General features: G+C 57.4%; 3 protein-coding genes and 1 long non-coding RNA gene across 8 annotated transcripts; 2 read left to right on the forward strand and 2 right to left on the reverse strand.

Moving 5' to 3' along the window:
* Positions 1-305: 305 nt before the first annotated feature.
* Positions 306-39,546, reverse strand: GLT1D1 (glycosyltransferase 1 domain containing 1). Of its 2 annotated transcripts, none has more exons than XM_024567089.4 (12): positions 39,265-39,546; positions 35,860-36,008; positions 33,908-34,013; positions 32,084-32,135; positions 23,632-23,668; positions 21,947-22,003; positions 18,036-18,134; positions 17,401-17,450; positions 10,151-10,194; positions 8,795-8,915; positions 6,261-6,359; positions 306-832 (listed from the first exon to the last, which is right to left on the reverse strand). In XM_024567089.4, the coding sequence occupies exons 1-12, from the start codon at positions 39,372-39,374 to the stop codon at positions 662-664; spliced, it is 1,095 nt and encodes a 364-aa protein (XP_024422857.3). In that variant the 5' UTR covers positions 39,375-39,546; the 3' UTR covers positions 306-661. The 2 variants fall into 2 exon arrangements, with proteins under 2 accessions (XP_024422857.3, XP_053783756.1); XM_053927781.2 differs by lacking the exon at positions 39,265-39,546 and adding an exon at positions 38,644-38,815.
* A 7,184-nt stretch (positions 39,547-46,730) lies between these two features.
* On the forward strand, positions 46,731-64,355 carry SLC15A4 (solute carrier family 15 member 4). 2 transcript variants are annotated; one of them, XM_053927779.2, is made up of 9 exons: positions 46,731-47,886; positions 52,583-52,878; positions 53,354-53,444; positions 56,185-56,295; positions 56,719-56,796; positions 57,202-57,370; positions 61,102-61,257; positions 62,074-62,232; positions 63,375-64,355. In XM_053927779.2, the coding sequence occupies exons 1-9, from the start codon at positions 46,876-46,878 to the stop codon at positions 63,527-63,529; spliced, it is 2,226 nt and encodes a 741-aa protein (XP_053783754.1). In that variant the 5' UTR covers positions 46,731-46,875; the 3' UTR covers positions 63,530-64,355. The 2 variants fall into 2 exon arrangements, with proteins under 2 accessions (XP_053783754.1, XP_053783755.1); XM_053927780.2 differs by lacking the exon at positions 53,354-53,444 and having other exon boundaries at positions 46,740-47,886; positions 56,127-56,295.
* A 9,344-nt stretch (positions 64,356-73,699) lies between these two features.
* On the reverse strand, positions 73,700-232,584 carry TMEM132C (transmembrane protein 132C). Of its 3 annotated transcripts, XM_053928915.1 has the most exons (9): positions 232,313-232,584; positions 162,978-163,869; positions 132,388-132,534; positions 109,110-109,293; positions 86,211-86,354; positions 81,286-81,491; positions 79,231-79,504; positions 78,036-78,227; positions 73,700-76,405 (listed from the first exon to the last, which is right to left on the reverse strand). In XM_053928915.1, the coding sequence occupies exons 1-9, from the start codon at positions 232,395-232,397 to the stop codon at positions 75,197-75,199; spliced, it is 3,333 nt and encodes a 1,110-aa protein (XP_053784890.1). In that variant the 5' UTR covers positions 232,398-232,584; the 3' UTR covers positions 73,700-75,196. The 3 variants fall into 3 exon arrangements, with proteins under 3 accessions (XP_053784890.1, XP_053784891.1, XP_053784892.1); XM_053928916.1 differs by lacking the exon at positions 162,978-163,869; XM_053928917.1 differs by lacking the exons at positions 162,978-163,869; positions 232,313-232,584 and adding an exon at positions 152,490-152,575.
* On the forward strand, positions 117,057-121,022 carry LOC128781412 (uncharacterized). Its single transcript, XR_008427397.2, has 3 exons — positions 117,057-117,384; positions 117,495-117,714; positions 120,633-121,022. It is a non-coding gene; the product is annotated as an uncharacterized lncRNA (long non-coding RNA).
* Positions 232,585-281,913: the final 49,329 nt, after the last annotated feature.

Raw genomic sequence — 281,913 nt, forward strand, 5'->3', positions numbered from 1 at the left:
CCCGGTATCGGATGTCCCTTGTCACCAGAAGTCTCTTAGGCTCCGTGTGGAGATGGTCTCAGAAATTACTCGTAGCTGCTGCGCCTCAGCAAAGTGAGAGGCACAGAATGTCTGAGCATAAAGTTAACTGAGCGGGAAACAGAGCCGGGTAGGGTGTTGATGGAAAGGCGTTTCTGTCCGCCGCTGCCGGGATATTGAAGGAGTGATGGCCTTCCAGCCCCTCCTGCGAGCTGCCACCCCTCCCCCGGGCCACGGGGACCAGGGCTGGAGGGGGCCTGTGTCTCGCCCCCAGGAACAAAGACCAGTTACTTTAGCACAACCAACAGCAACATACTTTATTCACTTAAAAACACGCCCTACCCCCAAGTGTGCGATGTGCGTGCGTGTTGGTGCGAGTCAGACACGGGTGGTGGCAGGTCAGCGGAGTCCAGCCTCCAGGACGTCCCTCCACCGCGGACAGAGTCCAGCGTCCAGATGACGGCGTCTCACAGCCCGCCGCTTGGAGGGACGGGACCTGAGACATCGCTGGGCCGTGCGCAGTGTCTGCTGGGGCCCGATGCAGAAGCAGGGCCCTGCTGCTCCCTCCCGCTCGCCTCACGATGCCCAGATGGTGGGGTCGTGGCCCTGGTGCCCCTCGGACATGTGGAAGGGGGGGCATCGGTCAGCAGGCCCGGTGACCAGCGCCCCCCTCGAGCGTCTGGATGAGGTGCTGGTAGGTGTCTCTCTCCGCCCGCCAGGCATGGTGTGTCCTCACGTACGCCCGGCCGCTGGCCCCGAGGTCCCTTCCCAGAGCGGGGTCACTGACCAGTCTCTTCGCCAGCTGGACAAACTCCTGCAGGGGAGGAAGGGGAGACACAGGTGTGAGTTGCTGGCGGAGGGGTTGACAAAGGTGCCCAACGCCGGTGCCTGCATCGGCTCCTGGTCCCCCTGCATCTGCCCGCCCTGCTCTGGAGAGAATGGCCTTCAGGAGAGATGGGAGTGCGTGCGGCCGTCGGAACGGGGTAAGAAATGTGATGTACGGGTCGGCCAAGAGGTTTGTTCGGTGTTTTTCCGTGAGATGCCCTAGTGGTCCTGAGTCGTCTTTAACTTCATTCAAAGTCATGTTGTTAGATTGCATTGCGACAGCTGCCGCATCAGCCTGCATTTAAAAAAACACAGCAAAATTGGTCACTTTTTGTGTAGCCATTTTAATATTGAAGAGGCTTTATTATTTTAAGAAAGGTAAAAACGAAACTGAAACACACACAAAAAAATTATGCAGCGTGTGGAGAAGATGCTGTGACTGACCACACGTGTCAGAAGTGGTTTGCGAAGTTTCGTGCTGGCGATTTCCGGCTGGACGGTGCTCCACGGTCGGGTAGACCAGCTGAAGTTGGTAGCAATCAAATCACGACGTTAATTGAGAACAATCAACGTTCCACCACGTGGGAGAGAGCCGACGTCCTCAAACTAGTTAAATCAATCAAGTCACTGGTGAAAATGGGAACCGTGTCTCTTACGTTACAGGAAAGAACTAAACAGACTTTTTGGCTGACCCAGTACACACGCACGCTCACACACACACGGGCACACACACACGGGCTCACACACCAGGATGAAGACTGTGGTGGGCATCAGTGCGGCCACCCGTCTGTCTTCCCAGATCGCCCCGACCTGCGTGTCTTTCCCGACCCCGACTCTTCCAGTCGCGATTTCTTCCCTCATTCCGGTCCCAGCGGATACGAGCCAGTGCGGGCCCCTGTGACGCGCCTGGTGCTGCTCTGGCCCTAGCTGCTTTCCACGGTGTCTGCTGTGGCTTCCAAATACCAGTGTGGTCTAGTGTTGTGGCTGCCGCGTCAGCTGGGTTCAAACTCTTCCGAAAGGCAGAGCTTAGCTGTGTGGCCTCGGGTGAGCAGGTGACCTCTCTGAGCCCCCCCTTATCACCTCTAAAGGGGCGACAGGAAGTCAGTCGGTGGCTGGGTGCAGCCCCACCCCAGACACCCGGGGCAAAGGGGCCGGGACTGGGCTGGCCTGGCGTTTCCTCTGGTGCTGAGTCTTAGGAGGCTTCTCGCTCTCGCTCTCTCTCGCTCTGCTGGGCTCAGACTCATGGTGAAAGCGCCGCCCTGCTGCCCCATCTGCCCCATTAAACCCCTCGGGGTCGGAAAGAATGAGGATTATTCGGGAGGTTAAAGGTGCTCAGAGACAGGAGGGGTCACTCGGCATTTACTGTGCTTGTGCCTGAGTCGAGGGCAGCTTCCTGGGCCCGTTCCCGCACCCGAACATCAGGGGCAAGGACGGCGCCTGGCGGAGTGTGGGGCAGCCGAGTGGGTGACTATGAAGGACACAGGACAGAGCCTGGCGGGACGTCACCACCACAGTCGTCCTCGTCCCCCCAAACGTGTAGGTCCCAGTGACGCGGCCAGGCCTGCGAGGGACACGCGCTGCTTGCTGTTTGAAGAGAAGGTCACCGTGTTCTCAAAATTGCTGTTAATTAGACGCTGAGCGCCCTTCACGGCTGGCCGTCTAAACAGCGATATTCATGGTAGACTGGAACTGGGCCTTTAGGTATTATGGATAAGTTGCTGTTCTCTCACTTTTCTAAAAAAGATAATTCTTTTTCAAGTAGATTTTATTCATTTTAACTTTAGACAGTGGGGAAGGAGGGAGAAAGAGAGGGAGAGAAACATCAATGTGTGGTTTCCTCTCATGCGCCCCCTACTGGGGACCTGGCCCACAACCCAGGCATGTGCCCTGACTGGGAATTGAACCGGCCACCCTCTGGCTCACAGGCTGGCACTTCATCCGCTGAACCACACCGGCCAGGGCGCTGTTCTCTTTTATAATAAATATGTAACATATTTATTCCCATCTCGTAACAGAACCACATTCTTATGAAGTTGTCTGAGAGGCTTAGAGCTTTGGTGTATTTTCGGGTGACTGGCCCTGCCTTTGATTTATGTGAAACGGAGACTTCAGCTGAAACCCAGCCGTGCTTGGGATTTTCATAGAATAAACAACCGTTTACAACAGAGTCGTGAGCGACGGTTTCCAGGAAGGCAGAGATCCAATACACTCCCTCCCCTCCGCGTGGAAGGCCGAGTAGCAGGCACAGGCTTAGATGAGTCAGAGAGACGGGGTGGGAGGGAGACATGCTTGGGCCGCTGGCACAGTGACCCTGACGTGGGGCTGAAGGTCAGGGACGTGCTCCGTTGGAGCGAGTGAGCAGCCCTCCCCAGGTTCCGGGGTTTCCTCTGCCAGACTCAGGCGGTGCCCACCTGACCACCGAGGGGACGCGCTGACCGCAGGGAGAAGCCAGCGCCTTATGTGGAGAGGACGCAGAACAGCCCCCTTCACCCCAAAGCTGTCCTGGCCTCGCACAGTAAAGGACACGGCTGCCCATGTGCAAGTCCACGCAGACAGACTTCGGCGTGACTTCTGGTTCAGCTCACACGTGCCCAGAGTGTCCTCGGGGCTGGCGTGGCCGTCACTGGGCGCTGGGAGCGATAAATGATATTTTGCAGGATATGGGCTAACCATGTCACCCGGTTCCCTGAGGAGAGAGTGGCCTGGAGTGAGCCAGTGGGGGATGCGGCCCTCCCAGCACCCGCCTGCCTCTCACCCACACAGGCACGAGCCCAGCAGGGCCACACGGGCGGTTTGCAGGCTCCTGGGCACCGAGGAGCAGCGGGGACACCCCTGACTCGAGGACACACAGCTTTCGGCTGAGGCGCAGAAGAGTCCCTCCACGCACCTTCTCTGGGCCCCCAGACTTGGGCGTCGTCCTCTCCCCCTTACAGGCAAGGGGTGAGCACAGGAGCCAGAAATGTGTCCAGAATCACTTGGAGTTCAAGGGAAACCGTCGAGAGCTGAGCACAGCTCCGCCCGACCGAACGTTCGGGGGGTGCCAGTCCCCCGACACCCCACACTTTCTCCAAATGTTACATTGCTGATTCACGATCGACATCATTACCATTTATAGGAGAAAGAAACAGACTTTGATAAATGTGGAAATTCATGCGGAACGCCAGGAACAGTGCTTGGAATATAATGTGCACCTGACGAAGGGCAGCTGTTTTCAGCACCGCCACCACCATCAATCACCATCATCGCCACCACCACCATCACCATCACCGCCACCATCACCATCATCACCACCACCAGCATCACCACCACCATCATCACCACCACCAGCATCATCACCACCATCATCGCCACCATCGTCACCACCACCATCACCATCACCGCCACCATCACCATCACCGCCACCATCACCATCATCACCACCACCAGCATCATCACCACCAGCATCACCACCACCAGCATCATCGCCACCATCGTCACCACCATCGTCACCACCACCAGCACCATCGCCATCATTACCACCAGCATCACCACCACCACCACCATCGCCACCCCCGCCCTGTGTTAGGTGGTCCCGTCACAGCTACGAGGAAGCAAAGCCACGTGCGACACCGTGTCTGGCCCACTTTCTCAAACTGTGTTAACAATGCAGTCCTGCCGCGTATGAAAACCAAAGCGTTCTGTGTTTTAAAAACCGTGCTGTGCAGAGCGAACGCTCACGTTGGAATCAAAAGAAATCTGTGAGGAGCAGTGGGGGGCACAGCAGGATGGTGTCTGAGAGCTCCCCGGGGCTAGCCACCCGTGGAGGGGACCGGCTCACGGCAGCCACAGGACAGTTGCTTGCAGATAGAAGGAGTAACACCTCACAAGGAGCTCTCTGAGGTTGGGCCACCCACCCCCACGGCTTTGCCGCTGTGCCCGCGCAGGAACGGCCGCTCTTCCGACATTCACAGATAGGCCACCAGGCTTTGACACCGAGCTCTGTGAGACGGGGAGGCTGTGGGGGGTGGGGGGGCAGGAGGATAAACCTTCACCGGGGGGAAGACAACATTCTCTGACCTGAGACCCAGCCAGCGATGTGCCTCTGTTTGGAGAATCGACAAGAAGCTGCCAGAAACTCACCCAAAAGGAGGGGTGTTAACACCACCTGGCAGATAGCCTTGGGCCCCCCTTTGTCCGTACTGGCTCCCCGGTGGGCAGGGTGCCCCAGGGGCTGGCTGGTGCCTGACCACCCAGTGTCCCCACCGTCAAAGCCAGATGCCACCGGGTCTGCGCACCCGTGTGCTGAGCAGCTGGAGACAGAGATGACCCCCAAATGTAGGGGGGCAAAGGGAAAGTGGCCTGGGATTAAACCTCTACTGCAGGGACTTTGAGAACCCGAATTTTCAGACATTTGCGGCGACTCTAAGTTTTAAGTGTGAATCCCTGTGCGTCTGAACTTAGCGTGCACTTTCATAAAGCGGCGCGAGGAGAACCTCATCTCCACCCTGACGACTCCAAGAGCAGGAGCCTGGCCTGCGATGGGCATTCACCACAGACCGGGCGGGGGTGGGACGGGGTGGGGACAGCGGTGAGGGGGGTACGGGGCACATCAGCCCACGCCACACCCGGAAGAGCTGCGGTCACGATTCGCAACCCTCATCCAGGGGAGAAAACAGAGCCACAGGCTCAGGCCACAACCACAAGCCCTGCACACGCCCCGCAGGGGCTCGGATGCAGGCTGGCCCTGGTGGGTGCCGCCTCGGGCCCGGGCGTCTTGTGGTGCGGAGCCCTCCCCCCACTCCTGGGCGGCCCGGCACCTGCACATGTGCCCGATGCCAGCGGCCTCTGCTTCACTCTCAAGCTCGTGCCTGCACCCAGCGCTCGGTCTGTGTGGTACACGAGGCTGAACACTCGACCGCGAGTGATCAGACACACGTGCCGCCCCCGCCCCCGGCTTGTGCGCTAGAGTCACAGGGCTGCACGCACAGGCGGCCGTCGCAAACCCAGAAATCCGACCCTGGCCACGGGGCTCGGTAGGTGGGAGCATTCAGAAGGTCTCGGGTTCAGTCCCCAGTCCGGGCATGTGTGGGAGGCAACGGATCTCTCTCTCTTTCTCTCTCTCCCTTCCTCTCTCTCTAAAATCAGTAAGCATATCCTCAGGTGAGAGTTTTCACAAATCAGAAACCTAAGCATCTAAGGGGAAGTGACCGTCTCAGGTTGCACAGCTCATCTGCGGCAGGACCAGGAAGGGCTCTCAGACCACGCCCCAGGTTCTTCTAGATGGACATCTGGGGGCTCCCAGGTGGTCACAGCCGGCGCCGCGTCACACAGGGCTGGCCTGACTGTGATGGGGGGTACGGAGCGCTGACGAAAATGCACACGTCTCAGACTCGGAGGGAAATGCACGCAAAGACCACGCCGCGCAGGGCGCCCCGTACCTGAGGGTCGGAAAACAGCAGTCCCGTGGCTCCGTGCTGGACCACGGCGGCGTTCCCGGGGATGTTCCTGGCCAGCACTGGCACCTCCAGCTCCATCGCCTGCAGGGCGGGAAGAGGAGACGGGTGGTCCCGAGAAGGGCCTGTCTGTGGGCAGCGTGGCCCAGGCCCCGCCCCCACAGTGACATCCAGTCGAAACTCCGGGCTTCCAACTGCACTGGATCTTCACAACTGGCTGTATCTGCAAGTTCTGGGAAACGACACCCTGTCACCCACCCACAGGATTACGGCCGTGCCGCCAGAAACCGCCCCTCCGCATTCGGCCTTCTCCGGGGGCACTGCGGTGTGAGGATGGGGGCGGGGGCGCGAGTGTGCATGCGTGTACGTGTGTGTGTGCATGCGTGTGTTCTGGAGTGGGGAGGAGAGACCCCGCTGAGGGAGACCCAGATTGGAAAGCACTCGTTCTGAGCTCCTTTCCTCCTAGCCCCGCCGGATTCAGCTCCACAGGGAGCCCGGCCTTGGCCCAGCGGGGCAGCTGCAGGGCCGAGCACCCAGCTCAGGGCTGATTGCTGCAGCTCACCGGTCAGAAGGGCGTGTTTGCAGACGGGGCTTGTCTGTGCTTCCGGAGAAAACAAAGCTGTTCTCAGAGGTCTGGAGGCCCCGCCCTCCCGTCCCACGTGCGCTCCTGCTCCCGAGGTTCACCTTGAGGGGGTCTGAACCCACCCTGACGAAATGCGCCCTCTCCACCCCTCTGAAAGCAGGTGCCTTCCAAACCCTCAGCCGACACCCACAGTCCAGGGCGGTCGGAACCGCCCGCACGGCCTTGCCTGTGAAGCCGATGAGGCTCGTCAGCAGTCTGTCCACAGTGAATTGCTGTGAGTGCTGGTTGTGAAATGCTTCCAGGATTCCACTCTACTGCTTCTTAAGGGCCCAGGGTGGGGGGCGGATGTCTGTTTACGGAGGAAGGAGCAATCCGCAGGCGCGCAGGGGCTGGTGCCCAGCTAATACGCGTGCGAGCGCCTCGGGGAAGTTGCTTTTAAAGCTCAGAGGAGGTGGACGCTGATCGCTAAGCGCGGATGCAGGGCTGACATGCGGCTGAACTCCTCACAGATCCCCGCCATGTGCCAGGAACGCCTCCCAGCCCTGGACTCCCAGGCCTGGGTGGAGCAGAACTTCTCCCCCGACCCCCAGCCTTTTGTTTGGGGTGATTTTCCTTTTCTAAGTGATGCCACTTTAAAATAGCATGTTGGGCCCGCACCCTCGGTCGTGTGTTACATCGAGGGAGCGTTAGTCCTTCTTCCAGTTTGGTTACCACGTTCGCGGAAACAGCAAGGTCCACAACTTACACCTCAAGCCAATACCTTCCGTGGTTCCAACCAGTGTCCAAAGGAATAAAGGGGTGTTTTAAATACTTCCGACACAGTAACAGCATCGCTGTACGTAGACACGGCCGTAAGGACCCCACGGAGTGAGAACGAAAAATGAGCCCATTCAGAGGCCCTCAGGACCAGGGGTGACAAGCCTTCTTCCCCCCAGCAGGTTCTGTCGTGTGCCAATCAGCCTGTCCCCGGGTGCCACGCCTCCCGTGTGCTGAGAGCCACAGACCCATCGCCGCCTGCACTCGCAGGATTCGGAGGAAGCCCAGTTCCAGGGCCTGTCAGGGCCGGCTCGAACGACTCCCCACCGCACTAAGCTCCCCTTCAAAAGGGACCTGAACTCGACAAACTAACAGCAAAACTGGACAGAGGACAACCCTTCCGTGTCAGCCACACGCTGGCCATCCCCTCGAGGATCTAAGTAACCGGCATGGAGCGGTTTCACCCGGATATCGGGGTGAAACACCCCGTCGCCTGGAACATTCCAGAGAGAAAAGGGATGGTGGGTGGGGGGCTGAGCGGCTGGGTTAAGTGTCTCTCCGGGACAGACGACTCAGTCCAGCCACCAGGAAGCCAACCAGCAGCTGTTTGATGGGGCCGCTCCCTGCAGGACACCCGTCACCGGGCCACAGCCACGTGGCTCTGCTGGGGCCTGTGTGCGTTTAGCCAAAGGAGACCCAGCGGTTTTCTAGAGCTGATGCTCGGTGAAGAGACTAGAGCCCCTCCTCCCACCCTGTCTGCATCTCTGCCCCCCTGCACACCCCTCCTCACCCCCCCAGTGCTGGGATCGTGAGCCACGCTGAAAAGATGGAGCAGACGCCAAGGAAAAGGAGGCTTCTGGCAAAAACACAGCCACCCCGCTCCATGTTCCCACCCTCCCGCCGTGGGAGAGTCCTGGCCGGTCGGTCCCTGGCAGTGCCTTCCTGGGCTGATGTCACTGTGTGGCTGGCAGGGAAGTGCCGTGCGAGACGGAGAGACCGCTTTCAAGTCCCAGGCAGAACTTAAAAACGACTTCTGGGCTCCCAGAGAAAAGCTGTTTTGCTTTTCTGAGGCTTTGAGAGGTGCAGGACTTCACTGAGAGAGACACCACCTCCATTCACGAGGAGAGAGGCGGCAGGCAGTTTCCCCTGCGCCCTCTCGGGGCCCCGGGGAGACCGTTACCTCCAGAATGGCGGCAGACATGCCTTCGGACACGGAGCTGTTGACCAGAGCGACGCAGTGCTTCAGGGCCGCGTGGAGGTCGTCCTGCGGCATCTCCCGGACCAGGCGCACCCCCGCGGAGCTGAAACAGATGACAACACGGCTGGGAAGCTTGCACTGGGGGGTCTCGGAGGTGAGAGATGACAATTCCGGAGAAGCCCCCTCTATCACAGAGTCAGCATTACTGAGAGAGGGTTCCACACCCAGAGCAACTTTGGGGTGAGCGTCTCCTCCATGTCTGCCCCCCGAAGGGAGGGGGCGGCCTGCCAACACATCGGTGTTCGGGGTGAATGAGTGTGATGGGCTGGGCGCAGGCTGCTCCGACCCTGGGAGCCAGGGATGGGTGCTCAGCCATCTCTGCAGGGTTTAGAAAAGGGCTCCTTCCTAATAGCTCGACCCTCCTCAAATATGTTTAAAGACACTGACAGAGATGCATGTACGTGCATCTGTGAGCAATATAAAGACCCCTGACTGTACCTGGGGATAAAGTCAGTATTTCCCAGTCCCCTCTGCTGCCGGGGCGGCCAGGGAGGTGGAGTGGATTCCTGGTGGGGGGATCCAGGAAGAAATCACCTAAAAGGGGGCTGACCCAAATGGGAAATGGTCCTCTGACCCGTCCTTTCCTATCTTGCCTTTTAAAATAGGGAATGTGATGAGATGGGTGGAGCTCTGCAGCCACCTTGCCACCGTAAGGATGGAAGCCACAGGTGAGGGACAGCAGGTCGGAGAGACAGGAGCCCAAGTCCCTGAGTCTTGCTGGCCCTGGACCAACCACATCATTTTTTATGGAGCCATTTAGCCCGGGCGTTTAAGCCGGAGTTGGTGGATCTCTGTTATTGGGCAGACATGGGCCATTTATAACAGATGCTCCAACAAATGGTCCTCCCAAGAGGTGGTGTGGTTCTCACCCCCAGCAGCAGAGTGTGAGGGGTGCCATGTCCCTCCACTCCCCCAAACCCTAGACATTTGAGGTCTTTTCAGCATTTGCCAGCGTGCCGTGAACATTAGCCATCAGCGTACTTTCCCCGGGTGCTCCCTGGAACCAGCAAGGCTGGAACCCTTCCACATGCGCTGTCCCTGCCACTCTGGGTGCGGCTTGCGCTCCGAGGACAGGACGCAGATTCCCAGCTCGTGCTTGGGAGGTAACACTGCCCGGGATCGCCCGGGACCATGGGAAGCGTTAGAGGAGGAGTCCCTTGTGACGTGCTGGGGACAGAGCCGGGACACAGGCATTGCTGCGTAATCGTGGGACCAGGTTAGTGTGCTGGCCACCGGGTTTCCTCTCCCGCAAAACATCTGCTCGCTGCTGACGCTTACCTCTTCACCTTGGCCTTCACTTCCCTTGTAAACACTGGGTCCACCTGCCAAGAGACACGGATGGACGTTAGGAAAAGACTGAGACCAGCCTATGTCACGGGAGAATTGGTGCCATTTCAACAAGGCTGCCCCGAACAGTTCACAAAGGAAAACAAGCCAAATTGGAGAGTGTCCCCGAGTGCAGCTGTCCACCCTCACAGCGAGGAGGAGAGGGGAACGGAGTGCACACATACACACTCACACACGCTCACACTCACACTCCCGTGGGGACCGGACGCTGAGGCTGCCACCCCCGCGGGGGACCTGGCCACGCCTCAGCGAAAGGCTGGCCTGGGTCATTAGTGTGTGGATTTTGCTGTAGAGCCTCTGAGGCCGAATGAGCTGCAGCCCTTAGTAGGTCCGTGACAAAGGACAGGAGAGAACTGAAGGTTATTGTCAACGGGGAGCCTCCCCAGAGACACAGAGGTGAAGCCAAGGGCACGCCCACCAGCCAAGGAACGAACAGACACAGGGTGCCCCCCCCACACACACACAGTGGAACGTTACTCGGCCATAAGACAGCGAAGCCCCACACCTGTCACGGCACGGCTGAACCGGAACACGATGCCGAGTGAGAGGCGCCAGACACAGAGGCCCCGCGGGCAGTCGTTCCGTGTCTAGGAAGCGTCCGGAACAGGCAAATCCACGGAGACAGAGGTGGATTTGTGGTTGCCGGGGGTGGGGGTGGAGGGAAGGGTGAGCGACTGTGAAGCGCTGCGGGGTCTCTCTCGGGCTGGTGAGCGTGCTCTGGAGTCAGACTGGGTGGCGGCTGCAGAACTTCATGAATGTACCGAACACCCACTGGGTTATGTGCTTTGAAATGTGGTTTGTATGGCACATGAATTACATGAAAACTCGAAAACTCTTTAAAACGCCGAGTGCGCTCTTCCGTTACGACCACCTGCTTTCCTCAGTATTTTACTCTCCTTCCCAGCGGCAGGAACACGTCCCCTGGGGGCGCAGGCGCTGTGCTTTGCCCCGTCCCATCCCGGTGATTAGTATGTTTGCTGAGTGAATGCAAAAACTAGCAGCGGTGTTTTCGAGCTGATCTGCTACGCCAATACTTTCACTCCGTGTGGTTTTTTAAAGCAAACTCACACGTACAGGCACAGAGGGCGGCAGAGACTAAGCCGGACCCGGAGACGGACCCCAGGGTGGACCCCGCATGCTGCTCATACTGACGGGCGGCCCTGGGCCCCGCTTTCCCCTCCTGCAAAATGAGAAACTGCACCCTGGGCTCGTGGAGCAAACCCACTCGGTGTGAGGAACTGCGCCGGGCCCAGGAGGCTTCTGTAGGAGGCGCAAAGGAAGCCCGCTGGCTCTCAGACCCTGCTGGACAGGGCGAAAACGGGGGCTGCCGTTTGCACGACAGATTCACACGTCTCTGAGCTCCAGCTCATGTGTGCGAGTGCCCCAGGGACGCCACCACACTGCTCGATGCGCCCCAATGGAGGAGGCACCCGCCACCCTCCCGACCACAGCCCACACCCCGGGACTGTGTGCTCCCAGTGACCTCTCCACAGGGATGTCCCCTCGCTGGGTGACGGGGGGACCTCAGGACACTTTTTCGGCTGTGACTGGGATCCCACAAACCTGCTTAGGATGAGGACACTGCATATACTTCTCGATTCCCACTCACCCGACTGCGGGCTCCAACGAAGCCACCAAGAGGCCAGTTTTGCCCTGCGCTAGCTGCCCCGGTGTCCCAACAATGATACAGTTTAAAAAGAACGGATGAAACGTTTTTACATTCACACAAGTGCAACGCAGAGTTTGCAACACCGTGCAAGGACATTTGCCTAACTCGGCGTCACCCCGTTACTCCAGAAGAGCTGGGAGTGAGGGCCGACGCAATTTCTCTTCTCAGTCATGCTTCGCCCGCAGGTGCTCCACATTGCAAATGCAGTCCCAGTCGGTGCAAGGATATGAGAATAGCTCTGTCGCTCATCGCGCTCGCCGAAATCACTGTTTTCCAGAAAACTCGGTGTGTGGGGGACCCCAAACCCTTCAGAGCACTGCTCTGACTGAGCTGTACCCCCAAAACCGGGAACGCGGTTCATTTACATCCTCCAGATCACTTTGAAGGCTCAACCAGCAGATCTGGGTACATATGCAAACAAAGTTACTCCTGGGTAGAAATTTTTATGGTTTAACGTATTTTCAGAGCAAACTCAGAGGGACAGCACAGGAGACGGGCGATGCCGAGACCAGGTCATTAACTGCATGCGGGAGGACTCAGAGGCACCGCTAACGGACGGAATCCGCCGTTGGGCAAACAAGCGGCGAACGCCTTGCGTTTCTGTCAATAAGAAACTGGCCTGTGGGAAGAGGACCTGAAGCTGGCATTGGTTGGAAAGAGGTAACAGGCTTATTTGTAACTGTTACAAAAGTCAGCCACTGGGACCTGGTTGCTGAGCTGTTCTGACCTGCTTTGCTGCCTTAATTCTCTGCTTTTGTATTAAAAATGCACATATAAAGTAAAACGGAAAAAAAAAATGCCAATGTGTGATTTTCGCCTCCAGCTTTGCAATGGAGACCATATACGTGGGGCCCCGTGGGGCAAATATCACTGGGGAGCGGTCGGGCCTGGGGGGGCCACGGTGTGGCCCCTGCCCTCTTCCCGTCTCCGCTGGTGGGCCGGAGGCTGTGCTGGGGTCCCAGAAGGCCACGTGGAGGCTGCAGGGACAACTCTACTCCTGGTGTGGACCTGAGAAAGAAGGTTCCCACCGAGAAGGGATCCTGGTGGCTACCTGGGCTCAAATTAAAACAAAAACAGAACGTAGCAGCCATTTCTACACAGGGGCCACCTGTGCAAACTGCCCTGAACTGCCCACCTGCACTGGCTCTGGCCACGTGAGCCTGGAATCCTATTTCAGCCAATAGGCCTGAGGCTTTCCTTGCCTAATAGGAGCTGTATAGCTATATCCCCCATCAGCATCTTCACCTGCCAATCAGAGAGGCTCCATTCTGACTAATCAGGACAGTGTCTTTTGGGCCAATCAAACTGCAAGGATTTGGAGTTCTCATTTGCATGAGGATGGGCCAATCAGAGCTCAGGGGTGGGGACTTCTGTCTACATAAGCTTGCACAGAAGACTGAAGAGATACTTTCCTGGCTGGACTCTGAATGCCGAGGACTTGCTGGCATGGAGCAGAGCTGGAGAGGCCTCATGGCCGTGCCGCCTTGTAACTGGGCTGCAATGCCGTTGAGCTGTTTCTCAGGCATGCTGTATTGCAACTGAGCTGTTCTGCACCCAGTAGAGTTCTCTTCTTTACCGCGCCCCAAAGTGGGCACCCCTGTTGGCACTGAGTTGGCACCAACAGCCATCCTGACACTAATAAGACCCTTGAAAAAGCTCAGGGCTGTGCACGGGCGATTGTTTATTGCTGTCGTGAAGAGTCACCATTTGGCTGTGGCTCTCCCTTGCCCAGCCCGTGCCGAGTCCTGCACACGCATCGCCTCGCTTCTTGCCCATGGTCTGTTAAAATCATCTCCACCGCAGGCGAGAGGGCCCCGGAGCTCAGAGCACTGGCTGCTGTGGCTTAGCCGGGTTCACCTGCGGGCAGGGGTTCTGGGCAGAGCTCACGGGCTGGCGGCCTGACTCTGGGACTGAACTCTCGAAGCTCCGGTTTGCACTCAGAAACTTCATCCCGCAGCTCATCAGAAGCCCACGTGGGTGATGGAGTGCACTACCTGCTCCCCTGCTTACTCACCCATGGTCACCCACGTGTATCTCCGTCTCCCACCTCTCTGCTAAGCAAGCGCACACCATTCTGCCACCAGCAAGGGCACCCTCTGTCCCTACAACCTATCGGTCCCCCAAGGAACAGGCACACGCCCTCTGTCCAAGGAACCTGCCCCATCCAACCAGAACTAATAGCTCCCCCGGTCTTTCTACCTCCTCCGACCAAACCTGGGCCTGCCTTTTCGCCACCTGTCCACCTCATTTCCTTATGGTACTGAGGTCCCCCCACGGCCACACCCGGGGCCTGCACACGGCCCTACACTCCATCACATTTGCTGGATGAAGGCTTTCCCACCGGCCCCTCCCTTGCCCACTGCTAGTTCTTTTTGTCCAAATTATCCTCAGCAACTGAATTATGTCACACCCCTAACATTTTATCGTCAAAACTAAACAGTCCACCGAAAGCCTTCTTTCGGCTCTACGTTTGGGTTTTCGAGTTCATATTTTCCTTATCACGCTTAGATAGAAATCCCTCCTGTTGTTAATTTTATTAGTGTGCTTCTGCTCTTGCGGTTATTTAGGTAAAAATAATTTGTCAAGGAGCAAAAAAGTCAAATTCTACAAGACTGCTGCAATACTTAATACTTTAACATTTAACTAAAGGGAAAACAGCAACTTCCAAGAGAAAAGTAAAAACTGCATTGAATTTTTCTGGATTTACCTTCCACATCATTTCATTTCAAATCTGTTAGTGAAGCCAAGCGGAACGAAAGACAAGAGCGGGGAGATGGGAAGGGGAGATACTTTTATGTAACGAAAGCACATGTTACGAAATTTTAAAAAGCAAAGGCACTGGGAGCAGCCAAGAGAAGTCCCATCCCCCCTTCCAAGCTTATTTATTTTCTAGCAAAAACAGACTGTGTCAACTCCAGGCTTAAGGAAAATAATCTTTGGTACGAGAAGTAATCAGGGGAAGTCATTAAGCCGTCATGCCCGTACCAGCTGTTGGTGCCACACTCCTTATCAAAGACCACCAGAAAAGTGTCCCCCCCCCGCCAAGCAGAGCACACATGCTGGCCGGCGTGGTGCAGCCGAGCGAGCCGGGAAGCTTTGAGAGAACACCAGAGCCAGAATCAAACCTCCCTGCAGCTCAAACAGACCCCAGAAGGTCCACGCGGCGGGCAAGGCCTTTATTTACACCCACAGGACGGCGCCCACGGGCCGGGCACCGGTGGAGACCTGCCGTGGATTCACAACACCCTGGAGGCCAGGAACACTTCCTTAGTCAGGCCCAACTGACACATGGGGAAACCGAGGCACGGAGAGCAGAACTGCCCCCAGGCAGCACGTAACCACTCTCTGCAGGACGCAAAGGATGCCATCGGCGTCCGAAGGCGCTAACTAACTTGGCAGCGGTGAGGGGAGCTGCGTGATGGTGGCGGCTTCGTAAGGGACCAGGGTCTGGCTCCGTGAAACGTTCTTGCTGAGGGTCCCCATGGAAATGAACAGATGTGGGGTGTCTAAAAAAATCAACGCTCTCTTCTGCCACTGAAGAGCATCACCCTGCTGTGCTAGGAAGGACGGGGAAAGGACAGCAGAGCTGAGCTGACCCAGGCTGAGCCGGGGAAAGGCCTATTCCACACACGGGGCTGCATATACACATACACACATATACATAGTGTGCATATATGTGCACACACATGTAACGTATACAGGTTCATGTCGTAAATGAGGCCGTGGAGGGGTGTCAGCCTCCCGAAATGTGGCTCAGCCGCGGGACCAAACGCACGGCCCCCGTGCTGCGGTCCAGGCGCCTGGGAGAGCGCTCAGCTCTGCCACTCGGTCGTGAGTGAAAACAAGCAGGGAATCCGCGGACACCATGAATATCGGCTTGTCCTGGACGGTCCGGCGCCCGTGTCCTCTCTTCCGCCACTGCCTGAGTGGTCCCCCCTCGCCTCTTCCAACTCAAGACGGTCACGTGGGGGTGGGATCCGGGCCTGGACCTTGGACCTTGAAGAGAAGGGTCCTGGGACACAGAGACAGGTGGAGGTCATTGTCCCGGTGCCATGCCTGGAACAAGGCGTTCCTGCTTAAGACCCGTGGCCTGGGGGACGTCTCAGTTCCTGCCCGTGTCCAGGCCTGGTCCCCATAGCTGCCCTGTGACCCCCTGACAGCCTTCATTGGCAGAAGCTGGTGCGACGTTGGCAGCCCAGAGGCGCCAGCCGATCTGTGTGGCTTCTTTTCCACTGGGGTCTGTCCGTGGAGAGGAAGGGACAAGAGGGACTGCATGCCCCGCGGTTGTCCCTAGTGTGGGACCATGCTCTTCCTCCAGGTGTGTCAACTCACCCGGTGGATGCAACCTCCACTCAGAGCCGCGCACCCGACTTGGCGGAGCTGCAGCCTCAGGAAGCGCGTGATTCATGCAGTCTGTCCCACCGCCCAGCTGCCGTTCCCAGAGGAACACACGCAGAACAGCGTCCGCACACCGGGGTCATACGCAGTTGTGTGAGATGTGTGATACCCGTTCAAATGCGGTTTCTGTGTGCCCCAGATTTGACCTCCGGCCTGCTTCTCGGCCCGCTTTCCCAGTCACCAGCACACTGACCCGCTCGGCGGGGGCGAAGGCTCAGAATCGAACCCGAGGTCGTCCAGGCAGCTGCTCATCCTGTGCCCACAGGGGTGCAGCCCCGAGGCCGACTCTGGAAATGGACGGACGTCCGGGAGGCTGAGCGTGAGTGTGGCTGGAGCTGGTTGGAGCCGAGTGGTCAGTCGAGGCAGGTCTGTCAAGGTTGTGGCTGAGCCAGAACAAGATCTGGGGAGACCGTTTCACCCGGGAAACAGCCAATGCCCTGGCCTCATGGAGGGAATATGTTCAGGAGGAAACACACGCACACACATGCATCCACACACATGTACACATGCACACATGCACTCACACATTCACACACATGTGCATGCACACAAGTGGCAACCCTGCCCCTCCTCCACCTCCATGCCCCATGTTCCTCGTGCAACCCCCAAGGTCAAGGACGAACACACACCCCTAGGTGAGCGCCTCCTGCTGGCAGAGGCTTGTCTGTGCCACTCGGGTGTGAGTCCTTCAGATTGGGTGGTGCAGGGACACCTGCCCTGCGCCTGCTTGCTGCGCCCTTCCAGGGAGTGTCTGAGGCAACCAGACCACACCCAGGGCTCGTTCTGGGTGGTTCACCTGCGTTGCACATGACGGTCTCTTCATGGGGCTCCCCTGCGTCTCCCTGAGGACGTTCCTGTCACCCTTGGTGGCAATGCACCATCATGAAGACGCATGGAAGCCTCCTAATCCAGAACCACAGTCTGGTTTTCATCTTTAAAAGGGCAAATGGGCTTGACTCACTTCACAGGGAGAAAGGAATTTGGTGAGAAAGTAACATGAACTGAGAGTTCAGACACCATGTAACAACCAGGACCTGAGAGTAACGTGAACTGAGAGTTCAGACACCAAGCAACAACCGGAACCCGGGAGCCCTCGCGGCATCGGCCAACTCACCTCGGGGCCCATGATCACCAGGTAGACGCTGGGCTCTTGTCGGTGCCATTCTTGGGGAGAAGAAAAGGAAAAAAACACTTTAAAATTGTTAAAAGTCACAGCGGAAAACATAAGCTGACTACGACCCTCCCTACAATGTAAGTTATTTCATACTGTGCTTCCATTCACAGTAGCCCATTTAGATTATACGCATTTAAAATGTAAACATTTGACTTCTTCTCGCTTTTAGGTGGGCAGTGCTGTTCTAGGAGGACACTACGCGTTATCCAGGTCTGTCAGGCGGCGAGAGCTAACGCACCACCAAACCCAGTAACAGACCCAAGGGCATCCAGACTCACGTAGGCAACAACCCTCCAAGAGCATCGTGCAAATGACATGTGCAAAGCTTTTCAGACGAAGTTACTTCAGTCTTACAGCAATCAGCCGTACTTTATGCTTTCCTCAGAAGCCGAGGGCATAGGAAAGCAACTGAAATTATGACAAGCACTGTTATTTATTCTGGTTTTTCCAAAGTGACAATCGAGGCGCAGTTCTGCTGTTGTGAAGAGAAGATAAAGCCCCCAACCCTACCGAGAGCAATGCTAAGACAGCCACCCGACCGGGATCCCGCAAACAGGGAAGCCTCGGAAACGTACCTGAGAACACGTCCACCAGATACAGAGGGTCTTTAACTTGTCTGAGCCCGCAGACCAGCAGGAACACGTGCACGTCACCAGCAGTTGGGGCAGTGATCTCTGCAACGGGACAGGCCAGGGCTCCCTCAGTGGCCAGCGCTCGGCCCCAGGACCCGGCAGCTCCGATCCCGCAGATGCAGCTCGGAAGCCCCGCCCCTCACCTTTATTAGTTCCGCTGTGTGAACCAACTTTCCCTCCTGGCCGGTTCACCGGAACTGAGCCCAGCAGGCTCGGGGGAGGCGAGGGCACGCCTTCCCACGTGGCCACACTCCCACGGAACCACGTGAAATGACGCGGTGGTTGTCTCACGCCACCACGTGTCCGGGTGGCTTGTTATGCAGAAACAGATGGTGGATTCAACAGAAAGGGTTACTATCATCCCCGCAAGCTGACCTAAAACTCCATCATCTGCAGACTTACGCAAAGAGCCACATCACACGCGTAAACGGTTTCCACTCATCCATTCCTTCCACCCTCCGTCACTTAACGCAAACGGTTTCTGTGCTTTTGCACACCTTGAAGAGGGATGCAGCCGGTCCGAATGCAGCAGGCCATGCTGACCCCACTTGAGCACAGAAGCCAAATAAGAACAAGGGAGCCTGGCCCGCTCCGGAGAGCAGCCTCGCCGGAATGTGAAGGTCCAGACGCCCCTCTTAGAAAAGCCCCCCAAATCATCGAGGCGGTCTCTGAATTCACCGTGGACACTCTCACCGAGCTACATGGAGGTTTTTAAGTATTTCCCCCAAACCCTGAAACGCATCTCAGAAACACAAACCTTCACGAGTCCCCATCTGACCCAAAGTTGAAGCGCGGAGCGATGTGAGCTCATCACTTACACACGTGTGTGTTAGCTGTCTTTCCGAGGTCTCCACTTCCTGCAGAACGGCACTTTTATCTCCAAAATAAAAAGCGTCGTTTTCATTGTCTGGCACAGACAGCCTGACTTCCTCGGGCAGGGACTGATGGCTTCTGCGCCCAAACCAACCCACAACAAGCCACTTTCTATCCCGTTTTTCTATTCTAGCTGCTGTTTATTTTTTTCACGTTATTATAAACAGAAAAGGGGGCAAGACCGTCAGAAGAGCATTTTTGACTTAGTGAATTTTAGCTGTCACGCTGCACTCCGGGCCAGTAACAGACACTTTTCTTATGGAAGGCTCGCGGCTTTCCTGGGAATAGCCTGAGGAAGGGCGGCCCCGCCGCCCGACTTAGGTGGAGGGGTCTCCTCACAGAGCAACAAGCAGCCTTTAAAAAGAGGGAGAAATTTAAATAAACAATAGAAACAGCAATAGAAGTAAAATGGGAACGAGAAGGACAGACGAGAGTGGCCAGGTCACAGTTCCGGGGTGGGACGCCCTGCCAGGACGCGATACTTTAAGGTCTCGGCCACCGGCACTGAGAAGCAGAAACCGCGGATGCCGCGTCGGGACGGCTGAGACAGATGCACGTGGGAACGCACAGAGAGGCTCAAAGCCCGGGGCCTCCTGGAGGCCTGAACCCACACCTCCGGCCAGAGGAGCCATGTAAACGCCGTGTGCAAAGTCACCCTAAAACCGGCAGGAGTTTAAGAACGTGCTAGGAGTGCGCCTGGTGGCCACCCGCCTGCCCACTTCTCGGGAGCCCCTCAGTCAACGGGTTCCCGGTTTCCGAGGATTCAGACTGTGTGTGTGTGTGTGTGTGTGTGTGATCGATAAGAGTGTGTATCAGAGCATCGCAGTCTGAAGCCCACAGTGAAAGTGAGAAGTGGCAGCCACTGGCTTCGGGGGCTCCCGGGGAAGCTGGAGAAGGGTGACGGGAGGGGTGGGTCCCCCTGTGGAGTCTGGAACACGACAGAGACGCACAACCACACGAATGAGCACACACGCCTGATCACAAAACCCAGGGGCGCGGATGACTCTAGAACCTCTGACCCCAAAGCCAGCTCCCGCGCACACCCGCCCCCCTCCCCGAGTCCGTGTACCCAGCGGACATCTCCAGTGTCCAGCTGCACACGTTACAATTAAAGGGCCGCCGCGTGGGCCCTGGGGAAACATTTTCTAAGGCGTATGTTAGAGCTGGCTGTTCCACAAGTTACTCAATAGCAAGGCCTGCGAGACTGTGCCCTCAGTGACAAACCCGTGTCCTGTGGCATGCAGAGGATGGAATGACCGCGCCACGGCCCATTGGAGCTGGGACCACGGGCTCCGAAGGACGCCCACCCGAGTGGTACAGCGATCGGCCGGCCGGGGCTCGGCTCTCCAGGTCCAGACAGAAGAGGGCACTCGGAAATCATTTCTAATAAAAAGCTGGGATGCTTTTGTCTTTCCAGGGGGTCCTAACGCTGATGTACCACATGCGGCACAGGCTGGGCTTGAAGTTTCTGCAGCGAAAACTCGCTTGCGGGCTCCTCGTGTTTGCCGACAGCAGGGGCCTGACTGCACTTTCGGTCTCTTCCGGGACCAAACTTGTCAGGCCAGGAACTTTCAGCCGTTCTGGGCCCTTTGCCAGGGTTCTGGGGTTGGCAGGCCTGCCGCCCAAAGAGCAGACACTCACAGGCCTCCTTTGTGGACAACGAAGTGTTCGACACTTAGACATCGCACAGTTTTTTTTAATATAAGCCTCACGACCACGCACGGAAATGCAAGGGCCAGACTCTCCCAGGCCCTGGGCGTCAGGGCGCAGGGCCCCAGGCTCGCACATGGGTGGGCAGGTGGCACCGCCTTCCGGGGGCGGTTCTGCGAGACCCTGGCGCTCCGGTTGGGTGCCGCTCCAGCCCGAGGAACCGCTGGCCCCTCAGAAGACGCCGGGCAAATGCGGTTCAGGAAGACAAAGTCCTGGCTCCTTCAGGGCTGAGCGTCCGAAAGCCGGAAACGACCGGCACGTCCAACAAGAGGGAGTAAAAGTGACGCTGCAAAGAAACGCAGACGCTCGGCGCGGTGAGAACGAGCAGCCGGCTGGTGCGAGACCGCAGAGCCCACGTCAGCGCGGAGCCCGGCGGGTTCCTACACGCCAGCAGAACCAATTCGACATGCAACTCAGAAACATGTGTAAGGTAAAAAAGAAAAGCAAAGAAAAAGAAACGTGTAACACCACCCAGAACAATAAAATCCCCCAAATAAGGTTATAGTATATGTTAAATATGATATATTTATAGATGTGACTATATAATTTTATATTTTACAGAAATATAATGTTATATATTATAAAATATGTAGTTATAGATCATAAAATTATAATTGCATTATATTATAAATGTTTTATAGATGATTTTTTATTTTTATTTTTTAATTATTTTATTGTTCAATTACTTTTTAAAAATTATAGATGGTTTTAAAGACAGAAATATAATAGGATGCGCTATAATAATAAATGTCATTAAAATTATATGCAAATCCATGAAAAGTCATTGTGCACCTCAGTGGCTGAGTAAGATCACCTGAGCACACCAGCGGCAGGTGCCTTTTGGTGCTGATTTCCGGAGGCTCGGATCTCTGTGTGTTCGTTCGTCTGATCTCTTTCCCTCTCCTTTGCAAAGGTCACTTATTCTGTGTCTTACTAGCAGAGTTCCACACAGTGAGCCCGGGGGGTGGGTGGCACCTTGAAGCTCGAACGTCATGTGGAGTGACGGTACCCACCCGGGCGCTGTGTACCAGGACAGGTGCCAGGAGGCCCCGTGTCCAGCTGCTTCCCTCCCTGAGGGCGTCTCCCAGAACGGAGCGACCAGCCCGTCCCCCTGACCTCACCTTGCTCCACCTGGTGGCACCCCACTCCCTCGTCCTACCTACACCAGCCAATGACCAGGCAGCCTGTCCCCAAACCCTGAGAGCGCAGTGCGTCCCCCAGGTGAGCTGGGTCCTGCACTCCGGCCAGAACCCCGCGGCTCCCTCTCTCACCTGCGCGCTGGAGAAAGGTGTCCCAGTGAAAGGTGGCGCTGGGCGAAGTCGCGATTCCTGGGCCGGAGGAAAGAGAAAAAGAGAAAGTTCACGTTGCCCAGACATGACCAGTGGTTTGGTGTTGGCATGAAATGGTGGTCACACTTGGTCCTTTGAGGCCCCTTCAAGTCCTTACGAACAGGTCGCCTCGGGAGCAGAGAACCTTGGACGTTCCACTAGGGGGAATGAGGCCGTCTGTCTACAGCGCACCTCGACGGCGGACTCCTGAGCGCCCACTCCACGCCTGCCCTGGGCACGGGCTCCGGGGGTGTGGGCGCCGCAGGGTCCCCTGACCCTACAGCCTGCTCAGCGGGGGTCCCCTGGTTTGTCTGGCTGGAGACTGAGATTTAAAGAGCTTCCATGGTGTTGAAAACTGCTGGGGACCGCTCTGTGTGGTTTCGGCGATCGTAGCCCCGCTAGAGCAAGCTCTGAAAGGGGCTGGTAAGTCTCCCTGGAAAACCAGGTCGTAACGCAGGGGACAGGCATGACTCGATTCTAACGCCAAGGGTCCCCGGGGAATGAGGCCTGACATGTACATTTTTGTCCTCTGAGGCCGGCTCTGCTCAGAGATAAAATCCCGTCGGTACAACCCAGACGCTTGAGGTCAAGGCACAAGGAGCGAAAATCCCCACTTGGTGACCTACGCCTTCACAGACACCTGGCGTCTGCCGTCGCGCAGACCCGGAAAGGCGTCTGTGTTTCTGCACTCGCCATCTGCAGACGGTGTTGGTTTTATGACTATAGCCAGTTGGACACTGATTGACAAGCTACGCACCTGTGCCGTTTCCCCCTGCACTTCCCAACCCCGATAAAAGCCGTGCGGGAGAAGGGCTTGGGGCAATCTCCCCTAGAGGAGCATTGTGTGTCTGGGACGACTCTTTATTGCCATCTACGGCAGCCCACCTCCCTCCCCCCGCGGGGATCTCGCTGGCCGAGGTTCCCCTCAGAACACGTGTGGAGTGGGCGGAGGCTGTGTTCAAACCCGCGAGGAGCCGTGGCTTCCCCGCCGACCAGCTCATTCCTCGCCATAGCCCAGGCCCCGGCGGAGGAGAGGGGGCGCCACCCCTCCTGCCCCGACCCTCACTCGCCTTCACACACCCCAAGTCAGCGCGCCTTCCTCCCATGAGGTCTCTGAGCAACTGTACCTTTGAAGAGGGACCCTGCGGCTCGGGTGCAGATGTCACCCAAGCCACGGGCGGGCATGCCCGGCGATCGTGAAGTGCCCCCGCTGAGCCTGGTGTAAGGGGAACTTGAACCCATGACCTTGGCCTCAGTGCCTGTGCTAACCTCCGGCTGGAATCAGTTCTGTGTTCTTCTCGGGGAAGGTTCTTCCCCCCACTGCTGTTGTGCAGAGTGGTGGATCCCTGGCCTGTGCAGGTGCCCCCAGGGGCCCGGGGAAGGACATGCGGGGATGTGGTACTTCCCCTGGTGGAAATGTTAAGTGATCTGCATTTTAAACTATTATTCCATCGTTTTCTCCTGTTTGTCTTATATATTAATGTTGGGAAATAATAAAAGTGTATCCATCCCGTGAACCGTTTTTCTGGGAAACCTCCGATATCATATCCATTCACCCACACACACGTCAGCATGCGTCTCTCAAATAGAAGGGCCGAGGTTTCCCAAACACATTTAAAAATTCTTACCTTGGGTCTGGACGTAGATCTTCTCCTTAGCATGTGGCTTTTGAAAAGAGGGAAGAAAGAAAGAGCAAGTAAATTCCATAGTCTGTCTGTCACAATTGCTTTTTACATTAAAACGAAATAGCCATTGTTCGTGGAAAACATCGCGGAGCAGGAACTACGCAGCTGCTCACAGACCGGCTCGTTCGTAAGAGCAGAGAGCCGCCTCTGCCTTCCATGGCAGTTAACTCGTAAAGAGCACAGCATCTAGGCGGCGAGAGTCGCTGGGAACGAAGCCCCTGAAATAATAAGGACAGTGTAGTGTGCGTTTCCCCGTCGCCGTGTCAGCAGAGAAGTTACTGAAGCTCCCGCGAGGACGTACTGGCGACAGAGCCCACCTGGGGCGTCGGCGTGAGCTGACGCTGAAGGCAGGCGTTTGGGGAGACGTGGTGTGGGGGTGCACATCCTTGAGTGGGCAGAGTACCCTCCCTCTGCTTTGGAGAAGGAGGAAGGGGGATGAGGAGGGAGAGGAGGGGAGGGAGGGGGTATGGAGGAGGAGGAGGAGGAGGAGGGAGAGGACACAGTATGCTGGAAACAAGAAAGCAGCCGCCAGGGCCTGACCGGTCCCGGCGTGTGAGTGGACTCTCCCGGGGACCCTGGAAGGACGCCCTGAACGCCTCTGTGACATCAGGGGAAGGGCAGCACCTGCAGGACCGACCGAGACATTTGTACCCAGACGGAGACTCACTATTCCTGCCGCTGCTCTCCTGTGGGCCTTCACAGAACTACCGGGAGGGAAAGAATCGTGTTGAGTTCATTCTGGCACCGTTAGCGTAAAGGGTTTCAAAGTCAGGCGTAGCCCCCCGTGGTGGAGGTCACGGGGGTAGAGGGTGAAATCCACTCCCCCGGGGCTGCCCACAGATGTCTCTCCTGAGTGGGTGTCCTGAGGGGGTGGCCTGAGCGACCCAAAGGGTCCTGTGGGTGAGACAAACCCGGGAAGTTCACCTGTGCATCGCGCGGCCAAGACCTCAGATCGGCGCGGGAGAGGACGAAGCCAGCTCCTGAAAGCCGATCACAGAAGTGGGGACCCCCGTCCCTGCGCCCCAATGTGAGGGCGAAGGATGAGACTGTCCTGTGAGCTGAGTGGAGCTGGGGGAACTGGGTGCGGTCTGCTGATCGCTTCCACCTTCACCCTCCCGTCAGTTCTGTGTTTTGGGGGATAAGCCAAGGGCAAGCGTCCCGCCGTGCAGGGAACGTGGGGTGCAGGGGGGCCCCGCCCTCTGCCTGGTGGGCGGGAAGGCCCCGGAGGGGTGGACCCAGCCGGGTCCGTGCTGCCGAACGGAAACTGGCGCACAGACACGAGTCTCAGCCCGGACCGGCTTTTGTCCACAGCTGCCCGTTTCCGTCGGAAGCACCTTCCGAAGGCCTGGCCCCAGCCTCCTCAGTCCCCCGCTCAGCAGAGAGAGAGGCAGCTCCTTTCAAAACGCCCTTAAAATAGAAAGCCTTAAAGAAAAGAACTCTGAAAATCTCTTCTATATGTATTTTTAAAAATGTTAACTTTGATGAGAAAATGCTTACGAGCAGCCCCTTGAAATTAGACCTTGAAGTTCAGAGCCCTAAATTGTTTTCGATTACAACGTCCCCGGAAGGCTGAAGAACCTTGTGTCGGAAGGCGGCAGGCGAGAGAACCTCTTCGGTAAGCGGCGTTGCTTCTGGAACTGTCTCGGAAGAGTGTGTCGGAGGGCGCGGCAGGGCTGTCCCAAAGCACCACGGGGCGTCCCAACTCCAAGGTTCACACGAGTGTTTGACACGAACAGACTCGGTCTAAATTCTCCATAAATTTCTTTTCATACGAACAAAACTTCCTTCACCTGGAGTCTTCACTCTGTGAGCAAGACGAAGGGGCCCTGCGGAAACTTCAGGGTCCGACTGCCGCTCTCGACAGATCTCTGAGCATTGTTCCCCTAAAACCTACTGAGGACCCGAAAAAAAAAAAGTTTTAAGTCCTCTACAGACTTTTAACACACGTCCCAGTCAACACTTTAAGGTCCTGTCGGAGCAAATCCGGAAAACACAGCAACGGCATAGAAGAACTCTGCCCGGGCTATTTTCAGCCGTCAGTCTGAAGTCCCGTGAAAGCCACCTGGCTCGTATTGATTTTGAGAAAACACTTTGTACATCAAAATGTCCCAAATACAAATTAGCTTTCTTCGCTCAGTGTGTATCTCGCTTCACTTGCCCTGAAATAATGTGAAGAGTTAAACCCTAGTGAGAACACGCCAGGCAAGACCAGCTGATCGATGTGTGAAATCCAAGCCAGGGCGCTGAGTGTGTGTGTGTGTGTGTGTGTGTGTGCGCGCGCACACGTGTGTGGGTGTGTCGGGGGCAGTGGGGGTGAGGGAGGAGTCTCCACTTTTAGAGTCTGTGACGAACATTCCTCAGTCTGACCCATCCCGAGACAGGAGAAGCCCAGGTCCCTTGGGACTGGCCCCTGAAGCCCCTGGGCCTTCAACCCTGGACCACGCACCGGATGCCGGTTTAGGCCTTGCGACACCGGCGAGCGGCCAGCCAGCAACCATACGGCGGATCCCATTCTGCAATGAACACCCTCTTCCAAAATCAAACTTTCTGCAGGTGGAAACCACAACAAATATCACTCTTGAAATCAATGCACAATTTCATGCTTTACACATGGAAAAAAATTAACTTTTACTTTGAAATTGCAAGCGTGGGTGATGGCTTCATTGGAAGTACTTGTAAAAAAGCTCCAAATCTCCCAAAGGGAATCCTGGCCCCTGAGGGTGAAGCTCTCAAAATACACGCGTGTCACACACACACAAAACGTGAGTGGTCTCGAAAAGAAGGTCTCTTCTTTTCTTCTCCTACTTTTTTCCTGTAGAAAACTGTTCCAGAGCAAGGAGAGAAAATAATAATCTTAAAAAAAGGAGGGGGCGCAGCCTTGCCCCTGGGCTCTGACAACTGAACCAAAGAAAGATTTTTCCAGAAAAGAAGGTGCCCAAGAATAGCATGAGGAGGAACCAGACACTGGCTTGGGGCCCTGTTCCCCGTCACCCGCTGTGGAGCAGCCGGGAGGAACGAGACAAGCACCGTGATCCTGGCAAAGCCCCGGGGTGGGCGGAAGGGCCAACCCGGTCCAGTGGCTCGGGAAATAGGAATGCCAACCGGCCAGTTCCGAGAAAAGTAAGAAAAAACAAACAAACAAGCGAACACAAAAACAGTGAAATCTGTGGCATCAACAGCTCAGAAGCATGGTCGGTTTTACTCAAAGCTTCCCGGGCCCTGTCTGCCTCTGCGGCTCGGTGACTCGGGAGGGACTCCATGGCTCGTTCCTGGGGTGGGAGCTCCGGGGCACAGGCGCTGATGAGTTTTCCACCCCTTGGGTTATTTTAAAACTTTTCTGTCCCCGGGGACCTCACGTGGGGAAAAACACCGCAAAGAACATTTGCAGCTCCGTCACGATGCCTCTGAGGAAAAGCCAATCTTAATAGAAGTTATTAAAGATAATTAGCTTTGCGTGCTCTGATCCGGCCCTGGAGTTTCCCTCTCAGGGCACCCGCAGTGGGGAAGGGCCAGGCTGCAAACCACAGAGTCTGAAACTGAAATGAGGAGACAAACGCTTTTAAAGTTCCATCCATAGTGGTAGAAATTGTAACAAAAGATGTGGCCCTGCGTTTCCGGAGACAATCAGATACAAAGTGACGGACCAGGCAGGAAGAAGGCAATGTTGTTGCTGGAGAGCAGGCCTTTGCTGGACACTCAGCAACAAGTGGGCAGGCAGCTCAGCCCGATTAGGCCGGCACCAGCCCCGGGGTTCACCGTCTGAGCTCACCTGTGCCTCGCGCCAGGCAGGTGACAGCCCGGGAAACCTGTCTTGCTCTGTGTTGCATTCCAACTGCTGTGACAAAGTGATTTTTCTTTAACAAGTGCCAAGGCAGGGGAGGTAAATCAGGCCCCTGAAGGTGGTGACTCAAAGTTTCCGAATTTAAAAAAAGATCGCTGAAACATGTCCCCACCAGCGTGCTCGGTTCAGTGCTAACCCAGGCAAGGGGGACTGATGAGTCATTTCGGCCACCCAGCAATATTCACTCCAGCTCAGATGGTCTGAGAATAGTTTATAAGCAAACAGTTGCAATTGGGTCAAGACCTCCTACCGGTACTTACTGGGAAAAGCGAGAGAACTGTGCGGGTAAGCCTTTCACAGGCCTGTGGGGTGTGGGACCCACTGGAGACAATTTAAATTGCTTCTGCGCAGTGAAGAGCTTTAATACACAACTGATTTGTTTCTTTAACTTTCTTCTGAAATATTTAAATATTTACACTTTCTGGTGAATGATGCGCTCAGGGAGAGCGTTATAAATTTGGACCGGACCTGGAAGTGCCCAGATTTGTATGCACTGTGCCTACTGCATGCTCCCGCAGGAAATCCAAATTCCGTGCAGACCACGTCTGCACTTCCACCAAGTCCGTATCACAGTTGGACAGGTGCAGTGAATCCAATTCCTACACGTGACAAAACGAGCTTGTAACATCACAAACCGGAGGGGTGCTGAACGCCTGCGGCTGGACTTGCGTGGCGAGCGCTCACCGCCCGGCTGGCACGCCTGGCCCAGGGCCCAGGGCCGCTGCACGCCCCGCGGGGGAGGCGTGCTGTCCTATCGAGGGACGGCTGACAGAGGCAACACGTCCAACGTCACAACCGGAGCCCGGCAAAGGCGTTTCGAATTAAAGAGATAAAATAAGGCTGTCCTCTCCAATCAAACTAATTTTTGTGGAATCGGCCCGAGATAGACTGGTACGAGCGCAGCCTCCCAAATCACGCTTTCAAAGCTTTCCCAGAGGGCTGACTTCCCCCACCCCCAGCACATGTCTGTCATCCTGGCTGAGCCGTCTTGGAGCCGGGCGCCCCCAACTGGAATGCAGGTGCCGCCCCGCAGAGCAGCTGCCAGCCTCGTGGGGCCTCCAACCGTCTGACAGGGAGCTGGCCCGAACACAGCAGGGCCCTGAGGGCCAAGTGCATGCTGGGTTTCCAAGACTTAGGGCCAAAGGACGCAAGATAGATAGCTCCCAGTCATTTGTGCACGGCTTATGTGTTTTAATGGTAAGATTTTGGATCTCATGGGTGAGAGTGTAGAACCTGGCCTTGGCCAGGGAGGGCTCTGGCAAAAAGCCTGTGGCTTCCGGCAACTAATCGAGGTGGTACCAGAGAGGTGTCTTTGTTTAGGGTGGGGCTGGCCACAGCCAATAGTCTCAGGTGGGGACTGGCCATGGCAGGAAGCCCACCCCTGAGATTCTGGGTAGGGACCTCGGGTCCGGCAGGAGGGGCGGAAGGAGACTGAGTTCCAGCTGGTGGGCAGTGAATTGATCAATCAAGCCTACGTAGTAAAGCTCCAATAAGGATTTTGGGCAACAACCGTGGGGGAGCCTCCCTGGTCAGCAATATTCCAGGCTTATTGCACCAGATCAATAACCAGAGGGTAGGGTGCCTCTACATCCGTTGGGGAGAAGCCCCGGAAGCTCGGCCCCGGGTGTCCCTTCTCGGGGCTGGGTGCACTTGGCAGCCTTTCCTGGGAAGGAGCCCAGAGCACAGTAAGTCTCTGGTTCCGTGAGCCCTTCCGGGAAGTCTTCAAACTTGGGGGGTTCTGGGAGCTTCCTGAACTTGCAGTTAGTGTCAAAGTGAGGGCGGTTTTGGGGACAGAACTCTAAAACTTGGCAGTGAAATAAAATGTACTATTAAAACTGATTTTACTTGTTGCCACTCACTTTTTAAAAATGTGGCTACTAGAAGAAAATTTACACTTCCACCCATGGCTCACTTTTGGAGGCTGCATCTTATTTCTCTCAACCGCATCAGTCAGAGAGTCTGCCTGATGAGTGTTCTCACTTCAGTGAGGTTCGAGGAAACACGAGCTTCAGACCAGAATTCGTGCTCAGAGCTACATCTCTCTCCATCAACCCTACATCATATATATTCCACCTTTTGAAATCACAAAAGCAATAAGAAGCCGATGCCACAGAGCTTCCTCATCTGAGATTATTTTGGAACTTGATTCTGGTTCGATAATAACTAGGCAGGACCAGCCGACACACAGCCTGAACGACCCTGCTCACCGACATAGAGAACGCAAGATTGAAAACAGGAGCTGGAAGCTCGACGATGAAGAACAGAACTTAATTACTCAGAAACGGTGCCGCTGTTCAGGGTACACAAATAAAATCAGTGTCTCTACAAAAAAAAAAATCCATCTAAAATACCTACATAAATAGAGCTGAATAACAAACCTATATATTATTTACACATTTTTTGTTGGTAAAAACTAATCCAGTGAAGGTATTGAGTTGAACTTTATTGAAAAATCACCCACCACAAAAACAACTGTATTAAAAAGCAGGCCCCCGTTTGAATTTAATAACCAACTCCCACCACTTTCAACCACATAACGAACCCGTCCTTTGTTTCATTAGGTTTTTATTATGGGAACTCTTATGTCATCCGCCAGGAATAAGCCGTCTGGGCTGCTCTCTCGGTGCCCCGCCAGCTGCCCGGGGACTGTGAACGGCACTAGGACAGCTGCCAGGCCCGGGGAAGACGTCTGAGGCTGAGCAGAGGTGGCAGGTGAAGGGCCCGCTTCCCTCGGAGGTGCACGGCGCCCCTGGGGCAGCACGGCCCCCGAGACATTGTCGCTGTGGCTGCCCAGCCTGCCCCCGACCTAATTTGTCTGTGCGTCCAGTCCGTGCTCTTATATCGAGAGGTTAAAATGCAGAAAATCATGTTCCTGCTTCCGACGTCACCTTGATGGAGCCGTAACTCTGTCTCCCGCTGCGAACTGGCACCTGCGGCCACACCACGTGCCGTTTCGGTCAAAGTCCGCGGCTCTCTCTTCCCCTCGCATGGTCTCTCGTGCACACATGTTCCGCCATTTGGAAACTACTGGCCCCCTCGGGACCTTCCGAATGTCGGGGCGTTTCATTACACAATGCCCCCAAAACAGAAGAAATCAGTGTGTCGACCTGACACTGGCCTGGTCGGAAAGGTCTTCCTGGGGGATGCCGGCCGGCTTTCCAGAGCTCTGATTCCTGCCCGACTTGTGCGTGTCACCACGGGCAACGACACTGCCCGCTGCCTCTCCCGGAGGGACTGGCTCTCGTCACCCAGTTTTAAGGAGGTGTCTGCCGGATGCCACGTCTGAATATGCACTTTGCCAGATCTCCTCTCAGATGGAGAAAATAAATTCACGTTAAACAGTAACCAGTTCATTTGCAGCTCACGCACCCCATCCAGACCGCGGCCAGAGGGCGTTACGGGTCTTCCTGCTTCTGCACACAGAACATTTCAAAAACGTACTCTGTGGTTAATGTTTGATGGAATCGGTAATTTTAGGATGGTTCAGTGCTTTCTGTCCAACTGTAAGTGGAGACGGGGAGAGGCAGGGACCAGCCGCGCCTCGGTCGTTCTGAGGGTCAGGTGTCGGGTCTCCTCCTGGCTGCTTCTGAACGGGGACATGGGCAAACACTTCTTAGCGCTACTGCAGGAACAGGGGACCCCACACTGCAGGCCGCTGTTCCACGGGGACTCTAGGAGGGCAGAGGGATCAGCAGGCAGGGACCTCAGGGAGCCAGGAACCTGTCCTTCTTCACCCCGAAGGCCACTAAACGATGCTGAGAAACGGCGCCCCCTCAGCTCCTGGCCGGGGCATTGGGGCGTCCCCCGCACGCACCCAGCAGTCCCAGCTCGGGCACAGGTCCCACCCAAGTCTGTGTTCGTCCCTGTCCCTGAGCAGTGGTTTGTCGGCGCTCGGTTTTGCGAGTTGAGATTCCACACAGCATGTGTTCGGCCTGTGAAATTTTGCCGCAGGAATACCGTGTGTGCCGCGGGGGCTGGCAAAGGGGCCAGCGTGGGGACCAGGACTCGGGACACGGGCTCCAGGCTGCTTCCCCCCGCAGAGGGAAGGGGGTCCTGCTCAGGGGCAGCGGAGGGAGTGGCCTTTGGGGTGAGTCTGCCTGTCCTTGGCGGCACCAGCTCCTGTCACCTGCCCCCTGAGCCTCCGTGACCAGGAAGGGCAGCCGCACGTGCGTGAATTCGTGGCGCTACAAAGAACGTGACGCTTCAAAGCTCTCCAAATAAACCCCCAGCTGGGAAGGCACGCCTGCCGCCTGTCTGCCCTCCGGCCTGCGAACCATGAGCTCCTCCAAAGAAAGCGGGACCTGAGAAGAGGTGGCTGCCCCGCTCTCCTTGCCCTTCAACACCCACCGGACGGAGTCGGAGGAGTTTCGAGAGTAGCGACATGAGTGAGACGCGTTGCCGCGTGGGGACAGAGCCCGCCACGGGGCCGTGACCGGGAGCCCGGATGGACGGGGGCGCTGCCGTCCCCGAGGAGCGGCCTCTCCGTTCCGCGTCCCGCAACGTCCCCGCCACGACCGCGGTCCCAGCCCAGCACGAGGTCCCAGCCCTACGTACCCACTGCAGGCCCGCCGCTGCCTTCATGGACTCCGTGAACGCCACGGCGAACCTGGCCAGAGGAAGAAGAAGAAGGGAAACGACATCAGGGTGGATTTGGCGAACGCGCCCACGTAGCAGCTCTGGGGACATGCTGTGAAGGGACAAGGTTAGAAGCCCCACGGGGCAGGGCATCCATCTTCCTTACTGCTGGGCGCACACCCCAAAATTTGCACGTGCAAGAAAGAAGCTCACGAAGCTCGAAACACCCTATCGTCCTGTTGCTGCCACCCAAGGTCAGGGAAGCAAGGAAGGCGCCAGAGAGGCAGAAGCCAGGGAGAGGGGCTGCGGAGCCGGGACCTCTGTGAGTCCGTGGGGACTGTCCCAGGGCGGATGGCCCGCCCGCCAGCTCAGCCAAAGGAAGACCACGGCAGGTGTGCAAGGCTTCCTGGGTGCACACGGGTCACCCGTGCACACGCAGCAGACACCCCTCCTCACAGCAGAGCCCCAGTTAATCAGCGTAGCGGTGAGGGAAACGGCCACCACGGGCCAACGGGGGAGCGAGGGTTGGGGACAGAACCGGGGGAGCGAGGGTTGGGGACAGAACCATGAATGGCCGATTCTCCCCAGTACTGTGACCGAGAGGGCACAGCCGTCCCCTGCCCGTGTCTTCCCCAAGCCCTCCCGTCGTCCCTCGTCCCTGCCCTCCTGCCACGCAGCCACCAACCCAGACACGTCCCCCATTGATGGGGGACATAAACAGTCCCCCTTCGGGACAGCGCGGGTGGGCCAGGAGGAACAGATGCCCATGGCCAGGCACCTGAGCCCCACACACAGGTGGCGCAGAACTAGGTCAGGACAGCGGGGTCGGTGTTCGGGTCCCTTCCAGGCCCCTGAACTGTGACGAGAAGGCAAATACTCTGCATTTGGGAAACGAGCAGAAACAGGACAGAAGAGCGATGTGACAGTGATTCCCGGAGCAGGGCGGAGCCTTCCTGCCCACACACCCCTGCCGGGGCCCCGCACGGGGCCAGCGTGTGTTCTGACAGCAGCGTGACGGATGGAGCTGCCGGTGACCACAGGGGGCGCTCGTTCAGCTCCGCGTCCCCCAGGCAGAATCATCGTCCGTCTGTAAGCCGGTCCCCCCAGCTGCCTGGACCCAAAGGCCGCACACTTTGAGAGTGTGAGAGCCACACGAGAAAACCTGTAAGGACAGACCGCCTTTCCATGCGAGCCCAGCTGTGTTCACACGGCCCACACATGCGTGCAGGGCGATGACCACTCCTACCGTGGCCAGAGGTGTGTCGGGTTGTCACAGCACCTGGCAGGTGGAGTCCGGCGCCCACAGCGAGTAACTGTCCCACCCGGTGTCCCCAGTGCCTGCTGAGAAAGGCAGCCGGCAGCCCCTGCGGTTTGTATGACTCAGAAACCTGTGGAGATGAGGCCACGCCCACAACTCTGCACGTGGGCGGAGCTGGGGCCACGTCGCTGGGATCCGAGGGCAGGTGAAACCAGAGTTCACCGGCCTCCTGACGCCTAAGCGCTGCCCTTCGGGCTGTCTGACCACGCAGGGCACCCCGAGAACGCTCGTCCAGAGTCACCTGCAGTCGAGGAATCACTCAACTGCAGCCCCTGGTTTACGAGGACTGTTCGTGGCAAAAAAAATAAATAAGTAAGTGCCAAATGAAAGAAAAATGAAATGAGAGAAAGAAAGAGGGGGGCTTTACGTGGTAAGAGGCAAACCCCTGGAACTCTCGCTCCCTCGGTCTCTGACCCAAGGACGTGAACCGCACCCACAGGGCTGCGTGTTAACCCTGGAGACGCTCCCCCGTGTCCCCCGTGTACCTGGCTTCTTCGAGGACCCTTCCCATCACGTGGTGTTTTTCACCCTGGCTCACATCTTCGTTTAAGTCCGTTCCCCCGAAGATGATTCCGAACGGGATCCCATGACCTGCACCGCGAGGAAGCAGAGAATGCTGTGGGGGGACAGCCCTTGCCAACCCGTCCCAAAGCAGCGGCCCTAGACACTCGTCCCTGGGGCTCAGGGACCGAGACTGGCTGCCAGTTTAGTTTTATCCCACTCCCCGAAGGGAGGGGCGGGCGCGACTGTGACAGGCCAGGCGAGGCACTGGCCCCCGTGGCCGGGACCATTGGGAGGCGATTTGCGTGACACGGAGCAGGTGAGCTGGGTCCCCACAACCTGTGAAGCCAAGCCGACCCTTCCGAGGCAACAGGTGGGTCTGGGACTATCGGGGTTTGTGACAGAAACAGAGGGCTTCAGATGGTGGCTCATAACGGCAGGCACCACATCCCCTACACGGTCCCGTGAAATGGGGAGCTCAGCCATAGGGACTCCCTCAAGGACTTCTGAAGGTCACCTAAAAATTTCAAACCAGACAATGGCCTGCAAAGCACCAAAGAGGCCAGACCTAACTCGAGTCCCTGCCGGGGCTTCTCCAAGGAATTCAACATGAGTGACAAGAGGCTGAGCGTCTGTCCTGTCGGCCTTTGAGTTGTTTCCGTCCATCTGCCGGTGGGCAGGGTGTCCCTCCCTTTCTCTCCGCTGAGGGGCTCTCCCCGGCACGCCTCTGCTAAGGACGCTGCGCCGCAACCATGCCCCGTGCGGGGCCAGCAAGGCTGCCGGAGACAGCAAAAGACAAGAAGCAACTCAAATGCTGTTAACGAGTGTGTGTGAGAGTGTGTGTGTGCTCACACACGCACATGTTAACACTCAGGCAGCAAGAGTGACAAAACCTACTGCGAAGGGAAAAAGCCAAGTGCCTGTTGGCCAACACGGTGTGCGTGCAAACACCATAAACACACACTTCTGGGTACGCAGGACATCGGTGCAAGGACGCACGCCCACACACACACGGACTGGCTGCTGGCGCCTCTGGAGAAGGGGCCGGGAGGACCGCAGGGCTGGGACACGAGAGAAACTTAGTTTCTGCCCTGTGACACTTCATAGTGTTTGCATTCCTCCCGGAGGAGTGTCGGACCTTCCCCCAAGTCCACACGGACAGGCGTGGAGATGACCCAGCTCAGGCAGCTCTCGCTCTGTGGTGGGGTTAGACTGGGGGGGGGGGGCGGTGCCGAGACAGGGTGGACTGTTCCAGCACGTGGCCCGGGCATGGGTCTCTGGGGACCACAGGGACGTCTGTGGTGGGCACTGTGATGGCCCCCAGGGATGTCCACGTCCTGGTTCTTAGTGGCTTTGACTCTGTTAGAGGGAAGGGAAACTGAGGCAGACAGAACAGAGGTTGCTAACTAGCTCACTGTGAGCAACGCCCTTACAATCACATTGAAAAATTAGAATGGGCACCTGAGAAAGACTCGGGCCCCTGAGAAAGACTCAGCCACCTGATTCGCAGATGAGGGAACTACTGCGATGCGGAAGCCAGGTTACGGGGTGTTTGACGGACTGGAAGGTAAGTGAGTGATTTAATAAGGAATCAGAGAACTAGGGCTGCTGGGTTCGCTAAAGACCTGGCTCGTGCCCCGTGGGGTGGTAACTTCTGAAAACAACCCTGTGAGCTTGGACACCCACGTCAGCACGCTTGGGTGCCGCTCCTCGGCATCAAACACAACGTCTGCGTGAGTCCATTCTCAGTACTTACAGCTACGCATCCGAGAAAGTTACTCCGGGAGGAAGAGCACAGCAGGAAGGCCACTGAGCTCCTCCCCCTTGGGACCCGGACGAACAGGACTAGCGCTGCGTCCGTGTGTTATTGGACGGTGCGGGCGCTCGGCTGCCAGGGTCCCCGGCGCTGCCCCGTGGAAGACAAAGGGTCGCCTACCTCGCAAGAGCCGGCCCGCCCTGTAGGCGTGCAGCGCCAGGGCCGCCTCCACGTCCGTGGCCCGGATGAGCTCCGCAACCTCCGACGGGCTGTCATAGTCCAGGGCGTCCTTCAGAACGCACATGTGACCTGCAGCTTCGACGTGGTCCCTTGACCAAAACAGAGGAGCAGAGAGAGAAATTGGTGGGCTGACACGGCACACACCACAGGCTGCTGCCGTGATTAAGACTCTAAATCAAAAGATGATTCGAATCGGAGGGCCAACAGGGTGTGTCTGCCAGATTGCCCCGCTGTGGCCATCCACCCAGAACACGGCTCGTGGTCCAGGCCAGCCGCCACTCACCGGCCGGCCTCGGAGACCCCGGGCTGTGCCGAGGGCCAGGCCAGTGGGGCGACGGCTAATTTGGGGAGTGCTGGCCGCCTGCAGACACAGGCTCTCACGGACATTGTTCGGCGGCGTTTGCTTTGCCCGAAGGCTCTTTCTCTGTGGCCTTCATGCCACTTCATCGCGAGTGACACCCACAGTTTGGCTTTAGGCATCTATTACTTCTTTTTTTAAGATTTTTAAAATTGATTGTAAGGGTGGGGAGAAAGAGAGAGTGAGAGAAACATCGACAGGTTGCCACCGGGGATCGAACCCACAACCCTTTGGTGTACAGGACAACACTCCAACCAACTAAGCCACCGGCCAGGGCTGTTTCTCACGTTTTAATGAGACCCCTGCGAGATTCTGGCATAGGAAACAGGAATCCAGGGCTCGTGCTGGGGTGCCCCACCCCGTGGGCCTCTTGGGGTTCCACACCTGTGGCCATGGCGATGTGCTTGCTCTCTCATTGGGGGGGGGGGGCGGGACATTGGCTGAGCTGGGCTGTAAAACGTTGTCTCTGGACAAAATTTCAAGAATTTCTGATCCATAAGAGAAAGAAGGCGGGTGAAGCCGCCCCGACCCTGAGCCCGAGCGGCCTCTCTGGGTAAACTGAGGGCGCGCTGCTTCAGTGGGGAAGTGAGACGGGAACACACTGGGCGGCGTCTCTGTGGGACATGCCTGCGCCTGCTTCTGCAACGCCGCCTGCCGCACACCTGTGGGAAGTCACTGCCCTGGACTTCACAGCCTGGTTTACCCTCTGGCAGCTGCAGGTCCTGCCGCCCAGCTCGGAGCAGCAGGGGGCGCCCTGGGCAGCCCCTCCCCTGGCCGCTGCAGCCCTGGCGAGGACGTTTCTCTCACCACTGCAACTTGCACAATGCGTTCCTCCGCTGCGTGTGAAACGAACTTTGTCTTCCAGGGGTCACACCCTGTTTTGTAACCCACCAGAGCCGCGTTTAACCGACCTTCACTCTGAGCAGCCGCCTGAGCCGCCTGCCCGGAGGGCGGAGACTGGTCAGAACTGTGGCCTTCTCCTGGAGGCCTGCGCAGCCTGGGGGGTAGAGTCTGGCTGGACCCGGCTCTGGCCCCCAGACCTGCAGCCCAGCCCTCGAGGCCGGTGAGCAGTGCGCCCGTGCAGGCTCCTGGGCTTGTCACACCCCCACCAGGGACCCAGGCTCAGCTGGGGCTGCCATCTCTCTCCCCGACTGCCTCCCTAACATCTGGCCCCCACGTCACTATACTCCATCCCCCCCCCATCCCTGACCGGCTGCCTCCTTTTGTCACCGAGCTTGAACGTCACCAGCACTGTCTGAAATTGCCTCCTTCCTTCTGGTCCCTCAGGCAGAGTCCCCCCACCCACCAGCAGAGCTGCTGGGGTGGCCTGAGGATGCACCGCCTGCCGGACCCCCCCTGTGACCCTGCGGCGGGAAGCTGCCAGCCAGTCCCACGCGGGGTCTCCAGGGACGGGCAGGTGTGGGCGGAATGGGCACGAAGGGCCTGGCTGGCCCCCTCTGCTCATTTCAGTGACGAGGGAGCAGACGCACAGCAGGAAGTAAATTGAGAAATTTCACAGAGCAAGTCAGTTTGTTTTAAAAAAAGAGAGAGAGAGAAGAAGAAGAGCTTGTATTCGGCGGGCAGCCATCCACCCTGGCCTGCTCCCTGCCCTGGAGGCCCGCGTTCCCAGAGGAGAACAGAAAGCGCAAAGGAGGGAACACAGAACGTGAGATCGTTGCCGAAAAAAAACTGTTACGAAGATAACCAGTCAGCAGACCACTGTGCTGTTTACTAGAAACGAATATAAAACTGAATGTTAACTGTAATTGAAAAAAATTTTAATTTAAAAATGAAGGTAAAAAAAAAAAAAAAAGAACAGCCAGGATGATGAAAACAGGGAATGCCAGGCGCAGGGGAATGGGGGAGGGGGGCGCTTTGGCACGTGGGACCCGGGACACCGGCCAGAGCGGTCCCGAGGAGGACACGGGAGGCCGCGCGCCCTCGCTGCCGTCCCCAACCCCCACCGCCCCGCGCGCAGCTTCAGGGGTCCCCCCTTCGCCAGCCCGCGGGCCGCCCCCGCGCCCTGCCTGAAATGGCACCTGCGCACGCGCAGCCCTGGCCCGGTGACATTACCCCTCTGTCACCGGCCAGTCCACGTGTTTTTATTCTGACTCTCCTGTCCCCAAGGGAAGGTAAGCGTCACCGAGGCCCGCAGCCCGGGCGCTCACCGTGCGCAGGAAGCCTCGGGCAGGCCGGGCACGCGAAGGCCAGCGCGGGCGGCACGCGAGCAGCCTCTGCGCCCCCGCAGCCCGAGCGGCCCGGTCGCCCCGCCGGCCGGCCGTTGGCGCGCGCGGATCGCGGAGACCAGGCCGAGCCCCGCGCCCCCGCCCCGGCCTCTCGGCTATGCTGGGCGCCGCGGCACCTACCGGATGCGCTGGGCCGTGACCGCGTTGCCCGTGTGCGGCCGCAGCACCGCCAAGAACAGGAGCCGCATGCCGCCGCCCGGCCATCGACCGACCCACGGCGACCCGGCCCGGGGGGCGGGGACGGGGACGGGACGGGGACGGGACGCGGACCCGGGCGGCAACGGCGGGGCTCGGTTAGTCCCGCCCGCGGCTCCCGAGGCCGCGCCCGCACTTGCGGGCTCCTGTGCCGGGGGTCCGGGCGCGCGGGGCCGCAAGGCACCTGCTGGGGGTGGGGGCGGGGGCGCGGGGCCCGGACCAGAGGAACCAGAAGGGACTGTGGGTGGGCTCCGTGAGGTCCCAGGCGACCAGGCACGGCTGTGAGTCTGCTCCCTTGGAGACAAGCCCGTAGACGTGACCTCGGATCCCTTCCCACGGAGACCAGGGGTGGCCATGGCCCGCCCCTCCCCCCTCAGCCCGGACACACACGCGGGGACCAGCGGTGGTTGTGGGTTGCTCCCAAGGGGACCAGGGCTCGCCGTGCCCCCACCTCTGTGGATCAGTATATGGGGGTGACTGAAAATTCCCTCCCACAGGGACCAGGGTGGCCGTTGTCCCCTCCCAGGGCACCAGCATTTCTGCTACCTCTTGAAAAGTGGGAGCGCTGGCGATAGGAAGCCGTCCTTCCCAGGGGTGACCAGCACTAAAAAGCCCCACCCCCTTTGGATGGGTTTAAGGATAAATTGAGTCATCATAAAAATGTTCAAGTTGAACAAAAACCAATTCCAGCGAGGAGCACCACACCGAAGTGGTCAGGGGACCCCCCGGGACAGGCGCTGGGGAGACACGGTTACAGGGACACTGGGGAGGCAGGATGTGATGGACAGGCTCTGCTGAAACCCAGCTCGGCCTTGACAGACCCACGTTTGTTTCTTGGCTCCACCCACACCAGGGATGGAGGCCTCTCTCCTGCCTCCCCTGCCTCCCCAGCCTCCCAGGGCTGGGCCCCTGGTCTCGAGGGGGCCTCAAGGTGCTGCGTGGCTGTGGGGCCCCACCCCTCAGTCCACACACCACGCGGCAGGAAGGAAGTGCACCCGAAACGGTGCCTTTTATTTCCCGGGCTCCTCCTGGAATGTCACACAGCCCTTATGCTGTTATCCTATTGGCCACATGACCGCCTCCACCATCCAAGGCAGCTGGGAAACGCACTCCCTTACCCGGGCACATTGCCACCGGATCAAATAATGCCGACCGAGAGATGACAGGCTCCAGGAACCAGGACGCGGACACACCTTTTCGGGGCCCCCACTCAACCCACTGAGGAGGCCCCATCTCACTTACGGCTCCGTGGCCTCATTTGAGACTGTCCCCTCCTCTCCCCACTCTCCTGCCCTGACCCCAACCTGCTCTGCAGTCACCGCGCAGCCAGCCCCTCCCTCTCCCCTGGGTGCTGAGCTCACTCGGGCTCCAAGTGTGCTTGCCTGGGGCAACGTTCCGAGAAAGGGCACTCAACAGGAGTGTGTCCGATTGAAGTCCCTGAACTGGCACCCTTGGGAGGCTTTATTCCTGCGTGGCTGCATCCTGACCCTCCGAGGAGCCGGTGCCACAGCGGCAGGGCTGCGGGGCTGAAGTGCAGTCACTCCGTTTTCCCGGAACACACGTGTTCCGTAAGTTAAGAGATCCTGGCGTGTCTTCTGGGGCCTGGTCCTTTGTGCGTTCACTGCCCCTCCCCGTCTGTGAAATGAGAAAAGCTACAAACAGAATCATGAGCATGAGCTCCTCTGGGTGAAGCCCTTCATGATCCTCCCAGGTAGGAGACATAGGACGGGCCAAAGACGACGGCGTTATTATGGAAGGGTGTAGAGATGATGCCTGAGGGCGGGGAGGAGACCAGCAAAGGTTGTGGGCGTCGGCGGGTTCTCCAGGCGCTCCAGGATAAGGGTCTGAAAACCTGTGCCGAGCAAACCCGGCGTCTCCTCTGATTGCAGCATCTGCCGAGATTATTCCTCTCGTTTCCGGCACTGGGCGAAATGAGACTTTGTTATCTGCCCTGTACAAAAGTGATAGCGTTTTCGAGGGAGAGCGCTGTGGGCATGTTGACTGCGGAAACTGTTCTGTGATAAAAATCAGCACTTGACATCCTTTTCTCCTGTCTGCGCCTTCGTGGCACCCACAAGGGAGGCAGGCTCCTTCTTCCCTTCCACCAGAGGCTCCGATCCTCACACCCCCGTCCCTCCCCGGCGTCCTGAGGACCACGAATGCTGTGCGTGTGTGGGGGGGGGGAGGGGGCACGCACTGTCTCCTCACAAAGGAGAAGGTCCGTGTAGAACTGTGGTTTAAAAGTCCTACTTATGTTTCCTTTTCCTGCCTTTCACCGGCAGATCTTGAAAGTGACACCCCCTCCTCCCCAAGAAAGCTGTTGGTAACTAGTTCCTTCTCGTGTTGCTTGCTGAGCATGAGGAAGTCCCCAGAGCCAGGTGATTCGGGGAGAAAGCGGACCCCTGCCGCCCGCTGACCGCAGACCCGCCGACTCCTCACTTCCCCGCAAGGGGACACTCATCCAGGGACTGTCACCCCTGCCCTGGGAGACAGACAGCCTGGCAGCGTGGGTGTGCCTCTGATGAGGCCGGTGCACACGGAGGGCTGCTGAAGGGACAGCGCTTTACCTGCGCCCAGCAGCGGCCTGGCCTGTCCCGCAGCCCACAGTTACTCTCGGAAGTGGTTCACTCACTTTTGTTGTGTGACACACACCGGTGAACGAGGCAGAACTCAAACCCACGCAGAGCCCCACTGTGCTGAGATGGGCGCTCTCCATTCTTTGCTCTCAGGTTTCTCCAGCCTTTGTAGAGCTGTCGTGATGCCCCAGCGCTCCCCGGTGTCACACGGTGTCCTGAGCCCCCCGCAGCATTGCGCCACCAACCCCCCACCCTGCGTGGGGCGTTCTCGCCACTCACAGAGGAGGAAGCCGAGACATGAGGAGGCAGCGTGGATTCCACCTGTTTCTTCGGCTCGTCTTTATGGACACGGTATTTTTTTTTTGTTGTTGTTGGTTTTTACTCTTTTTTGGTTTGTTTGTTGTCATCCCCAAAATAGATATATACTTTTTTTTTTTTTTGGAATTGGCTCATTTTTACTTAATGATTGTGGTGGGAAAAATTCTAACCCGGCCCCCACAATGCCCTGCCTCCTATTGGACGCCTTCTCCGCCACTCAATCAAACACCCGCCCAGGCGGCAGTTGGAAGGAATTCGCAGGTGTGACTAGAGTCCCATAGAGCAGGGTGAGTGTCACCCAGAAGTGGTCCCTTTCGAAACTGGACATCTGACATCGGTTCAAAGCATGACAGGGATTTGATGTGGGCGGTTCCCTATTGCTGGCTTTGGGGGTGACGGAGCTGCATGGTAGGGGACGCTGGCAGGATCCAGGGGCAGAGGGCGGTCCCCAGCTGACAGCCAGCAGGTAATGGGCCCCTCAACCCCTGCCTCCAAGAACCAGACTCCCCACAACCACAGGGGCTGGAAGGAGCCCAGGTGGGGTCTCAGCTTTCAGAGACCCTGGGCTGAGAACCTGATCAGCCACGCCCACCTCGGCCCCACAGTCCTGCGAGCTGATTGATGGGTGCTGAGCAAGTCACAGAGGTGTGGTAATTTGTTACACAGCAATGGAAAACTAATACGGAACAGATCAGGAGTGCTGTTCCACCTCAGAATCCTGCTTCTACAAAGCCATTTGAATAGCTACACAGTATCCCAGTGATTGGTGTGGGGGGGGCACTACCCTGCATTTAAGCAATGCCCTCTGATTTACATCTTTGCTGCTTCCAGTCTTTTTGCTATTTTAAGCAACATTGTGGCGAACAGTTTACAGCTAAGTCTCTGGCCACATCCTTGGATTCCTGGAAGGGGAGTTGCACCCAGTGTGGACGAATGTGGTTCTGCCGCAAATGACTGACCACCTTCTAGAAATGTTTCCTTTTCATTGACCACTTACAATCTCACTGATTTCCCAAAGCACTGGCAACACTGGGAATTTTCTAGTTCAAGTGACCAAACATGCCCCTCTCTTTGCATCCTTAAACTACTAGTGTAATTCCTGTGTGTCTGCACATGCATGTGCTGCTTGTATGAGCTGGGACTTTTCAGTTCCAAGTGACGGACGGCCACACTTGCCTCACGACAAAGAGAACATAGGGGCTGGCAAATGAAACGTCTGCGGAGGAAAAAGGGCTTTTTAAAGCCATGGCCAGGCCCAAGGCCCTGCGAATGTCACTTTGAAACAAGGCCTTTCTCTCCTCACCGCTACCTTCTTCTGGGTTGCTTCACCCTTGGCTTTCACGCGAAGGGCCCTGGGAACTCCAGGTTTGTATCCTCATAACGACAAATCCAGCAGAAAGAGGAGTCGGTTTTTTTCCTGGTCCCTCCGGAATAAATCATGGACCAACTTGGGTCACAGGGTCACCTTTGAGCCAATGCCTCGGAATCAGCAGAGGACCACTGCTGAGTGGATAGGCCGTGGTCGCCTGAGGACCCCTAGCCTAGGGGCCCTGCCCGCCCTACCTGAGCCCCAGGACCATCGACGAAGCAGGGAGTCATGGTGCTACTCCCAGCGGAGGAAAAGGTGCTGGGGCCAGGGGACAGCTGCCCCTGCAGCCTGCACATTCACTCTGACGACTCCAGTTTTGGACGTTTGTCCGATGCACTGCGTACGGTTCCCAGGACCTCCTTACAGATAAGGACATCACCTTTGTCTTATGTATTTCAAATGTTTTCCACTTTGCTATTAACTGAAATTATTTTTTGTACAAATTCATTTTAAGTTTTTCTGTAATTAAATCGATGAACTTCTCCTTTATGGCTTTTGTGTTATAGGCTCAGGAAAGCACCCCGCCCTGAGACCTTACATTCCCCAACAGTTCCTCGCCCTGCTTCTGTGTGCGCGTCTTCCGTGGAATTCACCGCACCCCCGTGCCTTTCCCCACAGGCTGGAGATGCCTTTGTCATTACGGGCCGAATTATGTAGCGCTTCAACTCTCACCCTTTGTATTCATCTCTATTGATCTTCTCTGTGAGTCCCGATCTAAAAATCAAATACACTATAACTAACTACCGGTTGTCATTTCGTGATTGCAGTATGGATTCAGATACGTGTGAGGAATTATGAAAGTGTTAGTTAAAACACCACATTCAGGTGTGGTCCCGCATTGGCTAACACCCTCACTTCTTCAAGCAGGAGGAAGCGGGAGTCCGAGGGCTTTCGCTTTCGCTCGCGCCCTCTCCTCCCTCCCTCTATTGGCAAATCCCTGACTGTTGCAGGTGTCTTGCGGGTCCTTAAAACGCAGACTGGAAAGAACCCAAGAAGTGAGAGGTTGCTGTTCATGAGAGGCCCATAAAATGAGAGCTTGAAAAAAGGCCACGTCCAAACCCATTGTCCTGCCCACACACCCACAAACTCTCACATCCTCTGCGAACCTAAAACTCGAGTCACCCTGAGAGCTGGATGACCCGACACGGGGCAGTGGGGGACAGGGAGGAGGGCTTGTGTGGCCACAGTCCATGCACACGAATGTAAGGTTCCATTCCGTTTGGTTGGCTCTGTCCTAGTTCTTTTATTTCTTGCTCCTACCTAGGTTGCCTGAAGCCAGGCAGAAGTGTGGCGACAGGGACTCCTTGAAGGAAATAGGACCATGACCAGGCTCCGACCCTGAAGAGCCGACAGCTCCGCGGCAGGGCCTGCGACTGTGACGTGGCTGATGACATGGGCCACGGCCTGGCGCCCTCGGGCGAGCTCTGTGGGGAACGGGGAACCAGACAAGCAGAAGCATGGGCCGTGCGCGTGGCTGTGAGCCGACGTGGGGAGCAGGTGAGTGACGTCGGGAGGTGCAGAGCCCGCGGCGGCGGCAGCTCGAAGAGTGGTGCTTTGAGGAAGCTGGAACTGAGTGAGCAGATGGAACCACAGGGGTGGGAGACACAGCTGCAGAAGGAGAAGCAGAAGTATCACGGAAAATGTCAGAGCAACCTGCCGGCCCCCAAAACGTCCTCGTTCCTGGGTGGCTTCCGAAGCATGCTGTCACCTGCTCTGAGCTCTGCACTGAGCCCGGCGCAGGGTACAGGCGGCAACGGGCAAGGCAGGGCCGAGCGTTTCTGATTTCCGTTCACGCCCCGGGGCATCCTGGCAGCCAGGCCCTCCTTGTCCGGGGGCTCCTGAGTCCACCCACAAAGCTGTACTCTGTCATGCGATGTGGCCCATCCTGGGGACACCTGCTGTGTGTGCGAGGTCACTTATTTATTTGATGCTGCGCACAGGAGACTCAGACTACTCCCAGGTGCAGGGGTGCCCCACAAAGTGGCAGGTGCGACTTACACTGCGTCTTCAGTGATATGACCTGGGGGCTCAGCACAGGGGCCACCGGTCACTGATGGCAGGGCCCAGGCGGGACACCCTGAGAGCAAACTGCACCCGGTTTGAGGGGGAGATCCAGGTGCCCTTCCCTGTTCTTTCTTTTACTTTCCTGCTTTTTTGGTATAATCACCACAGGTGGCTTTTCACTACAAGGAAAACCAACCCAGTGAGTAAAACAACCAAAGTTTATCATCTAACTTCTCCCTGGGCCTCTGCTGTGCCGTCCGCCAAGGTGGCCCCGTCCTGAGCCAGTTCGCCGTCTGCTGGGCAGGGAGCCACTGCCTGCAGCGGCCAGGGCTGCGGCTGCCCGCCCCCTGCCCGTGTGGAAGAGTGCGTCTCTCCTGCAGGCCGTCCCTTTAGCCTGACCTGGCCGATGGATCCCTGTTGCTGCTCTTCTCCTGGCCCCCGGGGGAATTTCACACCTCGAATGTTAGAGTCTGGGTCCCTGAACTCGTCACCATCAAGAGGCAGGAGAGACCAGCGGGGGTCTTCCTAGTCGGATCCAGAGACGAAGGTGAAGTTCATTTCTGCTCATCTGCATGGGCAGCTGGTGGGGAGCAGGGTGGGGGGAGGACGAGCTGTTAATAAACACCTGAGTGGCGTCGGGGTTCTGGTGGGAAGGAGAAGGGGGGTGTGGACGTGGGACGAGTGGCCAGCCGTGCGCATCAGCAGAGCAGGGCCGTATGATAGGACCCTGCGCCGGTGGAATGGTGTCCAGCGTGGGAGTCACTAGTCACCTGTGCCTGCCGAGCGCGGGAAATGTGGCTGGTGTGCCGGAGGGGCGGAGTTTCCACTTCATTAAATGTGAACGAACGTCAGTGCAAACAGCCACAGGAGCCCAGAGACCCCGGGCAGTGCAGACGTGGAGAATAACTTCTTGGTTGTAAGAAAGACAGGACAGGAGAGAGAGGAGAGGATGCAGGTGTGGGGGAAGGCAGGTGTATGTATCTCCACGGTCTGACGCTGGGTATCAACCCCCAGCACGTACTGGTTTAAAATAACCCCTATTTTACTCGTTTGAGATTCTGCGATCGGGGTTGAGGCTGCGGGGGGCAGGGTTCCTGTTGCTCTGGCTGGTGATTGCTTGTGTGGCTTCGCTCAGCTGGGGTGCTCCAGCAGCGGGGGCCCACATCTGGCCCGGGGACACTTCTGCCACATTGTCCGCCGGGCAGGTCAGAGGCCTGGCCCTGTGCTGGGATTCACGTGGGGCAGGGAGCCGGTCGCTGGCGGGAGGCCAGAGCTCGCGTTGTCTGTTCAACAGCAGGGCGTGCAGGCACGCGAGCGAGACCTCCCGGATTTTAGGTGCTCGCTCCCTTTATTAGGGACATCGGCCTTACTGAGACATAATCCACGTGCCGCACAGCCCATCCACTTAAAGCGTTCAAGCCGCCGGTTTCTAGGACATTCCCAGAGCTTCGCCACCAACCCCACAATCGACGTGGGAAACTTCCGTTACTACGGTAGCCCCGGACCCCAGACCCCGTCACCCCACCGTGCGCCCGGCAGCGCTGTGGGCTCCAGGGGGCGTGGAGAGGAACAGAACGGACGGGCCTGCCCCCTATACCGGTGGGGACCACGGACAAGCTGGGGAGACGAAGGAATGAACAGAAACCACGACGGTCCCCTGGAGAAAGTGCAGCGGGGGGTAATGGGTCGACTTCAGATGGGCCGGTAGAAAAAAGAAAAAGGTCATGCCCCTGAGTCGTCAGCGCCCCGGACGTGACGTAGAGGGGAGCGGGGCGCCGGCGCCAGGCAGGGAAACAGGCTCCGGGCTCCGCAGGTTCTAGGCGCGCGGTTCTCAGTGGCGGCGACTTGGCCGCTCAGCGGCCACGGGGGCGGGGAGGTCCGGGGGCACGTATGGTTGTGACAACTGAGGAGCTGGGGTGCGAGTGGCATTTAGCGGGGCGCAGAGGCCAGCACGGCGCCCGCGCCCCAGAAGCAGCTGCCCGCGTGGCCGCGAGCGCAGACCCGGACCCCGTCCTCCAGCAGGAGCGCCAGGAGGGGGCGCAGGGGCGGCGGTGGGACAGGCGGATCCCCAGGCCGCCGCAAACGGTCCGCGTTTTCCCGGGCGGGGCTTTGGGGCCTCGGAGAGCCCGGCTCCGAACCCGCCAGCCCTGCGCCGGGTTTGCTCGCGCCTCCGCCTGCTCGTCCCAAGTACTGCTGAACAGATGGCCCCGCCCTGGCCAGCTTCCGGGGCGACACCGGAAGTTCCCGGCGGGCTGCGCGGCAACGAGCCCGGCCAATGAGAACGCTCGAGAGGCGGGCCGAGGCGGCCGGCGGGGCCGGTCTCGCGAGAAGGGCCGCGGCCGAGCGGCGGAGCGGACCGGCGGGTTCATGGAGGGCACGGACGGGTGCGCGGGGGAGCGGGCGCCGCTGCTGGGCGCGCGGCGCGCGGCGTTCGAGGGCCGGCGGCTGGCCTGCGCCGCGGTGCTGCTGACGGAGCTGCTGGAGCGCGCCGCCTTCTACGGCGTCACGGCCAACCTGGTGCTGTTCCTGAACGGCGCGCCCTTCGGCTGGGAGGGCGCGCAGGCCAGCCAGGCGCTGCTGCTCTTCATGGGCCTTACCTACCTGGTGTCGCCTTTCGGCGGCTGGCTGGCCGACGCGCGGCTCGGCCGGGCGCGCGCCATCCTGCTCAGCCTGGCGCTCTACCTGCTCGGCATGTTGGCTTTCCCGTTGCTGGCCGCGCCCAGCACGCGCGCCGCGCTCTGCGGGACCCCGCGCCCCACGCGCGTCCTCAACTGCTCGGCGCCTTCCTGCCTGGATCCGCCCGCCCGCTACTGCGCGCCCGCCGCGCTCGGGGCGCTCGCCGTGGTCGGTCTAGGCGTGGGCGCTGTCAAGGCCAACATCACGCCCTTCGGCGCCGACCAGGTGAGCGCAGGTGCGGCCGGCGGGGGGCGCGGACGCGCGGAGGCCCGGAGGACAGGCTGTGGGAGAGGGGCGGAGGAGGGGTCCGCACGGACGGGGCGCGCGGGTGGGCTGCGAGGGGGAGCTGCGCGTAGCTGCGGCCTCTTTCCTAGGAAGTGCCATTTGGGAGTGCTGGCGAGGGTGGCCGCAGGTGGTGGGACCGCCTTTCTACAGAGGGGTCCTTTGAGCGGACACCTGCAGAATACCATCCATCGGTAAGAGCGAACGCCCGGTGGCCTGGAAGAGAGGAAGCCCTTGTTGCTATTGTGCCTACAGTAGCAACCATGTTGCAACGCATAAGTGTATCAAATCAACACCTCTACATCTTTAAACTTACACAAGTTTACTTGTCAAATGTATTTTTTTTTAAAGTGGGAATAGGGTGATAGGGCTGGTCCCCGCAGGGCGTGCTTACAAGCTTGAGGTCTGTGTTCAGTCCACGCCTGTGTGGGTTCTGTCAGGGAGTGAGTGATCTGATCTGATTTGAGCTTCTAACAGATTTGGCCTCTGCTGCCCAGGGGCCTGGCAGCTGTGGCCTGCCAGCCAAATCTGGCTACTTCCTGTTTGGGGGAAGAAGAATAAGACTGGGTCTTGAACGTTTAAATGGTAGGGGAAAAAAGTGAGTATTTTGTGACAATGAAAGTTTTGAAGCTCGGACTTCAGCCTCCACGGACAAAGCCTTATTGGAACAGTCCGGCCCGGCTGTCGGAGGGGTCGCTGTCCCGGCGCAACAGCAGGTTCAGTTGTTGTGACACACTGTCGGTCTCTCGAAACCTGACATGTTTCTTCCCTTCCCCTTCCCAGAAAGAGCTTGCAGAGGCCCAGTGTTGAGACTAGGCTGTGTGGGAGGTGAGGACCACAGGGAACCTGGTAGGAGGCTGACCCTGGCCAGGTGAGAGAGAGGCGTGGCCAGGTTGTAGGAGGGGCTAGGACAGGTTAGGGCGGAGGGTGAGCAGCAGGGAAGAAGAAACCCAGGTTTTGTGCTGAGTGACCCTGTGCTTGATCGCATTCACAGAGGGCTTGCTCTGCACCAGGCCCCGTGCTGGGCATTATTCGTCCACAAGCCGCCGCTTTACACACGAGGAAGTGTGAGGCCTGAGAGCTTAGCTCCCTCGCTCCGAGTGACACAGCCAGTTTGCGACCGAGCCAGGACCCCAGAGCCTGCGCTGCAGAGCTGAGCTGTAACCACACCTGCACGCGCTCTCCGTCACAGGAAGGCGACACGTTATAATGGGGGGGGGGGCTGGGTCTCAAGGCCCAGGCTTGTGGCTCTGGCCTCAGGGGCCAGCAGCGAGGGCACAGAGCTGGTGCGCCATCGCTGTCTGTTGCTAAAGGCCCGGTCCCATGACGGCAGTGTGTCTCACGTACACACCCCTTGCGGCTCTGAGGGCTCCTCCCACGCTGTCTTGTGCCAGCCTGCCAGTGCCTGGTTCACTGTCGTGGGGCCTGTCTGGCGAGAAACAGAGGGCCTGGCCTCGAAGTTAGTGCCCCCAGTAGGCACCATGAGAGACGGACGGCTCCCTAGAAGCCCGGACGGCCCTGCAGAGGGGACCGAGTGCGCAGGAGGACTCGCCCTCTCGCTGTGTAACTGAGAGTGGGCACTGACAAGAGAGGCGGGCCCTCCTGCAAGACGGCCGGCCCGCCGCTTCAGCTCGCCACTGTCGAGGGCACAGGGCCCAGCCGGACTGATGGCCAGCTGCCTCGTGAGCGGGGGGCCAGAGCCCAGGTTTTCTAAAAGCACGTTTATTGGGCACTTGGGATAATTTGATCACGGACCGTGTTGGATAAAACCGTCCATGTGAAGGTCCCTCGGTGTGGGGGTAGTGTTCTGGTCCTGCGAGGGGAGGGCCTGGGTGTGAGGAGAGTCATGGGGGCATCTTCGGGGGTAAATGCGATGCTTCGACTTGCTTTTGCACCATTGAGCCTCCAAGAGTGTTGCACATGCGTGTGGAAAGGACGGACTACGGGTGTGAGAGAGTGGCGTAGGAGTGTGTGTCATCACTGTTCTTTCAACTTTTCTACCAGTTTAAAAACGTTTTAATGAACAGTTAAAAGAGGTTTTTATCAAGAGGTGTTCTGCATGGACAAAGCAAAATGGGGCCCATGCACAGGATGGGGTGGGACTCAGCCGCGAGCAGGAGCGAGGTTCCGACACCGGCTGCAGCGTGGAGGACCCTCGAGAAGGTGACGCTGAGTGAGAGATGCCAGATGCAGAGGCCACACAGCACGTGGTTCCACGGGTGTGCGCTGTGCGGAGCAGACCGGGGCTGGGTGGGGGGGGACTGTGCAGACTGGGGGTTCTGGCGCTGGCCAGGGGCTGGTGAGTGCAGAAGGACCCGGCTCCCTGCGGGTGGGGGGGCCCATGGCTCTGGGAACAGACGAGAGTGCTGTCATGCGCACCGAGGAGCGGCTGTCCTTGCGTGTCACAGCTGTGCAGAGCCTCCCAGCAGGAAGGAGTCGGTGCCCTTGCCCTGTGCGGGGTCTGGAGGGCATCTCAGAGGCTCCCCCACGGTCAGCCATTCTTCACAGATGGACTGAGGACTCGAAATAGTGACCTGAACAAAGGAAAACTGGTTTTACCAGTGAAGAGCAAATGAAACGGTTTTTTGTGAAACATTTTTCTGTGACTTTAAAAAGTCACACTCTTGTGCATTTTAGGGAAAGTTTCCAGATCAGCCAGCTGACTCACTGCGCGTGATTCCAGTCTGTTCCTGCAGTCCTGTGAATTGATGGCTGTGGTTTCTTCCCAGCCGCCACAGGGGGGGTGTGCCTGCCCTCGCTGGGGGGCAGGGGTGGCGACGTCACAGGACGGCACCCAGCGAGGGCTGCGGGCTCGTCTCCCCCCCCCCCCCCCACCCTGGGCTGCAGGGCGGGAGGCTGTGACTCACGGTTTGTAGGAGCCAGCTTCCCCTTTGTTACCCACTGTTACTGGGGTGCGCTTATTTAGGGCCTTAGTTACAGGCTCAGGTTTCTCAAGTAATTTTTGGCGAATCGCACTTGAAAGTTGAAATATCTGGCTGGGTAGCTCAGTTGGTTAGAGCGTCATTCTGATGCACCAAGGTGGCAGGTTCGATCCGCAGTCGGGCACATACAAGAACCAACCAATGAATGCACCAGTAAGTGCAACAGCACGTTGCTGTTTCTCTCTCTTTCTCCCTCCTCCTCTAAAATCAATAAAGTAAAATTAAGAAGATACGTAAGTTGACTGGCAGGTTTGCACAGGACCTGAGGGTGAGGGGAATCTTGAAGTTGGGAGCTCGCTAGGTGGTGCCCACTCGCGCTCTGTCCAACGTGGCTGTCGGGTGTGGTGGGGCGGCCCCCCCGCATTTCAGTGAGATGTGACTTCGTCTGCAGTGATTTTAAGCCCCACTCCCCACAAAAAATTACTTGTTTTCACATCTTCAGTTGTGTCTTCTCTGTAACCATTTCTCTGCCTGCAGTTTTCCTTACTTCTGGTCCGTCTGCAGGGTGGCTGACTCTCTGAGTCGAGCTTAGCACATTGAAACGCACCCCATCCCCATGGAGAGCTGTCCGCCTCAGAGTTCTGGGAACCCCCATGCACACCGTTACCTCGGGGGTTGCCCAGACCCGGAGGGGACTTCCGCTCTGAAACGTGTTTCTTTCAGGTTGAGACAGTGGCTACTTTATAATTATTTGTAGCACTTGCCAGCACTGTAAAAAATACAGGCCAAAGTATTGTATCGAGTAATAGGACTGCTTAAAAGCTGCTTTTTTGGGTATTACAATTGGTTGCTAGAGCCCCGTCACAAACCTCCTTTGTTATGTAGAAGAAGCGTTTGTAATGAGAGCCAGAATTCAGGTGTGTCCTAGAACAGAAGCTGTCCGACCTCTCAGGATGCTTAACGTGAGGACAAGATGGAAGGGCCTGCGTGAGACAGCAGCCTGGACAGGCCCTGTGTGCGGTCCAGCCCTGGCCTCTGGCTGTGACGCTGGCTGGGGCAGACCGTGCAGGCACGGGGCCCGTCCCTGGGGTGTCGTGTGGACGTGGGGCCCGGGCAGGAAGGGAGCGGTGGGACCTGCCCTGCGTGGACGGGCCGGCACTGGAACTCTGTTGAGTCAGTGGTCCCGTGGAGCGTGCCTACGTCTGTCCGAGCTCAGGAGGCGGGGTTCTGGAGTCTTGCTGGAGTCCCTCCTGTCAGCGTCTCTGGTCCCAGTGCCAGCCCTGCCAACCTAGAAGCAGCCATGGTTCTAGTGTCAGTCCGTGATTTCCTCTTCGCTCAGACACATGGAGCCGCGGGCAGGATCACCCCGGAGAGCGGACTACCGGGCAGACTCCCGGGCCTGGGCCCCGCGGAGACGAGCGGGCAGGCCTGGGACGTGGGCCCGGGAGCCGGGTTCGTATGGGCGGTCTGGCGGCCCCCCGCCCCCGCCCCCCCCCCAGGCAGGCAGTCTGCAGCTGGTGGCTGACTCCCCAGCGTTTGCTGGACGTAGGCGTAGCCGAGGGGAACTCGGCCCCGGCTGTGTGGTGACCAGGAGTGTGGGGCATGCTTTTCTCGTGAGGCCTGCGAAGGGCCTGTACTTTGTGTGGCCCTGCCGACAGCAGCGGCTCTGTGAATGCACGGTTTAACACGTGAAAACATGTGTGTTCCATCTTCAGAGAGGGTCGCACTGTGCTGTGTCTTCCTCCTGTGCCCTCCAGGTTAAGGATCGGGGCCCCGAGGCCACGCGGAGGTTCTTCAACTGGTTCTACTGGAGCATCAACCTGGGCGCCATCATCTCGCTGGGAGGCATCGCCTACACCCAGCAGAACGTGAGCTTCGTGGCCGGCTACATCGTGCCCACCGTCTGCATCGGCGTCGCCTTCCTGCTCTTCCTCTGCGGCCAGAGCGTTTTCATCAGCAAGCCCCCCGACGGCAGTGCCTTCACCGACGTGTTCAGGATCCTGGCCTATGCGTGCCGCCCTCAGAAGCGCACTGGAGAAGATGCTCGTGGGGGGTGAGTGCTCGGGGCCCCAGCACGCAGGGACCCGCCCGACAGGGCCGGCCAGGCGCTGCAGTCGGACACCCGCTCACCTGTCACGTGCTCGCCGTGTGCCAGGCACGGGCTGAGTGGTGGCACTGCCCCCTGTGCTGAACCTCGCAGCAGCGTGAGGAGGCGGGCGGGGTGTCGCCTCCACCTGATCGACTGACCTGTGGCCCGCCCGGAGCGCGTGCTTTTCATTTCTGATCTGCACGTAAGCTTTGCTGTGGGTGCTGAGGGTGGCCGCCGGCCGCTGCGTTAGGGGGAGGCAGGAAAGACAGGAATCCGGGGGACCCCTGGGGGCAGATCTGTGCTGCACGCTTCTCTCACGTTAAAGAGCCCTGGCGGCCCGTCCGTGTGGTGGGAAACGCAGCAGGCGCCCCTGTTGTAGCCCCTCCCTGTGCCCCCACTGCGTGTTGCTGCTTCTCACGGTGGGTGGCACCTTTCCCAGCATCCTACAGCTGGCCGGTGGCAGAAGGACGCAGCAGTCGGAGGGAGCTGCGGGGAGAGCAGCCCGTCCCATCGGCACGGAACCTCCTGGTGTGAGCTCTGAAAGCCCCCGTCCCGGGGAAGTCCTGTGGCCCAGGCACAGGGGGACAGACGGGACAGCCACCCCGCGTGCAGATTCACACAGGAAAGTTAGGAACTTCGCCCAAGAAGAGTCCGCAGAATCTTTTCCTTTGGCTATTTGTTGAAGTATAATTTGCATGTAGTAAAATGCACCCCTCTCGGGCACACAGTTTCAGGGCGTGTGACAAGTTCCTTCCATTGTGTCACCACAGTGTGGTCAGGGCCTTGCATGTGTCATCAGTCCAGGGAAGTCCCGGGGACTTGTTTAGTCAGCCCCCGCAGGGAGGGTTCTGGTCAAGGTCGGCATTCCTGGGGCGGGGGGTGGGGGGTCCCTGAGCCCGAGTTGGCGGCTCAGCCATGTTCTGCAGGCGGGCCCCACATCTGCCTCCTCGGGCTGGTCTGTGTGTATCCGATTTTGTCCTTGGAGTCACAACAATGGCCGTGTCCTCCCCTGGGGCAGACTGGAAGCTGAAATGAAGCGGCCTTTGTGGCTCTGCTCCGCGCCCTGCTTGGCACCCCCGGCTGCCCGGCGGTCCAGGCTATCCCGGCTGACCTGCAGTTCTTAGTCAGCGTGGCTGTCCAACGCGGCCGTCAGAGCCCCCAGTAGGAGCCCGCTGAGTCCTTTGCAGCCCGGCCAGGGCTGGCTGCCGTGCGGGAAAGCTGGGCTTGCCTCTGGCAGTGGATTCTGCAGATGGAATGCCATTTGTGTGCCTCGTCCTTTGGTGGAGCCCCTCGCCGTGGCACTGGTGGTGTGGCTGGTGCCTGGCAGACCTTCCGTGAGAGGACACCATGGCCCCGCGGGCATTTCGGGGTTTCACGCACAACGACGCTGGGGAGAGGGAGGGTCTGGCCATTGCTCCCCTTCGGGTCTGACTGTGGAGGCCTTCTCTGGTGCACTGCGATGGAGTGGCCCGGCCCAGCCTGAGAAAAGCCAGTGGCCCGGAGGGTTCCCAGATGCACCCCCCTTACACACGGGGCCGCTCATCGGGCCCGGCAGGTTTCCTTCTGGTCTGGGGCTCCGTGTGGACGACGACTTAGTGCTGAGTTGGAGCGAGCAGTCCGGTCGGCTGCCTGCCCAGTGTGGACGTCGGCGTCCCGGGAGAGTGCGTGCGTGGGTGCGTGTGGCGCCTGTGCCCTTGTCTGCGTCCTGTGCTGCTGGGAACCTGGGAACTGCGGCTCTGGGAGAGACCCTTGGGTGCAGCAGAGTGAGACACTGGAGTTGTGGGTGGATGAGCCAGTGACCTGTGTGAGCCGCGCTCAGTGAGAATGGTTTTGTCACGTGACGCCATATGTCGGGAAAGCAGGCGGGCAGGATGATGTAGCAGGCGTGGCCATGGCCGCGTGAGGTGGGAGGGGCTCTGCATGCCCCTCTGTGGCTGCGCCTCCCCCCAGTGAGAGCAGCGACGAACGCTCGCACGGGAAGTGGGAGTGACGCCTTGGGGTTGAGGGCTCCACCTCACGCTCTTCCCTGACTGCTTCTAGGAGACACGAAGCCCCGGGAGGGCAGGAGTCCCCGCTGGTCGCCATGCTTGCGGCCCCCGGTGCCCTGCACAGCGGGACTGGGCACAGAGTGGACGCTCAGTAAAACTTAGTTTTTCTGTCCAAGGTAGGATGGGACGTTGAGTGACGGTTTTCAGTGTTCAGCCGACTCTGAAGGCTCACATTTAAAACGACTCCGTTCCAGGATGAAACGATTGAGACAGCTGGTAACTCAGCTGCGGGGCAGCAGCTCGCAGACTCGGAAGCAGGCAGCTGCTGCCTAGTCAGTTCCCCAGATGGGAAGTGGTCTTAACGGTGACTAGGTATCTCCTGCTTTTTCTGGCTTTGAAGGCTACCATGCATTTAAAACAATTTTTTTTTTTCTGTTTTGCCCCTGAGGACCATAGAGCGTGCCCTTATGTTAGTGTCTCGGAGCTAGAGAGGGTCCCAGCACCAGCCGCTGGGACCCGGTCATTTCATAAAGATTGAAACAGACCCAGGGCAGGCGGGTGAGCGAAGCTGTTCGTATAGGAGCCGGGACGGGAGGCCTGAGCTGAGGGTGACACCTGAGGGCTGGCACACAGGGGCAGCTGGTGTCCCGCCCAGATGGGGCCTCAGCTCTCTGGCAAGGACTCAGAGCCCCGCCCAGCTCAGCTGTGCTGCCTGGACCACTCCTTGCCCTCTCTGTGCCCTGGCTTCCCCCAGTGCAGGGGGCTAGCAGGAGCAGCCTGGGCCGCCCAGGGCGGGTCCCTGTCCTCTCTGCACTTCCTCACAGCGGGAGGTGCCACTGCGCCCGCCGGGGCAGCTCTCGGACACGCAGTGACTGCGGCAAACGCACCCGCGCGGTGGTCCATTCGTCACCGCGTTTGGCGGCCAGGCCTCGCCGTGAGATGAAGCCCCTGGTGGACAGCCCAGACAGAGCAGTGCAGAGTGGCCGGTGTGAGCGGTGTCAGGACGGAGCGGCCGCAGCTCGCTCGGGGCGGGAGCCGCTGTGGCCCTTGGCCAGCTGCCCGGGTCAGGAGCAGCCTCGGCGGCTGTGCGTCCTGTTCGCAGGCGCGCGGTGATGCTGAAGCGGGTTCAGAACAGCCAGCCGCCCCACCTGCAGAGTTAGGGTGTGACCGAGGACCCGCTCTCCGGCGGGAAGAAAACTAACTGCTTCATTTTGTCTCCCGAAGTGAAGGCAGTGGAGGCTTTCCGCACTCTTCTAAACACAGTCTGTTTGGTTCATGTAAGATGTCTCGTGGAGGGCCCTTCACGGAAGACAAAGTGGAGGACGTGCGAGCTCTGGTCAAGGTCGTCCCCGTGTTCTTGGCTCTGATCCCGTACTGGACAGTGTACTTTCAAGTGAGTGGCAGCAGCGGGCCCCTTGTCCCCTGCAGGTGCCAGCCCAGCGCGGGGCTCGGCCGTCCCTGGAGTCGGGGCTCCGAGGGTCTTTCCCCTGGGACTCTCGGCTCACAATCTGGGTTTTAGGTACCAACTCATTTTTGCCGATTGAAGTGTTTTGAAATCGTTTCCAAGAGGAAGCTAGGAGTGGGTCCCCTGGTGTTTCTCCAGGCCCCACCTCCCCTGCTGAGGTCTCGTTGGGGAACTCTTAGTTCTTTTTCCAGCTGGGTCCCCAGGCGGATTCCTGCCGACCAGATAACAGACTCGCCTGTTTTCCACCCGAGCACTGAGCATGTGGCTACAGAGTAGCGGCCCCACCTGCTGCCCGTGTTCGCAGGCCGAGCCGTGACCGTCGCCAGTAACGATGCCGCTTCTCACACGCAGATGCAGACCACGTATGTCCTGCAGAGTCTTCACCTGCGGATCCCAGAGATCGCCAGCATCACGGCCGCCACGCACACGGTGAGGGCGGGGCGGTGGTCTGAGGTGGGCGCCCCGCTTCCTGTGACGTGAGGGTCCCTCCTGCCCGTCCCGGTGGCTGCCTCAGAGACGGGAGCAGTCAGCACGACGGACAGCATGTGTGTCGATGTGGGGGTTCCACCTCTTTGACAGACTGTCCCCCGTCCTCGTGCCGTGTCCGGGCGTCCAGTTGATGAGTGCGTGGTCTGACCCGAGTCTTTGTCCCCTTAGAGTGCGGATCCCCTAGAGATAAGTCCCCTCGGCTCCGCTGTCTTAAACTGCGATCTTTCCCCGAGGAGGTTAGACCTTGCAGAGACGCCCTGGGAGCCAGCTTCCCCCACAGCTGGACGTCAGCCCCTCCGTGTCCGCTCGCCACAGGGTGACCGCTGCCATGCTTGTCGCCCACAGTTCCCGGCCGCCTGGCTCACCATGTTCGACGCTCTGCTCATCCTGCTGCTGGTCCCGCTCAAGGACAAGCTGGTGGACCCCGCCCTGCGGAGGCGCGGCCTGCTGCCGTCCTCCCTGAAGAGGATCGCCGTGGGCATGTTCTTCGTCATGTGCTCTGCCTTCGCTGCCGGTGAGGGGCTGTTTCCGTCTCCCTCCTGCTCAAACTGCCCAGCAGCGGCCGCGGGCCTCTGGAGCGTGGAGCGGCCGTCGTGCCTGGGTGTCCGGGAAGCGCGGCCTCCACAGGGCGCACGTGGCCACTTCAGCCCGAGCGCGGCTCATCCTTCCGCTCCATCGTCTGCCGTTTCGGTTCTCGGAAGTGTTTTTCGTCTGTTTAGGAAAACCAGGGCCGTGCACTGGGAAGAGGCAGGACGGAGTCCGAGGAGGCTTGTTCCCGCCTTGGTGCTGCAGGTTCAGATGGGGGGCAGGGGTGCGTGCTTCTCACGCACGGCTGAGAACCCCACCTGGGGGCTCCTAGCGCCAGGTCTGTCCACGGCCTCAGGGGGACCCCCCGCGCTCGCCACAGAGAGGTCCATGTGTGTTTTCTGGGGGAGGCGGGTCTCCTCGGACCCGGGTTCAGGCCCAGCCTCCACCCCCGCAGTAGGATGTGAAGGACCGATGCCTCAGTAGCCTGTCACCAGTGAGGGTAGGGAGCCCTTTGCCCTGTTGGGGGCGCATCCTGTTTTCGTAATTCCCACAGTCTGGAGTCTTGGTTGAAACGTCTCCGCGACAAAGCGGTGGTATTGTGGACTTTCTCAGCCTGCTTGGATCCCTACCCTCATGAATCTTTGAAAGTTACTGAACCATAAGACAGCTTTGTGTTGGAGCAGAAGAAAAGCCGGCATTCCTGAGTCAGTGCTCCTCAGGGATTTCGCGTCCCTCCCCGCTGAGGCGGGATCCAGCTCGCTGCTGCGTCATCTCCCATTGCGGGAGTGAGTGCCGTGGCGGAGTGCTCAGCAGATGCACAGAAACGGGTCCCGGGGCCAGGTGGTCTGTGTTCCAGGGGCTGGGACGCTTCGGGGACTGATACGTGCTCTCTCGATAGCATGGGTAATGAGAGGCTGCGTCTGCGGTGGCACTGTGTGCCCCGGGTTGTCCTGGGCCAACAGGAGAGGCGGCCGCAGGAATCGGCCCTGGGAATCGGCAGTCCACAGGGCCGTCTGGAGGCGCAGCCGAGGTGTGGAGATGGCGTCTGTCTGGCCTCCCCTGAGTGCCTGCTCTGGGCCCCTCCTGGGTTGGGCGGCCCTCTCTCGGCACTAGGACCCCGCTGGACACAGGCCAGGCTGGAAGCCCTGCCCTCTGCCTGTGGGAGAGGGGTGTGCTCGGTCGCCGGGTGTCTCTAGTAGGTTCTCTGCTGGGCTCCTTCACACCGCCTGCCCTCCCAGCCTCACCAGTGGCGAGGCGAGCTCTGTGGCCGATCACGAGGGTGTTCCCAGACCCTCCGAGGGCAGCGCTGACTTCTGTCTCTGTGACCCGCGGCGCATGGGTGCGCATGAGGGACAGCTTTGTCCCAACGTGGGTTTTCAGTCGTGTTTAGGTGCCCCCTGATTCACCAGCCACTCTGCTCTTGGACAGCCTGTGTGGCGTGCCCCGTTTTCCAGCCGCCTTTTCTTTCCCGTGTCGACACACGGGTGGTTATTAGCCAGAACCTTACCTCATCTTACTCGTGTTTTTTCCCACTTTAGAGTTTCCTCTTGAACTTCATTCAGAGAGGCTTGCACAGTCTCACGCATCTCTCCACTTCGGTCCTGTGTGGTCTACGCTAAGTTTGCTTCCCACTCCTTTGTGCTTTCCTGGTCTCGCGTGGATGAGGCTCTTAAAGTTCCGAGTGTCAGGGACTTGTTTTCAGAAGGTTGCTGCCACCGCGAGCTGTGAACCGCACCGTCCACTGTGGCCCCTGGGCTTGGGACGCCTGCTCGCGACGGTGCGGAGTGTCTGGCCTTCCTTCAGTGTGCCGAGCGTTGCTGGGGGAAAAGAACGCTGACTTTTGCTCAGGCTTCTTGCTTCACTTTCCAAGAGCATTCATGTCCCGACCCCCCGTCCGCACTGCTCAGGTTTTTAATTCATGTTAACTTCCTGCTGTTGGACAAGGTTGGAGTTTCAGAAATGACCCCGTGTGTTAAGGGCTCTGCTGAAACCTGGGCTCCATCCAGCACGCGTGTTGTCTGTCTGCAGACATCTGTCCTGCTTCGGGGACGGGGCCACGGAGCTCCGTGGAGGTGTCAGCCAGCCCACTGTTGCCAGGGCAGGGGACACCCCACAGGCCTTGTCCCCCGTCTGCTGCCCAGAAGCTGTAGGTCTTCGCCCAGAAACCCAGATGAGGAGCCCCTGGCCTCTGAGGTGGAACTCAGCAGCTTGCTGGGTTTCACCGAAGCCGCTGGTGGAGATAAAAATAGGCTGTGGAGTCGGTCCCCCGCGTTTCCTTCCTCCTTCCTGCTTCCTGCACATGTGCGCCCTGCTCTCAGTGGGCGTGGCGACCCCGCGTGTCAGGGCTTGGCTGTTGTCTGTGTTTCCAAGTGAAGGGTCGAGATAGTAGTCTCCTCCTGTTGTGCCAGCGTCGTGCGGTTGTCTGCCTCGTTTCTGGGGAAACTCCTCTTCTTTCCCTCCTTCCCTGAGTGGTAGTGGGAACCGTGCATGGGACGCGTGTGCCCGTCACGGCACTTTGCCAGGTCCCCACCTGGTCCTTTGCTCTCTCCTCTTTGCTTGGACCGCTTCTCGACGTGGGGCTGGGGCCCAGGTTCCAGAGTCATCTCCTCGCCCCTGCTCACCATGCCGGCCCCTTCCCGCCCCAGGGTTTGAAAGGAATGTGCTGGTTCCTGTCCTCCCTCACGCGGCTCTGATGCCCTGCGCTTCTGTACGCACAGTAGGTCCGGGGTCTCAGACACACTGGTCAGCATCGCTGACCCGAGACCTCGGGCCCACAGACCGCCCCCTTTAACATTCGGGCGGTCACGTTGGGTTTCGTGAAGAGCAGCTGCGTCTGCCCCAGCTGGTTTCCCACGCCCTCTCTGTCACTCCCGACAGGTGAGGCGTCACTCACAGGGTCTCGTGCTGTGGAGGCTGAGGCCGCCCTCACCGGTCGTAGCGGCTGGGTCGGCTCATACCCCTCGGCACGTGGGATGGAGTCTCAGAGCGAGCTGCCTGCCGCAGAGGGCGTGGTGCTCAGCTCTCTGTCACTGCGCTGTGTCGCTCCTTCCTCCCTGCTGTTTATTTAGTTTTAGAGAGAGGGGAAGGGAGGGAGAAAGAGAAGGTGTGGTTGCCTCTTGTGTGCCTCCCACTGGGGACCTGGTCCGCAACCCAGGCACGTGCCCTGGCTGGGAATAGAACCGGCGACCCTTTGGTTCACAGGCTAGCACTCAGTCCACTAAGGCACACCAGCCAGGGCTCCCTACTCCCCTTTTTAAATAAACAAAAATTGTGCAGGTGAGCATCGAGATATTTGAGGATTCGAGTAAACACACTGAGCATCTGTTTTAGAGACGCCAGATGAGGTGTGTGTGGCGTGACCTGTATTTCAGTGGCCCACTGAGGGACCGAGAGCCGGATAGCCCCGAGATTGGGGCCTCTGGGGGAGCTGTGTCCTCAGACATCGTCCTTTTCTTGAAACAAAGTTTACTTTTTAGTGACAGTTGACACCCAGTGCCATATCAGTTCCGGGACACAGCATAGTGACCAGACACACACCTTACGGAGTCACCTGCTGGCGAGCCTGGCGCCCGCCCAGCACCGCGCAGAGTTAGGCAACGGTGCTGACTGTGGGCCTCGCGTGGGTTCTCGGGACGCTCCCCGAACAGCCTGCAGCCGACGTCTTGTTCTTTGGTTTAATGGCAAAGCATAAAGGGCAGCTGCTCTTGTGAATTCCAGGGATCTTGGAGAGCAAACGGCTGGACCTCGTGAAGGAGAAGACCATCAACCAGACCATCGGGAAGGTCGTGTACTTCGCAGCCGACTTGCCCATATGGTGGCAGGTGCCCCAGTACGTGCTCATCGGCGTCAGCGAGATATTCGCAAGCATAGCAGGCGAGTGTTGGGGCTGAGGCGTCGGGGCCAATGGAGCAACAAAGCCGTGGCGTGTCCGTGCCCGGTGGCTCAGCTGGGTGGGAGGCAGTGCCGCACGCCTGTTTGGGGCGGGCGCAGTGGCTCAGTGCAGAGCTGGGAAGGAGACAGAAGTGCTGGCCGAGATTCCCCTTCTGTGGCCTGAAAACTGCGTCCCAGAAACATCGGCACCGTGTCCCTCTTCCACCTCGAGGGCGTGTAGGAGGGAGGCGAGGCAGAGGAGACCCCGCGGCGGCCGGCTCCTGTGGGTCTGGTGTCTAGCACCAACTCCACGGCCCGTCTGCCCCTCGGTCGCCCTCCTGAGGGTGCAGACCTGTCCCCGCCTGGAGGTGGGGCTCAGACCCCACAGGCAGCGGCCTGGGCTTTGCTCTCACGGGCTGCTCTGTCCCTAGAGAACCTGAGCTGCTCGGGGAGCACGAGTGACCTGGGTGACGGGCTGGCGAGGGTGCCATCGCCCCATGGCCCTCCCCTGGGGACACACTGTGGCCCTCCGTGTGCCTGTTGAGCCTGTTAGGCTGACCTCTCAGGAGGTCCCCGTTCTCGTGTGCCTGCTCTGTGGTCTGACTCCCGTTCGTTAAGACGAGAGGAAAAGCTGCTCTCGACTATCCTTTCCATAAAGAGCAGGGGGTTCTCGAGCTCACAGGTGTCCCTATTTGAGAGCTAGGACGTGGCTCCCCATGTCACTGCGGTTTTGGGACTCGTCACGTGAAGGTCGTGCGCGCAGCCCTGTTGGGCAGGGGGCCGGCCACCACTGCTCACAGACACGCACCCTCCCCGCAGGCTTGGAGTTCGCGTACGCAGCCGCGCCCAAGTCCATGCAGAGCGCCATCATGGGCTTGTTCTTCTTCTTCTCCGGCGTCGGGTCCTTCGTGGGCTCGGGCCTGCTGGCGCTGGTGTCCCTGAAGGCCATCGGCTGGATGAGCAACCACACGGACTTTGGTAAGGATGGCGTCCGTTTTTCAGAAAGGGACAGGGGGTGAGGCGGCCCCTGGGCTCAGGCGGTGCTGAGCGCTGAGTGGGGGGTGGGTGTCAGGCTGGGCCTTCTGGGCTCAGCCGCTCCTAACACGCAGCGGCCTCTGCTGCCACGGCCTGGGGACGTTGATGAGCAGGCTGCCTTCCTGCAGCGTCACACTGGGCCCTGTATTTACTCTGCTCCCTGTTTTTTTCCTGGCCTCACATTGTCATTTTCTGCTGTTGAGGAAACCGAGAGGGCGGAGGCTGCCCTCCCCCAGTAAGCGAGCGTTTCTGCTGATCAGTCGTGCCCGGGTTTCACAGCTGACACTCGTAGGTGGCAGCATCTGGGGCGTTAAAGAGTCACAAAGATGAGTTTTCTGTTTCCAGATTCACGCTGGTTTTAAGTGGGCCCGGGAGAGTGGGTTTCTTCCCTGTTTTTACGCGTCGACTGCATCCACGCCGTGTGGCGTCTGCCTGTGTGCAGCCCCATAGACGCAACTGAGAGGGTGTCCCCCCCCCCCCCCCCCCCGTCCCTCCCTCAGCTGTCAGCTGCACCCCAGGCCTCTCCGTAAATGCAGGGACCCCCTGAAAGAGCTGGCGGCAGGGACATGGCCTGAAAGCAGCCTGGCAGGAAGCGTGCGCCCTGTCGGGGGCCTGCTGCTGGGCAGGAGCACAGGGGGGAGGTGTCTGCCCCCCGCGGTCTGGGCCAGGAGGCCGGCCAGCAGTGTTTGGAGGTGGACCGGAGCACTCTGGCTGTCCCGCGAGTCTCCTCTCCCTCCCCTGCTCAGCGGCCCTGTCAGCCCGGCCTGGTGCCCCAAGGCATGGACAGGGCTGTGTCATGGCGGTCTTGGGGCGGGCACTGCGGGGATGCAGCCCCTCGTCAGCCAGACGAGACGATGGAGTCGGGGGAGGGGGCCCTGGTCCGGACGGCCGGCTCCTGGTGCCTTCCGCCGTGGTTTCGGGAGCAGGTGCTTGTGCGTTTGGGATTACAGTTGTGTGGTTTTTTCCTTCATGGCCACAGGTGAGGGTCAGCCCGAGTGCAGGAGGGGCCGAGGTGAAGCAGAGAGTCTTCCCGACTGTCTGTGAGCGCCGCTCACGGCCCTTTTCTCCCTGCTCTCCCCCCTTAGGCAACATCAACGGCTGCCACCTCAACTACTACTTCTTCCTCCTGGCGGCCGTGCAGGGGGCCACACTGCTGCTCTTCCTCGTCGTCTCCGTGAGGTATGACCGGCAGCGCGCGCGGGCCAGTGGGGCAGCGACGCCCACCGGCAGGAGGGCCTGACGTCCCGGAGACGGGCGTTCCGGGAGGCACTGGCGGCGTGCTGAGTCCGGCCGGGGCTGAGCCCCCGACAGCTGGGCGGCATCTTCTCCTGCGACGGGCCAGGCAGAGAGCGTCTTCCTGGGAGCGTCTCGTGCTGAGTGGGGGTGCAGCAGCGTGTCCCTCCTGTCCCTGCTCGTCTGTCCATCTGCAGCTGGCTCTGATGAGGCCTGCCCGGCCACTGCACGCGTGTTCACGGACATCTTCGTGTCTCACACACGTTAGCCTCGTCCCCGTGCAGCCGTGTGCTCCGACTGGTTTTCTTTCTGATTAACAAGCATCTGCTTCTACTGAGACGGGAGGGTTTCAGGAGGGCGGCATGCAGTGGACGCCGCACGGACCTGGCCAGGCCGCGCGCTGGTGTCTGCGGCGAGCCGGCGCCGAGTGTTTACCCGCTGCTTGAAGTGTGCTTTGTTTTTAAACCTTCGACACTGCCTTTTCCTTTCAGTACGTGAGGACGTAAGTCAAGACATACGTACGTCTGTGTGTCGTGCCTCAAGCTGCAAAACAGGTTGCAGAGGGTTTTCAGCCTTGCCCGCGTCCTTGCGTGTGATTCCGTGTTGGGAGCTGAGACTGGGGGCGGGGCAGGGAGCTGTAAGGAAAGACCCTTTTGAACAAAATCGATGTAATTGTTAAATGTGAACTTGAACTGTTTGCTTAGGCGTTGCCGTTTGTATAGTTATTTTACATATAGGTCAGGGTTCTGATTTTGTTAAATAAAAACTATTCTTTACTTGCCACTGATTTTTGGTATAAACTTACTATTAAAAACACCTCAAATTGAGACCCATTAACTGGTTCCCTTCGTGGTCTGTCCCCAGCTACCGTTTGGTGTTTGCGTGGGGCCCGTGAGCCGAGGTGTGGCGGGTGTAGCGATTCCTGAGTCACCTGTTCACGGAGCTCCCAGTAAAACCCCCCCTCCTGGCACGGCTCTGACTCTCCAAGTAGCGATTCTGAAGCCGGCTCTGTATGGAAGTATAGAATTACGTCAGGAGAAGACAAACAAAAAACCCCGAGTCTTCCTTCTTTCCTTTTTTTTTGGTAATACGAAGTAGAGAAAAGCCACAGAAAACTACAAGGCACTCTCAACCGGCAGGGTTTGGCTTCCCTGAAAACCTGTCGCCAGCTCAGAGGGGCGTGGTGTGTGTTTGCTTTAAACAACACAGCAAAAAAGGTTGAAAAGCCCCAGAAATGCACTAACCACCAGGGGTAAGTGTCTGCCCTTAGGGCGTGCTGCAGTGGGCCCACCCAGGCTCTGAAAGTAGGGCTTCTCCCTGAGGAATTAGCCAGGGGTGGGGGGGTGAGGAGGAGGAGATGGGGTGACGAGAAGCCTGCCGCGCCCCCTTGTGCAGGTTGTGGTGCTGACGCCCAGCCACCCTGCCTGGGTGCCCCGCCCCCTTACCTGGGGGCCTGCCTTGGGGCTGGGTCCTGGGTGCTGGGCGCATCATATGTGAGAGACAATCCATCAGTGGACCCTCGCACACCCGCCACTGGAAACCTGGCCCGCAACCCAGGCACGCACCCTACCTGGGAATCGAACTGGTGACTTCTGGGTTTGCAGGCGAGCACTCAGTCAGCTGAGCCACACCAGCCAGGGCCATTATGTGGCTCCTTTATATACCATTGCAAACTCCACACCAGTGAGTCCTTTCAAAATCCCAGGGGCCCGTAGAAAACCTTGACTGCTTCTAAGTCATGGGCCATTAACAATGGATGATCTTCAGTGTTAACAAACGGCCCCACCTGGTGCAGAACAGCCCCATCCCTCGGAGGCCCAGGCCCATTAGGGGAGGGGCGGAGTCACGTTAACACAGGCCCGGTGTCTCACGGCCTCTTCCGAGTGGAATGAAGCCACTTGAGTCTATGTTTTAAGAGGTTCACTGTAAACACCTTGCTCCTTGGGAAGCGGGACCTTTGGAGGAAATAACACATACCACGTGCTCTGTGGAACGAGCACATTAAATAAAAGTCATAAATACAGAGGAAGCGGGGGAACGGGGGGCAGGTGGCTCAGGGCCGCCCGGCTGACCGTGTGCAGAACCGGCATTCGCTGCTTGGGAGGGAGGCCGTCCGGCGCGTCCACACAGCTGGTCGACCTTACGCTCCAAACTGGAAGTCGTCTGTCCCACAGGGGGTGGGACGGGGCTCAAGTCACAGCTCCCAGCTGGTACAGACAGGACAGGAACCGCCTTCGCTGTGCCTGCTTCTCCCGTGGCCTCGGGACCCGGCAAAACGGGTCCGGGGAGGGGGGGGAGGCTGCAGACCATCACACCGTCAGCCCCCTTGGCCCCTGGGGTCCCAGTGGTGGGAGTGGGAGGCAGGCAGCCGATGGGACCTTCCCTGTGGCATTTCCAGTCTGTCTCTACCTCCTCCCTGCTGGGCAGCCAGGCCTCCGGTCATTGGTTGTTCTTGAAAGTGGGCCAGCATCTTCATCCCCTTTGGAGACACCCAGACCTGAATGAGTCTTTGCTCCAACGAGCCAGACCTCCAGTCTTCCCCAGACTCGCCGCCCCTGAAGGATGCGCACCAGCCGGGGATGCAGTGCGGGGTCAAGTGCAGCAGGTGGTGCCCGGAGCCCGTGCCCCTGCGGGCTGGGCGTAGCTGGGGAGGGATGTGACCCCAGCGCTCCAGGTTCCAGGGCTGAGGACATTCGGGGTGGAGGGGTCTCCAGGAGTCAGATGTGGGGGCCCAGGGGTGGGGGTTGGGATGGGAGAGACCATGCACAGCTGAGGAGGGAGGACAGGCCCAGAGGAGAGGGCTGATCACCGGGGGCCGTGCAGGGCAAGGGAGGTGTTCACGCCTTTTTTTAAAGACGCAGAAGTGATGTCCTGGCTGGTGTGGCTCAGTGGATTGAGTGCGGGCCTGCGAACCAAAGGGTCTCCTGTTGGATTCCCATTCAGGGCACAGGCCTGGGTTGCAGGCCAGGTCCCCAGTAGGGGGCGTGCAAGAGGCAACCACACGTTGATATTTCTCTACTTCTCTCCCTCCCTCTCCCTCTCTAAAAATAAAAATAAAATCTTAAAAAAAAAAAAAAGGAAAAGTGAAAACAGCCTTACAAAATTTCAGAATCTGTGTGGGTTGATTTCGGCCCTGAGAAAGCGGTGGGTGGGGTCCACGGGTGGCCCCCAAATTCATGCCCTCCGGAACCTGTGCATGTGCCCTTTTTGGCAATAGAACTTCTACAGGTGGAATTAAGTCATCCCGCACTGGAGTGGGCCCTGAGCCCAGCACAGCCGTGGCCTGGGCAGGTCAGGAACCAGCCCTGGCCTCTCCTCGCCGACGTCGGGCGGGCATCCCTCCTGGAGGCTCGAGGGAGAAGGCTTTCCGGCCTTTTCCAGCGCTGGGAGGCTGCCCTCCTACGGGCCTCGCCTCTGTCTCAGCCAGCACAAGGCTGCGGGCAGTTCCTCATTTTCCCAGTTTCTCAGCTCCACTCACCGTCTAAGGGTGGCTTGGGTGTGGCTACAGGACAATCACGGTCTAACCTCCAGGTGCCCCGCCTGGCGCCCCTCCTGGCAGGCCCCACACACCTGGACCCGCCCACTCGCTGTCTGCGGGCTCGCCTGCTGGGGTTCGGACCGGCCGGGCCGCGGCCTCTGTGAGGAGGCTCTTCTCGGCCTCCCACTCCCCGAGTCAGAGGAGAGAGGAGGATTTCCTCTCAGGTGCTCCTGGGGGAGGCAGGATTCCGGCCGAGGACCTCTCAGATCACGTGGGCACCCTGGAGCCCAGGGTGAGCCAAGGGCAAGCCAAGGGCGAGCCAGGTGCTAACCAGGTGCTGGCGGGCCTGACTGTGGATCCACCAGCTGAAACAGCGCCATCTCCTGGCAGAAGGGGGAACGGACTCTGGGAAAGCAGGACCTGACGCTCGATTCTCCCAGCCTTCCTACCCTGTCTGGGTTTGGAGCTGGAACTTGGCCTTCACCCTCCATTTCTCTCTCTCTCTCTCTCTCTCCCTACCTATCTATTTATTTTATTATCATTTTTTATTCTCACCCAAAGACATGACTATTGATTTTAGAGAGAGGGGAAGGGCAGGAGAGAGAGAGAGACGTCCATGCGAGAAACATCAATGGATTGCCACTCATTCGCACCTGGGCCGAGAACCAAACCCGCCACCCAGGCGCTCGATGCCCTGACCGGGAATTGAACCTGTGTCCTTTTGGTTTAAAGGACTGCACTCCAACCAGCTGAGCCACCTGGCCAGGGCTTCACACTCTTTTTTTTCAGACTGAAGGCAAACAGGAGGCCAGGCCCTCACCTGGGCTCTGGATTTCATGTAGGTTGTTTCCTGTCAAAATCAGAGGTTCCTAAGCCCACCCCCCACCCTCACTCTCCGCACAGTGAGCGAAGCCAGAGATTCCCCGCGCCTTCTGGGCGGAAGGCCCACCCTTCTGCTGTTAGAGACCCACCTCCCTCCACACGGCCGCCCCCCTTCCCACAATGGAATCTTCTCGTCCTCGCTGACGAATCTCCGGCCAGCTGCAGCTCCTGACAACTGCAGCGGGGCCCTGCTCCCCTGTAATTATGTGCTCGATTCTACACGATCCTGAATGACCTCTCCATCGATTCTCTCCTTGGGAGCTGGTGGCTGCTAAGGTGAAGCTCAAGGCTGATGGAAATTCAATCTGCTTCCCACGTTCCCCAGCCCTGCGGAGGATGCTCATAGATAAGAAAGGGTTGCCACCTGGGTGTTTAAGTAAAACAGCCAAGAAGCTGAGCGTCTGGTCGAGTGGGGAACGCTGAGCAGGAAGAGGCGTGTCCACACGCTGGTCAGGAGCAGGACGCAGGTGCTGGGAGTCGGGAAGGCAGGGTGAGGCGTTTGAGCCCACATCTCAGGTGTGGAGGGAGCCTCCCCCATGCTCACCTGCCTCCCTCCTGGGACTGGCTGTCTCCTGAACCTGGGCACCGGTCCCACCTGGGGCAATGGGGTGGGTTCAGGAGTGAGAAGGTGAAACCCTTCCGGGCAGGGACAGGGCCAGCCGGGCTGCTTGCAGGTGGGCAGGAAGTGCAGCCCAGCCTCGGCTTCTCCCTCCACGTGTGGTTCCCATCAGTGGCACCCTCTGGAACCCCCGAGGGGACATTTCTGAGAAGAACAGCCTCACTGAATGGTGGAGAAGGACACGGGAACCAGCGCCCTGCACGGCATGGTGGGTGGCCTGAGTCACCCGCACCCCGGGTCTTCTGGGATAGGCAGGCATGCAGGGTTTTTTTGTTGTTCAAGCCACTTGGAGTTGGGAGACCCTGGGGGGACCCTGAACGCGAGGGCCCTGTGGCTGGACGCCAATCTGTTGGCAGCACGTCCCCAGGCTGTGGGCGCCTCCTTCCAACATTCTGTGTGACTCTAGGCCTGCGAAATGCCTACAGCAGGTGACTCCAGAGACAGAGGCGGGTCTGCGGTTGCCAGGGGCTGGGGCGGGGTGGGCAGGGGGTCCAGCAGGTATGTGCACCTGTGTGTGGGGGGGGGAGGCATGCCTGTGCAGGTCGTGCGCATGCGTGTGCATGCGTGTGCACACAGCAGCTCAGCTGTGGTCGTGAGCGCACGACCTCAGGGAGCCGTCCCCGGGACATGCAGACTCAGAGAGGTCCTCACGCAGGGTCACGGCCCAGCCCCCGTGGAGGGGAGCCAGCGGCCTCCCACAGCTCTCCAGCCTGTCATCGCCCTTGACGGAGGGGACGCCTGGCCCTCCGAAGCATGAACGTCCCTGTCACCTCCAAACCAACCACCTCATAATAAATCCCTTCACTGGACGCAGGCCTCGCGTTATTCGCTTTCATCGTCCAACAGGCTTTATTGGCTCCTGACATACGGGAAGTGGCATCCACGGCCCATAACCCTCTAAAGTGAGGAACCATGTATTTTCTTTCCTACGGCAAAGAGGAGAGCGAGCGTGGCGGCGGCGGCGTTTCCTCTACTCACCACGGTCAAGGTCACCTGTCTGCTGGCAAAGCAACAGGAAGTCCAGTCCTGGGAGGGCGGGGTGGGCCTGGGGGGGCGGCCTGACTGTGAGGTGGGGAGAGAGGGTCCTTCCCGAGCCCGCGTGTGGCCTCCCCTCCCTGCTCCGGCCTTCGCCGCTGTCTGCCCTGCGGCTGCCGTCACCCGGCCCACATTCGTGTACAGGTTCTTGGGTGACGGCCTGCGTTCATTCCTTTTTCACAAGAGTTACTTTCTGGACGTACGACAGACGTGTGACAAGCGATGCATCTTCGATGGCTACAATTCAATGAACTTGGGGGTTAGAATGGTGCCCAGCCTGCGGCCCAGGAGGGTTGTGAGTGCGGCCCAACACAAAATCGTCAATTTACTTAAAACATGACGAGACCTTTCTGTGAGTATGTGTTGCAATGTATTCAGCGGGTGGCCCAAGACAACGCTGCTTCTTCCAGTGTGGCCCAGAGAAACCCAAAGGCGGGAGCCCCCGGACACCCATGAAGCCACGGCTGCCCTCAGCCCCTTCACTTCGTCACCGCCTCCGGCAGTCACAGTGGACTTACGAGAGCTCACGCAGTATTTACTGCGCTTTGAAGACAGCACAAGAGCACCCAGCAGCCACTGACAGGAGGAGTTCTATCGACTGCATGTCCAAGGGTAATATTTTAGGTAAATTGGACTAACTACAAAAACATTAAAATTAATTTTTTTGCTTTTAACAATGTAGCTTCCAGGAAATTTAAAATCACATATACATTTTTATCGGGCCGAGGTGGCGTTAAGATCAGCATGGAATGTCTGCTGTCGATCCCACGCCCCCGACGCAGTCACTGGGCCGCCATCGTGGGCGCCGCCATGAAGAACTCAGGGAAAACGCAGGTGGAAACCAACGCGGATGAATTTGGGCTCTGCCTCCCCTTCTGCTTGCTTTGCCGTCCAGACCGTCCAGGCCTCTGAGGTGTCCTGTGCTTGGGACAAGACATGTCTCCCCCGAGTGGCCTTCGCGGGCCCATCAGAGGCTGTCCCGGCTCAGTGACCTCTCTGTGGCGTTTGTCACAGCGGAAGCATTTCACCGCACTGTGGGAAGCTGTGATGAGCATTTGTAAGGGGGGGCAGGCATGTTCTGCCCAGGTCCAGCCCTGTGGACACCACTCCTTCTGTGCCTCCTGTCCCGTCTGCCCAACTTCCTCGTCTGTCCCCTCCAATCTCCTGCACCTGTGACTCTTTCCTAGAGGGACCCCACCTCGCCCAGAGCCCCAAAGTGCCTGGGACTCCCACTGCCTGGGGCCGTGCCTGGCCGTGAGTCCCGTGAAGCACCCACGTCTCAGCTGAACGCTCAGTCCCTCCGACCAACACGTCCAGGTCCCTGCCACCTTCGTATGGATGTCACGCTGTCTGTCCAGCCCAGTGAGCCTGGCGCCACCATCGGCTCCAACTCTGAGCTCCACGGTGTGAATCGGTAATACCCCAAGGGGACCAACATGGGGCTCACCTCCACCCACTCCTGACCCCGATCTTTGCCCTTGAGTCTCCTTGCCCATTGCTGTCACATCGATGGGAGACTTAGCCGATGGGACCGATCTTCTGTCACCAGCCACAGACCAGGCTGAGCACAGGCGTGTGGCCCTGACACCTGTCCCATCACCTTCCCACACTCCCCCTGCCCGTGGGAACAGCTGTGCACTGTAGCTCCTCTCTGGAGTGGCAGCCGGGGGCCTCGCTGGGCAAGCAGGTGCTGCTCTCACTGAAACCAGTGCGACCGAGCGACGGCCCTCCAGGCGGATGCACCCCGAAGAGCAGGGCTGGCTGCTGCTCACCCCTCTGCCCCTCCCTCGGGGCCCCTCAGCTCCCGCACACGGCCCGCAGCCCTGGTCCGGGAGCCTTCCTGTTAATTGCACTTAAAAGTCCTTAGGGGCCCTTTGATCTCAGCTGCGGGGAGCGGAGTCCGTAAGAATTTGTAAGAACAGATGCGAGGCGCCGCGCGAGGTGAACTCGGTCATTTTAATAAATTTTTTACAGTGCTCATGGGCTGCTTTTAAAATTGGAAAAATAATTTAAAAGTCGTATTTCTAATGGCATCCTTTGAAACTTTGAGTATGACCGTGAACAGAAATCGCGAGCGGCATTAAAGCCAGACAGTGGAGGGTACAGAAGACAAGCTCTTCATTTTTATTTCCGGGGAGCGGGGCTCGAGGGCCTTCTCAAACACTTCATTTCTTCTGCTTTTCTTTATTCTCCAGGTTTTGTGCAATAAGCCTGAATTGCTTTTCTTTTTTTTTCCTTTGTTTTCGGTCAGTCTTATTACATTTTTTAACACAAGGAAACGGGCGAAAAGCTTGTGTTGGTGCAATAACCGAGGCCACGGTCTCCGGAGATGCAAGCCTGGGTCCGATCCCGCCCCCGCCCCTGCTCAGCCGTGACCTTGTCCATAATCTGGGGTGGGGGCTGTGTGCATCACCCACCTCCCTCAGACGGCAGTGTGAGGGAGTCACTGATGGGCACCGTCCACCGGCGAGTGGGGACTTCCACTGTCCTCACGGTCTCAGGTCTCAGAGCCGACGTAGCTCAGCTGACCAGAGTGGACCACGGAAGGACTGTTTTTATAGTTTAGCACAGGGCAGAAGCTCGCCAGCCAGCAGTGGAGCCAACCATGCGCCCCTTTCCCTTACTTGGAGCCTGAGTCCCGGAAAGAAATAGGCGGGCTCTTGGGGCAGGGAGCGAGACTTAGGGGGGACACGGTATCACACAGCAGGTCGTGAAGGCTGGTCTCCCCCTCCACTCCACTCCCGCCCACAGCAGCCCAGCCGAGGGAGGGCAGGGCCCCCTGGTGCCGTGATTAAGACAACGGTCACAGTATATGAACCCTTTGCTTCCCCAAGAAGAATTGCTCTGTGACGATGGCAGGGAACTCCCAGGAGAATCTCCCGTAGCGACACAGGCACCTCTGGGCAAAGTCGCAGAGACAGAGAGTGGACTGGTGGTGGCCTGGGGCTGGGGGCTCGGAGGGCCAATGGGGAGTGGGTCTAATGGGAGTGGAGAATCTTCAGGGATGACGAGAACTTTCCAGACCTGATATAACGAGGGTGCCCGACTCGGCAAGTGTACACGCCAACAACCATCGAATCGAACGCTTTAATGGGTCGATTTTTATAGTAGGTGAATTGTATCTCAATAAACCCTTTTTTTTAAGTACCCCCATCCTCTACTAAAAAATTCTCTTTCCCCAACTAACCAACAGCAACAAGGATGCCACCGAAACCTCCAAGAGCAGCAACAAACACAGAAGCAAAACAAACAAAAGTGAACCTTTGTCCCAGGGGGGGGGGGGGGGCGGGGGGGCGACGTCCACACAGTTTGACACGAAGGTCAAGGCCCCCTGCGAGGGAGGTGGGGGCGCCCTGAGGTAGATCGGCAGTGTTGGAACCCCCCTGAAAATGGTTAGAAATGCACTTTTTGGCCTGTAAAAAATAATATAAACAGCTATTTTAAAACGGAGCTGGAGCAGCCACCCCGGAGGAGCCGCTGGGCTGTTTTCCTCTTAAAACCTGTGGATGTTAACACAGAACGAAGGAACCTCTGGACCGGGCCCACAGCAACACTGCGTCCCGAATGACTGTCTGCAAAGACAACCAGAGCGCAGGCGCTGCAACTGCCGCGCCGGAGACCGCCAGGCTGGAAGCGGACCCCACTGTTGGGAACCAGCGACACCGTTACCCCATCTGCTCCCACGGCAGCGCCCTGTGGGTGCACCTGTTCCCCTTCCCTTTCTCACTGATGCCATCGTCACCTTTGTCTCTTCGTTGAAGCCCTATTTGGGCTCCTGCCTGGAGCAGAGCCTCCTGAATAGCCATTCTTTTTTGCGGGGTGTTTGTGTGCCTCTCAGCAAATGTTTGCGGCCTCTCGCCACGGCCCGCCTGTGTTTCGGTCCCCGGCGCTGGGCTCACTGAGCTGTGTTGGATCAGCCGTCCTGGCGACTCCCAGCATACTCAAGTTCACGGCTGTCGACGATGTGGGCAAGGGACTGCGGGTTCCCTCGTCAGGAGTCACTCTGGATCCGTCCAGAGGGGAAAGGAAGTTCGGCAAGCGTTGCGTTTTCCCTCAGCAGGCAGCTCATCGCTCCGGCAAGTGCTACGTTTGCCGGGGGCAGAAACCGGGAGTCAGGTGGAATAAGAGACACCCCACGAGACACGGGTTTGTCAAGCCACGAAAGCATTTTAATGACAATTGACATCACAGGTATAAATAAATAGCTCCTTTTTTCCTGTCTATAGTATGTGCTAGAAATCTCTTTTGAAAGGTCCAGCTAAGCTCATGAGGCTTCGAGGACTCTGTCTCAGCTATCGATTCTAGTGATTACAAAAATAAAACCAAGACACATCCGGGGAGCCTGTGAGCACTGCCTGCCGACAGCCCAAGCGGCAGCCGCCACGCACGAGCCGGCGTCACGAAGGGGCCACCTCGCCCCGGCTCGTCCGCTGGGCCCCGGACACGCCGCTCTGGAGGAAGGCATTCCTGATGCGCTGCACACAGTCGGCATTCACAGATCGCAGCTGGCTGGCGTCTCTCACGGACCTCTGCCCTTCCAGCCTGTGCTGGTGCAGCCCGCTCGGCAGAGTTGGGAAAGCAGCTTAAAAACGCTCCCAGTTTTTATCTATGTTCGTTTCCCAGTGTCAGTGGGTGTCCCGATGGAGCCGCCGTGCGAGGGGACGCTGAGCACCCTTGGGGGTGGGCTCCCTCGGGGCTCTGACCCGACGTCCCCAACAGAGGAGAGTGCCCGTGGCAGTGGCCACGGAGTGGCTGGGTGGTCGGGGGCCTGGCTGGGCTTGTGCTGCTGGCTGTGTGCCACGTGAGCAGCCTCTGACAGTGTCCCCAAGGTGGCTGTAGCCTGTGCCACCTGTGACTGCTGGTGCCCCGGAGGCTCCGGGAACTCCCTTTACATGCAGACGCCCGGCAAATAGCGACAAGGCCGTGGGAGAGAAAAGCTTCTTCAAACGTCCTCAGAGAATGAATTAAAAGTGACCATTTCTAAGAGTCTGTCTAATGAATAGGAATATGATTTGTGTTTAATTTAGGGAAAAATATACCATTTGATCCCCAGAAAATCAACATTAAAGCGAAATCAAATGGACATTCGGGACACCAGAAGAAAAAAGGGAAAAGGAAATAGAGAAAGAGGGAAGGTGAGCAAGTAAGATCTAGAAACGCTGAGGCTGTCCCCAGAGGAGACGGACGGACACCCAGACAGCGGCCCCCCAGCCCCGTGTGGGCCGTCCCCAGGGAACTGGGATGGAACTGTCTCCAGCGGGCCCCGGCTTTCTATTAGGCTCCTTCATTAGCAGTATAAACCAATGACGATTTCTGTCCCTTTTTATTTGTCTCTTTGCATTTTTCCACAAGTCATTTTTGGTGGCTTGACTGTGTCACACCCTGACTCGTGAGACAAGCTCCCTCATGTGCCCTGGCGCGGCTCCGTGTCTCAGTCCCCGGCGTCCCCGGCGTTCCTTCGCCGACGCACGCAGCTCTGCCCTCACCCACTGCTAAAAAACCTTTGATTACAAAAAAGGTCCCTTCATGGCTTCAAAACACCCAACGGGTCTAAAGGGGCCCCAGCGCACCCCTGCTCAACCCCCCTGAACAGAGACCTCCACGCCAGGGGCCCAGGTCCACTCTGGAAGTGATGGGGGGGGCCTGAGGGCCCAAGGGGCCTACACTTTGTCCTTGAACTTCTCCAGGTAGTTTCTGAGTTCTCTGGGGGCCCCCAGGTCCAGGTCCCGGCACACCCACTTGATGTCCTCGTCATTGCCGCCGAGGATGCAGTTCGCCGTGGGGCAGCCGTCGTCAGGGGGGACGGCGGTGAAGGTGGCGAACTTCACCTTCTTCCTCTTGGAGGTGGGCGAGTGCGGGGGCTCGTGCTTCTGGTCCCGGCCCTGCCTGCCCCCCGACTCGGCCGGCCTGGGCCCCTGGCCCGGCGCCTGCTTCTGGGAGGAGCCGCCGTTGAGCAGGAGGCGGCTGCCGTCCTCGCAGGCCCCTGGCCCACGGTCCAGGACGGTGGTGTGCTCGTCGGGCAGCGGCGGAGACCCCTGGCCCACGCTCTCCAGGAGCTCGGCCTCGTTGCCCAGCCACACCCAGTCGTGCGAGTGGGTCATGGAGGCCTGGCCTTCCAGGGGTACCTGCTTGTGCCGGTACCTGAGGGCGAAGGCGGCACAGTTGATGAGGAAGACCAGGATGGCCAGGCAGAAGACGCCCAGCAGCGCGTACATGCCGATCTGCAGGTCGCTCAGCCCACGGGCCGCCTGCACCAGGCCGCCGTCCCCCAGCCCGGCCCCGGCCTGCGGGAGGTCTGCGGGTGCCGGGAAGTCGCTGACGTCGATGGGGATGTTCTGCAGCGGAGCCTCCCCGGGCGGCAGGCCCCCGTCCAGCTGGCTGTTCTCGGCCACCTGGTTGTCCAGCAGCGACTTGGCGGTGGGGACGCCCCTGCGAGCCCCCTCCTCACGCCCCAGCGAGGAGCTGCCCTGGAGGAGCCCATCCTGGCCTGCACGCTCGGGATCCTGGCCCTTCGGGCGCCGGTCGCTGGCATGGTTCTTGATCTCAGCTTCGCTGTCGTCTCCTCCGGGGCTGGAGTCCGCGTCCTTCTGGCCAAACTTGACCCTGACGCTGGCGACACCCACCGCCAGGATGCTCTTGCGTTTGGATTTCTGGCAGGTCTCTGAGATGGCCAGGTCCACACGGAGCAGCGGCCCCTGGCCCTCCCCTTCAGCCACCACGACGGGCCACCTGGGAGAGCGGGCCTGGGGGACGGACACCACGGCCTCATCCAGGGAGGTGGCCGTCAGGGTGAAGTCCTCGGGGTCGTAGATGTCCAGAGGTGTCACAGAGCCGTCGCTGAACTGGAGCCAAGTGCTGACCACGGCCTCCTGCAGAGAGACAGCCTGTTAGAGGGCCCAGGGGGTCGTCTGCTCTCTGAGGCTCCTCCCTGCCCACTGCTGGAACAGAGCCCACAGACACAGGGGGCAGGACTCCAGGCCCAGACAGGACGGGCAGTAAATCACCGTAATTTAAACCAGAGCAAACGCGGACAGGCAGAGACAGCTCCCGCATAGTCCGCCCCAGGGAAAACCCCACAAAACCCCCAGATGCCACGACGTCCCACTGGTTTTATGAACAAAGATCCCCTGAGTGAGTGGCTGCACCCTCCCGGGTCCTGCTGCTCAGTCTGACGCTCCCACGTCCCTCTGATCGGGACCCTCGTGAGGACACCGAGGCCAGCACGTCCCATCGCCAGTCATCCATGGTGACCTCTGCCTCTCGTGCTCAATTACATCTGCAAAGTCCCCTTTGCCATGTAAGGTGACCCGGTCCCTGTGGCAGGAACCAGGACATGGTCCCCTTTGGTGCGCAGCTAGCCAGGAGGCTGTGGCACTTCCCGGGCGGCAGCTGCTGTCCCAAGTGCCGTGCACAGGTGCATGCGGGTCCCCTGCCCAGGGACGCATGGTGACAAAATGAGCAGAGCAGCCTCAGCCTGAGAGGCGCTCGGGATGGAAGGAAACAGTCAGTGGGGGACGTCTCTCACTGGTCACTGCCTGAACGCCCCTGCCCTCCCCTGCCGACACTGGCCACCTGTGACAGGAGCGCATTCGGCTGGCTGTCTTCACCGTCACCTCCTGCCTCCCTGTCCCCTCTCCCCCTCCTGACAGGTTCCCTTCACCCAGATAAAGGATGGCCGTGGGGGTCCTCTCGAGAGGCCCAGCGTCTGGGAAAGCAAAGCTGCGACAGACGTTCTGGCTGAGTAATTCTGCTTGCGCCCTGTCTCTTCCATCTGTCTGTCCCTACCGCCTGACAGACCACACAACCCGCCACGCCCCCTTCTGCTGCCTGAATCGAATGTATCCACGCCGGGGTTCCGGCCGGTTCCTCTCCGAGCTTCCTTTGGAGCCCACGTGGGGAGGTGTCGTACCCACTCCCATCCTCGGATCCTCCGGCTCACAGATCGTTCAGAGTTTGCATCTCAGAGTCGAAACCACCCAGAGCAGGTGCCAGCCCCCCCCACACCCCGCCCCCCAGGGCTGCGATAACACATTGTTAACACCGTCTGTGAGTTCCTCTCGGCTGGCTTTTCATTTTGTTAGTTTTTCTTCACAAACTGTGATGGAGAAAGAACTTCACACCCAGCAAGCCCCTGGACGGCAGAGGATCTGAATGAAGCCCTCAGAACACGGGGCGGGGGCGGGGGGCTTGCCAACATCTGTCCCCCTCGTCCCTGCAGTGTGACATCACTGAGACGTCCTGTTAGCGAATTTCAGAGGCTGCACTGGAGTGTCTTCTCGGGGGGACACCACCACATGTCCCCAAAGAGGAGGGATTCTGAGTGACTTAAAATAACACTCGCCCCGGAGTGGTTTTGGGTCCTACCCTGTCCTGGGTGAATGGCATCCACAAGTCCCTGAGTCGGGGCCACCCACCCCTGCCACCCCCCTCACTCCTGCCACCCTTCTGCAGAATCAGGGACGGTGACGGCCCTCTCCGTCCTGGCCTCCGGGCTCCCACCTGTTTGGGGACCCGCAGCAGCTCCTCGGCCGTGGCCACGGCTGTGACGGTCCTGCTGTTCTCTGCGCCGGGGTGCAGGGTGACAGACAGCCCCGCCACGAGCTGGACAGCCAAGTCCGTCAGCGACACTTTGTCATCTAACACGGTTACCGTCTTCTCTGCCAGGATGGAGTCGGACAGCGGGGACAACACCTGTGGGGCGGGCAGCACGCGAGGCAAACCCGTCACACCTGCTTCTGGGGTTGGACGCCTCCCTAGCCACATTCCTGCATCCCCCACGGGCCAGGGGTCTGGAGGATGGGGGAAGGGCGCAGGCACCTTCCTCACTGCACACGCCTGAGAGGCACCTCTGAGAGTCAGATGAAGTTGCCCCTCCTGGACTCTTCAGTTCTGCCTGTCGGAAAACTGACGCCACGCTAACCCCATGCTAGCTCTGCCGGGAGACCACCCTCCACCTGCTGGGGGACGAGGCGACGGCCGCGGCGATCCCGCCCGCTGATCCCCCGAGGGGGCTTCCCGAATCCTGTTCCAAGGGAACTACAGAACCAACCAGGGGTGTTGTGACTTGGCCCGTCCACCACCCCTGCGCACGAGCCCAGGGTTGGACGGTGGACATGCAGGTGAGTGGAGACACGTGCACGGCCATTTCCCCCACGGTGGATGTAGAAGGACCCGGAATGACTTTCCAAACAGGAGGAGCAAGCAGGGTGGGAATTGCCAGCTTGTGGAAAAGCCCCCCATGCTTCCAGGGCTGTTCAGAGACCCGCCCTTTGAGACATGGCCTTGAGCATGTGAGGCAGGAGGATGGCACGGGGAGGGGGGGGTTGTTGAATGAATGAATGGCGGGAAGACAGAGGGATTAAGGAAAGAAGGGGGGACAGAGGCGTCTTCCCTGGCCATAGGAGGAGCATGTGTGGAGGAGGCTCAGGGTCCAGTCAGGGGTCCCGGGAGGTGGCAGGAAAGCAGGGTGCCACAGGGAGAGGGGTCACATGGGGGGCTAAGTGCCACCACCTTCTCCACTCCATTTGGAAGGAGACTGGGACTCAAAGAGCTGGTCCAGCTCACTGTCTGCTGTCCCCAGGAGGCCACCATGCAGACGAGGCACTGGCCCCAGCGCCCTGCCCACCTGGCGAGCGTCCCCCTCGCCCCCCACGCACAGAGCTGGGCGTGCAGGGTCCCCAGCTCCACTTCCTACCTGGATGGTGGTCATCCCGACCTCCCGCCCGACCAGGATCCCGCCGTGCTGCAGGGTGGCGACGTGGGGCTCCTCCACCTTCATGAAGTCGGCCACCAGGTGCGTGATGTCCACCTGCCAGTCGGGACTGAGCAGGTGGCTCAGCTGTCCCCACGGGCCGGCGCCCTCAGACACGAACTGGGTGAGGACCCGCACGGTGGTGCGCTGGTACTGTAGGGTGCAGCCCCGGCCCCGCCGCTCCTCCTCGTCCTCGTCCTCGCTGTCCCGCGTGGGCCTGTGGGGGAGGAGGTGGCGTCCTCAGGCCCAGAGCCGGCAGGTGCCAGGTGCCGGCCTCAGCCTCCCGCAGACGGCCTTCCAGGCAGGGGCCGCGGGAGCGCGGAGCCTCGGACGCCCGCTCCTTGAGGACAATTACCGACACGGAAAGGCGTGAGAGCGGCTACGCCCGAAGCCTCCACTCTCGCCCATGTAGCTCATAGCCACAGGTAGCCATTTACAGTGTAATTTAAATTGTAAAACTAATGATAATGGATGAACTTGGACATTGTCTTTGTAATTTAATTTAAATTGTAAAATTGTAAGGGATAAAAATTAAATCCATGAAGAAACTAGGCTTCTCAGTGACACAGGCTGTGTTCTGAGGATCCACAACCACACAGGCCGTGGCCTCCCTATTGGACAGTATGTTTCTAGAACATTCCGGCACTGCTGGAAGTTCCATCGGGACAGAGCCACATGACACCCCAGAGGGGTAACGTCCTTCGAAGCTCCAGGTGCACAAACTTTTTCCACTTCATGAAACTCTGAGTCAAATGCTGAATATTGACTCTCTCAGGTCCAGGTGAGAAAATGGGCACAGAGAGGTTAGGCGGCGTGCCCAAGGTCACACAGCATGGAGCTGGCAGAGCTTAGGTTGGCACTGGCAAGTCGCGGCTGTGCCCTCCTCAGGGACACGTGCACCTTCCTCGCCACGCCCAGAAACCTTGCCCCTCGGCCACGTATGAGCACTATGTCCTCTGAAGTATTGGCTGGACTCACAGCTGCCCTCCCGAGCCAGGCTGAGACTCCCCAAGACAGGCTGTTTCTCCTGTGGACACGGGGTGAGCGTCCCACCCTGCCAGTGCCTCCCCTTGCGGCGCGCTCTGGCTTATTGCTGTGATGGACACACCAGCGGTGCCCGGGAGGCGGTGGGGAGAGGCTCCGGTGGTTGAGGGCAGAGGGTTCCAGGAAGACAGCTGGGACTCTCATCTGCTGAGAGGGGCCTCAGAGTTGGGAAACAGGACCCCAAACTCCTACATACGACCATCCGGAGTCACAGGGAATAAATGAAAGGCTTTGCTTGTTTGTTTGTTTGTTTAAGAGCAAATAGTGACACCTTGGTCCTGTACACTGGCAATTAAATTTTATCCAGTGATTCCCTAGGCAGAGAGCTTTTCAAGCTTAGAGATGTTCTTGAACCACAGAAAAGGGAGTTACTGCTTCACTAAAGGAAAATAAATCAAAACTTACATTTCCCTGGGGGGCTGAGGGGCTAGAAAAATGTGTAACTTCTGGCCAGCCTTGACCGGTGTGGCTCAGTGGGTTGGGTGTCCTCCCGCAAAGCAAAGGGTTGCAGGTTGAATCCCTGGTCTGGGCTCAGGCCTGGTTGCAGGTTTGGTCCCCGCCGGGGATGTGTGGGAGGCAACTAACTGATGTTCCTCTCCCTCTTTCTACCTCCATTCCCCTCGCTGTAACAATAAGTAAAATCTTAAAATAAGTGTAACCTCCACCTCTCTGTCTTCAGGGAGGCATGTTCAGGAGACGGCCCGCTGCAAGCCCAAGGGCAGGTGCAGCTGGCCCTGGGGGTCTGAGGCTGACCCGGGTGCGGCAGCCTTCCCGCCTGGCTGGCTCCTCCCAGTCCTGGTCCCCTAGGAGGGCTGGGGTTGGGCTGTAGGACACGGAATCACCACGATGACAGAAGAACCTACTATGCGCTGGGCCCGGCGCTGGCTCCTTTAACGTGATGCTGGGTAAACAAGGTCATAGCCATGCCCCGGTGCCCCTCCCCACCGGGCTCACCTCTTGCTGGCCACGACGGGGACCCGCCAGCCCTTGACCTGGCTCAGCTCCGTGTCGGACACCTCGATCTGCAGGGGCAGCCGGGGTGCCCACACGGTGATGAGCAGGGGCGCGTGCAGGTGCTGGTAGCTGAAGGTCACCACCACGTCCACCTTGCCCTTCACCTCTTTGCCGTTGACGAAGACGTAGTCGCAGCGGTCGGACACCTGCAGAGACAGAGGGGGGTGCAGGCCAAGTTCACGGCCCGACACCATCCTTCCACTTGTCCTTGCTGCTTGCAAACCGCACGTGCTTGAGCCAGCCGCCTCCCAGCGCAGAGCCCGCGACAAGGGTTCAGCGCAGTTTGTCGACTGGGGAGGTGACCCTGGAGGGCAGTGGCCGGGCGCAGAGTGAGGGAGACAGAGAGTGAGGAAAAGCCCACAGAAAGGTGCATTTCTGGGTTTGCTGCGGTGGCCACGGGGCTGTTTCTGCAGGGACGTGTGGACAAGCTGCAGAATCGCCCCCCTGACGAATCGGAGGCAGGGGTGCTACCCTCTGCCCCTCTCTCTTGCTGGCTGAGGGCTGTGGGTCGCCCCGTGGGTTAGCTCCCCTGCACTTTCAGGCCGAGACACAGAGCCCCGGCATCTGAGAGGCCCCTGGGGCAGAAAGCAGAAAGCAGCTTGAGGGGTTTGCTGCAACCACCAAGTGACCTTGAACTGCACAGAGTTGCAGCTGGGACTGAACTCTGTGTGGCCAAGGGAATGTGACAGGGGCACCAGAGTGCTGTCCAGGCCGCTGCCTGCTCAGTGAGTGAGTCCCCACCACGTCCCCCCTGGGGAAGCCTCCCAGGGGACCTGAAGATTAGAAGTCTCCCCTCCCCCCCCAGCACACCTTGGCGATAGTTAAGTCCCCTGGAAATTAGACGGGATTCTGACCTTCCACCTTAGTGAACTGAACAGTGAGCATAGAAATCAGGTCGGGTCATGGAGAAACAACACGGCCCGTCTTGCACGGCCGCGTCTCTGAGACGTGACTGACATCGACCTGTGTGACCACATCGACTGCCGAACTCGGGGACCCTTGAAGGCAAGACGTGCCTCCGGTTCACCTTTGATCTCTTGGTTCCTCCTGTCAGCTGCTCAGGAGGAGCTCAGCAAGGTGGACATTGAAGGGGTGGATGGATGATGGATGCGTGGGCGGGCGGGCGGATGCCTGGGGGGGGCCGGTGGGCGGATGGGTGGGTGGATGAATAATAGATGGATGATGGATGATGGATGTGGATGGATGGGAAGATGACGGATGGATGGATGACGGACAGCTGGATCGGTGGATGAAGGGACTCTTTCTTCGTGGGCACGCTCACTTCCAAACAACCGAACGAAATCTTGGGGTCAGGGGGCGTGTGGTGGGAGACGGCGGTAGGATGCAGCCAGGAGTGGTGGATCGCAAGAAGTCGACTTCAAAACGTCTAGAAAGCACTCGGGAAGAGTCTCCTGACCTTTTGGGGGTCACCGACGCCTTGGAGCTCACACGCGTGGAGCTGATTCTCGCGGGAGAAATGCGTGCCTCGCAGTTCTGTGGAAACATGTCTGAGCTAACGAAGTCACTCCCGGAGCCCCCGCACAGCGCTTTCCGACCCTGAGCAGTAACTGCCGATTTGCTCCTCTGCTTCCCGTCTGAGCCTCTTGTCCGAGCCTCCTGCCTGTGCCCCCGGCTCACCGCCACCTGGTGCCGAGCAGTGCAGCCCTCTCTTCGCCCGTCCTTTCCCGGCTTCCGGGGCGGCAATGGCTGCCCTGGGCCCGATTTTCATCCTCACTCGCACTTGTGTTTGCGGGGGCAGCTGGGAGGGCCGGGCTCAGTGCCGCCCCCCACCTGCCAGGGACCGTGGCCGGGAGCCACGGGGAGGGGAACCCACGGATCCACCTTCTCTCTCATGGTTAAGAGCGGTTTAAAAATGTTGACGCACTGATGAAGGGTGGGAACCAATTTTAGCCGCTGTCCCAGGCTTGCCGTTAGCGTGTCCACGCTGCCCCGGATCTGGGCAGACATCAGCATAATAGCCGGGCCAGAGTCATATCAGTAATCGCTTCTTTAATCAATGTTGTAATTTACAGACCATTGACTCTGCTCGTTTATTACCTTTCTGAGCTCCGGGGGAGGGACGGCAGCCGCTCCAGAATACATAAGTAATTAAGAGGAACGCGGAGGGTACGGAGCTGCAGAGCATGAGGAGCCGCTGTCCCCGCTGCTCCTGGCGGTGCCGTAAATGTCCCGGGAAGTGGCAGGGCGCATCCATCATCTCCTAAGTGGCTGGAGTGGAGACTGCGGTATCGCCCAGTGAGCCGGCCCGTCGTCGGCACAAAGGAACAGAGGCCCACAGGAGTCCCTTCCGACCCTCGGCGTGGGCCCTGGAAGTCCTTCTCACACATCTCCACGGGAGGGCCGCCCTCTGCGGACTCTGCCCTCTGCCCTGGGCCTGAACGTTCGGTGGACACTGAAGCGGCTGCGCTGTCTGCTCTTAAGGCCCTGGGGGCTGCAGTGGCCACGTGGAGTCTGGTTGAGCAGCACGTGGTCAGTGGACACCTTCTGCTGTCACTCAGCCTTCGGCAACTTCTGGAGGACATTGTCTGCCTCCTGGGGCAGAGGCTGGGGACGTCCACTGTTGATGTCCACGGCCACTTTTGTCTGCCAAGCAGGTCCCCAGACCCCAGTGAGCATCCGGGAGGGCTCGTCAGCACAGACCGCTGGCCTCCCCATCGCCCACCCTGTGTCTTGGATGGAGCAGTCCTGGGGGGTCCTTGGCCGCATTTCCAACAAGGCCCCAGGTGACACTGCTGTGGGGTTCTGGGGACCACAGCTGGAGATGTGCTCCTCGAAATAATGCAGCAGCCCCGTCTGCTGTGTGCCGTGTTTCCACGGCAACTGAGGCCTCCTTCTCAGTCAGCCTGGGCTGCTCTAACTGAGCGCCACAGACTCGGGGGCCGCCCAGCTCACGGTTATTTCCCAGCGTTCTAGAGGCCGGGGCTCCAAGATCAAGGTGCCGGCAGATCCCGTGACGACACGGGACGACACAGGCCTCGTGACGACAACCTGCTTCCTGGGTGCTAGGGGTCACCTGCTCGCCGAGTCCTCCCTCTCAGAAGGGGCCAGGGCGCTCGGGGTCCCTCTTACCAGGGCACTAATCCCATCCACCAGGGCCCTACCGTCATGGCTGCATTGCTTCCCTACCGTCAGCTTGGGGGTTAGGACCTCAACATAGGAACTGGGGGGGCACAGACGTTTGGGCCATAACCCATCCCCGTCACTACTGTGCTCTGCGTTCTGTCTGTGCACTGATGGCGCCCCAGACCCGCCTCCGGACTCCCGGCTGCGTCCGACGTCCCCCCTGGGAGCTCTAACGAGGTCGCACCTTCCTACTTTCAGGAGTCGGACTCTCGCTAGAGTTCTGTTCTCTTCTCGCCGCTAAGGGAAGGGGGCTGGAGAGAGAAGGTAGCTTCAGGGACAGAAAGGCCGGGCTTCCATGGCTCGAGCTTGCGTCCCGCCTCGCGAACTGACACTCTCTGCTCAGTGAGGCGCCCGAGCTCTGCTTCTGCGACGGGGGTTCCCTGGAGTTCGCTCAGGTCTAAACACACCTCAGAGAGCCTTTCTCTGACATTCCTGTTTGAAACTGCAACACCCCACCCCGCTCCCCGCCCCTCTCCTGGCTTTGCTCTTCCCTGTTAGCTCCTGGGTCTTCGGCTCTGTCCAGGGGACCCGCTTATTTTGGCTACCTGTCCTCTAGACAAGGAATCGCAGTGTTCTCTTCAGTGCTGTACCTCAGTGACCCAAACCCGGCACACAGTAGGTGCTCAAGAAATGTATGTTGAGAAGGAATGAATGAATCAGAGCTTGTAAACGGGGCCCTGGGTCCCACTGGCCTGGCCCGGAGTTTTGAAAATGTCAGATTAGTTCTGGGTCATTTGTCACGTGGCACAAGCCCTTTGTCACGTGTTACAAGCCCTCCAGGAAAGGGGACCCTGACTGGAACTCTGGGCAGCTTTCCTGCCCCTCCCTCCTCGGCCCCATTGGCCCCCCTTTGTCTTTCCCCCTCCCCTCTGAGAACGGGAGGGAAGTCTACTAGGAGCGCTGGGTCTCAGGAAGCCTCCGGAGCAGCTGGCCCTGGGCCTGCCATGGGCTGGGCCCCGCCCTCCTTTCTCTGTCTGCAGGTGAGCTGGTGGCCCCTCTCACGCCTCATCCACAGCTTCTCCTCCCCCCTGGGGCTGCCAGAGGGGCGGTCCCACGCCCAGGTCCCTGGTGCAGCGTCCGCACTTCTGTGACTGCAGGGCATTGCAGCGGCTTTCCCGACGCAGCCGCAGATGGAGGGGCTGTCTGAGCACCCCGCTGCGACCCTGTGTGCGCCCTCCCTCGCCGTGCTGTGCGCCCCTCCCAGGGACGGCCGACCCGGATCCCAGAGGCCGGCAGACACGGTGGCATTGGCAGCCGCCCCACAGACCAAACCCCCACTGCAGACGTAGTTTTAATTTTTTGCCCGTTAAAAAAATTAAAATGTACAGTTGGTTGTGGACACTGAAAAATGAGGTGACTTCCCCCAAAGTCTCCGTTTCTCTTGAAGAGGGGGCGGCACCGGACTCACTTTCACTCGAGGCCACGCGGCTGCCGCTGAGCAGGGCTGCGTTTCCAGAACCGGGCATCTGACACACGGCTTCACCCCGGAAATCACCGGCTTGGCCGCTGGAGGCCCCCGGGGTCAGGCCCAGGGTCCCACTCAAGCTTGATGCGAGTGGCTGGCCGGATGCCAGCACAAGTGACGGAAGTGGGGACTTTGAGAGTGTGGTGTGCACACCAGCCGGCCGGTTCACCGTCGCACGCACGCACACACGCACGCTCTGGCCTGGCCTTCCTTGGCGAGTGGCGCACCCAGGGCACGTGGGGAAAGAGTCACTTACTTTGATGACGTCCTCGTCTGTGGACCTGCACTCCACGGACTCCGAGACGTCGGTCACCGCACTGCTCTCCTCCACGGACACCACCTTGACGGGCAAGGTGACCATCCTCCCTGTGAGTATGGCCGTGTTCAGAAGCTCGGTGTCCTGCGCAGAAGCAGACAGGGCAGGGTCACGGGGCGGGCCTCTCGGGACACCTTCGCAGGTGTGGAGACGAGACACCTACCTGAGGGGCCGGGGCCAAGGGGCCGTTCTCCGGGACGGTTTCCCAAGCACACTGAACAACATACGTGGTGTATTTATGGTCGCCTTCCTAGTCCCCCAAAAGAACAATAGAAATTTGATTGTCTTTGCAGAGCCCCGCACCAGTGGGGTTTTGGGTGTGAGCAACAGAAGAACATTGCGGCTGGTGAGGGCAGGAAGGCCCTGTGGCCGGTGGAGGGGCACTCCCCCCAGGATGCCTGTGTTCAAAGCTCCGGAACCTGGGACTGCGTCCCTGGCATGGTGAGAGGGACTCAGCAGTGTGATTCAGAGCCTGGAGATGGGGAATTGCCCTGGCGTAGTTGGGGTGGGCCCAGCGGAACCACGGCGCCCAGAGCAGACAGCCGCGAGGGTCAGTGGAAGAGAAGACGCTGCCGTGATGGGGGTGGGGTCAGGGGGTACCCTCACGAGCCAGGAGCCGTGGATGGCTGCTGGAAGCTGGGACAGGGACAGATTTCCCCAGGTCCCTTGAAAGAACACAGTCCTTGGACACCTTGACTTTGGCACCATAAGACTCACCCCTGACGCCTGCCCCCCAGGACTGCCACGGCCTCGTGCTGACCCGAGGGCGGCTCCTCGCAGGCTGGGCCCTGGGCTGCTGCAGGACCAGAGCTGACGCTGGAGGAACCCCGGAGAGGCAGCCTGCATCTCAGTGTCCAGGACTTCAGACCCAGGAACAAGTGGAAGCTGCCCAGAGTGAAACGCAGGGAGCCCTTCCACCACCCGGCCCCCGAGTCACGGGCCGCACCACTGAAGTTCCCCGGGGTGGGGGGGGACGGGGGGGGGGTGTCTGGCTGTCTCACTGGGGCCCAGGCCCCTCCCCCATCCAGGGAGCAGGGGCCCCCAGCCCACCAGGTCTGCCGAGGCTGCTCCTCCAGGAAAACGGGGGAAGACAAAACGGATGCTGAGAGAAGACGGGACGGACAGACTCCCATCAGACAGCACAGCAAGAGGACCAACCACCGCCACACTGCTGAGTCAGGTGACTTCTACCCTGAACGCCCGCGGTCACCCACCTTGGCGGTGAACACCGGCCCACCGGGGCTTCTCATTTTTACACAGACGTTCAGGCAGACCACCCTGCCTTCCTCTGTCCCCCATGGGAGCCCGTCCACTGTGGCTGCAGGGACTCCGGTTTGTCCTGTTCCTCTTGACTTCAGGCCACGTGACTGGGTCACATCTCCCCTGCCCGTGGTGACTTGCACAGTGACGGAGAGAATGTCTTCTCTCTGAGACAGCGGGCACTCCTGCGGGCACCTCGGAAATCCTTCTTTTGGGCCCCAGGAGGGTGACAAGGGGTCTGTAGCTTTGGGACACTTACGGGCCCCTCTGACCTGGGGCTGATGTTTCCCAAAGCCCGTCCAGGAAACGCTGCCCAACTTTGAAGTAGGAGACGCAGGGAGAGAGGGTTTCTCGGTTCCTTCTCCAGGGAAGCAGTCGACTCGGGAACGACCTTCTGCGTTAAACAAGAGCTCAACCGGAATGGCCGCGTCTGTCCTCTGTCAGTCACCCGGGGAGGCCCAGGCACCCTGCAGTGAGCGAGTCTCTGCCAGGCCCTCTCTCGGGCACGCGGGGCATCTGCAGCGGGGGCCACAGTCTGGGCAGCTCCCACGCCGCCGGTTACAGATGCTAAGAATACCGCGGGAGTCCCCCAAGTCCAAGTCCAGTCTCAGGTTCATTACAGGCAATGCGCTCGGAGCTCAGCCTTCCCACTTCCTCTCGCGGAACGGCCTTTGGCTAATGGCTTCATTAGAGCCACACACTCCCTCCTGGATTAATGATGAGCTTCTGAGCGGGGGTTGCAGGCTCTTTCTCTTACATACACACACACACATACACACACACACACACACCCTCCTCTACCTAACACGTCCTGGCCCTAAACCGAACGACTGTTAAGATCAGAAATGGTGAGACAACAGTTATTTCTCACTGAACACTATCGATCCAGAGAACTGGGTGCAGGGAGCATGGCCTCCGGCGTCAGCTGGCTGAGGACTTGGGAGGCGGTCCCTGTGCTCCCGGTCTGGCTTTGCTGAGCACTAGGGCTCTGGGACCCTGGCTTCCACTTAGGGTGGTGCCATCAGCTTCTGTGTGACCTCGGCCCCATCCTATTTTTAGACTCTTCATCTCTTCATTTTACCAGTTAGGGACCGGGCCGCACCCTCTGGCCAGCTGTCAAACCCTCGATGTCCAAGAAGCGTCACCTGCCATTTAGTGAATTCTTACTGTGCGCCCGGTGGGTTCTTGTCACCGGGTTACAAAGTAGTGATGACCTCGGTGACAGGTCCCTGCCCAGGCAGAGGGACAGGACGGCAGGCAGACGTGAGCAAGCAGGCGACCCCAACACGGTTTTCACCGGGACACTGTCACTAACTGGTGGCAAAGACCCAGCTCATGTTGGTCCAACAAGGCAGGACCGACTGTGTGGCAGAACTCGAACATCCGGGGCACAGAGGCTCAGGAGCACCAGGCCCTGCAGACGCCTTGAACTTGGGCTTCCCAGCCTCCAGCACGTGAGAAATGGAAGTTCTGCTATTGAGTCCGCCGTCCACGGTGTTTTGCGACGGCTGCCGCAGCTGACTCACACAGCATCTTCACACGCCGCTGGACGTGATGTCGGAAAGAGGACCTTTGCATGGTGTTTGGTGCCACGGAGGGTCTGTTGGCACGGAGACACAGGGGACTGGCGTGTGGGGAGGACGCTCTGCTCCGGGACCCAGAGGTGTGTGTCTGGGACCCACAGGACACATGCCTGGGGCCCTGGGGCAGAAGACAGAGGACAACCCCCAAGGGTGGCACGGATCAGGGGACCATCACCGAGGAGGAGCCCCGGCCGCCGCCCCAAGCTATGTGGCGCTGGAGACGCCAGACGGTAAAGAACTGCGGCCGCCCGCGGAGCCCCGGGGTGAGCCCCCTCTGAGCCGCGTCATGCCCTCCACCTTTCCCCCAGTTACGGGCGCGGTGACGGGTCAGACGGGGCCAGCACCGCAGAAGCAGCACCCACACGGGCCCAGCCGTGGGTGGGGCGCAGGGGCCCGGTCTGACCTCAGAGGGCGTGTCGGGCCCTAGGGAATGAGTGTCGGGATGGAAGGAAGCTTCCCCCAGGAGAGTTAAGCCTGCGTGTGCGTGCCCATGTGTGTGTGCACGCAACTGTGCATCTGCACGTGTGTGGGTGACGCTCACACAGAACACGCACTGGCTGCTCCCCCCAAGTCCCTCTTGGTGGAGGGGGTTCACAGAGACACGCCCAGCACACAATTCACATGCGTAGCAAGCACATTGTTTTTGGAAATGACCCCAACCCCAGCCGGACCTGGGGGGACGGGTGTGCCGGGCAGGCAGGGGGCACACGCCGCCTGTCTTTACCGACCGTGGGCTGGCTCTTCAGGAGGCCAGCCCGGCCACTGCCCACCCTGTGGCCCTCTGAGCTGTGATCTGCTCAGCACCACGGTCACAAGCCCCCGGTCACGTGGGAGGAGGCAGTCCTTGGTCATGGGGCACAGGGGAGGCAGCCCCTAGGCTCCGGCAGATGCCAGAGCATGCCGTCCACGCTGGCTCCCAGCCGCCAGACCACGACCGGGCACGGCCGTCACTCAAGGCTGGTGGCGTGGTTCCGTGGGCGCCCTCTGCTTTCAGCGCCACCCCCGCCCAGCACAGAGGGCGCTCTGTTCCGCTGGAGAGTCAGCGACATGAGGCCCTAAATCACTGCCGTCTCCCACCTGCACCGAGCCCGGGGCGTTGGAGGAAACACCGCTGGTCTTCGATTCGCCCTCATAAATGTAAATTGGTTTTGCCGGCTTCTGTATTTCTACAAACCCTATTTTTAATTTTTAAGTAAATACAGAGCACAGAATTACTCCTGGAGTGTTAGAAAGGCAGAGGGGGGACCAAAACGGTGTGAGACAAGCCTGACGGGCCGGGGGGACCACACCTGTGCCCGCGGCGGGTGTGAGCCAGTGCCAGAGGCTTGCACAGGGGAAGAGAGGTGTGTGCAGGTGTGTTCCACACCTGCCAAACACCCATCTCACCCACTGGCTCAGACAGCGCCCCGAGTTCCGCTGCAGCCTTTCCCGGGGACGGCACAGTGTTGCTGCCTCTTCCCTGCAAACTCTTTGCCGCCAACTCTCCCATGTGTACCCGGGTTCTCAGGCCGTGGGGCTGCTGGGGGGCGGCCCCCCGTTTCCTTCTGCGACCCTGCCACAGGGGCTCATTTTATAAGCATCCGTGAGCCAGGAATGATCTTCACACTTGTTCAGGCTCAAAAACCCGGCAGGGACGGAAGGACTACGGGACCAAAAGCTACGCGTCCCGCAAAGCCTGGAGCGTCCACCGCGCCCTTAGAGAAAACGCTCGCTCGCCGACGCCCAAGCATTCTCCCAAAGTCACGGGCTCTCGCTTTGTCCCCAGGGGCCTCCCCGAGTCCTGTGGCATCCTGGTCATTCTCCGCACAGAGATGATGGCATCAGCATCTCTGCAGGTGTGAACACCCATTGCTGTCCCCACAGCCTGTCCTTTTAGCTGTCACCCCCTCCGACTCACTGTTCCCGGCAGGACTTCCCGTGGGTGCCAGGGCCCAGATGCCCGTGCCCTTTGCAAGTGTCGGACAGGTTGGTGTTGAGATAATTTGCATTGCACATGGGGGACCATGAGGCCTTGCCCCCCTGAGAAGCACTGCCCTGAAACAGAGGGACTTGGGTTAAACAGGAAGGGGTATTGGAACAGGGTCTCGGTTTGCAGAGGCTTGTAATTGTCGGCTGTGATTACTTTCATGTGGCCGCAGCCTCTGGTTCCAGGCACACTTCATCTCCAGGAGGGGGATGGGATACTTGAACAGTAAGGAGCCTCTACGATTGGCCTTCCAGACTTCAGCATGGTAGAGGACATTCCAGAATGTCCGCTCCCAAAGGAAAGGTATATGAGTAAAAAAAAAAATCCACCATTATTTCCTCCATAACGGCTGGAGCATAGTAGGTCACGAAAACATGCCATGTGGTCGGAAGAAGGATGTCTGGGACAGCTGGACGGGCCCCTGGTACCTGTGGCCGGCACAGGGAAGATCGAAGATCCTGCCCGGTTGGCAAACCGAGAAGGGAGGGCCTGGCCGCTGGCCTCTGGGGCCGAGATCCTGGAGGCCTCAGGTGGCCCTTCTGCCTCCTGCACCCTGCTGCGTGGCGTTCCAGCCCTGCCCACTCTGGGCCTGGTGTTGCCATCGGAGAAATGGGTGTGCCCACTTCCTAAGGGGCCCCTGGGAATAGATGAGAGGGCCTACGGGAAAGCCCCCCGCTCAGTGTCCGGCACGGAGGTGGCCGCTCCATGACCACCAGCCCCGTTGTCCTCAGTGCGGAAAACAGCCCGAGAGCCACAGCTCGGAACTTCAGTTTCAATGTCCACCATCACCCTATCGCTCCTCTCGGCTCTGAGAGAGTGAGCACTTGATGGTCACTAATTTGGAAACTAATTTAGCATCGCTCAGAAGTCGATGCAGGAGTCATTTAATTAAACTTCCCGGTCGATCAGGAGGTGTCAGTAGCAAGTAGGGCTCTGGGGGTGGCGGGAACGCTAGCTGTGGCCTCCAAGCCTGGAAGCTGAGCCCGAAAGCTGAGCCCGAGGCTGTGGAGCGGGGAGGAGTCGGGCTGACGTTGGCCCCTCGGGAATGTGGGGTCTCTGACTGGCCTTCCAGGGAGGGAGTGATAAAGGCCCCTACCTGGCGTGGAGAGGAAGAGCTCCCCCAGTTCCTGCCTGCAAACCACGGGGAGGCCTGCTCCACAGGAGGGCGCTCTGCACCATGAGTGCACTTTGGGGCCTCCCAGGGTCCTTCCGTCCCTCCCGAGCCTGGAAGGCAGCTCTGAGTCTGGAGGGCGAGGAGCAGGAGGCCAGCGCAGCCCCCCTTCCAAGAGGGGAGAAGGTTCAGATATTGCCACAGCACCTTGACCAAAATCAGCAGAGAAAATGGGGGTTCCCTGCACCCATCCCCCCAAGCAGGAAGTCCCCGCCCCTCCTCGGTGGAGGCTGACTTTGGATTCTCAGACAGGGGGACAAGTGTCCTGGGCAGCACCTCTGAAGAGGCCAGAGCAGGTGGCTGTTCCGTGTCTATGCAGGAACGACAAAGATCTCCGAGTCCCAGAGGTGGCCCGAAAAAGGCAGGGGCCCCGAAAATAAAGCCACGGGGTTCGAAGGGAATAAAGGCTTAAGCTATCGCAGCAAAGAACAGCTGGCTGCCAACTTAATACGGATTCTCCTCCTTTTCCTTAGGAACCGAGCCGAGCCTTTTTGGGGGGTGGAGTGGAGGAGCACCCAGCTCAAAGACTAAACTTCCCAGGTTCCTTTGCAGCTGCGTGTGACGAAGACCCGGGACAGTGGTTCTCAAAGTGTGGCGCCAGACCCAGAAGCATTGCCGGGGAGCTTGTTACAAATGCACATTCTCAGGCCCCAGCCCAGACCCACTGAGTTAGCAAGGATGGAGGTGGGACCCATTCACCTTTGTTTTAACAATTTCCTGCATTCTGATGCTGAATGGTTGAGAACTATTGTCAGTCCAAATATAAGCAGAAATACTATGCAGCCCTTTAGGAAATTGGCTTAATGGGAGCTGGATTCAGTCGGTGGGGATGTTATTTTCCCCCTCTGGCTGCCGGGAATACAGATACAATGGCTGGAACCCAGCAGCTATCTTGGACCATGAGGCAAACTTGGAAATGAAAGCCACTTCCTGAGGATGGTAGGGTAGAAAGAGAGGAGAAGCCTACATCTCTGATGACTAAGGGATGCTCATGGAGTTATTTACATTGGTGAGATAAGCTTCCTTTGTGTTTTCTGTAACTCCTGCGGCTCTTTCTTGGTGTGCTGGAGACGGTGGGTGAAGACTGACACTTGGTAGAATGGCGTGCAGCATTTCCAGGTTTGGAACCGAGATGGCAGCTCCGGATCCAGGGGGCTGGATGGCCACTTGTGTTTGGGAATGGCAGAGTGGCGGTCATCCCATTGTTCTCGCCTGGGGGTCATGGCGGGAGCTCCTGTTGAGCGAGGCTGACAGCAGGGCCGAACAGAGAATGACAATTCAGCCGGATTTGTAGCAGCAGAAAAATGGCTCTCGGAGGGCACTTCGCTTTCCAGTTCCAGGCGTCCTCGTTAAAATGAGGCCTGGGTCGCCAGGCAGCCAACTGGCGTGCTGCTGAGCGAGGTGCTGGCGAGGAGGGTTCTGGATTCGGGGCAGATGAGCCCAGAGCAGCACCGTCTGATTAACAAGCTGACCTCGTCAGGGTTCAACCAGCCATTTCCACAATCCTGTGATTAGGGGTGCATTATGTGCGCACACACAGGCACTGTGGGGCGGCCCCTCGGAATCCCACCCACTAATGTGGTTTCCCCTCCCGCCAGGCTGTGCGCAGACTCCCAGCCCTGCCGCATGACTCGGGCTAATGATCTGTCTCACCTGGGGGGAGAGGGAGAACTTGTCACCCGCCGGCAGCAGGCACATAGGGCCCACTTATCTGACCACACTGCCTCCTCCTTTCCCATTTCCTAATGAAAGGGTCCCCAAGAATTCCACATGCTTCGTTTTGGTGGAATTGATTTTAAAATGCTTGGGAAGATGCCGGTGGGGAAGTGCGCAGGTGATGGCGGGGGGGAAACCGGCCGTCCGTCATCTCCTTGGTTGCCAGTAGCTTTGGGTTCTGCGGGAGCTGCGAGGACCAGGGTGTGGAGAGGCAGGGGGACGAGGGGAGGGGACCGTCCCTGAGGACAGCCTTCCCTTCCTGACATTACAGGGAGCCCGAGGGAAGACCTCCACCAATGACCTGGCAGGTGCACCCGTCCCGTGGCCCTTCTCAGGGCCACTCTCTCCTCTGCCGTCTATTTGAAATTCCTCCCGGAAATCTCAGCATGGAGAGCAGCGGACCCATCAGGGTGCAGCGCTAGAAGCAGAGAGCGTTCGGTGCTCCCGAGCAGAGTGCACGCAGTGGCGTCCCAGGGGCCGCCTCTGACGAATCACTGCGGCTCGAATTCACGGCCTGCGAGGCTCTGGGCGGCGAGCTTTCGCACTCATTGGTGAGCTTTCGCACTCATTGGTCATCGTCATTACAAGGACTGATGCTTTCCTCTGTTCGTTTTCCAGCGCTGCGGCTGCGAAGCACCAGAAAGCGGGAGGCTTGAAACAACACAGATTTGTTCTCTCTCAGTCCTGGAGGCCGGGAGCCTGAAACCCTGGTGTCCGCATGCAGGGCCTCGAATTGTTGCCGCGTTTGACCTTCAACGTGGCGGAGTAGAGAGGGTTGAAGTTGGCGCGATGGGAGGAACCAGGGCCGGAGGACTCGGGTCTGACACCTCCGGTCTCCTGCTGGCCAAGCTCTCTGACACACACTCCCTCCTTTACGTGAAGCGGCCCCTCTGAGCCAACACTGAACTCGGGCAGTCAGCACCATCGTTCCTGGGGACAGCACCAACCCTGCCCCTGGCCACTGCCCAGCCCACTGTCACTTGAGTTCTCCAAGGACCATGTCCTGTTCCAGGCCTCTCTGCGTGTACCCACGTCTCTGCCCTTCCCACAGCCCGACGAGGCAGGGGCTTCAATGCTCCCCACTTCATAGGGCAGGCGAAGGGCCACTGGAAGGTGAAGAAACTTGACTCTACAGCCGCCCAGAAGTGTAGAGGTGGGAGCAGAGCAGCAACAGAGCCCCAAGCCAATCCCTACGCAGTCTGCCAGCCACGCCCTAACCCTACCGGGAATTAACCTTAGAAAAGCCGACGCACAGGCGCACCTCCCAGGGCAGCCCCTTCGGAAAGCCCTCCTTTCCGCACGCCGCCAGCCACACTGTCTTCGTCCCCAAAGGCAGCCCCAGGTCCGTCCACAGTCAGGGTCTCGCGTCCCTGCCCCACCGCGCCCGGCGACCACTTGTCTGCTTTCTGTCCCTGTGGACTTGCCTGTTCTGTACACTTCACAGAAATGGAACCCCCCACCACGTGACGTTCTGTGTCTGGCATCCCTCGTGCAGCGTCACGTTTTGAGGTTCATCCACGCTGTGGCAGGAGTCGGAGCTCCGCTCCTGTTTCCGGCTGAGTCACAGGACTGGACACCCCCTCCAGGTGCTTCACAGCCACCATGACTTCTTAGCTGTGCTTGAACGAGACAGTCTTTGCACATTCTGTCCCTTCCACCTGGAATGCTTTTCCCTCCACCCTCAGCTCCCTGGGGTCAGGTCACACATCACCTCCCACGCCCATCCCTCCCCATTGCTGTTCCTGGCTGGGTGCTCCAGAGCGTGGCCCCCCGTGAGACCCTCCGTGTTTTATTTCAGCTGTGGGGTGACATCTGTCTCCCTCTGAGGTGGAAGGTACATGAGACAACATCATGTCTGTCTCATTGATGCCTCTGTCCCCAGTCCTGGACCAGTGACTGCTCACGGGAGACAGTCACAAGCATAGGGCCAGATGAGAAAAGAGAGAGGCTGTCTCATGTCATTTTAGTTGGAGGTTCCGAAAGCACGCAGGGGACGGGAATGAGAGGGTTTTTGGAAGATGGCCTTGGATTAGGTAGAAGAAGAGGAGCCTCGGCCTGCTTCCCTCTGGTGGGCCACAGAATCCCGGAGGGGTCAGCTGTGGAAACGAGACCGTGGCCTTGGGTCTGGCAGAGAGACAGCTGTGGGGGCATTGAGGCCACAGCCCAGGGCGATGGAGGCCAAGGGCACCAGGTGGCTCAGGATTCGGATCTGAATTGTCCTCAGTGCCGCAGCATTGGCTGGTCAACCGGGCTGCCAGGAGCTGCTGCAGAAAGTGAACGGGGCAGAAACCCCGAGAAGGGCTGGGGTGGACTTGTTTTCCACGGACCTGAGGGAATGGGAGGTGAGGGCAGAAATCAGGGCGCCTGAGTGGTGGTTTGTGTCTGCACACCTGAGCTGATAGGTGGAGATTTCACGTGCAGCCAGTCTGCTTTCTCATTGGTCAGTGTTCTGCCTCTGGTCTCTTCTGATTGGTTAGAGCCTGTGCCATTCCATTAGGCAAAGCAGTCCTGTTTCCACCAACTGCCAATGGGAATGGGAGGCCACAAGCAAGATTCCCCACTTTCCTGGGCCCCTGCACGTGGTGGCCACGAAGGTGCCCTAATCTCCAGTCTGGGGTGGTCCAGCAATGACTTTTTTCTAACCTTTTAAAAATTAAATTTATTGGGGTGACACTGGTTAATACAATGACGTTGGTTTGGGGCGTAGCTTTGACTGTGACTTTTTATGAGACTCTCATCTGTCTCTTCATACACAAAGGCAGCTGGTCTTACAGAAGTGACCTCCAGATGTCCAGCCTGTGGGTTTCCGGCTGTGCAGAACTCTGCCCACCGCGTCACCCACATGAAGTTAAACGCACGCCTCACCCCTCTCCTCCACCTCCGCTCCGTGCCCCCCGCCGCCGGAGAAACGCAGCCTCACGACAGCAAACCATTTAGCAGATCAATCCTGGGAGAGGCGGCTTGTCTGCCGTGGCGGCTGAGCACGTTTGCCTCCCTCCCTCCCCGAGGACTTGCGCCGACAGCTGTGCGGGCTGGTGGTAACAGGCCACTAATTCTGGGCTCCGTCACAACGGGGAAACTCAGCTCCCACTTCATTTACTTCCAATTCGCTCACAGCGCAAATCGGGGTGCCGGAGCCGGGCTGCGCTTACCTGTCAATTTACCTCTAACACAAGATGGAGATGCTATTCCAAAATGCTCATTTAAAACAAGAAAGCAATTCAATTTAAGAAGGCCCGCATCTCCAGGAGGTCCAGCACTGTAAATGAGTTATTACCCGGGGCCGTCCTTGGAGACGGCCCATGGAATGTGTGGCATCAGGCTCCGAGACATGCCACATGTTTGCCACCTTCTCTCCTGTCAAAGAGCGCTCCCTTTTCTGGCTGTCTCTCCATACCTCGAGCCTCTCCCTGCTCAGGAGACGACTGCGAATACAGAGCGGGGCAAAGGCAGGGTCACAGTTGTGAGTGGTGAAATGCAGAGTTCATTCTTGTGTCGGTATTTATCCATCATTGTATTATTTTCCGTGCAAACAGCCGCGAGCCTACCTTTGCCCCACCCTTCTTGTGCGTCCTTCTTGCCTCCAAAGCTCGGGTGCCTTTCGGTCCCATGGAAGGCATACCAGTGCCATCACTAAGAATCCAGGGTGTTTCCAAGGCCAGTTCAGTGGGCAGAGCCGGCTCCAGCCGCCTTCTGCAGGGACAGCAGGGTCCCCGGCAGCACACAGGCAGCATGGAGGCATTTCAGGTGCCTTCACACCTGGTCTGTCTTCCTCTCCTCCCCGAGCCCCCGGGACCAGGCTCTCCACAGCCGATGAAATGTGACTGCAGGTGGTATGCGTCCCTTCTGGGTGACCCCAGTCAGGACCTCTGGGCCAGCCCTCGGCTCTCTCTCTCCGTGGTGGGGCCACCTGGGACAGGTGGTGCAGGCTGCTAGGAGTCATACCTGCGTCTGGCCGACCTGCACCATGCTCTGCGTGAATGTGATAAACGACCCAGGCAGCGTGAATGCTGAGGCTGGCACACCACCTGGAGCAGCCAGGCGTGGAGTCTGCCCAGACACGAGAGGACCCTCCGGCACACACGCTCCCATCTGAGCTCAGTGACTGGACCGGGTGGGTGGCCCTGCCGGGGGCCCTGTGCCCTCGGAGGGACCCCAGCGAGAGGCCATGTGGCCAATGCCGAGCTCCTGAGCCGAAGGCTCCGGGCCAGAGCAGGGGAGAGAACTGGGGAGGTGGGCTTGCTTGGTGTCTGTCAGATCATATAGAGCGCTCGTATCGAGCAGGGTACAGGGCTGTGAGCGCAAGTGTGAACTCTGGATGACGCAGAGAGGAAGCTGGCCGCTGGGTCCTGGGGGTCAGAGGGTCGGGCTGGGGACAGGGCGGGCATGCTGGCCAGACCTGGGGGATGTCCATTCAGGGAGAGGCTGATGAAGGGAGGCCAGGAAGTCCTTACCTCCCGGGCCCAGTTATTCCATCCTAGTTGTTGGCACAGGGGACTCCTGCTCGCCTTCAACACGGCCGCCCAAATCCACCCCAAACCCCATGAATCCTAATTGGCCAAAATTACAGAAGGAAAATGGACCTTCTGCCACGGAAGTGGTGGTTGATACTGCCCCCTAATGGCAGATACAGGCAACACATGACATCCCCTGCACAGGGATGGCTGGCCAACTGATTCCTGATTTTTCTGAAGCAACACCAGCCACGGCCCCAACCCCAACAGGGTAGAGTGGAGTGGACTCCCTAATACTGCTGGCTGCTCTGGGGTGCTTCCGGGGTAAAAAATATACCCTGTAAACGTTAGCCATTTTACCTGCACAGTCTGATGACTCTGAGTGGCTTCTGTCACCCTAAGGTTCCCTCGTGACACCTGCAATTCATCCGTGCCCCAGGGCATCCCCCCGACCCCGGCATGGCCGATCTGATTGGCTCTCTATTGCCTCGGGTCCGCCTCATGAGAAGTATCATGCGTGGCTGCCTACGGCTGTCCCCTTCGGAACGTACTGTGGTGCCTCGTAACTTTGTCCTCTTCCACTGCCAGGTTAGCGCTCTCTTTCCTGGCCGTCCCTCCCTTCCTCGGCTCTTGTGCCAGCTCAGGGCTATTGGGAGGGGCCTGGTTTTGGGCGATTATGAATAGCCTTGTGCAGCAACATCAGCCCACCTGTCTCCGGGTGGGAAGGTGCTCTCACTTCCCCACAGACCTTGGGGTCGCCGTGCTGCGTGGCGTGGGAGGCGCACGCTTAACTTGTCGACAAACGGCCGAGCTGCTTCCCAACGACGTACGTGTCGTTTCCTGTTCCCCACGCCGACTCAGGCAGGCCCGCACACCCACGGCCGTGCTGAGACTGCCCATTTCCTCGTGGGGCCGCGCGAGGGAGTGAGGCAGGCGTCCGCGGGCTTTAGTTTGCGTTTCCTGGTGACAGGTGACATTGAGCATTTTAATTCTCCCGACATCTCAGACTTAAATAAATCACTGTGGTGAGTCCTGGCACAAACCCACCGAGGTGTTGCTCTGACACCGGATGTCGTCTTGACATTAACGGGATTTGAAAACAGGCAAATAATAGGACGGCAAGAAGGCAATGTTGGCTCATCACTGATAAAAACAAGAAAGAAAAATCTGAAGCAAATGACAAGGGTCGCTGGAAGCAGCTTGATGTGGCAAACCTCACAATCATTTATGCCACCCACCGTTTCAGTTAATTACCAACATGCAGATAATTAGGAGGGTTACACATGTCACCGTGTCAGACTGCCTTGTAAAGTTGGGATTTTAAAAAATCTGCCTGCAGCTGAATAGTGACATGTTAGGGCGCCCAGTGCCAGGTCAGGGTGCTGTCGGCTCCGTGCCCTGCGGCTGCTGGCTGAGCTGTTGCTCTCTCTACCCGGAGAGAGCCGAGCTCTTCAGCCAAGGTGCTGCCACCTCCGCCTACAGGTTGACGAATGTCTGCTGAGGAGTCCGGAGACCCCACCAGGATGGGAGGGGCACCTCAAGGGCTTCCCCAGGCAGCCACAGCCATGGGGCCCCCGCTGACCCTGGGCTGATCTCTCTGACAAATTCGAACCTTGTGCAAAAGAACTGTATCCCAGGTTCCCCTGTCCCGGCCAGCTTTGCAGACACAATTCACAGACGCAGCAGCGGCAATCCGGTCATTGATTCCCTTGTCCCGCACGGGGCCCTGGCACGCTGAGCATGCAAATCTGGGGAGAAGGGAGAACTTCGCCTTTCTTTTCCGTGGTTAAGGGACAGAGAGCGAGCTTGTCACCCCCATGGTTTCTCGGGTGCATTCAAGGAGGAAGAGTTCTCCGAGGGTCCGCGAACAATGATGGCAGCGGCCAGGCTGGGGGCCGCTCTCAGCAGACGTGACCGTCCGCTGCCCCTGCCTGTGGAACGCTCGCCGAAGCCCTGCTGGGCCTCTGGCCAGCTGCCCCAGGTGGGGGACTGGCGGCGAACCACCTGGTTCTCCACGGGCGGCTGCCCGTTAGCTGCGTGTCGATGGCAAACGACTCGACCTTTCTGTGCCTCAGCTTCCTCCTCTTTAAAAAGGGGAAATAATAGCAGCGACTTGGTCTTAGTTTCCTGTGGCTGCTGTGACAAACCATCACTAACTGGGTGACTTAAAACCGCAGCATTGCACCTCTCCCAGCTCTGGAGGCCGGAAGTCCGACAGCAAGGCGCAGGCAGGGCTGGGCTCCCTCTGAAGGCTCCAGGGAGGGGCTGTCCGGCCTCTTCCGGCTTCTCAGGGTGGCCGCAGCCCAGGCCTTGGCTCGCAGCCACGTCACCCAGTCTCTGCCTCCACATAGCGTTTTCCGGGTGTCTGCGTCTGCTTTTCCAGCTCTGACACGGACGCTCTCACGGATCAGGCCTGCCCCAAATCCAGGGTGACCTCATTGGACACTTACCTTAGTCACATCTGCAAAGACCCCATTTCTGAATACGGGTACGTTTACGGTCACCAGGGCTTTGGACTTGGAAATGTCTCCTTTGGGGGATTCAACCCCTCTCAGCACAAATCCCACGGGGAAGCTGGGAGACTTGTCTGCGGTCACTGTGTCTTTACTGTTGTGGAGGGAGATGCTGAAGTGGCTCAGTAGGGACGACGGCGCAGGGTGTGTTCAGGCGGGGACAGTGACGCAGGTAAAGGCCTGCAGGCCGGACGTGGCTGTGCGAAGGGGGCCCATCACACCGCGGGGCTGGAGGTGAAACGTAGGAAGGCGGGGGGCCCGGGGGTCAGTGTGGTCTGGAGGAGCGGGGTGTCAGGACGGCCAGCCGGGCCGTTTGTGTCTTCAGTCTGCCTTCCGACCGGGAACGGGTTCACCTCCTCAGAGGGGCCCGGCGTTCGTGCGCAGAGCGGAGCTGGGCAGCGGCACTGCTGGAGACAGCTTTTCCAGACACAGTGCACACGCCACGTTGCTCACCCACTTGAAGTGTGACGACAGTGGTGCTCCGTAGACGCTGGCTTCTGGACCAGGGACACCAGTCTCTCCGGCTCCCCCCCTCACCACATCTGATGGGGCTGTTCTCCGAGACGGCACTGTCGCCGTCACCTTGACCGATACCACCGCCATCAACACCGTCAGCGTCAGCATCACACCATCACCATTACCACCATCTTCATCCTCACCGTCATCACCATCATCACCACCATCACCACCATTTTCGCTGTCATCAGCTCCTTCGTCATCGTCATCCACCCCCTCCCCTGCACCCTGTTTCTGTAAGAATTTTCCAGTGCGAGGTGTGGGAGTGAACACGACAGACTCTGGAGTTCGACGTGGTCCTTTGTGTCATTTCCACGCCGTGTGGCCATGGGGCACGCCAGCCTACAGGGCAGACACCGCCGGCTCAGGCTCTGCGAGGCGGCTGCCGGGGGCTCGGTGAGATAATGAATAAAAGCGCTGAGCGCAGTGCCACGCGCCCATAAACATTTATCCTCATCACACAGATGCATCTCAGCAGACTCAGCGGACTCCGCCCTCACAGGCTCACCAGGCCGGGCAGCTCGGTTGCTGAGCGTTCTCGCCAGGTTTACATCCCAGGTTCCCGGGGTCACACACCCCGTTTTCAGGGGGGATGATGGCGTTCGCCTCAGGGGGAGATTTTCCAGGACTGACACTGACAGACAAGAAGCGAGACCCAACGTGAAAAGTGTTTTATAAACCGTGGAGCGCTCGGCCCCTCAGAGGTTGGAATTAGGAGTCACTGTTTATCTGGCGGCCACTCGCAGAACCAAGAAGGTGTCCAGTCCAGTTCTCTCTCCTGCCCACCATGTGCAGATGGGGGCAAAACCCCCAAAGTCAGGCGTCCTCTGTGGCAAGGGAAGCTTCTGGAGGTTTCCCGCAGAAAGCGAAGGCACTCCTCCATTTCCCAAGGTGTCCCTCTACAGGAAACTCATTTTACAAATAATCTCAGTTGAAATCAACCCCCAAAATTACAGGTGAGGTTTTTGTTTGCTGACTCTGAATGTCCCCGAGTCCTTCCCTAGACACAGAAGCCTGCAGAGAAATCAGGTCACAAGAGGCAGATATTCCCAGTGAACCTGGCGAAGGTCTGCTGTGGGCATTTCCACCCTGCCCACTGTGGGGTCTGACCCGGGTGCTGGCGTCCCGAGAGGCCATGTTTAGTTTGCTGTGTCTCCCAGAAGCGGACTGGATGGCGGGGCGGGTGCAAGGGAGGCACCTTAACAATGAGGCAGCAAGGACTTAGAAAAGGTAGCTGTCATAAAATGGCCTCCGTGGGTAACGGGACCCACTGGCATGGTTGCAGAGAAGGATGCTGTCGCACAGACTGAGGTCACACCCCACGGCTGCGCCGCACGAGCCGTGTGATCTGGGGAGAGCGCCTTCAGCCCCTGAGCCTCAGCTTCCTCATCGGCAGTGGGAGCAGCAGTTTCTGCCCACAGAGCCTTTGAAACGACCTCTGGAGGTGCTTCACGTAAAATGCCGAGCGTGTGGGAAGCACTCAGAAACGTTAGTTACTGCTGTCGCAGAGTGTGGGAAGGAAGACCACCCAAAGGGGGTGAGGGGACCTCAAGGAACTAGAGACAGAACGGCTGGGTGACCCGGCAGTCCCAGTCTGAGTCTTTATGCTAGAAAACTGAAGTCGGGGTCTCTAAGAACTGCCCGCACCCCCACGTTCATTGCAGAGCTATTCTCAGTGGCCGAGACACGGAAGCAACCCAACCGCCTGGCAATGGGCGAGTGGGCACGGAAGTGTGGCTCGCACGGGCCGGACAACTAACTACTGTTTTGTAAAAAAGCAGGAAGTCTTGCCCTTTGCAACTACGCGGACGGGCGCAGAGGCCACGACGCTCAGGGAAGTGAGCCCGTGGCGGGAGGACAAACACTACTCGACCCCACTTACACAAGGAACCGAAAACAGACTCACGGAAGCAGAGCGCAGGATGGTGGTGGCCAGGGGCTGCGGGGGGTAGGGGGGCTGGTGTCCAGTGGGCGCCACGTTTGAGTTCCGGAGACGCGCCACACGGCACTGCCCTTGGCGCCCAGCTGGTTAGACACGCGCCACGAGGTCTCAGGCTAAGTGTCGCAATGAAACCAGAAACAGAACCACCAGCCAACCTGGGCGGGAGGGATGGCCATGCTTATTACCTGGACCGGGTGGTGCTTTCACAGGCGTCCGCGAGTGTCCAGACTCACAGGACTGTCCTCGTGGAACACGCATGGGGTCTTCTGGGACCCTGTTGTATGTGAATACAATTTTTGAATCATAGGTGACTCTGCAGGTGCTGGGGTGATCACGTCAGCAGGAACACGCGTGTCTAATCACTACGCTGTGCCCCGGAACCTCCTGTGACCTCGTATGTCAGCTGTGACTGGGAAAACGTCAGGGAGAGGACGCGGGAAGAATCGGCGCACTAGCAGAAGCGACAGGAATTGGCCGCTCCGGCGAGGGGACGAAGGACACAGAGGTGGGGGCGCAGGGAGGGCAGTGGGGGATCAGGGGGTGCCTGGACCTGCTCCTGGGGCTCCTTGAAGGTACAATGTGCTCCACTCAGGACGCATGTCCTCAGCTGCGGACGCCTCCACAGTGCCCAGGCAAAGGGAGACCCCCACCGGGACAGGGTCTGGGCCGGGCTGTGACCTGGTGTGGCTCACACCGCATGAGTGACCCTGTGGCCAGCCACGGCGCTCAGAAGTCCTCTCTGGACTCAGAACCAGAACCACACGTGGCTGACGGCGCTTCCGATTTTTGCTGCAGCCCCGAGCAGCCAGAACTTCTCTGCAGGGTGCTTCTGGTTCATGGGGAGCAGTTTTGGGGGTTCAGGGGACCCCGCTAGCAGGTGGCCCCTCAAAGCAAAACCTGGGACTCTGCCATACGCCTGTTTGGAGGCAGAAGAAACACTTTTCAATACAATAAATGGACGTGCCGATCTGACCTTTGTCAACGGCACGGCAAAATCCAGACGGAGGCCAAGAGGAGAAATCTCATTTCATCTCAGCGTTCTATTAATTTATAAAGCAGAACAGCAAGATTAATTATCATACAAATCGGCGCCCACCTAAGGTTCCTGGCATTCCATTAACAGTTCACTTTCATTTTCCTGTTCAAGAATTTCCGTGCGGGCGGGGGACTTGGGCTCTTGCCAGGAGAGGGCTGGGCGAGCACTGGAAAACGAGTTTTTCTGCCCGTTACGGGACACAACACAGCATCTTAGAACATTTGTTATTTAAACCTCGTCATGGGTGGCAGGCCCGCAGCCGAGATCACACCAGGAACACAACTGTAAGTGGATTCAGGTCTGATTACAGCGCCTGATTGATACACTCGCTCTGCGTCGCTGGCCACGATCAGGGTTGGGGGGTACGCACACCGCCCCGCCTTCATCGGCCAGGACGAGGACTGCCGAGGAGGCACAGATGCCCGACTGTGCACCAGAGAGGGAATTAAATACGTGTCCCTCTTGGTTTTCTAGTAAACCCCGCCTTGTCTGAATCGGAAGCCACTCCAGACAGCGACTCCCGGCTCTGGCCCGGCAGCCAGAGTCGAGTCCCCAGCGCGGTGCTGGGAGCTGAGCTGAGGGAGGAAGGAAAAGTGACGAGGGAATAAATGTCACGTAGACAGCCTCTCTCGCTGTCACTCAGGAAAGTGGGTTGACTTGGTGCGTTGGTAAGTTCAGGCGGGGCCGCCAGTCCAGCCGGGCAGGCTGTGCTCCGCCCCCCGGGGCTCTGCGCTCACCTGGCGCCCACAGGGGGTCTGCAGACAGGGAAGTTGTGGCTTTCAGAGCTGCGCAGGGACGATGCTTGGGCAGGTGGTTCTCTAGGACCTGCCCTCGGGACACCAGGGTCCGAGAGAGGAAGCTCCCCCGGAGGTTTTCACACCTTCTCTCCTAAGACCGAGAGGCCGGTTTCTAAACGCAGCCCGGCCTCTCTGCTCTCGATTTTATTAGTGAAGGGCAGGTTGGTTCACGCAGCGGGAAAGCATCCACCTGGCACAGTGCGGACATCGGTAAACCGCTGTTCGGGGAACGAGCTCAGAGGTCGTTCCGCACACAAGCTACTTCCGCGGTTAGCTTGACATCCACCCTTAGCTTTGTCCTGTGAACTTGGAAATATTAACTATGGACCGTGCTTTGGGGTGGGGAGGGGTGGCAGGCCCTACGAAGGAGTAAATAATCAGTTCCACCATGAAGAAAGATAAAGAGAATTCTAGACGAAAAGTCCAATAAATTAACAAGAGCCCCCACTTACGACTAACTCACACATCTGTTTGCTCAGGGAAACTTGATTTCTGGGTGAGAATCTGGGGTCTGGTGCTCCGGAAACCCTGGTGCGCGGTTGGTGGGCATGCGGAGGGTGCAGCCACTGTGGAAAGCCCTATGGTGATACCCCCCAAAATTCAAGATGGGACTTCCTCATGGCCGAGCAATTCCACTTCTCTGAGTGTATCAGGAAACCCCCCAAACCCCCGTTTGAAAGAACATATGCACCCCCGTGTTCACGGCAGCGTTTCCGCAATCGCCAAGATTCGGCAGCAGCGCCCGCCCTCCTGTCTAATGAGAGGTGGTTTTTTTCTTATCTACATGTTGTCCATCCCCGCCCCACCTCCCATAAAGGTGCACGATGTTTAAAATGAGGACGTGGCTTTTATTTCCTAAGTAAGCAAAATTCTGGAGAGGAGAAACTTCGGGCGCCTGGGGCCGTCCCTGAATCCACCCCTTCCTTTACGAAGGGGAAGCCCAAGTTCGGATAATGTCGACTGCGAGACTAAAAGCCCGATGATGCTCCCGTTTTCTGACCCTTGACCTGGCGGCAGGCAGTGGGCCAGATGTCACTTAGCAGACATGGACAGGGCCACCCCTGAGAGCACACTCGAGGACTCAAAACAGCCGCAGGTGAGTCACAGATTTGCTTCGGAGACAGACTTCTGCTCCGGTTAGTGGGGGGAAGAGCTATTTTGAAATTTAATTCCCGAGTTAATCTTCAGCCGTGACAAGGACACTGTTCCTCTGCTCGCGTGGTTATTTTTCAACCGAGCAAACGGTTTTCAATTGCCCCAGACCATCAACGCCAGCCTCAAAATGCTCCTGGAAAGTAACGAATGTAAAATGCTCTGTTTGGGGAAGGAGCCTGGGGAACACGGGAGGACGTTTTTGGAAAAACAATAACATTATTTTTCCATTGTCTCCTTAAAAACAATATTCTCCAGCCCCCGTCCATCAGAGGAGAGGTCCCCTGGCACTCGGAAATGCCCGCCTCGCTGTCCTGGAGCCCAGAGGACGCTGCCGGCTGGCTTCCCCATGGACCCCAGCGTGACAATAAGTCATCCACTGCTCACAGATGGGCACGCCGGCCCCGGCCTCTCCCGGAGGCCGCGGGCCTGTCAGTGCACAACCAGCTGCTGCTCGGATGGCAGCGGCGGCAAAGCAGGGGGAAAAGCAGCCGCGGGACGGGGGTGGGAAAACCCAACACGGTGCTCAGGTGCCCCCCCATCCCGGACACCTTACCCGCCCCCTTTGGCGTGAGTGTCTGAGGCCCAAGGAGAAAAGGCGACTCCCGTGCGTGGTTGTGTCCTTTGCTAAGGGCAGTCGTGGTGGGGTCCCTGGCAGGAGAGATGAGAGGGGCCCGTGGCTTGTCCCTCAGTGGTGCTCAGGGTCTGGGCTAAGTGAGGAAGGCTGTGGGTGGATGGTGGGTGGGCCATGGGAAGCGGCTAGGCGGAGCAGCAGCCAGACTCCCCTCCGGCTGGGAGCCCAGGGGCCACACAAGGCTGTCCTGTGGCTGGCACGCAGGGAGGAGGACCTCGGGGTGCAGAACCCCCACCAGCTCAGGAGCCCCTGGCAGACATGCAGCCAGGGGAGGGGAAGGCATGGGCTGGTGTCCAGGGCTGCTGTGCCACCTGCTGCTCGCTCGGTGACTCACAACGACTGAAATGTGCCCCTCGTGATTCTGCTGCCCAGACGTCCCACAGCAAGGCGTCAGCCGGGCCGTGCTCCCTCTGAAGGTCTGGGGGTATCCCGTCCTCGCCTCACCCCTAGATGCTGAGGGCGGCAGGCAGCCCTTCACAGTCCTTGGCTTGTAGGCACATCCCTCCAGCCCCTGCCGCCGTCCTCTCTGCACCTCCTCCTGTCCAGTCTCACCCCAGTCACGGGGTTCAGAGCCTCATCTTAACCACAGCCGCCCAGGCCCTACGTCCACAGCAGGCCGCGCTCTCAGCCATGGGGGTGGGAGACAGGAGGGTGGGGTGGCATGGGGGGAGTTAGGCCATCCACATGTCCTCTTGGGGGGCCATGATTCAAGTCACTGCAGAAGACTCAGTCCCCTGCTCTGTCCGGTCCCTGCTTGCGCCTCCCCTGGCTAAAGCACAGGAGAGGCCAGAGCCCGACAGCCCTCTCTCGCTGCATAATTTGAATGAGGTGTGGGAGGCCCAGGGACCTCTGGGACCTCAGTAATAAATCTCCACGACACCCCAGAGAGGTGAGGATTAACGTCGTCATTTTGCAGCCTGGGGAGCACGTAGCAATCTCTCCTCCAAACGGCCCGGTGCCAGCCACTGTATTTTAAATTATTTAATGCAGAGAGATATGGATGCCTTCTAGAAATTGTAAAGCTTTACATAAGAATCCCCGCCCCCCACCAAGTTCCCATTGTGTCTCAGGGACAACGATTTCATCTTAAACGTGCAAAGTGAAAAAAGCCACATTGTGGCAAAGCTTCAAAATTCCAGGTAAATCCCACCACGTCTCAGGAAATTCGATTGGGGACGAAGTCAGTCAGTCCCGGGGCAAAGGACCTCTTACTCCCCCTGCCTGCGCCAGACTTGGCATGGTGTTTAGTTTTTCATTTAAAGACAAAATCTCACGAGGAATGCAGACACAGACAGACGTGAGTGGTGTCCCCCGCTTGCCCGTGTCACTGGCCTTCACAGCAGCGTCTCATCGGGACCTGGTCTTGGCTTAGGCAGTGGCTGCCCATTTGCTGTCCCCAGAGGCAGCCACTGGGGGGCCCCTGAGGCCTGGACTTGGCCGTTTGTTGCTGTTTTTTGAGGACTGCCCAGGGTGCCCGTGCACCGTCCGGGCATTCGCCCAGCGCTTCTCCTGCACCCGTTTCCCACCTCTCCCGGAATCTGACAGGCTCTGGATTCCTTCGGACCAACGAGGTGTGTGTGGGAAAGTGTCCCACGTCATTGCTAGCCCGCTGTTAGAAGGCTTTGCACGCGACTCTACAACGGTTTATTTCCCTGTCACGGAGACCGAGAAGGTTCCCGATGTTGGAGCCACAAGGGGACGACACAGCCGTCGGGGCGGGGCTCTGCGCAACCCCACCACGTACGCCAGGTAACATCAGCTCGGACGCCATGTTGCATCAGGCACCTGAGCTTTTGGGGTTGTTACAGCAGCTAAAGCCCCTCCTGACTAGTGTGCGCGGCCACCTAGTTTACTCATAAAAAGGAACTGGGACAGACTCGGAAAAAGAAACCAAATAATGAGACGCTTGGTGTGGGACACGGCAAACATCACGAAGCCTGAGATAGCCAGAAGCTGAGAAGGGCCGGCGGAGGGGGGGAAGGTGGAAAAGTTTTCAGGACAACACCCCACAAAACAGCGGACATCCTGGGGGACGACAGGAAGGACACGGGGACAATGTCAGCCAAACGCAGGCGCACCCACGACCCCCCGAGGCTTACCATGGCTAAGGGGACGATGCCAACCAGGTCCTTCTGGCTGACGAAGATCTCAGACGCGGCCACGTCCGTGGTCCCTGTGTGCGGGTACTCGACCTGCCAGGTGATGGGCTGCGTCCCCGACAGGCTGCTGAAGCCGGCTATCTCGAAGTTCATCTGCACGACCTCACGGAACAGACTGCCAGCTCTGCGAGAGGACAAGAGAAAGCAGCTGGGTGCTGACTCTGCTCAGTGGGAGACCCTTCCTGCCGCCCCCTCCCCCCCACGGCTCCGCTGGTCACCACTATAACTGGAATCCACGGGCAGGGAGCACCCTTGTCAGGGACGGCACCTGCAACCCGGCACCAACCGCAAGCCGGGGGCCCGGGCAGTGGGGTGGAGCAGCGCCCACAGATCAAGCATCTGGGCACAGAGTCTTCAGCACTGACCACTGACCTGCGTATGTGCTGGCGAGTCCCTCGAATGGACTTGAACCAGCTCTTCAGGCAGTGAGCTAATTCGGTCGCCTCACCTGCATGTGTGAGCCCAGCTGACCTCTGAACTAAGTGGACGCCCTCCCAGTTGAGTTCCATGCAGTGAGATAGGTGCCGCAGGGGGCCCCTCCCTGGCTCGTCCCGTAGGGCTCAGGGCATAAAGCTATACCATCCAGGCTGCCTTGAGGCTGGGGGCAGGCTTGGGGCAGGGGCCCACTGGTCACAGCCGCCCTGGGGGACTCGGGTGTTCAAGTGGGCAATGAGGCAGGAGCTGGGGAGGGAGTCAGGGTCCCCTGGTCCTTCTGGGGGAGCCCTGGTGGTGCCTCCCACATCCCAGCCCCCCAATGCTCACGCCAGCCCCAAGTGACAGCATGTCCGCTGCCACGGCCCCTGCGGAGTTGGCCATGGCTCTGGTCTGCGGTTCACCCCACTTGCCTTGTCCCTGGCTAGGCCGTGAGTGCAGTCAGTCCACTGGCTCCGCCACAGAACTGCCTCGTAGCTTTTAATGAAGCCTCTTCTGTTTCGAGGGGCTCGTTCGCAAAAGGGACTCTGTTGCCTGACATTAAGAATTCCGACCAACACCCTCAGTTTAAGGTGGGCCAAGCATACGCATTTCTAGCAAGCTTTCCCCAGCAACCCTGCGACTTTGGGAACTGCTGATGGTCCAAACATCTCATGTTTCTCAGGTGGTGAAATTCAGGCCCAGACAGGGCGGTGGCTGCTCAGTCACGGAGCTGGTGGGGGGTGGAGGCAAACTGAGGGCGGCACATCCCAACGCCCGGTCCCGCACTCTGGGTGTTCTCCCCTGTGACAGCTGGCGGTCAATCGTGAGATCCGAGACCCCCGGAGAGCTCCCCTGGATGGGGCTCTGGGGGCCGCACCCGGCTGGCTGCCTAGTCGGCGCTTGGTCTCGGGCTGCTTTCTTGTTCTGGGGACCTGGGTGAGTAACTGTGCCGGGTGGTGGACAGCCTGGGTGTCAGAAACCACGGGCCAGTTTGTGCCGGGGGCCAGAGAAGGGGCTGTCGAGGACGCTTTCCAGATCTGCTGGCTCAAAAGAATCGGCGCTGGTGGGGACAGGGAGGGAGGGCTTCCCAGCGCATGGCAGGGTTCGTGGGGTGGGCCAGGCTCCAGGGTGACCTGGAGCCCAGCCCTCACCCGGATACTAAGTGTGGTTGCAGGGGGCGGGTCAGCAGCCCCCACATCTCAGCAGACACCCACCGGGAAGGCTGCTGTGTGCAGGGGAATGTGGGGCCTTCTCCATAGCATGTAAAGAGAGAGACACCATATGTTCTTACAAACCGTGTCCCGAGCGTGTGCTGCCACCGCTGTGACATGTGGCGGAGAAACCCCTTCCTTTGCTGGGGGCGTGCTCACTGAAGCATGCGCCCACTCAGGCTCTGGGGCATCTCAACGGCCACAACGCTCATTCCTCACCTGTCACCTCAGCTGGAGCAGCAGGTGACGGGAAAGTCACCTCACCAACCAAGCCCTGGGACCCATGCATCTTCCTTATGTCCTCTGGGCTGGGAGTGCGGCCCAGAGAAGCGTGATTTATGGGGTGCCGGGCGCTCCTCTGGGGGAGAGGGATCCAGCGCCAGCTCAAGAGGGAATGATTTGCCTCGGAAAGTGAGGGAGGGGCATCTGGACCATCTGCCTCCTTCTCTCGATTTGCAGAGTGGGGGCCTGAGCCCTCCCCATTGCACGGAGTCGAAACGAGGAGGCAATCAACGAGCGGTCAGTCTCACACACTGAGGGCAGAGCTTGGCCCTAGGTAATGTCAACAGCATCAGCTCTGCTGTCTCCAGCAGGTCTTGTCCTACTTCATTCTCCGGGGCCGTAGCTCTGGCTGCCTAAAGCCACCTTTAAAACATGGCCCTTTGGGGCCGGGCCAGGCGCTCCCCTCCCTGCGCACGAGCCCCAGGAGGGATGCGGACTCTGTGCTGTCCCCTGTGAATGGGGACTCATTCAGGGCTGTCACTCTACAGCTGTCCCTGGCAGACACGATGGCGCGGCACAATGAAGGCACTATGCTGGCAGACGGGGACGGAGAATAGAACACGTGTGTCTGTGGTTCCGTCGGAGGGCAGCGCCTCCCACTCTCTCCAAGCCGGCGGGACCGTGGCAGGGCCTTTGCCGCGAGGGGCCAGGAGCTCTCGTGCCAGCCTGTGAGGCGCCCTGATGCTGGAGTAAAAAAAGGAGGAATTTAAACCCTTACGTGACTCTGGAGAACCGCTCAGGACCACCACTTGCTAAATCAATAGTGTAGACTTCTTGCAGTAAAAATATTTCTTCAAAAGTGTCTTTAAAAAAGGCTCTTACTCCAAAGCAAATAAATTCTGCCAATAGCCACGATAAAACCTGGAGCACTCGAAACCCAGCTCACCGAGCCTCTTAGCTGTCGGACCTCATCCCGTAAACAAATGGGACCTGGGGGTGTGTTGAGAAGCCACGAGGGTGTCCCCAGCCCCCACTGTAGCATGTCATGGGGCTCAGCTCCAAAGTCACCAGCCACGGCTGACCGCTTAATGCCTGCAGAAAGAAGTGGGACACACAAAATGGAGAGACCACCCTCATGAGGGGGAGCCGCTCCAGGGGGACAGAACCGTTTGGGCCAGGCTTGGTTTTACTCGTTCTACTTCCTGTTTATTTCATGAAGCAAAGGACACGGGCATCTCTGGGAAGGGCTGGCTTCTTCAGACCCTCCCACGGCCCCCATGGGGCCCCCCAAGGCTCTCCATCGCCAAGAGCTGTCCGTGGTGCTGAAGCGGATCCCTGTGGCCCCGCAAGTGATAAGCAACAGATATCTCTCCTTGCCGTGATGCTGGGGGCAGGGATTTAAAAGATGCCTCAACATTCCCAGGGAAAAGGAGGCAGAGAGTGGGTGAGAGCCAAGGGAAGTTTCAGGACGAAAACCTGGGGCAGAAGCGGCGCTGGACAGGACGCCCTGGCTGGTGCCAGAGCGAATTTTCCACTGTCCCTGACACGGGAAGTGGTGCTATTGATGGTGGGGGAGAAAGTTCCTGGAAGCTTCCAGTCCTCCCAGATCCCTCCGTGTGCACGTCCCCACCACGTCCCCAGAGGTCCCTTGGCCACATGGCGGGGGCTCCGTCGTGCGCTCCTGCTGGCTTTTGCTTTCCACGCAGGTTTGCTGCAGAGCGTGGGGCTTCCTCGGACCTGACGTACCAGGAGTGTGTGCCGTCTCCGTTCTCAAGGAGCGGACATTTTAGCTCAGGTGGGTCACACTCTAGGAGGTACAGTTGCCAAAGGCCTTCGAGGTCTGGGTGGAGGAGGTGTGGCCCCAGACACCGCTCAGCGGGGCTCTGCATCCACGGTGGTGGCCCCCCAGCATGGCCTTGGTGCTTCCCAGCAGGAGGAAGCACTGAGTCCATCCCTTCAGATCCGACTGGCCGTGAAGACACTCAAAGGAAGATCATGTGGGGGGACAGAGGACCGCCCACCCTGGCCCCAAGCTACTGTGCCAGATAAATTTAGCTCCACGTGGGAGCCTGGAGAGAACCGGTGGGGAAATCACCCTATTTACTGTGAGAAATCATAACTATTTGAAGACAGTAAGCTTGGGACAGTTGGTCACACAGCAATAGGTGACTCATGAAGGCTCTGGCCAACACGGCTCTTTGCTTGAGTCCTGGGGAGCCCCAGGGCCACCTGTTGACTTTGCTGGAATGTGGCAGAAGCAGGGAGAATCGGCCGGGGTGCTGGAGCATGGGGCTCTGAGGGCCTGCCCGCATCTCCACCCGGCCCTCGGGGCCTGAGTGCGCAGGGCGGGCAAGCAGTGGAAGGTTCACCCTGTCCGGGTCAGCTGGGGAAGAACTGAGACACACCCTGGCCTGGCTGTGGTCTCCCGCAAAGGGGGCCAGGGGACAGGGCACTGGGTACGTCAGGGACTGTCCCTCAGAGACCGGGTAGGGACCCGGAAACCTCACAGACCTTGGCGTTGAGCGATGACCGTGCCCAATAGCTGATCCTACCTGCCTGCGGATGAGGCTGTAGAGAGCAGGACATCCGAGGACCACAGGTCTCCTCCGGTGCTATGATGGCCCTTCCCTCCAGATCCATCTTGCAGAAGATAGGGCTGAGCTGGGGACTCCGAGTCAACCGAGCTCCGACCTGAAATGCCTCTGTGAACTTGGCATCTGTGTTTGCTCGCTAGCTTTGCTGCTCCCAGGGAGAACCAGGTAGTATGTCAGATGAAGGAATAGGGTTGAGTCTACTGTTATGTTTTGATCCTTGAACCCGCAACCCTTTGGTGTACAGGACGGCACCCAACCCACTGGGCCACCCGGCCAGGGCAGGGGCACTCTTTGCTCACTGGGGCTCGTCAACGGCACCAACACCCACCACGGAAGTGGAACTGGTGTAACTTGTCTATGAGCAACCGCCCCAGGCCACCTCCCGTGTCCTCACAATACAGTGCCCCCTGGCCCCCCTTCCACCCCCCACGGAACATACTATTCTCTGTACCATCTTCTCTCCAGTTCACTCCGCCCTGGCAGTCCTAGGGTGACGCAGAGACCCCCGCTCCCTGGGCCTCGGAGCCTTGGAGCCCGCCCCTCCCCACCCCCCGACAGCCCCGTGGCCCGTCCCAGCATCCGCCCTGGTACCCTCAGCTCAGCCGCTGCTGTGCCGGTATCAGCACACAGCACATTGCACACTCGTCAGCACCCGGTTCACCACCCGCCTCCTCCTTCTCGGCAGCAAGCCCCACGAGAGCGAAGACGTCGTTCTGTTCACGGTCAGACCCTCGAGATGCACCGTGGCGCTGACCCCTGGGAGGGGCTCGGTGCATGTTTGTGGGATGAATAATGAATGAGTGAGCACTCCTGGTCCGAGTTCCTGATATGCACCCGCTTCTCTCCCGCCTCCAGTCAGGCTCCCATTAATCTCCCCCCAGGAGGGAAAAGGAGTCAGTGCTCGGCCGCAGACGGGGGGCAGGAGCATCCTTGGAAGCTATCAGCTTTTCCAGAAGGGCTGAACGCATTCCAAGAGGAACACGGAAAGCGGAGCCGACTGGAGACCTTCCAGGGAAGACACGCTCTGGGGGCCACTGCTGCAAGGTCGCCTTCTCCGGCTGTCACTGGAGGCAGCCGCTGGCCCTGCTCCAGAGCCTGCCGCTGAGTGTGACGCCCCCGCGCAGCGCCACCGATGCAGAGGAGGGGCTGGATGACCTGTGCAGCGGCCCCGCTCACAGTCAGCGGCCGGAGTGGGTGGCGAAGGGCCTGGTGGCAGCACCAACACTCCCACTAAAAGTACTAGGTTGGGGGGGATTTACTTATAAACTAGAAGGTGGGGTCCACTCCGTCCCTGAGCCCTCCGCCCAGCCACCAACCGTTTCTAAGTCCCCACACGTGCCAGGGGCTGTCATTTGGTGCCAGGGACACAGAAGTGAATGCTCCCTGTCCATGGTGGGTCACGACCTGCCATGAGGAGCCCCCGAACCTGCTGCCAGTTCCCCACTTATTTCATTAAAGACACAGGAGGGGACAGAGCGGGACTGATGCAGACGCTGCGCATCTCCGTGGCTCCGCTCCATCCCAGGGGCCTTCCTGCGTCCTCTGCCCGCAGGCGGGGTTTCACCAGAGCTGGGAAGGTGGTCTCATGGGTGCCCCGCCCCACACTGTGCTCTGCAGTGGGGGTCCGACCATGCTTTTTGGGGAGAACTTATGTCAATCATTCCTGTCCTCCTATTGGATGTCGTCGATCCCAGCCCCATGATATGGCTACTCGGTTCCTCCTTTAGTAAAAGGAGGGTGTGCTCGGAGTCCGGATCCTCCGGGTGTTACACACTGACTCCAACACACGTGGGCGTGGTCTCCACATCCGTGGCCAGCACTTTGGGAAGTGGGGCCTTCAGAGGCTGTCCCCACCTCCTCCCAGGGATCTGGAAGTGACATCTCACTCTTGGGTCTCAAAAAAAAAAGCTTCCTTGTGTCCTGACCCCGAGGCGGGCTGCGCCTGAGAAGCAGGCAGAGGCGCGAACCAACGTGTCCCCTGTGAGCCATCGGCAGAGCCCGCGGGGGACCGGCATCAGGAGAGCGTGTCGTGGATGGAAAAACAAACAGGGGATCAGAGACTGTTTCCCCGCCTCGTTCTCCAGGGAAGGGGCCGAGAGGAACGTGGGCAGGCCAGCCACCCTCGCTGTCGTGGGCAGAGGGGAAGGATGAGGCTGCCACCGAGCCAGGGGGTGGCCATCAGGGGGAGCAGGGCGGTTTCCCACATCAGAGGCACTGCCACCGGAACTATTTGGCCAGGGATCCAAGGGGACCTCCAGTTCAGAAAAAGCCATTTTTAGGTGTCTTGAAAGCTGCCGAAGGGAGAGTGAAGATGCCGAAAGGAACCGGAGCCTTTGAGACATCAGTGTGAAGGCTGCAGTTTCGTCTTCGAGTAAGCTCCTGGAGGTGGGCTCCCCGTGCCGCGGGCTGAGCGGGTTGGTGACCACGGTGCTCCCCTGGACACGGAAGACCATACCCCACAAGGGTAACGATGGTGACAATGCTAATGACGATGGGAAGCACGTAGCACAGGACTGAGCACTGAGCACCTGCTCCCGAGGTGGCAGCTGAAATGAGACCTCACCAGTGCCTCTCCTTGTGCCCAGCCTCCCAGCTTGTGGGGACCCTGCTGGCACCTGGGCAGAACCGTGCAGCTGGCTCGGCACTAATCCTGGCAAATGGTGACGCTTGATCCCAGAGAGGCAACGACCGGAGCCTGGAGAGGGAGGCAGAGCCTCGCTGGGCTGGACTTCTTTGTCCTCTGGTTCCCGGTCCCTGTCCCACAGCAGCAGCGAGCCTGCAGGGCTCCGTGGGCAGGCAGGAACCACTGCTGGGTGGGGGAGGGGATTCAAGCACCCGGGATGCAGCCCAGGGCAGTGAGAGATGGTTTGCGTCGGCCCCTAGCTTGTCCTCATTCATCCTTATAACTGTGTAGTGAGCTGGACGCTGGCGGGTTACATGGGGGGAGAGACACGGGCCTGGGTCTGTGGTGCGTGTGCGCCGCACTGGGGGCTAACACACGGTGGCCGCCCAGTCCCCACGCTGCCCCTACCACGTGGCTCTACTCGGCCCACAGGGAGGAGTTAGGACGGACCTGACTCATCCGTGAACCCGGACCTGAGCCCAGATCTGGCTCCCTCCAGTCCCCACAAAGGCGCCAGATACACCCGGGACGTGGGTCCCAAATCCCATGTGCCAGTGGTGAGACACCCTCTCTACGCGGAGGCCCGTGCAGTGGCGGGGACGGCACATGCCTCACGGGACTGGCTCGAAAATGAAAAGCTCCAGACTTCCAGCCCAACGAGGGCACAGAGCTTTCTCTCGGGTTAATTGAAGAGACAGAAGGAGAAAGACAGGAGGGGGGGGACAGAGGGAGGGGGAGGGGGAGCTTGCTTGCTGTAGGGCAGGGATGTGGTAAACATGAGAATCACAGAGTTGTCACGACCGGTGTCTCAGAGTGCCCCACTGCAGAGCCAGGCTCGTGACAGGAAGACTCAGTCCTCAGAGCCCCTGAGGGGCCAGACCTCTCACTGCCTGGTGATGAGGAATGGTACGGCCGGGACCCACAAGCTCAATGGTCCCTAAAGAAAGAGACTCAGCGATGGGATGTCACCGTGGCCTCCACACCAATGAGGTCATTGGACGTGGGACTTGGGGAACCATCTTTGAGGTGTGTTTGGCCAGCGGCGGTCACTGTTGCCAGCACCTACTGGGAACGCTGCCACCACGAGAAACGGTCTCGGCACCGAGAGACGCCACCTCCATCCCCTTCCCCCTCCGAGGGCTAAAGAATCTGTGAGTGTTGTCTGAGTGAGTGAAATGAGGGGCAGAGACTTGGACTCGGGGTCTCCAGGGCCCTGGTCCTGCACCTCTCCCCACCCCAACCCCCATCTCTGCACCCACAGGCAGACGAGCGGCTGCCCTGGACACTCTGAGGGATGCCAAGGCCACTGCGGCTGTGGACAGGCCGCTGGGATGGGACCTGAACATGGCTGCAGAGATGCCCCTCAGGAGGAGATGGGGGTGCAGGGGTCCCAGGACCGTCCATGCAGCGTGCCCGCAGCTTGGTCTGTCCGTCCCACTCGCGGTCACGTGTCCTCCGATCCGCTTCCCTTTCTCTTTCAGGTTAGTTCCTCTCTAACATTTGCTACAATGTTCTTGCCACGAGGGACGAAAAAGAAAGGGGGAAAAGACCCCAGGGAGATACACGGGTCAAGTCTCACACATCACGGAGGGAGAGTTAGGTCAAGTCGGCACTTGGGTGGTTGTATTTGCTTATGTAATAGTGGAAAAATACAAGTCCAATCCCTTCTCTCCCCGTAGCTAATAATCCTCTTAACCACGACAGAGCCAACGTCTGGTCTAGCAAAGTAGGTCAGAGATTGCTAAATATACACCGCTAAACAGGTCTTTAAGACACAAACTATATAAACAACACATTAATACAAATGTATGATACAAATTACATACGAGTGCGCATTATATATTTATAACACATGCTGTTAAAGCACATTTGGCTATTTCCGTTATTTGCCATCTTTTGGACACTTAAAAAGATACTTTGTGGCGCAGCACGCACATAGTAACAGCCCAAACGCTACAGAAAAGAACTCAGTGAAACAAAGTTTCTCTCCCATCCCTGACCCTTAATTTCTCAAGTCCCCTCCCATCGTAGAGCTTTCCGGAGATCTGCTATCCAGTTACAAACATATTCCTTTGTTTCATTTTTAATTCTGGTAAAATGCACATACCATACCATTGACCGTCTCGGCCGTTAAGCTCACAGTCCAGCGGCATTAAGCACATCCATTCTCAGGCAACCACCCCTGCTGCAGGTCTCCAGAACTCTTCCATCTCGAAAAGTCTCCACCGTGTCCCCACTAGACACAGAGTCCCCTCCTCCAGCCCCGGCACCGGCACACATTGCACTTCCTGTCACTAGGGACCTGGCAGCTCCGGGGGACTGCATGCGTCCCACTGGGCCCGCCCGTCCCGCCGCGCACAGTGGCCTCGCGGTTCACCCATGAAATTGGATGCTGAACACTCGCTTCATATTTTACCCTCAAACGTTCGGGCGCCACACGCATGGCTGGGTCCCTGGCATTCTTTTCCCACTTAGCAATATTTCCTAGAGAACGTTCCAGATCAGTGGCTACAGATATAACTCATTTTAAATGGCTATATAATATTCCGTGGAAGGGAACTGCCTGGGTTTATTCAGCCGGTTGTTTCCAGGCTGTCACGGACGGGGCTGTGACAGATGTCCAGGTGTAGAGGCCACGGGCCGCAGGCCACGTTCTCACACACACCCCATGGGGTCATGGGTTTGGGGCATTTAAATCTGCCCACCATTGAGGTGCTGTCCAAGGAGACTGCACCAGATGTCAGTGGTGGCACCCTAGAACATGCGTCCCCCCACCTCTGTGGGCACTGGGCTTCAAGGAGTCAGGGCCCCAAGGGCAACCACCGTCTCTCTCCTGGCTGCACACCAGACAACAGCCATGGGCAGCTCAGGCCTCAGCCCCGGTGAGCCAGCCGCCCTCAAACCCAGGCTGGCCCTGCGATGGGTTTGGCTGGAGGATATGGCAGGAACAGCCTGGATGGCGTTTTCATGGTTTCAGATGCTCACCCCAAACTCCCTGAGTTGCAGGCTCTCGGTGGGCCCACACCTCCCCCGTCCCGCCAGCACTGCGGGAGACCACGGGGACAGGCCCGGGCTGCCTCCTGGTGAAGGGAGGGGCCCCCGTAGGCTGATGCTTTGACAGAAACTCTTGCATTTGGAATGTCCCTCCTTCAGTGCTTGGCTCACAGTTCCCAGTGGGGGATGCTCCTTTACACCCGGGTTTCCTGCATAAGAGAGACCTCGTGTCTCGTGTCTTAAATATTTCCCCCAGGGGGTCACTTGTCTGTTTCCTTTTCAAAAATGCCTCACTGATGTGCAGGGTCCAGAGCATATGGCAGCATACAAGTGCATCTGTGTAACCTGTTAACATTGTACATTCGTTGCATATGCAAAAATGATGTATAATTAGGGGCACACAAATCACACATGTGGAAGCCGGTGGCATGGATTTAATTGGCCATTTCCTTGTTGATGGACAGTTGTTTTCCACGTTTTCCCTTTTATAAGTGTCTCGAGTTTTCTGTAACCACAGGAAGGGGGACTGTTGCCTCATAGGAGCCAAACACCCACACACTGGGTAGAAAATTCCAGATCGTTTTCCAAAGAGTCAGTACCAGCTGACAGTCCCATGTGGGGGTATGAGTTGGCACTCCTGCTACACGTGTGTTGACGTGCCTTTCCCCTGTCCACTGAGCGTTTTTCCTTAAGTTTACCAGAAACTTTTATTTCCTCTCTGTGAACGCCCTGTTCAGAGTCTTTGCTCTTTTCTGTTGGGCTGTTTCTCTCTTTCATATTCTCGCTACGACCCTGTGTCTGGCACATGGGCTGCCAACACTTGTGACATCATCTTTATTTTTATTTTTTGAAATATTTTATTTATTTATTTTTAGAGAGAGGGAAGGGAGGGAGGCGGAGAGGGAGAGAAACATCCATGTGTGGTTGCCTCTCACACGCCCCCTACTGGGGACCCGGCCTGCAACCCAGGCCTGTGCCCTGACCGGGAATCGAACCAGCAACCTTTCAGTTCACAGGCTGGTGCTAAATCCATTGAGCCACACCAGCCGGGGATCGACATTGTTTTTAGATGTTTGTGTCCCCAACAAAGCCTGTGGTCACTGAGACCTGTGACCCTGCTGCTTTAACCCTGACCTCCTGCCATCTGGCTCCCGTGGCCAGGAGGCGGCGCTGCGCAGAAAATGCAGAAGTGAGATGTGGACTGGAAGCCACCTGTTTGGGTCTGAACCCCGGAATGCAGCTGCCTCCCACACCCCACCGGCCCTCAGCTCCATCCCCTCACCCCTTCCCCGATGGGCCGAACCCGGGCTACCCGTCGCCCCCGGTGCATCTCCCCAGGCACGTGAGGCGACATCTGCATTCTCTGTGTCCTGGCTGCGTCCCTTCATGACCTGGCGCCTCTCAGACCACCCTGAACCACAGCCTCGTGTTACGCCCTAAAAAGAGAAGATGAGAAGTTGGGGAGATGGACAGCAGCTGCTGGCTCTGCAGTGCACTCCGGCTGGGGCCCGGCCGTGTCTGATGTCCTGGCTGGTCGTCGGAACGGTGACCTCTGCGCTTTAAAGACTGGCTGGCAGAGGGGTTCAGAGACAAGGAGCAGGGATTCTTTTTCTAACCGCTGGATTGGGAAGGATCCTCTTCAAAGGAGAGGCAAAGCTGGCTGTGAACTACTGCTAAACCGCCCACGACGCGTGGCCAACACAGGAGGAGTTTCCTCCCTCGCAGAGGGACGCCGGGTTCGCCAAGGGCTGCATCGCCGACCTGGACGTCGTGTGAGCTCGCTGCCATCAGCCAATCCCACATTTCTCTCGTCCTCGTGCAGTTTGAAAGGAGAGACAAGGTTCGGAACGGGGATTCCAGCAACGTTGTGACCGACTCGGGCGCCCTGCCCATGCTGCCCCGTTCTTGCTGCCCCACGTCCACAGGCTCAGGGGGCTCAGACCCACAGCCGGTGCTTATGGTGGGTTTTGAACTCGCATCTCCGTGAGCCTTTCTCACAGCTTGGGAACATGGTGCTTCACAGTGTCTTTGCCTGAACTGCTGCCTTCACTTAGCGAAGTGCCACTCACGTGGGCACAGACTGCAGCCAGCCCTGGACAGAGGCCACACCCCTCATCCTACCACGCCCCTCACCATGCCACGCCCTCTACCCAGGGATCGCCTGTCTCCTCCACTGTGTCCCCTTGTGTGTGGCCCCAGGATTCCACTGAAGAGATTCCAGGAAACTGGCCGAACTGGTGGAGGGAAGGGGGGGTAACAATGATCCCCTAAAGATATCCCCCGCCCCCATTATTTCTATTTGGAGTAATGCTTTCTATGATATGTTTGCTTTCTAAATAGCTGTCTTGATTATTTAAAAAAACAGAAAAAGAAAACAAAATTTCCCAGCCACAACAGAGGAGGAAAGAACCTATTGGGGAGACCCTTTGCACCTGATAATTCACAATCAGGTACGAAGCAGGCTTTGCAGGTGGGAAGGGCTTTGGAGGGGGGAGAAGGAGAAGGGGAGGTGTGACTGCTGGAAACGCCAGAAAGAGCCAGTCAGGAGTGGGCGCCGAGGAGCTGACAGAGGGGAGAGGGGCGCTGCCCGAGGAAGAAGTTGGAATTCACGGCGACAGTGACCTTCGCCGAGGCCTTGCGTGCCAGGGCAAGCCCCTGCCATCTGCTTGCCCAGCCATTCCCGGGAGAGTGGCATCCAGCAGGTAGCTCTCAAGATAATTTTAAGTGGGGCTCCCCAGTCGAGAGGCAGGAGGCAGGCAGCTTGCTGGCTTCAAGGCATGACCTACATTCCAACTTCAAACGCACCCTTCTGCTCTGACAAAAGACAGGATTAAGAGGAGCGCTCTCCTGGGGCGCTCAGGGGCGGGGCAGCCTTGCAGGGTCTCAAGGCTGCAGCCGAGCGTGGAGCAGGGGGCCCCCTGGGCCAAGAATCCGATCGCACTTATTTCTGTGTTTGCCTCTCACCCGTGGCCTCTGGCGCTGGGGGTTCCACGGTTGGGAAGGATATAAAGTTTCCTCCTGAAGTAAGTTTACTGAAGCAGAAGATAGAGATGAGTTTTGTATAAGATACTGACTGAATAGTAACAGCAGGTATGTCCTGCAGCTATGACAGATGTCACGCATGGCACTTAGAAGGTTCTGCCATGGGCACCTGAAGTCCCCGCCGAGCACCCTGGGTCTGCAGCAAGGAGGGCGGCCTCTCCAGGCTTCTAACAGGCCGTGAAGGCGGGACCCGAAGGCCACCGATCTCTCTGTGACCTCAACACAGGAGCCCAAAGCCCTAAACAGGTCAGCAGCCAGTTCAGGAGGGCAGGGCAGAAGCAGGGTGCTGAGGAGTGAGCCGGTGTCCACTGGCTGGGTCACGCCCTGGGAGGGCCGATTCCTCTGTGGGACAGTCTCTCAGGCTGGGGGACAAGGCTCATTCGGGGCCTCAGGGTGTGATCTCCCAGGAGCGCAGGGCTGCTGGTCCGGGGCGTGGGCTTCGGTAACGAGGCGGGCGCGTGGTGAGCAGGCCGTGCCCGGCGCGGGGGGCTGCAGTGGTAACACTGCCTCGTGTGAGTGAGTGAGACTTTCTCGGAGTAAGCACTCACACGCACGTGCGCAGGTGACAGCGGGTGAATGAACTTGACCGTGGCGATCACGTCCCGATGTGTAAGTGGTCAACTCCTCCCCTGGGTGCTCAAGCGTAGGGTCCGGCAGAAGCAAGGCCTGCCTGAGTGCGGTGGGCAGGGTGATAACAGTAGGGTGTGACGATTTCGATTGGAACAGTTCACCCAAAATGTCACAGGGTGGGCCTGGGTGGGCTACTGGTATGTTGCAGAATGACATGCTTATGATTTTGTAGTAAAAAAGGGGCGTTATTTGTGCTGGACCCTGTGTACTCACTTTTATCTGCAACTTTACCACAATACAGCCGGGGGGCGGGGGAGGCACAGAGGCTTATGCGGCCCGTCCACACGGTGGACTGGGACTCGGCCACCAGCAGGAGCAAGACTCTGACACAGCCTCGGCCACAGCGGGGAGGACCCTCGAGACATGACGCTGAGGGAAAGACGCCAGACACGGAGGCCACACGGTGTGTGATGCCACTTAGGTGAAATGTCCAGAACAGGCAGGGCCACAGGGGCGGGAAGTGGATGCGCTGCTGCCAGGGCCTGGGGGGGGGGCGGGTGGGTGAAGAGGACAGAAGGCTGCGTGGGGGCTTCCTTTCGGGGTGATGAGAACATTCTAGAGGGACGAGGGCTGGACAAGTCTGCCACGTACTAGAAAGATTCTGCCCTTGAAAAGGGTGATTTTATGGTGTAAATTAGATCTCGATGAAAAGTTGTCTAAGAAACAAAAGGCGTAAGAGAGGTGAATTTTTAAAGCACCTTTTAGGAGCTTGGACCCGCCCCCCTCCCAGCACAGTAAAAACTTCCCAGCATCTTCATCACATTCGCGACTGCAACCGCAAACGCTGAGCTCCAGGAACCGGGTGGCTGGCCTTGGAGCTCCGCAGTCCGCTGGCTGGGTGGTCACGGGCAAGCTGTCCGCAGCCACCGCTGTCCAGGGTCCACGGGGCAGTTACGGGATGCAAAGTGCGCAGAGAAATCTCCAGCACGCAGAGGCAGAGGGCTGTGGTGCCGCTCGTCACTGCCTGCTCACAGAGGCAGAGGTCAGTCTCACCTGAGGGGCGGGACTCAGAGATGGGAGCCACTAAACAGGAGAATGTGTCACCGACGGGTCCTTTTAACCTGCTGAGCACCCGGCACCACACCTTATAGACCTGCCCCCCTCACTCAATGGCGCACTCTTCTTCACCCACAGACACAGGGGCTCGGCTGATTCTGCGGTCCCCCCAAGGCCAGGTGACGATGGGGGAGGCAGGTCTCAGCCTCTGGGAATCCGGAGGTCACGCGATGTGGGGAACCACTGTGAAGGCTGAAGAGGACCATGAGGCTGCTGAGCGTCTGCACTGGGAAGCCACGCATGTTCAGAGCATGTTTTTCCAAGAGAAAAATAAATAAATAACAGAACAAAAACTAAACAAAAAAAAATTAAAAAAGAAAATAAAGAATAAAACAAAAATTAGAATAAACCAAAAATTAAAATAAAAAAAGAAAAAGAACCAAAAAAGAAAGAGGAAGAGCATGTCACTCCTATTATCTGATTCTACGGTGTTTGTGGTTTTCATCAAGTTTGATTTATGTTACAATTCAATAAGTTGTAGATAAATGGCAGCAACGTACATAATAATTCTTGTCGGCAGACGTGCAGATAAATGGTGCCCGGTGGAGGGACAATTGATTTCTCGTCTCCCCCAAGTGGAAGAAGTTTTTCACCCATGTACAAATTTGTTTCACGGCCTATATACGTCTCAGCTTTCCAAACCCTCCTTTCAATGGTAGACCATTTTTCAGGCTCCCTCATTAATCACTGGCTGGCTAAAAGTTTTGACATGTTCATTTTTTTGTAAGAGAGTCATGATTGTCCTGGTTTTTCTATTTTTTGGAAAATTATCCTGTAACCGAGTAGAAGCTGGTCAAAGTTATCACTCCCTAAATAGTAGTTAATAAGAATACCAGAGCCTACTCACGCTCCCACAACAGGACGGTGGGAGGGAGTGTGTGCTTCAAGGGAGGGGCATGCGAGGAACCTCCCTCCCAGTCTGCCCTTTGTCACAGCTGACAAGGAAGTGACTGTGTTTCTAACCAAAACAGGCCTGGCCAGCCTTCATCTGTCACACTGGCCACCACCTTCCCCATTTGTCCTACTTGGGACACAAGTAAGATGCGATCTTGGGAGCGTGAGGGATGGGACCCTGCGCCGAAGATCTCGGAGCAGGAAGGAAGACTCAGCTGGGGTCTCTGGGGGAGCCCCCACGCCAGTCGGGCACCGGCCCAGCCTCTGAACTTCACGCCGCCTGCATCCAGGCTGGCCGCGAATGCATAAAAACAGGGAGAAAACTGGCCAGATTCCAGAAGGAAGTCGAACCCCAGACTCATTCGTCAAGCGGTCCTTCCCGACACGCACGTCAAAGCGAGATCTGTGAAGGCCCACGCATGCGCTCGGGCTGCTTAATTGTTGACAACCACGAGCGAGCGCGGCCCAAGTGGCTGAGCTCCAGGAAACGTCCGAATGTGCCCCGTCTTTGCTCGGTGTGACAACCGTGGCGTGTGCATGCCTGTGTGTTTCCGTCCCTGCATTTTCTTTCTCTTCCGTTCCCACCCCTTCCCGGTGCCGAGCGGCTTTCCTGGGAGAAAGGGGCCCCGGCCGCATTCGCTCCAGCTTCTGTGCTTTTTGCCACTCCCCCCGAACACGGCTGGGGTTTATTCTTCATCTCGCATTAACGGCATAAAAATCACCGAAATGGATCAAAGCAGGAGGAATCCAGGGGCTTGGGGAGCAGGAGTGAGTTCAATGCTTCTGAAGTTGGTCTCTGATTTTGGTTAACTTTTTATTCTCTTTTTGTCATTCATGGTTTTGGCCCAAGACACTGCACACCCGAAGTCCTATCTGAGGTGGCTGTGTAAGCCACCCTCGCCGAGCGGGAGACAGTGAAAAATTAATCCAAGCCCAATGTGACTAAGTTTTCACGGAAAAAAAGGAACCCCTTGAATGTAATCGTCCCCAACAGCTGTTTGCTGACTGTCTTGATTCACCACTTACCTGTCGCGTTTTGCCTCCCTCTGCGCGAGCGGCTTCAGGCGCTGTCTCTGTCTTGGTGCCACCGGCTAATAAAAAGCCGATGGTGTAAATGGACAATGGAAAGTGTGCTTTTATTTTTCCTTCCATCCACCCTTCCTGCACCCTTCACCCCTTGGGTGAGGAGCCCTCTGCTCCTTCAACAAGCATTCTTTAGAAACACCGCCCCCCTCTGGGGAGGTAGGGGCCAGCTCCTTCTCTCTTTACCCCATTTGAGAGCCCCTCAGTGCCTTTCACTCTGTGGAGAGGGGACTGCAAGGGAATCGGGCCCCTGCGCCCCCCTGATCTCGCGACCAGGTAAGGCACCAGTCTTACCAAACCAAGGAGGCCCGGAGGAGGGGCGGGGGAGGACCGTCAGACACTGCTGACCCAAAACACAGAACCTTGGCCTCCCCGGGGAACACCAGGGCCATTCAGCGCCAAGGAGCTGATGCACGAGAACTCCTTTGTTCTTGAGGGCGACCTCAGGAGGCGAGAGAGCCAACCTCCCTTTCAGAGATAAGCACACGGAGGCTCAGAGAAGTTACGTAACTTCCCCAGTGCTGCGCAGCAGACACAGCACAGAGCTGATTTCCAACGGCAGAGCCTTCTCTCTCAACCACGTGGGGTTATCATAAGAATCAGAGGTACTGAGCTAGATGGGAACTTCTGCATGGAAGCAGCTGAGGGCAGCCGCCGGCCATGGTGAGTGCAGGGCCCTGCTGGGCAGGGGCTGGCCTCTAGGCCGGCGTGGGGAGCTCGCTCCCAAGGCTGCTGGAAATAATAAGAATCACACAGTATCGTTCCGTGAGCCTTACTAAGTAACAACCACAGCGCTCAGAGGTTACAATGAACTCGCAGTTCACCCCTGCGGGTCCTGCAAGGGCTGATTTTACAGACAAGAGAGAACCTGAGGCCTGGGAGTGACTTCCACGGTGGCACCGGGCCAGGACGCAGGCCCCGTAGGGCTCTGACAGCGGCCCAGCAGCTGCTCTGCAGAGAGGGATGCCTGGCTTTCACATCATTACTGCCATTACCTCGGGAGCCGAGGAAAGCTCGGGCTGGAGGCAGTGCGGCCTTAAATCTTTCGTCCCTGTCGTGCCGGCCGGCTCCCCTGGACCCTCCTGGTTCCTGCTCGTGCGTGTGGACTGTTTGCAAACCCTGCCCAGGTGGCCCTCTGCCCTCGAGCCCTCTCCTTCCTGTCGGGGGACGTCCCACCAGACTGGGGTCCAGGGACCTCGGCGCCTCAGACTCTGCCTGATGACTGAACACTCTCCCGGGTCAGAGCGCCCCCTCTCCCTGCTCACCCGCCTCCACCTCGGCTGTCCTTTCCCCTTCATTCTCCAGTGTTTTCAGATTCCTACGTGGGTCAGAGATGACTCACTGCCCCTGTCTCCCAGCACACCTTTTTGGAGTGGGGCCCGACGAAGGACGAACAATGACCCTTCCCTGCTTCCCTTGCAGCTAAGCGTAGCCTTGGGCCTACGTTCCGCCCACAGGATGGGAGCGGAAGGGACCTTGCAGCTTCTGGGTCCTGCCTTCACAAGCAGAGGCCGGCTCTCCACTTCCCCCTGGCCCCTGGTTATGGGTTGGAAGTTACCCTGGTGATGAGCCATCTTGGCCTCCGTCCACCACAGCAGCATCTTCGGGTGTTGCCGTGACGGACTGGGAAGAGTCTGGGCCCCCTGCCTCTGCCGAGCAGACCTGCCTCACAAACTCACACATGAAGCAAAATAGAAACCAACTTCTCTCTCGCTGAATCGGTGACTAGGGGGCGGGGGGCTGTCATAGCAGCTGACCCATTCACCCAGACCCACGCACACCTCCCTGGTGACCACTGCGGGTCCCAGAGAGTGACTCGCTTTGGTCTGTCCCCCGCAGAGAGGTGGACCCTCAGCCGAGAGCCAGCCCCGTAGTCAGGGGACTTGCCTGCGCCCTTAACGGAAGCGTCTGCATTTCCTCCTGGGGTGGAAAATTACAGGCATGATGGATGAGACGTCTCTGCCACTTAACCAGCCTGGTTTACACACCGCTGCCGAGAAAATACCGCACCGAGATGGGACAAGTGAGGAATAATAAGGCCCACTTATGAAGAATTAATGTGATGTGCAAAACGGGAAGAAAAGCCTTATTAGGTTACCGGGGACAGGCCCGCAGAACAACCTGTCACCGCTCCGTGGAGGGAGCAGTCGGGGAGTTCGAGGACTAATTTAAAGGTATTAGAATAATCTCTCTGCGCTCAGAGGCTGCCTCTTCGCCCTGCTCTTTTTAAAAATCTCCTAATACGTGTTGCTGTGATTTCTCCTGAACAAACCCCTGGAGGGTTTTGCCAAGCGAGGGGGTGCGGCTGTCCTGTAAACACCTGCTGCCCAGTGGCGTGGAGGCCGTGGACGGGGAGCGGGGCGGGGTCTCCCGTCTCTCGGAGACTGGCGAGGGAAGGAACTGGCGGCAGGAAGGGGGCGCCTGCCACCCTCACTCAGGGCTGCATCAGTCTGATCTGCTGTGAGTCTGTGGTGGGCACGGCCCCCCGCCCCCCCGCCCTGGGTTCCACGCATTCACCAGGAGCACTGTTTACACAGGTGCGGCTGCACCGCCCTCCTGCCTGAAACATTTTCGAGGCTCCTCACTGTTCTTCGGAGGAAGACAAAAACACATCTCCGTTGCCTGGAGCCCAAAGCCCTCGCCCCCGCCCACCTGTCCGTCGGGGGGCTCCTGGGGGGTGGTGCCCGTCTCGGACTGTGGCAACGTGGTCAGCCCTCGGGCACCCAGAGCCACCGGAGAGAAGGAACCTGGGCTTCTGACGCATTGCAGGCGGCAAACCCCTTTGGATTCCCGAGTGTCAGAAAGTCCACGCGCAAGTGCAAGCCTGGTGGCCTCTGGGGACGGGAGCTGGGGGAGCGGAGGGCACACCATTCCGTGTATATTTTGAGTTCAGAACTGGGTAACGGATTACCTGCTCTCTCCCCCACACAAAAGTAAGTACGTAAAGAACAGAGAGACACAGCAGCAGAAAGGGAAACCGTGCCTTAGTGAAGTGACAAATGATAACATACCTTAGACCCCTGGGGTCGATTGATCCAGTGTCAAAGCAAGAAAAATCGAGCCCAGGGACCCACAGGCCACGGCCGTCCCTCTTCTGCACTTCCAAGTTCACGGTGCCCTGAGACAGGGAGCCAGCCCAGAGCCACCCAGCTCCTAAGACTCCAGCAAGAGTGTGACTGAGAGGGTCCACAGGGGGACAAGAAGGGAGGCGTGCAGAATCGAGCGCCAGGTTGCCTGACATCAGGGACCCTCTGAATACGTGAAGGTTCCCCCTTCATGGGTGGTCGGTGGGCGGCTGAACCACGGAGCTCGGGCAGGTGCGTCGGCCTTGCCGACTCACAGAGGGGCTCTGTCCCAGCCCCGTCCCAGCCCTGTTTAAAGACAATAAGCTGAATAAAAAGAGAAGGAAAGAAGCAGGAGCCAGGAAGTCTCAGTTTGGAGCCAGTGTATCTATGGGTCACACCCTCAGACCCTTGCTTCCGCGGGCAGCGCAGCTGGCCCAGCAGGGGCCGTGCGCTCACACTGTACTCGCTGACGCTCACCTTCAATGCGAGGGAGCGTCTCCGTTTCCTGGTGGAGACGGAGGTTATTTCTCAAAACCGCTTTTAATCATTGGCACACATATTCAGTTGGATGCTTCCTCCCTCTGAAGGTCTTCATCTCTTTCCTTTGCCCCCCAATTGCAAGACCACTCTGTCCCTAGAAGCCCGCGGAGTTGTGCGGAAATAACATGCACACAGCATTTTGCGGGGCGCCGGGCGCTATGAGACATACAGAGTCATTTAAATTCCTGTTCCTCAGACACTGCACCTTCCTCCCAGAAGGGGCCATGACTGCAACAGTTCAATAAAGAAGCCCCAAAGGAAAAAGGAAAATTGAAGAAGGCGTATGTGACCCAGCGTGGGTGAAGGTGTTTGGTGAAGAGAGCGGGGAGTGGGGCTGGGCTGGGCCTGGCGCGGGTGGCAGGTTCGCCTTCCCTGTAGCCTCACAGGTGGCAGCCCCAATGTCCCCACTGACTTTGCAGAATGCCCACAGTGTACAGGAATGCCTACTTCTTGTTGCGACAAGAATGCCCATTGAACTATGTCCCTGCTCCAATATGGCTCGTAGAGTTTTGCCCTTCCTGTAATGTACATTAGAACATAATAAAAGTACCTCGAACGCATGATTTCAAAGATGTTATTACTAACAATGAAGGCGCATTTTTAAAAACCAGGACAATGGAAAGCTGGTTCCGAGGAAACTCCGCAGTGAGTAGCAGTTCCGGCGGGAGGGGGTGAGGCGCGATTGGGGGCGCATTCCCGGCTGTGGCCCGACACTGTCCCGACCACACCAAAAAGCACTGACTTGGGGCGCCTGCCAGTTTCTTTGGTGTGAGTCCTGCTCCTACGGCCGACCTCACTGACCAGGAGCCAGGACAGACACGCCCCAGGAACCTGGCTCTGGACCCCGTCAGCACACCCCGACACCGCAGAGGCAAACACGGCCGCGGAGACCTCACTCGAAGAAACCAGCGAATGTGCGGAGGGCGGCCAGGCTGCCCCCAGCTGGCCACAACCCTAGTTAGTCCACGGTGGCCAACAATTCCAGGGTTGAAACGGAGGGAACACAAGCATTGGACCGAGGCTCCCTCTACCGAAACACCCAGCGTGACTGACGGCGTGTTAACACTCTCCAAAAGCACAGCTGCACCCACAGCAGTTTCTGGAAAGCCCAGAGCAAACGGGGTGGCCTCCGGGACTGTTTAGGGCTTATCAGCAAGTCATCCCCCCTCCCTTGGAGACGCCTTCTGGCTGTGACATGAGGAACTATTTACATAAGTTCACTGCCTGTTTTACACCTCCCCTTTCATTTGCAAAATCTACACGAATGGGCTGGGCTAATTAGATTCATGTGCCTTTGACACAGGAGATTTAATTTGGCACCATCTGTTGCTTACAGAAAGGGACCGGGCATGCCTTTGGACATCCAGTCCTCACCCGCGGGCGTCCTAACGGTGCTCGGGGGGTGACGCAGGTGAAGGCTGGGTTTGGAGCCAGGGAGCTTTTGGGGACACCAGGTGTTTTGTTGTCTGCATGTGAAAAGAAGGGACGGGCGGGGGTGGGGGGCAGTTTCCAGCAAAGTGAGAAGGGGCAGAATTTTTCTCAGTAGCTGAGCAGCTTCACACAGGAAACACGTCCCAGGAAGGGTCGGTCGGTCCCCTGCGGCTAATCCCTTCAGGAAAACACCCTGATGGAGGGTATTGAGAGCCTCAGAATGACGGAACTTTCTGATTCTAAGAAGGAGCCTGGGGCAAAACGAGAAGTGGACAAAGGTTTACATAGAGCGGAGTTTCCTGTCCACGTGGGTAAAACTCAAAAGCCACATGAGTGTCCCACAACGCAGACGCGTTGGTTTACGCCATGGTAAGTCCACACGACGGCCTGTCGCGTGGCCGTCAGAGGTGTTTCAGCGGCGGTGATGTCAGGAGACGTGTTTTCAACAGAAGCCGAATATAGGGACAAGAGCTCTAAAGTCTGCAAATAGGTCATGATACCAAGTTTGTAAAATAATCAAACTCCACGACACAGTCGCTACATATGGATGTTACATGTGTATGAAGCGTGGGAAGAAACTGAAGCAGCCTGCCAGCAGCAGCGGACCCCTGGGGGGCGGGGACCCTTACGTAGGATTTGACGCCCGTGCCCCTATATAACCCCATTTTCCTGACGTTCTGCAGGGAGCACATGTTGCTTTTACGCACAGGAAGTGACCACTTTAAATAACCACCTAGCTGTCTGTGCAGAGGCCCCCACAGCACATCCTTACGCATTACTGCCACCGTTTGTCACCTCCTGCCCTTAAATCCGTCCCCAGTGACGGCGAGTTGAACCCTGCGCACCAAGAATGCTCGCTTGGTAAGCAAGCTGCTCGCCTCTCGTCCGGTAGGGAGGGCACTGGGAGGTGACACAGCCCCTGGGGACACAGGTGTTGGTGAAGAAGCGCGTGAGCCTTGGCGAAGCAGAGTAGAATCTTGCTAACTCAGCTCTGCTCCGAAGCCTGGACCATGGACCTTCCGAACCTGCGGCCTGCCCTCCGGCTGACCTGCCAGACGGCACCGCCCCCTCTTTGTGATCCTCACCCAAGGGCAGTTTCCCGCTGCTTTTAGAGAGAGAGGAAGGGGGAGAGAAACATTGGTCGGTTGCCTCTCGTATGCACCTGGAACAGGGACTAAACCCACAACCTAGGCATGTGCGCCCTGGCTGGGAATTGAACCTGCAACCTTTTGGTTTATGGAACGATGCTCCAACCAGCTGAGCCACGGCAGCCAGGGCACATGGGGCTGCCCTGGCGTGAGGGCCGAGGGTTAGTAGCCCTGCAAAGTAGCAGTGAATGTGAGGGTCAGTTAAGCCTCTTAGGTGGACACTGGGTCACGAGGACCCTGCGTGGCGGCCACAGAGGGAGGTGGCGCTTACCTGTCTCGTGTGCTGGGCCCCAAGCGCTGGCACACCACGGTGGCGGTGGCGTGCTTCCCGCCGTCTCCCACCTCCTGCCGGACGTCCCACTGCTGAGGCTCACTGGTCCGGGCACTCAGGATGTTCACGCCCTTCTTCACCTTGGCCCTGCAGGGAGACAGGCGAGAGAGAGGCCAGGTTAGCCTTTGCACGGGGCCTGCGCAGCTGTCAGCCCCACAAACCCCGATCTGCTCGCTCCCACTCTGGTCCGGCCTCTGTCGGGCTGTTCCAGATGGTTTTCATCGACGCACACGCAGAGCTGTTTTTATTTCATTGATGTGCGAAGCCACAGCTCAGGAAGGTGACAGCTTAAAACACTACCCTCACGGAAACACACACGCACCCCCGTCCTGCTCGCAGCCCGAGTGCCGGGGATGAGTCCCGGGGATGAGTCCCGGTGAGCCGTCTGAAGGCCAGACACGGCCGAGCGAACGGGATGAGCAGGCGGTCACTCTGAGGCGACCCAGGCCATGGGAGGCAGTGAGAGACCCCCGTCCACCTCTCACACCAGGTGTGCTCAGGGAGCCCCCCCAGACCGGCGCAAACAGAGCGGGGGCGGCACACATGTGTTCTTCAGCTCTGCGTGGGACGGCACAGCGAGCCGCCGAGATGCGTGAGAGACGAAAGTGTCAAAGGCCGATTTTGTTAACTGGGTGTCTTCCGGGGTGACATCTGTGAACGCCCCAACCACACTGAGGAAGGAGCTGTGGCAGGGATGTGGGGCACAGGGCCAGAAGTTCCGCAAGGACAGGCGGCGCTAACACACAGGGGTCAGACACAACCTACGGGCGCCGGGTTTGGGGTGGAGCAGGTACCGCTGGGCAATCCCTCCATTCTGCCGGGAGACCCCACTGAGACAACAGCTGAGTCTTAACACAGGGGCGCTCTTTCAAGTTGCTTCATTTGTACGAATCTGCTGCAGAGCCCGGAGGAGGAACCCTCGCGGGGTGGCAGAGCGGTGGTAACAAACCAGTGCTGCTGAGGGCGGGGCGGGGCAGGGCGCACCTGTCTGTTGGGAAGGCTGCTTGGGCACCAGTGTCGAGAGGCTCTGAGAAGATGTGTGATTCTGGGAAGAATCAACACGTAACGTTGACTTGAGCTTTGAAACAAAAGCCCTGCCCGGTCTCAGCGGATCACGCAGCCCTTCTCAAGGCAGAAATCTGCCCATCCAGCCAGAATCACCAGCCCGCCAGCCCGCCAGCCCTGCACGGACAGGTCTGCAGGCAACGTTTTGCGGGCAGGTCCTGGGTCCCACCCAGCCCTGCTGCACCTTTGTGCCCCAAACACCACTCTGAGCTGGGCTCCGAGGCGGTGGGTCTCAGCCAGGGCTGGCTGGCCCTCCAGGGGATGTTCGTCAAAGTCTGGAGACGTTGCTGGATGTCGTGGCCAGGAGAGGGGGCACAGGTGCCACCTGTGGGGGGAGGCGATGCAGGGAAGCCCACGCCATGCATCACCTGGCCCCCACTCTCACTGGAGCCCCCACTCCAAGGCTGAGCTCCAGGCCCCGCTGCATGTGTCTGGCCCGTGGAGGACGCCACCGTCGAATGACCAGAATAACGGTGATGTGATGCCCCCCCCACTCTACACACACCTGCTGCCCTGTGGCGATTCCACATGCGCACACAGTGAGGCATCGGACGGCCTCACCCCATGAGCCTCACACAGACGCTGGCAGAGCACTCGTCACAAGGGAGCACGAACCACGCGGAGGGTGGTTAAGGCTGTGGTCCAGGCACGGTTCAGGGCGAGGACCGGGGAGCTCGAGGACGGGGGTTCCAAAGGCATGACTCGCAGGGCCGCACCTGAGTGCCCACCAATGGGAAACAAACCCAGGATTTTCTGCGGCCCTGGTTTCCCACGCTCGTCGAGGGCGCGTGCACAGCCGGGCTATGTGTCCGCAGTGTGTCCTCAGACAGACGCAAACCAAACAACAAGCAGGCACAGGACGCACCTCTGAGAATGGCCAAACCCAGATGCGGCAGGACGTGGGGCAGAGGGAGCCGCACTCCCTGCTGGCGGGAGACAGGGCTGCCCCTTGGGTGGTTTCTCACAGAACCGACCCCACTCTCACCACACAGGCAAACCAGCGATCGTACCCTTGGTGTCCACCCACAGGAGTCGAAGACTTACGTTCCCACAAAAACCGGCATGTGGGCGCTTATGCGTGAGTGCCAGAACCTGGAAGCGGCTGAGACGTCCCTCAGCAGGTGACGATGAATCAAGAGTCTATCCGCCAATGTAACATTGTAACATTACTCAATGCAAAAAACAAAGAAACAAACAAAAAACCACACAGGAACCTCACGTGTATATGAGCGAGTGGAAGAATCCAACCTAGAAAGCTACGTCCTGTATGGCGGCCACTCTAAGACATCTCGGAAAAGGCAAAATCCTGGAGACAGTGAAAGGTCAAAGATCAGGGGTCACCGGGGGTTGGGGTGGGGGGGAATGGGTGGAGCACAGAGGATGTTCAGCGTGGTGACAATACCCCATGTGATACATTACTGACGGGCATTTTTAGCAGTGTGAAGAGGTTTCACCTCCGAAAAGGTCGAGAGCCACTGGTCTGCACAGACAAGAACGGCTCGGCTGGCTCTTACGCCCTCAGCGTCAGCGAACCAGGGCGGGAACAGAATGCTCGGGCGAGGAAAGCAGCAGAGACCGTTGCAGACGGATGATGAAGACCGTCTGGGGACTGGCCTGCTTACGGCCCCTCTCGGACACTGAGGACCAGCGGGAGATGAAAGGATGCAGCCCAGCAATGCTAGGAAGGGGCCCCAACAGGACACGCTCCGGCCCAGGGGGCGCGGACAAAGGAGGGAGGAACTGAGGGTGCGGATCTGGACGGAGGCTGGAGGTCAGACGAAATACTACTTCTGTATGGAACATTTCAAAGTGTTTTATAAAAGGCATTGCTGTGCCGTTGTGCGTAATGAGAACATAAGGAGGTTCTTAATTCCACTGGAAAGAGGAGCTGTGTCTCAGCAAAGCCTCACTGGTTAGCGTTAGGTCCTGTTCTGTCCACCAGGGACTCGCGGGCTTCCGAGGGATGGCGCCTCTGTTTCCTGCAGTCCGAGGACCACGGGCCGCAGCAACGGGAGGAGGGGGAAGGCACCCGGACGCCCTGCAGCCAGCACACCCAGACACTAGGGGGTTTTTCCCTTCCTTCCCTCCTCACCTGTTGTTGGCACGGCTTGTGGGTTAATTGCAAAATGACTCCGGAACAAAATAAAAGCTCCTGTGATATATACTCTCAGGGGCTTTGCGTTTCAGCATCATCAACTGTCACCTCGTCATTTCATTTCCTGCACAAATAAACCAGGGGCTCTGAAAACACAATCTCTCTCCACCCAGGGCCCGGAAAGGGCAGGGCTAAGCCCCAGAGCCTTCCCCAGGCATTTGCTTGCGCCACGGAAGCTGTTGATTCTAATAAAAGAGGGGAGGCTGCAGCTTCCCCACCGCGTCCCCAAGGTGCACGATGTCTGGGGCCTGAATTTCAACGCCGCTTGGTGAAACTTCCCAGGCAGCCGAATCCTGTGGCCCCTGGCTTACGGGTTTATTCTGGGCTTTGAGGCTAAACTCACTGGGTAGCAGACGCGCCCCTTCTGGGTCTGTCGGAGGCGTCCTCCCGGCATTACCCAAAGCGGTGTGTAAACAATTCAGTCCCAGGAAGGCCAGCTCCGCTCCGGCTCATCCAGACTCCGAGATCCAAATCCCATTTCCATAAAACCGCCCTCGCCGCAGGAAGACAGGGCTGCCGGGTAAACTGTGAGGTGTTAGCAACAGCAACTCTGCCATGCCTACATTAACACACCCCCCTCCCCCATTTTATCGTGAAAAGTTCCAACACACAGAGGCGTGACAAGTGTCGGACGGTGAGCGATCACGACTCAGATTCCACGGACAGCATTTCATTAAACGTCACCAGAAACCCTTCCACCCCCCCACCCCCCCACCATCCACCGACCAGCTGTATTTTGGGGTGCCTTTCTAAGTGTTACAGTGCGATCCACCCCGAAATACTCGAGCATGTGAATGACTCACTTGCCAAGTGCACAAATAGTCACAGTACTGTAACTGCCCACCTGTAACTGCTCTTGGGGTGCAGAACAGGACCATCCCCCCAGAAGGCCACTCATGCCCCCGCCCAGTTACCGTCCACCTCACACCCTCAGAGACACTGAGGGTCCTGATTTCTTTAAAACGTGGATTAGTTGGCTGCTGGAGAAGTGTCACTACGTGGCATCACACAGGGTGCAGCCTGTCCGTATGACGCCTTTCATATGTCATGGGGGCAGAAAGCACCTGGGACTCTTCTCTGGGGTGGCACGCACCTCTCGTCCACCCCTTCTGCTGCCGAGTTGGGTGCCCCCCTGTGGATGTACCACCGGTGGTTTATCCAAGCTGGGGGTGGACACGTTAGCTCTTTCTGGTCCAGGACTATTGTGAATAAAGTCACCATAAACATTTAATCCAGTCTTTTTGTGGACATCTTAGTGTTATAATAGGCTGTGTTTTTTTTAAATACACCAATTCAAGATACTTTCAACTGCAAATAGAAGGCAACTGAATCAAAGGTGGGGAGGTAGTCCCACCGTTAATTCTGCTGTTCAGTGTTTCAGTACTGAGCTTAAACACTGTGACTTAAATACGGTCACAAAAAGGCTGCCAAAGCTCCTCATAGCATATCCTCACTCTGCCAAGTGCAAATGCAGGTATAAGTGGTGAGGCACTGGTAATGCCAGGAAGCGATGCCTCTCTCTAAGGCATTCCTCAGATGGCACCTATACACTGAAATGACCAGAGGTGGGTCACACGGTCACCTCTCTCATGCGAGGGAGACTATGGCCAGAGACCATGGCTACGGGTTAGCTGATCGATGAAGTCCGCCATGGACGTTTACTGTTTGGACGAAGAGCTGTCCAACCTGCTCAAGGTCGAGCTGTATTCACGGTAAGGCTACCCCAGCTGGGCAGTGCCTGTGCCCCCACTCAGCACCACTGACGGCTGGCCGAGCCCTCCCACTTGAGTGCGTGTTATTCTGCCGGGACTCCGACCAGCCAGCTGCCAGCCCACGCTGTGGACTTGTCTTACTTCCTTCCTCTGTGCCTAGTTGGGGCTCCCTGTCTGGAAGGTAAACCAGGTGTCTTCACTGCTGTGATCTGTGTCTCCCCCCGGAGCCTGGCCCGGCTCCATCCAAGCCGGTCACCTGTGACGAGGCACCGGCGCGCACACAGGGTTCACGACAAGGCACACCGAGAGTCCCGAGTCTTGGATTTCATAGGTGTCCCTTCTCGCCGCTCACGATGCTCTTTGTCGTATCAAATCCCAATACATCGACTTGTCCTTTGGGGAGAAGACGTGGCATCGGGGATCCAACCAGACCTTGGGAATCCTGAGATCTAAGTGAACTGGACAGCCTGCTCCTGTCCGGAGGTGAGACGACCGACACAGGCAAGAGGATGAAATGAGTGTGGGACCCCATGCCCGGCTGCGGACGGGCGGCTCGCACTCTCTGCAAGGCGGTTTCCCCGGTGAGAACAGAGAGGACGGCAGAGCGAGCGTTGGCCACCGGAGGAGAATTCAGGAGGAGCATATGGAGGGCGCTCAGACACAGGAGCCGCCGTACGAGAGGCAGCTGGTGGAACATAAAGAGAAACAGGTTTCCCCACAATTACAGCTTGGATTTGTTGTGTTTTTTTTGAGGTATTCAATTATAAATCTTTCCATAAACATTTCTGGTGCCCGGATGGCAGGGGTCCCTAGACTCGGGGTGGCCCGCCCTCACTTGCATTAATGAAATCACTCCTGCTGTCCTGGCAGGAAAGGGACTTGGCTCCTTTGCTGCCTTGGTCGCCACTCGGCCTGGGAGGCATCAGAGCCCAACAACATGGGCAAAGTCGCAGCTCACTTCAGCCACCCAAAGGCAGGGCCGCCTCCCCCACGGTGTCTCGTGTTGCAGGCAGGTGGGCCTGTGCACTGTTTGTCCTCGGAGGTGACTCTATCTCCATCGCCAGTCAGTGGCCTGGAAGGAGGAAGTCTGAGCCGACCTGTGTCCCCGCCATCCAGTGCTGGCCGTTGGGAATGCATAGGCTTTGCCCAGTGCGGGCAGGAGTCCGTTCCACGGAAGCAAAGGCCCTCCTGGCCCTGGGACAGTTCCTGGTGAAAAGAAAGCTCTCAGGCTACTTCCCGTTTTCCTGCCTGTCATCTCTTCCAATCGGCATCCCCCTCCTTCTCCAAGGAGTGTGGTCCCACTGTAACTGGCCGTGTTGTGGTTGCACCTGACACACCGGGACGCCTCCCCTCCGGGCTGGTCTGGCCCCACCGCGTCCTCCCGGGGCTGCTGACCAGGAGTCTGGGGTCCCACGGCTGAGCATGTCATCCAGGAGGTCCGGAAGGGGTTCTGCGGGAGGCCCACCATGCAGCTGGTCCTTCTCCACGACAGTGCAGAGGGAAAGGAATTCAGGCAAGGGGTCTGTTTTCGGACATAGAGTGGGTTCGCTCTGAATCTATGAACTACTGTGATTTGCATTCTGGGATAGCCTATCTCCTGACCCGTCCCCCCATGTGGGATTTGGGGGCGAGGAGGGTTGTTCAGTAGTCACCCCTCCCACCAAGGACCTGCCCACTTCGCGACCTTCCCACTAGCCGTCCCCTCGGCCGGGACAGTCTTCCCTGTTAGCACATGGCCCTGTGTCACTCCAGGCAGGCAGGTCTCTGCACAGATGTCACCTCCTTGGAGAGCCCCCTGTCCCCAGACACCAGCCTAACACTGCTCACCTCTACCTGCCTCTGGCCCCTCACTCCCTGCTCCTCACAGCCCTAAGTGCGGGGTGTGTTCTCCACACCAAACATAGCCTCCACGCCGCTGCTACGCTGGGCCAGCGTTTGGTACGTGTGTTTGGGAAGGAAACGCGGATCGTGAGCCCCGGAAATCACACATCCCGGGCCTTCGTGCGAGATACGAGGAACCTGAAGGCCGCAGACCCTCTCCGGTGGAGGGGGGCGGTGTACAGAACAGCACGACCAGTGGAGGGACATCAGGCAAATCCATCCCGATCTCCACTGGCTTTCCCTGGGAACCAGCAACCTCACCGACAGAACTCGCACCCTGGCTGCCTCCGTGCGGTGGCACGTGCAGGGAGCTAGCTGCTGAGGCATGTCTCCAAAAATACTTTGTGAGGCGTCCTCTGTAATAACACGTGTTGGGCAAACTCCCGAGTCCCCACTGCCTGGCTGGGTGACTCCCGGGTCCTGCACCCAGAGAAGACGGAGCAAGGCGGGCCTCCCATCGCGGGAAAGCTCGAGAAGGCGCGTCTGTGCAGAACGGGAGGCCCTGGGCTCTGCATGCAGAGCGTCTACTTTCGTGAAAGAAAGGGGGAGGGAGATAAGGAAGTATTAACCTATGTGCTTGTGTTTTTATAAAGAGCAATTGGGAGGAGACGCGGGAAATGAATGCAAGGGCTCCGCGGGGGGACGGCTGGGGGTGGGGGCCGTGCAGCGGGGAGAACTGGGGGCCAGGACTCTGTCCCTTTCCCATGGGTGTGGTTTTTGAACTGGGTGTTTTCTTTTAAAAACTAATGGCATGAAAAGTGACCAGGGACATGGGGCGGGCAGGCTCGTTCTGGTGGCTGACGGAGGCAGGCCCGGGTCTCCCCGGCAGCCCTGGGAGGAGCAGGCCCGTGAGGAGCTGGGAGCAAGGGCACTGGTCCCCCGGCTTTGTTGGGCCCGTCCCCTTCCTGGCAGTAAACGCCACCTCGGGTGCAACAGCCTTCTGTGAGTTTGAGTGCCCTGAAGGCGCCAGTGAACCTCATGCTGGTCTGGGGAGGTCCCCGGCCTTGCAGAGGGGCCAGCAGTGATGCTGGTCAGCGGCCAGTCCCCTGGTTTGTCATCGGCTGACTTCTCCCTCCCCCACAGATGCCAGCGGCCCAGCGCTTCACACGGGCCTGGCCCATGGAAGGTGCTTTACAATCGTCTGCTGAACGCGTGCGACCAGCCGCGGGTGTGGGCTGGCAATTAGCACCTGCCACCCAGGGGATGTGGCAGCAGGTGCTACCTGAGTGTGCGGTGTGGCTGGATCCAGACACGCCGTCTCAGCTCAGCCACCGATTCACTGCACAACCCCGGGGCCCCAGCGCCAGGGCCGGGCTTGCTGGGGGAGGGGTGTCCCATCAGGATCCGGAACGGAACACAGGCCCATCTGAGTGCCTCCCTCTCGACGGGCCAGAGCCTGCGGGGTCATCTCATCCTGCTTGGGGTGCCCCTCCAAGGACATAAGCACATTTGGCTCAGTCACCTTCTGGCAACTCGGTGGGACCCTGGTTTCCTGGGTTCGGCTCCACCTGATGGGAGTCAGACAGCAGCCAGCGAGGCTCGTGGTAGCTGCCAATCAACTCCTTGGTGCGGAAAATGCAGCAGGCACCTTCGGGACAAACATGCTACCTGCCAGATGCACGGACGCAGGGGGGAGTGAGCACGGCCCTTCCAGCGTAGGGCTTGAGCAACGGGCATCTGGGGAGAAGATGCCACGTGACAGCCGGCCAGCCCAGCAGCCGTGGCTGCAGCTGGTTCAGTTTGTACGTCAGGAGCCAACTCGCTGTCTGAGCTCTGGGCACGAGGTGCTGAACAGTAACCACGGCGAGCTCCATGCACCTGAGGGCCCAGCAGCACCTCGCCTGCGCTGCTTCGTCTGCCGGCAACTCCCCTCATGCCCTGGGGGTGGGGAGCTCAGGACTGCTTGTCTCAGGGACAGACAGGGAGGGACGGCACAGTTGTCACAGACCCTGTGTCTGGGTGTCCGGAGCCTCTGCCTGGGCCCCCGAGGCCACCCCACTCCGCAGCCTCTGCAGAGCAGGCTGGCTGGGACCCCCAAGCCCTCCCTGGGCTGAGTTCCTTTATGGCGTGCCCCTCCTACCTGTTCCGCTCCCCCTTGCTCCCCGATGCCCCAGCCCACAGCCAATTTCCATCATCAAGATGTACGACCAGCCACAGAAATGGAGAGAGTATGGGGAGTCCTTTTCTCCTTCAGAATGGGGCTGTCAGTGGGAGGGTGTGTTCGCACCTTTCCAAGGCTCCAATAAATGTTTCAAGGATCCAATTACTTAGCGTGACGGGCTGGGTGAGCGTCCCTGCAAGGCTGCCCCGGAAAGAAGCACGCAGCTGCTCCGCTCCCAGGAACATCTGCGAGAGGAGGAGGGTTTTCCAAGATTGCTCCCCAGCATAGCCAGAGCTCCCTTGAGAGCCACCCCAGGGACACTGCCGCGGGGACGGTTTGGTCTCAGAAGGAGAAGCAGCCTGACAGTCACACGCAGAGGCAAGGGGCTCAGTCTCCTCTCTCTCTCGATCCCCAGATCTCATTATCGCCCTCCTCTCCAGCGTGGTCCCGCATCTCAGGTGCGGAGAGGGCTCCTGGAGAAATGTGCAGAAACGGGATAAAAATAAGGCGGGAGGGGTCACCTGGTGGGGGCTCGCTGCGCTGGCTGGGGATTATTTTGGTTGTAAGTATCAGACTGATTTAAGGAAAAAATGGTGGAAAGTGAGAAAGCAAACAGGCTTTGAATTAAACCAGGGTTCTGCAGGTCATCCGGGCCTGGGCTGGCTCTCTCTCTCTGTCCTCTGGCTGGGGCTACGGCCTGGCTGAGCAGGAACGGGGCCTTTCCCAGCAAGACCTGGCACAGGCCTGCAGGCTGAGCTCCCCATTGCTTTGGAACAAAAGTGGGCGGACTTTCCTCACGTAAAAGGGCCCATCAGCCTCCTGTCGGGGAGACTCTGGAAGCCTCCCGTGTAGACCGCGCCGGCAGAGACGCAGGGAACTCTGCTGCATTGGGGCCATGAGCACCCGTCCCAGCTCCTGACAAGCGGAGAGAACCTGCCGATCCTCTGCTGTTTTGTCCTGTGGGTGTGTGACAGGTGGGAGGCTGCCACCCGTGAGGGCGCGACTTCGTTACTCGGTCCGCCAACACAAACGCTGACCTTGCCCGGAAACACCGGCGTCCCCGCGCCCAGGAACAGTCTTGCACCAGTTTCCCGGGTAGCCCACGGCCTGAGTCCCGTCAACAATCAGCACGCAACGCGTCCATCTGGGTCCCTGACGAGAAAGGGTTCTTTTGCACGGAGATAACCGGTTGCCCAGCACCATTTTCTCAAGGACTGCTGCTTTCCCCTCTGGACTCTCTGGACACCCTGTTGAACTCTCTGGACACCCTGGCAGACAGTCACTGACCATCAATCTATGGGTTTATTTCTGGACTCGATTCGAGTAATCCATTGGCTGAAATGTCTGTCTCTGTGCCGGGAACACAGTCTGCGTGAACAAAACCCACGGAGCTTTGCAGTAACTTCTTCCAATCAGGAGGTGGGGACCCTCCAAATTGGTTCTTCTTCTCCAAAACTGTTTTGGCTATTCTGGGTCCCTTGCATTTCCATATGAATTCTAGGATCGGCTCGAAAATATCCGCAGAAGTGGCAGCAGGGAAGCGACTGAGTTTGTAGATTAATCTGGGAGCCCGGCCAGCTTTACGAGAGGGCCTCCCGGGCTCAGAACGGGGCTTTCCATCCGCGTGGGTGTTCCCCCACCGCTTTCGCCAATTCGTGGTAGTTTTCAGGGCACAAGTCTTGCCCTCCTTTTTGTGACTTTATTTCCAAGTATTTTGTTCCTTTATTCGCTATTGGAAATGGAACTGTTTCCTTCATTTCATTTTCGACGTTCGTTGCTCGCTGTAGAAATGCGTTTTCGCGTCAGTCTTCCCGCCTGCAACCTGCTGAAGTGTTTTATTGGTTCTAACAGCTCTGACTTGTTTTCTCGGGGCCTCTGAACACACCGTCGCACCACCTGCGTGCGGGGAGAGTTCTGCTCCTTCCTTTCCAGTCCGGAGCCTTTTACTGCTTTTCCTGCCCGAGCGGCGTGGCAGGAACCTCCGGTATGTGTAGAATGGAATTCACAGGAATGGACATACGTGACTTATGCTAAGCAATGCGTGCAAAGACTCCTGCTTTTATACAGATTACGGCCGTGCAGGGGGATCACTGAATCAAAGTTAACATGTAGCAAAAATTTTGGATCCTTCCAGAACATACAAATCCTAGTGAGTTGCGCATAAGAATGACTGAGGGCTGAGAACCGCTGGTCTGACAGAATCCACCTGAAGCACCCCTCAGAGGGGTCAGTCCAGCCAAAAACGGTACGGGCAGGGAGCCAGCAGGAGAGCACCAGGGCTGGGCAGACGGCTAGAGGCACTGGAAGGGAGAGCTAGGGACCCCAGTACAGCCCGCAGTCCCTGAGGAGGAGCCAGGCAATGGTGGCCCGGGAGGCGGGATGTGAGGAAGTGGTGCGTCTGGAAGACAAGAAGGAGCTCGCAGGTGAGGCAGGGCGGTCAGGGTTAAGCACACCAGGCCCTGAGCCGGACTAAAAGCAGGTGGAAAACAGGCGGAAAGCCTCTCGAGCACCTGCGACCCTTAGGAAGTGCACGAGGTCCTGGCCGTTGACTCTCAAGCCCGAGGGAGCCACAGAGGTCGCACGAGGACCCGAGGCCAGCTGACCCTCACCGAGCTGGGTCCAGTCGGCCAGTGACGGCCGCGAAGGGGTGTGCCCCTGCAGGCTGAACGGGGCAGGGCAGCTTGAAGCTCAGCCCATCCCAGGGCCCCCAGGCTGGCAGTGAGCAGGGATGAAGTGCTGACTCACACGACACCACGGCCATCGTAACACTGTGTGGGGTGACAGAGTTCCGGGACAGGCAACAGTAGCCCGTGGGGCGGGACGCGATCCAGTCTGATGACTCCTGGGGGGCGGCGCCCTGTCAGAGGGGCGGAGGAGAACTTTCTAGGGCGACAGGAAGGTTCTGTGCCTCAGTTGGCAGTTGTCAAAACTGATGAAAAGAGGCACTTCAGAGCTATGCATTTCGCTGTCCTGCCTTATGTGGAATTTTAAAAAGGCTATTGCGACCCAGACAGGGACAAAAGCAGGTCGCTCTTGGGTAAAGCTGCTAAGAAGTGGGGGGAGCGTGGTCCACTTCTCCGCCTGAGTGAGAACAGCACAGCGAAGGGGGTTGGACAAGCAGGGGAGCCGAGGTGTTCACAAGGGCGGCTTTGGGGGCTCGTTGGAACCGGGTGGGTGGGGAGGGGAGAGGAGGAAGCCAATGGCACCCATGCCGGCTCCATGCTGGTCTGGGCCACTGCACCCCCAGATGTCCTGGTCCCCACTCCTGCAACGCTGCTGCCCACTGGGTCAGGTAGCGGATTTCCCGACTCGAGCAGAAACCCACCACGCGGGAGTGCCGTGACGCCCTGGTGCTGTTCCTCTCCTTGATTTCCTGCTCACAGCGGCTCGGTAAGTGCCGCACATTCTCTGCAAAGGCCAGGTCTGTGCCCTGTGAGCAGTGAGGTGTGACAGAGCCCGAGTGTCCAGCTCCCCTCCCTCCCCGCCTCCACAGTCTATGGGACTTGTCATTGTGTCTTCAAAGGTGGTAGGAACACAGAGAAGCAAGGGGGGCGTGGGCAAGGCTACAGAGTTCTTCCGGAAGGCGGAGGTCTCTTCCAAGTCCTACCGGCCCACGGTGCCCGGAAAGCAGGACTCCGGCTGCTGCATCGGGTCAGCGTTTGAGAGGGGCGGTGCCTGGTGGGCAGGCGGGGACGGCTCTCCCGCTCAGAGCGTGTAAATACATGTTGGACCAATTTCCACCCAATTTATTCTCCTCCTCAGTGTCCAATTCTGTGTGTTCCCGTAATTACTTTTCTCGTCCTGGAGAAATATGAGATTTCCCCACATCTCGCCTGGCTCAGCACGGTGCCCATCTTGGCAATTTGAAGACAGGAACGCCCAGGTAAGCAGTCACTTCTCCAAGCCAGGCAGCCTCGCCCGGGGCTCCGGACAAAGCTGACGAGGAGCCCCACCCGGGCGGCTTGGATGTGAGACCGAGGGAAGTAGAACCAGCAGGTGTTTGCAAACGCCCGTCTGGTGGTATTTTAAGTCTAGGAGGTCCAGCCAGGTGGACGGCCACGTTCCGACTACATGTCCCTGAATCACCCTGTCATCTCACTAAAACCAACCTACAGCGTGTCTGCGTCTATCTCCCAAATAGGAAGAAAAATCTCTGCGTCGAGAGAGAGGCCGTTTTCCTGTGGGGTTTTGTTTTTTTGCTTCAACATCTTGGAGCCTAACCTTGACGCATCGCGTGCTATAAATACAACACCCAGCTGCTATAAAATGACATGTGGGCGGAAATCAAAGCGAGGAGGCGGCAGGCAGGGACGACGTGTTGCCGTCCCCGCCGAGAGTGCCTTGTTAGGATCTGCCTAGTGGGGGCGGCGGGTGGGTGGGGGGCAGCAAGGCCACCAAAACTCTCTGTTCATCTTAAGAGCCCGGGAGCTCAGCACGACAGAGACCAGGATTCCCCCCCACCCAGGGGCCGCTCTGGTGCTGGGGACGGGCATGCCCGTGCCGTGGATTGCCGGACTACACGGGCATGCCTCCTCCCTCTCCAGCAACCCCCCACTGAGGCGGTGGGACACCCGCGGGAAGCTGCATTAACCACACGCAGGCCTGTGTCCGTGAGTGGTGCTTGGTCGTCGGCACTTGGCTTCTGTCTGCTAAAACCTTACTAGTGCCCAGGCACGATGCCACACTGCACGCACAGTGACACTCACCATTAACACGGACGCTACGACCTCCAGGGGGCCTGCTGTGACGCTGTCACTGCTCCTGGCCGCTCGGCAGCCCAGGATGCTCTGCCCGGACCCCGGACAGGGAGGGAGAGCCCTCAAGCCTGGCCTCGCCCGAGCAGCACAGCGGGGGGCGGGGGGGCGCGCAGACCTGCAGCCCCTCACTGTCCCCATGTCCCTATGTCGGGGCCTGCTGAGGCTCCGGGGGTCCAGGAACACTGAACCCGGTTCCCTTTGTTAACCTAGAGTTTCCTGGGCCCGTGTGGCTGCAGTACCTGTCCGCCCGGGGCTGCTCACGTCCCACAGAGCAGGAGGGCCATGCGGGACACGGACAGGGCAGTGGGGACGTTGTACCGCACATCTTCCACTTGCTGAGCAGGGAGAGAGAGGCCGAGGCTGCTAACAGCTTTGTCACTCTGCACTCCCCCGTAGTCCCAGATGCCCGTCCACACACCGGCGTGGTGAACCGGCCCAGGCGGCTGGTGGGCTGGGAGCATTTTGTCCGCGTCACCCCAGCCCCGCCAGCCTGGTTGGACGGCAGGGCACTGAGGGGACCACTTCCCCTGCCCGACCAGATATTTCCAGGTGTCCTGATTGGGCGACACCACTTGGTCTTGGACAGGCCTCCCCAACTCCAGCTTTATTTTACTCCTGTTACGTGACAAGCGGAGTGCTGGCTTCAAGCCAGACTCCACCTAAGCCCTTTGAGACCTCAGCTCAGCACAGCCCGACAGGCGAGGCCTGGAGATTTACCGATGAGCACACGGGGCACAGAGAGCTCAGGCGACTTGCCTGAGCTCACACAGCTGGGAAGCGATGGAGTCGGGACCGCGTCCTAGGCAGCCTCCCGCCGGCACCTGCGTGGGAACTCGGTGAGAGCCGCTGCCTCCCATCCTAAGTCTGTCCCCGAGAGATAACTTCTATAGCTCTTATCTCACAAGTCTTTATCTCTTCTGCACAGCTAAGCCCCGAGCCCAGCGCAGGGCTCCACAGCCCTCTCCCGCTTCGTGGAGAAGACGCAAGACCGAATCAGACCGCGGCGGCTTTAATCCTGTAGGCTACACCCCTACATTGGGGGCAGTCTGCACTTCCAAATCCCCCAGTGAGTGCGCAGGACCCTGGCCAGAGGGACCGCACGCACGAAATACAACGGGACCAAAAGTAATAGCGATGGCTCTTAAGCAGGAGTTCTGGACGGAGGGCAATCTTGCCCTCCTGGGGACCCTGAGGTGCCTGGGGACACGTCTGGTTACATCCACGCTGGCCTCTAGCGCTGGGCGGGAGGCCAGGGTCACCGTTGAATACCCCGCAGTGCACAGGACAGCCCTCACCACGAAACGGTACCCAGTTCAGAACGTCAGCAGCGCAATTTAAGGCGGGACCTGACAAGCCAAGGCGGCCTCCCCACCCCTGCCCAGCCTGCTGCTTACTTCTGTAAACAAAGTTTTATTGGAGTGTAACACTCTCGTTAGTTTATGTAGTGTCTATGGCCACCTGGGCCAGCTGATGGCAAGGCTGGGTAGTGGTGATGAAGACCTGCTGGCTTGCAGAGAGAAACATAGTTACCATTCGGCCTGTCAGAGTTTGCCCACCTGACTTAAGGGGCGCGTCAGAATCTGAACACATGCCTCTTGCACAGTCCGTTCGATGCAGCGGGGTCTGTGGGTCCCCTGGCTGTGCCGACCCGGATCTGCCTGGCTGCGCACGGGACCGGCCAACCCTGCGGTTAGCAACTGCATGCGTAACAACTGTATCACCTCCCTCTGTCCTTTCCTCTGCTGTCCTGTGCTTTTTCCGTCCAAATTAGCAACTGTTGCAGAATCAGCTCCCCTAGACCAGCAGCTGACAGAGAAGCAGGTGATTAACAAGCCATTAGGAGACGGTGAGCGCCCCCTGGGCTGAAGGACCTGCAGGAAATCGATGAGGCCGGGCTGGAGCGGGTCCCAGCAGTGCAGGCAGAAGGCAACCAGCACGTCTCCTCCAGCAGAGCTCCCCAGTTTGAAATCGTCCGTCACGACGAGGACAGAGCGGTGCGTCAGCAAGCTGCGCTCTCGGCCTTGGGGTGACCCTTCCCCCTGTGCCCCCGGACGCCTGGCGAAAATGGAGTGAGTGGCCGCCAGCCAATGTGGCGCCCTGCCTGTACACCCCGCTCCAGCATTTTGAAGTACAAGAACGTTCCTCGGCCTTTCGGCTGAGATGGTGCACAGAACACAAAGATGTTCAAATCGGTGTTTTTGGAATAGGCGTTGCAAGCCGTGCTAGGTTTGCAGTCAGTTTAGTGGGGGGTCGAGCAACTCTTACAAGTAACAAAGGAGAAAGGACAGAGAAACAGCCCCTATCACACAAGGCAACAGTAGCCACTGTTCTGTGAGACTTCGTTTCAGACATAAGTACACACAGATGTTACACAAGGATGCGTGTTACAGGATGTCATTAGCTCGGCACCCTCCCATCTGTAGGTGTCTTGCAGGTCGCCCGCCACGTGGGACGCATTTCTGAGGGTGATACCGACGGTGGAGAACCTGCTTTAAATGGAGCCCGTGTTTTACGAGACGCTAGCACTTGTCCCACAGACAGTGCTGAAGCTCCCGGGACAGAGAGACCGGTCCCCCTCCCCCGTGTTACGAAACCACAGTCAGCCATTTTTCATGCCCCCTGAGGGTGACCTAATGTCCACCAAGGGGACGCGCTGCCTGCAAGGGCTGAAATTAATTCGTGGGACCTAAGAAACCGCAAAATTAGAGAACTAGAAAGGAACTGAGGAAAAATCGCGTCCGTTTTCCACACTTCACCTTGGAGTAGTTTCATGGTTCTTGTTGAACCGAAACAGAAAGAAACTCGTATTCTGTTATTCAATATTTCGACCGGTTTCTACGTTTTGTTCTAAGTAATCACGTCTGCGCAAGCGCAGATTTTTACGCGATAGTTTTTTTCTTCCTGGTGCACTTACAATAAACAGATAATACGTAAATACAAATGTTTACATGCCACCCAAAAGTGGTATGTTTGGGGAAATCTTGACTTTGCCCAACCGTCCCCATGGGTTCTCCTCTGTGACAGTCAGAGGGTCCCCATAGAATGCAATTGGGTCCCTCCCCTGCCAAGTGGCTTCGCTGGGCCCCTCTGAGGAGGTCCCCGCCCCACCCCCACCCCCACCTGCCTCTGTAGGGCCCCCCACCAGGACTTCAGGCAGTGTCCTAACTGGCCATTCTCCTTGTCACCCCAAGGCTGGTCCTACACTCTCTCTTTGCATAATTAACACCTTCACCCTGCTCACCCAGAGCTCACCTGAACAGGTGCACCAACACCTGCTCAACCCGCGCTGACTAGCATCGCTGGCGCCTGACACATCCCTGCCGGGCTGTGACCCCTGCTGGGCCATGACCCCTGCAGGGCCAGACCCTCTCCTCCCCCGGACTGTTGCCCCAGGAGGGTGGGACACACACCGAGTTTGGTGAATCCATGAATGGACAGACAGACGGAGGGACAGATGCATGTGCCTGTTTGCAGGTGGAGACACGCAGGGCTGGGGCGAGCATGTCCCTAAGGCAGCCCGGCACCCCTGCAGGTGGGGACTCCCACCTCGGCATCTTGTCCTGCTGTCTCCCACACAGCAGGCTTCTTTGCAGAAACCTAAAAGGCACCCAGCCAGATACCCCGGGAACCTGTTCCACGTTTGTCCCAGCCTTTGCTGGCGAGGCCTCTGCTCTCCCAGGGCCCCTGGGCCAGACCTGACCCTTGCTCCCGGGGCTCAGCGGCCAGCCAGGAGCAGACCCCTTCCAGTCCCCAGAGCAGCAGCAGTAGCTGGAAGGAAAGGAAAAGAAGACATAGTTCAACTAGCTCACAGTCACCCGGAGCAACCAGCCCCTGGTTACCCACCTCGCTAAAGTATCAACTCATTTAATTCAACCGTTTAAGCCCCAGCCGGAGCCAGCACAGCCGCTACCATCAGACACCCCGTAACGTGTGCCCCGTGTGACGCGACAACTTGGCGTTTTTATTAAGAACAGAATTGCCTGCTGGTGTGGAACAGACGCCCTCAGGCAGCCGTCTCCCCCCCCCCACCCCATCGCTCCGTCCTGCCCGTGGCATCTTTATAAATTTCCCAAACAAAGCGATTACAGAAGAAACCAGCCAAAACATGCCCGGGGGGTACTGAGCTGACAGAGGCGCACACAGCCCACCGGGAGCGTTTTCTTTCCAAATTAGCAACGCACCCGATGCCTGCAATGCGCAGGCAGCAAACGCGCTGGCGGACGGGGGCCTTCGGTGGCCGCTGGGACAGAAGACAACTGCAGCCCCCCCGCCCCCGCCCGAGATGTCGACATGAGTGAGACCAGCTCCACCTCTGTGCCCTGCTGCGGCCCACCTCATTCTCCCGAGCGCGTATCCAGTTGGGCATCACTTGTGTTCCTTCGAAAGTGGCCAGGAATGTTTTTGCGAGTCACGGCCACCGTGTCACGACACCCGAGAGGAACTCGGAACTGGCAGCATCCACCAGGCGACCACCGGGAGGGGCGGCCCCTGCCATCGCTCCTTGTGTTGTCCCTGTGTCTCCTCACCGTCAGCACCTGAGTTACACTATTAGACAAGACAGTGACAGCGGCCTGCTGGAGGGGTAATCCATCCAGCACCGCCGGGCTGTCCGTGGGTTCCGACCCAGTCTGCCTGTAAGAGAGGTGCCCCGCAGTACATGAGCCCCTCCACGGAAGAGAAGAAACACGGGAAAGAGAAGCATAAAACACGTGTGTGGGTCTGGCTTCCTTCAGCGGCAGAGCCCCGCAGGGCGGGCGGCACTGATGCGTGGGGAGGACATGGCCTGTCCATTCATATATTTTCGGTTCCGATGCCGTGCAGACCCGATGAATCATCTACTTTTAAAATAAATCCTACAGAAGTCAGAAGGTGACAGGATATCATGGCGTCCTGCTTTATATTCACTCGGTACGGCGTTTAAAATGGGAACCGGTTTTCTTTTAATCACTTTGCCCTAATTGTAATCTTCCACCGGCAACACATGTGTTCTTCCTAGAAATACCGTTTAAGCCTGGGAGGAAATGCTGGAAGAATTATTACCACACACATCCACCCTGCTTTGTCCCCTAAGGGCTCCGGGCTTCCTGCACGAAGGAGCTCGGGGCGTTGGAAAGCACAGAGCAGAGACGCAGCAGACGGACGGCGAGAGGAGCAGAGATGGCGGCGAGGGCGGGAAGAGAGGGAGAGGAAGTGGAAGGCACCCAGAACGAAAGGAGTAAAAAGGAGGCACGGCCCCAGTGCTCTTAAATAGAGGTTCTACCCTTACTCAGAGTCAATGCGGTGGGCGGGCGGAAGGAGGGAAGCCCCATCTCCAAGGCACAGAGCCCAGGGGAGGCAGCCGCACACCTTTCCAGGCCCAGGTGACCGACGTCCCCCTTCGGCGATGCCACGGGAGTTCCATAGGAAGGTGTACCTGCCAAGGCGAGAGCAGCACGCTCAAATTGGTTTAACCAACCACGGACCGTGGCACCTCCAAGGACAGGCAGCCCGATGGCTTCAGAGCTGGCCACTGCAGAGGCAGAGCCGCTCACCAAGGACTCTGCCTCCTTTCCTCTCTCCCCTCTCCGTGCCCCAGGCCAGCTTCAGCCTCTAGCTGGTGTGCACGGGGCTGCCACCGTCCAGGTGTCCCATCAGACACAATGACACCCAGAGAAAGCGAGGGAACTTTCTCTCGAGTGACACAAATTGGGACCCGTATCCATTCCTGAATCAAACGGTTGCCCTGAAAGGTCACGACAGCCCAGGTGAGCTCCAGCCAATCATGAGAGCCGACTCCCAGCCACTGGAGCGGGCCGTCTGGGATGCCCGGCCACCCTCAGAGTTTTCTACAGCCGTGAAAAATTCAGGCCTTGGCCGCCCGAGAGCTCATGGGCGCACAGCATTAGCACGGTGCCTGGCGTATAATGGGGACTTGATAGATGACAGTTACTTCTGTTATTACCCTACATGTAAATGTACTGGAGAGTTTCTTATGTGCCTCTGCGAGGAGCTCGCAGGGGAATTCGGTTATCCTGTCTGCCTCCTCGCTGACGGAGAGGGTAGGAAATGCGCAGAGGCAGAGAGACCAGTCCTCCCTTCAGCTGCGAGGAGCCCCACAGCCTGGTCGTCTTCATTCCTGTTTCCTCCCTCCCCACCTCCTGACTCATGGCGCCCGCACATCCTTCTTACTTCCCCACAGCAGTCTCTCCTCACGTGGGAACGTTCATCACATTTGAGCGCTCCGGCGTCCTATCTGGCCAGGCCAGCCTTCCTCCTCCTCCTCCTCCATCCTCCATCCTCCATCCTCCCCCTCCTGCTCCTCCTCCTCCTCATCTGAAACAGCTCCAGACCCTGAGGGCCGCCGCTCCAACACACACACCAGCCACACTCACCCCCTTTTTCTGTGTGCTGCCTAAAGCCCTTGCTTCCCGTGTGCTTCCGATTCCAGAGCGTGCACGGCTGCCCCCAGGTTCCCGTCCCTCCTGTAGCTCCTCCCCCCAGGAGTCAGCTGTCCCCTCTGCTGGGCTCGGGGCTGGCCCAGGGACTTGGCTTGGGGCCTGGCAGCTTCTGCGTTTGTTCTCTCGAAGTCCTGAGCTGCTGCATAAGGACGATGCTGGAGAGACCATCGGAGGGAGAGACACGGTCAAAAAGGACAGGGAGAGAGAAGCCCCAGCTGAGCGACCAGACAGGGCGCGGCCACCTCAGTGCCTGTGGCCCCATCGCAGCTGCACAGGAAGGCTGGCCCGTGATGCATGATGCAGGCACCAGCATCCTGGCCGAGCCCCGTCTCACCGGTGCAGGGAGCGGTGAGCTGGGGCGGGACGCTCGGCGGCAGCCAGAAGCGCAGACAGCTGAGGCTCCTCAGTGGAGACGCTTGGCCCTGCTGCGGTGAGGAGGCACCAGTGCAGCTCATCTTGCATTTCTTCCCTCAGTAATTATGTTTGCACAAGAAGGCGTGTGCCCGGCCCGCGGCACAGGTATTGTCCCATCCCAAATGGTCTCGTACCCATGCACCAAAACTCCCTCATTTGCCGGCTCTTTTTCTTTACGACAACATGCCTTTGGGACTTACACATTTGCTAGAAAATGGAATTTGGTGCCGCTAGTATGAATGGAAAACTGGCGTCACTGGATCAGAACGGAAGGCGTCCGTGCCAACTCAACATGCGATCACTACCGCTGAAAGTTTTAATTTTCCTGCTTTGTACGCGTCACCATACTTTTAAGTGACCGTGTTTTACCGCTTGCTGAGTCCCCTGCCGGCCCACCAGCAGTTCCCTCGGAACCTTACCCCGTGTGTTCTGCTCCGTGTGGAGGGGCTGCGCTTAGTAGGTGCCTCGTAAACATTGAATGAACCCGTTAATGGCTTGTGGCCCCAGGCCTCTCCCGCACCCCACCAATCAGGAATAAACTTGTTTGATTATAAAGTCTCTCCTGGGGAATTTCTTTCCCATAAATCAATACTGTTTGCGCACACCCAACGTGAGACGCCTTCACATTTCAGTGGGTATCGCAATATGCTGTAGATGGTGTATTTATTTTCTGCCAAGGAACAACAGGTCGGATGACAAATGTGTGCCCTGAACCGCTGGAATGCGCGAGGAAGAAAAATGCCTGATTAATCAGACCGGAGCAACACGCTGCCCCCCTTTCCTTCGGAGGTCGGCGGGGTGGAGGGGGGCGGGGGATGACGTGCGCAAATTAAAACAGAGAAAGAGGATCAATTTCCCAGGAATCTGAGGGCACAGGGAGCCCTAGAGAAGTCATTTTTAGCCCTTCAGGCCTGTTTCTCTTTATTTTCCTCACTTAGGGAACCAGCTAAAGAACCCCACCCCCTCTCCATTAATCATCTCATCCTACCTTCCTGTGACACAGACAGAAAATGGAATTGTATAAACACAATACTTTTCACAAAGTGTTTTCTCCCAGAGGGAATAACACCGCAGGAACCCCAAGTCTACATTCTTCGCAAAAGTAAATGGCCAACACCCAGCAGCCCCGATAGGGAGGTTTCAACGGGGCTCTCGCTCGCGACAAATGCGCCTCAAATGGAAAACTTCAGATCCGTTTTTGTTTTCAATGAAAACCTGGTTCCACAGAGGCCAGCATATTCATGCCTTCGGCTTACTTCCAAACAAAAACAACAGGAGCCGAACACAACCCAGAAAAACAACCGGAGTTCACTGAGCCGCACAAAGGTTTGAAGGGTGAGATTTTATGTTTTCAGACAAGTGCATCTGTTAAAAAAGAAAGAAAGAAGACGAGAACAGAATGTACAGTAACCGGAGCGGGAGGCGTGCTCGATGTCACCGGGTCTTAAATCCCAGTTGCTTCCTCGCCGACCTCTCGAGGTTCGCCGCACCTGCGTGCCGGCCACTGCGTTAGTCACACAGGGCGCCGCCATTCTCTGGAAATGAGTTCCACCTGATTGCTTTAGGCACTTAGCTTCAGGTCTTATCTATGGCATCAGGAGTTCGATGAGCTGATTCTAATTTTCTTACACATGTTAAAATAAATTATAATTAATAAAATGAAAGATGGGTCTCCCCGTAGTAACAGGAATTGGGTATGTAGCCAGGGGCCTGCTGAGCACGCCTGGACAAAGAATTCTCGACCTGAATGACAGGCATTTCAGTGACCTTTCACCTTCACACCACAGTCCTGTAAGCTGACCCCACCTGCTGTGGGGCCAGGGTGGGGTGGGGAGGTGACGGGCACAGCACTGCTGAGACCCAGCCTGAGCTCAAAGCCTCGTCCTTGGTGAGTCCCCACCTCACCCCCCTGTTTATTCTGGACCTGGGATACACCCAGAGTCAGGGGTCAAGGTCGCCTTCCCCTGGATGCTCCGTGCCAACCAGCGTGGTAGCCACCAGCCACATGTGGCTCTTTAAGTGAAAATGAATTAAAATTGAACACAATTCAAACCTCAGGACTTCCATCTTGCCTGCCACGCCCAGGCGCCTTCCAACCAGCTCTGGGGAGAGGCTGCCACGCAGCACAGCACGCCCTGGGCTGTCCCCGTCCTCACCCAAGTCCCCAGGGCCACCCCTGCTCCAGGACGCTCGGCCCATGCCTGCCACACCCTGGGCTCCTTTCAGAAACTGGCTTGGAAAATCCAGGCCCCCACACCCCTCTCTAGGCACCCTGGGGTCTCCAAATCCTCTTGGGCATGGTGGCTATTTTACTGGGAGATCCTGGAATCTACTGAGTATTAAACTCTTCTCCATTTTTTTAGGAAGTTGCCTCTTTTCTGCTTGTGTGTGGCACACACACCTCTGTCTCCCGGCAGAGCTTCCACAAGGAGGCTTCCGGTCCCTTTGACAGGAAGCCGCTCCTCTGTGCACCTCACTGGCTGCACAGCCGAGAAGATACCTGCAGTGTTTGCGATGTGGGGCGGAGCCTGTACTCCCAGGGGAGCCCCGCCCAGGAAGAGGGCGTGGCCACACGCTGCACCCGGGACCACTGCTCCCCCCCAACCTCCCTAATGGGACCCTGATAACATCCAACAAGAATGAGATTTCACCTTGGCTTCAGGCCAAATGGAGAAGTCCTCCTAACACACTGTATACACAGACTAATGCGCATCTCTCTGCTCTGTTCCTAGCGGCAAAATAGGGTAACTCGATTAACCGGACCAAGCAGAGATGGAAGCCCACTCAGCCCCCGAGCCTCTGACACAGGGAAGGGAAGGAACTGCCTCCAGGGGTCAGGAGAGCCCATAAGGGAGCCAGGCAGGCTCTTCTGGGAGGTCCTGGAGGGGAAGGGGAGGGTGACAGCAGAGAACAGAGTGCCCCTCTCTCCCCCAAAGCAGCCACAGGTCAGCTCCAAGTAGTGAAGTAGAAAAGTGAGCTTACTTTTCAGATCTTCTGGTTTTTAAGAGAAAACAGAAAACCAGATTCTTAAATAAAATTTGTTAGTGTTTAAAATACTATACAGGTCCCACAAACCACATCCTCAGGGCATCACACCCTAGGCCAGGCACTGAGACAAGCCAGCCCGTGGTCCCATGGGAGGGAGCCAGGATTTGGACTCTGGGGCCCCAGGACTGACCCAGGCAGCCCTGGGTAAGAGCTGCTGACAAGGGGGCGCGTTCTGTGTTGTTGTTGTTGTTTTTAAGATTTTATTTATTTACTCTTAGAGAGAGAAAAAGAGATAGAGGAAAAACAGGGACAGAAACATCCATGTGTGGTCGCCTCTCATGCGCCCCCTACTGGGGACCCACCCACAACCCAGGCATGTGCCCTGACTGGGAATCGAACCGGCAACCCTTTGGTTCACAGGCTGGTGTTCAGTCCACTGAGCCACACCAGCCAGGGCGCATTCCATGTTTTAAAGATCCCTCTGATGACCTCAAAGGAAGCGCAGCTTTTTCAGGAAGGTGTGTCCAAAGTGACCATGATCACGGAGCAACACGCCAGCGGATGCTGATGTTTTAGGCAAACACGAGATGTTGTCTTCCACACATTGCTCCCACAATGGGTTTGCCCTGAGTGACGCCACCGTCCGAGATGCTCTTGAGGTCAGGTGACAGGGGAAGAAAGGCTGGTTGGCATAACTTGAAGGTAGTGAGGTCACAGAGAACCTTCCTGAGAACACGGATACTACCTTGGAGGAAACAGGGGCCACGGGGACTCAGCCACGGGGGCAGTGAGGTCGTCAGGCTGAACCGGGGAGACGCCTGGAAGCTGGGTCTTCGCTCCCCAGCCCACCGCCTCCTCCCTCCTTCCCACACCCTCCCGTCGGCCCCACTTCAGGACCCCTCCTGCCGAGAGGAGACTGCGCCCAGCGGGCCCTGGGGACGGCACAAAGGACCAATAACACAAAAAATTACACTCTCCAGGAACACAGGCAGCGGGAGATGCAGTAACAGTGAGCATCTGAGGCAGGGTTTAAACAAGGGGGTGCAATCAGAATGCTTTTGAAACAGCAGCGCTTGCTTTGCCCTCTCCCAGATTTTTGAATCAATTAACAGCACTCACGGCTGCAAGACATTAATGGTTCAAATTCCCGATGCGTGGGCACCCTGGAGTAACGGCGTGACACCAAATCAAGCAGCTGCAAATGGGCACTTCCATACCCCAGCACGCCAGAGCGCCACGCTCTCACCCCAATTGCTACTCAGCCCTCCGCCAGCGTCCCCTACCCAAAAATGTCCAGGTGCAAAGGGGCTGTATGCCTCAGGCCCCCTGATGTCTGCATCACACTCTTCGCAGCAGACGAAGCTGAGGTCTGGGGATGGGAACATGAAGGTGACTCGTAAGCAGGTTGGAGAACGCGGCGCGGAGGTGGTGTGGTGGGCTCCTCCGCCTTCCTCCTTCCACACAGCTGGAGTCAATTTCGCAGGGAAATGGTCCCCCAGCAGTCGGACGGCACTCACGTGGCCCGGGGAAGCGGCTGCCTGGCAACCGGGACACGTGGTGGGGAGCGGGAGGGGTGCGGGGCAGAGATGTGATTTTTCCCCTTCTTCCACAGCGGAAGGAAAATGGTTTCTTTTCTTGGTTCCAGGAGAATCCATTTAAAGCGACAAGCTGAAGAGAATAGACACAAACCTCTCCCTCGTTCGGCAGGGAAATGAATGTGGGACAGAGGGTGGGAAAATGAGGTTCCAGAACCTTCTGAGTTAGCTCCCAAGTTGCAGTCAAGGCAAACTCAATAGCTTCTTAGGGCTTCGTCCTGGTGACCAGTCTGGGAACAGTCGAGTCGTTCCTGAGGGCCGCACTTGACCCCGCTGTCGGCGGCCGGGTTGGAAATGAAGAGGCGGTGATTAGCCAGGGCAAGCCAGGCACCTGGACATCGCCTTCGTGGGCCTCTCATACCCTCGGACATAAAGGGATGAGGAGACAAGCACTTCCTGAGGTGGCGTTAGAAGGGCACCGGCAGAGGCCATGCTGGGTCACCAGACGACAGGTTGTGTGAGAGGCCGAAACTCAGCCGGCAGGGGCGGGTGCGTTCTGCACACAGCGGAGGCATGGATCCCCGTGCCTAGCTTTCCCTACCCCCCCCTTGTCTCCTCCCCCAGCATCATTTGGAGCCACCCAGGGGCCCGGAGCAATCGAGGATGCCGCCGCGGAAGGCCCTGAAATCCGTCTTGCACACGGTGGGCTGGAGCGTGGAGAGGAGCCTGCTCAACAGTTCACGCCCACCCGGAACCGCGGGATGTGGCCTGGTCTGGAAATAGGGTCTTTTCAGATGTGCCTGGTTGAGAACCCATCAATGTGATCGGTCTGGTCTGCATTAGGGTGGGGCCTAAGTCCAAGGTCCGGGGCCTGTGACAGGAAAGAGGGGGACGCATGGGCACAGAGGAGAAACAGGGGGGCCAAGATGGGAGTGACGCGGCCCTGAGCCGAGGACGCCAAGGCCAGTCCATGTCTGGAGGAGGCAGGAGGACCGTCCCCTGGAGCCTCAGGACAGTGCGGCCCTGCGCTGCCTTGACCTCTGACCTCTGGCGTCCAGAGCAGGGAGCGGGGAGAGAATATTCTGTTGTGTGAGGCCTCCCAGGCTGGGCGACTCCTTACAGGGGCCCGAGGGAACTAGGACATTCTGCTCCGAGCCACGGCTTGGGTCGGGGACCCAACACGGAAGCCCGGACACAGTTGGGCCCCTGGCCCGCACGGCGACGACAAGGAGGGATCCTGTCACCCACATCTATAAACTGAGAGAATGACCCTCAGAAGCCCACATGTCCAGCTTTTCTCCGATGCGGCTGCAGGCAATAGTTTTGGGCTCCTGCGTGGTGGTAACAGCTGGAGCAGAGAAGGGGCCGCTCCCTCTGGAGGAGCCTCAGAGCCACCTTGTCTGCATCCCTACCACAGCGGGTCCCCAGTGCCACAGTACGGGTCCACAGTGCTACGGTGTGGGTCCAAATAGCCACGGCGCGGGTCCCCAGTGCCATGGGGCGGGTCCACATCAGACCAGCCACCGCAGGGACGTGGGAGTTTGTTGTAGAGCTCCGTTCATATGACTGACTGTTTCCACCAGATTTTGTGTTGATCTGGGGCAGTTTAGGGGCTGGCTCATCACTAAGATTGTCCCATGTGACCTCTTCACACTCCTTGTCCCTCCACATAGCTTCCATCACCTATGTCCCCTCGCCAGCTGCCACGGCCATTTCAGCCCGACTACAGCCTGCTGCGGGTCCCAGCGCTGGCCATCCTTGTTAATCAGAAATGTCAACGTGGCTTCCCAACGGTGCAGGGAGCCAGTCTAGCAAACAAGCAGCGCAGCGTCAGTGGTAGAGGCCCAGCCCGGCGAGATCCTGAGGACATTCCTCTGCGTGGGAAAGGCGGCTTATTTAGTCACTCGATGGGAAAGATGCTCCGTGCAGTAGATTTCAAAATCAACCAGTGGTTGTGGATCGGGGTGATTTTTGTCCCTCGAAAGACACCTGGCACTGTCTGGGAACATTTTGGTTGTCACAGCTGGAGTAGGTGGAGCCTAAGGAGGCTACCAGCCCCCTCCACTGCACAGCACAGCACAGCCCCCCAACAGAGGGTTCTCCAGCCCCCAGCGAGTGGACTAGACCACTCTGCACGCTGGCCGTCTCCTTCCATCACGGGACACGGACGTCTGACCGTTGACTGCGCATCACCTCGTGGGAGCACCACGATGCAGCGCGGTCTCTCCTGAGCAAAGACTCCTTACGGCTCTCTCAGCATCCCTAGTGCCCGTCCCGGGGCTGCGGGACTCCTGATTGGTTACAACAGGAGGCCGCACGTTAGTCTTGGGAAACAACTCGACCATAAATCAGACGGCCTTGAACTGAAGGCACGCTGCTGCTTTGTGCCTCTGGAAGAGAGGGTCGTTTACGAACGTGACCTCAGAAGGGAGGCTTAGGCCATGTGGATGGCAGTGGCCTCTAAAACCCCCACGAAGTCCAGGCGATCTCCAGCCACCGCAGCCTGGGCAGCAAAGCTGCAGGGACAGGTGGCCCTAGAGGGTGTCTGCGGATTTCACAGCCAGAGACATCTTTCGAGGACTATCCATAGCTCCCCGCGAATTCCCCATTAGGAAGCTTCCGGTGACCGGCCACGCCAGCTTATCCTGTGACCTGACAGGCAGCCGTGAGTGGAGGCTGCTGCGTGTCTGGGAGGAGACAGTGGAGCTTCGAGAGCCTCATACAAAGGTCGCTATTTTTGCCACATCTCTGGACATCCTCTGCAGTGGCTTACTGAATAATTTTTCCTTAAAACACTTAAATTAAAAATTAAGGCCCTGGCCAGCTATCTCAGGTGGTTAGAGCATTGTCCCGATACACCAAGGTTACAGGTTCGATCCCCAGTCAGGGCACAGAAAGACTCAACCAATGAATGCATCAATAAGTGGAACAACACATTGACCCCTCTCTCTCTCTCAACATTAATACATGAAAAAATAAAAAATTAAAATTAATTAAATGATGATGAAACACGCTCTCTGGAAAGGGGAAACCTGCTTCTCCCAATACGTCGCCACGGCAGTCCCGGCAGCTGCCCCTGCACGCCTGATGCCAGGAGGCAGCGCCGACTGTCCCTCCGCCACCTCTCCCTCTGTGCCCCCAGGCCCTGGCCTGCAGTTGGGAGGCTCAGACGGCAGAGACAGGGCTGTTGTTCGCCATGGCGCTCTCTCAGCCCAGAGCCATGGGGTCACGCCCTCTGTGCTCCAAAAGCACGTGTCATTCTAAAACATTTTTTTCCTCTCTAAACAGAATCACGGAGAAGCGAGAATTAATGTAGCCTTGAGTATAAGCTGCGTAGCCGTTGTTTCACGCGGCACAGTGTCCTCTCCCTGCTCGAATAGAACTTGGAGCTCATTGAGCCTGTGACAGTCTTCAACCACGGCCTTGCTACACTGTAGCAGCCAGCCTTCCCGGAGCGCTTTCAGGTGCCAGGCACTTGGGAGCATCTTACACATGGATGCTGGCCCACTGCGTCCTCCCGCCACACAGTCACATCTGGTGTGGCGATGGGGAGATGGGGGCTCACGGGGTCAGATGACCGGCCTGCAGTCCCCAGCCAGAACGTGGAACCAGAACTGCTGGTGGCAGGCCACGTGGCCCCCAGCGCGCCTGTCTATGTGATGGAAACACAGGAAACAGCGACTCTCTCCCACGCACCGGGCCTGCATCCCTGACTGCAACTAAAACACTGTAGATGCGGTGGCTGGTCCGTCCACTCTCAGCCCCATGGAGACAGAGCTGGTGCTTCTAAAGAGGAAGTTCAGGATGAGTCCAAGTGGGAAGGTAGTTAGGACTCCGGAATTTTCTAACTTACTGGCTATGCTCCTGGTTCCCTGATTTCTGTCTTTACTTCCAAATCCAGGGCCAATCTCTTCATCTGGGGATGGAATGATGTAAAACCAAGAGTGCAGACACAGGGACGCAGGGAAAACAGAAAGACTCTCCAGATCAGCCTGTTCCCCATCAAGGCCGGAGGAAGAAACCCCGACGCTTTTATCCAAATAGTTGCAGGTTCAATCCCCGGACGGGGCACAAACAAGAGCCAATCGATGAGTACATCAATACGTGGAACATGGAATTGTAAAGTTGTAACGTGAAGACACTTCGAGAAAGTCACCGACACGCCGACTAGGAGCTTATCCCTTGGCACACAAAATCAGGGCAGGGGGCGGGGGGCGGGCTGACCGCTGGAACCGGCGATGCCAATGGGATGGGAGGACCCAACCTCTTCTAAAAGAGGTGGGATTTCATAAGGTCGTCACGTGTGATGTTGTAAAAATCCCCCACCACACCCCAAAGACACCATCCACGGAGGGTGTGCCGAAGTCGGTCCCCTCAAACATGAAAACTCGGACGATGGTGACAACAGGCAGCTCAGGGAGAATTACACAAATCGGAAGGTATGAGAAACCCCCAGAGAAACCCGCTGCAGCCTCGCCCTGCCCTTCGCGCAACCGCAAGGCTTTCAGACGACCGTCCTTACAGTCAGTCACAGCTCGGGCCGCTCCCCGAAACTGCAATCCGCCATCCCCAGCCCTCATGCTCGGTGGCGAAGAGCTGCCCGAGCAACTCCTCCTTCACGTGATTAATTTTATTCTAAAAAGCACCAAGCACAGCTGTGATCCTAACCTAAGTCCTTCTTAATGATACCAGGGGGAAAGAAAAACCACTGACTTTTATCGTCTTTATCTTCAGAACAAATCTCAATCAAATATTCTTTTCCATGATTATGAGATTCTGGTCCCCATTTTAAGAGGATTTGCTTCAAGTGGCTCCCGCCTCCCCCCTGTATTAATTATCCTCAGATAAGAGGCGCTTCCGAACCAAACTTCAGACTTCATCCGTTGCAGGGACGACAGGGCCAAGCCACGAAAACCCCACGCAATCCGCTGAGCCAGCAGTGCTGGTGGGAGGCCCGTTATTCTGTTGTTGACGGGTTTTTGTTTCTTTTTTTCTTTTTCTGAGATGGAATACCTCTGCTGAACAATTCTCTGTCGGGCAGGTTCCCTAGATCATTGCCAAACTATGCTCCCAAACCTGGGTTTCCCCAGCCGCTGACCCGCAATATTTAACCTCACCACCAACTATGCTGCAGGGCCTGATCCCTGGCTTGTGCCACAGACTCGCCCACAGCCAGAGGCCGCAGGGCCTGTATGTCACTTGGAGCCCCTGCCCACGGGCTTTCCATCCTACACACAGTATCCTCCAGACAATTCGGAGCTCAAGAGAAACCACATCCCTCTCAAGTCCAATGGTAACTCAAGGCAGAGAGCGATTAGTTTCACTTGCCGCTCTTGGGTCCAGTGTCTGCCTTGTTCCCCGCCCCCAGCACACAGGTAAGCCTGTAGGCAGGAGAGTGACTCGGCTTCCACGTGAAGGAGGCAAGCATCCGGTCCCATCCCCCATGGGGCAGCCATGCCTCCCGTGGGCCCCTCTGGGCACCTACCTCAAGATGAAGAAGTCCACGGTGGCATTGCTGGCGACGGTGACGTAGGCCGTGACCACATCCCCTTGTTTGACGGGCCGGGAGGGCAGCCAGATGGCCACGTTGCCGTCCAGTCGCAGCTCACTGAGCTGGTCACTGGTGTCCGGGGCCTGGAGGAGGCCCACGGCGCCGACCCTCTGCAGGTGGGACATGCCGTCCTCCAGGCCGTCCTTCCCTGGGCGGATGGCGTTGCCCTTCCTGATGTCCCCGTCTGCGCAGTCCCCCCGCTCGTCGCCCGCGTGCACGGCGTAGTACAGCTCCACGGTGCTGCCCTCAGCCGCAGGCCCCGGCTTCCTCCGGCCGGCCACCACCGTGGGGGCGCTGAACCAGCTGGCCAGCAGCCGCAGCTCGGCCACGCACAGCCCCAGCTCGCCGCGCGGCCGGCAGCCGCCCCGCACCTCCCGCGTCTCCCGGAAGGCGAACACGCGCAGGCAGGGCAGCTGCTCGGCGGGGCTGCGCTCGGCCCAGTCGCGGCCCACGACGTGGAACAGGACCTGCACGGTGGGCCGGGACGGGTAGACCTTGTCCTGCAGGATGTGGGCCTTCAGCTTCCAGCTGAAACCAAACTTATTGGCCGGGCCCAGAGAGTTCAAAGTCAATGTCAAGTCCAGAGGCACGGCCTTCTCCACGGAGAAAGGCCCATAGCTGGCATTCAGCAGCGGGGGCCTCCTGGCTCTGTAGGTGAAGAAAGGTTCCACCCTGGACCGCAGGCTGCAGTTGGGAGAGGGGTCCTGGTGGGCCTCCCGCAGGAAGAAGGAGGCCTCTGCCCCGAGGACGCGGTAGCTCACCGGCAGGTAGGGGGGCAGCGAGGAGAACCGCTGGCTGCTGTCGGGGGCCCCGCGGCCCTCTATCACTGCAGGGGGCAGAGAGAGACAGAGAAAAGGGAGATGACCGCTGGGCTCCTTAGAAGTCTTAGGTCCATCGGCAATTTAAAAATGAGACATGCTTTCTGACGTCCACTTGCCTACAGCTTTCACGATCCTTCTGGAATCAGCCGCTAAGGGGTTCTACCTGCTCCCCAAATCCCACACGTACGTTAGGGTGACTCCCAGGAAACTGAGACTTCTGCCGTCTAAGAATCCTGGCACAGCGGCGATTTCGCATGGCTCGACCCGAGAGAACGTGGGCAAGCTTCCGACAGCGGGAGGTGCATACTTTCGCTCACAGACTGTGTGCTGAACACCTTTCCGATGGCACAGAGACCGAGGCAAACGGACCGAGGGGCCAGAACGGTCCCTAATTAAAGCCACGTGCCACTGGGAGCTTCGTGTGCGAATGAACGGCTCTGGGACAACTGGCTAGCCCTTTTGGGGAAAAGGAAACACATGAACGTAGGTCCACACCTCACACCTCACACCACACACAACACCACGCCTCACGTGGACCTGTGGGCTCCACGTAAGAAACACAGTGCTCTCTGTGCTAAAAAGCGGGTGGGCTCCTGCATGGCCCAGAGAAGCTTCTAAGCATGACTCCACAGCCAAATGCAATTTTAAAATGATAAGTTTGCCTATAAAACTCTTTTAAAGAGTCTCTGGCATAGCTAAAAGATACACAAGATATCATCAAGTCAAAAGAAAAGCAGAAAATTAGGAGACAGTGCAAACTGCTGATGTACGGCACTCACCCCAGCCTACAGGTGGGTTCACAGCCGCCCACAGGATTTTAGAGGGTCACCAGGAGTGGAAGCCATGTTTAGCACCAGTGGATATCTGCGTGTCCAGCTTCCCCTTAAACACGGGAGGGACTGGCGGGACCAAGGCTTCACGCCCATGGAGCAAGAGCAGGACAAGATCCTTAGCAGCCCACCTCGCTCAGCTACCAGCGTGTCCTTCCGGTGCCGTTGAGCTTGACGCCCCCAGCAGGAACTTCCGGTCAGGGTAGTCAATGGACACTGGGGGTGGAGGTCAGGGCCAAGGCAGGAAAGAACCCGACTCATCTTCTGTCTGTCCCTGTCCATCACACACACCGACGGCAGTACAGCCAGCAGGCTCCTTGTCTTTGAAATGGTGTCCCCTCCGAAGAGCCCTGTGAGCTGGTATGTCCCTGGTTGGGGGCTCCATCAAGGAAGGACTCCCCGCACCCCTAGGGCACAGGGGGTCAGAGCGGCCCAGTGCTGAGTCTACAGAGCCTAAGAGAGCCCATCACCTTGCCCTTGCCTTGCAAGACCGGAAACCCAAACCAGCCCCATCCGGGTGCTGACCGAGATGGCGTGTTCCCCACCTTGCCCACGGCCCATGCGGCCAGGTGGGCAGCCTCGTGCGCCTCTCCCCTGGGCAGTCCCTCCGACCCTGCTCCAGGGACTCCGGCTACAGGATCAAAACTGCCTTTCCTGCTGCAGCCAAAGGGACGTGGGCGGTCACCGTGGCTTTTCAAAGACACGACATTCTCCCTGCTCTTTGCCCAGAGGCCTTGTTCTGAGGTCCTGCCAAGGCACCACTTTCCAGAAAGGGCTAGACGTAAAGCCTTAAAACAGCCATTCATGATTTAAGCAACTCGTAATATTTTGTAAAAACCAACGGACTAATTGCCACAACAGATGCTTTTACTCTAATGTATTCATCTCTCCCCCAGAAAGCTCTTAAATCTGGAAGTGTAGAGCTTGAGAGCCTCATTTCTCTGGGGAGAGCGGTGGGCAGAGGGCTCTCTGAAGGAACGGGGAGAGGTTGCTAAGGCCAGTCTGTGTGGGGAACGTTCCACAATGGGGGGCGTTTCTCAACAAGCTTCCTTATCGTGCTCTTCCTGCACAGTAGGCTTCCTTTTTTCTGCTTTCTTGTCTTTTTCCAAGAGAAAAAAATGCCTACCAAACAATCTTTTGCTTTTAAGCAAAAGTGGAGTTTGTTCCCTAGACAGTGAAGCGGGAGGGGCTTGCTGTTTCCTCTCTCAGGGTCCTTACGTCATCCGAGCAGGTTGTTCTTCATCCTTCACAGGAAGCAAAAAGTGCCTGGGTCATACTTTCTGGCTGAACCTAGTTCTGAAGTTTTCCAGTTCAAGAGAGATCCAATTGTAGCTAAAAGAGGCAGACATTACAAAGAAGACGGTGGGGTCTGGGGCAGTGGTTATGGACACGAAGTTTGACCACAGAGAGATCTAGGGTTGATCTACTCAACAGCCATGTGATGTTGGGCAAGTACGTGTCTTCTTGGAGCTTCAGTTTCCATGGATGGACCAGGGATGGGTGGATGAGGGATAGATGACGAGTGGGTGGATGATCAGTGGTGAATGAATAAGTGATCACTGGATGAACAAATAGATGATAAATGGATAAATAAATGGGTGATTGATGGGTGGATGGGTACATAGATGAATGCATGATGGATGGATGAATAAATGATCAATGAATGGATGGATGGTGGGTAGATGGGTGGATGGGTGGATGGTGGATAGATGGATGGTGGGTAGGTGGGTGGATGGCTGGATGGACAGATGGATGGTGGGTAGATGGGTGGATGGATGGACAGATGGATGGTGGGTAGGTGGGTGGATGGCTGGATGGATGGCTGGATGGGTGCATATGTGGGCAGGACGGTAGGGAGAAGGACAGAGCTAAACACACAGGACATAAGAGTAGCTTTGTGGAGCGATTACAAATGGCCCTGCTTCTCCTCCTCCCTCTACACCTCGGGTGTGTTGCTTCACCACCCTCCCTCCAGCAGAAAGAGCCCATGGACTCGCTCCTTGAACCCAGGCTGGGTTCGATTCGCTCTGGCCAACAGAACACAGCAGGAGTGCCGGTGGGCCTGTCCCGAGCCAGTTCTCCAGAGGCCTCACTGCACTCTTCCATGACCTCTCCTGTGGGTTCCTGCCGTCACCGGAAAGCAGCAGCCCAGGCCAGCCTCCCGGGGGCCAGAGAGAACGTGGAGGAGGGCAGAGCTCTCCCGGCCTCTGTGAGCCTCGGTGATTTCACACCACGTCCGAATTCTTTCAACACCAGTCACGTGGGTGCTCGTGGGAACAGCTCCCCTGGGGTTGCGTGAGGCCCCCTCTGCACCCCCACATTCTACAGCACTGTGTGCATCACCTAAGCTTGCCCCACATGTTGGGGAGCCCTTGTCGGCGGCTTCAGGAAGCAGAGGGAGTTACTGGCCTGGGCTGTCTTTCTTCCTCGACACCTCACCCCCGGACTACAGGGAGGTGTTCCCGGCGGCCGCGACGCAGCGAGCGCTGACAAACATCCACCTGCTTGTTCTGCTCCATCTGCTCACACAACGTCTCCCAGAAAGACAGGATTGCCGAGTAACTTGTATCGATCTGGAAAAGTCCAATTCTGGTTTCCTAAGGCCCAGGAGAGGGGACCAGGGTGCCCGCTGACAGCTGCCCCTTTCTATTGGCCACCAGCTGACAGCATGCTCATCCGCCATCTCCCTGCCTCAGGTCCATTGTCCTTATCGGGGCTGCTGTCAGTGGTGGGGATATTGCGTCCTCCGTCAGTGGCTCATTCTGGAGCGCGACAGTGCAGCCACCGCTGGAAACTGAGTTTCTGCGATTGTGAGATAAGGAGCCCAGGAGCCGCCTGGGTGTCAGCACCCCGGCAGAGTGACACGGGGGGGGGGGGGGGGAACCCTTCCCGCCAAGGTTGTGCATCACCACTGTCACGATGCTCCCTTGGGGACATGTGCCCAGGATGGAGCTCAGGGTCAGTCCTCTCTGAGCTGCGGCAGGAGGGGAGGGGCACACCTGGGAGGGGAGCAGGCTGGGGAAAGGGCTGGAGGGCCCAGGGTCCTGGTCATGGGGTCGGTGAGGAGAAGGTGGAGGCCCCAGGCTGTGTAGGGAGTCAGCCTCGGAGGGTGGGCTGGGGCCAGTATGGCCCCAGTGGGGTCAGCAGTAGTGCCCAGGAGGGACCTGATGGGAACACTGGGTCCCGCTTTCCTCTTCAATTGGATACGATAAAAATAAACACTCCGGGAGCAAGGCGGATACATTTGCGAGGGGAGCTGCTTGAGGGTGCGGGGGGGCTTTCACAAAGAGCGGCCCAGCCAGGGGTTCTCTGCGAAGGGTGATTCTGCCCTCGGAGATGCCCCCCCGGACCATCTAGAGACACTCGTGAGTCCACAAGTGGGGGGAGGGGGACTCCAGGCAACTACAGGGCACAGGTCAGTGAGGCAGCTGGTGCCCCGCAGCACCCGGCACGGGTCCCCCACCAGCAAGTGTCCCACCGACCGCCAGAGGGGCCTGCGGGTTTGTCAGAGGTACAGAAGACACCGAGGGGGGACTGTAACCAAACTGCCCGGCCCAGGGACAGGGGCCGTGCCACCCAGTTGAGGTGGTCCTGCAGTCAGGCAAAGACAGAAGGGAGCAGAGGTGGTGCCGTGCGTCCTGGAGTGTGACTCAGCCACAGACAGGGGGCGTCCGGCCGTCTGCGAGGGCAAGGACGGGCCTCGGGGGCCTCGGGGGCCTCGTGCTGAGTGAGGCGCGCCAGACAGGGAAGGACGAGAACCATGCGATCTCGCTCACACGCGGGATATGAAACGGAGAGCCGCAAACACCCACTCACAGACACAGACAGAATGCTGGTCACCGGAGGGGACGGGGTCGGGGGACAGAGAGGGTCAGGTAATGCACGGTGCCGGGAGGAGCCGTGACTGCGGGTGGGGAGCACACCCGAAGCGTTCAGATGGTGCATCGCGGAACAGCGTGCTGGAAACTTGAGTCACGTATTTAATCATCGCCACCCCAAGAAATTCAGTAAAGTAAAATGAATCCATGTCTCCAACGAGCTAGGTGAGGCTTTCTCTTGTGTTGGGGTGTCTGGGTGGTTGTTGTGGTTTTTTTTTTTTTTTTTTTTTTTTACAAATACCTTAAACTCATTAAGCTTCAGAATCCTCATCTTTATGATGGAAATCACATCAAAACCACCTCGTGTAAAGCAAGAGGCAAATACCCAGCCTGTGGGCCGTGCCTGACAGTTGAGAGACATTTCTGTCCCTACAGTAATAATTTCAATGACAATAAATGGTAACAATACTACAAATACCGGTAACAATAATGTTACCTGTACTTGTTACTTATATCCTTATAATGCTCACCATTATTATCATCACTTCAATTGTGTTGGTATGTCATCGCTGAAAGTTTTCAAGGGTTCGGGAATGTGAAAAATGGGCACTATCCATGATCTGTGAAGAAAATTAGGTGGGAAAAAATCGGAACTGAAGACACTGGGCCGAGGCCGCAGTGGCACGGGCGCCGGGTCTCGGGTTCCCAACTCAGACGTCTGCACCGCAGGCTGCCGCCCTGCCCGCACCCCCGGGAACTGGTAGTCCCTGCCGCTTACACTGGTGCTTTCGGGGGCTTTTCTCTCCCCGTTTGTGATTTATTAACGCTCGCCAGACGCAGAATGCCTCTCTCCGCGCAATGTGCCTCATCGTTTCTTTTTCTTGAAACAAAAGGCACCTGGATAAATGGATTATTTCATTTCAAAGCCTCTTCTGAACAAACCGCCAAATGTCCCCGGCTGACACCCTGCGGTGCGGTTTGCAACTTCAGGGCAGTAACGGTCTCCTTTAAAAGAGCAGGTACGCATGTCCCCTTGGAGCCCTGGGCGGGGACGCGCTCCCCCTTATCTGGGAGAACCCCACAATCTCCCTGAGGCCCCTGGAAAATGAGCCAAGGAGCCATGCCTTCCAAAGACAAATTCTCTAAACCACCAGAATCTTAGACTTCGTGGGCAGGAGAGCGGGGCCCCCGGGGAGGCACACGGAGAACTACCTACCAGGCCGAGTTGTAACTAAAACGCAGTGTTTCCACAGCGTGGGTTTGCATCTCCTGCCTTGGAGCTTGGTGCTTAGGGCCCTGTGGTGGCCACGTGGCCGATCCCTGCACATCCGTCCCTGCACTGGGGCTCTGAGCCCAGGTCCACGAGGGGCTCTGGTGGGCTTTGCCAGGGTCGCCCCACCAGGGAGGGTCCCCCCACCTATGAGATGATGTATTAGTTCCTATTACTGCTCAAACGTGGCACCACAACATTGATAGGTTAACACGAACAAACCAAAAATGATAATTTCTGGAGGTTAGACATCTAACATGAAGGGTGGGCAGGGTGGTGTCCCTTCTGGAGATTAAGGGGAATCTGTTCTGGCCTTTTTCCGGCATCTAGAGGCTCCTGCCCCCATCCCCCCAACTCTTCACAGACACCTGCTTGCACCTTCCCTTCCCTCTGACCTGCCCCCTCTCGCCAGGCCCCTGGGGGTGACATCGGCCCCCCAGGGTGACCCAGGACCACCCTCCACCTCACTATCCTTCACTGAATCACATCTGCCGAGCCCCTTCTCCCACGTCAGGTGACATATGAGGTAGGTTACAAGCTTGCAGTTTAGTTCTATGACGTATGAAGGTGAGGGGTGAGACCATGGTCTAATCCAGGGGTTGGCACATTTTTTCTTAAAGGGCCAGAAGACAGACATCTTAGGCTTTGCTCGCTTAGAGGCAAAATCAATGTTCTGCAGGTACTTACATCAGCATTTAAATGTAACCGTTTACGTTTTCACGTTCTACCATTCTTACATTTTACGTCACTATCACTTAGCTGGTGGGCCAGTGGTCCTCCAGAAAGGGTGCTCTCGCCACGCAGGGGACATCAGGCAGTGTCTGGGGACAGTTCTGCTGGCCATGGTTGGGATGGGGGACACTGCTTCACGCACAGCAGAGTCCCTGGCACAGAGACAGCTGCCCCAAAGCTCAGCAGTGCCAAGGTGGGGGGACTGTGCCCCGGGCCAGTTCGGGTCCATGGTCTACGAGGCAGGTTTGCTGGATCCTCCGCACAGAGGTGGCCTCGCTCCTGACAGAGTCACAGAAGCAAAGGAGGGAGCAGGTGGCTCTATCAACACTGTCGTCCTGCCGGAACTCTGAGTGAAGTCCCCTGAGATGCAGTCAGCGATGGGCGGGCGCCATAGAAGGACCTCCGGAGAAACACACCCTGAGTGGTGTCCCCGCACTGTGCCACCCACCCATGAACCATGGGATGCCCTTCACCTGTGGGGTCTCCCTCACTCTTAGCTAGGAGCTCCCAAAGTAGTGCACCGTGGCTCCGTCCAAACAGGCTATTCGGCACCACGAGTCACCAGGAAGGGACCGTCCCGCTCTGTCAAGGTCCAGACAGTAAATATCTGGGGCTCTTGGGCCAAAAAAAAAGGTCCGTGTTGTGTCTCAAAAGCAGCTGGGACAGATGTGAACAGGTGAGTGTGCCTGTGTTTCAATAAAACTTTATAAATATCAAATGGAAATTTCATAGAATTTTCATGTCAGAAACATTACAGCTTAATTTTTTTCCCCCAGCCATTTAAACATGTGAAGCCTTTCTTTGTTTGGGGGTCTCACTGGGACAGGGGGAGGGGTGGGCTGGAATCTGGGGTGAGGCATCCGACGCCCACAGAGCTCTGCCACATCGTCGGCCCGGCTTCCGGGACCTGTGACCCCCCCCGAATCCCACCCCAGGTTTGCCTCACTGATCCGAAATGGAAACACACACGGCTTTCACTGTGCCCCCGAAACGGTTTGGGAAATGAAAGCCAAGAACAAACAAACAAACAAGAAGATACAACACAAAAACCGGTTCCGATTCAAACATCAGAGGGATGGAGAGCGGCTAATGGGAGCGCTTACAGCAGAATTTCGGTAATTGCCTTTGCTGCCGGCACAGCCCGCGGTGCGGGGATGTTTCGCTGTCTGTTCAAAGAGAGGCACTTACTTATCGCAGATGGTGGTGTTGCTCCTGGGGAAGCCTCCCGTTAATACTGCCAGTCCCAATTAGCTCCATTCACGTAAATAAAAGGGAGCAGCATTCCTGCTCCTGGGGGGGGGGGGCTTTTTCCTCAAAAATAAAGACCTTATTCTCAACATGGCCCACATATTTTTCCCACTAATTAAAGATAATTAAAAAAACCAAACGAAACCTGCAGCTCCCACCGAGTCATCCCCATTTCCCCCCACCTACGAGTCTCGTGTGCCCGGGAGTTCGCATCTGTAGTCTTGTTCGGTCGCAGCAGTGTTTAGGGCAATTACATTAATGAGAAGTCTTGAGATGCGAGGGGGAGAATGCCTTCCTGATGGCGGAGTAAACAAAATGAGGAACGAGCGTACGCGAAGATGAAGGTCATTTGTTTCTTTCCCAACGCAGTCTTGAACTTGTGTGCGGAAACCAAGCCTCCAGCGAAGGATGGAGCACAAGGAGGGGCGTTTCTGCAACATTCAGGGAACACCCCTTTAGCGCAAGGTGATGTCGCAGCCTCCTGATGCCTGCATTCTCGGTGCGGGAGGATGGAAACGGGAGCACCTACCGTCGCCCCTCTGTGGGCCCCGGTTCCGCCTCTCACACACCAGGCGTCCACTCCCAACAACCCTGTGCGTGAAGTCCTCTGGTTATCCCTGTCTTACACGTACAGAGACTAAAGCCCAGAGAGGTTAAGTAACTCGCCCAGCGTCACCCAGCTAGGCACGCTCGGGTCAGGATGTGAACTCAGGACCCAGGTGCCATCCTCTGCCTTTGTTCCGTGCCGCTTTGGCCTGTGGCTTTATTGATGTGCCCTTCCCAGCTGTGTTCTTCCCATACCTAATGGGACCGAGACAGCGCACCTGTGTGGGGTGACGATAACCAGGTGCCGTGACCGTGTAATGCGGCGGTCATCTGAGACGCTGAATTCCGGCTTGAAGGTCAAGTTAATCTTGAGGAAGGAAAGGTCAAGAGAGGGAGCCCCTGCCCCCAGCAGTGCCTGAAGCCGGGGGGCATGGGCATTCCTCTGTTCCTGGCATACCCGGTGTGAGGTGGGCTCCCGCCACTCTGAGCGGACACTCACCCACCCATGGGTGATCGATGAGCCCCCTGAGCTCACAACCGTTCGTGTGTGATATTGCAGGGCCAAGACATCAATCTCAGTCTTCACATCAACCTCACATGGAGCAAATTCAGTGCAGGCAGACTGTGAGAAATGCTTCCTTATTCTACGAAGAGGAATCGGAAGACCCAATGTGTCCCACACTGAACTGCTGGGAACCAACCATCTCTATCAAGCTTCCAGGACTCGAAACAAAGGAGAGAAGATCAGCCACAGAAGGGAGGACCCCAGATGAGCAGAAATAGCCCTGGCCAGGTGGCTCAGTTGGTTGGAGCATTGTCCCATACTCCAAAAGGTTGTGGGTTCAATCCCCAGGCAGGGTGCAGGTGGGAGGCGAGCAATTGATATTTCTCTCTCAAGTGGATGTCATTCTGTCTCTCTCACTCACTTGCTCTCTCTCCTTTCCCCTCTCTCTAAAAAATTGATAAACATGTCCTCGCGTGAGGATTAAAAGGTGGGGAGGAATAACCGTGCAAACGCGGGAAACTGGGCTAGGTGAGAACATGTGCCTCCATAACTGTTTAGAAGGAGAGGTGGTCAGAAGACAGCTGCGCAGGACTGGCAAGGTCCAGAAGGCGGCCTCGGGGCAGAGTCTGCACAGGCTCCACTTACCTTTCTGCACCACCTTCGCCAATGCAGGCCACTATGCTCATGACTACAATATGGCTGTGAGCCATCCAGCCATTGCATCTGAGTTCCAGGGAGAACAAAATGAAGGACAAAATGTCTGTGCCAGGTGAGTGTGTCACTTAATATTCGCTTTTCCCTTGGCTTTCCCAGAGACTCTCCCAGGGAACTCAAGCTTATACATTCTTGCCAGGACTGGTTCATAATCACATAGCTGCAAGCAAACCTGGGAAGGTGATTATTTTTAACTGGGCGCACTGCCACCTCCAGGAAATTCAGTATTCTTTTCAGTGAGGAAGGCGAGGAGGGTGAACAGCGAGTGGACAATAGCATCATCACACACATACCACACCAGGGCCATATCACTTACGTTTAAATAATTGCATGAGAAATAATGACAGTATCAGTGTGGATGAAAGTTAATAACCATGAATACATGCAACATAGTTATGTTAAGACCACAAAAGTGCCAAGACAAAGTGCAACACTGCACACACACACGTATAGAGGAGTTGTATGTGCATGGGACCCCCAGAGGACGTGTCACTGTTGGGGGCAGGGTGGGAACATGCACTTCTCACCAGCTCTCAGGGGGTGCTGCTGCCCAGGACCCCACTTTGAGAGCCGCCTTTGCTCCAGAAGCTGAGAACCCTCATCAAGAGGGCGGGACACAGCTACTTCCACAGACAGCTGCGACTTCCAGCCGGGGGGGCCAGAGGACGGTCTGACTCCAACAGAGACCCTGCATCGGTCCCTACCGGTCCCCACTGGTCCCCACTGGCCCACCCCGTGCTACCACCGTGTCATCACCATCAGCGCCCTTCTCACTGTCCCCAGAATGATCGTGTTTATCGGCTGGTTTCTTTGCTTCGGTGTCTCGCGTCCCCTGCTAGACAGGGAAGTCAGGGAAGCAAGTGCTCTCTCTCCAAAGTCAAGGTCAGTATCTGGAACACTCAGTGTGCACTCACGGAATGAATGAGGGAATGAGCACTGCACACGAGTAAGTGCCCCTGCACCACTGGCGTCCTGCGTCCTGAGCGCCCTGCACTACTCTGCACATCCCGCCAGCACCTCTGGCCTCGGCCCCTCCCGGGGACCCTGGTGGCTGCTGCGGGGGGGCCTCAGAGTCGGACAGCACTCCCCTTGTCACGTCCACCGTAGCCTGTACAGACTTTTTTAGAACTGCCTCCTGCGAATGCACGGCCGGGGATGTGTTTAGGCAGCTGCCACTGTTTCCCTCAAGCTACATGCAAAGGCAACACTCTATTAAGAAGTGGAAACAAGCTATTCCTCGCCACTGCTGCGTCAAACCAGGGCAGCGGAAACAGCAGACACAGGGGTGGGGGAGGGGCCAGGCTGCTGCAGGACCATCAAACCTCCTTCCAGGGAGGCCGCCCAGCAGCCTGGGGGGCAGTAATAATGAGACTCTGGGGACGTCCACCACGGCCTGAGCATCACCCCCAGAGAGCCCCCAGACAGGGAGCTACTGCAGCGGAGGGCTCTGCCTCTGGGCCCCCATGGGCTGGCATGGCCTCGGAGTCACGACACAGGGAGGGAGGGGTGGGTTTCCAATTCTTTGAAGTGAGAGCGAGAACACACATACGTGTGAGTTCTTGGTTTCTTTCGAGAAAGCTGGATTTGGGGCAGGATCGGGCGGTCGGCCAATTGCTTCACAAGAAGAGACATTGTAACTCCGCGCAGTGATGGATGTTAACTAGGTACTGCGGTGTTTTGCAATAGGTAGAAACACCAAATCGTTATGTTCCACACTGGAAACGAATGCCACATGTCAATTCTGTGCCACAATAGACAACCCTCCGGGTTCTGGCGGGCTCCACGCCACGGGCGGGGAGGGGGGTGGCGCAGAGAGGCCAGTGCGTCACTTTGCGGGCACACGGGTTCTGCCGCAGACCCGCCCAGAATGCACACCTGCCCGCTTTATAATGCTCTGCCGCGAAGGGTGAGGGCAGCACCCAGGGGACCTCAGACTTTTCCAAAGTGACAAAGGTCAGGACTGGAGGCTGTGCCCTGAGCCAGGGCTGGGGACTGGGAACGGGAGCAGCCTCGTCCTGCCAGGAGGGCTGCCGGGGCTGTGTCTGCAAGCTGGGCAAGTCGGTTGTGTGTGTCAGGGAAGGGAGGTGGGTGGTGTCCCCTCACCGGGCCAGTCTTTGGTGCCACTGCAGTGGGGGTTGGGGGTGCTGGAGGGGACCAAACAGTGACCTACAAAATGAGGCCTGATTAAGTGAGCCCTAAAGTCCCTAAAAATATGTGAAAAAATCCAAACTGAGTGAGATGCGTTCACCAGAAGAAAGACCTCCCACCCCAATTCTGACCTCAGGGGACCTCGAGGAGCCCCTGTGACCAGGAATCAGGACACACGTCCTCACATGGTGGCCTCATGGACTCCTGGTCACCAGGCTCCACTCACTCAGAATCACAGAAGCTGGCATCTGATCTCTGACACACGGACCCTCCCCTTAACCCTGAATAGGGTCCTTAAAAGCTCGGACCCCTCCTCATTGGATGGAAGCCACAGAGTCAGGTCCACACTAACAGGGTCACAGGGTCAGAGGGCCAGGGCCAGGACCGCGGCCAAAGGCCAGCCCTGTGGAGAGCCCGCAGCCCCCTCCCCTCAACCCGGGACTGCACACCCACAGCACCCGGCTCCCCTGCCAGCCCGCCACCCACACCCTGTCCCAAGACCTGTCCTGCATCCCTGAGGCCAATCACTTGAGTTAATCAAATAGGAATTTACTCTCTGAACAGTTTCCTTTGTCTTCCAGGAAGGAAAAGGCCAGACTCCATCCCGCTAGTACTGATTTAGGGCACTCACCGAAATTTTCCCTTGTCCCCCTTTTCCAGAACCTGGCTTCCCCTTTTGTTTTATAGGGTATTTTTATATTCTTTCTTTCTTTATAATTTTTTTTTAACTGATCCACTTAGCTAAATCTCCCCTTGCTATCAGTCTTGGGCCACAGTATGCCTGCTCAGCAGACGACTGTTCTCTTAACAGTTTAAAAAGCACAGTTACTCAGATAACCCATGACACCCCCATTCTGAAGCGGTTCCCCGTGACAAGGAGAGGCCATAGCACCAGGCGCCCCAAAGCCAAGCGGACCCTGGCAAGCTGTCAGAGGGGCTCGGCCTTTTCCATCCCAGCTCCTGACTCCCTCCTGCATTAACCGTGTCTTTGTGGGGAGGTGTTACAGGGTCAGGGGTCGACGGCAAGGCTGGACTTGCCTGCAGAAGGACAGGGTGAGGGGCCACGGGCGTGGAGGGGCGGGCCTCGACGCAAAGGCAAATACGGAGCACAGAACACCCTGCTGGGCGTGGTGTGCAGAGGGGTGTTCTTCTCCTGAACAACCGGCCAGGCACGGTGTGTGGAGGGGGTGTTCTCCAGACGTTCAGAGAGAGAGGGCAGTGGGAGAGCTGACCAGAGGGGGGTGGTCTGCCCTCTTCATGACCACCCTCCTGTCCAGGAGGACCCCCTTTCCTCCTCCAAGGGGGGCAGCTCCCACCACCCTCAAGCGGACAAGAAGCGGGAGGGGCCCAGAGAGGTTGCTCCGTGAGCCCCTGAAGTTTGGGTCTTGCGGCTGGTGCTCTAGCAAGCTGGCAGAGGTCCTCTCCCCTGGAGCTGCTCTTTGTCCTGGGATTAATTCCCCTACAGCCTCCCAGCTGGGCAGGCTCCTTCTCCCATCTGCTGAGGTGGCCCAGGGACGACAGCAGATGGGGGCTCAGAATAGCGCTTCCCAGGGTGGGGGAGCGGGAGGCCCTGGGAGTTGCTCCCTGGAGGGACTGAGAACAGAGAGGCTTGCCTTCCTCGCACCTAGGGGCGTCTGTGTCGTCATTGCTTTCAGCCCTTTCAGCAGAGCCCCGGCTGAAGCTGCTTCTCCGTGGCCTGAGGTCCGCCCTTGGCCTGCCCTTGGCCCTTGTGTTCAGCATTCAGCGCTGCTTCTATTTCCTGATGAGGTGTCTATAGTGCAGGGCATGGTCACCTCCTCAGCAGGGCTGGACAGACCCACCGTCAATCCTCGTCCCTCCTGGGTTCCGTACTGCCGAGCCCACCCACTCGAGGAGGATTGTCGGTCAAGTCCCGTGGGCCCTGGCGGACAGGCAGAGTGGAGGTCACATGACGTGATGCTCTTGCTGCAGCTCCCGGACCACGTGTGCACAGGTGTCCTTTGCACGGTCGGTTTCAGGTCCCGTCTCCCCTTTCCCGTGCCTTTGGCCGGTGGTGTTCTATTTAACGAGGCCCAGTGTGGAGGCGCTGCCCAGGGGCCCGGGCGGCTGTGGTGCGCCGTCTGGGAGAAACAGGCGTGACAGATGGATGCCCTGTGGGCTGAGTCACCGTGCTGCTCAGGGCCCCCGAATCAACGCTAGTGAGAAATTGGGCGTCTTTAAACAGAAACACACAGAAAACCAGGTTCTGGATTGATCGGGCGATGAAAACATTCTCCCCGAGGCTCCCAGAGACCCCGCGCTGCTTGTCTCTCGGAGTGACGGTGCAGTTTTTACCGCGTCTGTGCTCCCAGCAACGCTGGCGAACATAATTACCAGGACTCTGAAGGATAACGAGACCTGGCCGCACTTCTCACCAGTCTGGCTGCCTTGGAAAAGGTGGGGGCTTACATAATGCACGGTGCCACACGATTGCTTCAAGTCCTCTGGCGTGTTTCCGGCAGCGAGTGACTGACACCCCAGGCTTCACGGACCTTCTGCAGAAGAAGTCAGGCAGGAGGCGAGGGAAGGAGGAGGGAGACTTCACCTTTCCCAACACCTGCCCAGTTTTCAGCCCCGTTTGCTGTAACAGCCCCGGGAAACGAACGCAGGCTGTAAAAGCGCAGCTGAGCAGCCCCCCCAGACCGCATGGGCTGATTTGCCAAAGCCACGGGGCGCGTGTGGCTGCTCTGCTACGTCATGTGCACATCGCCCAGGAAATCGATGTCCTGTCTTTCTCCCCAACACCCTCCCCGTCAGGCCACACCTTCCTGCTCCCCGACCTACGAGAGCCTAACCCCACAGGGGGGCATGGTGATGCTGGGTATGTGACCCAGGACTCCAAGGATGGGCCTGGCGCAGCGTCTCCTGGCTGCCCCGCTGCCCCGGGCACAGGAGAACCAGGCAGTCTTTATGCCTCCCTGACCTGGTCCCTGTCCCACCCGCTGGGCCTGGAGGAACCTGCATCACCCTGATGACCCCTCCCTCCAGCAAGGACACCTTTCAGGCCCGTGATGGAGCCGTGAGCATGGGCTCCCCGTAAAACATGGAGAGGGGTGTTAAATATGTTTGTTGCAGTAAGTCTTCACCTCCCCGCTGGGTAAAGAAGGTGCCAATGAATAGTTGTACTTAACGCTTTAAAAACAAACAAACAAACGACAACTCTGTCGTCTCCTTCATTCTCCAAGTGATGTTTCCAAAAGGTCCAGCGCAAACCTTGAGTCCTGGTCGGCCGGCTCCGATCGCTGGCCCCCGTCTCCAGGCATCCTCGTCCGTCGAGCCCAATTCTGAGTGGCGCACAGCGCAGACAGCATGTCTGTGGGAAGGGTGTGGGCAGGGGCATATTGGAGACGTAAAGCGGGCATGTTAGAACTCAGAGCTGCCCTTGTACCTCCAACGGCCGGAGCAGAGAAGGAACAGGTGCTGCTTTTTGTTATCCTCACCCGAGGACATGCTTGTTGATTTTATTTTTTTTAAACTTTACTGGAAAGAGCCAAATGCCGAGACCTCATTAGGAGGGTTTTTTTTTTTTAAGATTTTATTTATTTATTTTTAGAGAGAGGGGAAGGGGAGTAAAGGGGAAAGAGAGGGAGAGAAATATCGATGTGTGGTTGCCTCTCGTACGCCCCCTACTGGGGACCTGGGCTGCAACCCAGGCACGTTCCCTGACTGGGAATCGAACCAGCGACCCTTTGGTTCCCAGGTCAGCACTCAATCCACTGAGCCACACCAGCCAGCTGCTTATTGATTTTAGACAGAGGGGAAGGGAGTAAGAAAGAGGGAGAGAAACATCTCTGTGAGAGAGAAACATCAATCGGTTGCCTTCTATATGCACCCTGGGTGGGGACTGAACCCACAACTCAGGCATGTGTCTCAACCGGGAATCGAACCTGCTGTCTAATGCTCCAAGTTCATGACTTCTTCAGTCCCTTAATTCTATAAGCCCACATCCCTTGTTTTCCCTTTTAGAGTAACAAGTATCACATGATTCTTTGGATACGTAAGTCAATATTTACCATAAGAGATATTCTGAAAGCTCCTTTTCCCCCATCAAGATTTTGAGCGAATAATGAAAAATTTTATTGTGAGCCAAGTAGAAAAGTTTCAGGTCTTAGGAAAACATTCCAGAACCCATTCTATCAGCAGTTTCACAATGTGGACCCTGAGACCTTCATAAATCAGAAGGAAAGAAGTCCCTTCTTCAGTGCACCTGGCTACTCTGAGCCCAGGAAATAATTAGGGCAGGCGGCTGCAGCATTTCTTTGGTTCGCTTCCTTCTAAAAATCCTTAACTAGTGATTTCAAACATTCCCTTAGTGATTACGGCTTCCTGATGATTAGCAGCTGCAAAGTCAGTGCGACCATCTTAAGCTTTCTCCAAAGGGAAAAACGAGAAGCAGAAAAAAAAAAACCCCCAAAACCGGCAAACCCCAGCTTCAAACGCTGAACAAAGTCCAAACTTCTTGTGGCTCACACCTGGAAGCCACCCATCACCCCTCCTAGACCCCGCCCGCCACATCAACTGGGGCTTAGCTTGCTTGTCACTGCCACCTCCTAACTCACGTGACACAGTGACCCCTATAAAATGGCTCTTAGCGAATTGCACTGTGGCGTGGGTGGCTCAGAGAGAAATTCGGCAGTGGGTGGTTTTGCGAACTCATAAACACCAAGTCTGAGACATGAAGCCCCGCCCCTTCACTTCGGGGTGTTGTGCAGCCGGAAATGGGGTCTGGCTGTCATTGGTCGTCAGGAACCAGGCCTCCTGTTAGCGTTGTGTTTACAAAGCTTTTCCTTTCCGCTTCCTTCCCAGCCCACAGCTCCCCCTGCTTCATTTTTCTTATTTTAACTTATTTAATCTTCCTGTCTTGTCAGCATCTTTGTAAGCCTTTTTTTTTTGAGCAAGACAGAGTATAAGAAATTAATAAATGGGCATTCAGATATTTATTGTGAGAAGGAGTAGGAAGCACATGACCAATTTTTCTGGGATAATTACTCGTATACATCATGTTTGGGTTTTTGTCAGCAGTGAGCCTAACCCTCCGTCCCGAAATCTCTCTCCTCTCTGTCTCCCTCCCCCTCTGTAGCATAATTTACCATTTGCAAGGCAGTCAAGATACTTGTTACATAAAACAGAAAAGTTAACAAGAGCTCACGAATGTGTGTGTGCACACGCACATGAGCACGCACACACACACACAGGTACTAGAAATCATTGAACCTCAAAATTTTAGAGGATGTAAATTATACTTCAACGAGGTTCTTCAAACAAAAAAAGAAAAAGAAAAAGATGCCAGCCATTGGACCTCACATCCTGTCACCTGGGCATTCCCAGGGGGAAGATCGTGTCCCTCCCCCCGACAGAGCCAATGAAAGCCCACGATGAGTCTCAAGGCCTCTGATTGGTCTAATCTGTGTTACACGCCCACCCCTGGACCAATCACTTGGGCCAGGGAGATGAATGCTTGGATTGACCGGCCTGGGTCACATGTCGTTCCCTAGAGCCCAGACTAAGTAGCATGAGTTACAGCGGCAGAGGGGTAGGGAGGGACAGTTCCTGGAAGCTGCCCATCAACGAATGGGAATAAATCGGCGGAGCAACAATATCCACATACCGAGACTCCTCGGCCCCAGTGAGAAGAAGACCATGCTCGCCTAACCCTGCTCACAATGCAAGTCAACAGCCCCTTCTGCAAGGACACAGCACTGGAGCCACGCGGGGAACCTCTCCTCCTTGATGGGGGGAAGGGGTGGCAGTCCGAGTCAGGAGCATGTTCTGACCATGCTGGTGCCGTGTGCAAGGCGCCCTGAGCTCGGTCTGTGACGGCAGCCCAAAGGGACCGCTTCAGACCCGCAGGCATCAGACCGTGGATGCAGGAGGGTGTGGACTCTCGGGCATCGCCACCGGGACCGGCCCCTGTCCCAGTCCCACTGCCACCTTTCTGTGTGGCCCATGGACTTTTCCCCTCCTGCCTCAGGGCTTTGGTACGTTCTGCTTTTCTGTCCAGAATCCCCTTCCCATGGTTTGGCTGTGTGGTTCCGCTGTGGTCTCAGCTCAAGCATCCCATCCACGGAAAGCCCTGCGCGGACGCTGCTGGTTAAGGAGCGTTCAGTGCCTCCCCTCCCCAGGTGCTGTCACGTCAGCGCTCTGGTGCTATTCCCTCTTCTTCTACTTTCCTGCCTTCACCTGGGCCATTTACCAACGTACCTTCCTCGCTGTCTCAGTCCACAGAAATGTCACATGGGACCCTGCCTTTCTTATTCCAGACAAGCGTCCCCGTTCAGTAAGGCAGCCACCCGCACATCACAGGGGCGGAGTGAGTGCGTGTGAGTTGGCTGAACAAAGCCGAGAGAGGGTCTGAGAGCAGGTCTAGTGTGGCCACCGGCTTCAGACACAAGGATTCTGAGATCTGGCAGGAGGGGCACCCCCGGCTTCTCCCAGAGTGTCCCCTGCTGTGGTCACAGGCCCGGACAGCCCCTCACACCAGCTCACACTGGCCCGCAGCGGGGAGACCTGGGCCACTTCCGTGTCCTGTTCCCCGAACAGTCTGGCAGGCAGCAGAGACCCAGCAAATGCTGTCCAGCTGGGAAGCTGGAGTGCCACTAAAGGTGACTGTGTGTTCTGGTCACATCCTGATGCCTCCTTTTCAAACCTCGTCCCGCAGGCTAGAGAAGGGTAGTAGGGCAGTTGGTGACGGGCACTCTGATGCCCTGGGCAAGGGTGGGGACAGCCAGCACCACAGCCCCCTTCCTCCCCTGAGGCTGGCCTGGGGGGCTGCGTGGCTGGGAGCCCACCCAGGAGGAGAGGTGCGAGTCTGTCGGGACACCAGCTGACCACGGAGAGCGCCCTTTGCCCTGGGCACGGGGAGGGCGTGGGAGCCGGGCCTGGTCCTGGAGCACGCATCCTGCCTCCGTGGGCCCGGGACGCAGGGCGCCTTCCCAACGGCCGTCTGGGCTGGGCAACAAAGCGGGCAATGTGCTTCATCAGGGCCGGCGGTCCAGCTGAGTTTGCAGCAGGGGGAGGCTTTCAAACCTAACATTTGATCAAAATGAAAAAGTGGCCCTTCCCTTTCACCGGGTGACAAGCCTTCGCGTATAAATCACAGCCCTGCCGGGGGCCCCGGCCACCTCCCTCTCCATCTGCACAAAGGGGGCTGGGGCTTTGCTAGGGGCCCAGGAGCTTTTAAAGGCCCCTTGTAAAAGCGAAACTCAGACACCATTTGGAGCGGGATGGGGGCGGGGGGGGGGTGGTGGCGAGGAAAGGCAGGGAGAGAAGCCGTCCTTGGAGATTTGCATCTTATTTGGTGTGAAAGCCCCAGGGAGGTCCCCGGCCTGCTGGCACGGGCTCCAGGCCCAGCAGCCAGATCAGAGCGCGCCCGGACACTCCTGGGTCTCAGACGCCACACAATGCTGGGGTCTGGGACATGGAGGCGGGGGCGTGTGGGCTGGGCTGGCAGAGAACTGAGAGGATGATCATAATGGTGGTCTCTAAACTAGTACCGTCACGTACGGATTAACAGCAAAGACATTGGAGAATTAAGGACAGGAACCGCATAGAGGACTGCAGTGACTACGGCGGCAGTAATAGGTGGCGACGGCACTGAGGATTCACACAAAGCTGGCCGATGGACACGCTCGGACACGCTTGGACACGCTTGAGAGCTGGTGGGACCCCACCAGACGCTCTCGGCTTTGTTTCCAGTGGTTTTGCAGCTCACCCACAAAATCATTTTCAGGGCTTTCCGGAAACTCTGCCTCTTTCTTTAGAGTCTGCTTTGTAAAACGCCGCACAGAGGTGCATTACACGGGGGGACACTTCAGCACCCTGAATGAGACAGGGCTCAGGAAAAGGCCGACAGACGATGTCTGCTGTACTTCACTGGCTCTTTCGCTCGTCACTGAGTTAAAAAGCGAATCGTGTCCTGAGACAGGAAGTCCCCCTTTTCGCCCCCCCTTAGACCAGGCGACCAGACCACATGCATGTGGCTGCCCCCAGGCCCTGGAAGAAGGTGAAAGGCCTCATGGGGATGAGCCCCCCACCACCCCCCACCTTCAGGCCACGTTTACTCCTTTCTCGCATTTCAGACCCCCTCTGTTCATGATGGTTCCCTAGTTTTTACATTTTGCTTTGGGCAAAGGCTTGGGGCTGGTCTTACGCTGAGCCATGCCTGCTGCCCACCTCACCTGGCCGCCTCGCAAGCAGGCAAGTGGCGCGTGGACCGAGAAAGCAGCACCACCAGGAAGGGACGAGCCAGCTCCGGGGACCAGAGCCAAGGGGCCGTTCCTGGAGACCTGTGGGACAGACGAAGCCCCGCGTCCCCGGCCCTGCAGGCGCCTGCTCCGTGCTTCCCGCCTCTTCATTGTCTCTCCCTCCGGACGCATGAATTCCCCACGATTTAAACCTGCTGAGCTCCCACGGTCCCGGGGTTTCTGGCCTTTGTGTGGTTCGCATTCACCTCCTGATGGGAAAAGAAGCAGCTTGTCTTCCCCAAAGAAAGACACTCAGAGGGAAGGGCTTCTCCACACACGAGTCCCGGGAGGGACGGCTGTACTTCAAACAGCCTGGCGGGGTCCCCTGGGAGAGCCAGGTCCTCCGCAATTGGAGGCATACGGCCTCTTCCCCACTCGTGGGCATGGGGGCCCAAAACACGGTCAGAGGAGAGGCAGTTCAGAGAAATCCGTGTCGGCGTCTGCAGAGCCTCCACCACTTGGAGCAGTTCAAGATGTTGCTCGTCAAGCTCACCAGCAACCATGCGTTCCTGTTTCCCGATGACTACATGTTTCGGGACCACCAAGGGAGACGGTGGCCATTTGTGGAAGTCCAGACTTCAAAAGGCCTCTTTTTGCTGAGGGCGGTGTGACAGCGAGGGCCAGGCAGGCCCCTCTGGTTTCCCGGGCACCCACACAGACTCCCACACTCCCACACTCCTGAGGGACATCTGGCCAGCACATGGGCCACGGCGAACATGGCCTTGAACTTGTCAAGCAAGCACCCCACTTTTCCTCCTCTCGGTAAGCACCACGGAGGCTCAGCGACGCCAACCCTCTGTCTGTGTGGCCGTGACCCAGGCTCGAAGACAGAAGGAACGTCCTGGTCCACTTTGGCTGACACGCTGCATTACGGATGAGGTAACTCAGGCCACAGAGGTGAGCTGTCTGGGGACAGCTAGGCCCAAACTCAGGTGTGATGATGTCCCCTTTGCCCTGACCTTGCCCCTCGAGCTTCGTAAATGCAGAGACTGTAGTTTTTCCCCAACACCTGAGCAATACCTAGCACATTTGATGGGTGTCAAATAAGTGGACGTCATACACAGTCACCCCCTGCCCCCCCAGAATAGAAGGAAGGCAGGCGATTAACCCTCTGAGACTTGTGAGTGACGCTTCAGCCCAGAGATCCACTAGGAGCCGCCCTTTTCCTGCTTCCAACTCATCTGGAAAGGCGCTCTGAGCACGAACGTGACCCAGAAGCACGCTCTTCTTTCCTTCATTCTTCTCGCTAAACAACCCCAAACAAGTGTGGCCGGGTGACCTTTTAACAAAAGAGGTGGCATTGGCTGAGTCGTACTGATATCTGAGAGACAGAGACATGCACAGAAAATATAATACATAGATATTGCTTAGGACAACCAGAGGTTTATAAAGTCCACAGAAACTTATCTCTTTCCCTCTTAAAATCTGAAGAAGTGACATAGTTCAGGGCTGCTGGGACAATTCCATGCTGTGAGAGACCTGCAGAGCCACATGCGTTCTCTGCACACGATTTTTACCTCGTAGCCCAATGTGGCTGCACTGTTCCAGCCATCATGTCTACAGTGAACCAGCAGCAAGAAGAAAATGGAAGAAGCCTGTCCCCAATCCTTTTAAAGATATTTCCTAAAAGTTGCACATTCCACATCCATTGATAGCTGTGGTATAAATTAGCTCCACCTAGCTCCACCAAGCTCCAGGGAACACTGGGTAATACAGTCTATTTTTTTTTTCCAGGTAAGCTCCATATTTTTTGCCTGAGCCCCAGTGTATGGCTGCCATTGTGCCAAAGCAATCTGATCTACTTCGAAATAAAATCAAACACCCAGGGGTAAGTGGTGAGGAATGACAGGAATGACTGTCTTACACCAACAGACACTTTTATCTTCCTTTCTCCTGCAAACTGAAGCACTCCTGGACACCTCTTGTGACACAGAACAAAGGTGGTCTGGCTGCCCGTCCGCCCTGTGCCTCTGGGGGCCGAAGGGAGAGCAGCCCAGAAGCCGCTCTGAGCCTTCCTCAGCAGAGACCCAAAGGGGGGTCCCCAGGGCTGGGATCATGAGAAGCGCGTGTCCCCACCGCTGTCGGTTTGGCCTCGCCCTCACAGAACCCCGTTTCCCGGCACGGTGGGCAGACAGCTGGGCCTGTGAAGACAGCAGGCGGCCACGCCAGCCGGCCCACCGAAGAATTCAACCATTTCTCCCACGGGGCCTGTACATCCACTGTTCGTGGCCTTGGCCTTCATTTTCTCCTACTGGACTCTTCGTATTTCCTTACTGATTTGTAACAATTCTTTATATACGAAAAATGAAATGCCTTTGTCATCTTGGTGAAATCAACATTAGCTTTCATAAAACAAGGGGTCATTTAAAAACAAAAACCAAAAACTCAGAATGAAGACCCGCGGCGTGTCCAAGGTGGTACCAGAACTGGGCTGAGCGCTTTCCTGACCCACAGGAATGAGATGATGATTTCCGACGTGGCGGCCGTGGGAAAACCAAACCCACTTTCTACGTGATCGTCGTCACTTGTTGTGAGGGTTCCCCTGTTGTCACTACTGTGTTTCCAAACCCTGGAGGCCCCCCCGTGCATGCCCCGACGTCCAACAGGGTGTCTCTGTCCACAAAAAAGTGACAAAGGGCGTCAGCCTAAAGTCACCCGAAGACGCCGCTGGCGCCTCGCACAGATGCGGGAAGGTATAGGAAAGCTCTCTCAGCGCCAAAGAGAGAGTCAAATGTCATTATTACCCCTTTTGCTTTCCAACCGCCGGCACAAAGACTTGCATCCCCGGCCGCGTTTGCAATGCAGCTGCAGCGAGAGGATGGGGCCCGGGTCTGCCCTGTTCGGATGCAGTTCAGCCAAGACTCCTGGGCCTGCGGAGCTGTGTGGGCGAGGGGTGGGCGTGGGTCTGAAGCTGCCAGCGGCTTGGCGGACACCCTTCCTGCTGCCCTGGCTTGCGGTCTGTGTCCAAAGGGTTGCCCCTTCCATGCACGGAGCTCCACAAACCAGCCTACCTGGGTTTCTTTAGAAGCATCGGGGTATGGGACCAGAGACGGGGGGCACATGGGGTGAAGACCCCTCTCCGGGAAGACAACAAACAGCACCCACGGCAGCCCTGCATGTCAGGAGCGTCCCACGGCCCTCCACCCACGGCCACGTTCCTTTCATCCATCCCCCCACTAAACAGGTAGGGACAAGGGACTGCAGCTTGAGCCAAGCAGGGCAGGGACATCTCGGGAAAGGCAGGCCGCCCTCAACCACAGCTCTTGATTGGCAAGCGACACAAAATCTGGGGACACCTGCCCCCATTGTTCTGACCTTCCTGGCTTCTCTGGATAAACCAGCAAAGACCAGGCCAGACCAACACAGAGACAGGCCTCCGTCCCTGGGCTGACACCCTGCCCTGAGCAGGGGAAGTTCTGCAACACGACCCCCTTCGCCCCTGAGAGCTGGGAGCTCTTGGAGGTGCCGGGCAAGCATCTCCCCCCAAACAGAGACCACAGGCCTGCAGGGGAGGTGGGCCTCCTGTGCTCTGAAGGAAGGGACCCCCTTCCAACACAGTCATACCCTCGAACAGGGCTCAGAGGAGAAGCAGAGAGGAAGAGAGGCCGGAAACCCTTTCTGCATTTGCCTTCCAGATGTGTGAACCCCGGCAATCCAGGAGGGGCGCTCGGAGAGCCCGAGAAGATCCTGAAACGCTTAATTTAAGTCCCCCTGAAGGACCTCCCGCTAATCACTTAAGCCAGCCAACATCTTTACAAAATCGAGGGAATTACCCAGAGCCCCCAGTGCAGGGTTATGCCTGAGCAGGGACCCAACAGGCCTCCTCCCTGACACCATGTGCGTCGGCTCAGGCAACAGTTAATAAATCTTAAGACCATGGGACGGATTTCACCTGCTGTGCAGAAAAAAATAAAGGAGAACACAGATCTTGAGAAGGGAAAATAAGGAAGAACAGGGTCTGAGTTCACCAGCTCGCTGACCAGTGTCCCTGCAGGCACTGGCTTCGGCAGGGCTGGCTTGGGTTAGAATCTTCCCTGCAACCCCGCCGTGCCCCCACTGGGAGACAGTACCAGAGCCCGGTGGGTGCGGAGCACCAGGCTCGGCTCAAGAGCTGCTTCGGCGAGCGGGCGGGGTTTCTCCTGCCGGCACCTACCGCGGCCCCCCTGTGTCTCGGCGGACAAAGCAGTGTCGCTGCCCTATTATCACAGCACACAGTTTACACTGCGGTTTGCCCTCTGTGTCGACTTCCATGGTTTTGTCAACTGCCCTGTTCCACCGTGACAGCGTCAGACAAAGGCGTTTTGCTGAGCATCCTACTGGATTTCCTAAAGAGACGTCCAGGAAGAGACGATAATTCAAAGGAGCCTGATGAATTCATTTTTCAAGGACCAGGGTCATTAAAATGGACTAGTCTGATGAGGGGGTTGGCAAAGCCAGGAGGCCCTGTCGTCCACCTAAGGGCACTGGTGGGAAGTGGCACATGTCCCTGAGCAGGACGCGGAAGGGCAGACAGTTGCCTGGACTCACGCGTCCAAGTCCTGTGCGGTCACTTCTTCACAGAGAAAAGCCCACCGCCCTCCCCACGCTGTCCTGAGGGTGTCCCGGGGGTCTCACGCTGCTCGCACGCAGTCACTGGGACAGAACAGGCCCCCAAGCACGCTCCTGGCCTTCCGGGCAGGCGGTGAAGGAGGTCCACGTCACACGGGCCACTCTGAGTGACGAAGCCGGTGCCCTGAACGTCCCTTGTTCAGAAGGCACACGTATCCAGTGGTCCCCCCAGCACGAGCTCTCCCTCTACCCGTAAGGATGGCCCCGCGGGCCAAGTCCAGACGCCAAGTCCAGACCCAGCCCACTGCTCGGGACGCTGGGCTACCTGTTCGAGGGAGAACCTAGGTCCGCCCCTTCCATGAAGGGGCCCTGTGGCTTTGAGAGCCTCCGCAGGTCAAAGTCAAAGGCACACAGGCAGGGGTAAAGCAAGGACTTTAATGCAGAGACAGGGAGGGTGAAGCTGGGACTAGCAGGCTGCTTCTGTCTGGGCTGTTCCTTCAGGAAGTCACCCACCCACCAGTCTTCCCTGCGGGGCTCCCTGGCACAGTGTTACTACAACCTCTGGCTCTCACGCGTTTGGGGATGGGGATTAAAAAAAATCTCCCTTCACCTGAAGGCATCCCTTTCCAGAGCTCCATGAGGAAGGAATTAGGTGGACAGGAAGTCATCCAAACACACGGATAAAACGTCTGGCGGGGGTGTTTGAAATCGGAGACGGGAGTGATGAACTCCCCCAGAGAACAGAAACAGCAAAGCCGCTGGGCCCCCCGCCAAGGGCTCCAGGAGCAGGGGCTGCGAGGAGCCTGGAGCACTGGCGGCCCCGTGTCCGCATGGCCGTGGGGCTGCAGCACCACCCCGCCGGGGGTCGGAACCTGAGGTCTGGGCTCTAAGGAAGGCCGAGTGGCCTTGAGACACTCACATCAGGGCAGCCCGACCCGAGAGCCAGGGCGAGGAGGAGACGGGATGGAAAGCCCCCCTTGGGAACACCCACACTCCTGCCAGACGCCTTCTGCCTCTGGAACGATGAGGGGCCCGGCCCCTGGGGCGACGAGGCCGAGCAGGGAACACAAGGGAGAAACTGAATTGCGGCGCAAACCCCCAGCACGTGGTGAACACGGCCTTCGTGCCGTTCCAACCGCCGACTACACGAAAGCAGATGCTGTGGCAGAGACACTGTCATGAGGAAGGAACACGCGGACCAGATCTGAGACGGGGACAGCCCGAGAGAAGCGGAAGCAGAGGAGGAGGGGAGGCCCCGGGCCCCTCCCCCTGCAAGCTGGACCGCTCCAGAGCCCATGGTCCTGGCCGCCTCGAAGCTTTCCCCTCAAGGCTGACTGGGTTCTGATTCTGTGGCTTTAGACTGAAGTTTGTCACGCCAACTTGGAAAGAGGCCAAACTGCAGATAAAATAGGAACTTTCGACCTAAAAGCAGTGTCTCAGACTGCAGACACCCAGAGCAGAGGGGAGTACACACTTTGCTCTGTGCCACCGCCTCCAGGAAGCCTCTCTGGACTGAATGGAAACTGGACAGGGATGTGCTCTCTGCAGATTCCTGGGACAGCAGGGAAGATGACCGCTGGCAGAGCTGTGGGGATCTATAAAGGGTTCGCAATGAGCTAGGTCAGGGGGACTGTGGCTTAATAAATGACGTAAGTGGAGGTCTTTCACCCGCTGCTTGAAAGAGGAAATGCCCCTGCAGCTCAGGGACAGAGAGATGGCTGGGCAAGAGGGCTCCCTGTCACGGCTGGGTCAGCTCACCCCCCAGCACTGTAACAACGGAAGATGCTCGGCTGCATATCTAAGGGGCATGACGCACATCGGGTGTTTCAGTTGTAGAGCCAAATAAAAGGAATGACTTATCAACCTTTCAAAAGAATGGCCTTGCTAGAATTAGTAACTGGGTTTTAAATATAGAGTCACAGCTGGGACGCCTTCCTATAATTTCTTACTGGAGACGGGGCGTGATGACACGGGCGCCAGGGGCAGCCCCGGCCCCCGCCCCGGAACTGCGGACTGCGTGGAGAAAGAAGCTCCAGTCCCTCCCAAAGCCCCATGACGGCTGCGTGTGTGAGTCAGCAGGCGTCTGTTTCCGCGGGCTCGCCGTTCAATGAAGCCACCGAGGCACACGTCTGCTTTTCCGCAAGCCCTGCCTCCTCCTAGCTAAGGAACAGGCTCCGAAACAATTGTATTTCATGCAGTACCATCATGTGAGTAGTAATTAAACCCCAAACCACTTAAACATTTATTGCCCCATATTAGGCAAGTGTCTTCACAACGAATCTGGCTCTACTTATTTAAAACACAAAATTATCATGGAAAATTACCGTAATCACTTAAACTCCAGTACTATAGAGGCGACATAACACTCCCCCCACCCCCATCGCTCTAATTGAATGAGCTGAGAGGAAGCATTTTGGGTAATTAAGGACCAGGTCCACGTTTGCAATAAAATAATTCTGGAGAGGTGGTTCAGCATGGCAGAGAGAGCTCATGGGGGAGGCAAGCGCTTTAGTTCTGGGCTCTTACCGTCAACACCCAGAAAAAGGCTTAGCAGCCCACACATGTGCAGCCCGATTGCTCAGCTATGAATCCCAGTCCCCCAGCCCCTTACTACTGGGGGGTCGCCAGGCAAGTAACCTACCTTCTCCATGTCTCAGTCCCCCCATCTGTAGAATGGGACAGCACAAGTACCTAGCCGAGGTCAGGGGCACTGTGGCGAGCACCGACAAGTTAATCTTGGCTTTATCCCTTCACCACAGAGTGACACGTTAAGTTCAGCAGTTTTGCTTTTATTTCTGTCCCTTGAAACAATGAGGTTAAGTGCAGACCAGCCCTTCCACAGGCTACAGTTACCGCTGAATGAGATCATCTAAGGGTGAGGGGAGCTATGCAGAGCATGTAAAAAGGTCAGCGGTTGCCGGTCTTTCTCAGCCCCATTCCATGTAATGATGGGGGATGAGAGCACAGCAGAGGTCGTCTTTCCTAGCGGCAGATCAATGCCGCTGTGGAAAACGTTCAAAAAGGTGACATGTGTGCATCGTCTACGTCCAAGGTGACAAGATGCTTTCTTAGAGTTGATCCATAAAAAGGGCAAGGATATTTTAGGGAACACACACATGGCTAAAATTCCTTTGCAAACGTTAGAAAGTCAAGGATTATCTGCAAAGTCACACAATGACCCGCCATCAATCACTGAGCAGATTGACCTGCCAGCAACCAGCAGCACACGCGGCTGCCCAACACTGAGCTGAGAATACAGGTGGGGTGGGACTCACTTCACAATTTTACAGGAATTTAATGTGAGAACCTGAATTTAAAGTAATTCTCATTCAGTCCTATAGCTTGAGCAACCAGGAGACATCCCGGTAACTCTTGAGTTAAATGAGGGGGAAAAACGCAACATGGAAGCCTGCAAGGGTTTAGAACTAAGTGACAGCACAGTGAGATGCAGCCAGAGCAGCAATAGAAGGAAAATTCATAGCCTTGGATTATGTATTGAAGGAAATGAAGGAAAATGTAAATAAACTAACAACACTTAATGTCAAGAAACTTCACCTGAAGTTAAAAAGGGGTTTTGCTAATGAAATTAGAAGTAAATAGTTAGGTGTCCTCTAAAGGGAGTCAGATACGTCTGTGGAACAGGTGGGAGCCTTAGGCTCAGGAGGAAAGCGGAGTCCTCACGCACACTGGCCGCAGTGGGAGCAGCTCCTGAGCCCGCCTGCTGGGTGTCTTGAATCTCAGGGACACGGGCAGAAGTAGTGGTCCCAGGACACAGGCTGACCTGACCATGGGCTGTGGCTACTTCATTATGTTTGCAACTGCAGCCACCTTTTCAGGTCAGAGCAGGTGCCTGCAAAGACAAGAGGGTCTGCAAGCTGCCTTCCAGCTTTCTGTGGAATCCAGGAGGGTGGGCAGGGGCCATCGTGAAAACCAGGGCAACGGGCGCTGATTTTCATCTCCCATGTCGCCCTTCCTACACACACAGCCACACAGCCAGACACACACCTCATACACGCAATGCAGACAAACACAGATATGACCCACATGTAACACCCATGGTCACAGCCCCACATACACAACTCACAGACACAACACCGACGGATATGCACACACACAACCACACACACACATGACCATAAGCCACACACAACAGACACACTGTCGCAGTCATGCAAAACACACACGTGCACACACAACACACACTGGCACACATTCACACAACACACACTCATACACACTCACACACTCATACACAGTCATAAGCCACACATGCAATCTGTCACACACACACACCACACACTCACCCAGCACAGACACACACACCCGCACCACACACTTCTCGCATGTGTGTGCCCATGCACATAGGTGCACACACACAAATAACTGCCAACCTGTAAACCTGACTTCCCAGAGCGTGACGCCGTACAGTTTTGGGGACCTGCAGCTTCTGCAGACTCTGTGCTGCCCCACGGGTGGGGTCCCCAGGGCCCCTGGGCAGACTTTCAAGATCCAGGCCCCTTGGCAAGCCCTGCAGAGGCTCAGGCAGCGGTAGCTCCACGAAGAATAACGATAACCCCAGAGACAACTGGGAAATGCCAGCCCCTCTTGTGTGGGAAACAGGGAGCCATCCGGGGCTCAGACATGCCCACGGGTTTCCCCAGGGGACGGACCAGGGAGGGAGGGCTGTCCTCGGGAGCCAACGTGTCCCCACAGTGCAGGGCACAGGGCCTTCCCGCCGCGTGTCATGTGGACAGGCTCATGCAGGGGCTGCTGTGGGGGTGGCCACTGAGAGGGCTCTGGCTTTCACTTTGAATCCTTCAGGAAGTCAGGCAGTGCGGGCTGGTGGGCCTGGGCTGAGAACTTGACATGTGAGAATTAGCTGGTCTCTCACTTCCAAGGGCAACGCTGCCGCTCCGAGCAGGCAGAGAAAGAAAATTCTTATTCAGGGAAGAGCTGCTAAGAACTCTGGAGCAGAAGACAGCCAAGTGACGGCAGGGCTCTCAAGGCTTCTAGATGACAGTGGCGGGGCTGGGGGAAGGGACAGCTTCTCCCACACCTGGAAAAGCACAGCAGAGGTTCAAGGACCCGACCTGCCTCAGACAGATCGCCTTGCTCCGCCTGCCAAGCAGCAGGAGAACGGGATGGGGCTTAGCTGTCCGGGAGACACTGAGAAAACATTTAAATAATCTCCCTGAGAACTTGGAGCATCGTTCAGTGCCATCCTGAGAAGCTGGAAATATCTTCCGTGCCCGTCACCAGAGAACTGGTGGCCAGCTTGTGGCACCAGCGTGGGCTGGAGTAAAACTCAAGAATGGAAAGTGTGAGCTGGACCACCACCCATCCTTGGGGCTCTAGCCTGAAAGCGACACGTTGGGTGAACAGAGCCAAGCGCAGAAAGATACACTGTGACACCGGCCTGCCCTGTTTCAAACCGAGCTAAGAAACTGTGTTACCTACGGACACGCCTATGCTCCTAAAGGTTCAAAGACGGGGACTGAAAGTGAACAGCAAAGGCACGCCCACGGTGGCCTCTGGAGGCAGATGGTGGGAGGGACAGGTGGACGTGTCCTGGGCCTTGTGCAAGAGGATTTCAACTTTATCAGTAATGTCTGATTTCTCTCCTTGTTTTTTTTTTAATTGGAAGAAAAAAGATCTGAAGCAAGTGTGCTGAAATTTTAACATTGGTAATTTTGTGATAATGTTCATTGTATCATTCTCTGTACGATTTGCTATTTTTTCATTGCCACTTCCCCAAAAGGTTTTTTTTCCTTTTCGTAACAGAAACACGTTATCAGTTGTGCACAGGGAAATCTGGAGCTTATCACGGGTCCTGTTCCAAGTCTCCCCTCCTAACTGAAAACCAATAGATGACATTTTCGGCTACAACAAGTTTTTTTCCTACCAGGGAGGCAGAGTGGGGACATGAGACATAAGTGAGGGCAGGCACGCGGGGCGCCCTACAGACGGTTTCCAATTAAACAGAACAGGCAGGAAACAATCTATAAAACAAACTTCTTGACATTGCTATATTAGAGATAGGTTTTTCAAAAATAAGACTTTATTTATTTATTTTTAGAGAGGGGGAAGGGAGGGAGAAAGAAAGGGAGAGAAACATCGATGTGACAGAGAAAATCGATCGGCTGCCCCTCATAGACCGAGGACCAAACCCACAACCCAGGCAGGTGCCCTGACTGGGAATCGAACCGGCAACCTTTCACTTTGCAGGACGACGCCCAACCCACTGAGCCACGCCGGCCCCGGCTAGAGACAGGCTTTTCAGATACTTTGTACTTGCATAACATGCCCAAGCTTAGTGACAGAGAAGCACAGCGAGAGCCACCAGCGTCTCCGATCTCACTGTCTGCCATCCGCCATGGGCGCAAACAGGATTGCAAGGTGGGCCTTGGCAGTGGGCCCACCCAGAAGCACTCACTGGCGGTATCCATGTATCAGGTACACTGCACACGCGTGCTCCTATGTGCCTGGCGTCTGGACAGCTACAGAGACACCCCGAGATACCCATGATCTGCAGCTGCCCCCCGTGAGGTGCTTTCTTGCCACAGGATAGAGGTGAACTCAGGTGAATGGGCAGGTGACTTTCTCAGGGCCTGGGCGGCAGCACAGGTGGGGGTAACGCTTCATTTTCTGACCCACTGGCTGCGTGGGCCCTCGCTTCTCTGGTGATACACAAGAGCGCGCATACACACGCGCACACACACACACACCCCTTCACCAGAAAGCCCATTATTACCTTCAGGTTCACAAGTACCCACCCACCAGGACAAATCAAACCCCGGCACCTTTAATGAGGACGAGCTTAACTAAATATTGGGCTTTATGTCTTTGAGGAACAGTTTTCCTTATTAATGTTGAGCAACCCAGACATCTTGGGAGCAGCTTAATGGCCTCCACATGCCTTCGCTGCGGGGCCCAGCTCTGCGCACGGGCTCCGCCCTCCCCCGCCCCCAGCATCGCAGCGCTGCTCCGTGACGGAAACAGCGGGAGGCCGAGGCGGGCGCTGGGGCTGCCAGACCTCCGCATACCATCCGGAGATCAAGGGGCATCCCTCTGCGGGAAGATAATTTAAACCATCTCCCTGTGTCCGGGCACACAGGATAGAACAGAGGCAGCACGGGCGCCTCTGGGCCCCAGGGCGGGAAGCACAACTTTGTTCTACTTCTCACAGATGCAGAAAGGTGAATCCCACTGCGCAGGGCGTCTGCCCACGCAGGGCAGACCGAGGGCCGGCCGGCAGCCCTTCCCCCCGGGGGGTGGCGGTTCATCTTCAGCTTTCCCACGGCTTCCTCTTCTTCCCAACTGCTCGATGGACTTTACTGAGATCATGGCCCTAAAAAAACTTTTTTAAACAGAAAGGAGAAAAAAAAAATCTAACTATGCTAATACAAGAGTTTTCATTTCCAAAATAATCCCCAAGTTCAACCAAGCAGGGGTCTCTGAGAAGGAAATACCGAGTTACTTGGATGAAACAGCGGCAAACAAATGCCCCTCAGGACTCTGGGTGACCAAACCTTTCTCCCGGCCAGCAGGGCCTCCACCAGACCCGTCACCCCCGCTGGGTGCAGCGCTGCCCCTTATCCTGGCAAAGTCCCGGGGCCCAACGCAGAGAACTCCAGGGCACAGCCTTGGAAGTTTCCATGGAAACCACCAGGGAGGGAACTGGGAAGAAAAGCAAAGAGCGAAATGCGTAGCAGGGGATAAATCCCAGCAATGACCCAAGTCTCTGCTGCCCGGGGGTGGACAGGCAGAGGTGGGCAGCAGGCGTCCAAGCACCCCGGCCCGCAGCTCGGGTGAGCACGTGGGGCTGGCTCAGAACTGGGCCCCTTCGTGGGCTCGGACGACAAGCGTTAGCTCCCACCGTGACATTTCCTTCCCCGTGGCCCCTGGCAACCCACAGTCCCAGCGTGGCCTCGCCTGTACCGGACTGGTATTTTCACTTAGTTACTGTTTCTCCCACCAGCTCATCTGAAAACGAGCCTTGTTTTCAGCAAGCCTTGAACCTGTGGAGTTCACGCTTTGGTGAGCTAGTTACTTTGAACTATTTCAGCCCAAATACACTTCAAGAAACAGCCGTCCAATCTCCCTTCCTCTCTTTCTATGTTTGATTTTCACCATAGCTGGTGTTTTCTCATTCAGGTCTCTGGTTATTTCTACCTGTCTCTCTCGCTGGGTGGCCCTGACTCTAGAACTGGTAGCCCATTAAGGTAAGTCTGTCTAGGTCTGCTAGATGAATAAAGGGATGAACCGATGAGTCTGCGAATGAACGCACAACTGAGCGAGTGAGTGACTGAGTGAGTGAGTGACTGAGTGAATGAATTATTTAATGAAATGAGTGAGTGAGTGAGTGAGTGTATGAATGAGTGAGTGAGTGAATGAGTGAATGAAAGAATGAATTAATGAAATGAGTGAGTGAATGACTGAGTGAATGAAAGAATGAATGAATGACTGAGTGAGTGAATGAGTGTATGAATGAATGAGTGAATGACTGAGTGAATGAAAGAGTGAATGAATGAGTGAGTGAGTGAATGAATGGTGTGACCAGACACTGATTTAATCTGCCCTGTAATTTGTGACACAGACCCAGGGCACATGGGAATAAGATAACCTAAAGGATAAAGAAAATCACGATCATTTCTATTCTAACTTTTATGTTTTCTGACATTTTTTCCCCTACAACACAGGTCATCTCGAACTTCCCAGAAGGACGCAAGGTCATGGTTAAAAATCAATAAAAATTTACAACCAGGCTTTGCTCTAAGGAGAATACCACCCCTCCCCCCAGTGCTGTTTTACTCTGTTATTGAGGAAGAAAAGAAAAACGTTGAGAAGAAATGAGGTGTTGACGCCGTGAAGACACAGGCTGTATCTGCACACTTCTCTGCTCCCTGCCTTCGAACGCTCCGTGTCTGGAGTGGGCCCAGGTCACAGGGGGTTAGCAGAGGTCCCACTCCACTCTTCCGCCCCCAGTCACAGACTCGCCACCGGGCTGTGGACAGGTCTCTCGGCAGGAGCCTCCAGCACACTCCCCCTCCGGCTCGGGCTTCAAGTCCAGCTGTGGGAGACCCCTGGACTGTTGACCACGCACCTCACTCGGGGCAGATGGGACACCAAGACCCCTCAGCAGGACTGTGATGAGCTGTGACTCCATGTTGGGAAAGACGCATGACTCCGAGGTGGGTGAGCCTCAGCCAAAGCTCTGGAAAATAATCGCCTTTTTAATCGTTTCGAGCACGCCTGGCGGTCTGCAAGGCGCAACTCTGCCAGGCAGGGGAACCACCCGAGAATCAGACCTGGGCGGGGTCCGGGTGGGAGGGACAGACACAGAACTGAGACAAAGCTTTGCTTTAAAGCTTTCTGTGGAACTTGTTAAGCAGTGTATAATTCCCTTACAGTTACCGAAAATATAACAGCGTAACAGCTGATATGATACTACCTGGTCAGGATGGTTTTCATCTTCGGGGAACACATGCGTGTTCGTTCACTCCTTCGCTCGTCTGATGAGAGACACCGCTGACAGTGTCCCTCTCGTCTGCAGGGCCTCGTCCCTGCACGCACCCGTCACCCCAGGGAGTGAGAGGCCGAGGACGAGGAGCCGGGCCCACAGGACTGCCCCCGGCCCGACCACGCGTGCTGACAAGTGACTTCCCGTGTGACACGCGGCACGTCTGGGCAGACACGTGTGGGGCCTGCCCCTCTACTGAAAGCTCTGCCTGTCAACCAACTGTCCTTGGGACAAGTCTTCTCGGGACACTGCTTCGGACCTTCCTTCCCACCAGATTCCTTTCACCCCTTTCCTTTCCATTCTGTGCCTTCCTGCTTTGTCACCCTCCCTTCATGGAGGCCACCCGCCCTGGGAGTGGCTGTCTCTGAGCCACAGGTCACAGAGCTTCTCAGAGCGGCAGGCACCAGCGACCAGACTGGCCTCGCCCACTCCGTCCAGAAGGGTGTCCTGAGAGGGAATGACATTTTCGCAACTGGCCGCCCGCTGTCCCATCCACATGCCATCTGCGGCAGACCTGGCAGGTTCTACCTGGAGGCTGGAGAGGTGACGAGGGCGTCCATCAGTAATGTAATCCCACACGCCGGGGGAAGGGAGCCGGGATTACCGCCGCTAAGACAAGACGCTCCTCGTGCTGTACTGACTTTCATATTAACAATAAAGGACAGCCGGCCCCCCCGGAGAGCACGGCTGTGAGGAGATGAACATCCCCACGTCCCTCTGGGCCTGCAGGCCGTGAGTACTCTCCACCTAGAATTCCTGCGGCATCACGCCTGGCAGCCCCGCCTTGTGGGACGCCCGGTCTGTGCGCGCGGCTCCAGGCCAACCTTGGCCTTCGGTCCTCGCACTCTGTCTTCCACGGTCCCAATCAGCCAGCGCTCGGGAAACGTCATAACGGATAGAATTCTTGGCTCCTATTTCATTCTGCTCGCCGGGAACCGGGATCTGACGGAAATAATTCTCCCAGGGTTGGTGTTTGAATTCTGCGGCTTTCTCAAAGTTTTCTTCCCTGATGCTCTCAATGCCTCACCAGGAGAGAAGGATGTTAGCTGGTTCGCTTGCCTGTCTGCTTGATGCCGTCTCGCTGCACTACAGGAGACCAGCAGGAGCGAAGGCCCTGCCTGACTGGTTTACGGCCGCACCTCCCGTCCCCGGTGCAGGTGCTGGCAAATGCACGCTGGATGAAGGGCTGAGCTGTGCCTCAGTTCATCCGCATGGTACAGCTTCCCTGAGTCCGTCCCTCCTGCGTATCACTTCAGGGGCACCTCGCCTTCCAGGTGGGCGGGGCGGCGGGGAGGAACAGTCTGGGCAGAAGTCAAGGAAGCTTCCAGAAAACTGGGATGTTCCAGCTAGAGGTTATTCGATGATCCCACGTGACTCATGCACGAAGCCCCCTCGAGGTGCTGCAAAAGGATCTTTGGGGGCAGTTCCTTGGTCCTGACTTCTTCCTGTCGCTGCCGTCCTCCAAATGCCCCCAAGCCCAGGAAGTGAGCTGTTACAAGGGACAGCCCCGTGAGGAGCGAACCCTGGCTGTTCTCCGCCCTCTGGCACCGTCTCAGGGGAAGGTCCCCGTGGCCTGCTGAGTGCTGGGTTTGGAAGAAGATGCCCAGTTCCTTATTTCTGGGCTCCAAACCACCCCCGAAATCTCTGACTAACAGCATCGCTTTTGCTCACGAATCTGTGATTCAGCACGGCTCAGCCAGGCCACCTTATCGCAGCGTCACTGGCCATCAGTCGAGGTGGCTCGAATGCTGGGGGTGGGAATCACGGACGCCTCACTCACGTGACTGGCTTGTCACCTGGAACCATCGGGCAGGAGTGTCACAGGTGGCCTCTCTGGGTGGCCTCTCCAGGTGGCCTGAGCATCCTCGTAACATGGAGGGTTCCTCGGGAAAGAGGCTCAAGGGGGACAGAGACAGAAGCCACACCTGCTTTGGTGATCTGTCTCAGGGTCACACAGCGTGGCCCCTATCTGATCTGTCACATGCACTGCCGCTCAACAGGGAGGCACACCATCTGGGGGGAGTGCAAGGTTCTAGAAGAGCCGCGGAGGTGGGAACACCTTCTGCCTCATTCCGTGGGTCCAGGTCCCGGCTCCCCCTACACAGGCTGAGTGTCTCCGACGGGCCTTCCACCCGGCACGGCCCCGCTGGTGGCAGACAGTAGGCCGAGCGGCTGCTCATCCTGGAATGTCTGTCCCCTCCGGAAAAGCCGGTGGGGACAACTGCAGGTGTGCTTGTTGCTGTAGGGAATCTTCCGGAGCCACACAGGCTGGCCGGTTCCTCCCAGCAGCAGCCCAACAAGGCTGCAGCCAGCACAGCGACATCGTGCCCAGCAGACGTGCAGTTCGCAGCCATTTGTGCGGGTTCGCACTCCGCTCCACACGGTGCTGTCCACGCGTGTGTGCCCGGGTGCCCCTCGCGGAGGCTGCGCGCCAGGCCGCCCGCAGTCGCCCCCCTGTAACCGCACCTGCCTCCCTCCAACACCCGCCCCCACGCCCTAACCCTGCCCACCCCCGATCCATTCTCCATGTCTACAATTTGGACTTTTCAACACAGTTACCCGAACGGAGCAATGCTGTGTGTGTAACCCTCGAGAAAGGCTCTCTGTCACTCGGCGTGTTGCCTTGGAGATTCGTCCAGGTTGTTACCTGTGCCCATAGTTCATCTTCCTGGCGGCATGGATGCACTGCCGTTTCTTTAGCCGGTCCCCTGCGGAAAACCACCTTCTCCCAGAAATGTTCACAACCAACAGTGGCCCAAGGGCCGCAGGACAGGCTGGGCCCGCTCTTGCGTTTATCTGTTTTTCAAGAAAGGCGCCCGAGTAGCGCACGTCCCCACTGCAGGTCACGGCCGGGTCTGCAGGGGCTTCTCCCACAGGCGTCTGGCAGGTGTTCTTCCGCTTCAGTTACACAAACCAGTTTCTTTCTTTGTTTTTAATTGATTTGAGAGAGAGAGGCACACACAGAGAGAGAGAGAGAGGGGCAGAGAGAGAGAGAGGCACAGAGAGAAAGACAGTGAGAGGAACAGAGAGAGGGAGAGTGGAAAAGGACATTGATGTGCTGTTGTTCTTATTTACGCATTCGCTGTTTGATTTCTGTATGTTCCCTGACCGAGGATCGAACCCACAGCCTTGGTGTACCTGGACCACATGCTAACCAACACAGCTACTCAGCCAGGGCCCAAGTCATTTCCCATCGCAGGCACCCACTGAACCCCACCCGACACCCCCGAGGCAGGAACTCCACGTTAACCACCCACGAAATGGGCAACGACCACGGCCTCCAAGTCCTCAAAAACCTGCTCTTCACCCCCTTTTTGTTAAGTCGTGCTGTCGTCCCCTGCGTTACTGTCGACGGGACTTAAAGTGACCATCAGCAAAGTCACAGCAAGCAAAGAGGTGCAAATCCTAAATGTACTGGTACACGGAATCAGTAACGCCACACTCCCAAACCCACGAAAGTCAGCAACCGCACCAGCGGCTTGCACAACCCTCCCAAACACAACCACGGGAAGGAGAGAAGCACGAGCCGCTGCAGACCCCCGCTCGGCTCCCATTTCGCCGCAGCCTGCCCAGTGAAAGAAAATGAATTGATTTTATGACAAGGGCAATTCTTCCCAGAAAACACACTTTGATGGAAGAGCTCCCGGGAACAAAACCCAGAAGCGCTCCTAACAATTACTTCTCCAGACTTGGGTCGAGTCTCATTAGACTATTGGGCGAGACAATAAAAGAAAGGTAATGTTTTTTTCTTTCTTAACGTCCTTGAGATCCACAATCTTTTTTTTTTTTTTTCCCCCTTTATACACTGCTGCCAACGGTTTCATCACTCGGAAATGTCCGGGATCCTACGCACAGCAGGGCTTTCTGAGCCACAAGGCAGACACATCGTCACGTGTGTGTTCGAGGAGGTTTAAGACGGGAGAGGACAGTGAGGTTTGCGGGTCTCGGCTGCCCGGGATCCTACACTGTTGGTGACAGAGCCCTGATTTCTTGTCACGGGAACTGCCGCTCCCCCACTGTGTGACATGCTGTAGGACTGTCCAGGGAGGGTCCTGTCCACCCTCGGCCAAGACAGAGCACGGGAGCCGTGTGTGGGACCGACAGCCTCTCTCAAGGAGTCCTGACTCCTGCATGGAGGGAAGGCAGGGCGGGAAAGGTGTAGGGGCCAGCGGGCCATCGACCGCACTCCGTGAGGTTTCTGTCAACTGGACCAGGACAGGGCTCCCCGTCTGACCTCTGCTGGTGCCCACAACGCGCCTACCTCTCCTGTGTTCCTTCTCTAATGACGGAGCTTCTGCTGCTGAGCACCAAGGGGCCTGCTCTCTAAAGACCCACAGGGACCCATGGCCCCGAAGATTCTGTCTGATGACTGGCATCCTATCTCCACGCCCCCGCCTCCAACCAGGCACCTCACCCTAAGTCACAAAGGGCACCTGAGTCACAGGGGGTTTTGCTGTCACTCTTGAGATGGAGACACTTCTGCTCTAAAGGAGAAATGGATGCTTTGGGGCATCATGAGGAAGGGTTCCCTAGAGGTTTGAACTCTAAATGTCTGATTCTTAGGTAAAGCCCTTCCCCACCCCCACATTCCTGCCTCTCATAGAACAGCAACTTACTTTTATTTGTGTTTCTTTCCTAAATTTCACGTAAGCACCTCCTCAGTCTGATATCTGAAGGCTGCGGTGCTAGAATGCAGCCCAGCTCTCAACGACCATTTAGAACTCGTCCCTCGACTGATAAGCTCCCCACCCCTGTTTACTTTCTCCTGTCAATGAATGAAGCCTCAGACAAATGAAATGCTGGCTTTTATTTAAAGCTCAGTTTTTAAAAAATGGTATGCAATTAGCTGCCGACAGACGTCGCCTCAGCAGGGTTTCAATTATGCTGTGGATGATCGTTCCCTAATTCAATAAAAAGCTGGAATTAAGAACGTAATTAACTCCCGAAGCTGTACGGACGCCATCTACCACGGGGACGCGTAATGACCCTTGTTCTCTGGCAAAGTCCTCGGGCAAGCTGAATTACTCCTCTAGGAGAGCGTGATTTTACTTCTCACTTAAGTACATAAAACAATTCCTAATGGGCATTGGCCCATAGGTTGGTAACATTTACAATGCCAGGGAAATGCGAACAACATAAATTTTCAAGCATCTGTTCCCCAGGGACTTCTGAAGCAAGAAATTTGGAAATAATAGTAATAATTATTATTACTACTATTATTATTACTATTAATTACTGATAAAGAGCCATTGAGGAACAATGCAATGATAAACTCAAAAGAGGTCTTGTAGAAATTTATCTTCAAACACAAGTCAAGTTCAATGTCTCTTCCAAACTTCTGATACTGATTCATCCTCGTGAAGCTTTAGGGCTGGAACTGTGTCTATTTCATTCATGACCTCGAAACCACGCACCACCGTGGCACCTTCTACCTCCTCAATCAATATCACTTGTATACAGGGACTTACAAACTTTCCAACTATCTGTATTGTTTCTACCCTATCTGAGATCGTGAATAAATAAATGGCAGAGCCAGAGTTTACTTGCTTCTGAAATAGCTACAATTCCCACTGATTTATAATCTTCATTTTCCTCCAGAGCACGGACTGCCTTTCTAAAGATCCTGGAGGGAATTATGCAAAAGGAAACAGAAGAGAAACAGAGTTTGTCAAACTTTCCTTCAGGCTAATCGGCTCCTCTGTCGTCTGCTGGTTACTTTGTTTCTTGACAGATGCTACTCTGTCTCTCGGCACCAGGTGCGTTTTCTCTGCTGCATTTGAATGGCTAGCACGTGGCGGAACCTGCGCGCGCTTAGTAAACATTCCTGGCTTGAAAAGATAAATTTGTTAGCTGTTAAGTTTACTGCGCGTCTGTTATTATTTCTTCTTCTTATATAAGCACTTGGGAACCCGGGTCACTCCTGGCTTTGTTCCTTAAAGAAACCAGTTAAGAAAGGAGAAGGTTCTGCTTCGGAGAAAAGAAAAATGAGCGCGGACCACTGCCGGTGCGGGTCAGCAGAGAAGAGCCGCGTCTCCTCAGAACACAATGAAGAAATGCTTGGTTTTGAACAATGAAAACTCCTACCCAAAATTAAAGACAAGTCTGCAACAGATTTGGTTGTTTGAGCAAACATCAAGAAAAAACAAAAAAAAAAACAAGCCTTCAGAGCATTTATGTAACTACCTTTTGCAAAGTCTGGGGGCGGTAGCTACTCCAGAAGTCCAGGCTGAAGGGATACAGTGAAGCTCCTAGGTTTGCTTAGGGCCACGGGGTCCCAGGTGCTTGTTACATTTTAAACCAACAGATTAAACAGCTAGGTAAGTACAAGGAAGTAAACACAAATGGGAGCAGTCGGAACAGGAGTTACAATTAAGCCAAGTCTGCACCTGTGTAAAAAAATGATTACAATAATGAACAAAAGAAAAACAAACCAAGATGGTGTAACATTAAAATTTTTAAATAAAACAAGCTAATGAGCTGTTGACAACAAGAGACAGACGGTCTCTTCCCTCCGCCCCCCAACCCCCCACTGGCGGCTCACGAGGGACTGAACCTCATTTTGCATCACGGCCTTGCGCGCCTGCTTGGGGGTCGGAGGCTGCGTCTTGGAACGCAAGCCCCGGCCTCCTTCGCAGGGGGCACAGCTGAGCGAAGCTCAGACGTGTCCACAGACGGCGCCTGCTGGTCACTCTCCCTTCCCGGGCACGCAGAAGGCGTATCTCCAGACCCCACGGAAAATCCTCCAGGAAGCCTGCCGGGCCTGTTTTACTGCCGGAAGAGGAAACTGTAAAAACTGAGGACAAGACACAGAAGCTGGCCCCCGGGGCTTCACCAGTGGCGTTGAGAGGGACAGGTCACCTCAGATCCCAGACCCTCAGAGCTGTCCTGATGGTGCCACCAGCAGGGCCCCCGGGGCTCCCATGGAGCAGGGCCGCTGCCACAAGACAAGGTACTCAAGTGACCGCGAGGACACAGCAACAAAACAAAAATGCAGAAAGCATTCCTGTCCCCTGCCTGGGGCCTTTGTCTCCTTCTCAAACCACAGCCCTGGCCCGTGGAGGACAGGGAGCCCTGGGATGTACTCCCCCACAGCTCTGGGGGTCAGAAGCCCTACAGGAAGCCTCCCGGCAGCGGCCAGCAGCCCCCAGTGCTCCTGCTTGGCTCACAGCCCCGCACTCCAACCTGTGCCCATCTACACGTGGCCTCCTCTTCTGTGGCTGTGTCTCTGTGCGTCCTCCTCTCCTTACAACACCAGTCAGTGGGTTCAGGGCCCGTCCTAACCCAGAACAACCTCACTTTAACGCAGCTCATTATATCTGCAAAGACTGCTTCCAGATAAAGCCACGTTCTGAAGCTCAGGGTGGACATAACATTTTTTCGAGGTCAGACGACACACTATTCACTCTACCATTGAATTTCCCAAAGGCGGGCGGCACATAGTAGGTTCTTCATTAGACACTGAGGAATCGATGCGTGAGTTTCTGCCAAGGCCACATTCAGCGGTCACTTCAGACAGCCCCAAACGGACGGTCCGGAAGCCCAGCTCCTCATTCCTGCCTTCACCGATTAATTTTTTTAATAAAGATCAGAAATCACCTGAAAAGCAACCCCCTCAGATTTGCAATCAAGACAGAAATGGGCAACATGTTCCTTCTTTTCTCACTCCAGGGATATTTTTGGCTCCAACAATAAGCGACTGAAGTAACAGATTTCTCCACTGAGCGAGATAAAAGTCCTTTGATCTCTGAGCGACTCTTGTTTGCTATCCGTGCCAAGAGCTATTAAATAGACTCCAAGTTCAAGTGTCTCCCAGGAACCAGAACCATTTCTAGGGTTTCCCACCCTTTCTTCTCAGCTGTGACTGATGGATTTAATCAACTTCTCAGACAACTTGCAGTAGGAAGAGAATATCCAGCCTCAAACAAGGGGGCAGGGCTTTTTTTTTCTCTGTGGGAACTCAAAGATTCTCTTAGGGGGAAGAAATGTGATAAAATAAATGAATCCCCACACACTCAGCTATTTCTGGGTGCCCCTAGGCACGCCCCACCGGCTCCTGCCGCTTTGTCCTCGCTGTGACTCGGCCCCAGAGCCTGGGCTGTGGGATCACCTGGGCCACAGAAATGTCCCAGGCCACGGTCAGCTGCCCTCTCCTCCCTCCTCAATCAGAGTCCTGGTTTGACCAGAAATTCACCCTCCTCTGCTGGCCCTTCCACCGCCCCAGGACTGGACCTCCCAGGTCTGAGCCAACCAGAGTGAACAGAACACCAGGTCCTGCAGGGCCCCAGAGGGCGGCAGCCTCTGTGTCTGTGGCCCCCGCACGGCCGTCAGACACGGGCACAGCTCACTGCGAAGACAGACGGAGAGATGGTCGTGAGTGCTGCACCGTGCGGGCCTCTGCACAGAGACGGCACAGGCCTTGGGCCCTGGTCGTTCTGGTCCCTGCGTGCCGGACGGCAGAGGGCATGGGGATTCCGGCCCACAGACAGACAGCCTGGTGTGGGCTTGAGTGCCGCTGTTTGGTGTCACTGAGGGGACCTGGCCTGGTCACCCGGCTGCGCTGGGCCCTCTGCATGGGGCAGCTGTGAAATGAGATGATGGCGTCACAGGACGTAGGGGGTCAGCCCGTGCGGCCGGGGCTCTCCCACATGGGACAGCAGGGACAGGAGAATGACCCTGAGAATTCTGTGGGCCCGGAGGACGCACCTCTGGGCCAACCTAATGGACTTGATCCAGGCCTAGCGGTACCTCTGTCTCCATGGCAACCGTTTTTGAACTTTTACCCCTGAAAACAGAGGTAGAGAAGAGAATGGGAGACACGGGCCACCCCCTCACCTCGGTCACAGGTCCATCCCCCTGCCCACCCTGGGTGACCCTGCAGCCCCCCCAGTCTCCACTGAGGACACACTAAGACACCCCGGTCCCGGCCTTATTTTCCACAATCCATCCCGTTTGCCATGACCTGGCTGACGGGATGCCAGCTTCTCTCTGGCGCGCTGGCCCCGTGCCCCTTCGCCCCTTCGAGCGCCTCCCTCAGGACCAGCTGCTGTCCCAGCTGCGTGTCTCCAGAATGTGAAAAGAGCAATGAATTTCCTCAATCGGACCCACTCAAACTAAAAAAAGTAAAGCGGTGGCAGGCAGTGGCTTTGCTAGCACTCCGTGACACCCACACGCCACCGAGCTTGTGGGGCGGGGGGAAGCACAGGAGAGAGCCCGGGGCCGTCTAGGACAGAGAGCCCGGGGAAGTGTGGGTCCGACTGACGCCGGCCCTCTGGGCGGGCTGCTTCCTTCGTGGGGGCTCCTTGTGCAGGCGCCGCGGCCTCCACGTGCTCCAGGACTCACAGGCCAGGTGAGATGAAAGTGCCCACTTTGCAGTGTGGCCGCAGAGTCCCAGGACAGTCACGCCTCGCCTCTGAATGAATGACCCCTCTTTGAAAATCTGCCGGCCCCTTAGCCAGTCACTAAGTCCCATTGGCTGGGCCTGGGCCATGTGACATTCCTTGGAGGGGGGTTTGGAACAGTGACGCTGAGGGGCTGAGAGTGGTGGGGGGAGGTCCCCCTAAGAAAGGGGAGTGATGGCCTGTTGGAAGGGGACTCTCCCCCGGGTGGGGACGATGTTGGGAGCATGTCACACGTGACCGCGGGGAGGGAGACCAATCTTGAGTTCCTCAGAACCCTGGCAGCAAGGGAGACACAGTGGGAACATTTGTTGCAAAGAGAAACTCGAACGTCAACATGCCATTAAAAGAGAGCACAGCTTTCGCTTTCCTTAATTATTCATGGGCATGGAGGAATAATTTAGAGTTATATTAAAACCGGAGGAAGGAATTCATAACGCATTTGGGTCGCAGGAGATCGTGGAAATACCTGGCCTCATTTCCACGTCCACCTGGTAGGAGAGATTCCTGCGAAACTGTTGTGAAATGTGGTTGGTAATGCACGTGGAAACACAGGCCTTTGAAAGCTTTGCTTTTTTACCCCCGCTCCCCCCCCCCCCCCCCCGAATTCCGAGGCCTGGAGCTTTACATGCAGACGATCTGGCAAATCTCTATTCAACTTTCTCAACTTCCCCTGACACGGCATGGCCCCCCGGTTGGGGTGAACACTTGTGCGTTTTGACAAATCGGCATCCTTGTCCCTCCCTGGCAGTACCCTGATTTGTGGGCGGGGTCCCTCCTCCCCCACTTGTCCAGTCTAAGTGGAAAAGCACCATGTTTCACCGTGTAGAATGCGTACTATGTTGCCCACATTTTTGAGGGAAAAACGAGGATGCTCAGTAAACAGGTACGATGATCACACACCACAGGTGTAACAATCCCGTGTATGATGCGCCCATGCCTGTGCGTCAAACACAGATAATGCGCTAAGTCTTCAAAGCCGGCCGGGTCCCCAGAAGACCCTCCCCTCTCCTGGTGGATGTAACCCGTGGTGGCACGCAGCCACACTGTGGGCAGGTGGGATCTCACCGGAGATGCTGACCCCCAAGGAGCCAGGAAGAAGGGGGTCATTCACAGCAGCGATGGCGAGAACCTCAGCGAGTCCCTTCCTGTCATTCCAGGTCGGACACTCCGGGGGTTCCCAGCATCTTCTCACCGCTAGCAGTGGCTAGCCCACCTCGTCTGTGCTTACAAGGGCCAGAGCTGTTTCTTGGCTGACGGCCCCAAACCACAGCTCACCCGACGGTTACCCACGCCACAGCAGCCCCACATGCCCAGCGTTCAGACTAGATGGCGCCGCGTGGGTGGGCAGGGGCGTGGGAGAGGACACGAGCAAAGGAAACCGCCTCGTGTCTCTGCTGTCATGGGATGTTTTGAGGGCCCTCTTCGGGCTGCAAGTACAAAACCTCACAGACGGGGAAGCCTGCAGACAACAGACGTTTAGTTCTCACGGTCCTGGAGGCCTGAGGTCAGGGTGCCCGTGGGGTCGGGGCGCAGGGAGAGCCCTCTTCCAGCCTGTGGAAGACTGTCTTCTGGCTGAGTCCTCACAGGATGGATGGGGCAGGAGCTCTCCAGAGTCCCTTACAAAGGGTGCCAATCCCATTCCTGGGGCTCCACCCTCATGACCTAATGACCTAATGACCTCCCAAAGGCCCCGCCCCCTAACTGCATCTCCGTGGCAGGTAGGGCTTCCACAATGGAATCTGGGAGGAAGGAAACATTGAGACCACAGCAACCCTCATTCATTCTTCCACATTTCCTGCTCACGCAGGCCTGGGCCATAACCCGTTTCACAGACAGGAAAACAGGCCTGGGCCATAACCCGTTTCAGACAGGAAACAGGCCTGGCGCAACTGACAGAGGCCCCCTTCTGGTTTTTTAAAGATTTGTTTAGACAGAGGGGAAGGGAGAGAGACAAGGAGAGAAACATCCATGTGTGGTTGCCTGTTGCACGCCCCCTACTGGTAACCTGGCCTGCAACCCAGGCATGTGCCCTGACTGGGAATCGAACTGGCGACCCTTTGGTTCGCAGGCTGATGCTCAATCCACTGAGCCACACCAGCCAGGGCAAAAAGGCCCCTTTTTGAACAGGCCCTGCTTAACAGCTTCAGGAACCAGAACAGTAAGCCAGCTGCACACCTGCCACACACAAATCCTGATGTCACATGACCTCGGCCGATCCTTAGACTCCCCCTCTAGCCTTCTTGGAACTACCCCTACGGCACGAAAAGCCTGCGCCCCCAAACGGCACGACAGCCTCTCTCCCCCAGCCGCGCAGTCCGCGTGCTCCAGTGCCGACAGCTTGCCTGAAATCCGCACTTGGGAGCGTTGGAAATTGAAGTCAATAGGATGAAGGTTTTTCCTGGAATGAAAAATTTGCATTCTTGGCTAACAACGACCTCCTGTCACGGGAGTCAGACGCGACAGCATCGGGACAGACACAGACTCAGACGGAGCTCGCTAATTGCGCTGGATGAAAGGCTCTGAGTGCCCGAACGAAGTTTCACGTGAACCCTGAGACTGGATTACTGACGTCTTGAGATAAACTCTCTCACAAGGGCCCCGTCGGATTATAAACATCGCCCCACTCCGTCCGTCCAGGGCCCCACCGTCAGTCCAGGCAGCCAGGCCCTGCAGGGTCGCGCCGGAAAATTCTGCCAGTAATCAGGGCAGCCTTAAAGATCCAGCCGCAGACGTAGCTTGCATTGCATTTTCTCTGAAAGACCGAGTAACAGATTCGGGGTGGGGGGGGTCTTCTTAAAGGAGGCAATTTGCAAATGGCAGGTCTTCAGATCGCTATAGGGAGGTCTTGTTTTTAATCCCCAGCCAATTTTTCCATTAGAGAACAAGATAATGATGTTTAAATGTCACCGAGTGCCCACTGTTTAACAGCTGTGGCTTCGTCATCCTAGATAATTTAATTTTGAATTAAAAAGGGAGGAAAACCACGAAACCACCGCACGAAGCTGCAGAGCCGTGTGCTGGGAGGACGTATTCGGTTCTGAGGCCGGAGAGCAACTTCAGGACTGAGGTCGTCCAGGTCGGTTTGGGGAATTGAGAATTAACTGCCACGGCGGGGAGGGTATCCCGATAATTAAAATGTTAAGCTTCTTTCTCCTTCCAAATAAAATCCTCACCCTTGAGTGAGCTATACCATGCAATGCTCCCAAGAAAAGGCTGCTGGGAAGCTTGAGAAGACGGCGGGTCCCATTTGCCTTCTCTGCCAACAGGGAACCCCTGGGTACCAGCCATCCTTGACACCAGTCTCAGCCTAGGTCTGCGGCCACTCCAGCCTCCGAAGGTTGGTTTGGGTCGTTGCCAGCTCAGACTTTGCCCCTCTAACCACCCCCACCACGTCCAAACCAACCTTCCTTCCCATCCATCCTGGCCCACCCAGTGAGCTTTTCCAAAGGCACTGGCCAGCACCCTCTTTGTCCACCCATGAGCTGTCAAAGCTACAGAGTCTTTCAGTGGAGACAGTCGGAAGTTCGGCTTCTGAAGTCTGCAAGACAATTTTCCGCCACGGTTTCACATGTGCTGACCCTTTCTCCTCAGGCTGCACCTGCTGCGTTCCAAAGCTCCGCATGCACGCACACGCCTCTGTGATTTTAGCAAATGCTAATGGTGGGTGCCCAAGGGGGCTCGGCCACCCTGCGTCTGTTCCCAGGGGAAGCAGAAAGCATTCGACCCATCGTGGGAGGTAAAGAAAAGGATGTGCGAATGTCCCCGGAGATATTTTTTAGTTACGTAGTTATTTGTCACTCGGGACTCTGGTGGCACCAACTTTATCAGCCAGCTTTTGCATGTGACAAACCGCCCCATGCCTATTTGGGTTAAAACAATCTCCGTGTGATGAGCTCACAGCGCAGGGCCTGCACGTGTGTCTGCCGTGACTGCCAGCCATGTAAGCTCACACACGGCCCAGCGCCCTGGCTGGTGGCTCACCTGGGTGGAGCCTTGTCCCGGGCACCAAAAGGCTGAGGGCTGGATCCCCAGTCCGGGTGTGTACGGAAAGCAAGTGATCGCTCGTTCTCTCTCACATCGATGCTTCTCTCTCTCCCCCTTCCCCTCTCTCTAAGATCAATAAACGTATCCTTAAGTGAGGATTTTTTAACAATAAGAATAAGACCATGACCTCAGCTGGCAAGGTTCCTCCCTAGTCTCTCATCTTCCAGCAGGTTCACCCAGGCTTGGGCCCACGGGGACTCGGCGGCTTCCACGAGGGAGACAGGAGTGAATTTCCTCAACAGCTCTCCCTGTGCTGCTCCTCTCTCACTTGCGCATTTCCCCCTGGGTCTGTCCTGGACGTGCGGCCCCCGCGGACACCGGCTCCATCACCGAAACGGATGCTGCTCCCGTGCTGCGGGCGCCAAGCTGCAGCTCCGGTGCTGGTTTGGGCTTTGCACACCCGGCCCCGTGCTGACACCTGGGAGTTACACGAAATCACCTCCCGTCGTGGGGTGGGGAACAGCCGAGTAACGTCACAGAAACCCAAGAACGTGAGCCAGGCAGGGGCCGAGGATCATGGAGTCCAGACGTGGGGGGTTGGGGGGGACGCGGGCTCCGGATGGCCCCACAGACCCTTGGCAGCAGGTATGTGAGTTCTGCTCGCTGCCACCTTGCGAGTGTGTGGTGCGGTACTGTTAACGACGGACACCAGGCTGCCCGGGAGACCCCCAGAACGCACGCATCTGTAACCAGAAACGCACACCCTGGGGCCGCACCTCCCATTTCCCCTGCCCCCGGCCCTGAGTACCCCCCACTCCACTCTGTTTAAGGGATAAGTTTTACAATTAGAGCAGATTACAGAGCACTCGGAGTGCTCCCTTCGAATCACGTAGGTATCCTAAGAGAAAAGGTCAGATGAGATACTGAATGAAAAATAATAATAATAATAATAATAATTGTGTCGAGCACATATTTCTGCTCTCCGAAAGGACGGCGAGAGAGAGGGGGCTAAGGATTGAAGTCGCATCCTCTCCGCTCAAGTCCACACTGCCCCCTGAGCCAGTGTCCCCAGGCCTCGGTTAATGTCCACCCAGCACAGGAGGGACATCGTGGGGAGCGACAGTGTTAATTAAGGGAAGACAGTCACCCCCCGGGGAGGCGAAGCTTATTGGAGCCCCGGAGCCAGCCTCGAGGCCGTGAGTCACTTAGAGGCAAGACTGAGGAGCACCATCTAATAATCCATTTATGACTCCAAATCAATATGGCTCCACACGAGAGCCCTTCTGCGTTTACAAACTTACAACATTTGCAGCCGCCAGCCCCACGTCAGCTGGGGGCCAGGGCGGCCGGCCCACTCCTGCACCACGGCGGCATTCAGAAAATGCACCGGGGACGAGCAGTCAGCGCCACGTCACCTCCATCACGGCAGCCACTTCCTCTGGTCGCTGCTTTGCATTGTGCACCAGGGCCACGTGCAAAGTTGGCTGGTCCGACCCCTAAAAACCACGTCTTGACTCATTCTGTTGAGTCATGAAAGTTTAAACAAGCAAAGACTAGAATCTGCCCGTAGCAATTAGAAACCCCCCCCCAAAAAAACCCTATCTGGAAGAATTACAGTTACATCCCCCCCAAACCCTGTCCATAAAAATGTGGGGTTCATCCGGTCCAAAGAGGACAGATGAGTTTCCGAGGGACAGGCAGGTCGGAAAGTCCAGTGGACCCCAAAATGCACCCAGGTCAATACCTTTTATTTGCATTATTCAGTATTTCCTTCAATGCCTCCTAGAAGAAAGGACCGTAAGTGTAGCAAACCCTGAGAATTAACAGAGATGACCGCCAAGGTAGAGAAATGAGTCAGGCTAGAGAAAATCATGAACTGCTCGCCTGGTCTGACCCACCCTCTCCTCCACAAGCCTCACAGCCAGGGCTGCAACTGAAGTCCAAGTCCATTCTCCGCTCCAGGGGTTGGTTCTGAGCTAAGTCTAACGCCACACCCTTTCCTGGGACTCCGTGCATTTCCAACAGGATGAATGGGATGGGAAGGGAGGGAACTTCCCGGTTGGTCCCCTGCCATTTGTAAAAGAAAGCTGTGGAAAGTGCGTGTGTGCCTCCCGCCACAAGAATATATGGCGCCCCCCGAATGCCACCGACGACCAGCCTGTGACCATGCGCGGACCGCGGTTTTAGGGTGAGGCAGCCCCGAGGATGTTGCGGAAAAGACAGAACAATGGTGACCCCCCAGAGCAACAGAAGCGCGGTAGCGGTGAGTGTGGGAGTTGTCTGGCTTACGGAAAGAGTGCCAGGTTGTACCGAAGCAGCTACTCTGCACCTCGAAGCGCCCTAATAATAATAATAACCCCGGGATGGCGGTGATCGGGGAACTCCAGCCTGAGTGTTGGGTCAGTTCCACGTCCTCTCTCCTGGGCTCAGACTCCAGGCCATAAGCTCAGTAGATCAAATCAGCAAATATTCTCTAAAACGCTCTGCTACTTCGGGAGATAGAGGCAATCAAGGGACTTGGACCCAAGGCAGAAAGGGAGGCGCTGAGAGGGACTGAGGGAAACAGGGTTAATTCGTTGTTTGGAGAATTGTCTGACTCTTGTTACGGGCTGGGGACTCCGCAGTGCCCCTGGGATAAGGAGGTGAACATGGCAAAGTCCCCGTCTTCAAGAACTCGGAGAGACACAGCGGCTGGGGCCACTGAGTTTGACCGGGGAAGCTCAGAACCCTGGACAAAGGAGGAAGGTTGGGGGAACCCGAGTTTGTTGCTCAACACTGAACACAGTGGCTGGCCTGACCTCTGGTGACCCCTGGGCAAGACTGTCGGACGGGCTTCATGTTCTGTCCTCTCCGGCGGCGCCCCCTAGAAAGTCCCAGTCCCGATCGAAAGCATCCTCAGAAGTCGGCCGTGTGTCTGTCCCCGTCCACCACCTTACCTTCCTGCCAGGCCGCTGTGACAGGCACTGCCGTGCAGCTCACACAGGAGGCGTGCCGAGAGCGACGCTGAGCTGGGGGCCTCCCGTGCCCTCCCAGACATGGACCCCACTCCTTCTACTTTGCAAGCTACCCCCCGCCCCCATTCCTGGGGGCGAACCCCTGGCCATTCCCCTGTGGCGCAAAGCCCAGGACGGGTTCCCAGGGTACTACCCCTGAGACCCGGTCATCTGGTGCCCTTGGGAGCTGCTCTGTGCCAAACGGAATCGGACTGAGGTCATTACTTATGAAAATTCACAATAATCACTCCGATCACATAAACATTACAGCACCATGAATAATTTACTGGGAACCTCGCTTTTCGGGAGCACAGCAATTAAAATAAAAGCCGGGGAGGTGACAGGGAGAAGGCACAGGACAGCGCTCCGATTGGTTGTGAGGGAGGCTGGGTCGTCACCAGAATGGTCCCCCCTGATCGTCAGGCGGTATCCTTGACCTCAGCCAGTGGAGGGACAGAGACGGCAAGAGCTTGAGGTTTGTGAACGAGCTTGCTTCTGACAGACGCTTCCGCCCCAACTGCAGCTCTCTCATGCTCCATCCTCACCCACCAGCAATCCGAAGTCCTCGGGGAAGAAGAAGAAATGGCCAGCCCTGTTTTATGGCACAAGCAGCTGCCAGCACGCAAGGGCACCCAGGGCCTCGGCACTCCAGAGGGAGCAAGTGAGCTCCAGGAAGGAAGGAACGCAGGTTTTCTGCCCCCGCCCGTGGGTGGTGTGCCCGACACGCGGAAGCAGATGGACGAGGGAATGCTCTTTTGCACTAAAGACAAAATAAAACCCACTTTCCCTGTGACTTTCCTGATTTATCACCAAAAGTTGTTTTTGTTTTTTTGGATTTTGTAATACACGGTTAAGCTTGTGAACAGTTTGGTGGGGGCGGTCCTGGGACCCTGTCGTTTAGAACGGCTGGGCCGCGGGTTTAGACTGGGGAAAAGGGGATGATGAGGCCAGACTGGGGCTGAGGCCCGGATTTTTGGAGGGATGCCCTGCGCTCACAGACACGCAACACAGTCACAGTTATGCACCCAGCTCCTCATTCTCTGTGAAAAGCCAGCCGGGGGTCTTGCTCACTGGTTTTTAAACTTTTTGTAAAGATCCATAAGGAATATGTCAGACAAGGCGAGACAGCACACGACGCAGAGGAACCTGCCGTGTGACAGGCCCCCGAGGGCCTCCATCCTGTTCCTCTCGTTAGAGAGAAATCCTGAGCATGCTGCCAGCTGGGACAGACTTCCGGGGGACCACCGTGTAAGGCGCATAAACGTCTAATCGCTACGCCGTGCGCCTGAAACTCACACGGCACTGAGTGTCGAGTGTCGCTAAAATTTTGTGATTATTAAAAAAAAGAAATGCTGGTGGAAAGCCACTAACTGGTTTCATTGCGTTCTTACATATTTGTGTTCAACGGATACCTGTGAAGTGCCTACTGCGTGCTGAAGTGCCGACTGTGAGCCCAGACTGCTCCAGGTACTGAGGTTCCAACGCAGCCAACAGAGACGAGACCCAACTCTAGGGCCCCTCGTACTGCAGCCGAGGAGCCCGACACGCAGTGCCCGCCCGCTCACCCTGCACAGCGCCCACGGGGGAGTCGGGCGGAGGTTCACATGTGGGATTGGAGCGGGGAGGAGCCGCGGTCAGTGGAGATGGGCGTCCTGTCCCGGGGCCTCCGTGTGCTTCTCCTCGCTCCCTTTCCATCGGGAGTCTTGACTACAGAGGCAGCTCGTGGCCTTGAACCTGCCTGGGGCAGAGGGAAGCTACTTTGTCCAGATCTGGATAGAGAAACAGGAAGGATTTAAGACTGAACCCTTACTGGGGCTTGAGCACAGGACTGGAGGTCACAGGGGGCACAAGAGCTAAGAAACCAAAGGTGAAAAGCGAGACGCCTCGTACGAACCTCCTAAGTGGAGGGACAATGGCGAGGTGGGGTGTGTAGTGCCTTCTGAGGCCAGCGCCAGTCACAGAGGCTGGGGGCTGCCTCCCCGTCGGTGTTTCCCCTTCAGCCTGCCCACAGTTCCTGCCATCGCCCCCCAATGCTCTCAGGTGTGGGGACCAGAGGCAGGGAGCCTGGCAGGCGCACCCCCGTGACGCAGCAGTGAGTGGGGAAGTGGCCCAGCCCGAGGGCAGACAGGCCCTCCACCTGCACAGGGGTTCGGTGTGTGACCCCGGGCGCATCCCATGCTGCAGGGATCAGCCAACCACACCCAGGGAAAGCAGGAAGTTACCCCGGGGTGTGGTCCCTCCAAGACTCTCCCACCTCTGTCTCTCTCTCCAGCTCCTTCTCAACCCATGGGCTCCACTCACAGCTCCTGGCCTTAGCCTCAGATACTGTCCACCCAGAGGAAAGGCCTCTGGACACATCTGGGGACGTTTTCAGTTGCCACCCTGGAGAGGGGTGCTGTGGCCCCTTGGAGACAGAGGCAGAAACCCTGAACTCCAGGATTCAAACGGTGCCTGAACCTGAGGTGCAGGCTGGAAGTCACAGCGGCTCCTGGGCACAGGACAGAGAGGTGCCTCATTCCACTGCTGAGTGTGTACTTTCCCCCCGGCTGTGTTTCCAGAGAATTCTAGATTGCCTCCTGGCTGCTGGTCGAACGGGTGTGAAATTCCTTCAGCTCCCCAGTTCCCTCTGGGACCCCACTTCTGGCTCGGGTCAGCAGGCTATTTTCTGGGTCTGAAGACTGCAGTTCTGGGCCCCACCAGCAGGGCGGCATGCCCACCCACAGCTCCCGCCCATGTGCAGGTTCCAGTTTGGGGCGCGGGGTGTGTGCTCCTCAGAACCCTGGGGCCCTGGGCCGTTCCAAACGCTGCTGAGTGCTTCCTGCTGGGAAACTGGAGCATGACTTGCATTTTGTCAGACGAACCCCAGGAGGCAAAGTTCAAATATCCCGCACGCTCCTGGCTCGTGGAAGACAGAGCAGGGTCCTTCAGGAATGGCCTCCCCCTCTGGGAGAAGTGCAGAAAAATCGGGGGGGTTGTAGACTTATTTCAAAAGAGCATTCATGTTCCAAGGCGGGAAACGCTGCCCTCGGTGTGGGTCTGTGGGCTACAGCCCGGGAATGGCCTGGGCTGGAACCACCCAGCACCCCATTACGGAAGCCGCTACCCCGGTAATTCGATGGGGCTGACCTCCCAGTGTGATGACTCACTGCTCCCCGGTCTCAGGGTTGTGATGGCATGTGCCACACTGCCTCCTGTGCCTGCAGAGAGCGAGCGGCCCCTGCTTTGTCTACAGTTCCGCTGTTTCAAGATGTTAAGAAATGGTTCTTTCCCCTTGTCCGGACACCCTGGTTCCAAACCCCAGAGCAGAGGGTGCGGGGAAGGCACTGAAGTCCTGAGAGCCAAGCCCGGGCATCAGCCCTGCCAGCCGCCCCACCCCCGCCGCCCGAGAGCAACTGCGAGAGAATTAGGGTAAAACACACAAGGACGTTCAAACCCCTTATCAGCTATGTGCTTATTTAAATATTGGGGGGGATGCAATTAGCATGTAAAAGAGTGACTTTCAGGAGAGCACTGGCTCAGGGCAGAGCCAGTGCCGGGAAGAGATCTGAAACGGGGCGCAGTCATTAAGGAAGTGCAAGGCAGGTAACGCTAGTGCGCGGCAAACATCGGGAGATTCGTTCCAGGACAGACTGCAAATTACAGAACACCGGCTTACAGGTTCCAGGCCGTGCTTCTGTCCCTGAAGATGCTTCCAGAACACCCTCCCAAACGAGTTTTCGAAGGACGGTGCGAGTGTGTGCGTTTGGCTGCCTCCACGCATGCACCAAGCACCTCCGTCGAGGGAGAAAACAGTACAGTCGCCCTTAGCAGATGGAGCTGCTTGGTTGACTCACGGGGATGGACGCACTGACAGGAGGACCGTTACCGCAGAGACGGGTCTTTCCTCTCCTGACAATGGTTTAGATTCCCTCGTGCCTAAAAAGTAATGTCGGGCCCAGAGAGTGTGCATGCCCATGTGTGTATGTGTGTGTGTGTCTGTGTGTGTAAGTAAGCACTTTCCCCAGAAGTGAGACGGCCGAGAAGGGTTGGTGGTGCCAGGGGCCATGGATGCAGTGGGCAGAAGCAAGACATCTGTCATTTTCCCCTTAGATGTCACTGAAGGGCACCGGTAACTTAACAAGCGGCATGCTGGTGCAGGGTGTGGGGGCCTCGGGGGCAAGAGTGTGGCCCAGCCCGTCCGCAAGTAGGAAGGACTGCTTCCAGCTGCCACACAGGGTCCCTGCAGTTGTCACCTGGCCATTCTCAGTCCTGTCACAGTGCACAGCCCAGTCCCTGTGGGCTCAGGCACTTCCCACAGAAGATCAGCGGGGACATCCGGGACAGTGAGGTGACACCAAGCACAGAACCACCCAAACTCGGAGCCTCTGTGTCCACAGGGCCAGACCGATTCAAAGGGAAGACGGCTCTTCCCTCAGACCCACCCGTGGCGGGGGGCACCCGGCTCCTGGGAGGTGTGTGAGAGGAGGAAGGGTGGAGGCTTGAAAGGGGTGTGACAGCCACGGGAGGGTGTGACCCGGGGTTGGGTTTCCAACCAGGAAACACTGTTCTGGTTTGCTATGAGTGACGTCGGTGGGACTGACAGGGCACCACGTGAACACAGCGCGCGTGCGCACGTGTGTGTGTGTGTGTGTGTGTGTGTGTGTGTGACAAAGCTGTCACATGAGATAGCGCCCTTGTGTTACCAACGAAGGGAGTCATGTGTGCAACTTACTCGCAATTGGTTTCAGAAAAACTGGCACAATAAGTGTGGGAGAATCCAGGTGAAAAGGATATGGGATTCTGCGCACTGTTTTTGCAACTTTGCTTAAAGCCTAAAATTACTTCCAAGCAAAAGTTAAAAAGACATCACGAGGCAGGAAGTCCTTGGCACACGGTGGGCACGAACTCAGGAAGCAGGGCCCCTCCGTCGGGGCTGAGCGGGGCCCGGGGGCCAGTGGTGCTGCCTGGAGACAGGTTTGCTTGTCACAGCCTGGGGCGGGCAGGCAGCCACTGGGTGTTGGAACCTGAGGGACTGAGGCGGGGGACATGTGGGAGGATGGCCTGGCGTGGAGACAGGAGCAGGGGTCACAAATACGGAAAGGGGGACATTTAGAATGAGCCTCGTGCTGCTGCGGTAGGACTGTGGCAGCCGTGGGAACTCTAACACATGACGATGTGTGAATGGTGATGCCCTGGCCCTGTCCCCTGAGAGGACCTGGCGCACCCAGAGAGCAATGAGCATGTCTGGTGCCTGGATTTTGGTTCCTAAACACCACTGCTCTCTAAAGGGAACGGAGCAGATTCAGGTCTGGGGCTGGGAAATTACAAGGTGAGCCTGGAAGATCTTGTATCCAGAAAGGAAGGAATTGCTTAAAGAATAACAAAGACCTGACAAAGAGACAGAAGCCAGGATGAAACAGCTCCCCCGGCCAATGTGGGATGTTCTGAGCATCGGAATAAACAGCAACAGTAACGAAATACAAGCCACAGAGCACGAACAAAAGGCATGAGCCCGTTCTGTTAACAAATTCACAAATGAAACATTCAAATCCTGCTGAGGAACAGGATATTGACATCACCTCCAAACACTTTTTTCACAAAACACTTATTGATTTCAAGAGAGTCAGAGCAACTTCACAGCAGAGAAGCCTGGCAGACGCCCCCTGAATCAAGTGACCCAAGAGACCCTCGTCGATATTGTGACGGGGTTTCAATCATGCGTCACCTGATAAAATGCAGCCCTCCTGGGACGCGGCCGCCAGGGGGCGCATACTCGGGATCTGGTAATCCTGAGGAAACATCACGCAGACCCACACCGAGGGATGTGCCACACCGTCACCAGCCCGCAATCTTCCCAAGTGCCGACACCATGAAATTCAAGCGAATACTGGGGGGCTGACTGTGGTGTGGCGGAGGTGATGCAGACGAGAGGGCACAGCGCCTCGGGGTCTGAGGATCGGGGCAGTGGCGCAGCACGCTGGGGCCCTGGCCTGGAGGTTCTGCTGTGGTTTGTGGGAGGATGCCGCTGCCGGCCAGTAGACACACCCAGGCTCCGGGGTGTCCCCGTCCACTCAGTCAGTGACTCTGGGACGGCTCTGGGGACAACAGTGCTCACTAGGCACTTGTTCTAGAACCGTCTCTGTATGTTCAAACAAAAGCAACGCACGCCCAGCTGTTTGTTCTCGGCCGTGTGTGAGTGAGCTTTGTTTGTGCGCGCCCGTGTCCGTGGCGGCTGCATATGGAGAGAACGGAAAACGCGATGCTGGGTGCCGAAAGGTAAGAAGCCATGGGAAATAGTTACCACCAGAGGGGGCAAGAGAGGGAGCATTACTGAGCCCAGTGACAGCGGGGGCCTTGGACGGGGGCCCCGACAGGAGTTAGTCGTGGGGACAGAGGGACAGGCAGCAAGTGGAGAATGAATATTCCGGCCTCTCCCTTCTATTGCTCCCCAACCTCAGGCCAGCGCCCCCACAGGCCGACTCCAGGAGCATCCAGCAGGCCCAGGACCTGCCCTCTGCAGGGGTGGGCGCCCCGGGACGCGGAGGATGGAGAAGAACGGAGATTGTATCTGGGATGTGGGCAAGTGGGGAAAGAAGCCAAAAATACGTTAGCGACTTCCTGGACCCTTTTCAGCAGCTCGGAGAGACAGACCAGCTTCCCCAGGCCCACCACACAGGTCTCCACCCTGAGGCTCCCTGGGGTCCGGGAGCAAGTGAGCCCAAGGGGCACCACGGAGCAGGGACTTGACTCAGGTGGGCTCGAGCACCAGGCCTCCTTCCTGCCTGGCACCTGCACCTGCTAAGTGAGGCCGAGGTCCTGACTCGGGAAAGCAGCTCCCCCGGGCCCAGCCCTTGCCTCTCCAGCCTGCCTCTGTCCTGCTGTGTCTCTGAGGCTGAAGGGAGGGCTGGGTTGACAGGCAGTGATAAATGGTGTTTGTTTACCCTTGGTTCAGGCCGGTGTGACACAGACTCAATTAGGAAAGCGTGTCTCCATTGCCTGCTGTTCACACACACTACCTGGGCGGGGGGGGCGGGTTCTGGGGAGCAGAGAGACGACTGGCGGGCAGGACCGCTCCCCGTCTTCTCCCTCCGTGCTGCCCGTGCACCCGAACTCGGGATGTAGAAGTATTTGTTGATTTTTTTTTCAGGCTTCAGTCACTCACCCTTTTCTTGGTAGTGGGGCCCCAGTTTTCCTCTGCACCCCACTTTCAGCCCTTACAACTCTCCACGGCTCCCAGCCAGAAGAGGCAGAGCGCACTGGCACTCCCAGACCCGGTGGACTGGTTCAGATAAGGGTCGGGAAGCAAAACCAGGCCCAGTGAGACGCAGTATGGCTTCTCCTGGGTTTCGGGGGAAGGATAGCTGACCCCTCAAGGGTGTGTGTGACCTTGAAACTGCCCAGAGCCACCGCACAAAACCTGGAAATGACACAATTCTGAGAAAAGAACTAAAAAAAAATTCTGATGTCATACCTGAACACCTGAACGGAGCCACACCTGATGACTCATCTGGCATAACTGCATCACCCCCCATCCTGTTCCACGTGCATTCACTTCCCGCCACTTCGGCAATTACTCACTCCGCTGTCCAGAGGAAGTCCTGATCAAGGAGGGTTTTCGCCGTTTGCAGGGACAGTCTGGTCTGTGTTTTGAGTTGATCCTGCGTGGCCAGTCTGGGGAACCCATTAGCTGCAAAGGAGGGGCCCTCCTGGGCCCTGCTGCAGGGAAGAGGCTGCGGGCACAGAGACGGATGGGCCAGGCAGAAACAAAGTCGGCGGCTTGACGATGCTGCCTCTGGCCAGCACACCTGAGACGCTTATTAGGGGCATTGTCACCCGCAATCCAATAGGGACATTTTCTGGGGTGACTGAGGGGGACGAGGGAGGATGACAGGTGCCATTCTCCGTTAGAGACCTTTCATCATTGGGGGCCGTCTGGTCACGCCCAGCACAGGAAACTCGCCTCCCCGTTTCCCTGAGCTGTCAGGGTCTCGGAGTGGGAGACAGGTACTCTGTGAAGCCCCAGGCAGAAGCAAGTCATCAGTTCATTCATTTGCTCACTCATTCATTCATTCGCTCACTCATTCATTCATTCATTCACCAAATATCAGGGCCTCGTATGTGCCAGGCACTGGGGCCGACGAGAGAGCAGAGACAGACAACACGCAGCTCCAATTCCAGCGGAAGAGGGTAAACAAGCCAAACCCGCGATCAGGCGGCGAGAAGGGGGTAGGGAAGGGCGCAGGAAGTGCCAACATGGGCGCGAGCGGACACCATCGACAAGGGAGAGCGCCCGGAGAAGATGGCCTTTGAGTGGGCACCTCAGGAACCTTTGAGAGCGTCACGTGGTTATCTAGTGGGCACCCCATGGCACGTGGCAGGGGCCTGTCTGGGGCGGTGGGGGCCAGGAGCAGCATGGGGGGGGCTGGGGGCAAGGGGGTCAGAGTTCACACAGCACCTTGTACCTCACTGTGCAGCTGTAGCTTCAGCCTGGGATTTGACCGGGGCCTCTGACCAGAGGGCGACGTGGGCCGACTCCGGTCAGGAAGAGCCCGAGTGGGGGTCCCCAAGCCCCTCTGCTGCTGCGCACCGAGGACAGTGGACATTCCGGTCTTCCTGTGAGTCATTCGGCTGAGGGCTGTGACTACAGGGCAGTGGTGAGTGACTACGAAAGTGGCTAAGCTCTTGACAATGCGTGTGGCTGGGGGACAGGAGGTTCAGACGTTCAATGAAGAAACGTCTCCCAGGCCGAGGACACTGGGACCACTGGGGGGGCGGGCCTGCAGTGAAGTCCTGGCTCTGTGAATGGGACGCGAACCCCAACCCCAAGGCCACCTCTCTGCCAATCCACCTCGTGGTGGTGATGGGGGCTGGGGGGAGCCCAGCGCAATAGATGAAAATGTGGAGATTGAAGGCAAATGAGAAACGTCCGCTCTGAGTCAATTCATCGTGTGTGATTATGAGCAGGGAAATACAGAAAGTGGAGCCCCAGGCTGGGCACCGACCCAGAAGGTGGCCGGGAATGGAGGCGAGAGGGAGAGAGGGGCACTCAGGAGGCCCGGAGCCCCAGGCAGCTGCAGCATCAGAGTCCCGCAAGCAGAGGCACACCCGGATCCCCCTTCCCTGAAAACGAGATGCCGGAGCCGGGAGCCTTTCAGGGCTGCTTTCCTCGGCTGAGCCAGGAGAACCTGGACGCCAACCCGGAGCCCCCTGGAGTCCTGGGGTGAGCCCCCGGGGAGGCGGGCAGGGGCGGTGAGAGGAAACCTCACTGTAGCCGTGCAGAACCACACGGAACTGGAGGGATGGGTGCGGGCGGAAGGAAAGGGCAAACGAGTGCATGCCAGCCAGACCAAACGTGCAACAAGAGAGGGCCACTGGGGCTGGAGGCGCTCGGGGAGGTGGAGAAGGCTGTGGGGTCCTCGGCTCAGCGACAGAAGTGCCCAGCAGGCCCTCGACCTGAGCACGCCCACAAAGAGCAGCCAGCGCCTGGCGGGGGCTTCCTCTGTTCCATTCAGCGCTTGGGTGCCTGGGAGCTTGCCCACTGGGTGTCCACTCGCTTGTCTGATACAGACGATTTGTCTTGGGCCACCGTGCCTTCTGCGTCCTGCCCCAGCAGGGTGGGCGCAGAGGACCTCAGTGTGTCCCAGACCTGACCAGTCAGGGCACCCCATTCCCTCCTGCCCAGTGGCTGGGTCCGGGACCCCAGGGGGTGCCAGGAGGTTCACTCCAACTTCTCCTATGATCGGTTGGGAAGTCGCAGTCTCTGTTGGGTGCGCTGTGCGGACAGAACGGAAACCTGGTGCTGCGGGTGACAGTGAGGACGACCCCAAACCACAGCCCACAAGGATGGGGAGACAAGAGCCGGAGAGAAGCCTTCTCTAGAGACACGGTCGACCCCTGATCCAGCCGTGCCTGGAGCCCGCCCAGCCTAACACATTCACCCCACCCACCTCTTTCTCTTCCTTCCTTAGATGCTGCGGCTCTGACACCATTGCTGAAGCTGGGCTTCTCTGCGTTTGCACCAAAGCAGCCGTGGCTGATGAGCTGGATGCTCTCATGCACATTCCACCACTGTTTCTGTGCAGCAGGTGGGGGACACTGTCTCGGGGACTCAAACAACAACCCCTTGTTTCCCATGGAGACAAAACTGGGGTTCAACGTCCCATCTGTCGATGGTGTAAGTTGTTGCGGCTGTTGTTTTGGCTTAAAGTCATCACTAAGCTGGAACTCCGCAATAGAGCAGCTCTCTGCTCTGTGTGCTGGGGGTGGGAGGCGGCTGCCTGCAAGGTCCTGACTTCACTCTGGGGATCAGAGGCTCCTTCATTGCCTCCAAGAGCGGCTCATCGGCCAGCAGATGCCAAAGGATATGGTGGGTGACATCCACACTCCTGCAGCCCCGGGGTCTACGGGGACAGCGTGGAAACCTGGCCAGTAAGGGCCCAGAGGGAGCGATGGAGCAAGGAAGGTGGAGAAGCCAAGTGCTGAGTTGGGTGAAAGAATTCCCCCCGGGGGACATGCAGGAGACACTGTAGGTAGTTCTGATGAGTCTGCGAACCCAGGGGAGACGGGTGCTGGGCAGAGCATCGGGAGGGCAGCCAAGCCGCGGGGACGCGGAATTTGGCCGTGGCCGCATCTCAGCAGGAAGCACACCCATGGGTGTTGCAGAAGATGCTCCACCGGCTCCCTGCTCGGGTTCGTAACGGGAGGCTGCCTCACGCCTGGCCGGCTTTTCCTATTCCCTGATCCTGTCACCTCCACGGGGCTCCTTTTTGTTTTCATTATCATCGATTATTTGTAAAGTACCGATGGGTGGTTTCTGTTAGATTACATTGTGCATTTCTCCCTCTCAGTGGCTCTGATAATTAGACATATAGTAATAGCTATGATTTATTGAACTGTTACCGTGCCAAGTCATACTGTGTTGTGCTGGGTTGAAAGGCGCCCCAAAGATAGGCCCACTGAGAATGTGCGGACCTGACCATCTTGGACAAGGGGGCTTTTCAGCTGTAACGAAGTTAAAGAGCTCGAGAGGAGAGCGTCCTGGATTAGGGTGGGCCCTAAGCCAATGACCGGTGTCCCCGGAAGACAGAGGGGGGAAGGTGCACAGGGGAGAGGCCATGGGAAGGCGGAGACGGAGGTGGGAGGGATGTAGCCACAAGCCGAGGGATGCTAGGGGCCACCAAGGGCCCCCCAGCAGCTGGAAGGGGCAGGGCAGCCTCCCTGAGAGTCTCGGGAGAGAGCACAGCACACCAGTTTGGACTTCCAACTCCAGAACCGCGAGACAGTACCTTGCTATTAGAACTAGCTCCCCCGCCGGGGACGACCGGGCACAGCCGCCTCAGGAGACTCCCACCTGCACCCAGTGCCACAGGCCCCTTCTCCCATCAAACATTCCTGAGAACACTGCACAGCAGGTGCAGGCACCTCCACTCCACAGAAGAAAAGCGGGGGCTCAGGGGAGCTGCCCTCCACTCTGATTTCCGCGGGGTGTCTAAGCGGGCACTGGTGGGTTTTGCCGCCAGCATCCCTCCCACCTGCTTTTACAACAACACCCCCTCTTTTGCAGGGAGTGGGGGAGATCCGCTCCCCTTGAGTGCAAAGCAGTGGCACTGCCCTTCAAACCCCTCCCCCGTTCCAGACAGAGGGGCGGCAGAGGTGCGCCTGTCCTCCTCCATGGCCACACCTCAGAATCACCTGGACAGCTTTCAGAAGATAAAAATCATCAGCCTTGCCTCTGTCCCCAGCTGCACTGCACCACTGCCAAACATCCTGGTTTCATCGGTTTGGGGGTTAGCGTTTCTGAGGGGGCTTCCCGAGAGATTCTAAAGTCCGCCCCAAACCACAGGCTTCTTCCTTCCTGGAGTCGAGACCAGGAGACTCGAAACACAAGCGAACGAAGAGCCTGGAATCCCTGGATCCCAACCGCGGCGTCCCGAAGTCGGACGGCAGCTCAAGCGCAGGGACCCTGGAAGAGGCGGCCCCTGAAGCTCCGCGGAGGCCTGGTCCCTCAGGGGACCTTTGGGGTCATGAGCCCCAACCCCTCATTCCAGAGGTGGCCTGATACATTTCTGCCATTACCAGTCGGAGGCGGCTGACCGGCGGGTGCCTCCAGGAACTGGCAGGCTGAGGCTCCGCATAAGCTCCTGTTTCTGGGATAACGAGCTCCCTAATTATCCACAGTGACAGCTCCCATGGTGCCGGCAGCGTGAGGGTGTTGAGGACAGAGAAAACGTGTCACCTGCAGAACACACGGTCTTCGGTACCGAGTCTGGGAGTGGCCCGGGGCCCCAGGCCTCGGCAGGTGCACACCTCACACCCCTCACACGCCCCCAAGCCCACCCTTGATGAGAACGGAGAAGTGGGTGCACCGCAGGGGCAAGGAATCGTCCTTCCAGGAGAGTAGCACCATCTGGAAACTGTGCTAATTCAGACGCTGGCGGGCTGTATTTTCCCGTAGTTCTCTCTGTACCAGTAACTTCCAAACCCCTAAAGTGCGCAAACACTTCCGTGCTGCTCGGCACATGAGCAAGAGAGAGAACCAAGTCCTGCAGAGAAAACAGCTTCAGGGCTCTCAGAAGTACCCGCTCAGGAGCCGGCGCAAGCCAATTAAACACCTGTTTTCCTTCTTCACAGTAGGTACAGATAATGTCTAATTGAAAAATGTACTTAGTCTTACGTAGGATAGAAGATGTACACATTTGAAATGAATTACATGTACAGGAAAAAAACATTGGCGGTATACAGTTTTAACACAACATATAAGGCAGTATAGCATAATTTGAGTGTACGCTTTGATTAATTAAAGCTGTATTTTGTAAACCTTAAGACAATGTACAGCAATATAATAATAATTTAAGACATATAATCATGAAATTTAAGCAGATGTCATAATGAGCCATTATGGAGATAAAATGGAATGATAAAAAGCATATTCCATTAAGAAGGAAGGCAGAAAAAGGAGAAAAAAGGGGTAAAGAAAAGATGGAACATGAAGAAAACCAATGTGTCGGTAATTGTATTACATATAAGTGGTCTAAAAACAATGATTCAAAGGGAGAGATTATCAGATTGGGTCCATAGGCAACACGCCGCCACGCACTGCCTGTAAACACCCAATATCAAACACAGAGACGCAGATCGGTCAAAAACGAAAGGCAGGAAAGAGACCACAAGGCGAACACAAATCGGAAGAAAGCTGAAGCAGCTCCACTAATCTCAGACGAGACAGACCTCAGGCCCAGAAGTCTCTTCAAGAACAAAGAGGGACAGTCCGTGATGACGAAGGAGTCACTTCCCGAAGGAGGCACAGGCCTAAGTCTGTGCACCTGAAACAGGGCTCCAGACGCGCGAAGGAGAAGCCGACAGAATTAAAATGAAAAGCAGTCGAACCCTCAACTTAGCTGGAGATTTCCACGCCCCTCCCTCCCGGAGACTGGCCACGGGAAGCGGTGACAAATCAGTGGGAACAGGAAGCACCTGGGCATCACTACAGGCACCTGGACGGCCCTTGTGACCTTGGGTCAGGCAGAGATCTCGCAGATGCGGCAGCAAAGGACACAGAGAGAGAGAGAAAAAAATTGATATATTAAACTGCATTAAAATCAGGGCCCTTTGCTGTCCCACAAACACACACGGGGAAGAAAGCATCTGTAAACAGTCATCCGCTAAAGGACTTGCATCCATAATATATAAGGTGCCCTCAGAGATCAATAACAGGAAAACAACAAGCAATGTAAGAAACCGGCAGAGACTGAAAAAGACATTTCATCCACAGAGATATAAGATGACAAGTGCACACGAGAAAGAGTCCTCACCATCCGTCCTGAAGGCAAGGATGAAAACCTCAAAGAACTACCTCTATGCACCTGTTCAAACTGCTAAAAAAAAAAAAAAAAAAAATCAAACAGAACAACATGGGCCACATTCGCGGTGCTGAAGGTAAACATTGGTGGGACCTCTTTCGTATCGCCGGGGTAACGCACGCACAGCATCGCCCCGTGGGAAAAGAGTGTGCAGTTTCTGATAACGTCCTAAGCCCAGCTCCCACACGCCCAGCAACCCAGGTCCCAGGTTTTTACCCAAAACAAACAAGAACCAGCGAGCACAGGAAAGCCTGCGGGTGGATATTCACAGTAACTATCTCCATCATCACCAGAAAGAGGAGGAGATCCTTCCTTCAACCGGGAAGGGCTCAAAAGGCACGCACCTCGGGTCTCCAGTGAGCGCTCATTGCACCGCGCTCGGTCCCAGACGGAAGATTCTGGAGCTGCACACTGCACGGTCCAAGGTTTACGGAGTTAGGGAAGAGGTAAAACTATGAGGGCAGGGCCAGTCAGTGGTGGCCAGGGCCCGAGAGGAGGAGTCTGGGGCTGATGGAAGTGTGCTATGACTCGGCCGCGGTGGGGTTCAGTGTGTGCATTTGTCCAAACTTAAAGCTCTGTGCTCCAAGGGGCGACTCTGACCGCCACGCAAATCACTCCTTCCTACACCTGACTCGGAAACAAAGTAGGCTACTGTAAAAACATTCTATCAATCAGACTCTCCATTGAATCCATTAATTCCGTAATGTTCCCTTTCACTGCAATTAACACACCAAAGACTTGTTTAAATTACCCTCCTTAGGACTATGGATGTGGGAAGTATCTCCTACTCCCCAGGCTCAGTTGTAACCTCTGCTCTCGCACAACCAGCGTAACTGGGAGTTCTGAGCTCTTCCCTGCTCGGCTCCAACACCCTTGTGTTCCAGCTAAACAGTGAGTCCTGAGACCAGCCAAGAAGAGCTGGAGGTGGGAAGGGGGAGGCAAGGGGACCTGAATACACCCCATCGCGGGGGGGGGGACGCACAGGCTCAGCTTTGGTGTGGGGGCGCCATGTGGCAGAGGACACCCAAGGCTGGCAGAGCACCCGCGCTCCGAAGGGAAGTCATAAATCTGGAGTTTTCTATGTGAATTCTCCCCACTGGGGGAGCCCATTCATTTCTGGTTTTCAAGCACCGTGTGGACAAAACAGTGCTTGTCAGCAGGTGGTGGTGTTTCCAAGCTCTGGGGACCAGCAGCAGACACAGAGAGAACAAGGACGGCCCCATGAACAGAATGGCCTCTGAGAAACTGGAGTCCCTCGAAGACGCCTTGGGGGGGCAGGGAGTTTCCAGGTGAGGAACAGGAAGGGACATGTACGGAGGACATGTGCTATAAGCCCAGGAAGGACAAGGTGCGCCTATCCCCAACGCCCAAGGCATGCGTGTGATCACCTCCTCCCACTCACGAAAACTGCCGCAGGCCCGGTTCTCTAGTGAGAAACTTGAAACACCAGAGCTCGGACAATCCAGAAGTTGCTTTATATTTTTTTAACTCATTGGGTGGCCAACACTGATCCAAAGCAAAATGAGGCTATTTTGAGCCTTTACCCTCCTTTATGTGAATACAGGTATGTTTCACACAAAATTCCAATGTCTGCCATTAACGGGCACAACCCCATACAACATGGGTATGGCCCCGGGCCTCTACCTGCCTTACCTAGCCACCGCCCATCTTGCCATTCAAAGACCTCAATAATCCTGAATCTTCAAACACACGTGGCCCCACAGGTTTCAGAAGAGGGGCTGTGGTTCTGACCGACCTTCCCAGGGGTCCCCTATGTGACATGGTACAGCTGCCAGCATCTCGGCCCAACACCGCGCTTCCTCTACTCCATCTGGGCTCTTGGCTCAACCCCTGACTCCAGGACACGCCGCCACCGCGCCCGCCGCTCCCCATCCGCACCCTTGGGAAGCCTCCCTGGGGGGTGTAGGAGCCCTTCCAAGAGCAATGACCACCCCAGACCCCGGCGCATTACAGAGCCTCTAAGTCCACAGTCGAAAATAAACGCACACGTGGCATTAACAATTGATCAGTGGTTTCAAAGATTCCAGAAATCAGTTCTTAAATCCTTGGGCCGGAAGAGCCGGAGATGCCCTTTTTTTTTTTAGGCAGAACACAGCTGAACAAGTGTCAGAGCTTTCGCAGCACTGTCCCGCGCCCCCGTCGGTGGGGGATTCGGGGGGGGGTGCTGGGCTGTGGCTTCTGGTCCCCAGAAACAAAGTGGGAACTAGTTTGCGGAGGGACAGTTGCAGAGTAATTGGTCCCCAAACCACGTGGTGAAACCTGCCAAGGAAAAGCAGGGAGAGAACCGTCCCCCCTCCCCCCATCAAGGTTTGTACTAAGCCAGCGGGGAAGGGACGGCTTTGGGGTCTGGGTGAGGCCTCGAGGTCCCGCTATTTCTGGGACCCCAACCCTGGCTGTGTAAGTACCACCCCCCCAAACACAGTTCCCGGCTTCATTTTCCAACCACGCTGCTACCCCCGCCCCTCCTCCTGGGCGTTTGTAACCGACACTCCTCTGAATCAAAAGTAAAATCCTCTAGATGGGGGGGGGGAGGAATGTGAGCTTTAATTTTAAAGAGCCTAAAACTACCTTTTAAAAAGCACCATCAGCATTCAGAGCTCCCGGCTGATTAAATCCCCTCCTAGAGGTGGGGGGTACACCCTGCGGGGGCTGCCACCCCCGGCTCAGCCTCAAAGGGCCGCGTCTGCCTCTACCACGTGCTTCCCATCCACTGGTCCCTTTATCAGCATCAGCCGCTGGGAAGTATCTGGGGGAAGGGGTTTTGGTTTTGAATGGACACTTTCCATTTGGGGAAACGGAGTCCCAGAGACGAGGGCACCCACAGCCAATAGCAGAACGAAGGCGCCGGCTTCCGGAAAGGCTGCCCTTTAGCCGAGAAGTACCCCCACCACACGCACACACACACACTCACGTGCATCCACACCTGTTCACCTGCACTGGGGGGGGGGGGCGCCCTACTTAAAGGAACAATTCGTCCCGTTGCTGTGTGTCTGAGAAGCTGCAGCTTCGAGGAAAGAGGATTTCTCCGGAATTTAAGACGGTGCGCAATGACTTGGGGAAAGCAAACGCTACTGGGAACCTCCTGGGGCAGCTCGTCCCTCCGGACCCGACCTTCCCGGGTCTTTCCAGCCCAATGCTGGGCACTGGGAGGGAGAGGCTGCGGCCCTCACCCGCTGGGAGGTGGCTGAAGGGCTCAGGGCCCGGGGCGCAGGAGACTCACCTGGGGGGCCTGGAGGGGAAGGCGCGCAGAGCGGGCGCGGGCAGCAGCGGCAGGTGGCGCCCTCCCGGGTCTCCGCGCAGACCCCGCTCCCAGCTGCGCGCGCCGCCAGTCTCCGCGCCCGCGGCCCCGCGCCCGCTGCTCCCGCCTCGGGGCCACCGCGCCCGCCCCTCGGCCCCGGGGCCTCCCGGGCCGCACGCACAGAAGCGTTAGCCTGACGAAACAACAGCAACGGAGGCTTCTGTGGGTTCCCTGGGGCCGCGCCTTCGCTGACGGCGCCCCCTCAGCGTCAAGCGCGCTGGGCATTCCCATTGCAGAGGTGAGGAGACTGAGGGAGGGGACCCGGGACCCCGGCGGGGAAGCCGGTCTGGGTCCCACAGGCGCCCCCGCCCTCCCGTGCTCCCGGACTCGGGCTGCCGAGGGGTCCACGTCCTGCCAGGCCGAGGGCTCCGGGTGCTGCGCGTCGAGCGCGCGACCCTCCGTGGGCCGAGGTGGGCTCCTGGACCCCCGGGCTGGGGAGGGGTGCCCGGGCCCGTTCGGCCCTCCTGGAGGGCCAGCCCCGGCTGACCGGGCCGGGGCGGGGAGGCAGGGGCAAAGCAGCCGGGTCCCCGCGGCTGAGCCCGGGGTCCACAGAGAAACTGCGCTGGGGTCAGTGCTCACCCAGCTAAGCGGGGGGCACAAACACAGTGCCCGTCAGCCACGCCCCCCCGCCCGAGAGCTCCGGAATCTGCCCCAAACCCACGTCCGCGGTGCGCAGCTGGGGGACCGGACCAGCGCCCTCGCCAAGGTCCTCACGACACCTCGCCTTTCGGCTCCAGCGTCCGGGCTCCCGGGACCGACGCCCGCCGCGGCCTTACCTTTGCCCAGCAGCGCTCCCAGCACCAGGCTCAGTGCCCCGCACAGCGGCGCCACCGGCCGGGGGGCCGCGCCGTCGAAGCGCATCCTGCGTCCCGCAGCTCAGGCCGCCCGCCGCCCGCCTGGGGCGCAGCGCCGGCCAGCCGTCCCCGCCGGCTGTTCCATGTCCCGGGGCGACCCCGGCAGCGAGTCGGCCGGCGCGGTGCGGCTCGGGCGGCGGCGCCCCGCCCTGCCGGGTGCTGGCCGCGGCGGCTCCGGCTCCCGCGGCAGCGAGCGTTCTGGCCCGGACAACTTTTCTCCAGCCGCCGCCGCAGCTGCGGCCGCCCCGCCCCCGCCCCGCCCCCGGCCGGCCCCGCCCCCGCCCCGCCCCCGCCATCGCAGGCCCCGCCCCCGGCCGGCCCGGGGCCCTTTGCGGCTGCGGAGGAGGAAGGACGCTCCCAGGCCGCAGGGGAGCGGCGGGGTGCAGCGGCCCTCCCGGCTCCGGCAGCAGACGCGCGGGAAAGCGGGCGCGCGGGGGAGGGCAGCCTCCCGCCTCCGCGACCCGGCGAGCTCTGCGCAGGTGCCCGAGACGGAGCGGGACCCTTCCCCGCCCGCCCTCTGGTGGTCGCCGAGGCCGGGTGGTCATCCCTGCCGGGGCCTTAACTTCGGGTCGTGCCCTGGTTTTTAATGCGAGCCGGGGACGTGGAATTAAAAAGTCCCGGGCAGCTGGAACTGGAGCGGAAAGATTTCCTGGGTGGGAAAAAGCAACACGCAGAGCCGTGCAAAGCGGGACCTGGGTTTTAGAGGGGCGTGTGCCCACCTGGGCGCATCTGCGCGTGTGTAGCAGAGGACAGCAGTGGTCTCTCTGGGAAAGGGACCAGGACGCCGCGGTGAAGGGACGGTCCCTTCGCCACCGTGTGTCCTTTCAGTGTTGGAATGCTCTCCGTGGGTCTTTATTAACAGTTGGGGGTGGGGGGGGCGGTGTCCGCTCCCCAGCCAGCCCTGCTGCTGCACGAGGGTCGCTCAGCAAACCCAGACGGGGCGGGCCCGCACGGGCCACCCCACTCGGTGCCCTTTACCTTTCCCCTGGGACGTTGCCGGCGCGTCCTCCCTCCTCGCGGGGCGCCAGTTACTTGTCTGAGGGGCTGGTGTGGCCTCGCGGTGGTCTGAACAATCCGGGGCAGGACCCCGACTCCCTCGAGCGCTGTGACTGAAGGGCATTCCCTTCAAGACCAGAAGCTTCGCCCTGGAAGCCCAGCCCTGACCCCTCGCCCCCCAACCGGAGGCTACCCAAACCTTCTGTGGCCCCACTCTCACCAGGGCTGGCTCTACCACCTTCAGAAAAGACGCCCACCTGTGCCAGGTGTCATCATCGGTCCTGGTCACTTAGACCCAGGAAAGGATTTCAAATAAAAGAAAAACCCCACTCGACTGAGTAGCAAGAAACAAGAGTGGACCAATGTGAGCCACTGCAAACCCATTTCTCATGTCCCAGCTCAGTCAAGGGGGAGCCTTGGGGTGGGGGGAGAAAGGCTTTGAGGGCTGGAACGGGGCTCCCACTCTGCTTGGCCGATGTGGGAACCGGGCGGCTTGGGGACACCAGCCAGGCCGCAGCGGGCGGCGGAAAGCCGGTGCTGATCTGCTGGGGTGGTGAGTTGTGCCAATAACCACTGCGGGTTGTTCAGTCCGGGCCCATGGGGCAGACCCAGCCCTGGGAAGCCGTCCTAAAGGAGAGCCCAGCTCGGAAAATGGAGGGCACATTTGCTTCTCAGTTTTATTTGTTACACTGACAGTCATTGGGGAGTAAATAGGTTCCATTTACAGGTTTCAGCAAGAAAGACGACAGAGCTATTCTTCCTGGCAGAGGGCATGGGGTCAGCTCCATCCTCTCTCCCTCCTGTCTGCCAACGGGAACAAAAAACCCCACATCACGCCTCCCACCTCCTGCTGTTCTCCTTTGTAGGTTCATAATTTGCCCCCCCACCCCCAAAAATAATTCCTTTCCTTTCGGCACAGAAGATTGCCCTCTCATCTGAAAAATCAAAGGCAGGTCCTAGGCCAGGACTCCGTGGCTCGAATAATGAAAAAGAGGGAAACGGAACGAACCGCCGTGAAATGTGTGAGCATTGAACGGGAGGAGAGAGAAAGGAGAGGAGGATGCAGCCAGGTGACTGCACCCCCCAGCACCGAGGGCGTCTGCTGTTCTTGGGCTTCTGAGCCTCAGGGGCCGCTTCCACCTCAGCCCCACGGAGACCCGGGGAATGGGTGCTTCTCTCCTGCAAATCTCGCTTCAGGATCCCCTTTGATCTACCACGTGGCCCTCTAAAAATGCTTGCCAAACCAGACCAAACAAATAAAAGAGATGATGTGGCCAATTTATCTTTTTAAAGGAAAACCCACAAAAATAGAGGTGTGAACCTGGAGGTTCCTGGACTAACCGTTTCCTGTATTTATTTTTTTTAAGGCATGTCTTACTTAACCCCTCAACATTAATTCCTTAGCTTAAATTACTTCCAGATGCTTCTCTGAGGTTCATAAGGAACATCAGAGACTGCTAATCTCCTCAAAGGCTCTTGCAGAACCCCTGTGGGCCGCGGGCACATGGAGACAATTAGCGTGATTTATACGAGAGGAGGGCTATGGGAAGAGGAAACCGTCTGTTCCACATGTTCCTGGGGCCCCAAAGCCCAAGAGGCAACTCCACAATCCCTGTTGTTCAGGACGCTTAAATTCCTAATTCTTGATATCGCCCAGTAGGGGGGATGCGACTTGTGAACGTTAGCTAAGGAGCTCCCCACGAGGCCGCCTCCAGACGGGGCACCCACAGGTGTGTGTGTCTAAGGAGGTGGGGAGCCAGGGCTATGTGTTGGCCTCATGAGGCAGCTATGGGCAGCTGTGGAGCGGATGTTAGGTTTGCTGTTGGAGATAAGGAAGAGGAAGAGAAGGAGGGAGGGGAGGAAGTAAAGAAGGAAGAGAGGGCGGAGGAGAGGGATGTGCTAACACTCCATAGCAGCATTTCTCATTTTATACACACACACACACACACACACACAGAGACGCCACCTCATTCAATCCTCCCCAAAACACCAACGGGAGTCCTGCTGTCGTTTTCATTTATTCATTCAACCAACATTCGCCACTGCTTCCCATTCATCGGGCCCAGATATGGGTTCTAGCAGTGAGCCAAACAGATGAGGGCCCTGTCCTGGGGGGGCCTCATGTTCTAGAAGACTAACGAAAGAAACGGGCAGCTGAGCACACCCCTGTAGGAATAAACATGAAACGGAATAAGGGGGAAGCCTGGTTTAGGGGAACAGCTTTAGGGAGGGTGGACGAAGTGAGTGGGGAGGCCTGTGGATTTCCAGGAGAAGAGCTTTTCGGGCTGAGGAAGTGGAAATTGCAGAGGTCAAAAGGAGAAGGAGCAAAGATCCCGGGTTTTTTCTCTCCTTTAAGGATCACTGGCCTCCTGGAGAACATAGCCTCTAGGGGGCAGCAGAGGAAGCCTGGGGTCCAATCAGGAGCCCAGGGGAAGGTGTTCTGGGGTGCTGGGTGCTGGGGGCCTGGAGTATGGAGGTAGGAGCAGCCCCTGAAGCATTGCTGTGTTTGCTGCCACGTCGTGGGGGTGACGTCTGACCTGCCTGCCCCCCAGGTGCTCGGCCCTGACAACAGATACGGGCACCAAGAATAAACCAGTGTCTGGTGAATAGCCACCGTGGAGCTGTCGATTACCGGCCCCATTTTACTGACAGGGACACTGAGTCACACGTGTTACCTTGGCTCACTGAGCCGGCACTCGTCACAGGCACCACGATGCCAATAACGATGGCCGCCAGGACAACAACATTTCTCAGGTGCTTGCTAACGGCCAAATAGTTCTGTGAACCACCCTACCCTTGGGGTCCCATTTTATAGACAGGAGACTGATGCACAGGGGTGAAGCGGCTTGTCCAGGCCCCCCAGCCAGGGAGCGGTAACTCTGAGACGGGGTCCAGGCCGACCGTGACCCATCCTCAGGCCTGTGTGTGCTCAGTCCCGCCGGCTCCCGGGTTCCCGGCTCCAGGTGTCTGGGGAACCTGGCTTAGGGAGGTCTCGCTGCTAGACCTTTCTGCTCTGAACTCACACTGCAAAAGCACTGCCACGTGACTTCTGGGTAAGCCTGCAGGCGAGCTCCCCCGTGCCTCGGGCTGTGCTGGTGTCTCTGCCTGAGACACCGTGTCTCTCCCTGAAGGGAATGTGGGTCCAGCTTCCCCAGCTGAGATGCAAGATGCAGGTGACTTTTGCCTGGGACAACGACCTTTAAGACTGAGGCTGAAATGCCCACAGCGACCCTCATCCAGTTTCCCGCCTGGTGCCTGCTACGTTCCGAGACCCTCGTCATTCCAGCGAAGACTGTGCAGTGGGTTTTTCCCCACACTCCTCCAGTCAGGGCTCAGGGCTCGAGGTCAGGAAACGGTCCGCGCAGTACAAGGACTGGGCTGGGAAGCTCGAGGTTGGGTTACGAAGGGAAGTGATCACACTGGAGTTTTCTCAGTTGTATGCACTGCGTCATCCTCACCCTCCCCCCTGACCGGGGATCGAACCCACAACCTTGGCATATGGGGACGAAGCTCTACCCAACCCAACCACCCGGCCAGGGCCTTAATGTACCTTTCAAGGTCCCCGCTGGCCGACTGTGCTCAGCATCCCAGGCCGAGGCGTGGGGTTCCATACAGATTCGTCCATTTCTGGGGAGGAGGAAGATGTAACCTTCACATGGACCTGACTGTTTCAACCACGTTCCTCAGGCCCAGACAAGCCAGGGAGCTAGAGGAGCTTCGTAGCTAGACTCTGCGTTGTCCTGAAACCTCTCTGATGGCCTGTGAAGGAGAAGCTTGAGCTTCCAACGGAAAGCTGCCAAACCCTCGTTGTTTTGCCACTTGGAACAATGCAACGCTGGTTCTATCATTTTATGTGGGAACAAGCTCTGCTCCCCAACCCACTGGCAGCCTGTTCGTGGTTACAGGGTAAACAGTGCCCCCTGGTGGCGGCGAGTGGCATTTCCTGCTGGCTGTGGAGGGGGGACAAAGAGCTTAGATTCTGGCTTTAAGCAACGTGCAGACCCATCTTAAGAGTATCATGAACTTTAGCTGCGTTTCACACCGAGGGATGTTTGTCTCCTCAAGAGGCAGTAGGGGTCACGCCTGGCCCCGGGACAAAGTTGTGATCCTGCCAGGGGGGCCCACCTTTGATGGGATTCCAAGCAGAGAGTGTTTCCCACTCGCCTTCACGGAGCTCAGGAGGCCGCTGACCTTTGCTCTTTCTGGAGAGCTCAGAGATTAAAGCGCGGGCCCGCGGGGGCCAGGAGTGAGGCCGGTGGGAGGAAGGAGTGGCAGCCCCCCGCCCCCACACTCAAAAGGCGCTGAGAATACAGCATTCCGGCTGCCCTTACATTTATGGATGGGGCTCACATGTGCCGCAAGGCTCAGGGAGGGGGGCAGAAGCCCCCAGGGCAGGAATGGGGCCTTATGTAATTACGGGGAATGAATGTAGACCAATCAGGCTCCAGAAGGGGGAGTCGGAGGGTAAGCAAACATCACCACTGGTTCCTGGCAGCAGGCAACGAGGATTCGGGACAGGCTGAGCTTTCAGGAGCAAACAAACCAGCACTGGACAGGGCCTCTGGAGAGGCGGGCGTGTCCAGCTCCCTCGTCCAGCTCCCTCATCCAGCTCCCAGAGCAGGATTCCGCTAAGGGAACAGTGCCGGGGTGCGTCATGGGGGTTGACACCTCCACTGTGGCTGGGTGAACACCCCCTGGGCCCACCATCACACAGGTGACAACTAAAAATTCTGCGTAAAACACCAAACAGAGGTCAACCTACCGGTGACGTCACTGGGACTCTGATCTGTGACAGCATCACCTGAGGCGATCTCAAGGCCCATGGGACCCCTGATGTGGGAGTTTCTGTGGTCTAGCTTATTTGGGGTTCAGGGATGAAAGAGCCAGGTGTCCCCAGGGAACGCTGTTCGGTGGCGACCACCTGGAGTGGACAGAGGGGAGGGGATGCATCTCTGGGACGCACTGAGCCCTTTGAACAAAACACATCCCTGAAGGCAGCTTTGAGGCAGGACTGAACCCACTGCACAAACGACAAAACCAAGGCCCAGAGAGGTTGAGTCACTTGCCCAAGATCACACAACCAGAAGGTGACAGACCTGGACATTGAGTCCTGGCCTGCCCAAATGCGCACACCTGTGATTGTTCTATTTCCCCCTGACTCAGGAACAGAAGGAAAAAACATTCTCTTGGAGACCCTGGAGAATGTTTTACCCACGGCAGACACTTCCAGATCTCAGCAGAGTTGAGTTACTTTTCCGTAAGGAGACAGGACCGTTAAACCAAGGTGCTCGGAGTGAGCAGAGAATTAAGCCAGCAGGGGCCAGGCTCCCCATTGCCACCCAGAACTTTTACTTCACAGCGAGCCCGGTGGGTCAGCCTGTGCCGTGGACTTGCCCAACCCCACCTGCGCCGTGGACTTGCCCAACCCCTGGCCTCTGTCTCAGAAACCTGCATCCTTGCGATAATTTTTTATCAGCCCTGAGCTCAATTAGGCCATTCGGCCAACTGGTCGATGCTGCCAGACGGCCATTCACAAGCCACAGACGTCTGATTCGTGGCTCCGTTCCTGTGACCAGGCAAATGCAGGTGTTCGACCGGTGCCTTGGGGCCTGGCCCTGAGGCTCCAGTACGTTCGGAAGCCCCTGTCCCCCTGGGTGAAGAAGACTAACTCCAAGATCCCAAATGCTCCGAGGCTGTGTCGGGGACCGAGTCCCTGCTTCGGAGGCATGAGGTCCCGAGCTCGGCCAAAAGACCCAAGATTCCTACTTTATTACACAAACAAACCAAAGGTGAATGTCCTCACTCCAATATGCTGAGGCTACTTTATGAAATAAAACTCAGATCAAGCTCTGTTTTCCTGAGCGAGCTCGGGAGCACAGAGAATTACATTACCTGTCTGACCTCGTTAGGCTCCTGGCTAGCAAATGGGTGGAACGAGATGATGCAATTTGCTCTGTGAGCCGGCGCTCTGAATTCAGATGTGCGGAGGGGGCGGTGGAGGGGGCTGAGGACGAGCCCGTGACCCAGGCTGGACCGTGCCCTCTGCTGAGGCCAGAGTCAGGGGTGGGGGGAGTGTCTTCCCTCTCCCCTGGCCTTGGGCGGGTGCCATCCCTGGAGCCCTGGCAGACTGAAGGAGAAGCAGTTCAGCCCCCTGCTCTCACCACCTATTCCATCCCGGGCCAAGAACACCATCTATGGAAAGCAGAAAGGGCCAATCCTGGTGTATCATAGGGGGTTGTGTTTGGGGGAAGTCACAGAACCCTCAGTTAACTGTAGCTTAACCAACTAAGAGTTCATCTGAAGCACATCCCAAGGCCTTACGTGGTGAGACCCAGGTTCTATTTTTCTGCCATCATCATTAGCCTTTGGCTGCCTCTTGGTTGCAAAATGGCTGCTGTGCCCCAGGTGTCACATCTGTGTTCCAGGTCAGAGGAAGGGGAAAAGGCAAAGGCCTTCTGTGGGAGGCAGCATAATGAGATGGTCCTCCAAGCGTTCTTATTCTGACCCCAGATACTGTTGATATGATGACCAGTGGTTATTACATTTACATGATAAATGGAATTCTGTAGATGTAATCAAGATTGCTTTCTCAGCTACTTCATCGAAAGGAGGCTCCTGGGGGGGTCCCATCTAATCAAACGTGGGCCATGTCTAGGCGCTGAGAGGGAGCAACCCGGGGACCCTGGATGACAGCGGGCAAGGAGATGGGGATAGGCAGTCCGACCACCACACAGAACTGAATTCCAACCACCTGAGCTTGGAAGCAGATAATTCCCCAGAGCTGCCAGATCAGACTCAGGCTGACTGGCACCTGGGTCTCAGCCTGGGGGGCCCTCAGTACGGAGTCCAGCTGAGCTCGCCAGGCCTTCTGCCCTCCAGGACTACCAGCTGATCGGTGCGTGTGGTTGGCATTTGTCACGGAAGCAACAGAAAATGAATGTGCCCCCCCGACGTCCACACAGACTCTGGGTCGAGGCTCCCCAATGCATCCACCACCATGGGGGAGGGGGGTGGCCGCCACGATGTCCCAGCAGGCTGGCTGTGTTAGGCAGTGCCAGTTGGGGGCAGGAGTAAGGGGAGGCAGCGTGAGGCAGGACAGATTACTGACCTCGTGGGCCTGTGGCCTGGCTTGGCTTCTCACCAGAGGTGAGAGGAGGGGCCCCCGGGAAGGGAGGAAGAAAGAAGAATTTACCCCGGACTCTCACCTTCACTGGCCAAAGTCCCCCGCTGCTTGAGAACCCCTGCACGTCTGGGGGTGGGGTGGACATGCGGTTCTGAGTTGGTTCCCGGGCTGCTGTGACAGATGACCACACGCTGCGGGGCCTGAATCACAGGCATTTATGCCGTCACAGCTCTGGAAGCCAGAAGCCCGCGTCCGGGGTGTGGGCAGGTCGTGCCGCCTCCCAAGGCTCCAGAGGAGGGGCCCGCCTTTCCTCCTTGGGGGTAGACACACCATTCAGGTCTGCCTCTGTCACCTCACAGCCCCCCCCCACTCCCCTGTGGGGTGCTGTGTGTCCTTCTCTGTCTCTTATAAGGACACTCTCGCTGGGTTGAGGGCCCGCCCCCCACCCAGTATGACCTCATCTGCATTGGCACCTTAGTTACTTTTGCTAACACCCTATTTCCAAATAATGTCATGTCTGGGGTTGCAGGTGGGCATAGGCTTTGGGTAGGGGGGACTTTCAACCGCCAAGGACCTGACCACAGGACCGGGACAGGGTTAGGAAGATGCTTTCTCGTCTCTTCTATCCCCTGGTCCCCGGGGTAAGGCCATTAGACAGGAGACGTGGCCTTCGGTAGAGGGAGGGAGCTGGGACGGTGCTGTGTCCCCGTGGGCCGAGGGCAGCTGGACACTGAGGGCCCGGAGCTTGTGAGAAGCTGCCGCCCCACCCCGCTCAGGGCCTGCGGGGGCAGATGCACGGTGGCCAAGCGGACAGGGAAGACTCCGGCACAAAGAGTCCCGGTGTCTGGCCAGGTAAGGCCAGCCAGGTGCGAACGTCCCTGTAGAAGGAGCTCATGGTCTCAGATGCCTCCTCATTCTCTCTGCGCAAACAGGCTGGGAGAGAAACCTCTCCTTTCCACGCCGGAAGGAACAGGGGGGCAAGCACTGGGTGTGCATCTTTAGCGACGCTGACATCCCACTGTCCTGTCCCCTCCGTCCGGGACGGGTCGGGGTCTGGGTCCAGCACCTTTATGGGGGCACCGTAATGCAGCAGGGGGCCACAGCAGGGGCCGGGGAGGCTGGCACACGGCAGGACCAGAGATGACAGCAGGCCTGGGAGCAGGGCGCGGGCCGCCCGAAGGAGGGAGGGCGGGAAACGCAGTCTGCCTGGGCGCAGGAGGGGAGCACGTGGGGCAGACGTCCATTCCGAAGTGCGGGACCTTGTGAGTGGGCCCGGCTCGTCCTGAGTGGATAAGACGACATTTTGGTAGGTGGCTCCACGGGGGACGGCAGGTCCTGCAGAGGCCCACGCCCCGCGCTGAGCACCTGTGAGTGTGAGGAGCACCTTGCAGGCCAGGTGGGAACCGCACCTACAGGCTCACGGTACCGCAGCCGACGAGCCCAGGTTGGAAGAATAACTTCCCCAGTAACTGGAGTTCCCAAGGAAGCGCCGTGGGCCTGCGTGGGGCACCACCCCTCACTGACCCCAGCTCTGAGGCAGGGCTGTGGGTCAGCTCAGCGCCTGGGACTGTGGGCCGTCGCAGCCTCCCAGCTCTCACGGACTGGCTGTGGGAGACATCAGGTTTGGGTGGACAGGTGAAAGCCACAGGTGTGCACTTCAGCTTCCAGGGCAAGGCCACCCCAGCAAGGGCCCACACCCGCTCCTATTCCAGGGACAGGGGCAGGTGAACTTTCCAGAAGTGGGGATTAGGGCAAATGTCCAGGAGAGAGAGAACCAGAGCATCGAGAGAAACGTTTGCCGGCTCCCTTCCTCCCCCTCACCTTTAATCACGTGGTGTGCGGGGCACAGACTCTGTCTACACCGACAGGCAGGAATAAATAGGTTCCGCTTGATTGCTGTTCAAACATCCCTGTCGGGGTGCAGTGCGAGGCCGCCTTTCTATGGGAACAGCTGCAGGGCATCCAGGAGGGTCCTGTAATCAGCCAACAAGCAGGAGTGAGCGTGGCTCCCTCCTCATCCTCTCTGCTTCTAACAGTGCCTCACCGTCCCTTGCTGACAGATGGGGAGGCGCCTGTGCATCCAGAGGAAAGGGAAAGGATGAACAGAGTGGGGGGTGGAGGGACGGGAAGGACAGTGAGGGCTCCAGCCAAGACCACCTGGGTCTTGAGCGCCACCATGGCCCCTGATGTGCTGTGGAACTTTCGTGCAGGTTCCAGTTCTTTTCTACCTCTGGACCTCGTTTTTCTGTTCTGTAAAATGGGGTGAATGTAATTCTGATCTCATAAGTTTGTGGGGAGGATTCACTGACTTGGCAAGAGGCAGCTCCTAAGGGCCACCAGGCAATGGTCACCGTGAGACTGGACTTCAGCAGGAATGGGGCTCAGCAAGGCCGGGCAGGGTGGGTCGGTGCTGTGGGGCCTGGAGCCTCTGGTGCTGAGGTTCCCAGGTTGGGCTCAGGACCATTCAGTCCTGCAGTCTGTAGGACGAGGTGGGGCGGGGGGCCCGACCCCAGTCAGAGGTCCACTTTTCCTCCAAAAGAAAGAACTAAATTGTCGGCACAACCAGCTTGGAGGCCCTTCCTGTCCCCGACAGTGGCCTCTCCCGGTTCTGGGATCTGGGAGACGCCTCCTGCTTCTCTGCTCAGGGCCTCACCCCGAGCTTTCTCCGCCCACGCACCCTCCTCGGGAGCTTCCCACTGCTGCTTGGAAGGAGGGCGGGGTGGGAGGGGGTGGGCGGCAGACTTGACTTTGGAGAGGCCAGCGTCGTCCCTGCAGGGCTGCGTCCCTGAGGTCTGGCGCGCAGTGGTGTGGAGTGCACGTCAGTTCAAGGATGGACGAACACAGGGAGACCTGTCTCCGTGGGAAACATTTGCAGCTCTTTTCAGCACCTCGTGTTTGTGTATTTTTCCTTGGTGCAGTAAAATATGCGTCCTAACCATGTTGAAGTGCCGCCATTCCCCCCATCCGGTTCCAGGGCTTCGCCGTTGCCCCCCAAGGGGACCCTGTGCCTGTCACACAGTCACTATGTTTTTGTTAAAAGGACATGCATTTGACTGTGACAGTTTGTGCTGAGTGACAAAGTTTAATAAATATTTTCAAGTGCATGCGTTCCCTTTGCCGAGCCCGGGACACCGCCGAGTGCTCAGGTCTCCGGAGAGGCGGCGCACGCGCTGTCTTTGGCGTGCCGATGAAACCAGCTGTGTTGTAAACTCACGGAAAGATGGCCTTGGGGGTTCCTCGAGTACTTCCACGTCCTTGGGGTATCACACGCAAGGCTCATTTAAAAGTAAGGCCATCACGGTTCACGTTTTATGCCTGAGAAGCCAGGTTTGGGATTCTGAAAAGGCGGAGTCATCTCTGGGTGCCCATAACACCTTCCATTTCATCACAGAGAGATTTTATTTTCCCCCCAAGTCGAGAAAGTGCAAGCTGTTACTGTTTAAGTAGCATTTCGGTTGGCTTGTGTGTCTAGGACGATAACATAGAGAATCTGACTGATGGAAGAAGATGCTGAGGTGGGTGGGCACCAGCCCCACCAGAGGGGCGTTAAAAGTGTCACGGTCGGGGCCCCGTCACAGCAGCAAGACTGGACGGAACTCCGGGGAGCCTCTGAAACTCCTGGTGGAGTGAGGAGTTTGTGTCTGTGGTTGCCTCACTGTGTGGCTTCAGGGAGACTCCGAGTCCCACCGCTCTGTCCTTTGAGCGTAAACAAAGCCGCCCTCCGCCCCTGAGGAGCCTTCTCAGGCAGCCAGCTAAGGGAGCCCAGCCTGACCCCCAGGGACTCGGCGTCATGCTCTGAACGACCTCCTCCACTCTGCATCTCCGTGAGCCAGCCGCTGGGAAAACAGCCCGACCCTTGGCCGCAAAGATTTGTTATTCGGCGAAACCCAAGTGGAGCAAAGCAGCTCCGGGGAGTTGGCTGGGACGCTGGGATGGCATGTTGGGAAATACTTTAGGACGATAAAGTGGTGGCATAGAACGATAATGCAGACAGCACCCATTTTCTGAGAATCCCTTTGTTCCCCAATAGAACCGTAAACTGCAAAAATACGCTGACTACTCTGGTCATCAGAAAGCACAGAGCTGCCAAGGTTTCAGGGGGAGACGGCTGGAGGTGGGGTGTGAATGTTTGTGTGCCTCCAGGAGCTGAACAGGAAATGGAAAACAGAAGAGGCTGGAGGGGGTGGTAATAGGGAGCAGTGGGGACTGCGGCAAACTGGCAACATTATGCCTGGATTCGGTTCCCATTGCTACTGAACAGACTGCCACACCTCTACTGGGTGAAGGCAACACGTTTATTATCTTACATTCTGGAGGTCAGAACTAACCGCTGCTGACATGGGTGTCACCGGAGAGCCGAGCCGGGGCCGGCCTGGGAAGTGGCCCACGGGGAAGGCAGATGGAGGTCATCGCTGGGAGGCAGGACACTTCCCGATTCCACTGCAGTCCCCTTGCTTGGCTGCGATAGTGGATTAATATTCTGAGGTGCTCCCTGTGACTCAGGGCCTTCTCTTCCCTTCTATTTCTGGAGGAAAATCAATATTCCCTTTTCATCACCTGGCAACGCAGGACACCCTGGCTCTCCAACTCCAGCCGCAAACTTCCGGAGAGTCGGTGCATGACTAATGGGCTCGTATCTCCCAGGGAGGCCACGTGCAGGAGGAAGGTGGCGTGATAAACCGGGCCGACACCGAGGCCAGAGTGAGAAGTCAATCTGTGGCATCGGAAAACATTTTCCTCGCGATTAGCCACCCTGAGGAGGACACGGGTCCCCGCACGCCAGAGGTGGTGGCCGAGCCCGACAGGGAAGGGGGGCCCATGCATCACGGTGTGCAGGGTAATCTGCAACCCATTTGCATGTCCTGAATTTCTCCCTCTGAACCCGATGTCAAACATTTGACAGAGACACCAGGGGCCTCGGTTTCCCAAACCCCGTGCTCCGAACGGGCGTTTCATCTCCCAGAAGAGCATGCAGCCTTCGGCTTTCGTGGAGAAGATCTGACTCCTGCCCCCGGCACTGGCCCTGCAGGGGAGCACCCTTCCGTATCCCCCTGGGTCCCCAAGTGCCTCCCTCTGTGCTCGGAGCTGGGGTGGGCTCCTGGGGGGGGATGCAGGACTATCCCGCTCCAGAGGCACATGCCTCCTTCCCCCTCAGCACACCAGACAGTCCCTGAGCCCATCTCAAAAAGGAAAACTCAGGCCTGGCTGGTGTGGCTCAGTGGACTGGGTGCCGGTCTGCGAACCAAAGGGTTGCAGGTTCTATTCCCAGTCAGGCCACATGCCTGGGTTGCCTGCCAGGTCCCCAGTAGGGCGCACACGAGAGGCAACTGCACATTGATGTCTCTCTCCCTTTTTCTCCCTCCTTTCCGCTCTCTATAAACAAACAAACAAACAAACAAACAGGAAGCTCAAATAACAGAAAAATGTAAATTTTCTTTTTCCTCCCGAAGTCCTTCCGATAACTCCAACCTCCTCTGGCTGTGCTGACAAAGCTCGAATTTGTGAAATATTTGTATCCTCTCTTAACATGTGCACACTCTATGTTGAAAACGACAAATCCTAATTCTTCTCTCCCCAGGGAGGAGGATTCTCCTCCGACAGTGGGAAGCTGGCCACGGATTCTCAAATGGGGACCCAGGCAGTGTCGAAACCCAGCGCCCACTTCTCTCCTTCCTGACAGTGACAAGTGTCACCCTGTAAGTCCTGTGGGCGCGCCTCTGCGAAGCCTCCTGTGACATTCCTGCAGACCCGGCACTTCTCCAGGAGTCTTTCATGCGCGCCCCAGTGCCGGGACACCCCACACAGAGCGGACATGCGAGGAGAGGGGCAGGTGGGCAGACTGAGAAAGCTGGTGACTGGCGCCAGCGCCCGTGGGGGCGGCCGCGAAGGGGAGAAGACCGAGGACACTGAGCGTCCTCGGGGACCACGTGGCTGTTGCAGCTGGGCGTTCTGGAGATCAAGTGAGCTTCCAACCAAGGGCTTTTATGTGTTACAACAGTGCAGAGTCTTAGCAATGACCCTTCCAGAAAAAAGACTCAAACCTGCTAAACGATAAGGGAAGTCGGGCATCGCAGGCAGTCCTAAGGGGGAGGCCGCGGCATCTCGGAGTCAGGTTGATTTATGGCATCTCGGAGTCAGGTTCTCTTTTTCTGCACCCCCCTCCCAGGCTGGTGAGCCTGGCCTCGGGGTGCGTGGGTCCCCGACTCCGGCAGGGCGGCCGCTGAAGTCCCAGGGCTGCCTTTACCGTCCAGGAGAGTCCTGCGCGGCTCTCTCATCAGCAATGGGCTTTTTCCAGGGACTGGGCTGGAGCACAGCTTTTCTTCCGTCGCATTGGTCAGAATGGGGTCACGTGCCCAGCCCTAAGCCAATCGCTGGCGAGGGAGCGGGGTGCGGCAGGGGAGGGAACCGCCCCGCGTGTTACGTGCGCGAGCACACGGCTGGAGCCCGAGCGTGGAGGCTCCCGGGGTTACCCCCGCCTGTTGCTGTCGCGATCTCAGGACGCGCAGTGCTCTGCTCTGGTTACTCCCCAGCAGCGCCGTGTAAGGACGGATCACGTGGTCCCCGGGCGGCCTCGAAAGCCGGGTCGATCCCTTCCTCCGGGCGCATCTGCCTGGGCGGGGAAGGAAGCGCCGCTGCCCGTGGCACCAGCTGGCCCAGTGACAGGGCCTGGGGACCAGGCCAGACACACGACACCCTCTCCGGGGCGATGGGGGTGGGGGACGAGCCCCTGGCCGCCATCTGTTATGTCATAAATTCCATTGAAAATGGCTTAACCAAACCAAAGGAAAATGCGTTAGGGCCACCAAGAGGATGACATTGTCAGAACTGGACTGAGGGAAATCTCTACCGAAGGGGCGGGTTGGAACTGACTCAAGGGGACCCACAGAAACAGGAGACACCCGAGGGGGAGCAGACCATCCGCTGAGACTGCCTGGCCCTCTCCTGTCCACACAGGTCATGTCCACACTAACAGCCCGTTTGTTGAAAGGGTCCTATTTCTTTCTCAGATCTGTCCTGTTGGGACACAAAATTAAGCAATCCCCCTTGGGGTGCCAACAAGCACCAAATTTCTGGACACCCTAATTCTCAGGAGTTCTGGGCACACAGGCCGGCTTCGCTGGTGACGCAGTCCTCAGGGTGCGGGGCCTGGGCCTCCTTCTCCAGGGTGGCGTCCTCGAGACCGGCCTCAGAGGACGGTGTTCAGGGCCTTCCCCCGAGGGGCCCTGAGTGGGCTGGAGAAAGAGAGCCTGCCTCCTGCAAGTGAGGCGGTGGAGGGTGGGGGAGGCGACGATGACTCGGGAGTCAGCTGTCGGCAGAAGTCGGCTTCTCCAGACTCATTATTGTCTGTCAATAAACGTCAGGGGCTTTTAAAAACTCAGCGCGGGGCAGATGTCAGAAACAGGCTACTTAACATTCCAGGAGAGGCGCCCACGCAGAGGCCGTGGGGAAATCTCTCACAAGCTCTCCCTCACAGCAGGTGTTTCAGAAGCAGGGACGGGGAGAAAAGGACTCGAGAGTCTGCTGACAGACAGGGAGGCATCAGGCAGCAGGGACCCCGGGATGGAGTCGTGTCTGGCGTCTGGTGTTCTAAGTCGGATCTCTGCTGAAACTCCCGTGTGTGTGTGTGTGTGTGTGTGTGTGTGTGTGTGTGCAAAGCATTTCCAGGGCCTGGTGGGCAGCCAGTAGTGGTCCCTCTGTTTCTCCTTCCCATCACGGAGGCCGGTCTACAAGCGGGGGTCTGGGCCAGGGCTGCAGCGCCTGGGCTGGCCTGGGCGTCTGGGGCCACTCTGTATCCGGGAGACGCTGGCAGAGAGGAGACAAGTGCATGTTGGGAGAAGGCTCTGGCGTCTGGTGGGGTCTGGGGCTGAGGGCGCTGCACTGTCGCCCTCTAGCTGTGTGGCTTTGGATAAGTCACGTGGATTCTCTGCACCTCGATGTTCTTTAGCGAAATGGGAATGACGCAGGAGGTCGCTCTGAGGATGGCCTTAGCCTAGTGCCTGTCACCGAGGAAGCGCCCATACGTGGCAGGGAAGTGTGGCATTTTTCACCGTTATGACTGTCCTTTGCGTGTGTGTTGCGGGCGCCACATGCAGACGGCGTACGTGGGTTCTGAAGCTGGACCACCTGCGTCTCAGTCCTCACTGGAAATCACACACGCTTCCCCGTGCCTCAGTCTCCCCACCTGGAAAACGAAGGAGGATCATCCTATCTCCTATGTGAGGTTCCATTTTTAAAGGTTATAAAAATGATGGAGACATTATGTGCTCCTTGACATCTAAAATATTTATTAGAACACCCTGACAGGAAGGGCTTGTTAACCTTTTAGGGGGGTAAACAAATAGGGAGGTAACTATTCCCTGAGAGCAGAGACTTGCTGCTTTGTTCTGGGCTGTGTCCCCAGCCCCTCGGAAGACAGCTCCCTGGGCGTTGAGGAAAACTGTGAGGGGCGGGCCTGGGGCTAGAGTGGGGAGGCCCCCGGGGGTTCTGGGGAGCAGGCCAGGCCACGCCACACCTGTGGTTCTCCAATATTGGTGGGAGCTGGAACCCCTGGGACGTCAGAGCCCAGGCCAGTCCTGCTCCCGTGGGCCTGGCCCTGGACCCTGAGCAGGGCATCTCTTGGGGACAAGTCCACGTGGTTCACTCCTCATCAGAACCACAGGGACTCTTCCGAGGCCAAGGCAGCCCCTGGGCAGCAGGCAGCAGGATGGCTCACAAGGACGTCCGCCCCCTGGTCCTTGGAGCCTGTGAAAAAACAAGCACCCAGAGCCAAAGGGCCCTCCGGTAATCAGGGTTGAAGGTTAACATTCGGGCCTGAAGGCAGGGCCAGCGGGAATTATCAGCATCACCCCAGCCCTTAACAGCAGGCCGTGGCTAAGAAGGAGGAGGAAGGGAGAAGCTGGAAGGACCAAGGGAAGCTTGGAGATTTGCAGCAGGTGAGGGACTCGATCCACCTGTGGGAGGCGCTAAATGCAGAGCCTGAAATGGACCATGGGCCGAAGGTGGACCGGCTGCAGGAGCCAAGACTAGCCCTGGCTGACAGGCAGCGAGGAGGCAGGGACTTCGCTTTGTAACCCTAAAGCAGCGGTCCCCAGCCTTTTTGACACCAGGGTCCGATTTCGCGGAAGACAGTTTTTCCTGCAGAATGCCTACCGTTTCTGTCCGGGCAGGGCGGCGGAGCCTGTCCCACGGGGATGGTGATGGTGAACTCCGCCGTCAGAGTGGAAAGTAGAGCCCCAGAAAAATGTCTTTCTGCACCACCCCCAAGCACATTACCATTTCTTCTTACGCGTCTGTGAATTGAAAACAGAAAATCTGGTTTGTTCTCACTCCACGCTCCTCTCCCAGGGGAGCCTAAGTGCAGGTCACACACCGGGAGTCTGCGAACACCCAGGGAGGTGCTGAGGAGCTAAGACAAACCCTGAACAGAAGCCGGCCACTCCGTGACTCTGCAGAAAACGCCGGGCAGAGGTGGGGCGTGGGCAGCCTGGATCGATGGCTCCACGGCTGGTGTTTATTTTTTTAAATTTAACATTTGTTTTTCTTAAAGGATCAACACATTCATACAGTAATGTGGAAAAAACCAGAAGAGATTACATCTAAAAATTGCTCGTTGCGGCGTTATGCCACGGAAAGAAATACCTGCTAGAAAATGTACTTCCAGGAATGTATCTTCTGAAATGGCTCTCTAAAAGGCCTCCGTCTTTTATCGGACTTCATTAATCTGGGGCTTACGAAATCGGCGCTATTTCAAACCTGTAACACATGAAACAGGCCCAGGCTGCCGACATTTGCATATAAATAGAACTGAGATCCATACTAGGAGGAAAAAATGACTTTCTACGTTTTTTATATAATTTCGGTAAATTAGACTTTAAAAATGCCCTTGTCATGTAGATTGATTTTTTTTTTATTTCCTAGTTAAGCAATGAAAACGAGATTTTCCCCCCAAAGAAATAGCTGTGGGTGAACTCAATGAATACCTTCGTTTCTAAATCCCGACAAAGAAAGGGGACGCGGGAGGGGGTGATTTTCCCAGCACTCTGCCACTGAGTCTCCCCCTCCTCCCTATTGGGGACTGTCTCTAACAGGGGGTGCCGGAGCCGCTGCCTCCGGCGTCCTTCAGGAGAACTCAGGGCTTTCTGGAAAGTTCTCTGCATGCACACGGTTGCAATCCTGTGAAGCCCACAAAGTGTTTCCTGATTGGTCACGTGCCCTCTTGGGAGGGTCAGCTCGCTCCCTTCCTCACCAAGCTCTGGGTGGCCGCCGTCAAGCTTGGGGGTGTCCCTGTGCTGTTGGCTTCCCGTCTCTGCCGTGACCCCCGCCGCTCGCACGGTGCCCCTGTTTGCCTCCCGTCTGCGGGGCAGAAGTCCGCTGGCCTCTCCGCTTCCCTGGTGCTGGTCTGGGATCTTCCCTGGCAGCTCCGGGAGGGCCTCCCACCCTGGGCTCCGTCAGGTGGTTGGCAGAATGTGGCTCCTTGGGGCTGGAGGACTGGGTCCCCGTTTCCCTCAGCCCCTCCCGGCCAGGTGCGGTCCTGCCTGTGCACCTTCACACCAGTGGTGCCGCGCCGAGTCCCTCTCCTGCTTTGGCTTTGGCCTCTGCTGCTGCGTCTCTTCTGCTTCCAGCCAGAGGAAGCTCTGTGCTCCGGGGCCCGTGGGGTTCGCCAGACTCCACCTAGATAGTCGACCACGTGCTCCCGTCGCAAGGTCCGGACCCTCAATCACAGTGTCATGCCGTCTTTTTTCCACGGAGCACACCTGTTCACAGGCTCTGGGGATTAGGGGACAGGCCTTTGGGGGTGTGGGGTATTCTGTGTATCAGGCTTTCCAAGTGGTTCCATCATAAGCAGAAACCAGTTCTAACACACACTCCACGTGTAACACACCACACTTACTTCTGTTTCTGGATGTGGTCCAGTCTGGCCCGGTTTCCACCGGGGCGGGGGGCGTGGGAAGTCCAGGCTGGCAGTGTGGAGGGCTCTCTGTGGGGTCTCTCGCACCCAGCAGCACCGTCCACCAGATGAGGAGACCTCTGGTGCTCAGACCACAGTGGCTGCCACTTCCAGGGGCTCCAACCTAAGTCCGTGGGGTCCACTCAGACAACCGGCTCCTCCTCTTTTCAGCCAAGCAGGAGATGGAGCCGTGTGCAGAGGGACCTGGGGCTGGGCCGCGTCCTCGGGTGCTGGAGAGAAGCCCTCGGGTTTCCCGGGTGTCTCACTTAAAGATGGATGAACTCCACATACATGCAATAAAGGGGGGAAGCCAGCAACGTGGTCTTTGAAACATTTTTATCTGTGAATCATAATGTCCTCTACTTGTTTTTAAAAAAATCACATTGTTATTTTCTCTTTCCTCTGGTGGGAAATGTGGTTATTTTGTACTTTGTGGCATTTCTGTCTCTTGCTGCAGAGCGTTTTATTTTAGAAATGGGGGGGTAAATAACGTCTTTCTAATGTGGGTTCCAATGATTGCAAAGTGGGGGTGCAGACGGCAGCAGGTATTCGAGCCCCACCTGTGCCTCTCCGGAACTTACCACTCGCCCCTCCCCCTGTCAACCCAGACACTGGCCTGTGAGGGTTCTTACGGGTTGTACCAGACACCGGACACTTGCACCCCCCATGACCCCTCTTTCAGGGCTGCACGTGGGAAAACGCGGGTGACCGGGGCTGGCTGTGGTCCCTCTGGAGCGGTCACTCCCATCCGTGCGGGCCCAGGAGGCCCTAGCAGCGCTCTGGGAGCAGACTGGACACCTGTGTGGTGTTCTCACTAAAGATCGATCCGGCACTGCGTCCTCCGAGAATGCCTCATGAACACTTCGGACATGGTGCTTTAATTTATTGAGGGCACGCTGATGAGTGACCTAGGTCTCTGATGTGCTGTTTGCTAAGGTGGACGCCTCCCCTTTCCGGACTCTTCCGGGGCTCCTGGGAACCAGTTCAACCCCTTACTTTTCACCTCAGTTGCCAGGCCAGATATATCAAAAGACCCACAAATCAATCAAAAAGCAGGGTTGGGCGATGCTGGCGTGACGAGGAAGATGTGACAGATGTCAGCCAGGCCGCTGTGGAAATGTGCCAACCCCAGCCCTTCTTTCTGCGCGAAGGACACGCCTGCCCCTCCCTCCCCTCCCTTGAGCCCCGAGACAGCCTCACCCTCGACGTGTAGACACGTTCGCAGTGAGGGGTCTCAGGACGCGCTTCATCTCCGTTCGGACGCGCACAGAGGGAAGCGGCAGGCGCTACCTTCCCTTGGGCCAAAAATATCCATCTGGGGGAATGTAAGTTTCTCTGAGCAGGTCAGGTCGGCGTCCTGAGAAAAACCAAATGATCACAGCAAAAGAGCCCCTCCCCCGAAGGCTGCTCCCTTCCTGCGTGCGTCCGCAACAGAAACGCCCTCCCTGGTTCCGTACACAGAGATGGAGGCCACGGCCGTGTGCCCGCTGGGTTGGGTGTGGAGGGCGATGAGGTACGCAGAGGGGACAGGGCCGTCCCCTGGCTGGCTCACGGAGGTGGCGAAATAACACTTTGGGGTCTTAACTTCCTGTTGTTTGGCTTCCCTTTCCCATTTCCTCTTTCCAGCAGACACCCCCCCCCCCCCCAGCCGCCGTGCGTTGCCTTAGGGGAGTGTAGGGCAGAGAGGAAAACGGGAACCGATTCTTGCTGGCTCTTGTCAAAGAGGGTTGAGGGCTTAGGAGACCCCAGAATACACGCAGACAGTGCCCACGAAGTGCTGGGCCCAGCCCTCAGCCATCAGGTTGATTGATTTATCAAATCCTCACAACCTCATAAAGTAAGTGCCATTATTATGTGGGAGCAAATGAAGACCCCTCAAATGAGAACAAGCATGGAAGATTTCTCCCCAGGTTTCTCTCCCTGGGGAGCCCTACCGTCTGCGCTGGGAGATGTCAGATGCTCACAGGTGAGAAGCGGAGGCTCTCGTGTGCCCTGATGGGGGCCGGGGGCCGGGGGCCAGGGGAAGAAAGAGGCGGGCCCACTAGGAGTGCAGCGTCCTGTGCTGTTGGCCTGGGAGACTTCTGACTCTCTGGTGGTCCCGAAAGTGCCAGCCAGGGGGTAAGTACAAAAACAGAGGCCTCGACGGTTCACCGCCCAAGCCTCGACTCCCCCCGGCCACCAGCTGCACAGTGGGCCGCGTGGTTTTCTGGGCTGCGGCCGCGGAGGGGCAGGTCAGAGCCCTGTTGGGTCACAGGGTCCCTGTCGTGGTTCAGCCTCTTCCTGAGGATCCCACGTCACAGAAGACAGGGCAGAGGCAGAGAGGGACAAAGAAACGCACTCACGTTCGTGTTGCCAGCGGCGACCACACTAGGATTTGAACACATGGGCTTTGGCGCTGGAGTCTCTGTTCTGGGCCGGGAGTGGGGGGGCACTGCCCATCTCTAGATAACTTGCCCCCCCACACCACACCCCGACTCGCTCGACCTCATAGTGGACGTGAAACGTTGTTCGCCATGTATTTTGTATGATGTCACGTGGCCTCTCACAAGTGAGCTAATTGCAGACTCCACGAGGACGATTGGCATGGCCAGTTCTCGCCACCTGGGCGTGGCATTGGCCCACCCTGGTCTGGCCGCCACGCGCATTCCTGTTGCTGGTGGAAGCGTCCTGGCTGTTCCGAGGGCATTGCAGGGATGCCTGTACTTTTGCTAAATAAGCAGCCTCCATCCTTCCTCAGCCCGGATTTGCATACCTACACATTCAACCAGCACACGCACACGCCGCAGAAAGCCCACAAAAGCAGGCGTCTTCGGGCGCTTGTCAAGCACGGCCACGTCTCAGCAGCCGCGCGTGAAGGGCGGGCGTCTTCGTCAAGCGGCTAGGTTTTAAGTTTGTGGGCACCCGCGTGTTTCTATGGGCAATTCTTCCCATTCATTCCCTGTCCTCGTTTACGCGTTCCCGTCAAATCCCCCCGCCGCGTCGGCCCAGACCTGAGCCTCTTCATTAGCAGCCATGCTGACGGCCAGGCTCCTGCAGTGGCTCCTCCTGCATCTTTTGTGTGGCTGGGGAGGGTCCCGGAAATGGCAGCGGCTCGGCGCTAGTTACTATTCCGAGGTGCCTCCCCCCGCCCGACTAGCAGCCCTGCAGAAGGGCCGCCTGTGGTTGTGACTGGGTCCTCCTGGCCTTAGACTGCCGTGCCCTGTCTGCCAGCCCTGCAGAGAGACTGCCCTGGGAAGGGGAGACATAAGCACATGAAGGAAGGCGCACAGGCAGACTCTGGGATGCGCGGAGGGTCGGGACGATGGAGTCCTGTTGCTCCCTCGGCCTCCAGCCCCTGATGCCGCTGCTCCCACCCCCAGGGATGCAGCGTGCACGGAGGCCAGCTCAGAAGGGCCTGGCTGGTGTTCAGCCCTTGGGTTTTCCTCAAGGGGATGGTCTTTCTAAAGCGGGAATCGGAGGGCTGGAGCGTGCAGGAGAGCCTGGACTCCGTCCCTGGTCGCGGGGTCGAGAGTGAAACAGAGGAAAACATCAGCATGGTGAGGTTACCGGCGATGAATCGTTTTCTCTTCCCTTCTCTGTGCTTTGTGACAGTGTGGCGGCGAACAGGAGTGGCCCGATTTTTAATAAAAGGATTAACAGAGGAAGATTCCGACTGGGACCATCCAGCCCTGCTCCCCTGCCCACTCTCTGCCTGCCCATTGGTGTCCCGTGCTCCCGGCTTCGGCTGTGGGCACAAGTGGACAGACATGGCTCCAAGCAGTCGGTCCCCACATCACCGCGACAAACAGGGCAAAGGGGGCGGATAGAAAAGCAGACATCCCTGTCGTCGGGAGCTTTTCCCCCAAAGCCTGCAGGAATAATGTTGGGTTTACACCCAGCGACCCTGTGACCACCCTAGCTGCAAAGGGTGCTGGGAAAATGAGGGCCTGACGAGAGCGGGAGTCAGAGGTGAGAGCCCACACCGAGCGGCGGCAGGAGTCAGGAAGGAAGGACGGACTGTGTCTGAGAGAGTTAGCAAGTGCTGGCCACGCCTCGGCCCTCCGCTGTCCAGAGTCACAGAAGCACAAGCCCTTGGTGGGCATGGAGCCTGTCGCCCTCCTGCTTCCCAGAGTGAGACGGGTTTGCTCAGTGACAGAGCCTCTAGGACCTGGCTGTGGCACAAGGCCACCAAGGCGGCTGCAGCGACTGTGTGTTTGCTTGCTGTCGGGGGTGGCTCTGGGGCAGATGGAAAGGTACACAGCGGCCCCTTGGGCCCTTGGCGTGGTTTCTCCCAGGGGTCTTACCTGGGGCAAGGCCTTAGCTAGTATTGGTAATAGTGGTGAGGACGAGGTCTCACAGGTGAGAGGGACCCAGAGGGTGGGGCCCAGTGACCAAGGATGGCACTCTGAGAACCTGGGAACCTGCCTCCTTTCTCTCCTGGTCCCTGGGGCTGCCAGAGGCTCGAGTCTGGAGTCTCACAAAGGGAAGGAGAGAGCGGAGCCCCTGAGTAAACAAAACAAAACCAGCCCGCCTCCCGTGCTGCTGGAGACGCCTGCACCGAAGACAAAGGGCACAGCCAGTCCCGGCTCCTCTCCCCACCGCGGGGCCTTGTGTTTAGCTCGGGCCAAAAATAGACTCCAGTTTACAAGGACTTGCTGTCAACAAAAATTCATCTTCAGCCTGCGTTCACGTGCCTCTCTCCCCACTCAGCACGTGGCTTCTACAGGGGAAAGAATGTTCTACTTTAAAATCGGGGCATCTGCTCCGCTTTTCTCTCTCTCGTGCCTGCCCTGCCTCACGCCCGCAGCGGACGTGGCCCTTCCTCGCAAACCCCTGAGCCTGGGGGAGAGGGGCCGCTTTCAACGCACAGCAGAGCTTCCAACTCCAAGACGCTGCGGGAAGGTTTGGATGCTGAAGAAAGTAAGGATGCCCAACGCGACCGTGATGGATGTGCGCGCCGGGGTCTCCACGCAGGACAAGCCCCCCTGCACGGCCCCCAGGCAACATCCAGGGTCGAGAACGAGAAGTAGGAAACTGGCTGATGGGAGAGCTAGCAGACACCCCACTTTTATGGGCCCCGAGGGCAGGGGCATCGCTGCCTTCTGACGATTCACATTCCCAGATGTGTTCGCGCGCCAGGTGGGGGTGCTTCCCAGGTGATGGGAGGCAGGTCACCTGCAGGGCCTGGCTGGCTTCTGGGGCAGGGTGGGGGGGTGGCTGGAGCCTGAACTTGAAGGTGCTCAGCCCTCACTCAGCGCATCAGACACCAGACACATCCGATCGAAGATTTGGCAAGTGGTTCAAGTCCCCAGGGTTGCGCTTGTCACCCTGGCGCGGTCCCGTCGAACGCCAGAGAGCTGCTGACCTCGGCGTGGGCTGCGTGACCGGCCCTGGACGTGGATGCAGGTGGCCGTGGCCTTCTGGCCCTGGTCTCCGGCTTAGACTATCCGACGATTAGTCTGGAGTTTCCAAACTAGTCTACATCACCGCTGAATTTTAAAGAACAGCTGTGCAAGAAAAGATTTGCGTGTGCAGAGAGTCACACAGACGCAGGATGTGTGTTTTGGGGGGTGGAAGGGAATACCAGCCAGGACTCTTGGTTTCAAGAAACCTGTGCAGCTGAGGAGCGTTCTCCAAGAACAAAAGGCCTTTAGGAGTCTCGTCCTGCTGACCTGCCCTCCGGGCCTTGACTCTGCCCTGCCCTCTGCAGGCCTCTCAGCCATGGCCCTGGAGGTTTTTCATAGAATTACTGGGGTCCCCCACCCACCAGGCCAGAAAGAGCATTTCTTTAGTGTCCTGGAAGCCGTGGAACCTTGGGCTGCAGCTGACACCCACACCCCTCCCACTCCCATCTCTGCAGCCGGGCCGGGACCCACCCTGTGGGGTCCAACACAGAGTCTGACTCGCTCCCCTCCCACCGTGAGGCGCCGTGGCTCTCAGATCCCGTAGCCTCGGCTTGCGTGGATGATACTGCAGATTTGCTCATTTCGAGCATCTCCCGGTGGCCGTGAGGAGGTGTCACACCCCGACCATCACAACGTCAGTGAATTCAACCAAATCTCGTAGCTGCAAGCTCAGGGAGCTGCCCCTGACCGTGAAGCAGCGGGCGGTTGGGGCTCAGAGACTTACCTGCTTGCAGGGTGGGGGGCTCGGTTTTACCTTGTATCTCAGATTCAAGGATACAGTTCAAAGATACAAGGGCTCAGATACCTTGTATCCCAGCGTCCTGCCAGAGATGTCTGAGCTTTGCTCCCAAGGAATGGCTCTCACCAGCTGGACGCTGAGCAGCAGGCCCGGTCCGGGCGCTAAGTAAACATTTTTAACGGTCAGCGGTGCTCGCGGCAACCCTGTTTCTAAACGGATTTCTACTTAGTCGGTGTTGAGCCCCTTTGCCCCCATCAGCCCCTGTGACGGCCCTGGCCTGGACCTCCCACCGCCCAGCTGAGGTCGCCCACACGGAGTGGCCTGTACGCCGGGGGTTCAGAACGTCCCCAGCTTCTCAAGTGTTCATTAGCCTAGCGATTCAGGTGACTCTGACGCTGGGAGTCTGAGGTCACGCGTAGAGGAAGCTCCCCAGGAAAAGAAGCGCACCACCGCGTAGAGGTCAGCGCTTGTTCTGGGCTGAGCTGTCCTCCAGGAAGGTGTCGGGGTTCTGACCCCCCACTTCCTCCGAAGGTGGCCTTGTTTGGAAATGGGGTCACTGCCTATGTCATCCAGGGAAGATGAGGTCCTCGGGGTGGCCCTCCCCCAGGATGACCGGTGTCCTTACAAGAGGGGCAGTTTGGATGCAGGGACAGACAGGCACACAGGGCACCACCGCGTGAGCACGGGCGTCATCCTGGTGCGCATGGGGGACCCTAGGGCTAGGAGAGAGCGTGGGACTCACCCTCCTGGCACCTTCCCAGGGACGCGGGCCTGCTGACACCTGCATTTTGTACGTGTCGCCCCAGTTTCTGTTCTAAGTCACCTTTGTTCTGGTGGCTCCAGGGGGAGAAGCCAGCACCTTAGTCCCTAATTCATTGTTTTCATTTGTTGTTATAACGTCAGTGGGAGAGAATCTTCTTTTCCCTTCTCCCTTCTCTCCTGGTTCCACTGCGCCCCCGCCTGAGTGTTCCTGATCCACGTACACCCAGAGTCCCTGTTTTTACCCGCCCTGCACACATGGGGGGGGGGGCGGCTGCTTCCTTCCTTGGGCTCCTTCGGGCAGACACAGAACCCCCCGGCCGGAGCTCTGGGCTGTGTGTCTCCATGGGGCGAAGAGCCGTCAGGGGACCGAGTAAGGGGCAGCCTCACCCCGTCTCGTCTCTGTTCTCAGCCAGTGAGGTCGGACCGAGAGGGCAGAGGATTTACGACAGACCTGCCCTGCAAACACAGGTGTTCCCATTTTCCCCTGGGAAAGAGGGCAGCCCCCCCGCCCCCCAGTATTCTTAGGGAAGAGAGACATTTTCTCCTAAGTGCCTCTGGGTCTCCAGAAACTTCTACCACCAGATGGTGTGAGTTTCGTGAGGCCGCTCTCGCGGGTCACGGTGAACTGGGAGGCTGACACCACGGGTGCTTACCGTCTCACGTTCTCCAGGCCAGAAGTCCGAGGTCAGACGCGGGCGGGCCACGTTCCCTCCTGCAGTCCGGGGAAGAATTCTTCCGTCCCGGTCCAGCCTCTGGGAGCGCCTGGGGTCCCCCGGCCTGTGGCCTCGTCTCTCCGATGTCTGCCTCGGGCATCACATGAACTTGCCTTCTGCGTCTCTGTGCCCCTCTTTACAAGGACACCCGTGCTGGGTCCAGGCCCACCTTGCTCCAGCACGGTCTTGTCTTCACCACTCCCACGTCCAGGTAAGATCACGTTCTGACTAGACAGGTGACACGAATTTCGGGGGACACTGAGGACACTGATTACCTAAGGCACACCCAGGCAACCCCAGGAAAGGGCTGTCATGGAGTTTCCAGCCAGCCGCCCTGGAAACAAGTGTTGAAGGAGCTTTTGTGAAATTCCTATAAAGTACTTGGATTTAAAGTAATTTAAATGTCCTGGCTATTATCCAAGTATTTATCTAAACTCCCCCGAGTCTCTTTCTAATTTTAGTGACATCGATGAAAGACAATGAGTTTCATATAATTACTGTGCCCAGGAGAATGTCCCTCTCTGCTTTCACGAGGGAGGTACTCCCTGAATAGATGGCCCCCCTCCATCCCCCCTCCCTCCCCCTTCCCTCCCTCCTCCCACTTTCCCTCCCTCCCTCCCAATATATTTTCCTTCTTCCTCCTTTGCTTTGCTTAAGCAACCAAAAACCAGGTAGCTTTTCAAAGCCAGATGGAACTTCTCTCTTCACACAGCCTTTGCCTTCCTGGTCTATGTTCCCCTTGGGTTGTACAAACAAATAATTTCTCCAAGTTGATTTTGTGCCTCTTTGGAAGTTAAGCTCGGAACATGTTTTTCTACCTGTCAGGGATGCCATGTTCCACGTCCAGGTAGAGAGAGTAGGCGTCACTTAGTACAAACAACTCAATCTTAACGCCTCGTCTACTTGACCGAATCAGCTCCAACTTCTAAATGCCTTGGGCGGTGAGATATGAGCACACTTTGTTTTGGGTAAATATGAAGTTGCTTTTTCTTTTTCCTGGGATCTTCTTTGACCTAATCATGCTAGTGGCTTAAAGGCTGGCTGTTCGCAAGTGACTTGCGTCAGGAACACAGCTTTCTTCCCCGGGCTCTGCATCTAGGGAAGGCTGCTAGCCTTTTGAGATCTGTGAAGAAGGATGTGTTGATTTGCATGGTTTCCTCTAAGACCCCACTTGTCCCTCTTCAAAATAAATTAGAAACAGATTTACTCGGTGCGTATTCTGCGCCGTGGAGTATGTCACGTAGGAGGTGGGGGCTCAGAGATGAATGGGACCCACCCCCGCCCTCACCTCCCGAGGTGAGGCCCCCACATTGTGGTGCGAGGTGGGTGATGCACAGGTAAGGGTCAGACGGTGTGGGGGGAACAGACGGGATGGGCGCAGGTGCCGTGGGAACACCGAGGAGGGCCCATGCTCGGCCAGGTACGTGGTGCAGGTGGTGACCACGCCAACCCCTCAGGCGTGGTCCCAGTGAAGGGGAAGAGATCGGTCTGGAGGTGGGGGGATTCCAGGGAAGGGGGCAGCAGGGCAGCAGGAAGCCTCCTGTGTGGTGAGAGCACAGGCTGCATCCTGGGATGTGACGTGTGACAGAGAAGCTCACGGGAGCCCAGGCTGTGCTGTGCCCGTGTCCCCTGCTGATTTGAGATGGGGCTGTGCTCCCCAGCATGAATCCCTCGGACGAGACTGGCTGAAGGACACGCCTGGTTTCTGAGCTGATTCTGCCACTTCTCTGCAAGTCCATACTCATTTCAACACTTTTAAATTTTTTAACCTTTTCCAGTTTAGCACCCCAATACTTCATGGTGGAAAACAACCATTTTACTTCACCCAGGGTTCCTAAGGGTCAGGAGTTCAGACAGGGCAAGTTGGAACAGGTCGTCCGTGCCCTGTGATGTGTGGGCCCCCCTGGGAGGAGTCGAGCGCTGGGGGCTGGAGTTTCCCCCCTCCTCACCATCCACTGGGACCACAGCGGGAGACGGACCCTGCGGCTTGGGCTCCCTCACAACATGGCCGCCTCGGGGACGGTGCACCTCTCGCCAAGCGGCTCGGGCTCAGTGCATTTGTTCTCGTGAGCGAGGTGGAAGCTGGTGCTTCCTTCACGTAGCCTCAGAAATCAGGCAGCCTCCCGGCCTCCTCAGTCTACTGGGTGTGAGCAAGTCACTAAGGTCAACCCAGATTCAAGTGGAGGGATTGGGAGGGTCCCTTCTGCTGAGAGGAGTGTGCAAGGGTCTGTGGGTCTCTGTGCAAACTTCCACAGCTTCTACCAGCTGCAAAATTCTTGAGCAACAACTCACTAATAACAACAGTTGTGGTTTATTGAAATGCTAAGTTCTTAAAAGATAAAAAGGGAGAACATGTATAACATTTTGCTTGTTTAAATGAGTAATGGGTGTTTATTTGTGGCGATTTCATTTCTTCTATTGATCGTATGGCCACTTATAAAAATAGTCTTAAAGTCAAAATTAGAAATAATGATGAGCCCTGGCAGGTGTGGCTCAGTGGATTGAGTACTGGCCTGCAAACTGAAAGGTCGCTGGTTCAATTCCCGGTCAGGGCACTTGCCTGGGTTGTGGGCCAGGCCCCCAGTTGGGGGCGTGCAAGAGGCAATCCATTGATGTTTCTCTTGCACATATCCTCTCTCTAAAAATAAATTAAAATAAAATATTTTTAAAAGAAACAATGATGAAATGAATTCCTGCCCATGAATCAAAGTTTTAGAATGAGTTGCATCTCACATCATAATGGGGCAAGGGACCCTCCTGGTCTGCCTGGGGTCTCCCTGCTTTCAGTGCTGACAGCCCCCCTCAGCATCCCAGGGGGCCTGAGACGGTGGACCAGCACGGGTGGAGAGAGTTAATGAGACATATTATCCCAATGGTATTTTTCTGTGTGCTTTTATTCCGTGCCTATGAGGACTCCGGCAGAAGCAAACACTACACACTGGGAAAATCACCACTTGATGTTTGAGAAAATTTATCGACATGCACGATTATCTAAGGGCCGTAGGAAGTATAGTAAATGACACCACGTAGAGGTAGTTATAGGTATGTCCTCGGGCGACTCCAGTTCCCCTTTGGACGTGACCAAATGACAGACACCCTCATGTGAGAACACAGGGAGGGAGAGGCAGTGTGTGTACCGGCCCCCAGATCGGAACATCTGGGACACTGGTGGTCTCCATGGGAGCCCACCAGGCTCTGGGCAGGTGGGGCGTGGAGGCCCCCAGGGACCTGTCTTTGGGATTAACTCAGGCATTTAAAGATGCAGCAAGCTGGGAACCAGAGAAGCAGCTGGGTCCGAGGGAGAGCCTGCCCAACATCCGAAGGGGCGTTGACCAAGCCGGGAAGAGTTCAGACCAGGCGGAGGGGTCGGTAGGTCAGCTGAAGACAGACAGGGGAGAACCAGCATGGAAGGGGAAGGGCGACAGGGTCCAGACTCAGGCTGAACTTAACTCATCTCTGGGTGACAGAAGCCCTCGTTTGAAGGGTGTAGACTTGGGCCCCTCACTCTCATGGGCATTCTAGAAAAATCCAGAACACGGTCACTGGGGTGATGAGAACAACCACCCAGGTGTTTGGGGGCTCCAGATCACCCATTCTCCCGCCCCCCAAAATTTCCAAGCAGCCTTGGCTCAGTGAGGACAACATGCTGATGATTTGGGGGTGACAAAACTCATTTGGGACTGAAACCTCACTTTGCTGCAGAAGGTACAATTGTCTCCTCAGCGAGTCTCAAATCCAGGGGAATGGACCCTTAAACATAGACAGTAGAGGCCATCAGGCCTGTTTACTAATGTTTTGTGTGTGTGAAGCCTCACTATTGGGAAATATTTGTATGTAAAGTGTTTAAATATTTAAGGTAATTTGTCACGCGAGGTAAGAGGTTAGCCTTGTGACTCCAGGTAAAACAGGGAGTTCAGAAATTAATTTTACATTTGCAGTTTTCAGTTGGAAAGTGCGAAGTGCGTTACCTGAGTAGACACAAGATCGGAACGTCTGGGACAATGTGAGACCCCTGAAGGCCCTGGGCTGTTAGGGGCACAGACGAGAACGTCCCACGTGGGTGAGGCACACGCGTGCCTTAGGAAAGCCAAATGCATTTATAAGCGTGTTTTGAAATATTTAAAGGAATTATGTTCACTAACTCATCAAAGCTTCCTCTTAAAACGTTATAAAATAGTCAATTTATAAGTAGAATATTTAAAATTTTTTGCTGAACTTCAAGGCTTTAGAAAAAACAGTGTGTGTATGTGTGTGTGTGTGTGTGTGTGACACGTTTGCTTTAATATTAAAAAGAACAAAAACCAGACACGTGGCTGTGCCTGGCCTGTTCTCGGCTTGGAAGACACCTCTACGGCATCCAACCCTCAGGGACTGAGCAATTAGCAGGAGAACAAGTACCCAGGCGTCTCCAGGCTGTCGGGCAGGGGTGGGGCTGCTGAGCCAGGACACATCAGCTGAAACTGCGGAAGAAATGAACCGGGGGCTGAGGAGAAAACCCGGGAACCGTGACGTGACCCAGAGTGAATCACTGGGAATTGTGAAGACACATACATCTGAATATCATTGGTGTTCTTTTCAGTGTCAGGAAAGGCAGGCACCCCAGCCCTGCACCAGATCGGGGCCCGAACGGGCCGGGCACCATGGTGACGGGGTGAGGACAAGGGAAACGCCATAAGGCAGGGGCCTCGGGTGGTCTGCGGTGACCATGGTGTGAAGTCAGGCGTGTGTCTCCCTACACCCCCAGTACCTGGTGAAAACAGAACAGAAGACATGAAGGGCAGACAATTGACCAAAGAGACACATTCTCACCAGGACGTACAATTCTAATCCGGTTCTGTCGTCTGGGGCCTTGGATGCAGTTCCTCCAATGCAAACGGGCGAAAGGGTTGGCGCGAGAACCCAGAAGTGTCCAACCCAGTTCAGGGCCGACCAGCTGGCCGGGAGGTGGTGACGCTGAGTGTGACTCCGTCCCTCAGCCGGCCCCCTGTTACCAGCATCCAGTGCTCCCCGAGCCACGGTGAAAATGACGAGCTCTGTCCACAAAGTAGACTTAACTTTCTATTTCAAACGTTACTGTTTTGTCCTCCCGAGTAGAAGTCTAAGTAGAGGATGCGGTCCCGGATGGACGTCCCGGCGGTGGGGAGCTGTACACACGCAGGCTCGCCGCCAGCAGGAGGCTGGCTGAACCTGGCCAAGCTAACTGGCCCTGTCTGTACAGGCTGCCCTGCCTCCCACCTGTCCTCTGAATTTAGCCTCAAAATACGTGTCTCCACATGGAGCAGGAATGTGGTATGAGAGCCAGAGAACTGGTCACACCTGGAACCCTGGGCTCTGCAACTGAGTCCTGGCCAGCTGGTCTACCCCGGCTTCTAGGAAGCCATCACCGTTCCCCTTGGAGATTATCTACAGGGGTGCCACAGTCCCTGAGGCTTGCCCTCCGGGTCTCCGCACCCCCTCTTTACAGGGGTAGTCAACTTTGGGGTCCCCTTCTCTGGGAACAATCCCCGGAGCCTTCCTAAGGCGGTTCATGGTCTGCTGACGGGAAGAGCACCTCGTTTCTCTGGGTTCAAAAAGCTGGTGGTTGAAACAAATGAGACAAAGATCCAGGAACCTGGTCCAAAGCCGTGTGCTCTGGTTCTGGTCCATTCCTCGGTGAATGCTGGGCCCGGCCGGCCCCGCGGCCCGCAGGTGGAAATGTCGGCTGTCAACATGGGTTTGGATGCTTGAGCTGGCGTTGCTGGCGCGTGCCTGGCACAAGGACAGGGAACGTCTGCACCTTCCCCCGAGCCCCTGTGGGAGGGTCCTCGTCACTCAGTTCCCTCTGCAGTGCAGAGGTAGGGAAACAAATGACGAGGATGACAGGCATGAGATGCCTTTCGTGAGGACGCACAGGGTGGCGTTGTTCCGGGTTCACTCGGGCACCACTCTGCCCGCAGACCCCGACCACAGGGCCTTGAGTGAGAGCCCGTGGGTGATGTCATGCCTTACACTCCCGCTCCAGGGACACCCGATGGGAATGTCTATGCTAACGGCAGCTTCGTCGACAACGCCCTCATCCCTAAAAACAGCCGCGCTGAGGAAGAAGTTTGGGAGTCCACACCGCTTTGCAGATGCTCCGGGACGCATAGGACACAGCCTGTGAGCTCGCACGTGGGGCTCACACCCCAGCCGGTGTCCCGAGTTACTCACGTCTCTCTCGAGTCGTCTCTGTTCTCCAGGAGTTTACAAACCAGAAACACACCGCTGGCCCCAGCTCTGCACCAGCGCCGTGGAGCGAAAGATCTCGCTTTGATATATGCACAGAACGGAAAAGGGGGGAGGGTATCCTCCATTCCCGTAGCCCAAAGCCACCCCTGGGCAACAGTCAGATGAGCTGTTCTTTCCCAGTGACATTCAAAACATTTTTTCTTTCAAGGCTCAAGGATCAGCATGCACCCCCCACCCCCGAGCTGCCTTGGAGTCCACTGGAAAGCCGATACTGCGGTAATTAATTTGTTCTCTGTGTTTATTACCTGCCTAACACGTCCAGCGCCCATCACCCCCGGGAGGTAATTAATCATAAACTCGGCAGCATGGCGCAGGCTTGGTCAGGTGGCCTCACGCCACGCCTGGCTGGACTGGATCCCGGAACACGTCCAAGAGCTACCTTCAGAAACCATTCCAGACGCTTGATGAAGGCATTTTTCCCTCTGTATTTCTCTTGGGGGAAAAATATTAATAGCTTTTTCTTTATTAAGTAGCCAATAGCTTTTTCCTTCCAGTTGCAAGCACTTCCCTACATCCCCTATCTTTTCTAGTGGAAGAAAGATTTCTGTCTCGCCTCCTATTTATTTGTGAGCTGCAAGAAGCTGGCACTCAAACCTGTGTGCCCGAAAGGACAAAACCCACGCTCAAGTACAAAGAGGCCCACTTTCAGCAAAAGCGAAGCCCACGCTTCCTTCCCCCCCAGTTAACTCTGGAACCTTGTTGAAAAGGACAAAGAATGCGAACAAACAGCTTTTGAGGGGAAAAAAGAAAGACTTCACAGATTCGGCCAACAATTCCAAGCTCTGTTTGAACGTGCCTTACAGTCACACATAAAATGCCACAGCTGCCCTGGACCATGTGGCTCAGCTGGTTGGAGCGTGGTCCCATCACCGAAAGGTTGCGGGTTCGATTCCAGGTCAGGGCACATACCTAGGCTGCGGGTTGGATCTCTGGCCCTGGTGAGTACAGTCCCTGGCGTGGGCTCTACAATCGCGGTCTGAGTGCTTAAGGAAGCCAGCCGATCGATGCTCCTCTCTCTCATCGATGTTTGTCTCTCTCTCTTCCTCTCTCCCTTCCTTTCTTTCTAAAAGCAATGAAAAAAAATGTCCTCAGGTGAGGACTAAAAAAAAAAAGCCACAGCTGTCCAAGGTCGTCCCTAATTACATTTCTGAAGTTGGACTTAAAACGATTTGTCTCCATTACTTTCCTCTCCGGGTGGACTCTGGAAGAGCCTGGGAATTAATGTGGAAGCTCAGCACACACCCTTCCGGCTGGAACCCCGGCGCCGCGTCACTGAAGGAAATCTCACTTGTTAGGCGCTAATGGGGAGGTTGAGCATGGGCTTGATACACTGGGGGCTTCTTTCTCCCAGCTGACAAGAGCCCGTGGCTGAGAGGACGTAGATCTGAAAAGGTTCCTGTGCAGGATCGGATGCCTTCCCTTAATCTGCTGCATGTCCCTACATAAACCCGTGGGGACAGCAGCCAGCCTCGCACCGGTCACCACAGGCAAATGGGAAGAGCGAGACAGGGCACTGTCTGCTTGAGGCACGGGGCCAAGACGTCGCCGGCATTCAGCAGAGAGGCAGGTCCCACCAAGCCTGCAGATGTTCCCAGGGGTGCGACAGCAGCAGAAGCCGAGGAAATATTTTGAGCCTGTGAACTCACGGGTGCAACGTCAGACCGCGCCTTCCCGTCTTGGAGACACTGTGGAGGTGCTGTGCATTGGTAACTACAAAGTCCCCTCAAACAAGCCCTTGTGAAGTTTTTAGGCATTTTAACCTTTTTATGATAAAGGTAATACCTTCCACGTAAACCGAAAATTAGCCAATGAGCAGCCCCGCCCTAGCCTACTCTCACGGGGAAACCACGGTTCCTCCTTTCTAAAGGGTTGTCCCGGATAGCTCTGCTCTGAACAACAAAACCTGTTCTCAAATAAATAAGCAGAATTTTGATACTGTTATATATCACTTGAGTTCTGCTTTCCAGCACAGCTCCCCCAAATGGCATTGTTAAGTACGTATGAGAATCAGCCCCTCCTTCCTAAGACCCTCTGCAAGACCAATGTCACAGTAAAGGCGCACGTCTGTGACGACTGTGGTGTGTGTGACGATGCACTCCCCCCCGCCCCGCCGCTGTTCAGTGCCCAGCCTGCCCATCGGTGTTGGTGGCCCTCCAAGTACACGCCCGCACGCCTGTCCCTGTCTCGAGCGTCGGCCCAGCAATGAAAAGCCAGGGCCCCACGGGGCGCGTGGGCCCACCCCACCTAGCAGAGCAGGTTTCACCGCTGACCCTCGGACTGTGTCACGAGGTGACGTGGGCACAGGACCTGGGATGGAGCCTGCATCCTCAGGGTTCGCCCACCGCAAGCGTCCTTGTCTTTCGTGCACAATGATGCTCTCATGTGCTCTGATTCACGAGGACGTTTTGCTACAGAGCTGTCGCTCGCTCGCTTGGTTGATAAACAGTAAGAGAGATGTCTGTCTGTGTGCTAGAAATACCACCTTTTGCCGTGTATAACGCACACCCATATTTTGTGCGCATTGCACATGGGATTATCATACCCATTGTTATACCCATGAATAATGCGCATCCTTATTTTTCCCTCAACAACGTGGGCAGAAAAGCGTGCGTTACACACGGTGAAACACCACATACCCAGATAATGGAGACAGACTCCACTGCCGTCTTCCACCGCCGAGCTTCCATTTGATGCGGCTTCAGTCCTGTGCTTGCAGCTCGACGTCGGTCTGAACCTGACCCGCATTTCTTGGCTTCTGATGGCTTTCTCTTTGGGCTCGATGCCACGCACACACCAAAACGCATTTTATATAAAACAAGTGGTTGACGTTTAAAAAATGTGAAATATATAAAACGCCTCCTTGGATTCCTGGCTTGAATTTTCAAATAAAGAGGTTGAGTTCTTTCCAGATTATAGTTCTAATGTGCGTGTGTAATGGTGTGCAACGATGCACCCTAAGTTCTCACGCGTCCCTGGTGATCACATTTCCTGCGCCTAGCATTTCACACCGCGTCACCGCTCTTTAACTTTGCATCTGAGCTGGGACGTGGGGTCCGGTGCTCCCTGTGGCCGTAAGGGAACGGGAAGTTGAGAGGCCTGCTCTCTCTGGAGCAGAGAGCAAAGATAACGTCCCCTATCGCAGGAGCCGTTCACGTGACGTCCCCAAGGTCAACGCCAAGGCAGCAGCTTCCCGCCAGCTTCTGCTGGAACCACTAAGAACCTGAAAACTATCTCAGATGTCACATGGTCGCTTGGCTCCAGCTTCTCAGTAAGCATCTGCCTGGGCTCACAAGACCGTGAGCCACCTTCTTAGAAAAACCACATCCGATACAGAGTGTGGTCCTTCACGAACATTCAGAATCCATTGTCTGAAGGTCGCACACACACCCGAGAGCAGCCAGTTCCACAAACACCTTTGCGGTTCCACAACCTTGGCTTTGACCCGTGGAGCTCACGCAGGTGAAACCCGCTTTAACCTCTAAAGACACTTCGCCATGACGACGGAGCAGGTTCCATTGTTCCCTCGTTCATTTACAACCATGTGCTGCCGGAGGAAAACCTCTGCCACCACACCTGGTTCCTCAGACCACTTCCCACGGTGTCTGCGTGGGATTCCACCACGTAAATCCTCGCCAGCACCCACGCTGCATGATGTGTATGTCCACCTGGGGACTGATTGGGGGTGGGGGGCCTGAGTGTACTTTAACCCGAATAAAACGTCTAAGTGTCTAAAACTCCGTTACAACGTCTGTCCTGAACCGCTGGTGAGACCTGGGTGAAGCGGGGCGCTCACCTGGGTCCTCGGGCCGGATAGAAGCGTCCGTCTCCCCTCCCTGTCTGGGGCTGCTCTGGGCACAGACGCAGCTCAGAAGAGGCTCCCGCTCCCTCCCGCGAGGAAGGGTGCTGCTGGGTGGAGTACTGAACTGAAGGACATTTCCCATTTCTGTCAGCCAAGGATGAATTTCATTCCCTTCTTGACAAGAACATCCTTCAAGACCCGGCTTCAAACCCACGTCCTTCAAATCTGCAGGTTCCTGTCGTCCCTGGGGAAGCTGAGGCTCCCACCCACGAGCCCCTGGCTGTCCACTCGGCCCTCTGACATCACGTGTCACAGTGAGTGGACAACACCCCCCGCCTTGTGCTTGTCAGTAGAACCGGGCCCGTCCTCCCTCACAGGGGTGAATTCTCTCGAGTGGTGCCAGTGAGCACAGACAGACACACATGTGTGCACTGCGGTGCACACACCAGCACAGACACACACACCAACACACACACACACACACGTGCACGGTGGTGCATGCACCAGCACAGGTGGACACACATGTGTTCACTGTGGTGGACACACCAGCACAGATAGGCACACACACATGTACACTGTGGTATACGTGCCTGCTCACAGTATGCATTTGATCCCTGGGAAAACGGAGGCTTCAGCACTTGGGTAAACCGGAAATCAGTGTTGTGGTGCCTTCTACCTGCCATATACCTTCATCAAAGAAAGATAAAACAAACCCATCTGAACACTCTGAAAATAGCAACGTAACTCAACCCTGTGTCCTCAGCACAGTTCAACCTAAAATGGAAAGGAACCCCTGTGTCTGCCGTGGAGAGTGTGGAAGTGGGACACGCCGTGGGAGAGCGATCTTAAATCACCTCTGGCTCCAGGACAGGTTTCTCCTTGGGCTTCTGGGAAATGGGGTAATGCGTCTCTCGGCCGTGGCCGCGTAATGAAGGAGCCGTGCATTATGCCAACATTAATGTTTGAACCAGTTACGAGCAAGTTAGTGCTTCCAAGGGTGTGGAACTGAGTTACGACTTTCCTTTTATGGATACAGAGACTTTCTGGGAATAAAACAACCAGAGCTAGGCATCGGCTCACAGCGTGGGAGAAAAGCAACCCCCCTGCTCGCCCTGCGCGGGCGAGACGTTGTCAGCCTGTGAAATGCGAGTTCTGTCCCTGCAAACGCGGCCAGCGGTCCAGGAACACGCCGAGGACTCACTCTCACCACCACGCGGGGGCGGTCACACCAAACCCACTTCACAGAAGAAATAACTTCGGCATCCGAGGTCTTCTCCCTGCGTTTGGATTCTGGCCTCGGAGGTGCGTCTGGGTCACTGCTCACTGTGGCTTAGTTTCCACTGTCCCGGTAATGGGAGAGGGTGAGCGCACATGGGTTTAGTTTTAGGTATAGGGCATCTGGGTGTCTGGTGAGATGACAATCCACACTTATTGCCTTATTTTCCCTGTGGGGTTGTATGTCATTTCTTATTGATGTTGGAGTTCTTTCTGTATTCTGGAAACAAGCCATGTAATGAATACACGCACTGGAAGGAATTTCTCCTACTCTCTGGCTTCCTTTTAGACGCTAAGTTTAACACACTCGGATGTATAAATCTTTAACTTTACAGCTACCACTTTGGTGTCCTCTTAAAGGTATCTCCGCGCATACTGAGGTCGTGCAGATGGTCTCCTCTGTTCTCTTCGAGGAACTTTATTGGTCTGCTGTGTCCTTCAGTTCGACAGTCCGGCCAGAATTAATCCCTGAGGATGAAGTTAATTGTCCCTGTATGATACCTATGGCGCCGGCCTCGTTTGTTGAAAAGGGGAGCTCTCCCTGCGTCTCTGTGCTGACGGTTCTGCTGGAATCGAGCACCCCTGCAACGAGTGATCCGCCCGGGTCCTCCGCTCAGCCGGCCTGTCCTGCCTGGTGCCACCGTCACAGTCACATTCACACGACTTCCCCTCCGGGAACGGCTTCTTCCAACTTCTATTACTTCTTCAAGATGTTTTTCCTCTGTAGGCTTTTTCATCTTCAGGTGTGTTTTTGAATCAACGTGTAAATTTTGACCAAACGCACCTGCTGAGAGCACGATTGGGTGTCGTCAACGCTGAGCATCGTCTCGGGCACGTGGACGCCTCTGTCTGTTGGCCACTCATTTCCGTACCGGGGCGTCCCATACCCATTTGCGTATTTCTTAAACTTCTCGTAGTAACGTGTCATCGCTTTCCTGGAAAAGTCGAACATCTCGCTCTTTAAATTTATTCATAGGTGTTTCATTTTCATGCTATTGTAATGGCACTTAGAAACCATTTCTAAACAAATAAATAAATCTTGATAACACTGTTGGCTGTGGTATATTACGGGTATATAGATATTCAATTGACTTTTACGTATTGATTTGATAATAGCAGCCTCTGGGACAAATTTACTTCTCGATCCTAGATGCTCGTTTTCCCATAGATGCTTATAGATTTTTTTCACATACGTGTGCATATATACAAATGTAATATGAAAAGAACGTTTTATTTGTTTTTTTACATTACTTATATATTTTTTAATTTAAAAACTTTTTCTAGCAGGGAGCTTCCGCCTTTTCTAGACTCAGTAGGAAGGACTTCAGCCCGTGGCTGTAAGCCCTGACGTCTGTTCGGCTTAGGGCTTCGTAGAAACCCTTCCTCCCAGTGGCCAGCTCGCCATTTTCCATGCGGGGCTGGCTGGCCGGTCGGTACTTTGGACCCTGTGGGCCAGGCCCGTTTCTGTCACACTTTCTACCTCCCTTTCCTTTGTAACTGCTTAAAAATTGTGAGCCGTTCTCGGTTTGCTGGCAACCAGGAAGCAGGGCACGGGCCATTTAATCAGAGGCTCCCTCTGCTTTCCGACGCGGAAGGTCCCCCGAAGTCCCCGTTGTCCAGGTCTTTTAGAAGCCACGCTGGTGCGGGGCTGCCGATTTCCAGTCCAGGGCAGCAGAGACGAGGACAGGGACCACTGATGGGGCCTTGCTAAGTGCCACGCCTGGGGCTGAAGGCAGCACACAGGGCCAGGGACCCTTCGCGGCTGCACTAGCAGGGGGATGTCATCGCTTCAGAAATAAAATCAGAAACGGGGGCCAGTGGGCTGTGGCCTCCTGGGCACGGACCCTGAGGCCAGACCCGAGCTCCAGCCCACCGCTCACCAAAGCCCGCTCTCTGCGCGTCCCCTGCGAGGGTGTCTGGGGACTGAGTGTGGGGTACAGGGTCGTTTCACTTTAATCACATCGTGCACCCCACCATGCTCACGCTCCAGCTTAGCAAAGCCCAAGGGAAAGAAAGGCACAGTGGTCTTCAAGATCCCACCCTGTCGGTCCGACGGAGAGGCCCGCGTATGAGGGGCCAAGCTGGCCCGACCCTCCGCTCTGTCTTCTCCTCCTGCCTCTGCTCTGTCTGTGGCAGGCACTGCTGGGGGACCCTGGAAACAGCACCCAGAAAGCCCACTCTGACGACTCCCGAGACCCCGACTGCACTCCGACCCATGAGTCTTAGGGGGATCTCCACTTCATCAGATCAATGCTCCCGTGTCCCGTAAGCAATTTTAAATATTTGGCTTCTTTTATAGACCCTCCATTTGTGTATCTGGGCAAATGTATTTTCCTAGACCTGCAAAACTCCCTCCATCTGATCTCAAAAGCTAACGGCCCCAGGAGGGTGATTTACGGAGATTTGAAAAGAAACAGGAACATCTAATAAGGTTTGTGCTGAATTCTCATAATGCCTGAAAACAAGCCATTCGACACATCGCTGGCTAACCGAACGACCTCACTTGTTTGCACTGAAAGGCCTTTGTCTTCGGAGCTCGGCCGAAAGAACAAACTGAACAAAAAGGGCAGATGTGGAGCCCGACGGGTAGCAAGTTAATGGCGGGGAATTCGTGGGGCGGCACTGACCCCATCATACAACCACCCCCAAGAGCAGAGAGAGAAACTGGAGAAGGGTCGGCCCCCTCGCACTGGAAGTCCACACACTTCACCGCACTTTTCCGGATCGTTATTCCCGTTCACACCCTTGTCCCCCGAGGGTTCCCGTGAGGTGGTCTGGGGTACGTTGTTGGCCCAACGTCGAGCAGGCTCCAGTCTTCTCTGTGGGGGGACGCCCGGCCCCGAATCGCTTCTGCCCGTGCGTGTGGCTCCATCCCGGAGCGGGGCTGGCCCGTGTCCCTGAAGCCGGGGAGAGCCCAGGCGGTGCGGTAGGGTGACCGCAGCCCGGAGGCCGGCTTGCTTCGGCCCTGCGGCCAGGGGCACAGTCGTGTGGAACAACCAAGTGCAGTGATGTTTCCAGGCGCAGCCTCCTTCCCCGTTCAGATGCCAGCTCCTGCTAACGATCATAGTTATTTAGTGCTCTCTTCTTTGTAAAAGTTTCGGTTATCGTTGACAGTCAATGTTATATCAGTTTCGGGTGCACCACACAGTGATTGGACGTTTGTCTGCGTTATGAAGCGACACCCCCCGGCCCCCCACGCAGTTGTGACAATGTCGTCCGCGATGCTCCCTGTGCTGGACTTTACTTCCTGTGCCTGTTCCGAAACCGCCAGGCTGTGCTTCTCAGTCCCGCCCCCTTCCCCCCACTTCCCCGAAGCCCCTCTCGCCTGCTGCTCTCTGCCTCTGTGGGTCTGTTCCTGTTTTATTTCCTCATCTGCCTTGTTGTCTCGGATTCCACGGAGACCTGGAATCACACGCTGCTGCGTGTCCTTCTCTGTCTGAGGTCTCGCCTTCTGGCCGAGCGATATTCCACCGTGTGTACGTACTACAGCCTCTTCATCCGCTCACCTACTAACGGGCACCCGTGAGGCCTCTGCATCTTGGCCACTTCAGGTGGAGCTGCAGTGCACGTTGGGATGCGCGTGTCTTTTTGATTTAGTGTTTTGCATTTCTCTGGATAGACACCCAGGAATGGAACTGCCGGGTCAGGTGGTAGTTCTGTTCTTAACGTTGACTTCTTCTGTGTCAAAGTGCAAAATCTGGGACAGAGCAGCTACTTTTCGTCACAAGTGGTGTTTTCATTTGTTAACATGGTCGCTGTATCTGAGCTTATCGCTTTTGTAAAACTAAAAGAGCACAGAAGGTACGAGATCGATAAGGGGCCTGAGCTGCCCGGAGTCTCCTCCCTGTGAGAAAGGAAGTGTTACACGCAGCTGTGTGCACAGCTCCGAACCCAAACCCTGCTGCTGCGTCCTGCTGTTCGCCCCTGTGCCGGGGCGCACGGTTCCCGGTGGGCCAGAGACATGGTCAGGAATTAAGGTACGACACACAGGTGTTTGTACAGCTGAGGTTTGCCCCCTTTCACCTGAACAGCATGACAGTTTTGTAAAAGGAAAGTGTAGAAATGCCCTGACCAGTGTGGCTCAGTTGAATGGGTGTCATCCCGCAAAGGGAAAGGTCGCCGGTTCAATTCCCAGTCGGGGCTCACGCCTGGGCTGCAGGTTCAGTCCCCCGTCCCTGGGGTGGGTGCAGGAGGCAGCCGATCCATGTTTCTCTCCCTCTTGTTTCCCTCCCGTCTCCTCTCTCTAGAAATGAATAAATAAAATCTTTTTGGGAAGTATAGAAATATAGGAAATAAGAACTTAAAGTATTTTTCGTCAGTGTACACCTGTCTGCCACCAAAGCTGACTCTCCAGATGATTTTCTGGACGCCACCCATGATATTTTCCATGCGCACATGCACACACATGCACACATACGTGTGCACACACCCACATACGTGTGCACGCACCCACATATGTGTGCACACACCCACACACCACACACATACATGTGCGCGCACACACACACCGCACACTCTCAGGAGAGACCCAGAGAGAGCCAGCGGCGCCCAGACCGGAGGAGGCAAGAGGCCGGGGAGACAAGTCCAGGGCTGAGGGAGTGACCTTGGGTCTTGGGGTGGTTTGCCAGCTTGCAGGTGGCAACTTTCAAATCCTCCTCCATGTGGATGTTCTTCGAGTTTGGAAACAGAGAGGTTGCGAGTTTTGTGGTGAGGTGGCGGGTGGGGGGTGATATTTTCTCAGGAGTGGGGCTCCCGCCATGCCTGGCGTCTTTGAGATGGAGGGCGTGGGGTTTCTCAGACGTGAGCTGAGGGCCAGCCTGGAGGGGGACAGGCCTGGCCGATGTCTCAGAGAGACTGCCTCTATAGGGAGCCTTCCTGGTGGGATAAGGAGACGCTGGCGTGAGGTTAGTGGGGGAAGGAATAAAAATGAGCCTTCACATTTCGTGACATTCTGGCACTCACGCTGACGTGGGTCAGCAATGAGACGCTCTCTTTGGTGACATCTGAGCATTTGGCTCGTTGCTGCCTAACCGACCTCCTCTCCTCCCTTCCCCTCTCCTCTCTCTGACCTTCCGCACGTAGCCCCATGGGCCACACAGACGTCCCTGCAGGTGTCTTCACCGCACAGTTATTCTGCCCCATCTTGGTGCAGGGCCCTGGGGAGAGAGCTGAAGGGTCAGCCGCCAGGGTCCCTGTGCTGGGTCATCGCCCCCAACTGCAGGAGCGTCCCTCTCAGCAGAGCACTCCTTTCCAAGTGGCTGCTGAGGAGTGCAGCTGGGAGACTCTCACCAACCCACCCACAGAAGGCCTGCAGGCAGAGGCGGTTTGCTGGGAGCTCTGAGATTTCTGCTGACCTTCCCCTGGACCGGTGCTGGCAAAGGCCGGCCTTGGTGCTCAGCCTGGTCCTTTCTGCACAAACCCAGGCCCCCCACGGGGAGCCGTGCACGGTGGATTGCTGACACTCCACATAGGCTGCCCAGGGCCAGTCACGGGCAGGGTTTGACTCGAGCCTGCTCCAGAATCTCGCAGATCTGCCTGTAACATAGACAGAAACTCAAAGCAGCAGCCGAAACGGGAAAACAAAGAAGCAGACCCCAGATGAAAGAGCAAGGGAATTCTCCCGAAGAACTAGATGAAATGGAGGCAAGCAATTTATCAGACAGAGAGTTTGGAGTAATGATTATAAGCACAGGTTGGACTGATTGAACGACCTTTCAGAGCCACTGGGGGGTGACCCCTGCTCATGCGATGGGCTCCCAAATCCGGTGCACGGCCACTCTGCTAGCCCACCTCCAAGTTTTCTCCTCCAGGTTCCAGCTCCCTTCCCTTTCCATTGGCTCCCGTGGGAGCTTCTGGAATCGGCGGCCGCAGGGCTGAGCTGCACCAGGAGCCTCCTCGGGCCCAGCTCAGCGTCGCACACTGGCCTCGGCGCCCGCAGGCAGCACACGGGCCAGGCGCAGAGTGGCCAGCAGGTGTCAGGAGCTCCTCATGGAAACTTCGGGCCTGGCTTCCCCAAAGGGCCCCTCCACAGACCACATTCCCTGGGAGGCAGGGGTCGCACCCGACCTGTCCCCAGAGCTCCAGTCCTCACTGCCAGGTGTCCCATAGGTGACCCCAGGACATGATGAGGTATCGGAGTCCTGGCGAGGACGGAACAGAGTCTCCCAGCATCAAAGGCACAACTGATGTGAATCATCGCGGCCATAACTGGAAGATGGGGCATCATCACCACACGAGCCACGGAGGCGGTTCTGTGCACAGGCGCTGAAACCCCACGGGCTGAGCCCTAGGACAGTGGTGGCAGCGTTAGAGTCATTGCCCGCCTTTTACCGGCGCTCGGCGGGGTGTGAGACCCTCCTCATGCTCTCAGGTTACCCCCCCAGCAGCCCTCCAAGCTGAGAGCAGGGTGGCAGACGCTGGACGTGGAGGAACTGGAGCCGAAAATCAAGACCGCGTGAGCTGAGCCAGCACACCCAAGCAGTCCATGGCAGAGCCGTGACCCGGACCCAAGGGCTGCGCACCAGGTCCTGGGCCCGCAGGCAGCCACCTCTCGGGTCTCGTTTTGTCCCATAATGCGAAACCAAAGGCATGCCTGACGGAGCTTAGAGGTCAGGGTGAGACCCCAGGAGCCCTACGTGGCCAGAGAGAAATAAAGTTGATGCTTCTCACACGTTTCCCCAAGCAGAGTAAAGGGTGCATCTTGTTCCTTGTCCGGGTTAATCAATACTTTTCTCAGCGGTTTGTCATGTGCTCAAAGCGTTCCTTTCACACACACACAGACGGAGCGTTTCCTGTGTGCCGGGGCCGCACTGCAGAGGGGGCTGAGAACAGTGTCGTCGGAGAAGGACATCAGGGCTGGAATCCATCGCCACTGACTCCATCTCAAAGCAACACAATTTTCTTTAACTTTCAGTTCTTCCAGTCAGTATACAGTTTATAAAACAGCTTTACGACCATATCATCGATGTGCCATAAACTGAGCACAGTGAAACCATAGCGTTGGCGGGCGTTGGTAAACATGTGTACCCGTGACCCACTGCCGCAATGAAAATATCCATCACCTCCAAAAGACCCCTCCCCGCTACTTTATCACCCATCCCTTCCACCTGCCGCCCTTGCCCTGTCGCCTCCCCAGAAAATTCCAGAGGGTGCTGGAAATGGTTGTGATTTCACGCACCCGCGGCCATGCATCGGACTTCCAGCTGCGTCCCCCCCTCTTCATGGCCAGGATTCCGATGCTGACCAGTTGGGTGGATGTAGAGTAGCATCATTTTCACTTTTCCTGATGACTGAGCGCGCCAGGTGTCTTACCGTGTTCCCGCTGCTGACGGGTCTCTGTTGGTAAAGCGTCTGTTCCCACCTCTGCTCACTTCGAATCCGGCTGCTTGTTCTCTCATAAAGGCTGGAGGGTCCTGTTGTGCATTCTAGGTATAAATCCTTTGTCAGACAAACGACTTGCAAGTGTTCCTACCCAGACTGTGGCTCGCGTTCACATTGTCTCAGTAACGTCTTAGAAAAAGCACAAATTAATCATTTTACAAGGCACAATGTATCGACTTGTTTTTGCGGAGCCCGCTCTGCACGAGGTCCCTGAGCGCTGTCTAACTGGGCCCTGAAGGGCTTCCATTTGTCTCCTGCTTTGCATCCACACCTTCGATCCAGTTCGAGTTCATTTTTGTGTATGTCAAGAAGTGTGGGTCAAAGTCTCATTGTTGTTCTTGTTGCTTCTTACACACAGGTAGGTACCCGTTTTTTTCTGGGGCCATTCATTGGGGAAACTCTCATCTTTCCACTGGTTCGTCTTTGCCATTTGATAAATATTCAAAGCGTGTTTAGAAACAGTCGTGATATTTTACATACCCAACGACAGCACACATTTGAGTTCAAGTTCATTTAAAAGTCTCGCCACGACGGCGCCCTGCAGGCTTTGGAACTTGGCCTTCCATTTCATTCAGTCCTAGCGTCTTCCCACTCTCCCCCTGGGCTCCTCCTCTGACCCTGAGGTTATTTAGAAGGAGCAATTTAATTGTCCGATATTTGCATATTTTCTGAAGACTTTCCATTAGTGAATGCTAATTTAATTACATTCCATTCCTAGCACACACTTCGTGTGAGACGGACACTTTCATACTCGTTGCCACGGTCGCAGGGTCTCCCACGTCCCCCTCCCATCAGCAGGGACACCCTGGTGCACATGGCCGGCCGGCTGCCCGCATGGGGCCACAATGCCGACTGCTCGTCGGATGGAGAGCAGAGTGAACTGCAGTGCTGATGGCATCTCCTTAGGCTCCACTCTTCCAGGTGAAACACGGATTCCAAGGGGAAATAATGTTTTAAGGCTTCGGTTGCTCCCTGCTTTCCAAGGTGTGCCCGAGTATCTGTGGATGCGCCTCTGAGATTCTTTTCGGTGGTGTCAGCTCTCAAGTCGTCAGGCCGAATTGGCGACATCCCTCCCAGGACACCGAGCGGGGTCGGATGACGGAAGACTTACCTGCTGTAGGGGCGCTCGCCTAATGCTGCTCCTCGGGCCCAGAATCAACGATGATGAAAGGAGACCTTGGTGTGCGCTCCCAGACAGAGAAAGACAAAGAGACAGACACACGCGTTAAAGGCAGAGACGGGGGAGGGACTGAAGTGGTTCATCTTTGCAGAAGACTGAGCTTTCTCTCTGAACAGCTGCGCCCCGGCTGTCCTATGCTAAAACTGATTTTTCATTCTGATAGGAAGATCAATACCAAGTTTTCTTTAAAAAATGCCCTCTTAAAGGTAACAGAAAAGTCAAACAGAGAAAATTAAAACCAGGAAGGAACCAGAAAAGTCAAAGTGATGGGCTGCAGCCTGCGATGCAGCACGAGAAGGAACAAGGCAACCGGCCTGCTATTAAACCGGCAGGCTGCTTCGCTCTTTCCGAATCTCTGCCCACCTCTCCTCCTCCCCGCGGCCTGGCTCCCTCCCACCGTGACACCTGTCATCTCCAGAGGAGGGGCTGCCACCCGCTCTCTGACTAGGGACCCCTCCCAGCACGGGTGAGAAGGGAAGGAGGTGGTCCTGCTGCCCTCAGCTGTCAGATGATTACGCAGGAGCCAGAGGGGCCTCTCCTGGCCCTGTGTCCAGGAGTGAGGGCCCAACCAGCCAGCACCCGCAGGGCCTGCCCTCTGTCTGTCTCCCTCGCCCTGACCTTGAAGCCTCTGGGTGGCCACCGAATGTGTATCCATGAGCGCATCCCCTGGTCTCCCTAGCAACTGCATCAGCCAATCGGGGCTGAGAAGAGGGATTCAGTGTCCGTCTGTTTGTAATGCTTCCACTACATCAGTCTGGGCTTCACCGACATCACAACCCACGCAGCTGTCCGTGGCGGGGGCTGTCCTGTCCACAGGAGGATGTTTCGCAGCATTCCTGGCCTCCAGTATGGAAGTGACAGCCTAAAGCATCTCCTCCACACCTTGCTGAATGCCTCCTGGGGGAGGAATCACTCCGCTTGAGAAACACTGAGCTGGGTCCCGGCAATAGGGGACCAGATGGGATCGGGCCTCAGGTAGCCCACATTGCTAAAAACAGACCGTCCTGGACCCCAGGCAGGGGACTGGCCTGGCCAAGCCATCAGGGTGGGTGAAGAGTGGACAGGGGTCTGTCACCTGAGCCACACGCACCAAGGCCCTCCCGAAGACGGCCAGGGTATGACGGCATCAGAATGAGACGGGGTCCCACGTGGCTTTTCTGCTTGTGCGTCCGAACAGAGAACAGTTGCCGACTGCAGGCAGCTGTCAGCTCCTGTCTCTGGCATGTGCTGGCTTTGGCTGCGGGTCTGTTCTTTGCTTTCTTTCATCCTCGGCGTCCTCGTGTGTCCCCGTGTCCCTGTGTCGCTGGAGAGGATGGTGGCCTGCCCCAGCCGCTCCTGAGGCCTCGTGAAATACCGTGTGTGAAACGTGTAACGCGAGGCCCAGCACAGCGGAAGGACCCGAGACGGCGGTGTGTTCTATTCATGTCCTGCGTGGCAGCGGACGACCAGAAACTGCCCAGGGACCGCCAGGGAGAGGACCGCGGCGCAGGTGTGTCAGAACTCTCGATGAAATGCTTCTCGGCAGCAATAGTAAGTCTGTGAAGGTCTTCGAATCACATGGAAGATGCTCACGTTTCGCACTGCGTGAAGGGACCGAGACTCAGAACACGGGTCAGAACTCACACAGCACCAGTAAGTGCACAGAGGAGGGACGTGTCTGCAGTCACTCCGCGGGGTGAGGACTTTCTGCCTCTGTGGCATCTTCCCGTTTTCCTGAGACAAGATCTATTCTATAGTAACAAAAGGGTTTTGTGTTTTAAAAAAAGGCACAATCTATCTTACGTTTCAGTGGCTGATCTGTGCCCTGCGCTGGGAAAAACAGCCTGGAAGGGAAGGCGTTTCCCCCCGGGACAGCGCGGTCAGGAGGAGACCCCTTAGGGGAAGCAGCCCCCCACCGGCTCCCTGCCACCTTCTGGTCCAAAGGCTCCGGCAGCCTGTTCTTACTGGGAAGGACACCGTGAGCTCTTCCCCTAGGAGCCTGGGGAACATCCCCATCCGTCTCCAGTCCTGAGGTCAAGGGTCCCACAGTTCTGCCAAGAAAGGGTTTTGGCGGGAAGTGCACCAAAATAATACGTGAAGGGAGCGTGTGCACTGGGAAGGGGGGAGTATCCACCCGAGAATGGAGCCGCTGGCAGGGGAAGGACTCAACCCAGCTCTCGTTCCCACGGCACACTGTCCCCCCCCAACCCCCATCCTGGGTGCTGACCCCTGTCCAGTGCGCACAGCGGGTGGGGGAACAGAGAATGGGCCTGCGCTCTAAAGCCAGAGAAACGCACGGAAGGGGGCCTTGCCTGGAATGCGTTTTCCTAAATGAGCCGGTCCCCGCCGGCCCAGAAACCCTGAAGCTTCTGCAGCTTTAGCGAGCCAGTTCCGTGCAGCTGGCACACCCACAGACAGCCATGTCGTCCCGGGGAGCCCCGCAGGACGCAGCGCGCACGTGCTGAGAAACTGCGCCCCGCGGGGAGCTGAAGAGACCCACATCACGGAGCAATAAACACAGCTTCATCGGCTGCCCAGAGCACTTTTGCTCACCATCCAGTCTCAGTTACACGAAGGATGTTTCCTTCAGCCGCATTAGGGTGTCAGTGCCACTAGTGAACCAGAAGGGGCGCTGTGTACACGGGAGGCATGGGGTTCGGCTCATGGTGGGAGGAAGGGTTTACTCTGCAGTGCCGCTGAGGGTCTCACAAGAGCGTGTGTGCGTGTGTGTGTGCGTGCATGCATGTGCGTGTGAGAGTCTGCGTGCATGCGTGTGGTGCATTATTCCTCTTGTCCAGACCCACTACTGAGGCTCAGAGCCGTGGAAATCAGACAGCGAAGGAGGCGTGTCCAGCCCGAAGCCTACGCTCCTGGTCTCCCTTGGGGGGGCTGCCGTGTATCCCACACAATCCCACTTACTGCCCGAGACTCCATGTTCACGTTTGGTGACGGGAGGGTAAGCAACGCCCTTGACGTCA

The sequence above is a fragment of the Desmodus rotundus genome, chromosome 7, assembly GCF_022682495.2.
Source record: "Desmodus rotundus isolate HL8 chromosome 7, HLdesRot8A.1, whole genome shotgun sequence".
Taxonomy (NCBI): Eukaryota; Metazoa; Chordata; class Mammalia; order Chiroptera; family Phyllostomidae; genus Desmodus; species Desmodus rotundus.

Coding starts and splice junctions, on each gene's coding strand:
- GLT1D1 (XM_024567089.4), bottom strand. CDS start 39,374: ATGATGACTCAATTTATCCTTAAACCCATCCAAAGGGGGTGGGGCTTT. Junction 34,014..35,859: donor GGCGGGCCGGCTCTTGCGAG/GTAGGCGACCCT, acceptor CTCGCGGTGCAG/GTCATGGGATCCCGTTCGGA. Junction 833..6,260: donor TGCTGTTTTCCGACCCTCAG/GTACGGGGCGCC, acceptor CCTCCCCTGCAG/GAGTTTGTCCAGCTGGCGAA.
- SLC15A4 (XM_053927779.2), top strand. CDS start 46,876: ATGGTTGTGACAACTGAGGAGCTGGGGTGCGAGTGGCATTTAGCGGGG. Junction 47,887..52,582: donor CGCCCTTCGGCGCCGACCAG/GTGAGCGCAGGT, acceptor TGTGCCCTCCAG/GTTAAGGATCGGGGCCCCGA. Junction 53,445..56,184: donor TCGGCACGGAACCTCCTGGT/GTGAGCTCTGAA, acceptor GGTTCATGTAAG/ATGTCTCGTGGAGGGCCCTT.
- TMEM132C (XM_053928915.1), bottom strand. CDS start 232,397: ATGCGCTTCGACGGCGCGGCCCCCCGGCCGGTGGCGCCGCTGTGCGGG. Junction 109,294..132,387: donor GGGCCCAGCACACGAGACAG/GTAAGCGCCACC, acceptor GTCCTCTCGCAG/AGCTGGCAGTCTGTTCCGTG. Junction 86,355..109,109: donor GCATCGTCCCCTTAGCCATG/GTAAGCCTCGGG, acceptor GCTTCTGCGCAG/GACACCGAGCTTCTGAACAC.